The following is a 288,358-nucleotide window of genomic DNA, read 5'->3' on the forward strand; positions in this document are numbered from 1 at the left end:
ATTTGCTAATTTTGTTTATTTTATGGTTAATATTTTTCTAGAGATGTGAATGTCACTGTGGCTGCTGTTTTCTCTGCATTTAAGGAAGATTGTTGTCTGTCATTTTCAAATACTCTTCCACATTTCATCCTCGATTTACTTCTGTCAACATTTTTTTTAACATTTCTGCTACTGTGCCAGTACAAATTTGTAAATTGATAAAGGTTAATCTCCAATGTTCACATCATCTTGAGAAAAAAATCACTTTCATGAAAAGAAAATATTTACTTCCAACTAAAGAAAAAATAACTTCTATGAAAGGTTCTGTGTATATTGCCAGCAGGGTGCTGATATGCAGCAATGTGTTCAGAGCATGGGGAATTATTTGGAGACAAAGGGCCTGATTCAGAGCCGTTCGCTATTTGTGGTCGTTCGTTTAAAAACAAGGGGTGGCTATTCAAATGATCCGTACGCACATTGCAGTCTGTTCACACCTCTAAGTCTGAACGAGCGAGCAAAACATACGCTCGTTTATTTGTTATAAACGCCCCCTGGCCGCTCGCACCATACGTCATGTCCGCTATTTATTAGATTAATCGAGTACATCGACCAGCGTATGAACTGCTCGCTATTCTTGTGGTTGGTGTTTGCTACCACAAATTTGCGAGCAGTTCTGGCTATAAAATAACCCAGTGACGTGGTCAATGACGCTGCTGTTTTAAATATACACACCCATAAAACGCCCGTTTTGACCTTTAAGCACGCCTGCGTTCGGATCTCCACTCCCCATTTTCAAGCTCCTTCCCGTTACCACCCACATACGCCTCATTCTGTCACTCAAAATAGCAGGCCCTCGCTATATTGCGTACCAACGATTTTCGGCCGCACTGACTGGTTCGCGCATGCGTACTAAAAACCGTACGCATGCGCAGATGTGCAAACATCGCTCGGAACGAGCGTACTGCCACTAACGAGCGGCTCTGAATGAGGGCCAAAGACATTTTACACCTTTTTTAAATAAACATCAAATATAGATCAACAGATATACTTATACAATATGTTTATTATACAATATTTCAGTAAAATAATCTCCAGTACATGGATAAAAAGTTCTTAGAGAAGCACATAACACATCAATTTATCAATTCCACTTTAAGGATTTCATTTTGAGTATCTGGGCCTGATTCTGGTAGACGCGCACAAAACAGCGCCAGCTGGTAGTCCTCTGTCTATGACTTAGGGCCTGATTCAGCAAGGAATGCAAAGGAGACAGCGCACGCAATCGTTCAATTAATTCGCACTGCGCATGCGTATGCATCGCACTGCGCTTGCGCGAACTAGCCAGTGCGATCGGGTTATGGGACGCAGTGTGCACGCAGACCCTTCCGATATTGATTGACAGGAAGTGCCGTTGTGGGTGGTCAGGCGAACGCAGGCATTATAACGCTGTTATAGGGGCGTGGATAATTAAGCAGTGCGGTGGCATACGCAGCCATACCATAAGCTGTACACAGGAAGTGGCCAAATTCCAGTGGCAGGTGAGGTCAACCACTATTGTGCGTATGAGTCCGATGGTTCTCTATGTTACCGATGTTTACGCTATCTTGCGTACTGATCAGGCTGTGAGTAATGGGAGATGGACGGCTTAATATGGGGCTGGGCGTTTGCATCTTGTGTTGCGGTCTCCCTGCGTATGCATTGATTAGCATATACTCGCAGGGGACGGATGCGTGCGTCTGCTAGCGTGTGTTCCTTGCTGAATCAGGTCCTTAATGCAAATGTCGCTACAAACTCCTTCCCTTATGCATACCTCCCAACATTTTAGGATTGTTAGGAGGCACAGTCACTAAAAATGGGGGTTTGGCCTATCCGTAAGGGTGTGCCGCGCTCGCAAGCCATGCCCCCTGTTTTCATCATGCTGGGGGCTTGCCCATCGCTCCGGGAGCTGCTGGACAGGCCCCCAGCCTCTTCAAGAGCCGGTACTGTGTATATGGATGACGCGCGCAGGTGCGTGTCATCCATTCACCACTGCATGGGTAAGCAGTAGTAGTAGGGGAAGGTACCACGGACCAGTGGGTGAGATGGAGCAGAGGAGAGGCAGAAGTTGCACATACCAGGAGGAGAGGCAGAACAATGCGTAGTCCAGGGGCAGATCTAGACTTTTTTTTTTAAGGGGGGGGGTGTGGGGGTCAGTTTAAGAATTAATCCAGCAGTCACCCATTTTCAGTCCCAGCTCAGCTTAAAAAATTTAATCTCCAACCCGCTGAGAAGCAAGCCACTGCATCGTAATATAGCCCAGAGAGAGAGAGTGACTACTATGTAGTAGGATGACATCATACAAAGAGGATACAGGCACAGAGACCACTCCCCTCTTGTAATGAGATAACTGAGTAGAGCCCTGGACAGCCCCGGGTGCCAGCACACTACCTGCCGCATGCCAGCAGTTCGCAAACTCGAATCAACCCATCATCGTCTAAACTCGGAAGTACTTTTCATGAAAAAGATGCAGTTTACAAATTTACTAAGATTCGAGATTTCAATATCGGGTGAGATTAGAGCAAACTCGCCGAGAAATTGAAGTTTCAAACACTCCTGAGCTGCGAGTTTGCCAGAAACAGACACAGATCATTGTGATTTGTGTATGTTACTGTATGTGTACTTAATTTTTTTTTTAAATTACGTAGGGTCCCTCCTCGCAACGCCCCCCCCCTCCCCAAAAGCCATAACCAACCCCGGACTTATCAGTCGGTATTGGTTCTAAACATTACGGGGAACAAAATGAGTAGGGTTCCATCATAATTTAGGAACCAGCACCAGCTGCAGGGCCAGTCCTGGTTTTAAATATAGGGGGAATAAATTGCGTAAGAGTCCCCCTATATTTAAAACAAGCACTAGACCCAAAACGGCCGGGCTGTAATGCCACAGCCCAGAGACCCTATTACCGGGGCTCCGTGGCCAAAGCATTATCAGCCCAAGCTGGTTAGGCCAAGCCTGGGATCTCAGGGGAAGTGGGGACCCCCCCAAGAACGGGCCCCCCTCCCCCGAAACCCCAGGCTTGATTTGAAGCCTGGAGCTCTTCCTCGCACCCCTGGAGTGTTAGGTACGGGGGTAATAAAGTGTAAAATCAATAAAACTATTGTATTTTACAGTGGAACTACAGGTGCCAGCATGCCTGCCCTTTGGTGCTTGTGGAACTACAAGTGCCAGCAGGCGGCCAGCACCTGTACCCCCACTGTAAAATAAATAGTTAAATAAAGACAAAACACAGACAGCGTGCCTAGTAAAACTTTATTTCATACACCTACCCATTCACACATATTTACCTGCTTCCAGATGTGTCTGTCCCCTTCTCTAGTAGAATCCGTGTACCTGGCCCTGCAAAAAAGAATTTATTTTCACCTACATCCTGGCGCTGCTCTCCGTAGCATCCAGGGTCTTTGTAAAACAAATAAATTAGTTACCCGAACCAGACCGAACAGATGTAAGTGTATGCTGTTACATATAATTACACGTTGCGAAATGACAGCTGACCGAAGTCAGCTGTAATTTCTCATGGAGCGCGAGACAATCAGCGGCCACTTAACATGTAAAGCGGCCGCTCATTGGCTACTCCCACATGGGTCCAGCCAATGAGCAGCCGCTACATGTAAAGCGGCCGCTGATTGGCTCGAATGCAATAGCAATTATGCACGCAGTTTAACTGTGATAGTATGCTAATTCATTGCAATTGCTATGCCATCGCAGCACAACATAAGGATGCCAACTTTGGTATTTATAGACTCACTTAATGGCTACTAGTGAAGTCACACTCTAAATACTAATATTCAGGTATTTGTACCATTAAACACTAAGGGATCTATGTACTATTAATCACAAAACTAATGTGATTTTTATGTATGTATATCGCAGGGGATATTTTCATTCTTAATGAAAATATCCCTGCTATGTACAAAGAAGAACTCGCAGGGACAAAGGTTGCAGTAACTGCTGTCCCTGTGAGTTACAGTATATGCCCGGCAAATTGTAGAAGTCTTTTGCTGCATTCACACAGGACGATTTTGCTGAACGATATGAACGATAACGATATAGTTGAACAATATATCGTTCATATCATTCTTTTTTAGGCAGTGAACGAATGACCAACGACCAACGATGCGCATTACCGCATGGACGATATAGATATCTTTCATCGTCCATGCATGCAGGCCAACTTGGACGATATCGTCAATTTTCCCTGTTCAGAGATGTGGCAGGATGACTCACTGACAGATATCTTTGAAAGATCTTTGAACGATATCTATGAACGATATCTTTGAACGATATCTTTCAAGTTGTTGGTGGTACAGATCGTTCCGTGTGTATGCACCTTTTCACAGAAATACTTCTTCGGGAGAAGCTGACACTGGGCAAGCACACAGTTAGGTCTAGATATTTAAAAAATACGACAAATTTAATTTATTGATGGGGCAGTTTATTTGAAAGGGCCAGATTAACAATGAGGCGGATGGGACTACAGCTCTAGACTTCCACATAATAATAGGCCCATCATTATGGCAGTGTGATTTTGACTAGTTGCCGAGCTGGCCATAAATCATAACTATTCAAATTTTATTTCTATTTTCTTCACAAAATGATTCCAGTTTTTTGTTACACATTGGGGCTGATGATCACATGGCACTGGCCACACCCACACCGCACTAGTAATTGCTTCTCCGCTTCTTACAATAAGCCCTCGATTATTTTCAGTCCCAGGCCCATGTGGCCTTTGATCCCGCCCTGATTTGGGATTAAAAATGTAACGTTATTGCTGTTTACTAAATGTGAATGCTATTCAATGTCAAGACTTGTTGCAAGCAGGGATTGATTTTTTTTTACCCAGAGTTCAACAATCCAGACAAGAAACAGCGGGTAGTGAAATCTGTAGGAGAGAGGGACAATCTGCTAATTTCCTTGATTCTGGTGGGCAGTCATAATTTTGGGTGATTACCCTGCTCAGTCAGGACTTTATCCCCACTGCAAGGACAACTGGAAGGTATATCCCACTTTACGCTGCTCTTCTTGTGAATGGTAAACTGCTGGCACCTAACAGTCGTGCACACAGTATTGTTCATGTATTTCTACTATTCACAATGGTTAAAATTATATCCATGCCCCTTGCACTGTACCAGAAGGAAAGCAGAATAACTCAGGTTAGGTGACTGTGGCATTTTCTCTTCTTGATTCCTCGAACCCCCTCAATCTTTTCGCAACAAGGCAATCAGTGGGCCCCTACCATCGCATTCCCCCTGTGGGCCATTCATGCCCCAGTCCGACACTGTGGCTACATGTAAATGAATTAGCTGCAGAATTAAGGAAACAGGAAGAGCAGTGTTATTCAAGAACTGGGCATTAGGGAAGAGCTGCCAGGAAGTGAACAAACAATGAAGGAGGAGGAGCAGAAGTCAGGGGGCACAGCATGGGTAGAGGAAGAATTGCATCCATAGGAAACAGTGGCTGCAGTTGCTGCATGCAACTAAAATTGTGTTCTGAATGGTGGTACTCCCACTGCCTTTATTCTTTCAAGGCGGAACATTTCCTTCGGTATATTAAGTCATTACTAACTTTGAGTAGATTTTGGATCCCTCCCATCCAGTGCCCCCCATCAAGGCAGTGCATGAATCATGAGCTCCACCAGCTCTGCCCAAGCTATGGTCCTGGGTAGAATCTAATCCTATGGACACACTGCCATTTGACATACAAAGTGCTCTCTTCTGGTAAGTGTATAATCATGGGCAGATCTGTTGGCTGGTATATAATCATATTGGCACTCTGGTGGCTGGTATTGAAATGTATCGGCACCAGAGCCTAATCAATATCACATGGGGCCATAAACAAGATACTGGATAAGGCCATCTTCTCCCGCTCCTTTTGTAAACAAACAAAAAAACACATAAAGAGGAGAGTGTTTCAGTCCTCTCAGTGCCCACTGGGCTCCAGGCCTGAGTGCAGATTACCTAATGGATCATCAGGGTATGATATGCCATCTTCTGATTGGCTTACAGTTATTAGTATTTATTAGTGTATCGATGTTAGGTCATATTCATAATACTATGAGTATATCTGCAAATTAGTATATAGGGCCTGACTCAGAGATGGACGTAATGCTGGTGTTTACCCTGTTGAGTGATTATCAGTGGTCTGCACATGCATCTGAGTCGCATTCATTACTGATGTCACTCACAGTGAGGATTTATTCTCAAATTGATTGACGGCCAGGGACTGTTTGTGGGCAGCAATGGGGAGGCAGTGACTCAGAATCATGCCTACTCTCCCAGGAGTGTCGGGAGCCCCCCGCACCCCAGGAAGCGTATCCGCATCTCTTGTATCCCACCCACTCCCAAGTGAAGTGGGCAGGATAGGGAGATAAGTGCAATCACGGCATAATTGTTGCGAATCACGGCTCCGTATGGAGGGGGCGGGGTTAAATGGCACAACCGCATCATTTAGTCCCACACCTTCCTCATACACCCGTGGTTAGCGGCAGTTTGCCGTGCCGGGGGTAGGGCCTAATGACGTAGGAATCCTGCCCCGCCCCCAAAGTGGCATCCTGTGGCTGCTCTCTGGGCATCTCCCGGGGAGTAGATACTAAAAGTAGGTAAGTATGCTCAAAATAATTTTCGGGGCATGTCTCTGTCTGCAGCTGTGATCCCATACATCTCTAAATCAGGCTCATAATCATAAATTCCCTCATGATTATTCTGCTGAGTAGTATATTATTATATGGGCACCTCAGTTGGCAAGTACATAATCATATGGACCCATTTGACTGGTATAATATGGGTACTGTACCTTTATTAATTTTCATGTGGATACATTTGACCTGTAAATAATAATATGGGGGGATCGTAAATGTGACTCTCCCCTATATTTATTTTTTGTTATTGAAAGGGTTAAAGAATAATAAGGATATACTTTTGGCAGTTATATAATCATTGTGAGCCCCAATGACTGATACAATAAAGCGCATCTGTGCAAGATATTGAGAGATGTGAATAAATAAAAATATGCAATGAGTATATGTAAAATGAAACCAGTTTATAGCTCCTTTGATTAAGTTAAAAAGTCCTATTTTCAACTATAGTAGGATATCTCAACAGTTATGAGATATTCGGAAGCATTTATTTAACCGTAAGGATTTCCCTATGTTGCTTCTTCAAAGCTCCTTGCTGTAGCCTGCATGGCTTACCAGACTTGGGGCTTGATTCAGCATGGATCGCTATTGCGATCGCAGCTCCGTCATAGCACGGAGGTCTGCTGTGAAAATATGCTAATGAACGCAATTGCAAAGCCATCTCACAGCCAGCATAGAGACGCCCACTACTGCTATCTCACATCCGTAATACCTTGCAGTCCTGCATATACATCGGGAACATCGAGTAACATCGGCCCCTCACGCACAATTGCAGCAGGTCTGACCTGTCGCAGAAACTGCAAGTCTTGTTGAACGCAGGGAATACTCAAGCTGCGTATGTCGTTTCAGTGGCTACTTTATGCACGCCCCCAAGAAACGGCATTCAAATGTACAGACACACCTGCGTTTCTCCGACCACTACCCTGTCACCACCCCCAAATGCTCACAGCCTGTCACTCTCTGAGATGGCTTTCATTCTGCTTGAGTGATCGCAAAGCTGACTCATGCATGCACACAAGGCTGCATACATATGCACAGTACGCACCATCGACTGATCTGCGTAAAATGGGCCTGATTCAGACCCGGACGCTAAACTGCGATCGCTCGCTATGGGTGATTGTCGCCTGTCTGCGCATGCTTATGCATTGCGGTGCGCGTGCGCGAACCAGTCACTGCAATCGGGAATCGTGCGCTCGTAGCACAAGGACTGAGCGCTACCTTGAGTGACAGATAGTGCCATTTGTGGGTGGTAACAGGGGAAGGTGCTTGTGAACGGGGGAGTAGTGGTGCGAACGCAAGCGTGTCTGGGCGTCTAAACGGCGGTTTATGGGTGTGCATATTTAGCAAAGATGCGTCATTGCACACGTCACTTGGTTGTATTTCAACGTGCAGTGATCGCAATGCTTGCGGCGGGGTAGGGGCTACCTCAAGCGCTGCGTTCAGCTCCGATGGCTCTCGATGTTACCGATTCATCATACACTTTTTGGAGATGACGTGTGTTAAGAAAGGAAAGTGGGCATCTTTATTCACCTGGTTTCGCTCACTGCAGTCGCTCTCTAAGACATAGAGGGCATCCTTACGCCACACAGTGTGATTTCAGAGTTTGCATACCCGGCCCCTATAGGCAGCACGCCTTAGCGTCCGGGTCTTAATCAGGCCCACTGTTGCAATAGCGATCCATGCTGAATCAGGCCCTTAATTTCAACCTTGTCCCACTGACTTGTGCTTATAGCAGGTTGGTAAGGTTGCAGCTTGTCTATGGACTGGCATATAATTATATAGCCATATATTACTGGCATATAATCATGTGAGTATTACTGCATGGTATACACCCATCAGCCATAAAATCAACTGCCTAATATTGTGTTGTTTCCCCTTGGTCTACCAAAACAGCCATGACCCATCGACGCATGGTCTCCACAAGACTTCTGAATGTATCCTGGGGTATCTGACACCAAGATGTTAGCAGATCCTTTAACTCCTGTAAATTGCTAGATGGGGCTAGGACTTGATCTGGGGAATTTGGAGGCTAAGGCCCTCATTCAGAGCCGTACGCTCTGAGCAGAGCGCACGCTCTGAATGAGGGCCGGGCTCCATTTTCATGGAGCGTCCTCCTGGACGCTCGTATAGCTGTGGGTCACCACCCACAGGCTATACGAGCGTGCATTTTGATGGCCGCGATGGTCGTGACCATCGCGACCATCGAAATTGCGAGCCGGAGCCTGCGGTTGAGGTTTTCAACCGCAAGCTCCGGAGTGATTTTGGCTCTAACAGAGCCAAAATCACTCCCACTGACATCACTAGTGATGTCAGTGGGCCGGCTTCTGATGGGAGGCGTTCCCGTGGGAACGCCCCCGTCAGGGAGGCACGCCCCCGGCACGCCCACCAAAGGGGGCGTGCTGTCAATCAACATTGACAGCACGCCCCCTTTGATCGGACACAACGAGCGAAGGACTTTCCTTCGCTCGTCGCGTCTGGCGCATGCGCACGACGGAGCTCCCTCCGTCGTGCGCATGCTCAGTGCCTAACATCGACCCACTTGCGAGCGGACAGCCGCTCGCGAGTGGGTCTGAATCAGGCCCTAAGTCAACACCTTGGGCTCTTTGTCACATTCCTTGAATTATTCATGAACAAGTTTTTCAGCTTGGCAGGGTGCATTATCTTATATTCCCTGAGGCCACTGTCTTCACGGAAAACCATAGCAATGAAGGGAGGTTTGCAACAATGTTTAGGTAGGTAGTATATGTTAAAGTAACATTTACATATATGCCGGGACCCAGGGTTTCCAAGTAGAACATTGCCCAGAGCATCACACTGCCTCTGCTGTCTTGCCTTCTTCCCATAGTGAATTCTGGTGCCGTCTTTTGGCTAGGTAAATAATGCACACACCCCCAGCCGTTCCCATGAAGTAGAAGAAAACAAGATTTATCAGACTAGGCCACCTTCTTCAACTGCTACATGGTCTAGTTCTGATGCTTGCATGCCCATTGTATATACTTTCGGTGGTGGACAAGGATCAGCATGAGCACTCTGACTATCATAGCCAGCCTTAACTTATTCAGCCTTCTCTTGGCCAAGTAAATGATGCACACACACACCCATCTATCGACATGATGTAAAAGAAAACATGATTCATCAGACTAGGCCACCTTCTTCTATTTCTCCATGGTCACGTTCTGACACTCAAATGCCCATTGTAGGCGCTTTTGATGCTGAACAGGTGTTGGCATCTGACTATCATAGTCAGCATGAACTTGTTCAGTAATTTGTGCTACAGTAGCTCTTCTGAGGGATTGAACCAGACAGACTAGCCTTTGCTCACCACGCACATAAATGAGCCTAGGACGTCCATGACCTGTCACCCCAGTTTACTGGTTGTCCTTCCTTGGACTTATCTCTGCATACTGGGAACACCACACAAGACTTGCCATTTTGGAGATGCTCTTACCCAGTCATCTAGCCATCACAATGGCCCTTGTGAAAGCTTAGATCCTTACGCTTGCCCATTTTTCCTGCTTCCAACACATAAACTTCAAGAACTGACTGTTCACTTGTGGCCTAATATATCCCAACCCTTGACATGTGCAACTAGATAATCAATGTTATTCACTTCACCTGTCAGTGGTTTTAATTAGAGATGAGTGGTTCAGTGTATTCAGAAATCTGAATACACCCGAACTTGAGGTTTACGAGTAGTACCCAGGCCTGACTCAGTTCTTCCTGCTAAGTTCTGTTCTCAAAACGTAAATTTTCCCAGAAATGTCATCTCACATTTTATGAATTGCATATGAGTCCCTCCCTCGTGATCCATCTTTGTCACTAAGTACTGTATGTTTGTCGGACACTAGCTAGCAACTGCAGTCTGCAAAACAGGCTACTGTCACTGTATGTTTATTTGTCAGACACTAGGAGCACCTTCAACCCAGTGCAAACAGACTATTATATATAGAGTGTATGAGGGCAGTGATGAAAAAAAAATGTTGTGATGTGTTTGAGTGAGCTGCTCCCCAAAGAAGACATCTTGCTTTTCCTGTTTTAGAAAAAAATTAAGTCTTTTATAATACAATTTAAATCATATTTCAAGGGCCGATTGTTGGTTTTTCGAGAGGCAGCATATATTACTGTACTTACTGGGTATGGAGTCCCCGTGAGCTGCACCCCAAAATAATAAATGTTGAAAAAAATTCTCAAGGTTCTTCAATTTAGATATTAAAAGGGAAGATTGCATTTTTGAAAGGCAACATGTATTACTGTACTTATGGGGTGTTGCGGCACCATCAGCTGCACCTCAAAATAGAGGTGGAATTTTTTTTTCTGCTTTAAAAATAAATCTCAAGTCTTTTATAATTCAATTTAGATATTAAAAGGGAATACTATGGGCATGATTCAGAGATGACGCGAATGCCAATATTCAGGGAGAATGAGCTAATGCACATGCACGAACTGCAAACATGCAGAGATTGTTTTGCAATTACATTCATATAGAGGAGCAAGTCGCAAAGTGAGTGACGAAGAACGCAGGTATGTCTGACCCTTTAAATGCCATTACATGGGCGTGCATCAATTAGTCGTTGCGATCTCCTCTGCACGTCAGGAGAGAGGCAGGGTTTGTGGCTGGTCAGACTTGCCGCATATGCAGCAATGCTGCCCGATGTCCATCAATAGTACCATTAGTTATGCTGTTGCACTTCATCGTACAGATGTGAGAAGGCAGCAGTCGGCATCCCTATGCTCGGCTGTGCTCTGAAAGGCATTAACATTTTAGCAACTGTGATCTGTGAGAGAATGCAGTTGCGAATGCATTACCATCCATCTCTGAATCAGGTCCTATGTGTTTTGAGAGGCATCATATATTACTGTACTTATTGGGTGTTGCAGCCCTGTCAGCTGCACCCCAAAATAATAAAAGTTGAAAAAATAAATGTTTTTCTTGGTTTAAAAAAAATCTCAAGTCTTTTATTAAACTGCATGATAAAGGTAACAGTCCATCATTACCTTATTTCATTGTACGTTCACTGTGTGGTGGCAGTTACAAGTTCAAGTGTAGTCGCTTTACTCCTGTCTTGGTGTATATCAATCATGAATGAGTCTATAGAAGAACAGGAGCAACCCAGTACTAATGCTGGCAGTTATAGTACTTCTTTAATATTTACTTTTAAAGAAGGTCAAAGGGTAAGAAAGTATAAGAAAGAGCACTCCAAATCTAAACTACAAAGAAGAAAGTTACTGCTGAAAAATGTAAAATTGCCATCCTGTCATACACCATATCCAGTGGCATGGAAAAGCTCAGATCATGGCTTTACTTTGTGAGTGGCGGTCCTGCTACTGTTCTTCATGTACTAGAATGCCTATTGGAAAAGCTGGGGCCAAACACAGGCAATCTCACATGCACCACCCTCTCACTCTGACTCTAGATGACTAACTCTAAAACAGGCAAATCAGTGCACAAAGACTGGAAAACAAATGATGTGTTTACAAACTTCACAGATTCCTGAGGAAAGTCTAAGGGTGTACATGAGTGCTATGTGTGTGTCAGACTTTTCTAAATCTGACACTAATCCTAGAGAATCCTCCTTCCACCATTTCTGAACCCCCTGAAAATGTGATAATGAGTAGTAGTAAAAATAATGATGGTGATGGTTTAGACATAGAAATTGAGGATACTACTTTGGAAGTACAACAGGATGAATGGGATAATTGTGTACCTGACACTAATAAGGATAATGATGATGAATATGTTGGACAAGAACAAATTGATATAACTCAGGTGGATGATGTTGTTCGTGGCGAAGTCAGCCACCAGTGGCAACACTTCATATAAGTGATAAGAAGTGCATTGTTATGCCTGGGCAAAAGACCAAAATAAACACTTAATTCTTGTAGAAACATTTTACCTAAATCCTGCCAACATTTGTCAATACATCTGTACCATGTCTAGCATTTGTAGTGCCAAAGTAAGTAGAGGTAGGAACGCTAATCATCTAGAAATCTCCATGTTATATAATTTGCAGCAAGTTTATTCAAGTATTTTATCAAAATCTGTAAACTTATATCTTATAACAGCATCAGCTACCAGTAGCATGGATATATACCAGCACATGCAATTTCCACTGCCAATGCCTTTATCATCAACCTCTTCATTAGCGGCATGTAGTCCTGCATCCATTTGGCAAAGGCAAACTGATTCCCCTCTCCCTGATTCCCAAGAAGAAGCTTTGCTTGCTAGTGCTGCAGCTGCTGGGGATGAATATCAAAACGAACTACATATTCCATGAGGAATACCTTTGCTGCCAATTACAGAGTCTGTAACAGTGGATTCCAGTGGGGATGAGCTAATATTGTGTTTTGTTATTAACAAAAGAGGTGAGGGTGATGTTGAGGATAATGACATCATGAAATTTGAGGATGATTAACACTGTTAACTTTAAGCCCATTGGTAGCTTGATTTAACCAAACCACCAAAATGTTTTCTTTTGTGGGGGCCCAAACAAACCAAGCACTTAAGCCACAAAAGTGGCAGTTCCTGTCACTGAAGTGCTAGGTTTGTTAAACTGTGCATATCCTTTTTAATATACACCACTTTTCATTATGGGCTTTTCTACCTTGCTGTATTAGTGTAATACTACTAGCCTGTTACTCCATTTCCATTAACCTATACTGGCCTCTGGCCTGTGATTTGCTGTTTGGAGTAAGTTTGATGGTGATCTAATCTTCTATTAGACATTTCTCCGGCATCAATCACCTAAGGCCTATTATTTGCTGTTTCGGGAGTGTGTTGGTAATATATTATATTTTTCCTACTAGATTTTTACTTTTAGTCTATTAGTTCTTGATTATTGAAAACATTCAATAGGGTCGTATAGTTTATTAAAATGCCATCATGTCTGCCACTTCAGTGCCACTATGTTTCATAGATGTGCTAAATTCTTCAAAACTGCTGTGTGTTTGTGTTGCTGCTCTGTGGCTTAGTTTAGTCAGCCAGCCGCTGCAGCCTTTGTCCAATATTTGTGAAAACAATATTATGAAGTAGTCAAAATTGACTGAAAATGAATATTGATGTTAATAATACTGTTAGAACAAAAACAGGTCCAAATTTCATGATTTTAGCTGTGTTTTTTTTTTTTAAATTAAAACTCCTGGGGGGAAACCAAAACATGAGGTCTGTGATCATTTAGAACCAAAACATGAGGTCTGTGCACATTTCTAGCTTTAATGTGATGGTTGTATACTCATGTGAGCATCCGAAGACCTGTTCTATAATTACAAGGGAATCCCTAGTGTATATTATGTGTATCAGATGAAGCTCTTAGAAACTGGGAAGAACTGTTGTTGTATTAAGGGAGTGGCTTCCCACTGGAAGCACTCTCTGCTATTTGGTCTGGACTTGCAGTCCCAGGGGGAAATAAACACCTTTCACTGGCACGGTCCGGCATGTGATTAGTAGAAAGGGCTAACAATGGGAAGCCACTGCTAGACCATCCATTCCTCACATCTGGTGGTGGATTTTACTGGGGGTGTCCAGCCATGGAGTCCCTAGGTAAGATCCGCCACTGGTAAACAGGAAAAAATAGCATTTACAGGCATATATATGTTCAGTCTGGCACATCTAACGATGCATCCAGCTCTACACCACCAGTATGTGCACCAATTTACCTTAGAAGCAACAACTGTATATACTAACACAACACAATAGCACAGAAATACTGTAGAGATATGCCTTGACAGTGCTAGCAGCAAATGTAGGTGTAATACTCTATTTGTACACAATATCATAATGAAACAAAGTGTGAGAATATTGTCATGACAGTGGTATTAATGATTGTGAAAGATGCATTAAGATAGATTATATAATTGAATACAAATAAATACTGTATATAACAAAAATACAAATGTATTTATTAAAATTAAATATAAACATCTGTAACTTATTTAGAGAAACCAATGGGACTTCTTTCTATTTCTAATAGAAGGCTGTGACATCATCTATATATATATATATATATATACACACATACATACACACACACACACACATACAGTCAGGTGCATAAATATTGGGACATTGACAGAATTTTCATATTTTGCCATCTATTCACCACCACAATGGCTTTGAAATGAAACAAACAAGATGTGCTTTAACTGCAGACTTTCAGATTTAATTTCAGGGTAATTACATCCAAATCATGTGAACGGTGTAGGAATTACAACGGTTTCTATATGTGCCTCCCACTTTTTAAGGGGCCAAAAGTAATGGGACAAACTAAACAATCCTAAATCTAACTTTCACTTTTTAATACTTTGTTGCAAATCCTTTGTAGGCAATTACAGCCTGAAGTCTGGAACGCATAGACATCACCAGACGCTGGGTTTCATCCCTGGTGATGCTCTGCCAGGCCTCTACTGCAAATATCTTCAGTTCCTGCTTGTTCTTGGGGCATTTTCCCTTCCCTTGACTTGGCCATTGCATAACATTCCACTTTTTAGCCTTAAAAAACTCTTTGGTTGCTTTTGCAGTATGCTTCGGGTCATTTTCCATCTGCACTGTGAAGCACCGTCCAATGAGTTCTGAAGCATTTGACTGAATATGAACATATAATATTGCCTGAAACACTTCAGAATTAATTCTGCTGCTTTTGTCAGCAGTCACATCATCAATAAATACAAGGGAACCAGTTCCATTGGCAGCCATACATGCCCACGCCATGACACTACCTTCACTGATGAGGTGCTATGTTTTGGATCATGAGCGGTTCCTTTCCCTTTCCATACTCTTCTCTTCCCATCACTCTGGTACAAGTTGATCTTTGTCTCATCTGTCCATAGGATGTTGTTCCAGAACTGTAATGGCTTTTTTAGATGTTGTTTGGCAAACTCTAATCTGGTCTTCCTGTTTTTGTGGCTCACCAATGGTTTACATCTTGTGGTGAACCCTCTATATTCACTCTTGTGAAGTCTTCTCTTGATTGTTGACTTTGACACATATACACCTACCTCCTGGAGAGTGTTCTTGATTTGGCCAACTGTTGTGAAGGGGTTTTTTTTCACCAGGGATTCTAATTCTTCTGTCATCCACCACAGTTGTTTTCCGAGGTCTTCCGGGTCTTTTCGTGTTGCTGAGCTCTCCGGTGTGTTCTTTCTTTTTAAGAATGTTCCAAACAGTTGATTTGACCACACCTAATGTTTTTGCTATCTCTCTGATGGGTTTGTTTTGATTTTTCAGCCTAATGATGGCTTGCTTCACTGATAGTGACAGCTCTTTGGAGCACATATTGGAAGCAACTGATTCCAAATGCAAATGTTAATTGATAATGAAATAATGATGGAATAGCCCACACCTGTCCATGAAATAGCTTTTGAGTTGATAGTCCCATTACTTTTGGCCCCTTAAAAAATGGGAGGCACATATAGAACCTGTTGTAATTCCTACACCGTTCACCTGATTTGGATGTAATTACCCTCAAATTAAATCTGAAAGTCTGCAGTTAAAGCAAATCTTGTTTGTTTCATTTCAAAGCCATTGTAGTGGTGAATAGAGGCCAAAATATGAAAATTCTGTCAATGTCCCAATATTTATGCACCTGACTGTATATACATACATATACTGTAATATATATATATATATATATATATATATATATGTATATATATATGTAAAAGAAAAAGTTTGTTTGTTTGTTGGAAAATATCCTCCACAGCTCTCAAGGTAAAGCTGCCATATCTTACATAGTTATTTAGCAGTGATATGCGGTGAGGTCAATGGCTGTGGAGGCACACATGGAGATAGGTCTGAGTGCTGGGAGCCTGTCTTACCCCCTACTCACTGTAACTCTCCCCTCACTACACTAAGCTTCAGTGTCCATTGAATCTCCGACCTGCATCACTGTGTGTCTTCTCGCTTCTGACTGAGCTCCGATCTCTAAACACAGCAGGGCATTTCCTGGTCACATGACACATTCAAGTTGTCCATCAGTGCTCAAGGCATGCCCCCTATACTCAATGGCATGCCTCTATTAGCTCTCTTTCTGTGCAGCTTACTGCCCGTGGTGTGACCTCACCCCCAGATCTGCAAGCAGTGTCTGACTATATAGGAGCAAGCTGAGCTGTTGCTGCCTCATCTCTCGTCTCCCTGCAGTCCCAGGGAGCTCCACAAAGCTGGGGAGTGTTAACTATAAAAACGATTACAATAAACATAGAAAATGTTTATAAGTATAAATATAAAGTAAATATCTTCTTTGTATTATTCTAATCAGTTTTATATCAAATCTCTGGAGTATGAAAGGGGAGGCTCTACCTCCCAAACTTACCCTGACTGCATGTAACTTTTATTTAGTATCAAAAAGTAAGCTATTAGAACACATTGGAGCTCATTCAGACCCGCTCGTAAGATGCGATCACTCGCAAAAAGGGGCTGGATATTTAAATTAAGCGCTCGCACTGCGTCGCATAAGGATGCCCACTATGTTTTAGCGAGCTACTGCAAAGTGCGCTCGCAATAGTCTGAAGACGCCCCCTTGCCACTCGCAACACACGTCATTTCCGGGAAATGTAGGATTAATCGGGACCATCGTGAGCCATCGGAGCTGCTCGCAGCCCTTGGGGTTGCCTTTCCCCGCCGCAAGCACTGCGATCAGTGCGGGCTGAAATACATGCATGTGACGTGTACAATGACACTACTTTGCTAATTATGCACGCCCTTTAAACGGCGTTTTGGCGGCCTGACACGCCTGCGTTCGCACATCCACACCCCCGTTCCCCTGTTACCACCCACAAATGGCACCATCTGTCACTCAAAGCAGCGACCTGATAGTGGCTTATGAGCAACCAAAATCAGATTGCAACAAATGGCTTGCGCACGCGCACTGCGAATTATATGCATGCGCAGATGGGCAAAAATCACTCAAAGTGAGCGAGCGCAACTTAGCGAGCAGGTCTGAATCAGGTCCATAGTGATAACATGACAGTGTGACACAGCGACAAATCTTACATATAAAAGTAATTGGTCTGTTTGTTTGTCAGACATCGATTGGGATGAAATCAATGCAAGGTGGTCCAGATGGATCTTGGCCAGGTTTTAGGGGGGCCTAGAGTTCCGGCCGGACCTACCGTTGGTCTACGCTGGGCAGAACTTTGACCAGGGAAGCTTGTTTTGAGTCTTCCACTAGATGGATTTGGACAAAAACTTCACAGAGTGGAAACATTGGATCCCAGAAGACATAATGGGGGTTGAGGTCCCGGTTTGATTTAGATTTATCTTCTGTTCATTCACTTTGCATTTTGTTGATAAAAATAAACTATTAACACTCCTATTTTGAAAGCATTCTTACTTTGCAGCATTTCTTCCACACCTACCTAAAACTTTTGCACAGTACTGTATATAACACAATTTTGACAGAGGAGATGGGTCACCTAAGTTCTGGGTCCAATAACAGCTGCACCCCCTGCACATATGGTATTTATGCCCTTGTATATGTCCAACTCTGCATGAAACTTTTCTCTCACTGCACTCATCTGCAAGGCAGCAAATAATACATCATTTAAAATGTTTATTTGTAGGCTAATTCTACAAAAACCCGTTACATTTATATATGGAAGGAATTAGGTAAAACAAGTTACATTAGAAAAACTTATGAACATTCACCCCACCAAGGGCAGGTCTGTCAATTATAGTAATATTCTGAAGCACGGGCTATTCCTTCTTAAACATGTACTATTAAGAATGATAGTGGGAATGTTGAATCTCCCTCCAGTTTGGTGGGGGGGGGGGTGGACTTTTGCAAATAGGCTATTCCTCATGAGCTGCAGAGAGGATCCCCTGCTTAGAACTGTCACCCACCCTGGTGTGTTATACAAAATCACAAGCCCCATAACAAACCTTCGGAAGAAGAGGGGAAGGGGATACAGATAATCTACTCAGTGTACATGCATGGCCCCCAAGCATGCAAACATTGTGGGCCTCCAAATGTGGATCACCCCACGTTATCCTCCAACTACCTTCGGGCTTGTGCTGTTCTGTCTGTAATAACTCTATTGGACCTGCCTCAGGAATAAAGGTAAGCAAGATTTTCTGGTTTAACCTTTCATTACTTAATTTCAAACAGAAGTACATTATTACTTTAGATGTACTGCAAACAGAAAGAACGTGTACTCTATAAGAAGGACATAAAATATTGCATTTCTCAGCAGTTTGACTTGAAACTGTTTAAGAATGATATGTGTAATAAATAACAATCCGTTCAAGCATTTTTCATTTGGAGATAATACATTTCTGATATGAAAATGGTGGGAGCAAAATGGATTATAGACAGAAATTTTAAATTAGTAAAATAAACTGGTCCATTGGACTTCAATATATCAGAGCCTTTTCTGTGTTTCTTTAATATTATTTTAATCTCCGAATATGACATTATTATGAGATTAAAATAAAAAATAACACAGAAAAGGCTCTGAAATATTCATATATGGACCAGTTTATTTTAATGATTTAAATTGTCATTTCTGTATATTATCCATTTTGCTCTCAACATTTTAATTTCAGAGATGTAATATCTCCAATTGAATTAGACTTATGATAATTTAAAATGGCAACCACATTGTAAAATTGGTGCGGTTAATACAATATATAGTTATGTAAGTTTTCATAAACTTGCAAAGGTTGCCTTTAATGTTCAAATAGACAATGCTTGATTACTTGTGTGTCTGCTTATTTTTAAATTTGACACATAACTACTTTCATGTGAAAGATAAATAGACATGTCAAAATAATAAAATGGATAATGATTTATGATTGAATAATGAATGAGCCATGAGTTTGCTATATATCCGAAAGGGCTGAGAGACAAAACCATGAGGATTTTATTGCCAAACACAAGGAGGAAAGAAAAATTGAAAGTAGAGATGTGTGGGTCCGGTTTCAGAGAACTGACAGCAACTGAATTTAGGTTCTACATTCGGAATCACTTTGGGGTACCAAGTAGAACAGAGTCCCGCTTCTGATTTCTCATTGGTTCGGAACTCGGATTTATAAACCAAACTCGGGTTTGCTAACAGGTCAAAATTACATTATTTTAGCTGTTTTTATATATATATATATATATATATATATATATATATATATTTTTTTTTTTTAAATCCAAATGGCAAAACACGAAGATTAATCCATATCCAAAACCAAAACTTGGGGATCAGTGCACATCTCTAATTGAAAGATATATTTCATATAGTTTTCCCTTACTCGATTCAAAATACCAATCATATTTACCACTCCATTATCTAGAATCAAAACAGTTAATAGTCCCTTAAAATGGAAGATCACCTTCAGAAATTTCTGTTTTTGGATTTGTTTATTTTAGACCACAAATATGCTGTATATACCATTGTATATGAAACACAGTGGACTTTAAAGTGCTTACTTTGTCCTTATTTTGCTATTCTACAAATTAGATATGCAAATTTTGTTGTATTGAAGGACAACAAAAGTAAACAAATCTGCCTGGAGTATTGAAATGATTCAGTACTTTGCCCCAATTCAAAAATTCGGTTACATACATCTAAGAAATATATCCCATAAAATACACTTAAAAAAATGTAATTCATGCTCTCATTATTTTGCACTTCGACTATTGCAATTTTCCACTTACTGATCTTCCCGTACACAGACTTTCATCTGTACAATCTATTTTGAATGCAGCGCTAGACTGATTTTCCTTGCAAAACATTTTCTACTGTAGCTCTTCTTTGTCACTGCCTACAATAGTAGTATTTTACTGAATCCAATATAAAATGTTTCTGCTTACATATAAGTGTCAGGATGCGGCCTCCGCGCTGGCGCCCTTGGGCTTAGGTGTTCAGTCGCTAGGAGTGGAGATGAGTGATGTCTGAGTATTCTCCCCAGGGTCTGCTAGGGCTTCCGTGCGTGCATTCTGGTTTCCGTGGTGTCGGGCATGGGCGCAGCCATGTTGATCCATATCACCTGACTAGTCTCTCCTAATGGTAGTCCTGTGGTCACTTAGCTGAACCTCTGATCCAATGGACAGCTACCCAGGGGTATTTAAGTCTGACTTCAGGAACAGGAAACTGCTGTTCTACTTCATTGTTCCTGTGATTATTATGCTCTCTGGTGTTTTCCATGAAGCATCTACAGTGTTTTGTTGCAGCCCTCACGCTAACCACCAGTGTTACTTAAATTAGCTTCCATGCTAATTACCTGCATGTTACTTCAGCTCTCACAGAACTGCAGTGTTTCTTGTAAATCCTTGTGTTCCTGTGGTGTCAGATTTTGTGGTAATTGCTACTTAGCTTTCAGCTGGACCTCTAGCTATTCCAGTACATTCCCCTGTGTTCATGTATTCGTTTCCACTCCTGTGTTCAAGTATTCATTTCAACTCCTATGTTCAAGTATTCATCTCAACTCCTGTGTCCAAGTATTAATTTCAACTCCTGTGTTCAAGTATTCATTTCTACTCCTGTATTCAAGTATTCATTTCTACTCCTGTATTCAAATATTCATTTCTACTCCTGTATTCAAATATTCATCTCAACTCCTGTATTCAAGTATTCTATCAACTCCTGTGCTCAAGTATTCTATCAACTCCTGTGCTCAAGTGTTCATTTCAACTGCTGTGCTCAGGTGTTCATTTCAACTGCTGTGTTCAGGTGTTCATTTCAACTGCTGTGTTCAGGTGTTCATTTCAACTGCTGTGTTCAGGTGTTCATTTCAACTCCTGTGTTCAGGTGTTCATTTCAACTCCTGTGTTCAAGTATTCATCTCTACTCCTGTATTCAAATATTCATTTCTACTCCTGTATTCAAATATTCATCTCAACTCCTGTGTTCAAGTATTCATTTCAACTGCTGTGTTCAGGTGTTCATTTCAACTCCTGTGTTCAGGTGTTCATTTCAACTCCTGTGTTCAGGTGTTCATTTCAACTCCTGTGTTCAAGTATTCACTTAATTTCCTGTGTTCAAGTATTCACTTAATTTCCTGTGTTCAAGTATTCACTTCATCTCCTGTGTTCAAGTAATCATTTCATCTCTTGTGTTTACGTATTCATGCTAATATAGTTCCAGTCTTCCTGCCACTCCCAGGTACCTGTCCAGAGGGCCACGACCTGCTCACTTGGTGCAGCGAAGCCCATATCCCAACTGGGGGGGGTCACTGGGGAAGACCACCAAGTGAGTTAGACTCCGCGCCTCTGGCCAGGTCTAGCCAAACCTGGGTTTGGTGGCAATAGGGAGACCTAGCTGTCTCTTACCTGCTTGTCCCCTAGCCACCCTACCCACTGGCTTTTCCCATACGGTTCGTGACAATAAGGCTATCAGCAAAATGACACCAATACACATCTCTTCAATTATTTCAAAATATTACCCAACTAAACACATCCACTATGCACAAGATTTCTGCCTCTCATCCCTGCTCATTTCCTGACCCCATTTGAGATTATAGGGCTTTTTTTTTTACCCACTCTGTTTAATGCCCTCCCATGAACAGCATTATCACCAACCAAAAAGAAAACATGGACCCGGTACAACCCTCTCCAGCTGAGGTACTGGCCAGTCTGATCCAAACATTAAGTGAAATTGTTCAGGGTCTGTCTCAAAGAATTTCAGTACAAGAGAACCAGAGAGTTCAGTATAATACTTTTGGAAAAGAGCCTCAATTGAATCTTCCAGATAGATTTTCTAGAGATAGGAAACTATTGATTTCATAGAAAGTTTCCTTTTGTTTACGACCAATATCCTCAAGATCTGAATCCCATCAAGTGGAATTACTCGTATTATGTCACTTCTTAAAGGGGACCCGCAAATCTGGGCATTTATTTAACCTTCTTGACATTCAGCATTGACTTCTGTGGACAATTTATTTTCTGCCTTGGGGCCTCTGTATAATAACCCAGATAGGATTGCGGTAGCCATGTCTGAGATCCGCACTCTGTGCCAGGATCACCGTGCTGTGGGATAATATTGTACAGAGTTTAGGTAATGGTCAGCAGACTGTTCCTGGATCCAGCATTAAAAAGTCAGTTCCATTGGGGACTCTCAGAACGTATCAAGGACTCTCATTCATTACCCAGTCCCTGAGATGTTGGATTCTCTTATGTTACTTAATATCAAGATTGATAGATGCTTAAGAGAAAGCAGCACTGAAAAGAACTGTTCTGCTGGGCCTCTTATGCTGATCATTCCACATTCACTTCTAGTCAAGAAGAGCCTATGCAGATTGGAAATCTTAAATTAATTCAGGATGAGAGGATTAGGAGATGGACTCTAGAACTATGTTATTGCTGTGGAGTCCAGGGACAACCTTTCAGTAAATGTCCAAAGAAGTCAGAAAACTAGAAAGGTTACACTGTGTTGGGGAGTGCATCCTGGACGTTCATGCTAGAGATTCTTTAAACTCCCTTCAATTGAACATAATACTTTATGTTTCTGAAAGTACTAATATAAGCTATTGTTGATAGGGAATTCATACGATTGACTGGCAATTGAAACACCGACAGTCAGAAGACAGACAGCTGCATCCACATTTTCAGGATCCCGACAAGAGGCCGGTAAGTAGTTTAACCTTCCCCCCTCGCCCTAACCCTTCCCCGGTGTTGCATAACCCTAACCTTCCCCCGGTAGTGCCTAACCCTAACCTCCCCCCACTGGTACCTGAACCTAACCCCCCCTTCCCGCACCCTAAACCTAACCCTCCCCGGGTGGTGCCTAACCCTAATGTCCACCCCAGTGGTGCCTAACCCTTCTCCCTGCAGCCTAACCCTAACCCTTCCTGGTTGGTGCCTAACCCTAAACCACTGCGGGAGGTTCCTAAACCTAATACCCCCATCCCTGGCCTAATCCTAACTCTAACCTGCATAATTACCATTGGGATGCCGACGTTGGTATCTTGATCTCTTCGGGATGGCAGCATCGGCATTCTGACGGGCGTTGGGATTCTGGCTTGGTATATTGTCCGGCATCCCATCCACCAGCATCTTAATGACATCCCGTTGATAGTGGTGCTGCTGGAAACTTAATTGATGAAGAAACAGTAAAGAATCTTGGATTATCCTCATCAAGTTTGGAGACATCTTTAGTTGTCACAGGTCTAGATTACCATCCTCTCTTAGGTGACCCCAACCTCCCATGAACTGACTCCATTAAGATGGCGGCTGGATGTACGCATGAACAATGGATATTGTTTCTGATAATTCAGTTTCCTTTGCAGCCTATAATTCTGGGGTATCCATGGCTCTTGTCTCATAATCTTGTAATTGACTGGGAGAGAAGACAAATTGATAGGGTGAAGGAGGCTCAGAAAATTGTCTTTTAAGCTTCATCAGACTCACTGCCACAGAACTTAGATGCTTTGTGACTTAATTTCTGATTTTGGGGGCATCTTTGATAAAAAAAAAAAACAGCAGATACACTACCGCTACATCATCCTTATAATTTTGGCATTTAACTAGAGCCCAGAAACTGGTTAACCGAAGGACAATTGTTTAACCCCAGTGCCCCAGAGAGGAAATCAGTTGAAGATTATATTGCAGAAAATCTTGAGAAAGGATTTATTAGGACATCAAAGTCCCATTTAGGGGCAGCCCTATTCTATGTATCTAAGAAGGATGAAGGCCTGAGGCATTGCATAGATTACTATGGACTCAATAATATCACAGTTAAAAACTGATATCCTTTACTTGTGATTTAAAAATTATGTGATCAACTCAAGGGAGCAACTGTATTCACAAAGATTGACCTAAGAGGTGCTTCAACTTTGCATTAAAGACTGGAATGAATAGAAAACTCCTTACATGATGCATACCAGTCATTATGAATACCTCATCATACCCTTTGGGTTAAGCAATGCATTCGCGGTTTTCCAAGATCTAATCAACAACATTCTTTTTAAGACTTCTTAGGAAAATTTGCGATAGTTTACTTAGATGACATCTTGATTTATTCCATGTCTAAGGAGGAACATCAACTCCAAGTAAGACAAGTGTTGCAGAAGCTCTGAGAAAGACAGGTATATGTATATGCCAAATTTGAAAAAAAATATGAGTCCCATGTCACTTCCTTGGGGTATATTATTTCCTCACAAGGATTCACCATGGATACAACTAAAGCACAAGCAATTAATGCCTGGGTCAAGCCTACTAATACCCCTTTTCCACCTAAATTCCGGGTCTGACCTAGAGTTAGAACAAAGTTCCTATCCGGATCAGACCCAGAATTTTGCCGGCGCCGACTCAGGATATTCCCGAGTCAGCGCCGCTCACACCGCAGTCGGGTCTGCATAGACCCGGCTTTTGTGGCGTGAAAGTGGTCGCTTGGAGATTACGTCAGACTTCATCTCCAAGCGCCACTGAAGCCGGACCAATCGGCTGGCTAGCAGCGCACTCCAGGTCATCGTGACCCGGAGTGCGCTGTTCTCACAGCAGAGTTTCACGGGCTATGCCCGTGTTAAACCCTGCTAGTTACCTGGGTTGGATTGCCGGGTCACTTATTCAAGTAAAAGTACAGTCAGTTACATGCTATTGATCCAGACACAATTCGGCGCAAAGGAATTATACAGACCCAAGTACAGTATACATACGCAGCGCTTCCGGACCAGATGATAGGCATCTGCAAGAAACCCCTTCATCATTCAGCATTGAGCACGAAGACTAAAAACCCAGCATTGGAACACATATTTATACCCCCCCGGAATAGACAGGACAATAGAGAAGTTTGTTGCTTATGCCATTGGTTCCCAAGGGGGAAGCATCTGTTACAGAGCGTTTAACAGGCTGTTTCAAATAGACTCAACCCAGCCTCTAACAACTGGGGGTCTCTGCCCTCCCGCCCCATGCAACATCCTAACAGTTGTTCATATAATATACATTTTGTTGCTTGAAGTCTCTGCAGTCCATAAGTTGAGAATGCAAGATGCGATCTCCACACCGATAACACCGGAATTCTGTTGAAAGAGTACGCATCAGTACAAAACCAAACACGGCTTACTTAGCATGTATAAAGCCTTAGTTACCAAATAATCTTCATTTCACAGCATTTATACTAACTGAGCAAACTTAAATCTTATACTTTAAAGCTTATTAAACCTTGTATGTGGATATGTAATGTGTGAGTATGCGGGGTTTGAAATTTTGAAATAAGGACGCTAGTTAACTTGGGGCAGATGCGTGCGCATGAAGCGTTTTCATACAAAGTCTTATGCATTCGCTAATATGCGACTAGTTAACAGCGCAATTGTGCGTATTAATGTGTGTATGAGAAATGGTGAAAGATGCAATCGCATGGTGCTAATAGTAATATCGCCACATGTACTAAAGGGTAAGTTTATCTAAAATGGCGCTTAGGCAGCCATTCGCGAAATGGCGTCTTGCGATCTCATTTCCAAAATGGCGTCTTGCGGCCAGTCACAAGATGGCGTCGCTGCGATTCAATTTTAAACTGATCTTGTCTCAGCCAATTATCCATCTTCGACACCGCTAACTCTGCACTGACGGGGCTTACCTCAGTCAGCGCGAGCAGCACGGTGGCTGGACATAGACGCATGCGAATCACCGAACCTAAGGGGAAAAAGCAACAGGCAGCTGACGTGGGAGAGTGATATCCGGCACAATACTGTTAATTTTAAAATGAACCTCTATATACCCCTGCCTGTACCTTCTAAAATCCTTCCTATATACCTCTAAGGATGACGCTAATTTGCGTACGCAGTCATACAATAAATAGAGACTCCAGACTCAGAACATGTGGTTCCGAAGCACAAAGTATTATTCAAGTAAAAGTACAGTCAGTTACACGCTATGATCTGTGTATAATAAGCGCAAATAAATACAATGAGAGAGACAGAGAGACACAGAGAGAGAGAGAGAGACAAAGAGAGAGAGAGACACACACTTTAGGCGCAAAAGGAAATTATACAGACCCCAAGTACAGTATACATACGCTGCGCCTCCGGGCCTGGAGATAGACATCAGTAAGAGACCTTCAGTTCATACAGCATTCAGCATGGACTAAAAAAACCAGTATCCGGGCACACATATTTATCCCCCTCAGACTAAAACAGGACAATGGGGAAGTTTCTTGCTGATGTCATTGGTTCCCAGAGGAGAAGCATATGTTACAGCACATTTAACAGGCTGGTTCAAAAAGACTCTCCCTGCCTCTAACAGCGGGGGAATCTTTCTAGTAACGCCTCCTGTACATTCCAACAGTTAAACATTTTGTTGCTTGTAGGTTCTGCGATCCATAACTTGAGTTTGCATGATGCGATCTCTCCACCGATAATACCGGAATGCTGTAAAAAGTGTACGCATCAGAACAAGACCAAACACAACTTGCTTATCATGTATAATACCTTAGTTATCAAAAACCTTTATTTCTCAGCATTTAAACTAAAATAACCAACTTAAATCATACATTTTGATGCTTATGGAACCTTATGTGTGAATATGAAATGTGTGAGTATTCGGGGTTTGATATAAAGACATATTTAATGTGTGTATGAAGATGAGTGCATTTGTCTCTAACTTTTTAGCATGCTGGGCCAGATAGTTCTACATGTCCTGTCAACAAGCCCTCCCACCTTTCCTGTGTACAAAGGAAAGATACCTCTGTCGGTCTCTTGTGTGAAAATACAAAATATCCCAACTACAAGAGACAGACCCAAGGTGTCACTCCAGCCCCCGAAATCATGTCATTGCAGGAAGCCTGCTTATTTATTCTAGCCAGACCACCCGTTGTGGGCGAACACTATGCAGGAAGCTTATCTACACAAGCCAGTTGTCATCTGGCCACTTGCTTAATACAATACTGTAAAGCCATTTCTGGAATATATCCCTTATAATACGTAAAGTAATGAAATAGGCTTTTAGTGAATCGCCGAAACCTATGATAATGGTCACAGATGCATTCGCATGATGCTAATGGTATTATCGCCACATGTACTAAAATGTGAGTTTATCTAAAATGGCTCTTAGGCGGCCATTTTGCAAAATGGCATCTTGCGGCCAGTCGCAAGATGGTGTCGCTGCGATTCAATTTTAAACTGATCTTGTCTCAGCCAATAATCCAGCTTCGACAATACTCATATGCAGGCAGGTCCCTGTACAGGTAGAAGCATTATACTTTTCTCTTTTCAAGGTGGCGACCTGACTGATCTGGGTGAATTTGATCCCTGCAATGCCGATGGCATCAGGGACCATCTAACTCCCATATATAAGATCCTTAACAACCCACCACTATACTTTATTTTCTATAGACACCAGCCCCCCAATCTCATCACTTGTCCAATACTAGGCTGTCACAAGCCACCGCGTTGCGAACGCTGGGTGAGGTGAATGCCAGGCGATCTTTCGCTGAACTCCTCCTACCAACTATCTGTCTTCCCTGGTCTGATTGGATTGGCTCCTGTGGATATTTCTTTCTTGTGCGAAGGCTGCTCAGATGTGATAGCGTTTTCATGTGTTTCCGGTGCTGCTGGTTAGTCTCCTGTTCAGTCGAGTATCCAGTTCTCCTGCCTGTTCTGTATAGTCCTCTACCGTTTGTGTCATCTAGGCAGCACGGTTCGCATTCCAGAGTCCTGCCGTTTGTGTCATCTAGGCGGCACGGTCCGCATTCCAGAGTCCTGCCGTTTGTGTCATCTAGGCGGCACGGGCCGAATTCCAGAGTCCTGCCGTTTGTGTCATCTAGGCGGCATGATCCGCATTCCAGAGTCCTGCCGTTTGTGTCATCTAGGCGGCACAGGCCGCATTCCAGTCTACACATTTCAGTGTCCTGCCATTTGTGTCATCTAAGTGGCACGGGCCACACTCCAGCGTCTCCAGTCTACGTAGTCAGTGTCCTTCCACTTGTGTCATCTAGGTGGCAGAGGCCGCTATCCGTATACTGCCGCTTGTGTCAACCCGGCGGCACAAGTGGCACATCAGTGTCTTCTGTGCACTATCCAGTGTACTGCTGCTTGTGGCCCCAGTATCATCTTGCCAAGTGTCACCAACCCTCAAGGCTGCTATACGGCCCAAAGCCCGCATCTTGCTACACATCATCAGCCCTCAAGGCTGCTACAAGGCCCAAAGGCCGCATCTTGCTACACATCATCAGCCCTCAAGGCTGCTACATGGCCTAAAGGCCGCATCTTGCTACATGGCCCATAGGCCGCATCTAGCTACACATCATCAGCCCTCAAGTCTGCTACATGGCCCAAAGGCCGCATCTTGCTACACGGCCCAAAGGCAGCATCTTGTACACATCACCAGCCCTCAAGGCTGCTACACGGCCCAAAGGCCACACCTTACAGAAGATCACCAGCCCCCCAGGCTGTTAAACGGCTGCATCTTGCCAAGTGTAACCAGCCCCCAAAGCTGTTGCTGGACTCTGCTCTTGGCGATACCCCTCTATCCTTAACAGAGGCATTGTGTACAACAAGTGAAAGCAGTGTGTCTTACTTTCACTTATTCTAATGCAATACTATTTTTGATTTTTTTTTACCTGCCTCTTGAAATGATAAGTAAACTTTTTCCTCACATCAGCAGATAAGGACGTAAACCCATGTCTTTAAAATAATCATTATTAGGATTGATATGTCTATGCGGACTTTCCTGATTAATGTACAGCTTGAGAATATTATTTTAAATCAGCTATTATAAAAGTGATTGTGTGACAATAATCAGTCAATCTGACAAATGCTTGAAATATTATAGGGGAGCGGATTTGAAGGGACTTGTACAATACTATTAAATAGACAATTTAGTCTTATGATTTAAACCTATCACCATTACCCATTTGCAACTAATCAGGGTGCACACAATTATAATTGATGCCCTTTTTTCCCTTGCTGCTAGAACAGGGGCATGTGCAATAGAAATATTTGAATTGAACTTTTTTGCAAATTATATACCATTGTGTTGCTGCCTTGAATGGATTTGTGCAATATCATTTATGCCTTTCAAACATTCTTACATTTTTGTCTTTATATGTCAACTTTGTGCTGCTTGAAAGTAATTTGTGCAATATTATTATATAGACAATTAGTCTTATGATCAAGCCTATCATGACTACCCAGTGGCGTAACTAGGGGGGGGGTAAAGTGGGGCGTGTGCCCAGGGCAACGTGGCAATCCCTGCAGGGGGGGGTACCGCTGGCCAGGGCATGGCTAAACTGCTACGGGAGGTGGAGGGATTTAATGGCTAGGCTCCCACGGGGAAGGGGGTTGGGGTGTTAATTTTTCATGTGTGGTGCTGCTGGTTGCATTTGTGTGAAATAAGTGTGTGTGTCTGTATAGGCTTTCAGTGTGTGTGTATATGTGTCAGTGTGTGTGTATATGTGTCAGTGTGTGTCTATATGTGTCAGTGTGTGTGTATATGTCAGTGTGTGTATCTGTGTCAGTGTGTGTGTATCTGTGTCAGAGTGTGTCTGTGTGTATTGTGAGACAATGCGGGGGGGGAGATGATGGTATGACTGAAAGACGACGCAAGGGGGACCTGATCACGACTGAAATACAACACAGGGGGGAGGTGACGGTGTGCTGAGAGACGACGCAGGAGGAGGTGATGGTGTGCTGAGAGTTGACGCAGGAGGGAGGTGGTGTGCTGAGGGACAACGCAGGGGGGAGTTGATCACGTGACAGAGACGACGCAGGGGGGAGGTGATGTTGTGCTGAGAGACAAGGTGGGGGTAGTTGATTGTGTGTTGAGAGATGACGTAGGGGGGTAGGTGATGGTGCGCTGGGAGTTGACACAGGGGGAGGTGATGTTGTGCTGAGAGACGGCATGGGGGGGAGGCGATGGTGTGGCTAAGAGACGACGCAGGAAGGGAGATGATGGTGTGGCTAAGAGACAACACAAGGGGGAGAGGTGATGGTGTGGCTGAGAGATGACACAGGGGGAGAGATGATGGTGTGGCTGAGAGACGACACAGAGGTGGAGGTGATGGTGTGGCTGAGAGTTGACGCAGGGGGGGCAGTGATGGTGTGGCTAAGAGACGACGCAGGGGGAGGCGATGGTGTGGCTAAGAGATGACGCAGGGAGGGAGATGATGGTGTGGCTATGAGACAATGCTGTGAGATGATGGTGTGGCTGAGAGACGCAGGGGGAAGGAAGTTACACAGGGGGAGTGAGTCTGGTTGAACTGCTATCGTATGATGATGACCTTGTTAATATTCCTACACAAACAGGCATCTTCCGGACGATGTGACCTACATGAATATTGATTACCGACTGAAGACGCCGTCGTCCCAGGGAGGATGTATTTCTTCAGAAGTTCCACATTGTGAGAAACCACCGTATAGGTAAGGTGCATATGAAATAGAAAAGAATGTTACCAGACTGACAAGAAATTGGTGGCGTGTCATGTTGGCCAGCCCATTTTAGTAGCCACACCCCTTTCGTTGTTTGACCATGCCCATTTTGCTGCGCACCGAAGGCACGCAACATGTATTTTCCTGTGTGTGTGTGTGTGTGGGGGGGGGGGGGGTGGGGGGGTGGCACCAATCTTAAATTTGCCCTGGGCTCCAAAGACCCTAGTTATGCCACTGATTGCAGTTTACACTCTCTCCTAATGGACAGAGGTAATTCTGTGCCTGATTCAGATCCGGTCGCAAGCGCTGAGCGCTCGCAACCGGGTCGATGGTGGTCCAGAGCGCAATCCGCCGCTCCGGGTCTCGCTCCAAAGGGGGCTTGCGGTCAATGTTGAGTGACAGCACGCCCCTTTTGGTGGGCGGGTTGGGGGTGGCTGCCCAGACGGAGGAGTTCCCACGGGAATGCCTACCGTTTGGGGGCAGCCCCACTGACATCACTAGTGATGTCAGTGGGAGAGCTTTCGGTTCTGTTTGAGCCGAAAGCTCTCTGGGGCTTGCGGCCACGAGACACTACCACAAGGGTCTTGCTGCAAGCCTTATGGTCGCGATGGTCTTGACCATCGCGAACATCATCCTGGCCGCTCGCATTAGCTGTGGGTGGCAACCCACAGCAATGCGAGCGGCCAGGAGGCTGTTCCATAAAAAAAAAAAAAAAAGATGCCCTGATTCAGAACGAGCGCTCGGCTCTCAATCAGGGCCTCTCCTTGCGACTATCATTGCTTGTAACAGATCAGATTTGTAGTGAAAATGGTCCACAATTTATGTCTGCTGAATTCCAGAGACTCTTGAAAGGAAATGGAACTTTAGCTTCTCACCATCCAGCCACCAATACCCTGGTCATAAGAGCTATCAAAAGCATGAGCAAAGAACTGGTGCTGCTTTAGCACAAGATTGTCAACTTTCTATTTATCTACCATAACATGGTACACTCCACTTTTGGGCAATCACCTGCCATGTTATTTTTACTGAGGAACGTGAGGCCTTAGTGGGACATGGGACCTCATTCAGAGTCTCTCGCAAGATGCGATCGCTCGCTTGCAAAAAGGGTCCGGGTATGCAAAGGGGCCGGGTATGCTCTTTGTGCTGTAAGGATGCCCTCTATGCCTTAGTAAGTGACCGCAGTTAGCGTACGCTGGTCTATAGAACCTCCCACCTGTCACTCGCAGCACACGTCATCTCTGGGAAGTGTTTGATTAATCGTGGACATCGAGGGCCATCAGTGCCGCTCGCAGTGCTTGGGGTTGAAATAACCTACCCCAAGCACTGCGAGCAGTTCAGGCTAAAAAACAACCGTCACGTGTGCAATGACGCTACTTTGCTAATTATGCACACCCATTAAACGCCGTTCTGACGATCAGACACACCTGTGTTCGCACAACCACTCCCCCGTTCACAAGCACATTCCCCTGTTACCACCCACAAACGGCGCAATCTGTCACTCAAAGTAGCGACCTGTCTGTGTACTATGAGCGCTCGATTGTACATCACAGATGCTGGTTTGCACTGCGACGTAGACGCATGCACAGATGGGCGAAAATCGCTCCTAGCGAGCGATCGCACCTTAGCGAGAGACTCTGAATGAGGTCCCTAGTGTCTCCCAGAGTGGGCTGCCAGAATGTTGGTAAGTATGTTTCTACCACCGCTTTATATATCCCAAGGAAGTGCATGTTGAAACCTCCTACGGTTCTGTAGTATAGCATCAGCAAAACTTAACTGGGAATACTGCTTTAAAGCAGACATTATGGATGCAGTAAATTGATTGATCACCACATGCCAATTATAAAGGGAGGGCAATATATGTCAGGGAGTGGCCAGAGGCAGACATTCTCATTAGTATGCAAGATGAAATGACTGCATACGACAAGGCAATCACAACTATACTCCTATGCAAGGATCACACTACACAGCCTTTGCTCTATCAAAGTTTGCAGTATTTAAATATAATTTCCAGGACAGTCTGTATGTGCAGCTAGGACATTATGTGTTGTGCCTTTTAGATGGACCCTTCATTTTCATGAAATAGACAGCGATTTAGGCCAATATTGGGCATTAAGATATAGCTAGGCCATGTACTACAGAGTTAAATAATATGCATGAATTAATTGGTTTGAAATATGCCCCCCATGCTCTCTATGGCTTCCCTGCATCTGGCTGCCATGTTATGGTGGCAGGGCCGTAGCTAGGGTGGTGCGGTCGGTGTCACCGCACAGAGCGCAACAGCGCTGACGACAGGAACGCCGGTCCCCAACACCTCATTCATTATATCTGCAGACTGCGGGCCCCCGGGCGGGCTCTGCTGCGCAGTTGCTGAACATTCTCCAGGAGTTAGGTGTATATGTGTCAAAGTTAACAATCAAGAGAAGACTTCACAAAAGTGAATATAGAGGGTTCACCACAAGATGTAAACCATCAGGACGACCAGATTAGAGTTTGCCAAACAACATCTAAAAAAGCCATTACAGTTCTTGAACAACATCCTATGGACAGATGAGACAAAGATCAACTTGTACCACAGTTATGGGAAGAGAAGAGTATGGAGAAGGAAAGGAACTGCTCATGATCCAAAACATACCACCTCATCAGTGAAGCATGGTGGTGGTAGTGTCATGGTGTGGGCATGTATGGCTGCCAATGGAACTGGTTCCCTTGTATGTATTGATGATGTGACCACTGACAAAAGCAGCAGAATGAATTCTGAAGTGTTTCGGGCAATATTATATGCTCATATTCAGTCAAATGCTTCAGAACTCATTGGACAGCGCTTCACAGTGCAGATGGACAATGACCCGAAGCATACTGCAAAAGCAACCAAAGAGTTTTTTAAGGCTAAAAAGTGGAATGTTATGCAATGGCCAAGTCAATCCCCTGACCTGAATCCGATTGAGCATGCATTTCACTTGATGAAGACAAAACTGAAGGGAAAATGCCCCAAGAACAAGCAGGAACTGAAGACATTTGCAGTAGAGGCCTGGCAGAGCATCACCAGGAATGAAACCCAGCGTCTGGTGATGTCTATGCGCTCCAGACTTCAGGCTGTAATTGCGGCTGCAAAGGATTTGCAACAAAGTATTAAAAAAGTGAAAGTTAGATTTAGGATTGTTTAGTTTGTCCCATTACTTTTGGCCCCTTAAAAAGTGGGAGGCACATATAGAAACCGTTGTAATTCTTACACCGTTCACCTGATTTGGATGTAATTACCCTCAAATTAAATCTGAAAGTCTGCAGTTAAAGCACATCTTGTTTGTTTAATTTCAAAGCCATTGCGGTGGTGAATAGAGGCCAAAATTTGAAAATTCTGTCAATGTCCCAATATTTATGCACCTGACTGTATGTGTATGTAAGCAGCAATGGATAGCACTCCAGGGACTTCATGAAAAATGACAACAGCACAAAGGCTAGATGATGCCAATGTTTCAGATGTTTACTACATCTTTTTTCAAGGATACATAAGACATAAACAAAGCTTACCTATATACACGATACCATCACCCTCGTGTTGCACGGCGTCTGGCACCCGACTTCCGGCCGCTGGCGTCATGACGTCATCCGCAAGCCGGGCAGGCGGGGGTCAGGCAGTCATCCTGGAGACACATATATCCAACACAGCATTGCCTAATATAAGCCTGCCGTGTGTCATTTATACAACATAAATGAACAAGTGAAATCTGTTAGTGAACACAGGGTTGCCCAAATGGAAAAACAAACACGAAATTTGCATAGATAAATAGAATCCACAGATCATAAAATACATGAATAATCGAGTTGTGCAGTGCCACTTATAACCAATAAGACAATTAGGCAAATCTGCATTCTAAATAGCACCTATCTTGTCTAAGCACTCCAAAAAAACATTTTTTAAACTTTGCATCAAAAAAGATATAAAAATAAACGTCCCTCCTAATATTACCAAAAGGGAACGAGGGAAGTTTTTATTATTATTTCATAGAAAGGGCATATTACTGATGGTCTCATTTAAACCGTTGGGTGTCAGTGTATTTCATTTAAAAATCCACCGGGCTTCCAATCTCAAGAGTAAATTGCCACAATCTCCTCCTATTAATAGGGGAGGGATATGATATTGCCAGGGAATGTTTCGCCTCCAGAAAATGTCTGGCAATAGGCTGGTCAATCCCCCTGTATTGTAAGGCCAAGTGTATAGTGGATCTATTTTGTGCGGCTCTCTCTTTAAAAGTACAAATGGTCTTGCCCACATATGCAAGACCCTCTGCGTCACTAGAGAGGAGGCATGGGTAACCTAGTGATCTCCAGGTGCCCGGGATCTAAAGGTCCCAACATGCTTTTAACTACTTAACTGATGTGGTTGCATGGGATGCGAACGCAGCCAACTGTGACCACACCACACCTCTGTGTTTTTGAAGAGAAAATCCATTCTACACGTGTGCAGAATGGAGTTTCTCTGACTCCCCGGACTCTCCTGCAGATCCGGCAATTGCTGACCGGTTTTGCCAGAAAAAAACATCAGTTAAGTGTGTAACACCCCTTTATCTGGGTCTCCTCGGTAATGGGCTGTATTTAAAGGTATTCTCTTTGCAATACTTCACACCATGTGGTTCTCTTAATTTCAGTGCTTTCACCTGAATCTTCACATGAAGTACTCATGAAGTACTCTTCTGGGGAGTGTTCAGGGTCAGGAACACTCCCCAGAGATTCGGGGAATCACCTGCCCAACACGTACTTAGGCCACTCTGTGTCTCAGAGCTTCCATCTGGACTCAGAGGCAAATCTTCTCTTCTCTGAATGTCAGGAGACAAGCTCCACACACTTTCTTCAGCAGGACTTAACTCTTGGGTAGCTCCACCCCCTCACTCGACTTCAGAGGCAACACTATGTTCCAACGTCGACTTCCCCCATCAGAAATGACAGCAGGGATCAGTACTCTCTCTAACCTGGCATAGCTCTCTTAACAGTACACCTTGCCTGTCCAGGACCCTTGGCCTCTGCATCCCTGTCCGATCTGCAATTATCTTAGCAAACTCCTCATCTGTAACTTCAAACAGCTCGCCACTTAACAAAAAGCAGCATTCTGGATCTTTGGATAGTTGTTCACACCAACCATATACCTCTTCTGACATTAATCTTGCCATGCTGCCCACCTGGTAGCAAATTCTGAGATTGTTGCACGAATCTCAGCAGTGCCTCCACTTTAACACCCCTTTACCTGGGTCTCCTAGGTAATGGACTGTATTTAAAGATATTCTCCTTGCAATACTCCACACCATGCGGTTCTCTTAATTTCAGTGCCTCCACCCGAATCTTCACACAAAGTGCTCTTGGGAGTGTTCAGGGTCAGGAACACTAGGGGTAGATTTGTGGAACCCCTTGCCCAACACGTACTTAGGCCACAAACACCACAGGAGTGTATCACACAGATATGTTGCAAAAGCCAACCTGGCACATTTATTAATGAGTTTGCGGTTGCTATTGCTTTTTGTGTTTTTATATCAAAAGTATTTGTAAGATAAACAAATATAAACATACAAAACAGGCATATAAAGATAAATTGTATAGTCAGTTGTGTAACTAAACATCTAAAGGGCATATAAGGCATTAATCAGAACAAACATAACACATTGTCTTTTCTGTCTTTTGGTTTTAGAACCTTCCTTCCGAATACAAATAATACACACAGGACTATGCAATCACTTTCTGGGTAATAGTTACATCAAAAGCAGCATCACAAAGGAATATCACACATACCACACTCAACATTAGACCCCACTATCTATAGTGCACTGATGAGTTGGAGCTCATTATCTTCTGCATGCTGTTACTTGGAGAAAGCTGTACTTTAATAAGGATTTCCATTTGAATGTCAAACACTGGTAAATCATGAACAAATAACTTTATCAAAGGCCTTATAATTCCACAAACTGGTGAAGTCACACCTTTCTAGTTAGCTAATGATTATGGGCCTGATTCAGCAAGGAATGCACGGATGTAGACGCACGCACCCATCCGCTGCGTGAATATGCTAATCAATGAATATGCTCGGAGACCACAGCACAAGATGCAGATGCCCAGTCCCATACTATGCCGCCCATCTCCCTTTACTCACAGCCTGATCAGTACACAAGATAGCGTTAACATCGAGAACCATCAGTCCCATTAGCATAATAGTGGTTGACCTGACCTGCCGCAGGAATTTGGCAGCTTCCTGCGTACAGCTCACGGTATGGCTGCGTAAGCCGCCGCACTGCCTTATGTATGCCCCTATAACAGCGTTGTGTTGCCTGCGTTCGCCTGACCACCCCCCGTCACCACCCACAAACGGCACTACCTGTCAATCAATATTGGCGGGGTCTGCGTACACACTGCGTGTAGTCTGCGTACCCTAAGCCAATCGCACTGGCCAGTTTGCGCAGAAGCAGTGCGATTTATCCACATGCGCAGTGCAAAAACATCAGCCGAGTGCGTGTGTTCTCTCCTGTGCGTTCCTCGCTGAATCAGACCCTATGTCTTTAGTGCTAAACACATGCACAAAACACAATCTTTCTTCAGGGCTAGTCCCCCAACTTTCCCTAGTCTTGGCTCTACCAGCTATCTCAGTCTGGGATGTAGTCAGGAAGCCGACAGTCTAAATAACAACAGCCGGCTTCCCGACTGTCTAATCCCGGCAAGGTGCTAATGACAGGCGTCGAAATCCCGACGCCTGTCATTAGACCTACACCGGGATCGTGACGCCTGGCATACCGAACGAAGGTAAGCCGGGCGCGGACAGCCGCGTGGGGGAGGGTTAGGTTTTAGGGCTCTCAGGGGGACTTAGGGTTAGGCTGTCCCCGGGAGGTTAGGGTTAGGCACCCCCCCCCCGGGAAACTTAGGGTTAGGCACTTAGAGGGGGCTTAGGTTTAGGCAGAGAAAAAGATATACTGCGCTCAGCTAGCATATATTAATATCGTGCGGTGTCTATGAACCAAGTATGGAGTTAATCTTATGTTTAGCACGGATGATATGATAAGACAATATGTAACAAATTCTTAATAGACAATGTAGATATTATGAAATAAAAATTGGCATTGTAGTGCTTCTATTGACAATAATTAATTAACTCAGAGATACTAATTAGTTTCTTTTTTTACATATGATGGATTTAATTTCATTGTCTAAATTGTGTCCTCGGGGGGCAAATGTCTTAAGTTCATATATCCATTCAAGTTCTCTGGTGTTCATCTTATGCTCGAAATCCCCACCTCTCCAATTGTGTGTCAATTTTAGTAATTTTGGATCACTGTCGTGATGGATTAAGAAGTGGTTTGACAGGTTGTGCTCTTCCAATCCTCTTTTTATGTTCCTAATATGTTCACTAATACGGGTTTTTAAAGGTCTTATGGTCCTGCCTATGTACTGTTTATTACAGCTACATTCTAGCATGTAAATGACCCCTTTTGTGTTGCATTTTATCGTGCTCTTAATCGGGTATTCCTTTCCTGTCGTGCTAGATGTAAATGTCGAACCTAGGCAATTGCCGCAGTGGAAAAAGCCTTTGTTGTTGGAATTATCTAAAGTGGTTTGTTTAAGTTGTTTGGGTGGGATATGGTTATGTATCTTTTTTCTTAGATCTGGTGCTTTATTATACCCCAGTGCACTCTATCACTCATAGTAATATCACCCCTGGCTTGATATTCACTATCCATTTACTCTATCTTGACATACATATATCCTATGGTCTTTTGAATAGTTAATTTTGATTTCATTCCTAACTGATCTGGTAGGATATTGTTTGTTTGTGTGCATGTGCAGGTTTTCCACTCTATATGGTTTAACCACTTTGAGAATAAATCAATTTTTATTTCATAATATCTACATTGTCTATTAAGAATTTGTTACATATTGTCTTATCATATCATCCGTGCTAAACATAAGATTAACTCCATACTTGGTTCACAGACACCGCACGATATTAATATATGCTAGCTGAGCGCAGTATATCTTTTTCCCGGTCAATACTTAAGGATCTAGTCAGATATCCTATACAGCAGCTCGCTTGCATCCTATGCCCTCTAGAAATCTTGGTGCGCTAGTATCCATTTGTTTTCTTCATACGGCTTAGGTTTAGGCACTTAGAGGGGAGGTTAAGGTTAGGCACGGTTAAGGGAGGGTTAGGGGGGAAAATAGGGTTAGTTATACTTACCTTATTAGCGATCGGGATCTTCACCTCTGCCGGGCTTCTGCTGCCGGCGGTAATACATACTACACCCCTCAGTCTTTATCAGGAAATATAACACTGTAAATAGTTACCACACAGGGTTATTTATCTCACATGTCTCCACAGTGTGTCTCTCTCTGCAAACTCCCCTCAGTGGATCCAAAGTGGAGTCTTGAAATGCTTTATCCGCTTTAGGCTCCCTGGTCCATCATACTGGTTTGGGTTTCTCCACTTCAGCTGGGCTCTGTGCACAGATGCTGTGATTCACTTTACTGTCCCCTCCAGTCATTGCAGCTGCTTCCTCTCCTCTGGACAAAAGCATTCCATTTCCCTCTTCCTCCACTCCACGCCCAGTCTACCCCGCCCCTGACAGCCTCTGCGTGTCTCACTGAGCACTGTCTTACACCTAGGCAGTCTGGGTGATTTAGTTTTTGCATAGTTTCACTGTGTTCCTTTTTACATGTGCTGCCTGTTACTGGCGCCAGCGCTACAAGTGGTTTAGAAGAAATATGTAAGAACTTCAGTTTGAAGCACACTTTATTTTCAGCAGAGCCAAAATTATTTATAAATGTTTGTGAATATCCACTCTACTGTCAATTTTATTAAAGGCGTTATACCTCAACTAAGCCATTAGCACTTTTTAGCACTATAACTGACAATCGTTTATAACTAATTATTTATGCTTTAATAATTAACATTGTTAAAAGTAATATGTACATTTTAAACCATACTGTATATAGAGAGTAAAGCAGGCTTGCCGACTTTCGGCACAGCTGGAGGGCGTGGCAAAGTTTTTAGGGCAGGCCGGGGGCGTGACCTCGAATCGCATCATCGCAGCCCCGCCCCTGGCAACATAATGCCTGTAATTTCAGCATTGTGTTGCCGGGGGTGGCTGGTCACAATGACGCGATTTAGTGCAAATCGCAGCATCAGCCACTCCTGCTGCAGGTAAATATTTTTTCTAATACATCCGGTGGGCAGGAGGGGGCTTTAATAACGGGACATGTGCCTACTTTTCCGGGTTGTCGGGAGCGGCACCCGATTTTCAGGAGGCTCCCGACCAAACCGGGAAAGTAGGCATGTATAGAGTAAAGGCATGTATCAAAGAACAGCGATGGGTTCATTTAGTGGACTGTGGGCCTGATTCAGAGATGGATATAATGGCGATTTTTACGCTGATCAAGTGATTGTTTGCCATTGCGAATGTGTATAAGTTGCACTGCGCACGCTTATGCTGGGCATACACTATACAATTATCTGTCAGATATCTGTACAATCTGGCTGGTTGGAATGAAAACCTGGTAATGTTTGGGAGCAAATGACAATCGATCATATGGTTTTAAACACTGGAAAACGGACAAAAAACAATTGTTCAAATTGGTTACATTTGTGTGTTTTAACCAATTTGTCTGAACGACCATTTTTATCTGTTTTCCAGTGTTTGTGAGCAAATGGTCGATTGTCATTTGCTCCCATACATTACCAGGTTTTCATTCCAACAAGCCAGATTGGACAGATATCTGACAGAAAATTGTATAGTGGATGCCCAGCATTAGCGATTGGTTTGCTATAACGCATGTTGTTGATGTGCGTCAATGTTACTGATATTTAGTCTGGTTCGCGACATCAGACGCAAATGAGAAGGCAGCAGTGGGCATCCCTATGCCCACCGCATGTGAAATCACAGCTGCGATCGCATTATCGTCCATCTCTAAATCAGACCCTGTATTTTACCAGCTTCATTTTCTTATTCAAAAGATGTCTATTTACAAAAACTTGCTGCAATTAACTATTTTCCATCTGCTGGGTATAGTATATTACTTTATTATTCTTTTAACTACTTGTCTTTTACAAAGTAGAAGTTTGGTGGTTTTGCATTTATGGTATGATTGATGACCTCATCATTTTGTCTATGCTTCAATATTAAATTGTGATAGAGGAAGTCATGTGTAACCTAATGATCTTCAGATGCTGGGACCACCACAGCAGCAGGGGATGCTGCCTGACCCTGTGCTGCGAAGACCATCCAGGACATCATCTTTGTCTTCCTCACCTGGCCGCTGTCAGCTCTTTCTTGGCCGGCCCTGCCCTCATCTCGCAATGAGAGATACTCCGCGAGGCGCACTGCTTGCTATGACAGGAACCGGGGGGCTGCCTGTCATGCAAGTTCGTCACTACTGGGGGTGGGGACACTCCAATGCGCCCGTGCATGTCTCTGGTATATCCGTCAGTCTTCTGTAACATCCCACACCAGCAAATAGCACGGAGCTTGCTGCTACATGTTGGGTTTTTTTATGTAAAAAGAAATAATGCATCCGGGCAACAGGCGGCCCCACAGGTCGTTGGTCCACCGGGAATCTTCCCACAGAATCCTGTGGTTACTCCGCACCTGGGCACATGTCATAGAGTGTATTCTTTTCCTTTGGAAAGAACCACTCAACTTCAAGTATTCTAGCTACAACTTATCTGTCACCACACCTTTATATTTGTCATCACATCTGCAGGCCCCTGCCAATTCAGTCTATCCATTATACTGGTCCCAGCCCGGTTCCCAAGTTGTGCATAGGCAGTCCCAGCCAACCATTATTCCTGTCCTAGTCCAGATACTACTACTGGTTCAGCCTACATTCTCCATTCTGGTCCTACTCTGTTCCAAGTCAGTCATTTACCTTGGTCTTCTACTCCTGTCCTGACGCAGCCCCAGTCCTGTGCCCATGACAAATTCAAAAATCTGACATAGTGAAGCTGTATGTGAGTAAAGAGGTACAGGATAAACAGTTCCATCAGGTCTATCGGTGACCCACATAAGATTTTGCTGTTGGAGAAGTTGTCCTAGTCCATGATTTCAGAGCAGGAAAATGGAAAGCAGGCACGGTGTTCTCCAAAACTAGACCATCAGGTCACTGAGGCCAGTGGTTTTATTGAAACCAACATAATCCCTAACCTTCCTACCAGGAAAGACATTATCTTATGCTTTAAATAAACCTCCTAAGCTAAACCCAGATATTCTGAGTTAGGCTTTACCTGCAACAGTTCTGGATGTAGAAACAGAAGTAAAAATTGCAATCGAGGTTCGATGTCCTGATTCTCTACCAGAGGCTTGGGGCTTTCTGCAACGTTGTACAGACAGTATAGAAGGCTCCCATATAGAAGGCTCCCAAAAACTGAACTTGTAATTATAGTTAGCATTGATGTTTTCTAATTTTGTTATGCTGAGCAGTGGCAACGCAGGATTTTGAAAGGGGGCTTTCCAAATCCTTGGTTACCAAACCAATGAAAAAACATCTAGCCACAAATAAATATATAAATACATTATATATATATATTTATGCAGTGCCTCCAGTAGTGCCCCTTATGCAGTGCCCCATATACAGTGCCCCCTATGTAGTTCCCCCAGTAATGGCCCCCCTATACAGTGCCCCTTATACAATGCCCTCAGTAGTGCCCCTTATACAGTACCCCCAGTAGTGGTCCCCTATGCAGTGCCCCCAGTAGTGCCAGTGCCCCCAGTAGTGTCCCTGATGCAGTGCCCCCAGTAGTGCCCCATACACAATGCCCCCAGTAGCGGTCCCCCTATGTAGTGCCCCCACTATGCAGTACCCCTTATACAGTGCCCCCAGTAGTAGTCCCCCTTATGCAGTGCCTCTTACATATATATAGGACAAAGACTAAAAAATAACACCTGAATCCCCGCACCTGCCGCTGTCCTTCCTCCCGGCCCGCTCTGCACTATGGGAGAGACGTCATGACGTCTCTCCTATCACCCACTGCGGTAGCCTGATGGTGGAGCTTATGAGTGAGCTCCAGCCCAGCTCCGGCAGTGGACGCAGCAGTCAATGAGAGTTTGTACGAGTGTACTATCCGTCGCCGACGGCTGTGTTCTTGTTACTGTGTAGTGTGGTCCTCACTATACTTACTGAATGGTGGACCGGGGGAGGGGGGGGGGATTCTGGGTACTCAGAACCCCCCCCGCATGCGCATATGCTGAGCTCTTATCTGTGATGAGAGAAGTGTTGTTTTAATAGCACTATTTGTGTTAGACTGTCTGGCAGAAGTATATGTGGAACTTGTTACCTGTTATTTTCTGGCCCTTGTGTATCTGTTCAGTGGGCTTGATTCAGAGATGGACGCAATGCCAATGTTTATGCAAGTGAGTGAATATTGGTAATCTGCACATGCGTCTGAGTTGCACTGCATATGCATCAAGTTTCATTATCGATGTCGCTCGCAGTGAGGATTTATATGTAAAGTGATTGACATGCAGTGACCGTTTGTGGGCAGTGGTGACTCAAATGCAGGCGTGTGACTGCGATGTCTGCCTGTGACTGAGATCCCGCACTCCCATCTCAGTTCCTGCGGTCATTCTGCACGAACGCAGGGGTACTCAGAAGGCAGATTATTGACTGATCAGCCTCCGACTGCGACATTTGCATATATTTACACAGCGGAATTACAACTGCGATGCCAGAAGCGTCCATCTCTGAATCAGGCCCAGTGTTTGCTCTAATCTGTGTATAGTGTTATATATACAAACAGATGTAATAAGGACCCACTTACAACATGTATCAACAAAATAATTTATCATGACAGGACAGCAACATGAAGCAAAGTGGATTGCCAAAGTATCAGCCACAATACCTTTTAAATTAACATTATAAAATAATAATTTTTCTTTACCTAAATTGCTTATGCTCCAGTCTGTAGTAGATACATGTTTTATTCCGTCTGCATACAATGTGTAATCTCACCTCAAATTTATGAATGTATGTGTTTTAGGTTAATTCTACATGCGATATTCTATTGTAGGGAATAAAGGGTTAAGTGCTCTGTGATACTTTGACAGAACACAAGAGTGACCAGGATGAAGTGAGATCACAATTCACTTTCATTACAGATTTGTCCACATGTGCCTATCCTTAAATCACAACAAATTGTCCCATTTAACGTGCCACGGATTTTGTGATTTAGCCGCTAATCTAGCCAATCCTAAGTATCTAGTACACTATGGGCCTGATTCTGAGTCGTACACTATGTCAATATCGGATGTTATTGTGTCATTTTTTGTTAACTGTGTATACATTTAATTTGCACTGCACATGCATCCCGAGTGTGTTCGGGAGTCATAGTAATTTCAGACTCCTGCATGGAGAAGCACATTGAAAATGTATTGGGCATTCCGGGGCAGTGACAGGGGGGGGGGGGGGGGGGACTGATCAGATGCATGTAGATGGTCCATCATGTGGGCATGTTTTTGGAGTGTTGTGGGTGTGTCACTGAAGTTTTTGTGTACAAAGATGCTTAATTGCTCATGCAGGAGGCCACCGGCCATAGGAAAGTCTGAATGTGCCATAGGTCTGGTGCAAGTTTTGATGGTGCATCTAAAGATGCTCCAAGTGGTATGCTGAAAGTGGGCAACTCAGTCCTTGCACATTTGGAATCATGGGAAGGGCTTCGTAGCAGCATTCTCATAAAGTTACAGAGTTGTGACTGACAAAAGACAAAGACGTGGCCCTATAAGCAAACTAAGACGTAAAATTGTGGAATGAGTAGCACAATAGAGGAATAAGCACTAATAGGAGTGGCCTGCGCCATGCTTTGGTATTCTTAGTCTGCAATTTAATACCAATTATTTTCCTACAAAAATACTAATCCTAAGTACCTAGGGGGTCATTCAGACCCGCTCGTGAGCGTCAGGACGCTCACAAGTGGGTCGATGTTCCCCACTGCGCATGCGCACGACGGAGGGAGCTCCGTCGTGCGCATGCGCGAGACCCGGGGAGCGACGGGCTTTCCATCGCTCCGGGTCTGGCACCAAAGGGGGCATGCTGTCGATGTTGATTGACAGCACGCCCCCTTTGGTGGACGTGCCTGCCAGACGGAGGCGTTTCCATGGGAACGCCTACCGTCTGAAGCCGGCCCCACTGACATCACTAGTGATGTCAGTGGGAGTGATTTTGGCTCTGATAGAGCCAAAATCACTCCAGGGTTTGTGGCAGGGAGACCCTACCGCAGGGTCTCCGTCGCAAGTCCGATGGTCGCGATGGTCAAGACCATTGCGACCATCTTTTTGGCCGCTCGCATATGCTGTGGGTGGTCACCCACAGCTATACGAGCGGCCAGGAGGCCGCTCCATTTTCATGGAGGAGGGCCCTGATTCAGAGCGAGCGCTCTGGTCAGAGCGTTCAGCTCTGAATCAGGCCCCTAGTACACTATAAGCAAAGTAAGATGCAAAATTGAGGAAATAGTTCACACCACTGGAATTGCACCGGGGTTTTGCACGATAAACTGCAAAAAGAATAGGTGTATGAGGACAAATATGTAGATGTTGGTGAAATATATAGTACATTATCAGCACCTGAGCCAGTGGGCAAAAACAGTAAATCAAACATATTGAAAGAGAGGGTTTCCAATCAGAGGTGACTCATGCATTCATTGAGTATGTAACATCCCAGCATGATCACAACTTTGAAACAGGATTACGTGATTGGCACAAGTTTTAGTGATGAAAACTGCTCAGCTTACTAATATTTCACAAGCAACATTGTTTAAGATTACCTCAGCATGAAACTCCATGGGAAAAACACTATTACAAATGGCTACTCTAGGAATAAGTACACACTCTAGGAATGTGAAATCTGTACATGCATTCAAAGTGCAAGGTAAAACAGGGTAAACAACTGCAGATCTATTGACTGCAGGCCTGCCACCTTCTGTTTTTGTGTGGTCATGAAATTCTTTAAGGTAAAAATGTATGTCTGACTGTGCTGCCTTAGTTTTTCTTCAAAGAACAAACTTTGTTGCCTTTCTCATAAAAGGGATCCCCCCCTTTTTGTGAAATTGGTAAATGCAAATGAGAGGTGCCAAGTCTGTGTTAACAAATATATGGTTTCTAACACAATGTTTATTCATATATATATACTGAGAGATACAAATAATCAATTAGAAAGAATTATTAAAAATATAATTATATATACTAATGTATATGGTTGAGACAATATATAAAGAACGAGCGAATGTACTTTAATACCTTCATAGTCAAATTGTGAAAATCTGAATAAAAACAGTCTTGGGATAGTATATATATCTAAAAACAGTTCTATCTATTAGAATGAACGAAAGATATTGATAAAAAAGACCATATATCCTATTCAATGCGGCTGTTCTGGAGGATCTGAAATAAATCCTTTTAAAACATGTATTTATGTCATGCATGCCTTCCCTCCCAGTTTTCGCAGGAGGCTCACGATTTTTCGGAGCAACTCCCCGCACCCCCGGAAGAGTAGGCATTTCTCCCGCATTCTGCCCACTTCCTACTGAAGTGGGCAGAATGGGGAGAACTTCCGCGATGATCGCGGTCCCCGTGTAGGTGGAGGGGCTTAATGACGCAATTCTACATGAATTGCGTAATTTAGCCCTGACCCTTATGCAAATTTACACCATCACAGCAATTTGTCATGAAGGGGCGGGGCTTAATGACGCAAGATGTCAGGCCCCGCCCCCGTTGTGACGCAGTCTTTCTCCTCCCCGGGTTCTCCCAGCAAGGAGATAAAACATGTAGGCAAATATGATTTATGTCTATATATATATATATATATATATATATATATAAAAATTAGAAAAAAGTGGGGTGCACTCACCAGTCTTCTGAATAAAAATCCTTTATTAAATTATGGCATAGCAGGTTTCACATCAAATCGACGTTTCTGTCCCAAGTTTGGACCTTTGTCAAGAAACTTGGGACCGAAACGTCGATTTGATGTGAAACCTGCTATGCCATAATTTAATAAAGGATTTTTATTCAGAAGACTGGTGAGTGCACCCTATTTTTAAATTTTTTTTGTCTTTTATGGGTGTTTTTGTGACTCCCTTTTGGGTAAGCTACCCCAGCAAAATGTCTGTGAAGACATGAGTGTGGACCTATACACACACATACACTATTTAAAAATGCAGCTGTTCCTGGGGATCTAATATACATTATTTTAAAACATATATTTTGTGTCCAATTGTAATCACTTTAATTTCACAAGTTTTGTGAGGAAGCTGGGATTTGCATATCATGTTACATATTCACCACTGTAATGGATTGAAGTAGATACAAGGGGAACGAATGCCGAAGGAGAAAGTTACAAATTAAAGTGATTACAAATTAAAGTGATTACAAGTGGACACAAAATATATATGTCAGGGCTGATTCCCAACCTCACTCCCCACCAACACCACCTCCTGCACCACAATTTGTAGCCCATAGCATGTGCCCCTGCCAGTTGCAAAATAAAAATAGGTCATAATGACAAAAAATATTACCTAGCCTCATCAAGCCAGCAGCCTAGCAGGGCTCTCATGCAGGGGAGTCTGCCATGCCGCCGCCATGCCTCACACACTTAGTGGAAAGTCCACCACTGCCAATCAGGGCTCAATACTAGTGGCGTAACCAAGGTATTTGGAGCCAAGGGAGAGATGAAAAACGGAGCCCCAAGTATATGCACACACCGAATGTGCACACAAGGGGCGTGTCCACTGAAAAATGGGGGCGTGTAAACATGACACACCACCGTTTCTCGACACTCTGGGAACATTCCTTTCCATTCCATATGCACCTTAATGCTCCCAGTAGTTGCGCCCCTTATATAGTGCCCCCAGTAATGCCCCTTATACAATGCCCCTAATAGTGCCCATTATATTGTGCCCACAGTAGTGCCCCAAGTAGTGGCACTTATACAATGCCCCTTATACAGTGCCCCCAGTAGTGCCCCTTATGCAGTGCCTCAGGAGTGCCTTTTATACAGTGCCCCTTATACAGTTTCCATTATGCAGTGCCCCCAGTAATGCCCCTTATACAGTGCCCCCAGAAGTCCCCCTTAGACAGTGCCCCTAGAAGGGCCTTTTATGCAGTACCCCCAGTAGTGGCCATTATATTGTGCCCACAGTAGTGCCCCAAGTAGTGGCACTTATACAATGCCCCTTATACAGTGCCCCCAGGAGTGCCTTTTATACAGTGCCCCTTATACAGTTTCCCTTATGCAGTGCCCCCAGTAATGCCCCTTATACAGTGCCCCCAGAAGTCCCCCTTAGACAGTGCCCCCAGAAGGGCCTTTTATGCTGTACCCCCAGTAGTGCCCATTATATTGTGCCCACAGTAGTGCCCCAAGTAGTGGCACTTATACAATGCCCCTTATACAGTGCCCCTTATGCAGTGCCTCAGGAGTGCCTTTTATACAGTGCCCCTTATACAGTTTCCCTTATGCAGTGCCCCCAGTAATGCCCCTTATACAGTGCCCCCAGAAGTCCCCCTTAGACAGTGCCCCCAGAAGGGCCTTTTATGCAGTACCCCCAGTAGTGCCACTTATACAGTGCTCCCAGTAGTGCCCCTTACATATATAACACACAGACATACAAAACACAATACTTACCCGAATCCTCACTCCTGCATCTGCCGTCATCGCTACCACTGCTCAGCGCTATGGGAGAGACGTCATGACGTCTCTTTTCCTCTTTTACTGAAAAGATTGATTAAACAATCGAAAGCATATAGGTTTTGATGTTTTTACTCTGCTCAATCAACTTTTTGAGCTATTTCTGTTTATATATCAATGTATTGTTTGTAATCTAGAATTATATAAGATATTACAAGCATATATATCAAATACTGATTATGTTCACAGCGTATGGTAACAGCATAATCATTCCTGTTTTATAGAGATTATCAGTCATTCACATGCCCCATAAGCTCTGCTAATGCTAACCATATGAATAGGTCCCAGTTTGTAATAGAAATGAGCAGTTTGGTTTTCTTGGAAACCAAACACACCCCAACTTTGGGGATCTGACTGCTTCCAAGTCCTGGCTCGAGTCTTCCCATCAAGTTCGGATACCAAACCAAGACAAAACATCATATCTGGCATGTTTTGAATTGCATATAAAGTCCCTCCCATGTGACCAGGCACCATTTCACACAGGAAAGTGGAGGGAGAGGGAGTGGGACTGTGGCATATTTACCTACTTTTCCTTTCTCTCCTCTGAGATGTCACTGACTGGGTGTGGGGTAGGACCCAGCACTATGAGTCATTAGGCCCCTCCCCCTCATATGGAATGCCGCAATTCACAGGTCGATAATGATTTGCATCAAAACACATTATGTTGGCCCCGCACCCTCCCCATTTACCCAGGGGCGGGATCTAGACTGTTGTATTAGGCGGGCGAGTTAATGATTAATTCCGCCCCCCCTCGCAGCAACCCCCCTACGACCCCCCCTCGCGATAACCCCCCCTCCCGCGCCTCCCCCCTCGCGGCACCCCCTCCCCCCTTTATTTTCACTTACTTCCGCTGCTCCGGTGATGTTCTCCCTCCGGGCTTCGGTCAGCTGCTCTCCCATCTTGACCTGGTGAGCTGTTTAATGCAGCAGCTGATCAGGGTCACAGTGCAGGAGCCGGGAGACCAGCTGACTGGAGGGAGGACATCACCGGAGCCCGATCTTCAGTGCCTGGAGGCTGGACAGAGGTAAGTTGTTGTTTTTTTTGTTTTTTTTAGCAGTGATCAGCGTGTGGGTCTGTTTAGACCACACAGCTGATCACAGGGTGTGAGGAGCCGGCTGTGATCTCTTCCTCCCTGGCTCTCGGGTGACAGCGGAGCTCCGATCACAGCACAGCACAGCCTTTATCATCTCTCTCCTCTGCATGATGCAGAGAAGAGAGAGATGATAAAGGTCGGACAAACTGTGCTAGGGGGGGCGATCGCTCCAATCGCCCCCCCTGGATCCGCCACTGCATTTACCTGCAATTTGCAGCATTATCCTCCCACAAATTTGGGTGTTTCCCTCAAGTTCCAGGAGAGTAGGCAAGTATGGACTGTGGACTGGTGCACGGTGCTGAAAAAAAACACCATTAGCACACCATCAGCTGCCATCAGGACTAAGAGGACTAGGTAGGAGTGCAAATAGTTTTTTGTTTTTTTCGATATTACATTATTAGTGCTTTTTCGTCACAGAATATATACAACAAAACATACAATAAATAAAATAAACAATAAAATAATATAAACAACAGGAAAGAGGAAGCAAAAGAAACAGCCCTAGGGCCAGGGTACATCAAATCATAGAGACAAAATTATCAGTAAAGTACTGTAAACATGCAGTATAGTAACTATAGATAAACAATTTATTTTAAAACTAACGCAGGAAGGATATCTGCCTGCTTGCTGTGCAGTATTTACTAATTCTTTTATTATATGTTAAGATTAGTGCTAGGATAAGTGTCCCAAAGCCTCACAGCACTATGTAACATGTACCCACATTGGTAAAGTTTATAATGGTGTTTATTGGAAGGAACCAATGGAACCAATGTATGTTTTTTTTGTTTTTGTTTTTATAGAATTTAAACTGGTATATGTACCATGCACCTTCACACTGGGCTCTTGTGGTTTTGCCTTGTGATAATGGGAGGTATTGGAGTCTCTGTGATTCCCGAGGAAGAGGAACCAATGATCAGAGTTGGGTCTGAGTGTGAGTGTCACTCTTTTCATTTATCTCAACAATAATTGAAATGTCTTCCATTTTATTGTCTATCTTTCCACTCTTATTGATTTCTGCACTATGGGCCTGATTCGTCATGCATTGCTATTGCGATTGCAGTTGCTATTACGCACGGAGGTCTGCTGCAAAAATATGCTAATGAATGCAATTGGAAAGCCATTGCAGAGGCCAGCAGAGAGATGCCCACTACCGCTATCTCACATCTGTAATACCTTGCAGTCCTGCAAATACATCTGTAACATCGAGTAACTTTGGCTCCTCATGCAGAATTACAGCAGGTCTAACCTGCCGCAGAAACTGCAAGTCTTGTTGAACGCAGTGAGTACTCAAGCTGCATATGCCATCTCAGTGGCTAATTTATGCACGTCCAGGAAACGGCGTTCAAACGGACAGGCACACCTGCGTTTCTCTGACCACTCCCCCGTCACCACCCCTAAATGCTCACAGCCTTTCACTCACTCTGCGATGGCTTTCATTATGCTTTAGTGATCGCAAAGCAATCGCAATGCTAACTCACGCACGCGCTGTATACGCATGCACAGTATGCACCATCGACCGATCTGCGTACGCTATTACAATAGCCATCCATGCTGAATCAGGCCCAATGGCTGTTGTCTTATTTCTGTTTCTATTGTTTTATTTCTACTGTTTTTTCCTACCTCTCTCTTACTCTACTTGTTTTTCTCAGATCTCCATACATATCCTGTATTCATAGGAAATGGTCCGAGCCGAATTCCTGATAAAGAAAGAGACCATCTAAACATCCAAACGACTCTGAAGGTGAACAGGACGTTGTACATTGGGGACAGGTGAGACAGTGACATAGTAGCGTTTTTGTTGCTTTAATAACTTTCATGATTCATTCCTTTATTATTTTTCTTTATAGCAATCCCCTCATTAATTTCTGTCATTCTAATTATACATTTAATTAAGCAATATTAGTGCTGTTTGATTTATTGGTGATAGCAGTAATATTAAGGCAGGGCCATGTCAATACAATTGTCTCTACTTGCAGGGATGCGCTCTATCAAATTCTGCTGGACTCAAACAATTTAGAGTTGAAATACCAAAAGGTGAGTAGAGAATACAAACCAAAATGCATGGTTTGTAACAGTGGTTATCAACCTGGGGTATAAGTGAAAATATTTCTTTATTGGTGTGGTGAAGAGTTGGGACATCCAGGTTATAATTAGACACATAGGGACAGCAGTGTCCTAGGGATCTCTACTCCCATGCATCACAGCAGGACCCTAATAACAGGCAGGAAAATACACTGACATGATCATTGGTGGGTCCTGCATGCAGGAGGTTGGGTAGAAGATCACCTGCCAGGGGAGCGGGTCATAGGGGGAGCACAATCCTGGCTATAGGTAAGACTACAACAATCTTCCTGGCCTGAGAATCAATGGGACTCCTCTCAGAGGTGTCAGCATGACTGGCCAGCCGTGTCCCTTCCAGTATTATAAATGAAGCAGGTGATGTTCCCATCTTTTGGCCCACCTCCTTCACCAGACTGCGTGGCGATAAGTTAGGAATGGAGTTACTGCAGGATTTACAGAAGCTGAATCAGCAAATTAGTAAAAAAATAATCTGGGGAGAGCAGTGCAGCATAGTGTGTTATAATGTGAATTGGGGGAATACACAGTTTTACATATAATGTAAATTGGGGCATGCACAGTGTGGCATATAATGTGAATTGGGGCATACACAATGTGGCATATAATGTAATTTGGGGTATGCACAGTGGCATATAATGTAAATTGGCAACATGCACAGTGTGGAATATAATGTGAATTGTGGCATGCGCAGTGTGGCATATAATGTGAATTGGCAGCATGCACAGTGTGGCATATAGGGAGTGATGTATCAAACCTTAGAGAGAGATAAAGTGGAGAGAGATGAAGTACCAATCATTCTAACCATCATTTTTCAAACACAGCCTGGCATTTAGAAGCTCAAATAAGATTTAATTATGTAGGACATGTTTTTGGGATGCTCTATAGATGGAAAATGAGTTTTCCAACTTGCAGATGGGAGATACAATGTTTTATGAATATGGATTTGGAGGACATAATCAGAGACTCTCTCTCAATTAAAGCCAAATAGCGCCCTGTGCTGGCCGCTCCCTTTGCGCTGACATCATGATGTCGGGTGCATGAAGCCATTATGTCACGTGGAGGGGTGGGCTGGTAGCACCAGTTAGTGCGGCACTGATTGAAGCGTCCTGAGGACGCTCCAATCAGCGGCACAGACTACAGGGTGCCTGCTAAGAACGTCTAAAGGCTTTGCAGGCTTTGATCCTGGCTGCAGGGTGTCGGTCCAGGCACCCTACTAGTCAGAAGCAAGTACTGTGTGCAGCGGCACTGGGCGCACATCCCTAGTTACGGCCCTGCATGTGACTATATCATTACCCTATAATAATGCATGTTAATATATTTTACCAGGTTCTAGTTGGTTCAGAATAATAAATTCTGCCTAGTGTAACCTATTTAGTTCCCCCAAGATGGCTATTTCGTCTTGTACTTTCATGGGTAGGAAGTAATACTTGTACTTTTTGATACAAAATGGCTGCATCATCCCTGTATTATGGGCCTGATTAATCACGGATCGCAACTGCAACAGCGTACGCAGATCGGCCGATGGTGCGTACTGTGCATGCACCACAGTGCGTGAGTTAGCATTGCGATCGCACTGCAATCACCTATGCAGATACAAAGCCATCGCAGACCGAGGGACGGGACAGCGTTTGGGGGTGGTGACGGGGGAGTGGTTTGAGAAACGCAGGGGTGCCTTATCTGTTTGAACGCCGTTGCATTGGTTGTGCATAAATTAGCCACTGCGATGACATACGCAGCTTGTGTACTCACAGCGTGTGACGAGGTTATCAATTATAAAGTCAGAGTTGTTGTAATTGTGCATGAGGGACAGATGTAACTCGATGTTCCCGATACGCAGGGCTGCATGGTATTACAGATGTGAGATAGCGGTAGTGGGTGTCTCTATGCTGGCTGTGCAACAGCTTTGCGATTGCATTAATTAGCATATTTTCGCAGCAGATCTGTGTGCGTAACCGCAGCCGCGATTGCAATGGCGTTCCGTGATGACTCAGGCCCTATGTTCAGTGTTTTCGGTAAAGCGCCTTGAGTCTTTCTGGAGAAAAGACTCCTCCTCCTTTTGTGTAATCTATATTCTTTAAAACAAAAGAAATAGCTACATTTTATGAAATAGGCCTCAAAAATGTACGATATTTTTACATTTAAGTAAGTAAAAAACATTTTTTTTAATTCATTAAAATATTTGAAAAATATATATGATTAGGGGTGGTTCATACCACCCTGTGTCTGCAGGCCCCCATTGTAAAATGACCTCTCACCCCTATTGGCAATGGACCCCCCAGTGATAATTGCTCTCCATTAGCATTACTTCCCCTTCCCCCTAGTGGCAGTAGATTCCCATTTGTGTAACCTCTACCCCCAGTATAATAAATGCCCATTTTTGCACAAACACTCCACCCCTCCTTCCTAAGTGATAGGTGTCATTTTTTAACCATTTTAAAATTCATTGATTCCCTATGACCCTATATCATGTAATGTGTTTAGGATTGACTCACTAGTGTTAAATTCAACCTGATCCTGGCTATGGCTTAATAATTCTTTAGTAGTGTCCCACCAGAGGCTGCAGACCTATTGTAGTAGAAGTAGCTTAGTGAATGTGATCCTATCACAACCAATGGAATTGGCAATCAAACGTTGACAGCCACAACAGTTGGAACAATTAAAGCTTGCTTGAGAATTGGATCAAGAACAAAAGTCACAGAAATCCAGAAAATATTTTGTGTACCAGAGATGGGAACAATCTTATTGTCATCAGTGTCCTAGATAAGAGCGGCCACAGAGTTCAATTGCAAAGGAATATGTATTGTGAGAAACACAATGGCGTCACATGGGGGGTGCGGACCGCACACGTGTGTCAATCACCGAGGGATGACACCAAAGTGCTGGCTCCTTCTCAGTGACAGGAGTCGGGTGCTGCACTGTAGCATTACGTGCAGCACTCAGCTCCTGACATAGTGAGGGAACCGGCACTGCAAAACAGACTGGTCCCTGGGGACAGTCCGCATCTCCGTCACCCCCAGAGTGACAAAAAAGGGGGCTTGGGCTGCGAGGCCACGCCCCACCCCAAAGCCACACCCCTTTTGCTGGCACACGCACTACAAGCCCGCCCGCCTCTACCTGCATCAGGTGTCAGAACAGGTAGGGAAGCCACTGGAGAAACAGAAGTGGGACAATTATTGCTACAGGCATAAGATGCCAACAATTGTCCTTGATACACAGTACTACTACGAAGTTAAGAGACAGCTTAAGCGTTTAACCATTTAATTACATGTCAACAGCTTATTGTGTATGGGAGACATAGTGGGAGAGGGACGTCTCCCCTTTTGCTCCAGAGACATGCGACCTTTCACCAGCATTGACCACTGTTCCAGCACCTACACAGCTAACACATGCCTGAGATATCTTCCAACTGACCACCACGATCAGGACATTTGGTAGAAAGTGTCTCCAATCTTTTCTTGCAGCTTTTGCTTTACCTGTGAGCGTCTTAAGCTCAGTCGCTGCTTGGCTGGACCCTATTAGCACTTTACATCAACAAATAAGGCCAATGTTCCTAGCACTATATAAACTAGCTGTTTGGAATTTCAGATTTTGTATGTGCCAACTGTGGCACGGCATGGCAAAAAATCCAGGAATACAGGCACAAAACTTAGATTAGAGTATACCAGTTAATAGAGTAAAGTGCACAAGCTGGGTCTTTACCAGTGAATTTGTCTGTGAATGGTGAGAACAAGCCAATGCCAAAGCCGGTATTTCAGTCTGAGAACAGAGAGAGCAAGCAGGAGTCAAAGCAAGTATATCAGTCCGAGAATAGTGAGAACAAGCCAGTGTCAAAGCCACTATATTAGTATGAGAATTGTGAGAACAAACTGAAGTCAGATCCGATGTTCACAGTAGCACAAAATGCATACGTGCGAGCTGAGCCAAACACACAACATCCAGGAAGGAAGAGCAAAGCTATCAATGGCACACAAATAAAGATTTTGAGGGCTAGATAAAGGACCAATTGTCAGGATGCGGCATGGGATCGGCCTTTACTCACTGCTGTACTGTTGTCTCTAGGCTCTGAGGTGTGCAGACGCCAGTTGTAGTGGTGGGTTAGGGCTGAGGATTCTCCCCGGGGTCCGCTCGGACTTCCATGCGTGCGTCCTGACTCCTGTGTTAGCAGGCATGGGCGTATCCATGTTGGTTCATCTCACCTGGTCAGTCTCCTCCAATGGCAGCTCAGCAGTCTCCCAGCTGATCTCATGATCCAATGACCAGCTGCCTAGGGGTATTTAGGTCCGATTCCTGCAACAGGAAGTTGCTGATCAACATCGCTATATGACTGCACATAGTCATTCTTGGTGACAGCTGTGCTATGTTCCAGAGGCCGTATTGCTTCCCTCAGTGTTCCTGGCTTCCTGTGGGTCTCCAATCGCACCTCGGTGTATTTGGTCCTGTATTCATTACAAGTTCTTGGCTACCTGTGTGTCTTCAATCGCACCTCTTTGTATTCAGTCCCCGAGTTCAGAACAAGTTCTTCCTGTGTGTCTTAAGTTGTCCCATTGTGTATCCTTTCAAGTCCTCTGCCGGTGCATCCGGAGTCGCACCTTTGTGTACAAAATACACATCATCATGTACAAAGTACACACCACTGTGTACACTTTCAAAGTCATCTGCCGGTGCATCCGGAGTCTCACCTTTGTGTACAACATACACATCTTCGAGTACTATTCCAAGGTCATCTTCTGGTGCGTCCGGAGTTGCACCTTTGTTTACAAAATATACACCATTGTGTACAAAGTCTGCACCGTTGTGAGCAACTTCGTATCAACTACCGATGCATCTGGAATTACATATAGCGTACAAAATACACACTGCGGTGTACTTCATCTCCGAGCTTCTGTACAAGTTCAGTCCACACCTCCAGTGCGTCCCAAGTAGCGTCCTTGTGTACCTTTTCCTTGTGCTTCAGCACAAGTTCTGTTTATACCTCCAGTGCGCCCCAAGTGGCATCTTCGTGTAGTTGTTCCTGTGTCTCAATATAACTTCATTTCTGCACCTCCAGTACATCCCCAGAGCATCTTAGCGTATTCTGTCCCTGTGTCTCAGTACAAACCATTCCTCTGTGCTAATTCTAGTGTTCCCGGTGTTAGACGTCTCCTATATACTATCTTCTGCCACTCCCAGGTACCTGTCCAGAGGGCCCTGACCTGCTCACTTTTTGCGGAGAAAACCAAATCCCAATTGGAAGGGTCACTGGAAAAAAAAACAAGTGAGTTAGACTCCGTGCCTCGGGGCAGGTCTAGCCAAATCTGGGTTTGGCCGCAACTAGGGGACTTAGTCTGTCATCTCCGTCATTTCCATACAATCATCCTAAACCCCCCGGTTCTTAACCTCATCAGAGGTAGTCCTAGTGCCCGGACGTGACACCAATGTTCAACGTCTGTAACCCCTGAACAGGTAATCATGTGATTAGGGAACTACTACTTAAAACAACAACCATATGTGAGTAGCCAGGTTCTCTCCAGTTGCTTGTAACACCCATGACATCATGGGGGGCACCGGCCCACTGGAAAAACTCCTAATTAGGCCTATGGCCAATCCGCAACCTGTTTCAAACACCATGTTTATATTTAGTACTTTAAATTAGACCTGTAATGTCAGTTTATACTTTTCTTAGCTGCTGTAGGGAGATTTCTGCCCAGTTCTTCAAGAAGGAAAACCCTTCTTTCTTACACCATCTCTTTGCCTACAAAACTGTACACTTCCTTATTTGTCAGTTCAGTCTTCATTATTACCAATATTTTCCAAAACTGTTGGATCCCGTCTGTCCCTTCTAAAATTTTCACTATGGCACAGAAATGACAATCTGTTTGGAAGCCATGGTCCTGAGACAGATTGCACTATCTGGAGTCCCCTAATGGAATCGGTATGCAATACTGGCAGTCGGGATCCAGGCGGTCAGAATCCAAACGCCTGGATCCCGACAGGGTTAACATACTGACACGTGGTGGTCGGTATGCTAACCCTACCCCTCTTCCTACCCTAACCCTCCACCCCTAGTGCCTAAACCTAACTTCCCCCTCCCCGCACCCTAAACCTAACACTCCCCCATTAGTGCCTAACGTCCCTCCCTGGTACCTGAACCTATCCTCCCCCCCTAGTGCCTAAACCTAACCTTCCCCTCCCCCTAAACCTAATCCTTTCCCTAGTGCCTAAACCTAACCGTAACCCTCCCCCCAACCCCGTTACTTACCTTCAGCATCCCAACAGTCGGGATGCCAGCAACGGGATTCTGACCGGCGTCAGTAATGTAGGCGTCGGCATCCAGACTGCCTGGATGCCAAACACATACCTTCCATAACACCAGAAAATATCTGGACTTAATTGGATTTACCATTAAATCTATACCACAGCAGAAATTCTTACCCCAGCAATCAACACAATTAGACATATATGTAAACAATTCAAAAGCTTTTTTCACTTTACTGCTCCAAAGTATTTTATAAATAATTGAATCGAACGTTACTTCTACAAAAGCTGTTTAAGGTACATATCTATTTAATTGTATGGAGAAAGTTGCTTTATAAACATCACATCAATGTCCAAGTTCTTGCAGCTTCAGTGCTCAACTCTTTCAGTTGTATAAAGTTCTCAGTTTTTCTCCAAAAAATCTGCCCAGTTTATCCCTGAAAATGCATAAGTTAATCATGAGAGTCCAAGCACATCAAGATGGTCTTTATTACTTGTGTCACTTTGTATATGTGTCACTATTGTATGTTTAAAGGCTTTTATGACATTGGCATTTTCTGCCTAGAAATGTGCTTGTCCACAAAAGAGCAACCAGAAGTTACGTAATTTATAGGTAAAAGGACAGCTCCTCCCATCTGCCAGTGCAACAGCTGCCATTTTTCCATGGAAACTCACATACTGTGGTGCATAATTAGGAACGCCAATGGAACCGCAAATGACAGAGGATTTTGACTGTGCCTCATATTAATCATACCATCCCAACATCAGTTGTAAGATAGTGGGGCTGGCGGAAACACTGTCAGACATTGAGGTGCATATTGTGATTTCGGCATCTAAAGGGCACATCAGCAGCTGAAATTCATCGCCAACTTGTCAAGGTGTACGGTGATTACGTCATGTCACGGAAACAGGTTTGGGTTTGATGCACTCCCTTTTATAAGAACAGAACAGGCGTTCAAGATGAGCAACATCCAATCCACCACAGATTAGAATTTGTGCCACATCGGAGGTCTGATTTGCTAGGACAGATACATTAGAGCAAGTGATATTGCTGATGAACTGAACATCTCAGTGGGTACTGTGCACAACATCGTTCATGAGCAACTGGGGTACAGGAAAAAATGCTCACGCTGGGTACCGAAGCAACTCACAGAAATTTGCAAAACCAATAGGATGGCATTGTCTCTTATACACTTTAAGCTGTACCATGGAGAAGGGAGTGCACTTCCTGCAGTGTATTGCTACAGGTGATGAAATGTGGGTGCATCATGTGACACCGGAGACGAAGCTAGCATCCATGACATGAAAACACGTATGGTCCTCACCTTCAAAGGGATGCAAAACGACTCCATCAGCAAAGAAGGTCATGGCGACCGTGTTTTGGGACCACAAGTCCTGGCTTTAGGTGCATGACACTGATTTCTTCGATGCCAGGATTGGTGTACCATTGTAACAAATGCTTAGACAAGTATGGGGATTATGTGGAAAAATAAATTGTACCTAGGCCATACTATTGATTATACGTATATGTACGAATTTGAACAAATTTGCGCAATGGGAGGTCTTATTACCTCATTTATTGAACCACCCTCATATTATGGAATACAGGGCCTGATTCAGACCCGCTCGCGAGTGCTTAGCTCTCGCAAGCAGGTCGATGGCTGTGGCGTGTGCACTAAGCGTGTGCGAGCCCCGGAGCGAGCGAGAAATCACTCGCTCCGGTGCTCACATCCTAAAGGGGGCGGCTGTCGATGTTGATCGACAGCTCGCCCTGTTTGGTAGGGGCGGGTGGGGGTGGCTGGCCAAACTGAGGCGTTCCCGAAGGAACGCCTGCCGTTTGGGGGCGGCCCTACTGACATCACGAGTCTATAAGAGCCGGAAGCTCACTGGGGCTTGCAGCAGACGAGACCCTACCACAAGGGTCTCATCGCAAGCCCGATGGTCGCGACCAACGCGACCATCACCTGGCCACTCGCAAAAGCTGTGGGTGGTCACCCACAGCTTAGCGAGTGGCCAGGAGGCCAGCTCTGAATCATTGCCTTGGTTTCTACCTATTAGAGCTTAGAGACGAGTCTACATAAGATACACTAAAGTGTGCACTGTCCCAGCATAATTTGATTCTCTTGTCCAAAAATGCAAACCTTCAATCCTATCCTCGGTACTGGGGGTCTGTATTGTATACTTGTCTGTTAAATGTGGCACCATTTATAATGAGTGAATAGAGTCTTTGCAGGGCCGGCTCCAGTAGGAGTCGCGTCCTGTGCCGAACAAGATGGAGGCGACCACGACTGGAAAGGGGATGTGGCCTAATTAACATAGACCTCACCCCCTAAATGACGTTATTTGGGGGCGTGCCTGAAAAGTAGGACTGTACAGCTGAAATCGGGATGGTTGGGTGGGGTGCGCCCTCTATGGGGTGGCACCTTTGTTTGACCGCACTGATCGAACATGCCTCGAGCCGGCCCTGAGTCTTTGCATGTGCCACATGTCCTAGCTCTATAGTGCCACTATTGTTGGGGTGGCTACAATTTCCCTACTCCTTGGAAGAATCCAACTGTCAGTAGACTCCTGTGGGTTGATGTATCAAGCAAAGAAAAGAGTGGAGAAGTGGACCAGTAGAGAAGTTGCCCAGAGCAACCAATCAGCTTCAAGGTAGCATTTGTCAAGTACATTCTATAAAATGATAGCCAGAAGCTGGCTGGTTGCTATAATCAAATTATCCACTGGTCCACTTCTCCTATGTTTTCACTGTTTGATACAGCAACTGTTGCCTCTACTAGTAGTGAGGGTTGTAGATGGCATGGACAAATCAATGCTATTGACAAACAAATCAATGGTAATGCTGCCAAATATCTCCTATAGGTGTGCACCACCGATTTGATGATCTGAGCTGCAATATGAGATTGTTCTAGTTTGTACCATGCGCAACAGCACAGTGAGATAGGACTAATCCAGGCAGGTTGTGGTCCATTGCAATTTTCTGCTATCCTTTAAGGCCCCATGATATGAAGTATCAGAAAGCATCTGTGGCCTCAATTTTATCTCATGTCCTGCTGCAAGTGTTCCCTGGCTGCTGTTGCAGAAATGCAGCTAATGCAACAACTCATACATAGTATTTGTTAGGGGTGAACATTTATATTTGCTTCTCCACAAAGGAACATTCTCAAGTCCCAGGATTTCAAAGTGCCATTGACCCATCCCATTCTCTACACTCAATGCTGCTCCACTCAATACATAGGAAATACTGGTAGATTACACAGTCCAGAACGAGAATTATTAACTGGACTGGTTCCCATACCTTCTGCCAATCATTATTTTATCAAATGCATGGCTGACTATGTATTGTGATGTGTGTGATGCATATTAGCATATGCCTACAAGTTGGTAGGTGCATAGTGGATGTGAACAATGAGGTTAGTCCACACGTTGATTCCAAACCAGAGTAGGTTTTGATTCCGATAATAGGATACAGGTGATAGAAGATAAACAGCAGTCATTACGATCAGGGGCGCCGAGAGGGGGGCGGAGCGGGTACTAATTACGCGGGCTCGGGCTTGCTGGAGGGTCCCGGCGGGGGCACACACGCTGCTGTGTGCTGGGCTGCACTGGGAGACTGCTGTGGCTGCTGCTTAGCAACTGCGAGCAGTCTCCTATGCCTGTGGGGGGAGCGATCACACTGATCATGCCCCCACTGGCTATGCGCCGGGCTGAGGGGCTCACAGCAACACCCTCCCCGGCGCGCAGCGCCGCTACAAAAAATTATTTTTTCTCCTACCCTTTACCCGGGCCCGGCTATCGGCGCGCTTGATTACGATAAGGTACTACAGGTTGAGTCTCCCATATCCAAATATTCCGAAATACGGAATATTCCGAAATAAGGAATATTTTTAGCATAACTGAGATAGTGAAACCTTTGCTTTTTGATGGTCCAATGTACACAAACTTTGTTTAAGGCACAAAATTATTAAAACTATTGTATAAAATTACCTTCAGGCTGTGTGTATAAAGGTGTATATGAAACATAATTGCATTTCATATATGTACACAAACTTTGTTTGAGCCACAAAATTATTGAAAATATTGTAGAAAATTATCTGCAGGCTGTGTGTATAAGGTGTATATGAATCATAAATGCATTCTGTGATTAGATTTGGGGCCCATTCCCAAGAAATGTAATTATTTTATGTAGACATTCCAAAATACGGAATATTTCCGATATCCAAAATACCACTGATCCCAAGCATTATGGATTTGGGAGACTCAACCTGTAATCACTCTTGGGCTGTACAGCACTGCGAGGCTCCAGTGCACACAATGACAGGCTTTGGCACATGCAGAACCTTCTGTAGAGCCAAGAAAACAAATCTTGCACCTGCAGTCTGATTGGGTTGATCTTTAAGTCTGGTGACTCAGATATGTGAGGAGTCATGCACTATAGATAAATGATATTATTGTGTCTGATGAGTCATACACAGACATGTGATGTTATTGAGTCAGATGAGTCATATACAGTCAAGAGATTTGTAGTGTTTAACAATTTAACTACATTTCAACACCCCCCCTCGCTTAGAGATGTTTCTTGTTACGAGTTCTAAATGTCTCACACTTTCTCAAAACTTGCTATAATAAAAGCATCAAGCAATAATAATAAACCTAATTAATTATCACATTTCAGTCCAAATTTTTCACAAAATGCAGTCAGTGCTTGTGATGTATGTCCTTTAGGTAATAGATCGGCAGTATTTTGCTCTCTCATAATTTAGATCACAATTACTTGTCCAACTTATCGCTGCACCTGTGAATTCAACTAGTTAGCCAATATGTTGTCTTCATCTGCATCATAGAATATTTAAAGTTTTAGGGATCTATTTACTAAGCCGTGGATGGAGAGAAGGTGAATGGAGATAAAGTACCAGCCAATCAGCTCCTGTCATTTTTGTGACATGGCAGTTAGGAGCTGATTGGCTGGTACTTTATCTCCGTACACTTTATCTCTATCCAAGGCTTATTAAATAGACCCCTCTGTGTTTGAAAACATAAGTTTTAATGGGCTAGTACCCTTTAGGTATCTCAAGATTCTCATACCTGCTAACCAATGCTGTTTCCAGGATTCAGTGAAATCCCGCTAATGCGACTCACTGCATGTGTAATGTCCAGACGACCTCCAACACTTGCATACATCATACTCCCAATTGCTCTCTGGTATGGGATAGCTCTCATCTCCTCTATTTCAGATTCTGAAGTTGATGACATGCTTCTAGTTAGATTTGTACCTTGACTGGAGTATACACTGGATTTGCATCTGACATACCATATTTCATTAGGACAGTTTCAATATAGTTTTGCTGATTTATACTGATAGTTCCAGCTTTTAGATTTTGCTAAATCCTTAAACCAAGCAGGTGATTTGCAGGACCTAGGCTTTTCAATTTAAAATTTTCTCCTATAAGTCTCTGTACATTTTAAATGTGACTTTCTTGACCAGCTAGTAGCAAATCATCCACGTGCACAACAATAAGCTTTCTTTCTGGAAACAATGGGGTCTATTTACTAAACAGTGTTAGGAGACAGAGTTAAAAGTGATAAGAAAGTGATAAGGTGCCAGCCAATCAGCTCCCAACTGTCATCTCACAGGCTGTGTTTGAAAACTGACAGTTGGGAGCTGAGTGGCTGCCACCTTATCACTTTCTTATCACTTTTCCCTCTGTCTCCTAACACTGCTCTGGTGGCTTCATAATGATGTATTCAGCTAGTTCACCAGTAAGAATCAAAATCTAGATGGTATAATAGCAACTTGCGACCTGTTTCCAACTTATCCCAGGTTTGGGTTGAGATCTCTTTCTCTCCTGAGATGAAGTCTGGAATTATATAGTTTTCCTGAGACAGACCTCTTGTCCATCTCAATTATTATGATCTCAAATATTGTAGCTTTATTTAAAGTTTTTTTTTTGACCCGGGACCATCATCTATTAACGTTGTCAGGACTGTGGAACTGATTCAGCATGGATCTCAATTGCAACCGTGTACGCAGATTGGCCAATGGTGCGTACTGCGTATGCACCACAGTGCGCGTACACAGCTACAGCATTGAGATCGTGATCATGCACACACATAGAAAGCAATCGCAGAGTGAGTGACGGGATGTCAGCGTTTGGGGGTTGTGATGGGGGAGTGGTCAGAGAAACACAGGCATGCCTGTCCGTTTGAACATCGTTTCCAGGGCGTGCATAAATTAGCCACTGCGACGGCATACGCAGCTTGAGTATTCCCTGCGCGCAACGAGACTTGCAATTTCTGAGACAGGTCAGAGATGCTGTAATTCTGCATGAGGAGACGATGTTACTCGAAGTTACCAATGTATATGCAGGACTGCAAGGTATTACAGATGTGAGAAAGCAGTAGTGGGCATCTCTATGCTGGCTGAGCAGTTGCAATCATTAACATATTTTCGCAGCAGAACTGCGTGCGATTACGCAGCCGCGATCGCAATAGTGATCCGTGCTGAATCCGTATTTCATCTAAGATCTTGTGAATTGCCAATACCATCAGGGTGAGATCGAATTTGCTTTGGTTGACATCTATTTTTATGATTGTTTCTGCTGGAACTCTTGATACACTGTGTAAAGTCTTCAATCCGTGCTGTAGGGTAACATTGGCCACTATGGGTCTGATTCAGATATGTACGCTAATGCCACCGCTGCTGTGAATATGTACGTAGCGTCTGTGCGAAAATATGCAAATGTCGTAGCCGGCGAGATTTGTATTGGGTTACCCATCGGTGGTTTCACAAATCCAGGCAACTGCGTATAAAGGCACAGCATCGGTAGCAGATCAGTCAATTATCAGTGACCACTAGAACTGAGATACTGGTGCCATGTATAACTGCGTACGGGATAGCAATCTCAGTCTGCAACATGCTCCCAAAATGGTCGCAACACATCCGGGTTTTCGTCACCACTCCTCTGGTACCTTCCCCAAATGCTCCCTGTGTATAGTGTAAACAAAAGTGTAAAAAGCAGGGGAAAAAAAATGGTGTTTGGTTCCCCCCCAAAAGCATAACCAGCCTCAGGCTCTGTGAGCCAGTCCTGGTTTAAAAAAATACTGGGGACAAAATGTGTCTCTAGTATTTCATTAACCAGCACTGGGCTCTGAGAGCCGATCCTGGTTTCAAAAATATGGTGAAAAATGGCATGGGGTTCCCCGTATTTTTAAAGCCACCACCAGGCTCCACTACCCGGAGTGTAAATCCACAGTCAGGGGACCCTTTCGCTGGGTCCCCTGGCCAAAGCATTAAAACCCCTAACTAGTCAGCCCAGACCAGGGATCCCAGGGGGGTAGCCCAGGCCAGGACCTCTTCCCTGTACCCCTGGCCGGTGGGTGCAGGGGTAATAGTCATAATAATAAATGTGTAATTGTTTTTTACAGTGGGAATACAGGTCCCAGCATGCCTGTACTTTGGCACTTGTAGAAATACAAGTGCCAGCAGGCGGCCGGCACTGTGTGTTGGCCAATGAGCGGCCTGGCTGTTGATTAACAGCCAGGCCACTCACAGCCAATCAGCGGTCATTTACTTTAGTAGCGGCATTTGATTGGCGGTCGGCCTGGCAAGTGCAGGAAACCTTTTAGGTTTTATCACTTGCCGGGGAACTAGGCTGGGTTTGCCTTTAAAATGATTGCCACCTTAAAAATACTGGAGTACTCTTAGGAGTTCGCAGCAGCTCGCAACCTATTACATAAGCCCCATGCTGTCTACACTCATGGTCACTTTAGACTATTTTGGTTTAGACACAGATACCATAATTACCTTACACAAATATTGTATCAATTAGCTATATGTCTACCCCAGCTCTAATTAGCATGTTGCCTAACTACAAAACTTGATGTGATCCTTATAAAGGCACCCAAAATGTCATGGTGATTTCTAGGGTCACCAATCTTTATAAACTTTTGTCTTTCAGTGTTCCTCTCTGCCTATCCTTATTCAGTAGTAATACATCATTTGTTTTACTTTTCTTTTTTCCCACAGAAATTTATCTGGAAATCAAACCATCAGGATATAAATGTGTGTCAAATGAAAGGAAAACAGGAGGTAGGAAGGCTACAGAAACTAGCATCTGCATCTGTGGTGTCTCTTCACACCCCAACTATGCTATGTATTCATGAACTGCAAACCTCTTACACTTTACTATGTTATATGATATTCTGTATACAGTGGCAATCACGTTTACCCTTTTGGTATTGCTTAGCTACCAGGTCATAGCTACACCCACGAGATGGAATATGAGGAACAGTTTGTAATTAATAAGTATGGAAATTAGAATAATAAAGAGACTCAACTGTCCTTCACTGAAAAAATCAGAAACAATATTGGAAATCAGGGTTTTGTTTGCTGAACAGGGATGAAACTACAAAAAATAAGAGCACACCCAAGATATTTCCTCAGATCTATTGCCTTTCCACAGGATATAATATAACAATTTGATTCTATGGGGGCAGCAGTACAACACATTTTAAATCTATTATTAAGGCTATTGATGAGACATAAAAAAAATAGTTAAAAATAAGTATACACTATTAACATGGATTTTTAAACTGGTACAACAAGAACAAGTATTAGCACAAATCTAAAACTACCAACTGTGCAGATATATTTATCTTCCTGTATATATACAGTATATTATTTTCTACTTCAGGGTCCATAGGGTATCCACAGGATACCTTGGGGTATAGGTGTGACGTCAGTCGCAGGGCACCAAAGAGTTAAGCTTTCAGCCTCCCAGGATGCACTAGGTCCCCCTCCTATACCCCGCCCCCGGGCCAAGGCACCTCAGTTTAGTTTGGTGCCCGGCCGGAGTCGGGTGCACCTGTTGGAGTGGGGGCTAGAAGAGCCCCTGAAGCTTATTCTTCATGCAGCTGTGGCTGCACATCTGGATGAACAGCATGGACAGTCAGTCCTGACGTCCATGCTGTCTTCCCTACACCCCGCCGGTACCAGAACGCCGGTACTGATCCGGGGATGCTGGTGGGCGTCTGGGGTCACAGCTAGCGGTGACCCCAGATGCTCCGGACCATGGCCGGATTCAAGGGGGACAGAGGTAAGCAGCGGGGTCCCGCGGTGGGTCCCCGCTGATCACATGGTCCTAAGTCCCCAGGCAGGGGGCTCCCTGGGGACTGGCTGCAGCGTGGAGCCAGGCGACCAACCTGCGCTTCCACTACCCCCTGGGACAGCGGACCGCAGCAGAGCGGTAGCGCTGCGGCGTCCCAGGGGTTAAATGCATGCCAGGGGAGCGCGCCTTCCCTGTCTCACAGCCGGCGCCTCCCCCGCTGCACACAGCCCTCTCTGCATGCTGCCGACTGGTCCTGTGGCAGCGCTCCTCCCCCAGGCCAGCCTCCTCTCTGCTCCTCGGCGGCCATCTTCTCCAGAACGCATGGTGAACGCTGCTGGAAGCGCTGGACGGAAGCATCGTGGTCTGGGTCCCCCCGCATACCTCTCCTCCGCTGTGGTCAGGTCTGTGTATGCAGCGCTGTGTCCTACCAGGCCCTGTGTCTGTGTAGTTGAGTGATCAGCGCTGTTAGTGCAGGAATTGTTATTTTTCTGCATTGTATGTGACTGTGCTAGCGCTGCTGCCTGTAATCTTTTCTTCTCTAAACTGTCAGCTTTATTACTGTCCCTGTTCTTTCTGCTAAAGCCCTTGCGGTGCGGTGCTGCAGGGTGGTCTCTCGCCTATTTAATACTTAATTGGTGAGAGAGGTCACATACGTGGTGCCATCATGTCTGAAAGTGATTTTCCCCTCCGGCTACAGTGTACCACGTGCAAAGTACCGTTAGCGGAGGGGGAGGGTAGCGCGGAGGGCCTTTGCCGGCAGTGTTTGTCCATGGCGCGGCCTATTACGGTTACAGCACCGGTACAGGAGCCGCCCTGGGCTTGTTTCGCTCAGGCGTTAACAGCTTTAGTGGGCCAGTTAGCTCCGCAGCCCGCGTTTACTCCGATGGGTTTGTCCCAGCAGTCTGTGGTGTCGTCACCCATGCAGGGGTTCCCACGACAATTGGTGGTACCCCACAGTCTCCCTATTTCCCCGCTCCCGGGTTCTCAGGAGCCAGCGTGGGTTAACTCCCTGACAAGTTCTGTACAGCACTTGTCGGATGTGTTGCAAGGGGAGTCTGTGATGCGGTCTCATAAAAGGCCGGTGGCGTCTCTGTCCGCTCCTTATGAGGATGACGAAGGGACGTCTGATGATGGGGAGATTCTAGATCCTTACGATCAGGAACCTCTCCATACTAAGGACGCTGATGCTAAGTCCAAAGTATATATTCCTGGACTTATTCGGGCGGTCCGCACAGCCTTGGTGATTGAGGACGAAGTTCCCCCAGCGGCTAAATCTAAGTATGCCTTTTTCAAAGATGTGAAGGGCGATGCCACAGTCTTTCCTCTTTCGGGTCAGTTGGTGGACCATTTAGAGGAGGCGTGGAAACAACCTGGCAAAAGATACCAGCCGCAGAGACGCCTGGCGGTGGCTTATCCGTTCGCGGATAATTATTTTGCTAAGTGGGAATCCCCTCCACAGGTGGATTCTCACGTGACCCGTCTTGTCCGTAGTGCCACATTGCCGATGCCATCCATGTCCTCCCTTAAGGATGCTACGGACCGCAAGGTAGAAATCTGCCTGAAGTCCGCTTATTCCCTTGCAGGGGGGGCAGCACGGCCGGCTATGGCCATTTGCTGGGTTGCCAGAGCGATGGAGCGCTGGGCGGATTCATTAGAGGCTTCTTTTGAATCCGACTGTCCGGCCGATCAGGCGGAGTTGATTGGCAATCTCCGTGATTCGGCCACCTACATCAACGAGGCGGCTCTAGACATTAGTACTCTGGTGTCTAGAATTTCTTCAGCAGCGGTAGCTGCTCGTCGCACCTTGTGGCTGCGATCCTGGAAGGCGGACGCAGATTCCAAGAAAGGTCTGGAAGCGTTGCCGTTTACCGGAGAAGTTCTCTTCGGTCCGGATCTGGATAAGATTGTGGCCACGCTGGCGGCAGCCAAATCTGCCTGTCTCCCGTCGGCCGCTGCTCCTTCTGGTTCGGGACCATCGTCCTTTCGGTCATCTAGGGCCCAGGGCAGGCCCAAACCACAGTCGTTTCCTCGACAGGCTGGCCCTAAGAAATCGGTCAAGCCCCGGAAGCAGGCATGGAGTACCAGACGTCCGGCCCCCAAGCCAGATGACAAGCCTGCGGCCTGACGGTCCGGGCCTCCCTTTGGGGGATCCCAGGGTGGGAGGCCGCCTGCTACAGTTCGCCCAGTGTTGGTCGACCACTACGACAGACACTTGGGTTCTGGAGGTGGTTTCCCACGGATACGCCCTCTCCTTCCGGCACAGACCCCCGGCTCGCTTCTTCACCACGGGTCTCCCATCAGACCGGAACAAGGCTACGGAGCTGCGGAAGGTATTGCACACTATGCTCCAGGCTGGAGTTATAGTGGCGGTTCCATTCTCCCAGAGGGGCCAGGGTTTCTATTCAAATCTATTTTTGGTACAGAAACCCAATGGGTCATATCGTCCGATACTCAACCTCAAAGCACTCAACAAGTCTTTGCGGGTCCCGAAGTTTCGGATGGAGACCCTACGGTCCATCATTCTGGCGCTGGAACCTGGGGACTACTTGGTGTCATTGGACATACAGGACGCTTACCTGCATGTCCCTATTCTTTGGCGCCATCAACAGTTCCTCAGGTTTGCAATCAGCAGCGACCACTTCCAGTTTCGGGCGTTACCTTTTGGCCTGGCAACAGCACCACGTGTTTTCACCAAGGTGATGGCGGTCATGGCGGCTTCTCTGCGGCTGCAGGGAGTCCGCATGTTGCCGTATTTGGACGACCTGTTATTGGTGGCAGGATCTCCAGAGCTCCTGTTACGCCACTTGGACCTGACCATTGCACTGCTGCAACGGCACGGCTGGCTAATCAACTGGCAGAAGTCCACTCTAATCCCGTCTCGGAGGATTCTGCATCTTGGAGCCTTATTGGACTCGGGACAGCAAAGGATCTTCGTGACGGAGGACAAGATCTCTGCTTTACAGTCAAGGGTGCGCAGTTGTCTGCACAGCCGCCGGGTGTCCTTACACTCGGCGATGAGGTTACTGGGCTCCATGGTGTCGGTGTTCGACATGGTGGAATACGCCCAGTTTCACTCCAGACCTCTGCAGCACCTGATCCTGTCCAAGTGGAACGGGCTGACTCAGTCTCTGAAGTCCCAGACGATTGTGCTCACCCAGGAGGTTCGCCTGTCCCTTACGTGGTGGTTACAGACGACCCACCTCAACAAGGGACGTCCGTTCTGGGTTCCAAATTGGGTCCTGTTGACAACGGACGCCAGTCTTCGGGGCTGGGGAGCAGTTTCAGGTCCACACTTGTTCCAGGGCAGGTGGACGCCGACAGAAGCGGAGCTTCCAATAAATATCTTGGAACTCCGTGCGGTCTTCAATGCTCTCCAGCAGGCACAGCGGTTTCTCCAGGGTCGCCCGGTGCAGGTCCAGTCGGACAACGCTACCACCGTGGCCTACATAAACAGGCAAGGAGGAACTCGCAGTCGGGCGGCTCTCGTAGAGGTCTCTCGGATCCTGGTTTGGGCGGAGCGCAATCTTCCGGCCATATCAGCGGTCTTCATCCCGGGAGTGCTCAATTGGGAGGCGGACTTTCTAAGTCGCCAGGACGTTCATCCGGGGGAATGGTCCCTGCACCCGGACGTTTTTCAACTACTGGTGGACAGGTGGGGTCTTCCAGAAATCGACCTCATGGCGTCCCGGCACAACAACAAGTTGCCGGTGTACGGGTCTCGCACAAGAGACAAAGGGGCGTCTCTGGTGGATGCTCTGTCCGTCCGGTGGACGTTCCGGTTCGCATACCTGTTCCCTCCGGTCTCCCTTCTTCCACGGGTAATCCGGAAATTCAAACAGGAAGGAGGGACGCTCCTGTTGATAGCTCCCGCGTGGCCCAGACGGCACTGGTTCTCAGACCTTCAGGGTCTGTCCGTGGACATTCCTCTGCGGTTGCCGCTACGACCGGACCTTCTGTCTCAGGGTCCTTGCCTTCACCCGGACCTGACTCGGCTGTCTTTGACGGCGTGGCTGTTGAGACGGCCATGCTGAGGTCCCGGGGGTTTTCCAGCTCTGTGGTGCGTACCATGTTACGAGCTCGGAAACCGTCTTCCGCGAGGATATACCATCGCGTGTGGCATACGTTCTTCCAGTGGTGTCGACCGAGAGGTTATGCACCGCGGGAGTTTCGTCTGTCTCGGATTCTCGCCTTCCTGCAAGCGGGACTAGATCATGGGCTTCGCCTTGCTTCTTTGAAGGTACAGGTTTCGGCCCTATCTGTCTGGTTTCACCGTAGGATTGCTACAATCCCGGATGTGCGCACCTTTATGCAGGGTGTTCTCCGCATTCAGCCGCCCTTTGTTCCACCTGTGGCGCCTTGGGATTTGGCTGTGGTCCTGAGGGCTCTCCAAGGACCGCCGTTTGAACCACTGGGCTCAGTGGATCTTAAATGGCTAACAGCTAAGACTGTTTTCCTTCTGGCCATTGCTTCGGCCAGACGTGTTTCTGAGTTAGGGGCTCTTTCTTGTAGACCCCCTTTCTTGGTTTTTTATGGGAACAGGGCAGTGCTCCGCACTCGGCCCGAGTTTCTTCCCAAAGTTATTTCCCAGTTTCATATTAACGAGGAAATAGTTGTTCCGGCCTTTAACTCACCGGGTCTTTCCGTGGGTGAGGCCTCATTGGATGTTGTGCGGGCCTTAAGGACTTATGTTGACCGCACTTCTTCGTTTAGGAAGTCGGACGCTTTGTTTGTCCTCTTTGGCTTCCGTAAAAAGGGTTGGCCTGCTTCAAAGCAAACTTTGGCAGCCTGGATCCGTATGGCTATTTCTGAAGCTTATCTTCATGAAGGCCTACCGGTCCCTCCTTCTCTGAAGGCTCATTCCACTAGGTCTGTGGGTCCTTCGTGGGCAGCTCGACGTGGTGCCTCGGCAGTTCAGATCTGCAAGGCTGCTACGTGGTCTTCTGTCCATACCTTCGTGAGGTATTACAGGTTTGACACCTTCGCCTCTCAGGATGCTTCCTTCGGGCGGCGGATTCTCCTTTCTGCACAGGAGCGTCCCCACCCTTAAAGGATACTGCTTTGGGACATCCCCAAGGTATCCTGTGGATACCCTATGGACCCTGAAGTAGAAAATATGAGATATGGTAAGAACTTACCCTTGTTATCTCTATTTCTACGAAGTCCATAGGGTTCCACAGGACTCCCGCCCTGTCGCACCTGTGCTGCAGATGGGCTTTGCTCTGGTCACCGGTTTTCCGTCTCCCTCTGGTGAGAATGTGATTCTTGTATGTGTCCAGATCTTTGTTCTCTCTCTTCCTTCTCCTCCTCCGGCCTATGGCTTGGTAACTAACTGAGGTGCCTTGGCCCGGGGGCGGGGTATAGGAGGGGGACCTAGTGCATCCTGGGAGGCTGAAAGCTTAACTCTTTGGTGCCCTGCGACTGACGTCACACCTATACCCCAAGGTATCCTGTGGAACCCTATGGACTTCGTAGAAATAGAGATAACAAGGGTAAGTTCTTACCATATCTCATATTATTTTCTTCAATTATTGTCACTGCATGCAGTCTATGTAAAAAGCCTTGAAGAGAGATAAAGTGGATGGAGATAAAGAACCAAGCAATCAGCTCCTGTCATTTTTCAAACACAGCCAGTTAAGAGCTGATTGGTAGATACTTTATCTCAATCCACTTTATCTCTCTCCAAGGCTTAGTACATAGACCCCTTGGAGTATTGGAGAAGGAATTACATTATTTCAAAGCTGCTGCAGAATATGAAGTTTCTGGCCAACCAACAGAATTTGAGAATGGTACGTCTGCTTCTGAAATCATATACATAGATGCCTTAGTACTTTACTCCTCACAAAGGGATATGACTCCCTGCCTTAAATACAGTATCAATATGTGTGTATATTGTGGCAGTATCACCAGAGGTGGCACCGGTGAGCAGCAGATTCTGTTGTGGGGCAGGGGAGATCCGCCCACACAGACTAGAAAGGCATTGTGGGAAGATGCCTAATGCCTGCCGAGTGAACTCAGGGCCTGATTCAGAGCTGAACGCTCTGACCAGAGCGCTCGCTCTGAATCAGGGCCCTCCTACCTGTTTTAGGAGCGTCCTCATGGACGCTCGCATAGCTGTGGGTTACCACCCACAGCTTATGCGAGCGTCCATGATGATGGTCGCGATGGTCAAGACCATCGCGACCATCGGGCTTGCGATGAGACCCTGTGGTAAGGTCTCGCTGCCGCAAGCCCTGGAGCGATTTTGGCTCTATCAGAGCGAAAATCACTCCCACTGACATCACTAGTGATGTCAGTGGGGCCGGCTTCAGACGGTAGGCGTTCCCACGGGAATCAACATCGACAGCACGCCCCCTTTGGTGCGAGACCCGGAGCGATGGAGAGCCCGTCGCTCGCTGGATCTCGCGCATGCGCACGATGGAGCTCCCTCCGTCGTGCGCATGCGCAGTGGGGGAACATCGACCCGCTTGCGAGCGTACTGCTGCTCAAGAGCGGGTCTGAATGACCCCCTCAGTCCAGGGAGGACTGAGGCAGACCAGTCAGACAGAGCTCACTGTGCTAGCAAGCCAGTGAGGGTCAAGAGGCCTGAGCCTAGACCTGTGAGATACAGGTAAGGCTATCCAACTCTGGGACTGAGCTATGGTACCTGCAAGGAAGCAGGCCAGACTGTGAGAGGCAGCAGCCAACAAGCTAAGGAAACTATACCAGGCCAGGAGGCCAGTGTCTAGTCCTGCTTGTGGCATGATGGACCACCAATCTCAGAGACTGTGAGAGACTTTCATGCAGAGTAGCTGCTTCTGTAGAGAGGGTTCAAGAAGTGAGCTAGTGCCATAAACAAGGCTAGTTTTTTTTTATTAATTCCTGATTTCACATGCTGGAAGTAAAGCACCACTTATGTTCATTTAACTGGAATGCTACGTGTGGACTCTAATTCTGTACCTACTCACTGCACCACTGACCCCAGTCTACCGAGCTAATTAACCCCAAGTATCACTATATATTAGGGGTGAGCGGGTTCGGATTTCTGAAATCCGAACCCCCCCCGAGCCGAGCCCGATCCGAGTCAGGCTCGACTTTTCCCGCCTGACTCGGATCTGAAATCGAGGCAAAACGTCATCATCCTGCCTTCCGGGTCTCGCGGGTTTTGGATTCTATATAAGGTACCCGCGTCGGCCCAATTTTCTCACTCGGCTGTGGGCAGTGAAGAGGGAGGGTGGGAGTTAGGGCTGGCTGGGCTGTGTAGTGTAGTGCTGTGCTGCTGTTGTCCATAGGGGCTGTGTCCACTCCTCCAAAGTCCATAGGGGCTGGTTGTGTTGTGCTGTGCTGCTATTGTCCATAGGGACTGTGTCCACGCCTCCAAAGTCCATAGGGGCTGGCTGGACTGTGTTGTGCAGTCAGTTGTCCATAGGGGCTGTGTCCACTCCAAAGTCCTGTGCAGTGTCCCAGTCCTAAAGGGGTGCTGTAGTGTTGTCCAGGGGGTGCTCTGTCCATCAGGGATGCTCCCCCCAAGTGCAAAAAAAAATAATATTTTTTCTATGTTTGTGAATTGTGTGCGCAGTAGCCGCATGTGCATCAACAAAGTAGTGCCAAGCGTGCGCCTGTGTCCCATAAGTAAAGGGCCGGCTGGCTTGTCCGTTAAAGGGTGCTGTAACCCCCAAAGTGCACTCCAAAAAAAATTAAAAAATAAATATTTTTGTGTTTGTGAATTGTGTGCGCAGTAGCCGCACGTGCATCAACAAAGTAGCGTCAAGCGTGCGCCTGTGTCCCATAAGTAAAGGGCCGGCTGGCTTGTCCGTTAAAGGGTGCTGTAACCCCCAAAGTGCACTCCAAAAAGAATAAAAAAATAAATATTTTTGTGTTTGTGAATTGTGTGCGCAGTAGTCGCACGTGCATCAACAAAGTAGCATCAAGCGTGCGCCTGTGTCATAAGTAAAGGGCCAGCTGGCTTGACCGTTAAAGGGTGCTGTAACCCCCAAAGTGCACTCCAAATCAAATTATTTTGATATATATAAAAATATTTTCTGTGTTTGTGAATTGTGTGCACTGTGGCTGCACGTGCATCAACAAAGAAGCAGCGCCAAGTGTGCACCTGTGTCCCATAAGTAAAGGGCCGGCTGGCTCATTTCTTAAAGGGTGGTATAACCCACAAAGTGCACTAGTCTCCAACAAAAATAAAAAATTATTTTCTGTGTTTGTGTGCGCCTTAGCCGCACGTATATATCAATATAACATAAATGGAGGACCAAACTTTCTCCGATAAAAATAAAATAGGGAAAGATCAAGAACCACTTCCTCCTAGTGCTGTTGCTGCTGCTGGGAGTTGTTCATCATCCCAGAGAGGAAGTAGGAACACCACTACTTTTACTAAACAATTGACCCTCCAACAGTCCCTAGCGATGAGGATGAAGTACGACAGCAGTCATCCTGAAGCAAAACGTATAACTGAGGCCTTGACTGCTATGTTGGTGTTAGACGTGCGTCCGGTATCCGCCATTAGTGCAGTGGGATTTAGACAATTGATGGAGGTAGTGTGTCCCCGGTTCCAAATCCCATCTAGATTCCACTTCACTAGGCAGGCGATACCGAGACTGTACAGAAACGTCAGAAAAAGTGTCCTGAAAAATGCGGTTGTACCCAATGTCCACTTAACCACGGACATGTGGACAAGTGGAACAGGGCAGACTAAGGACTATATGACTGTGTCAGCCCACCGGGTAAATGTATCACCTTACGCAGCAACAACAGCAGCGTCACCAGTAGCAGCATCTCAGAAACGCCAGCTCGTTCCAAGGCAGGCTACGCTGTATATACAAGAAAAAATGCTGGAGCCGCACTGAAAAAAATCCTACAAAATTTGTTAGTTTAATATCTCTTAGGTATACCTAGAATAGACTTATGGATACCACTCTGGTGTGTATTAATATTACTAATATGGATCATAAGACCACAGTCTAGACCTATTACTAGGAAAGTCTATGGTGCTCCCCAGAGTCAATGTAAACGTATAAATCAGAGAAGAAAGAGAAAAAGGACTCTTGGTGGGGGCACACTATAGGTATAGAGATTAGTCGTTAAAATTTAACTTTTATTAAATGCAATAGTAAAAATTAGAGCAACTAACAAGTACAAAGACATACAATACACATATACATCAATCAAATGGAGAAACACTCTCCACTGTGGATAGTGAATATAAAACTAGGTAAGATGGTGATAAAATAATATAGATACAAAATGCGCCTTAAGCCACAATTAAGGATACTATACTAATTAACTCCTAGATGTATGTAAATAAATAAATCAAAGGAGATATATACCTCCACTGATGATTATGAAAAGCCAGGCAATTAAATACTGAGATGGTATGAGTAAATGTCTATGCCTATGCTCACAAACTCCTTCAGACGGGAATTGATTAATGAAATCTACGTTCCCACAGAATAATATTATAAATGTACAATGACAGACAAGGAAACATACAATACATATATAAGTAAATCCAAGGAGATCTACCTCCACTGTGGATATATAAGAAAGCCAGGCGAGATAGTCTGAATAATTAATCGTTATGCTTATAGCCACAATATGATGATAAATATCAAGGATAAATACACAGTTTTAGGGCATGTCACAGAAGGGCAATCACTATTGATGCTAATATTACTCTCCTAATGGGATAATTCCTTGATATACATAGGAGATGATTATTCACAAAATGATAAGCCTGCATGTACTAAGAAATGATTTAGACAAATTGTTATTAAATAAGTATTCCTCCAGTGAGATGATTAAATAAAGTTCAATACATGTCACATGTTTGTTTAATCTCACACTTAACAGTTACATACATACAGCACTGAAAAAAGTCAGGATAAACCTCATTGATAAATATGAGTGTGATACTATTCACAAGTTGTAAATATACCCTGAAGGTATATGGGCATATGAACCACTAGTTCCTCTAAAAGGATGAGCTCTAAATGCTGTGAAATAGAAAGTCATATGAGGGTATAAAGGTAATCCAGCAAGTGTCTGTGGAATGAATCAGTAAGCTGTCAGGTTAGGTGGCCGTCTGCCCTGATGCGCTAGGCAGTGCAGGGGGTATGCGCCACTTACCTGATCAGCGTGTAGTCCTGATTAGTAGTCAGTGGTGCAGGGAATACTGCTGGTACATGCCGCTATGTGTGGCTGGAGACCCGGAGTCACGTGTGCGCATCACGTGACCCGGAAATGTCAGTCTGACGCACGTTTCGCCGCTGGTAGGCTTGCTCACAGTTCCAACCCTGTATCCATTGACTGTGGGTCAGTCCTCTTAAACTCATTAGTAGCCAATCACAGCATCTCTTTGAATGAATGCTAAACACTGTGGCCTATCAACATCGAGAATCCTTCTATTCATTACATTGGATCAATCTATGATGGACATACATATTGTCCAATCAGAGAGCTAGAAAATTGGCAAGATGTATTACATGATAGACATCTGTATTAGCCAATAAAAAAGGCTAAAAAACGGCAATAAGCAGTAACCGATTAATCCTAGTAATAGTTTCATAACATGGATTATCAAAAAGGATAATGATTGATACCACTATAGAAGCAAATCTGGCATTCATGTGATATATGCAAAAAATAAAATAATGAAACAGATGAATGCAAATAGCCCATAGTTCATCCATATCAAAGATCCCTCTGTCAATTTTATTGGGATAGTCTACAATGGACATCCATGAAAACCAATAAGAGGGCTGGGAAATCGGCCAGGTATATTATATAATAAAAACCTGCATTAGCCAATAAGAAAAGTTAATAACGGGCAATATGTAGCAACCGACTATCCACAATTATTAACAGTTTCATGGCATAAGCCATTACAAAGGATTATAACCAGTACCACTGGGAGGGCAAATTCAGCATTAATACATCTATAGCATATAATATTGCATATGTCAGCTGGATTAAGGTGGAAGAGGGAGGAAGAGAAAAAAGAAGAGAAAAAGGGGGAGGGAGAAGAGAGCCATAGTCTTACATGGTTATTACCTTAATTAAATGAACAAAAATTGTTTATTGCCTTATATAATTTATTGACATATGAACATACTTATTAGCAGCCACACGATATATGCAAAAAAAAATGTTAAAAAAATATATTTGTGTGCATTTGGCAATACAAAGGTGAAAAAAAGTTTTTCTTATATAATCATTGCCATATGTAGTATCTTGGAGTACCGCAAAAAATTACTATTTACAAAATACAAGAAATACACATGGTTATTTAATATCTGTTCAAGGTCCTCAAGGGTGGTTGTGAAATACCACACGGTTACAATTAAACTGAATGGAAAGGATAAGAAAGAATAGTCCACTCCCTAATTAGTGTGCTGTGTGAGCAGCTACTGCATGTCTTCATACCTCAGCAGAGAAAGACATGTGAGCGTACCCACAAAGCACCAAGGGATAGGAATAAGTAAGTAAGGCATCTGCTGTCACATTGTATCAGCTGAAAAATGCCTGATAATAACCATTGCAGGCATCTTTCCTAAAAATCTATGATGAGAGTGCCCTTAAAATTGGACAAGAATACAGTGTGAGAATGAGAAAAGATTAAAAATTAAGTCAACATATGATTCAGGAAATCATGCTTCGAGTAATCATATACCAATGGAATTGATGATTAATGGGCAACGAGAGACCTGTATGTTGACAGAAGAAGAGTAGAGGATGCTGCAAACATATTTGCCATGTTGAACGCTCCACTTTGTTACCAATAGGCATTGCAAAGTGAAAAGATGCAGTTCGAAAACATAAGTCACTGATGCTACAGATCCGAAAACGGACAGTAAATAGAAGATACACTACTCTTAATCAGTGATAATATCCTAGACAGAATATTGTATTGAGAACACATCATGTAAAGAAAGTATATGTATCTGTGATGGGGAATAAATAGATACAGTTGGTTATAGTGTGTATAGAAATACACAGTTATATTGGAAAAAAACCCATAGTATCCACACAATATCCACATACACCTATGATTAAAGATGATGAATAGTGTGATAATGTGATAATATGAGAAAGAATTATTGATATAAGAAACAATGTGAAAGTAATTAATGATATGTAGTGTTAAGGTGATGGTACAATATAGAATAGTAATGTGACAAATTGAAAAAAATAGAAAAAGATATATAATGAAGTGTAGTATTGTGGTAAGTGCAGTAACAATGGATATATATGAATATATCTATTGTGCAATTATTAGCATACATTAGTATAAGATGAGGAAATTGATGAATGTGCTAAGCATGGGGTGATGCAAAATATAAATAGTATAGTGCAAGTGTCAAAAAAATAAACATTAACTGAAAATTATATGTGAAAAAACAAGAGCTTAATAATGACGAAAACAAATAGGGATAAAAAATGCTAGTTTGTTATGAATAGAAAGCATTGAACATAATATATACAAGAGGGTATCTTCAAGTTGGTAAAAAAGCAACAAAATTAATGTATTCATTCATGCCTGTAGGAGCAACTGCCCCTAACCTAAAGGTCCACTCACTCTCCTTCCTCAATAGGGCATTGGTGATATCTCCACCACGTATGCCCAACTTCACTTTCTCTAGTCCACATACTCTAAGATCTTTATAAGACTTTTGGTGATGATAAAAGAAGTGTCGAGCCACGGTAGTTAGTTTTTTTATTTTCTGTAGATCTGTTGCTGCATTGCGTATTGTACCAATATGTTCAAGTACGCGTTGTTTTAATGATCTGGTAGTCATTCCTACGTACCTTTTATTACAGGTACACATTATACAATAGATGAGTCCCTCAGTCCTACAGTTAAAGTAGTCCTTGATTTTAATATCAATGTCAAATCTATCCTTGATCGTATTGATGTCTGAGATATGATTGCAAATCTTGCATGTCCCGCATGGAAAAGTGCCTGATGTAGTGGATTTTTTCGGAGTTGACTTCAAGTAGTGACTATGCACTAATTGATCCTTGAGGTTTTTTGATCTTCTCCAACCCATATTCACTCGTTTTTCCAATACTGATGCTAAATGATTGTCTGCTAGTAAGATTGGCCAGTGTTTCTGAATGGCTCCTTGCAATTCCTTCCATTCTCTACAGAAGTTGGCAATGAATCTAATTTTGCCATTCTTATCTTTTTTCTCTTTATTACAAAAAATCAAATCATTCCTGTTGGTATATGACATTCCTCTCTGGGCTTTCATGATAGCAGTGTTACTATAGCCCCTTTCATGAAGTCTCAATGCAAGATCTTTACTTTGTTGTTTGAAGTGGGCATCATCTGAGCAATTCCTGCGTAACCGCAAGAATTCACCCTTTGGTATATTGTCCACTGTTGGAGGAAAATGGGAGCTCGTTTGGTGGAGTAGGCTGTTTGTAGCAGTAATTTTCCTGTATAGGTCTGTGGCGATCATACCGTCATTGTTGACATATATCATAAGGTCAAGGAATGGTATTTTCTGTTGGCTGATTTCATGTGTAAGGACAATGTTGAAATCATTATTGTTCAAGGTTGAAATGAACAATAATAGTAATTGAACATCTCCTTCCCAAATCAACAGTATGTCATCTATGTATCTTATCCATGTAATAATGTGTGATGAAAAATCATCATTATCCTCATGGAAGACACATTCCTTCTCCCACCAGCCTAGAAAGATGATTGCATAGGTGGGGGCACATGCTGCCCCCATTGCAGTTCCTCTAGTCTGCAGGTACAGTTTGTCATTGAAAGTAAAGAGATTATGATATAATACGAATTTTAATAGTTTCAAAAGGAAACCATGAAAGTCTGCCAAACCCTCCATTGACATAAAATAATGTACCGCCTTAATTCCTATATCATGGGATATGCTCGTATATAGAGCTTCAACATCTAATGTGACAAGATACTGGTCTTTCTCTAATTTGATGTCATTAAGTTTGCGTAGTACATCAGTAGTGTCCTGGACATAAGAGGGCAGACTTGTTACATGATGTCGTAGATGTATATCCAAAAAGGTACTAGTCCTCTCTGTTAAGCTTCCTTTTCCAGATACTATCGGTCTCCCTGGTGGAGTGTTAGTATTCTTGTGTACCTTTGGCAACATGTAATATGTTGGAATCTTAGGATGTTTTATTTGTAAGTAGGCATGTTCTTGTACAGATATTACTTGATCTCTAAGTGCTTGATCAATGATATTATGATATAGGGTTTTATAATCCTCAATAGGATTGAAGATCATTTTTTGATAGCAATCTGACGATTCAAGTTGTCTGTTTGCCTCGATAATGTACATCTCTCTAGGCCAAATTACTACATTTCCTCCCTTATCAGAGGGTTTTATGAGAATATCATCCCACTCGCCAATTTCTTTTAATGCCTTTCTCTCCAAATTACTCATATTTGAAGGATATTTATGTCTCAATTTGGTTTTTAAATAAATATCATCAAATTCCTTAGAGACCATTTTTGTAAAGATCTTGACTTCAGGGCATAGGTTATCCTGTGGAAAAAATATAGATTTTTTCTTAACGAGTGGTCTGTGGGTAGGATCCCACACATTCTGTCCAAAGCTCCCTGATTCCTCTGCAAGATCATGTAATGCCATTAGAGCCTCAATTTCCATTCCAGTTAATGTGGAAGGGTCATTCACCTCGTGAGCCTCAGATCTAGGTATAATTCTATCCTGAGAGGATAGTGGTGTCGTATCCATCTCTACTGATTCTTTTTTCTCAGCAAACATTTTACTCAGTAACAATTTCCTGCAAAAAAGCCGAAGATCTTTTTCCCAGTTAAAACAATGGAAATTCTGGGTGAGAGAAAAGGACAGGCCTTTGCTTAGTACTGAATGTTGTGCAGAGGTAAGAGTATGTGTAGACAGATTAATAATTTTAAATTGTGAATTAGAGGTAGAGATCGCTGATGTATGAGAGAGTGATTCCTGATTTAATAGCCCCGTGTTTTTCTTGTGAAATACCTCGGGGGTGATGGAGATTCCCACTGATGTCGATCCCTTCCGCTTCTTGTGGCTCCTCCTTGTCTTCCTCTGGGTTGTCGTTGTCTGCCCTTTGCTCCACGAGGGTCCCCTAAAAAATGAGGAATGATATTGGTGATAGAGCCTCCTCTACGATTGGATGAGTGAGAACTGAAATCAGGATGTTCAGGATTATCCTCCGTTCCAGAAGATTCAGCCTCTGATGATGTGTATGATCCTGGATTGATTGGCGATTCTCTCCTGAGGTGGATTTTACTCCACTTAAAAACTTTTCCGGTTGAAAAGTCCCTTTTATCCCTTGCAAATTTATTTTTCCTACGATCAATTACAGTTTGTTCATATGTTGTTAAATACTGTTTGGTTTTCTCAAAAGTATGTTGGAAGTGAGTATCATTTTCCCATTGCTCTAAATTTTTGCCGAGCTGCTCAATCTCCTTTTCACATTCCTCCAACACTAAATGATTATGTTTGACCAAAATCTGCATTAGATCCTGGGAGCATTTATGCAGACGTGATTCCCACTCTTTCTTGAGGTTCTCACTTGATAATTGGAAAGCCGGAAAAACTTTAGGTCTTAATCCTCTCGGACAAATTTTATGTTTAAGATAATTGTCAAGTGTTGTGAGGTCCCAAGAGACCCTTACTTGTTTTTGAAGTGCGTATTTCAACTGTAAATAGTCTTCTTCCCAATTTTTATGGGGTTCTGTATGTCCAACGTCACTAGGAAAGATCTCTTCTAAATTTTCATTGTTTTTACGTCTAGCTGATAGTTCTTTAAGTAGATTAAAGCTCATGTTCTTACTAATAGGTCCAATTATGTAGAAAAAAGAAAGTTGCTCTTGTTACAAATAAAATAGCAGAATTTTATCGTGCTAAGGTCTCCAGGAATGACTGAATAGAGTCAGTCTCAATAAATACATACAAGAAAAAATGCTGGAGCCGCACTGAAAAAAATCCTACAAAATTTGTTAGTTTAATATCACCGGTTTCAGTAAGAGGCACACCGCCGACAACCTCTTAGAGAAACTGAGGGAAATCATCGCCCAGTGGCTTACCCCACTTAGACTCTCCTGGGGATTTGTGATATCTGACAACGCCACCAATATTGTGCGGGCATTACATCTGGGCAAATTCCAGCACGTCCCATGTTTTGCTCACACAATAAACTTGGTGGTGCAGAATTTTCTGAAAAGCGACAGGGGTGTGCAGGAGACACTATGGGTGGCCCGAAATATTTCTGCCCACTTTTGCCATTCAGCGACTGCGTGCTCCTGTGCATAAGTAAAGGGCTGGCTGGCTTGTCCATTAAAGGGTGCTGTAACCCCCAAAGTGCACTCCAAACAAAATAAAAAATTCTTCTTTTTTTTCTGTCTTTGTGAAATGTGTGGGCTGTAGCCACACCTGCACCCTCAAAGCAGCAGCGACAAGCGTGCGTCTGTCTGTTAAAGGATTACATCGGTGACAACATCCAAGTAGGCATGTCAGACAGTCCGTACCTGTACTGGCAGGAAAAAGAGGCAATTTGGAGGCCCTGTACAAACTGGCTCTATTTTACCTGAGTTGCCCCCCCTCCAGCGTGTACTCCAAAAGAGTGTTTAGAGCAGCCGGGAACCTTGTCAGCGAAAGGCGTAGGAGGTTGCTTCCACAAAATGTGGAGAAGATGATGTTCATAAAAATGAATTATCAACTCTTCCGGGGAGACCAGCCTCCAGAACGTACAGATGGACCTGTGGTGGTGGATTCCAGCGGGGACGAATTAATATTCTGTGAGGATGAGGATGTACACAACACTGAAGAGGGTGAGGAATCGGTGAATGAGGAGGATGACGACATCTTGCCACCGTAGAGCTAGTTTGTGCAGGGACAGATTTGCCAGCTTGTTTTGTGGGCGCCCAAACGATCCAATCATTTCAGCCACAGTCGTGTGGCAGACCCTGGTGCTGAAATGATTGGTTTGTACAACATAAGGGTGGGTGGGCCCAAGGACAATTCCATCTTGCACCTCTTTTTTTTCTTTGCATTATGTACTTTTTGCGGCCTAGTTTTACAAACTGCCATCCTGTCTGCCACTGCAGTGTCACTCCTAGATGGGCCACGTGTTTGTGCCGCCCACTCGTGTCGCTTAGCATAGTAATCCATCTACCTCGGTGCAACCTTTTGGACATAAAAACACTATTGTGAGGTGTTCAGAATAGACTGGAAATGAGTGGAAATTAAGGTTTTTGAGGTTAATAAGAGAATAGGAGCAGAAAAATCAACACATTCTGTGATTTTAGTTGATTTTAAATAAAAAATACAGATCCAAAACCCAAAACACAGAAGAGTGGTTTTGGCAAAACCAATCCAGATCCAAAACACGAAGAAAGATCCAGATCCAAAACACAAAATACGAAAAGTGGCCAGTGCACACCCCTAATATATATTGTGATAGGATCACTGGTAAAGTGGTCTGTGGTGGGTACATTTGTCCCAGATTCCTGTCTTATGTGTTTTAAATCCCCAGGAGAAAGTCTGCAGTGTAGCAGGCTTGAGTCTCGGCTTTTTGAAAAGCCGGTTTGGGACCTGGGGGTTGTGGGTGAGAGGAGAGGGAGGGCTCCACCCACGGCCACTCCAGGTTTTGGTTCTCGCAGCCTGGTAACAGGCTTGTTAGGGTTCCCACCTGAGAGTGGCCAATATAAGCCTTGTGTGTTTAGGGCTGAGTGTCTCACCTGGGAGAGCAGGCAGGGAGTTTGCTCAGAGACACTTGAAAACCTAGAGAGAGAGAGAGAGAGAGAGAGAGAGAGAGAGCGCGATCATGCTACATATTTATACTGTATTGTATTGTGCTAGACTAAGACTAGGCGGCGATAGTGAGCAACTGATTTAGTGTGAGGTTGGAGGGATCTGTCCTCACAAGTTGAAAAGGCTATGGGGGGATTCAATTAGCCGCCGTACTTTACCGCCGGCTAATTAATCCCCTGGGGCTAATTCACTTAGCCCTGAAGATGGCATTTTTATCGGGGGCGTGACCTAATCGCAAGAGGCATGGACACACCCCTTCAGAAAAAAGTATTATTAGCGCGTGAGGGTTGAGGGGGGGGGGCGCGATCAGGGTGATCGCTCCCTCACACCACCCATTGAAAAGAGACTGCTACGCGACAGCAGTCTCCCTGGTCCCACTGCAGCCCAGCACATGGCAGCTTGTGCTGGGCTGCTGACAGGAAAGGAGGGTGGCGGGAAGTGCACAGGGTGCGGGGTGGAGGGAAGAGGGGTGCAGTGGCATCGGACCTGGCCCCTCCAACAAGCTCAGACCCGGGTAAGCCCCCCTGTTGGCACCCCTGTTATTGGGCATTTCTTTTCAGGGGCTCAGCAGGCTCTGAAAAAAACATGCCCAATAACTGTTTTCGAGCAGGAGCCAGCGTTAACACATAGGATCTGTGATATGTGTATTTGCCTGAATACAGATATTTCTCGGGAGAATAAAAGGGATCTAATTCAATTGCCAGAAGGAAATTCAAGAGTTAAAATCCTGCTTTATTCGCCTGAAAAAAATAAAATATTGGGTTTAACTGAATTCCCCCCTTTATCTGAAATATGTTAGAATGGAGAAAATTGTTGCGAAAGTTGAAAGCTTTGTTACACAACTGCTGGACGATTCCCATAAACATATGAATTTCATGAGGTCAGGAAAAAAAGAAGAGACACAGGAATTTGGAGGATGAGACCACCAGATGACAGAAGAGTCTGGATGATGTTCTTGAATTTGGTGGATGGTCCTGATGAGAAAAGTGAAAATGCCTCATCCAAGTTGCTCACCCCCGGGGTTGTGAGCTGGGGAGGGGGATATGTGGTAGAATGAAGCTAGGTGGCAATAGTGTGCCACTGATTCTCTGTGGGGTTGGAGGGATCTGCCCACACAAGTTGAAAAAGGGGCTGTGCCCATACCTTAGGTCTGCCAGAGGATACAGCCCAGGTGGGGTAGTGGCAGTCAAGCAGGCCGGTGGGCCCAGAAGCCAAGCAGTAAAGCAGGCCAATGGCCCTGGAGGCCAAGCAAGCCCTGCTAGAAGCAGACAGGACTGAGAATTTATGTTACGTGCAGTTGTGGCAACCATGCCAGGCCCAGAGAGAGGTTTTGCCCTGCATGGGGCTAGGTTGTTCTTTATTATGTGTTTGCTGCACGACTGACCACCGTACTGTGCTAAAATACCCAGGAACGTAACTATATACACATATATATTGTGGCGTCACTGAGCTAGGTGATACTCAGTGCGGCAAGTAAAACCCCTGCATACATCAAAGGCATTCATGTCTGAAAAGGGGGTGTGGTCTCACTAGTAATGGCCATGACCTCATGGCACACCCCCGGTTTCATCACTCTGGGTGTGTACCCAGCACTCCCAGAGATACTGGGCTGCCCCCAGAGACTCTCCCCACACTGCCACTCCTATTCAGTGATCAGGAGCCGGCCTTGAACACTGATGTGACAGTGCAGTGCCCGACTCCCGATCACTGAGGAGGATCTATCATTTTGGTGTCACTCATTTGGAGTGTGACACCCAGTGCAGTTTGCAGCCCCTGCATCCTCATAGTGATGCCACTGTGTGTGTATGTATATATATATATATATATATATATATATATATATACATACATACACACACATACACACATTGTGACAGGAATGTATACTTCATATATTGAATCAGCATAAAAAAATAAAACATTTATTTCATTATTTATTTAAGCAATTAAGCCATTCGACAGTATAAAAATTTAAGTAGGAAAATGTCATCTGTTGACTAAAACATCTAGAATTTACTGCGACTGGAGGAAGAATGTTTTCAAAACTAACATTACTGTGAGCGTAATTGGACTGTGGGATTTACTGTCAAGGGAATTAGTAATAGCAGAACCACTAAATGGATTTAAAATGGGTTAGGATGCAGTTGTATCAATAGTCATAATATCAGCGGTAAAATAACAGGGCCACTGTATTGGAACTGATGCATGCTTTATTTGTGCAGAAGTGAATCCTGGCAGACTGTTTGTAGCATTAATCTCTTGCTGATAACAATTTATAACAAATGTTTCCATCTTGCAAGTGACTTAAATATTTAAAATCATTAGGGCATTACAATTTTTCGGCTATCATCAATCATTTATCCATTGTAGAATGGTTTTACAATTTTCTTTGAATCAATGCATCTAGCATTTAAAAAAAAAAGTTGAACCTGAGGCATACTTACCTACTTTTGAAAAATACTTTCAGAGAGATTGTGCAAGTAGCTTCTAGGTACTTTGAGAAAGGGAGTGTGCTTTGATCCACCAAAAGGGCATGTCTTGCTCCACCTATGGGTGTATTTTTTGCTACTCAGGGTTTGTCCAGCACCACCAGGGAAAACCTATAGCAGGGGGTTCCCAACCACAGTCCTCAAGGCACACTAACAGTCCTGGTTTTGAGGATAGGATAGGATACTTGAGCACAGGTGTCTTAATTAGTACCTCAGTTATTTTGATTTAGCCATCTGTGCTGAAGCATGGATATCACTAAAACCTGGACTGTTGGTGTGCCTTGAGGTCCGAGGTTAGGAAACACTGACCTATAGCAATGGTCTCAATATGCTGCCTGAGGAGGTTTGTGTATGGGTGGCATGCCGCTAGAGACTGTATAGCATTTTTACTTACTGTAAAAGTTATTGCAATGCCAGTACTAAACAATCACCGTAGCAGCAGATAAATTACTGGTGCACTGCTTAATAGATAACAAGGTCTACCATGCAGAAGCATGGGTGACCAGTCGTTTGGTATAATGGGTGAATATATAAGAGGAAACAAAAAAAGCCCTGTAGCAGCGACAATGATTGTGTTGTGTTGATTATCAAAAATATATCTATAAAACTGAAGCAAATAAATTTTGGACTTCTAATAATTACTAAAATATAAAAACATATTAAAACAGTTTAACCAAGAACTGCTAGTCTTTCTGCAAAGCTCCTTATAGCTTTGATCTTCTTGAACTACAAATGATTTTTGCATATTCCCTTAATGAAAATCTCTGAGTTGGTCAGTATGACTAAACTACAAACGTGAACGCGCATGAACGATAATCGTTCATCGTTTTAACTTAGAAAGTGAACGATTTTTTCAACGATTGAACGATAAAGTTAACGATAATCAAGTAACAATAGACAAGTAACATGGATTCCTCTGTTGTGAGTGAAGACCCAGTCAATGCTACAATCAAAGAAGTAGTGGAGGTACAGACTGGTAATACACAGCCTTTGGAGTACACCTAGGAATTGAGGGTCTCATTCAGAACCGCTCGCGAGCGCAGTACGCTCGCAAGCGGATCGATGTTACCCAAATGCGCATGCGCACGACGGAGGCGCCTCCGTCGTGCGCATGCGCGAGACCTGGCGAGCGACAGGGAAGCCGTCGCTCGGGGTCTCGCACCAAAGTGGGTGTGCTGTCGATGGTGAGTGACAGCACGCCCCCTTTAGTGCGCGTGCCGGGGGCGTGGCTGCCAAGACGGAGGCGTTCCCATGGGAACGCCTACCGTCTGGGTCCGGCCCCACTGACATCACTAGTGATGTCAGTGGGAGTGTTTTTGGCTCTGATAGAGCCAAAAGCACTCCGGGCTTGCGGAAGACGAGACCCTACCGCAAAGGTCTCGTCGCAAGCCCGATGGTCGTGATGGTCTTGACCATCGCGACCATCTTTTTGGCTGCTCGCATAAGCTGTGGGTGGTCACCCACAGCTATGCGAGCGGCCAGGAGGCCGCACCATTTTCAGCTAGGCCGGCCCTGATTCAGAGCGAGCGCTCTGGCCAGAGCGTCCGGCTCTGAATCAGGCCCTGAGTTCTAACAGTAAATTGAAATTAAACTGAATCTGTGGCAGAGTGCAGATAGTGTGCAAGAGGGAGGAGGCCCCAAGCATATACTGTAGCTTACACCACTGCTATGTTTATTTGCAATATGTTCATGTGTTCTTTTCAATTATATTGAAAATATCCCCGTTATGTAGCAGCAAATGAAAAAGCTCTCACAAAACAGTGTAGCAAACATGACCACATCAGGAATTAAAATGGTGTGGGCCCTATGTAGTGGCCATACTACGGGTTATGTAACATGGTGTTAGGTAACTCTGCCTAATCTAACTCCATTTCCCCATCATCCTCACGGCTACCACTCGAAATTGCACACAGATGATGAATGAAGAGCCATACTAATGCTGGCCATACACTAGCGTGATCACGTGCCGATTGCACGATTTTAGATGCCTCTTAAGATGCATTGTGTGCAAATCGTGCAGTATTTAGGTACGAATACCTTCCGATGCGCGCTCCCGCCGCTCTTATATTGTATCATATGATTATAGGTGCAGCCCATATTATCCGTCGTAATCGTAAGCAGATTGTGCCGTGTATTTGCGCATTCGATGCATCGTGAGTCCGACAGTTCGAGGTGCGTCATTTGAGTGACATTTTCCTGTAAACGCCCAAGCTCCATTTTACAGCGGCATCGTGACCGGAGAGGAGCAGCAAACACAGCATAGCGATTCTGGGCCAATTGTACCGCATTTTGGTATGTATATTTGCTGCCCACCAATGCCCACTGGCCACCAATGTTTGGCCAGCAATGCCCACTGGCCACCAATGTTTTTTAAATGCATAGTGGTTTTTTTGAAGCCCTGCAGACACTGATCACCAATGTTTGCACAAACACACTGTCCTCCATAGTTTGACCAGCAATGCCAACTGCCCACCAATGTTTGGCCAGCAATGCCCACTGGCCACCAATGTTTTTCTCTATGCATAGAGTGTCCCCAAGGAATATGTGCTGTGTGCAAATATTCAGTTGTGCAAATGTGGTAGTTTATGGATTTGATTTTTAGGGCTCTATTTACTACAATCCGCATTTGTAATGCAGATTGTAGTGTGATATTATCGACTGAATTCGCATTGCAAATTCAGCCAATATCACAGGGATTTACTACAAATCCCTTGCAGGGACAGAGCTTGCGATAAAGCTCTGTCCCTGCGAATCCCCTCCGCACACTAGTCACGGTATTTTCGCAAAAAATACCATGACAAAGTGTCAGCGCATGCGCCGACCGGCCGCTGCTGCTACCCCCCCACGGTGCTAAGCCCCGCCCCATTGTTAAGCCCCGCCCCCGCGATCGTGGACCCCCCGCGACCCCCCCTCCCTTACTATTAATGATCCTTACCTGCATGACCACCCCCCCCCCCTCCCTTACTATTAATGACACTTACCTGCATGATCCGGGCCTCCGGTGATGTCTTCCATTCCTCCGGTCAGCTGATATCCCATACTGCACTGGGACCCGATCACCTGATGACCGGGCCGCAGTGCCCCTTGGGAGATCAGCTGACCGGAGGGAGAACATTACCGGAGCCCCGACCACTGGTCCCTGGAGTCAGGTATTGAATTTTTTTTTTTTTAGTTTTTTTTTTTAGCAGAGATCAGCTTGCGGTCTTGAGATCAGCTTGCTGAACACTGGGACCAGCTCCGGCCTCTTTACTGCCTTTTAGAGCAGAGTAGGAGTCCGGTAACCGCGGGAGACCCTGGATAACGCCACCTCCAGGTGGCGTTATTATCACAGGGCTTTTCCCGATATTTTTTTACAATATATTTTTAGTAACTTTGATCAAATCACATTTCCCATTACAATTATGGGAAATGCGATCTGCTTACTAAAAAAAAGCGATACTTAGGGGTTGGAGTAGAATTTTACGAATTCTACTCCAATTGCCCTGTAATAACTATAGGTGATACTAAAATAATGTAAAAAGAGTGTGAAAACACCCTTTTTCACTTTATTTTAGTAAAAATAATGTTAATAGAGCCTTTAAAGTGATACCTTTCTTTTGCAAATATGGTATTTTTTTTACTGCTTTTGACCCCCCACTGTTTATGTGCTATGTGCAAATATGGTTGTTTACCTGTAATGCCCACCAATGTATATGGGAAGTAGCAGATCTGTTGTAATGTGTTTTTTAAGCCTGATGCTGTGCAAATTTGATTTACCACCCAGTGTACCCCAAAATAATGTTGTAATTGTGTACTATATGCCATTAAGCTATTAAGTATGGATTTCATTCACACAACAGTCTTTTATATAAAATATTTTATAGTATAATGTTTTTTAATTAAATAAAGAAGAGGCCATTGTGTCAATTACATTTTTTTCCCCCACTCCTATACATAGCCTATTATATGCATCTAAAATAAGTGATACGTGTGTAACCATCTCAGCTTTATTAACAAGTGAACATTTGAACAAAAAGTGAACAAGAGTCCAGTAAAGGCCCCTGTTATTTGGGGGCCACAATTATGAAGTTCAACAGCCAGGGGCATACAGAGCCACGTGGGGCCCCGGTAAAGAGGGGGCGTGGCCTAATTTCAGAAGGCATGGCCACGCCCCCTTGAAAAAAAATAGTGTTTTGCTGTGAGCCCCTCAGCCCGGCGCAAAGCCAGTGGGGGGTGCGATCAGTGTGATCGCTCCCCTCTTCAGGCATAGGAGATTGCTGTGGCTGCTACTTAGCAGCCGCAAGCAATCTCCCGCTGCAGCCCAGCACACGCTGGGCTGCTGCAGAGGGAGGGAGGGAGGGAGGAAGTGAGGGGGGGCGGCACCCTCTGGAAGCCCGGGCCCGGGTAAACTGTACCCGCTCCACCCCCCTCTCGGCGTCCCTGTCAACAGCCTCCCCCACTGTTGGGGGTGGCCAGAATAAGTCCATTATATTAAAATGTCCATATTTGTGTCTTTATTTATAGAAATGTCTCTGGATCGTGAGCCGGAATTTATTACTGGCTTCGTGGAGCTATACAGGCACCATGAATGCCTGTGGCGCACAAAGTCCAAACTGTACAGTAACGAGCAGAAACATAATCAGGCGTATGTGGTGCTGGCTGACTACAGCAAACCATACCACGATGCTGCGTCCATAGATTGGGTTCACAGTAAGAGACAAAATCTTCGGACTGCCGTTATCAAGGAATATAAAAAGGTGAAAAATTCCAAGCAATCGGGAGCCAGGGCCGACACATCTATAAAAGCAGGCTGTGGTATTATGACCAGCTCAAGTTCTTGGTGCAGCAGGATCCTGCCCGTCCATCTGTGCAGGTTATGGCAGAGACAGAGGAGTGCAGAGAGGAGAAAGAGGATGTGGGTGAATCTGCAGAGGTAGGTATCTTGGGTAAGTAGAGACCCACCAATCTCAAATGTCAGCAATTACAAATACTGAGTCCCCACCACTTTTTCAAATATACTCCTCCTACCATGGCACCGCACCGTCCCCATTAAAGTAGGCTATATATTCCTCTATGACCTTTTTGGCCAGGGCATTCCCGGTTTCCATCACTGGTGGTACAGCCACTGAGGGAACTGAGCAACCTCTTCCAGATCGTCTAGGTCTTCCACTGCAGCTGTGCCCAATATACTTTGCTGTGTGGCTTTCTTGCCCAGAAAGTTATGCAGAACACAGCAAGCGGTGACCACCCAGTCAATCTTCTCCACCTTTAAGTTAATTGGGGTATGGAAAATCCTGAATCGGTTGCTCAAGATCCCAAAGGCATTCTCTACAATACGCCTTGCCCGAGATAGCTGGTAATTGAAGACCCGCTTTTCATGATTGAGTGCCGTCTGTGGGAATGGCTTCATGACATTCTCATGAAGGGCGAAAGCCTCATCAGTTATACATACAAAGTTCAAGACATGTTTCATTGCTTCTCTGGACAGCAAATTGCAGGGTCTTCGTGGTGAGCCAATCTTAGAATGCCGTGTTCTTAAAGGAGCCACCGTTGGAAGCATGGCCATTCTTCCCCACATCTACAAACAGGAACTCGTAGTTACCGTTCACCACCGCCATCAGAACAACGTTGAAGTACCCCTTGTAGTTATAGTAGTATGACCCGCTGTTGGCAGGTGGGGTAATCCGAGTATGCTTGCCGTTGATAGCTCCCCCGCAGTTAGGGAACTGCCAACGGCTCTCAAATTCATGCCCATTGCCTATCCACTCTTCCGTGCTTGTAGGGAACTGTAAGAGAATAGAAAAAATAATTATTATATGTAATTGATTTTTTTTTCTCCATTAACAGACTCCTGACATCCCCAGCACCCCGGACCTTTTTGCCAGCAGAGATGAAACAACTGTGGCGACTCCAACACCCCCCCCATATCCAAAAGTAGCGCAGGAAAACAAAGCATACACAGGAGGAGGACCCACTACTAAGACAGGCCAGAGAAGCCCTATTAAAACCACCCGATGAATTCAACCACTTTGCTGCCTATGTGAGCGCAGCTCTGAGAGCAATGGTCTCAGAGCAAAGGAGGAGCGTACCGTAGCCAGGTACCTCAGTGTAGCCACGAGCCTCTCCTCGGCCGTGATGGCCATCCGAAACTTGGTATCCTGCTTCTGGATATAGGGGGTCCCCAGACACAGCAATTCCTGGAATGTGTCATCCATCCGCAGGAAGTTGCGGTAGTCGTCCGAATTGTTCTCCCTCATATTCATCAGCAGGGGCATGTAGGATCGACTCTCCCTCTCCAGCAGCCAATCCTTGGTCCACCAGGACCTCATCCTATGCTGGGCCCTCTCCCTCTCCTCATTCAGCTTGACCACAGCATAGGACCGCAGAGCTCTATAAGACAGGGATCCATCACCACAAAAAGCAAGATAGAGCACAGGAAATAGAATAGGATAAAGCACTTTGTAAAGCCAGGCAATACAAAGCAATGCACAGTAGCTAGCAATGTGGAGCATTCAGCAGGGTAAAAACCAAGCCTCACTAGTCACAGAGCAAACAGAAGTGCGTAGAACTAAAATGCCTGCCGTTTTTATACCCCCCCCAGTGAAGCCCAGCCCTCTATTTAAATTAAGGCCAAATCTATAAGATGATCGCATGTTTTTAGCGAGTCACACGATAGATTGTATCACGACCCGTCGTATAGGGGTGAATGATCGTACGTGAGATCGTAAGTACATCATGTGTCAAAAAAGCACCAAATCCAGGACTGCCAGGGAGCTGCCGAGAAGTTCAAGGGAAATCGTACGCTGAATCACATCTTATGCTTTTCGTTCTAGTATATGGCCAGCATAAGGGGTATATTTACTAAAGGTCAATTATAATTCAAAATCAATCAACATCGATGTTGTGTTTCTGGGGCTATATCACACCTTTACTAACAGACAACTTTTGATTTGGTATTTTAAGTATTATTAAATGTATGATGTAGCCCCAGAAAAAACAAGCTTGATTAAAATCAACCTTTAGTAAATATACCCATAAGTGTTTGCTGTAGGTTGCTGGTCCTAATGTGTTTTTAATTTTATTTCTAGTTCAGAAAAAAGGCCACAAAGATGGAAAAAGCAACCTAAGCTATGACCACCATATTACTACTAGCAGCAGAGGGAGATGGATACATCTGTGCAGGCACAAGAAGATACCTGTCTGCAGTGCTTCTTCGATAATGAAAGGGAGCTACAGAACTTATTACTGACCCAACTGATGAGTATGCATGAGCGCAACTATCTGAAGGGTAAATCGTGACAGTCACATGGCTTTCCTTAACGTCTGGTTTCTAGAGTGCAAGGCCACTCACACCATCCACACTACCCACACGTTACCCTAATTAAGAGGGACAAATTATTTTGACCCCATAGTTAGCACTCTCCAGAATACTGAGTTCATGGTGTACAGGCAGCTGCAGTAAACCAGTTTCACCAATTTTGTGCCTTTCTTTCACCCATTCAGGCATGTTTTTTAATTTAAAAAAAGTTTTGGCTGTTGGCATAGGCATGTTTCTTGTTATTTAAAAAAATTGGATTTTTTTTACACATCTGCTCTCCTTGCTTACCTTGACAGTAGGCAGTTTGGCATATTTATTTATAAGTTATTTTGTGTAAAGTATTTTATATGTACATATTTTATGGCTGTAAAAGTATTATTTATGTTAAATACAATGACAAAGGCAATTTGTAAACTAAAAACTTTATTTTTTAATTAAAATTAAATGTATAGGTAGCCAATAATGTTTACTTCTTTATTTAAATATGAACGTAAAAAAAATGTTTGATAGCACTTTTGCCTTGCAAATAAAAAAACATTTTTGCAATGCATCCTTTGTGGCCTCAACTTACTTATTCTAGGCTACACAGTTGTAACTCTTTGGCCATGTTTAAAGCAATGCAGTGAGCTGTCACCACCCACTTTTTATGATATCATTTTTGTGAGCCTGAAAATCGTCCATTTATAATGACATACTGTATTGCAGGGAAGACACAGGTTCAGAATAACCAAGATCCAAGGTGCAGTGTAAAAGGGGTATGAAGAGCTGTAACATTGGTTGAAACTGTGGACCTGATTCAGACTAGAGATGTGCACTGACCTCCGTGTTTTGGTTTTGGATCTGGATCTCCCCTGGTTTTGGATCTGATTCTGGTTTTGGATTTTTCTCCTTGGTGTGTTTTTTGTTTTGGTTTTGGAGCTGTATTTTTTCCAAAAAATTATATAAACAGCTAAAACCACATAATTTGTGCCTATTTTTGTTTCTATAGTATTATTAACCTTAATAACAATTATTTTCAGTCATTTCCATGCATTTGTGACCACCTCACAGCTCACAATATTGATTTCACTATTATTCACTAATATAGGCCAAAGGCTGCAGCGAGCTGGCTGGCTAAAGTAAGCGACAGAGCAGCGGCACAAACGCATGTTTAAAAAAATATAGAACATCTATTAAACATTGCCACACAGCAGTGGCAGAGAAGATGGCAGTTTAATAAACTATAATAATGTCAGTCAGGAACGCCCCAAATTGTGCAAAAGTAAAGAAAAGAGATGCAAGATAGAATTGTCCCTCCCACCCACTCTTATGTGGGATATTAAAAAGGACATGCACAGTTTAACAAACCAAGCACTTTAGTCACTAGAACTGACACTTTCGTGGCTGAACTCCTTGGTTTTTTTGGGCCCCCACAAAACATTTTTTGGAAGGACTATCTTCAATTATTAAGGAGGTTGATGATGATGATGATGTCGGTGGTGGAGATTGCATGTGCTTGTCCAACACTGCTGGTAGCTGATACTGGACTGCTTGTTATTAATTTACACATTATTATAATTTTGTTAAACAAATTGCATGAACTCGCCGCAAATGACGTAACAGGGAGGAGGTGCCTAGATGGTTAATGTCCCTTCCTCTGCTAACTTTGACTTTACAAATGAAACAGATGCCTTCTCAACTGCTGTCAGAATTTAAATTAAAATAATTCCACACCCAAGACGTGGTTTTCCTGGCTTTCTTTTTATCATGAGCAACAACTGCTGCCACAGGTGGCTGATTTAAACATACATCCTCATCATCAACATCCCTCTAGGATACAAATTTCCCCATCATCCTACTTTTGCACTTCCTTCACACTATCATCCTCATTTTCTATTATTTCACCATCTAATACTAGTACAGCCATCATGGCATCAGTGATCCGCTCTGAAACTGGGTGACAGCTGTTATACATACTTCCTCTGTCAAAGGACTGTTTAATAGTCAATTGTTTTTTTTAACTTACTACTAGTAGTAGACTTCTTGGTCCCTTTCTGGGATGAAGATCCACCCCCAGCAGCAGCAACAGACGTAGCACTCAAGGATCCTTCTGAGGAATCACGGATAGGAGAGGAGTCTGTCATGCTTTTGAAATTGGATGCACAACCACTTCCGATCACAATTGAGGATGTTGGTGATGATGCAGGTGTTGGTGGTGGAGATTGCAGGCGCTTGGATCCAGATAGAAGGGAGCAGCTAAGTGACACTGGACTGATTGTTAGATTTTTTGTCCCCAAAGTTTCTGAATTTGAAATACCCTTTTCAATTGATAAATGCACTGCAAGTGATGTAACAGGGAGGCGGTTCCTAGAATGTTACGGTCCTTACCTCTACTCACTGTTACTTGGCAATGGTTACAAATGGCTTTGAAAAGGTTGTCCGGATTTGTGGATTTTTTGGTCCTTTGCCCAGGCATGGCAACAATGGGATTTTTCCCACCATGGGCAACAACTGTTGCCTGATTTACAATGTTTACACAAACATCCTCGCCATCAACATCCTCATCATCACCAACATCCTCATCATCCTTGTTGTTATTTCCAACTAGATAAATATCCTCCTGGTGCAGTTCCACAGAATCATCCTAGATTTCTACGTCAGAAGGCACACAAATGGTGGAAGGAGGATCCTCTTCAAGTACAGTATTACTAGAAAGGTCAGGCTCACACATGGCAACAGCGGACACACTCTCCTCGGGGATTTGTGATTTTTCAGAGCACACAATTGGTTCCGGTGTCTTACTCGTCTTAACAATTTTTGTTTTTTTTTGTACCTCTCCTACAAGCAGAGGGGCTTAAATCATCACTAGAACAACCAGTCATAAATAATAAAGGCCAAGGCTTTACCCTTTCCTTGCCACTTCGTGTAGTGAATGGCATATTGCCAATTTTTTGATTCTCTAAAGCTGACTTAGCTTTAAATTTTTTTTTGCTTTAACAGGGTAAAAGTTGATTTTTTTAGCCTGACTATTTGGCCTGACTTACGCCCTGGTATATCGGCCTTCATAGATGAAGTTGACGGCCTTGCATCATCATCATGACTGCTGCCGGCAGCTACAAGACTGGTATGTGGATCCTGCTCTCCGGTCATGTGACTGTCCTCCATACTCACTGCACACATAACCGCACACAAAAAAAATAGTTGTTTTTATTTTTTGGGCAGCAGCCCTTGACAGACAGCAAAACAGCACCCCTGCACACCTACGCCGATGACTGGTGTGATTAACACGCACACAGAAAAAAAAAATATATCTATTTTTTTCACACTGGGGGTGGGTGAAGACTCAGAGCACCCCCTGGACAACACAGCACTACAGCCAGCCAGCCCCTATGGACAGGACAACAGCCAGCCCCTATATGGAGAACAGTAGCCAGCCCCTATATGGACAACAGTAGCCAGCCCCTATATGGACAACAGTAGCCAGCCCCTATATGGACAACAGTAGCCAGCCAGCCCTTATGGTCAGCAACAGCTCCCAGCTCCCTCCCTCTGCATGCTCCACAGCCAGAATGAAAAATGGCGGCAATTGCGGGACCTTTTATAGAATCCAAAACCCGCGAGAATCCGACAGCGGGATGATGACGTTTTGCCTCGTTTTCAGATCTGAGCCAGGCGGGAAAACCCGAGCCGGCTCGGATCTGACTCGGATCACCGATGTTCGGGCAGGTTCGGAACTCTGAGATGTGAATCCACTCATCTCTACTTCAGACCCACACGCTAGGATGCATTCGCACGTAGCCGGACGATTTGTGCAATCTGCGCATGCGTATACGACGCAGTGGGCGTGCACGAACCAGTCACTGCGATCGCGAAGTGATCACCCTTTGTACATAGATGCCTCGGTAGAATGAGTGACAGGACGAGCCGTTGGTGGGTGGTGACGGGATGGTCGATGGAAACGTGGGTGTGGTGGTGCGAACGCAGGCATGTCTGTGTGTCTGAATGCCATTTCAGGGGCATACATAATTAAGATACAAGGTCAGCATACACGTTACATGGCTAAATTACACACAGCAGCACTCGTAGTACTTGCGGTAGGGTATGGTCAGCCACAAGTGCTGCGTATGGGTCCGATGTTACTTAATGTTACCGATTGTTTCATACACTTCCTGGAGATGACGTGTTACTAAGTGGGCGTCTTGTGACAGACTGGTGGGCGCCTAAATACATACTGCAATCGCACGCAAAGACATAGTGGGAATGCTAATGTCTTGCTATAGATCGTGGGATTTGCATACTTTGGCTGCGTGCGAACTGAATCGGGCCCTGTGTTCAATGTCCCGGGTCAGACCCAGGATTTTGGTGTGAAAGGGGTATAAAAGATGCTTTTGATCCACTGCAAATATATCCCTCACACAAGCGATTTCTGAGATTATTTATGCAATGGACTGTCATGGTGTTTGGCCTAGCTCCTTACACTTTTACCAGAATGATGAAAGCTGAGTAGTCCCACATTATTGTTATAGAAACATAGAATTTGACATCAGATAAGATCCACGGCCCATCTAGTCTGCCCTTTTTTACCTTCTGGTAACCTTAACCCTATGTGATCCTCAGTTCTTTGTAAGGATATTCTTATGCCTATCCCAAGAAAAATAACCTGATTAATTTACCAGGGTGATTTAATAATCATAAACATACAGATTTCCTAATTTAGGAGACAGAATTTTGCACCAAGATTTTAGGTTTCACTATAAATGTAATTTAATAAACTTATGATACTTCATAGACAGGTCATGCATATGTTGCATCATCGAATTTGACATGATCAAAGATTGTGTGCAGTACTGTCTGGCGTCATATATACTGTAAAAATAACAGCTCACAATGGGCAACACATGTCACATCCCCCCATTACAATATGAAAACCACTTTGGCCAGCTAAGGTTAATACAACTAGAGGCAGGATTCTATCAACAATGACTAATGCGGGAATGAACACTTCATAGGCCACAAAGGCAGACACTACACTAGATTTTTGCAAATTTACTAAAAAAACAACAACTAAGAAATCACATGTACATAAGTATTCACAGCCTTTGCTCAATACTTGTTTATGCACCTTTGGCAGCAATTTACAGCCTCAAGTCTTTTTGAATATGATGCCACAAGCTTGGCACACCTGTCTTTGGGCAGTTTCACCCATTCCTCTTTGCAGCACCTGTCAAGCTTCATCAGGTTGGATGAAAAGAGTCTGTACACAGCCATTTTCACATCTCTCCAGAGATGTTCAATCGGATTCAAGTCTGTGCTCTGGCTGGGCCGCCCAGGACTTTCACAGAGTTGTCCTGAAGCCACTCCTTTGATATCTTGGCTCTGTGCTTAGGGTCGTTGTTCTGCTGAAAGATGAACCGTCGCCCCAGTCTGAGGTCAAGAGTGCTCTGGAGCAGGTTTTCAACCTGGATGTCTCTGTACATTGCTGCATTCATCTTTCCCTCTATCCTGACTAGTCTCCCAGTTCCTGCCGCTGAAAACATCCCCACAGCATGACGCTGCCACCACCATGCCTGGTTTCCTCCAAACATAACGCCTGGCATTCATGCCAAAGAGTTCAACCTTTGTCTCATCAAACCAGAGAATTTTGTTTCTCATGGTCCCAGAGTCCTTCAGGTGCATTTTGACAAACTCCAGACGGGCTGCCATGTGCTTTTTACTAAGGAGTGGCTTCCGTCTGGCCACTCTACCATACAGGCCTGAATGATGGATTGCTGCAGAGATGGTTGTCCTACTGGAAGATACTCCTCTCTCCACAGAGGAATGCTGTAGCTCTGACATAGTGACCATCGGGTTCTTGGTTCCCTACCTGACTATGCCCTTCTCCCCCGATCGCTCAGTTTAGATGGTCGGCCAACTCTAGGAAGAGTCTTGGTGGTTCCGAACCTCTTCCATTTACAGATGATGGAGGCCATTGTGCTCATTGGGACCTTCAAAGAGGCAGATACTTTTCTGTACCCTTCCCCAGATTCGTGCCTCGAGATAATCCTATCTTGGAGATCTACAGACAATTCCTTGGACTTCATGCTTGGTTTGTGCTCTGCCATACACTGTCAAGTGTGGGACCTTATATAGACAGGTGTATGCCTTTCAAAATCATGTCCAATCAACTGAATTTACCACAGGGGGACTCCAATTAAACTGTAGGAACATCTCAAGGATGATCAGTGGAAACAGGATGCACCTGAGCTCAATTTTGAGCTTCATAGCAAAGGCTGTGAATTCTTATGTACATGTGATTTCTTAATTTATTTATTTTTTTTTATTAAATTTGCAAAAATCTCAAAAAAACTTTTTACACGCTGTCATTATGGGGTATTGTGTGTAGAATTTTGAGAACAAAAATGAATTTATTCCATTTTGGAATAAGGCGGTAACATAACAAAATGTGGAAAAAGTGAAGCGCTGTGAATACTTTCCGGATGCACTGTATGTAGCAGATGATGCAGAATTGCATTGGCAAAGACGCAGGAGTGCAACTTGTGCCGCTGGGATGGCACAAGTGACTGATGATGCTGGGGTGCGACTTGTGTCGCCGAGATGACACAAGCGGCGGTGTAGTTGGTAATATATACTGGAGATGCTGGGAAACGACCTGTGCCGCCAAGATGACACAAGCGAGAGATAACGCTGCAGTGCGACTTGTGCCGCTGAGATGACACAAGCGGCAGGACGCTAGAGTGTGACTTGTGCCGCCAGGATGACACAAGCGGCAGGAGACACTAGGCACAGACCAGTACCGCTGAGTTGACACTAGCGGCAGGGATACTGGAGACAGGCAGGCTGAGGTTCAGGACACTCGACCAACACGATACAAACACCAGAACCAGAAACACATGGAACGCTATCACCAGCATTCGAGCAACGCATCAGCACCAATCACATTCCAGCAGGGATGATGTTCCGCCTAAAGGGAAGACTTCATGAGCTGACAGCGTGGCGTCTCTGTTTCCCGGCAACTGGCCTGAGAGAACCACCTTCCAACAGGACACTGCTGCATGACACCAACGTAGCATCCAGGCAGCTTTACACTTTCTTCTGCCAGCAGCCCCACCACCTCCTATGATGTCACATGTTCACGGGTGAGGCTTGCACAGAGTGCAGGTGAGCCCTATTCCGGTGCTTCCTCAAGTTCACACCAGGATCCTGAAGTTTTACACTATGCAGTTACCATTTATTAAATTGGTAGCTTTTAAGCCGTTAATTTCTGCTGAGTTTTTATTCTTTAATTTGTATTTGGGGTTTTTGGCTAAACCAAAAAAACATTGCCTCTTTAAAGTTTGAGAATGAGATAATTATATCATTGGCAAGCTTCTCAGAAATCTGAAGTGACCAGTCACAATCACCTTAGATGCTCAAGTTGGATCACATGGGGTCTGGACAAAATTTGTACAATTGTGTACTATTAAACTGGCAATACACCAGACCAACTTTCCTCCAACCACCCAACTAGTTGGCTGGTTGGAATGAAAATCCGGTAATGCATGGGAGCAAATGACAATAAGCCATTTGCTCCCAAACACCGGAAAATGGACGAAAGCTGTTGTTCAGACAAGTCTGAACGACCTTTTTCGTGTTTTCTGGTGCATGCACTATTTGAATGGTTGGAGGAAACTTGGTCAGGTGTATGGCCATCTTATGAAGCTTGCATTCCAATTGTTACTTCAACAAATGAGGTTTGCAGATCATAAATTCCTGCAAATTGCTTGATTAATTTGTGTCAGTTTCAAGCACAATATAAACCATAGGTTATCAATGCCTTTAATTCAAACCTTTAAACTGCCCTTCCAGTTATTTTTCAAATAAATAATGAATTTTATATGATACAAATAACTCAGCGCAGTTGTAGTCCCCAATATTTCAATGCCAGAATTGAACAAATTATGTTATTATGAATTTATTAAATATATTAGTTAACTAATACCCCTTTTACACCGGAGCTAAAACCCGGGTTATTGCAGGGTTAACTCGGGCAGCTCCCTGGTGTAAAAGGGGAGAGGGTTGGATCGCCAGGTCGAGTGACCCGGCAATCCAACCCAGGTAAACAGCAGGGTTTAACACGGGCATAGCACTCCGGGTCACGATGACCAGGAGTGCGCTGCAAGCCGGCCGATTGGTCCGGCTTCAGTGGCGCTTGGAGATGACGTCATCTCCAAGCGACCACTTACACGCCGGAAAAGCCGGGTCTATGCAGACCCGACTCCGGTGTGAGCGGCGCCGACTCAGGAATATCCCGAGTCGCGCCGGCAAAATTCCGGGTCTGATCCGGATAGGAACCCTGTTCCAACTCCAGGTCAGAACCGGAATTTTGGTGGCAAAGGGGTATCGGAATCATAGTTATCTAGTGATCCAGATGTACAGTATTTATTTAATTCATGCTCAATATAACCCAACACTGTTATATAAAATCAATGTGTTTAATTTATGAAATATAATGAGTGATGAATTAAACATTAGAATTGCACTGTATAAATCAAATAAATGGGCAAGTGGATGAAATACATATAAAAGAAGTAGTACAATTTAATTTATGTAACACTAATCCCTGGATAATTGCTCAAATAAAATGCAGCTGTAAAAGCAGTCATCAGAGGAAATTATTTAATGTAATCCAATAATTGTATAATTAGTGTTCTACAAAGACAGTTTTAAAATGATGGGGTATATAAATCATTGTTAGCGTCACAATTGGGATGTCTGGTGTCATAGCATAAAAAAGTTTTAGCAATTGATCCTATTTTACAACTGGGCTATAATTAAATTTCCAAAGTTTGACTGATTAAATGATTATTAATGACACAGTCTCCCTGCTTGTCTCACAGCACAAAGTATTTCAGTTACAAATATAGAGCCGTATTCAATTTGAGCGGACCCGCAATACTTTTCCGCCTCCTGGACTTTTCGCCTACTTCGCCTGTTTTGCAGGCGGAAAAGTATCGCGCACATATTCAATTTGAAAGTACACGAAAACGGGACCCGGCAAAGCTTAAACAAGCGGAAAGTCATGACAGATTTGGGGAAATCAGCCTGACACCCCCCAACAGATGCTCTGATATGGGGGTTAGCTATGGTTACCCCTGATTTGGCTTGCAGAAGGTATTTGGTGTTTTTAAACGGGCTCAATAGCTGCTAAATAGCATTTTTGTATAAGTGGTGAAGAATAGTATTCAGGGGTTTCTTTTGCAGAAAATAATTTATCCCATCATATTTGGGGTACTTGAAAATGGGGGCCAGCATATTTTAAAGTTGCTAAAGTTAAGTTTAAAAAAATCGTGAAAAATCCACCTGCTGCAATCACCTGCAATGAAAAAAGCACCTGGGCCATACTTGAGGACCCCCCTTGAGTCTAGTTCGCTAGTTTTTAACTTTGTTCCCCAACATTTTTTTTTTTTACCCCCAAATTGAAAGTGATTTTTTGGGGTGTTCTTAAGTTATTTTTTTTTTGTGACGCAGTTTACCTTTGGGGGACTGTCTTTAGGCTGCATGGGGTTTCCCGCAATGTTGCACCCCAAAACCCCAATTCTGCACTTTTTTCCGCCTGCCTTTCATAGGCGAAACTTTTCCGCCTATTACATTGCATTGACTTTCTGCCAAGGCGGAAAGTCTTTTGAATTGAATACGGTGATACTTTTCCGCTTGGCGAAATGACGTCATCAGCGAAACTTTTTCGCAGATTCCGGCTTTTTGCTCCAAATTGAATACGGGCCTATGACTGGTAACTAGCAAAATGTTAATCAATTTATGCTAATATTTTTAAGAAACATTTCAACCATTATGCGCAACATGCAGTAATGATCACATTAAAATATGATCATTAACGGACATCATCTTGGGCATCTTCCACTGGTATGCATACTCTCCTTCCTGCCGGGACAACTCTGCAATACCCAGCTGTCCTGTCCATACCTTCACTTCCGGGTTTATGACCTGGGTGAAGTAATGCTCATGCGCAGCCATCAAGCTACGTATGCGCTAGTGGCCACTATAGGGAATGGATCCTTTGTATCCCACTCTGGGCCACTTTGTGAAAAGAGGCCCATAGGCTTCTATAGGCAATGCCATCTGTAGTTTTCGTTGCTTATTGGGTACAAGTAAGTTTCCAGAGCTTGGTGCATACTGTCACATTACAGCCCCATAGCATTCTATGCAGTGCCAGCAGGCCACAGCGAATATCTCTGATAATTGCTGCGGAACACTTTTATGCATTTTGAGAAGAAACACATTTGCACATTTTTCAGGATAGTGCATCCTACCCTGTGTGTATTGTTTACTTTCTAGGATTTTGACTATATCTATCTATCTATCTATCTATCTATCTATCTATCTATCTATCTATCTATGTGCTGTTGCAAATCTGCACACTCATACATATGTCAAAATCATCGGGTGCTGGATCCAATGTATTAAATAAATCCAAGGTCAAAAAAAGACAATCCGCACACCTTTTTAAATGCCAAAAACATTGGCCCTCATTCAGAGCCGTACGCTCTGAGCAGAGCGCACGCTCTGCATGAGGGCTGGGCTCCATTTTCATGGAGCGTCCTCCTGGACGCTCGTATAGCTGTGGGTCACCACCCACAGGCTATACGAGCGTGCATTTTGATGGCCGCGATGGTCGTGACCATCGCGACCATCGAAATTGCGAGCCGGAGCCTGCGGTTGAGGTTTTCAACCGCAAGCTCCGGAGTGATTTTGGCTCTATCAGAGCCAAAATCACTCCCACTGACATCACTAGTGATGTCAGTGGGCCGGCTTCTGACGGGAGGCGTTCCCGTGGGAACGCCCCCGTCAGGGAGGCACGCCCCCGGCACGCCCACCAAAGGGGGCGTGCTGTCAATCAACATTGACAGCACGCCCCCTTTGATCGGACACAACGAGCGAAGGAAAGTCCTTCGCTCGTCGTGTCTGGCGCATGCGCACGACGGAGCTCCCTCCGTCGTGCGCATGCTCAGTGCAGACCATCGACCCACTTGCGAGCGGACAGCCGCTCGCGAGTGGGTCTGAATCAGGCCCATTGTTCATATTTAATCCAAGATACAAGCGGCCAACAGATCACATCTAGTAAAGTGCCATAGTGCAAAAAGTGCAATACAAAGACGAGACAGAGTACTTATCAGGTCACATGAGAGGATCTGTGGCAGAGGACCGGCAGCAATACGCCCGACAGCCGTTTCGGTGCTTACAAGCACCTTCTTCCAAGGGCAGCGCAATGAATCTGAATCCAGACAGGACTCAAATACCTGTTCGGTCACCTGTCACCACTCCTACAATCACTGTGAGCCAATACCCGCTCTGCACTCACCTGCAAACCAAAGTACAGCATCATCACCCCAACCATCGGCAGCTGCTCCGGCTCACCACTAAGTGAAACCGGAATCGGCATCAGCGGTCCTGTCACGTGTGCGTCTCACACAGACCACGTGTGCGGTCCACGTAGGGAACATCCTCCCGCAGCGAAGCGCACACCCGTCCCCAACGAGTTCCATACCTAAAACTTCAATGCATAAATCAATAACAATTAAATAACACTGCAGAACCTAACTAAATAATCATTGATAAAGGAGACCGATGCTGTAGCCCCATAAAATCCAAGTGCCGGGAACCGGTGTTGGGGAAGATATGCCAGGAGCCACCCATGTTTTGCTACAGACGTAGTAGCAATTTAAAGGACATTGTAACTTTTTCTGACGTGGGTATGAAAGGTCAAACGAACTGGCTATCTTTAAAAAATGGTGTTTTCCGATGCTCTGGCTGCATTAATTGCAGATACAGTATTTGATAACTGGTGAGCATTTTGTGGATCCAAGGACCAGGAGGTCGTATAAAATTAAACATTGTTTAACCTGTGAGAGCAAATGGTGGTGTACATGATTAAGTGCCCATGTAATCGGATACATCGGTAAAACTATCCGCATGCTAAAGGAATGAATGGCACTCCATCGTTCCTCGATAAAGAAAGCGTTTTTAAAAATTGATGGCAATACCCCACCTGTGGCAAAACATTTCGTTGAAATGGGACATAGGGCCTGATTCAGAGCCGGACGCTCTGACCAGAGCGCTCGCTCTGAATCAGGGATCTCCTACCTAATATTGGAGCGGCCTCCTGGCCGCTCGCATAGCTGTGGGTGACCACCCACAGCTTATGCGAACGGCCAAAAAGATGGTCGCGATGGTCAAGACCATCGCGACCATCGGGCTTGCGACGAGACCATTGTGGTAGGGTCTCGTCTGCCACAAGCCCGGAGTGCTTTTGGCTCTATCAGAGCCAAAAACACTCCCACTGACATCACTAGTGATGTCAGTGGGGCCGGACACAGACGGTAGGCGTTCCCATGGGAACGCCTCCGTCTGGGCAGCCACGCCCCCCGCACGCCCACCAAAGGGGGCGTGCTGTCACTCACCATCGACAGCACGCCCCCTTTGGTGCGAGACTCCGAGCGACGGCTTCCCCGTCGCTCGCCGGGTCTCGCGCATGCGCACGACAGAGCAGCGTCCGTCGTGCGCATGCAGATTTGGGTAACATCGACCCGCTTGCGAGCGTACAGCGCTCGCGAGCGGGTCTGAATGAGACCCATAATCCTCTTGATTTTAAAGTCATGCACATTGATTACATTCCACCTTTTAAACGAGGAGGTGATCGCAATAAGACCCTTTTGCAACGTGAAAGTAGATGGATCTATGATCTTCAGTCTGTTTCCCCCATTGGTTTAAATGAGGCATTAAGTTTGATATGTTTTCTCTAACCAATCGATTTCTGTAATGAATTGATATAATCTGAGTTGATGCATCAACTATGTATATATTAGAGGATCTTTGTTTGTTTGTCTGTTCACTTTTTTACATCTATTGTGTTCCCCGGCACTTGGATTTTATGGGGCTACAGCATCGGTCTCCTTTATCAATGATTATTTAGTTAGGTTCTGCAGTGTTATTTAATTGTTATTGATTTATGCATTACAGTTTTAGGTGTGGAATGCATTGGGGACGGGTGTGCACTTCGCTGCGGGAGGATGTTCCCTACGTGGAGCGCACACGTGGTCTGTGTGAGACGCACACGTGACAGGACCGCGGATGCCGCTTCCGGTTTCACTTAGTGGTGTATTGCTGCCGGTCCTCTGCCACAGATCCTCTCATGTGACCTGATAAGTACTCTGTCTCTTCTTTGTATTGCACTTTTTGCACTATGGCACTTTACTAGATGTGATCTGTTGGCCGCTTGTATCTTGGATTAAATATGAACTATTTTTTTGGCATTTAAAAAGCTGTGCGGATTGAATTTTTTTGATCTTGGATTTATCTATCTATCTATATCATTGTGTAGTGCAGAGGTTCCCAAACGTGGTCCTCAAGACACTCCAACAGTTCAGGTTTTAGAGATATCCATGGCTGAGCACAGGTGACTTAATTAGTATCTCAGTCAATTTGATTTAACCACCTGTGCTCAACCATGGATATCTCTAAAACCTGAACTGTTGAGGTGCCTTGAGGACCGAGTTTGGGAACCTCTGGTGTAGTGTTGTTAGAATTGGAAGAGGCAAGTAAAAATCTTTCCCTTTTTCAATCGATTGCAGAACTGCCACAACTGCACGATTGCTGCAATCAATTGCTGATGTATGGGGGCCAATTATTTCCTCAGGACCCCACACAGTTCAGTTTTTGCAGGTCACCCAGCAGGTGCACAGGTGTATTCATTACTCACTGACACATTTTAAAATTATGTGAGGAGACCTGCAAAACATGCACTGTTTGGGGTCCTGAGGACCGAGTTTGAGAACCTGTGCTCTAGATTACTATTGCACAAAACCATACTTACTAACTCTCCCTGAAATAGTAGCAATCTCCCTGACTCCCTGAAGAGTCTAGCAAACTCCCTGATTGCACCTTACCCCCAATATGTAGCTGTTACATTTTTGTTTAAAAACAAGAAATCAGCTATATAAACATTGAAATGGTATAATCAGTGCCATTTTCCCTGTATTGGTTATGAGGCACAATGGCCTGATTCAGAGTAGGACGCAATGGCGTACGTACGCAGATCGACCATTTGTTTGCCATCGTGCATGCATATAAGCCACACTGTGCAACCTCAGCGATCACATTGCGATTATGGACGCACAGAAGAATTCATCGTCAGCATTTGGGGGGGTAACAGGGTGGTGGTCAGAAAAACGCAGGCTTGTCTGATAGATTAAACACAGTTACTGTTGCCCGGCACGGTGAAACAACATCGGCGGCATTTCAAACATGGGCACCATGGACGTGCCAACTACAGCTCGCAGAACGGCAGCCAATCAGGAGCGGCTGCTACTGATTGGCTGCCGTTTTGCAAGCTGTGATTGGCTCCTGGCTGGCACAATGTTTGAAATGCCGGCGGCGCTGTTTCACCATACAGCCAGTTCCTTTTTCACTAACAGGCACCCTGCCCCATGTAATTCTAGAATATATATACATAAAATGCTAAAACTGGGACCACCCATTACCACTGACCTCTAGTTTTGTCTATGTTACGGAGGTAAGCGACGTCGCACGCAGATGAGAAGGCAGCAGTGGGCATCCCTGTGCTCGGATGATCTTTGCAACCAAATTGCAGCTGCTATCACATTACTGCCCATCTCTGAATCAGGCTCACTATGGCTTCATGCATTTTCGTATAAGGTTTCAATTGGCCACTTATGTGAAACCCCTTGTAAAACATAATACACAAGCAAGCCCTGAAAAGTATCAGTGTATTTTTCACCAACAAGTAAATCTTACTAAAGGTGCATACAAACACAACGATATTTGTAACGATTATCGATAACGATATCGTTTATCGTTCAAAAAATCATTCACTTTCTGAGTTAAAACGATGAACGATTATCGTTCATGCGCGTTCACGTTTGTAGTTCAGTCAGACTGACCAACTCAACGATTTTCATTAAGGGAATATGCAAAAATCTTTGTAGGTCAAATAAATCATTCATTACATTTAGTAAATGAACAATTTTAGTAAACGATTGTCGTTCATTTTTCCCTTGAAAAAATGAACGAAAATAGTTTACTAAAATCGTTCATTTACTAAATCGTTGTGTGTGTATGCACCTTAACTGATGTGGGGCTCATTTACATTTGGATGTAAGTCAGTTTTATGGCATGCCTCTCAGGTGTAGCAGTCCACTTTACCGCCGAGCTCATAGGTGTTGCTTTCGCAATCTCCCTGTAATGCTTTTTTAAAAGTAGGCAAGTATGCACAAAACACTAGAGGAAAGACCATCTCATTTTTTATGGCCAGTGGAGAGCAAAACAGATACAGGGAGATCAATGACTACTACAGTGTTTGCTTCCCAGCATCCTGGGTCCCCCTGTATCTATCGCCACTGTAATGGCATTTAACATTCACTGGAATAAACTTACTATTAAGCACTTTTTAAAGCTGCTGCTTCTTCTGCAGTGTCTGTCACTGGATTTAAAGGTTCAAGTATTAAATACAAACAACACCTGGTTTTATATTTAATACTATTGCCCATTCAGAGGTGTCTTAAGATTGGAGGGGGCCCGTGTGCATTCCCTGTCCGGAGGCCTTCTCCTCTCACCCCAGCGACCGGCTCCGTCACCGCAGCAGTAAACTCTGGGCACTAGAGTGTGCCCAGAGTCGATTGCGCATGCGCAGGTCACCGGGAAAATGGCGCGGCCGTCATTTTTGCTGCAAAAATGGCCACGCGGTCATTTTCGGCATTTTGTCCAGCTCTACAGCAGGACGTGGGACTTTGGATGGGTAAGTATTAAAACATATTGGTGCAGGGTGTGCGATGTGGACCCCCCCCCCCAGACCCAGGGGCCCCAGTGCACCCTGCACCCAGTATGAATACGCCCCTGTTCCCATTAAAATACAGCGGACAAAACAGACAAAGACCCGGTGGATTTGAAAAGCGTGCTTAATACATTTCTCCCCCTAACCCTCCCTTGTAGCCTAACCCTCCCCAACCCGCACCCTAAACCTAACCTCCCCATTAGTGCCTAAACTAAAGTCTCCCCCCCTTTGTGCCTGACCCTAACCCTCCCCCCTAGGGGTGCCTAACACTTCCCCCTCAAAACCTAATGCTAGCCCCGCTATGCTACCTAAACCTAACACACACACACTCGCGGCTAACACTAAGGGCGCCCCAGATTACCTTTATTCTGGCTGTAGTCCTCCTGGATTCCAGCATTGGGATTAAGATAGGCATCGGTATTTTGTCGCCTATCCTAAATCCCTTGTCAGGCTTCCAGCGTCGGGATTGAGACCGGCAGCATTGCGACCGCTGGTCTCATAACTACTGTACATCTCCTTTAATTCTTACAATCTGCAGCCATTTTGTTTTTCTCTTGCATCACTTTCTCTGCATTTTATCTCATTGATTTTAACTGCCATTTTGTTTCTATACATTTAATTCCCTTTTGCTTCCACTACTTATTGTCATTTAATTTCTATTATTGCTTTTGCAGTACTGTGATTTTCTGTATTGCTTTGTACTGCCTAGAGATTTGCAGGTTCGGTTTCCTGGAAACCAAACACACCCTAACGTAGGGGTTCCCAGTGATTTCAATACCCGGGTCAGGTCTTCCGGCCAAGTTCGGATCCCAAAATGAGGCAAAATGTCATCTTCCTGGCATTGGATCTTGGGTGTTTTGAATTAAAGTCCCTCCCTCATGATCGGTCACCTTGTCACACAGGAGAGCGGAGGGAGAGGGTATGGGACTGTAGACTGGAGCACTATGAGGCAATCCCACTATGTTAAAGAAAAAAAACACTTTAGCAAGAAATCAGGGCACCATTAGGGTGCCACTAGCAGTAGGAGGAGTTATGTTTAGGAGTTTAATACAGGTAGATCTGGAGACAGAAGTAAAGCTGTGTACACACTGATAGATATATTACCCACTTGTTTGAACGGGCGATATATCTATAGTGCATCACCGGGTGTGTACAGCAGATATGTCTGTGAACTAAGTTGTTCACAGACCTATCTGATCTGCTGTGCAGCACAGCAGATGGCCGACATATCTGAAAGATATATCTCCCAACTGCTGGTGTGTACGGGCGACCTGTGATCGCTCGTACAAATGCTGCGGCACCCGGTGGTGATTGAGAGCTCAACTGAGCGGGCGATTTAAATGTTCATTCATTTGAGCTGTTAAGCCCGGCACATTGGGCGGACAAATTGGTAAGTGTGTATATTCTTACCAATCTTCAGGACCTAGTGTGTACCCAGCTGAAATGTAACTGCAGACATCATTGTCACTTATCAGTGTATGTGTGTTTGTCACACACACTCTGAAGTGCAAACAAACAGGCTAACTACATTCTGTGTTGCTGTTGATTGTTGTTTGTTTATTAAAGTCAATCTGCACCTTTTCTTTTATGCAGTATACTTATTGTTTATCTGTCCAAAAAATACTCTACTGTCTCTGAGGCTGCTGCACACCCAGAATATCTCTTTGTTTTGAGGGTTTTTTCCCAGTTATAGATAAAAAAACAAATTGAAAAAAACTAAACAAAACCTTTTTCCCCAAAAAATCAGTCTTTTATCGTGTATTTAAAGAAGTGCGTGTTCAGTTCATACGAGTAACACAGCATATATTACTGTTCTGTGTACGGTGGTGCAAACAGTTGCCAGTGTTTTTTTGTGTGTAAATAACAATGCCATTAGTGCAAACAAATTTGCATAGTGTGTTATTCTTCCAGTGTAAGTGATGGTGTGTGGTGATGTCCCACCCTTAATCTGCACCCCAAAACAACTATCACAAAGACCTGTTCGTCCAAGTGCATGCAAACAATTGCCAGTGTTTTTTCTCTGTTCTAAAAAAATGTGCATAGTGTGTGTTATCCTTCCAGTATAAGCAATGGCATGTGAACCCCAGAACAACTCTCAAGTGTATATTTAATTAATTTCTTGAATGGTGTCCGAAATAAAATCAATCATAGAAGAACAGGAGCAGAAACCCAGTACTAGTGCTTCGGCTGCTGCAATTCATAATAGTACTTTAACATCTACTAAAGGTGTTGAAAGGGAAAGAAGGTTTAAGAAGAGGCACCTGAAATCTAAACAATATTTCACAATGTTAAGGATAAAAAAAACAACACCTCTAACACTAATGGGAACTATTACTGCTAAACAAAGGTACATTTTTTGCAAGTGTTGGTTATGCTACTGCTGTTTCATGCACTAGATGTCTATTGCAAAAGCCAGGGCCAAACACAGTCAGGCTGTAACCTGTAACCTCACATGCAACACCTTATCGCTCTGAGTTTAGAGCTCTCACCTTTAAAACATGCAAATCAGTGCACAAACTGTGTGTTCACAAATCCCTAAGGAGAGTCTAAGGTATCCATGACTGCTATGTGTGAGTCTAACATTGTTAACATAGAGAAGCCTCCCACCACCATTTCTGCACCCTCTGCAAATGTGAGGATGAGTAGCAGTAAAAATAAAGATGGTGACAAAGAAATTGAGGATGCTACTATGGAAGTGCAACAGGATGAGGGGGATATTTGTATATCCCACGCTACTAAGGATGTTGATGATGAATGTGCTGGACAAGAAGATGATAAAATTCAGGAGGATGTTGTTTGTGTCAAAGTAAGTCAGCCACCAGTGGCAGCAGTTGTTGCCCATGGTAAGAATAAGGCCATTGTCATGCCTGACAAGAAGACCAAAAAAGCAACCTCTTTTGTGTGGAATTATTTTTGCCCAAATCCTTACAGCAATTGTCAAGCCATCTGTACCGTTTTTTAAGCCAAAGTAAGTATAGGTAGGGTCGTTAACCATCTAGGAACGTCCTCCCTGTTATATCATTTGCAGTGAGTTCATGCAAATTATTTGGGAAAATATCAAAAATCCTGACAAAAAATAATAACAAAGCAGTCCAGCAGCATGGATAGATCCCAGCACATGGAATCCCCACCGCCAACATCTTCATCTTCAATCTCCTCATTAATTATTGGAGATAGTTCTTCTGCATCCAATTTGCGAAGGCTAACTGACGCCTCCACTATCCAGGATTCCCCTGAAGAATCCTCTTCACTAGGGCTGCTGCTGGGGGTGAATCTTCATCACAGAAAGGGACCAAGAAGACTAGTAGTTTCAAACAGTTGACTGTGAGACAATCCTTTGCAGTAGGAAGCATGTATTAAAGCTGCCATCCAGTTGCACAGTGGATCACTAAAGCCATGATATATTTGTTACCATTAGATCTGCGTACAATATCTGCCATCAATGCATCTGGTTTTAGACAGTTAGTTGAGGTCATGTGTCCCCACTACCAAATTCCATTTCATTTCCATTTTACAAGAACACCAATTCCTTGCCTGTATTTGGATGTTTAAAAACATGTATTCTTGGCCAAGAAAATGCCATTGTACTGAGTATCCACTTAACTGCAGATGTGTGGACAAAGTTACTGGTCAAACCAAAGACCACATGACTGTCACAGCCCACTGGGTGGGTGTATTGCCTTCAGCAGCAGCATCTAGCGCCAGCTCATTTACAGACAGGCTAATTTCTGTATCACCTGCTTTACTAAGAGGCACACTGTCTAATACCAATTAGGTTGGTATTTTCATAACCGGCTGTCAGATAAGCTTGATTATTGTACCTTTACTTTATCAACTATAGGATATGAATTGATGGAGGTAATAGACTTTACCTACAATGCATTTACTAATATTTATATTATACCCTCTAACTTCAGTTTATTTATTTAGGACATATTAAGTACCATAACACAAAATCTGATTTGATTCATGAGCCAATATTGTGTGTTCTCCATATGTTTGTGAAGTTAATGAATGTTAGTGGCTCATACCTATATAGACATTTTGTAACGTAGGTAGGTGGTGGTTGTCTATATCTCTGTTGGTCAGTGACCAATTAATTTTGCTAACCAGGGATAGATCTAAGAGATTTTGTTTTCATTGTACTTTACTGGAATGTTCTTTACTAGGGCATTGTATACGATCTTCTGGTTTGCAAGGCTTATTTCTCTGTTTTTCTTTTCTTTATAGTTAAAACTGCTTCTTTGTTCATATAATCGTTAATCAATCGATCAAATGAATCAGTGTCATGCTTTACCTGGCTTCCACACTACATGTTGGTGAGGCCCATGTCTTTGTTTTTCTTTTCTTTATAGTTATAACGCTTCTCTGATAGTATAATCAATCAATACTTTACTTGACTTCCACTACATCAATAGTATAAAATACTCTACCTCCATTTCCTAGATCGGGCCTCTGATCTAGTTCTTGAAAACATTCTATAGCATTGTATAGTTTTTTTTTTATTAAACTGCCATCCTGTCTGCCACTGCAGTGCCACTATGTTTCCTGGATGTGATATATTCTTTTAAACTGCCAAATGTTTGTGCCAGTGCTCTGTCACTTAGTTTAGTTTATCAGCTCACTTCAGCCTTTGACCAATATTGGTGAAAATAATATTGTGAGTTGTGAAATGTTTAAATTTGACTGGAAATGACTGGAATTTAATATTGTTAATATTGTAGGAACAAAAATAGGCCCAAATTACATGATGTAAGCTATTTTTATCCATTTAAGAAAAAAAAAACCAGATCCAAAACACTTGAGGGTGGTTTTGCAAAACCATAACCAAAACCAAAATATTATGATGAATTAGAGCCAAAACAGGGGGTCTGTGCACATCTCTACTGCCTTTATTGTATTTTTTATCTACTGCTTTCTATACTGGTACATTTTAGGGATACTCAACTCTGACCTTAAAAGTGCAGAAATAGCCGTTTTCATTAACAGAATTAATTAATAAATAGGTCCCCATTTCTGTTAACTGTTTCCGATTGTCACGGCCAGGGTATTTCAGCATGGCGCTAGGCGGGTGTTACCTGTGAGGTCGTTGTGGCGCGGGCTGTCTGGTGGCAGAGCTGGTGTCTGGCGGGGTGCTTTGGCTGCGCACGTTGTTGTGCAGGCCTGTTGTCACTCTGCGCTGGTAAGGCCTGGCGGCGTCTCCGTTCCGTTTGGCAATGGCGCCGCCATCTTGCCTTCTGGCCATGTGATGCGGCTGGCCAATCCTGGTGAGTCACATGTTCCCTCCGGCCAGTAACAGCACAGCATGGGGTATTTAGGAAGGGTCAGTGCCTTCCTTCTTTGCCAGTGCAACGTGTATCTCAGCCTAGCTGAGAGGGTTCTCTGTGCTTAGCCTGTTCCTGTGAATTCGCTGTCTGCCAGTCTGCCTGTCAGCTCCTAGCTCCCGCTGGACTACCCCGCTTCCTCCATCACCCTTGCCCATACCTGAGTGCCTGAGCCTGCTGACATCCTGCTCATTTGCCTTAGTTCACTACCTGCATACCTGGCTTATTATTTCCTGCATCACTACCTGCATACCTGCTTGATTATTTTCAGTCTCACTACCTGCACACCTGGACAGCTCTAATTGTTTCTACTTGGACATTAACCCATTACTCCCACCACAGAACTCTTGTGCACATTTATATATTCCTGGACTTTTATTTACTGCCATATTTTATGTCTACTCAAGCACTTATTAAAAATCCTAGTTTTATTTTCAAATACTCTTCTGTGATCACTTCTGCTACCACCCCGGGTCCACAAACAACCCAGAACATAACAGTTTGCACTGGCCACATGGAGCCGGCCACGGATCAGGAGTCAGGAGTGGATTTGTTCCGATGCATTTCTGGTCGTTTAGAAAATCTGGAAAACATGCAGCATCAGATGGCTCAATTTTTGCAAGAGATGTCTAAGCAACAGGATAGTTTACAAACTTCCTTTTCTACCCCAGGAGTACCAGCAACCACATCTGCATCAGCGTCTGGGAATACAGGAGGCAGATCATCTCCCCGCTTATATCTTCCTTTACCAAGTAAATTTGACGGCAACCCTAAACTCTGCCGAGGATTCCTAAATCAGTGTGACATACATTTTACCCTGCAGCCTGACAACTTTCTAACTGCAAGAACTAAAGTGGCTTATATAGTCTCTCTGTTATCCGGCCAGGCCTTGGAATGGGCTTCACCACTCTGGGAGCGCTCAGATCCGCTGCTGGATAATTACACAGGCTTTGTGTCATCCTTCAGGAGGATTTTCGATGAACCTGGGCCTACTGTACCAGCATCATCAAACATTATGACACTGAGACAAGGGGTCCGTCCTGTCAGTCAATATGCCGTGCAATTTAAAATTTTAGCATCAGAGCTCAAATGGAATGAGGAAGCCCTCACCTCGGCCTTCTGGCATGGGTTGTCAGACCGACTAAAGGATGATCTAGTCACTTGAGAGCTTCCTACTAATCTGAACGACATGATCTCGTTGTGTATCAAAGTTGACCTACGCTTCAGGGAACGTCAGGCTGAAAAACACAGAACTGATCGGCAAAGGTCAATTGCCCCCTCCATTTCTACCCATCCCATTCCTTCTCCTACTGAAGAGGAGCCTATGCAGGTGAATCATACACACCTCTCCAAAGAAGAACGTCAGAGAAGAATGCAAAAGGACCTCTGTCTGTGCTGCAGAGAGTCAAAGCAATAGCCCTGTCTTGGAATCAAGAGTTTTCGCCGCATTACAAGTTCAGCCTCCTACAGGGAAATCGTTTGTGGCCCCGGAAATAAGGAAGCGACTTCTCACTTGGGCACATTCCTCTCGCTTCGCAGGGCACTCAGGCACTCGGAAGACTTTGGAGTTCCTGAAAAGACACTATTGGTGGCCTTCTATGAAGGCAGATAAAATGGATTTTATCTCTTCCTACTCCTCCTGTGCCCAGCATAAATCATCACGACAAGCTCCAGCTGGGGAATTGCTTCCGTTACCCACTCCATCACGTCCATGGATGCATCTCTCCATGGATTTCGTCACAGACCTGCCAGTCTCTCAAGGCTTCAATACTATCTGTGACTGATTAGACTGATTGTAATAGACTGATTCTCTAAGATGGTCCACTATATACCTTTGAAGAAGTTACCTTCTGCTCCTGACCTGGCACAGTTTTTCGTCCAACACGTATTTCGTCTTCATGGCCTTCCTTCTGAAATTGTCTCTGACCGTGGTGTGCAGTTTACTGCAAAATTCTGGAGGGCTTTGTGTTCTGTTCTTCAAGTGAAGTTAAACTTTTCCACTGCCTACCATCCGCAAAGCAACGGCTCCACCGAGGGAGTTAATCAAGATCTAGAGACTTTCTTAAGAATTTTTATGACTTCTTCCCAGGACAATTGGGCTGCCTTGGTGCCGTGGGCCGCGTTTGCACATGCTTCCTACCACTCGTCAAGTAACCAAACGCCATTTCAGGTTGTATATGGCCTTCATCCTCGTGTTCCCAAATTCCGAAGCCTGCCTGTTTTTGATGTTCCGGCCATGGAGGACACGGTGCGGAATTTTGCTGCCATCTGGACTCAAGTACGGTCTGATTTGCTGAAGGCATCCTCTCGCTATAAGACCCAGGCCGAAAGGGAGCGTAGAATAGTTCCACGCATGCAAGTTGGAAGCCAGGTCTGGTTGTCCACCCGGAATCTTCGTCTGAGAGTTCCTTCAATGAAATTTGCACCACACTTCATTGGTCCCTTCACCATAAAGGAAGTCATTAATCCAGTGGCCTATCGTCTACAGTTACCCCCCCATATCTAAAAATCCCTAATTCCTTCCAGGTTTCCTTATTAAAGCCCCTAATTCTGAATAGGTTCCACAGTGCTCTACCTGCTTCTCCTTGAGTCCAGACGGAGAGAGGAGTTGAGTTTGAGGTCGCCCAGGTCTTGGACTCTCGTCTATGCAGAGGTCATCTACAGTATTTGCTGGACTGGAAAGGTTACGGTCCAGAGAAACGTTGCTGGACTGATGCTAGTGATGTCCACGCTCCCACGCTCATCAGGAGATTCCATTATGCCCATCCGGAGAAGCCTGGTGAGTGTCCGGAGGCCACCCCAAAAACGGGGGGTTACTGTCATGACCAGGGTATTTCAGCATGGCGCTAGGCGGGTGTTACCTGTGAGGTCGTTGTGGCGCGGGCTGTCTGGTGGCGGAGCTGGTGTCTGGCGGGGTGCTTTGGCTGCGCGCGTTGTTGTGCGGGCCAGTTGTCACTCTGCACTGGTAAGGCCTGGTGGCGTCTCCGTTCCATTTGGCATGGGCGCCGCCATCTTGCCTTCTGGCCATGTGATGAGGCTGGACAATCCTGGTGAGTCACATGTTCCCTCCGGCCAGTAACAGCACGGCATGGGGTATTTAGGAAAGGTCAGTGCCTTCCTTCTTTGCCAGTGCAATGTGTATCTCAGCCTAGCTGAGAGGGTTCTCTGTGCTTAGCCTGTTCCTGTGAATTCGCTGTCTGCCAGTCTGCCTGTCAGCTCCTAGCTCCTGCTGGACTACCCCGCTTCCTCCATCACCCTTGCCCATACCTGAGTGCCTGAGCCTGCTGACATCCTGCTCATTTGCCTTAGCTCACTACCTGCATACTTGGCTTATTATTTCCTGCATCACTACCTGCATACCTGCTTGATTATTTTCAGTCTCACTACCTGCACACCTGGACAGCTCTAATTGTTTCTACTTGGACATTAACCCATTACTCCCACCACAGAACTCTTTTATATATTCCTGGACTTTTATTTACTGCCATATTTTATGTCTACTCAAGCACTTATTAAAAATCTTAGTTTTATTTTCAAATCCCCTTCTGTGATCGCTCCTGCTACCACCCCGGGTCCACAAACAACCCAGAACACCGATCTTCCGACCCATGCAACCTCAGTCATTTTCAACTTCCTCTTCTGCCCTCCCCGCTCCCCCCCCTTCTTTCTTCCCTCTCTGCTTTCAACTTTGCCTTAAACTTCACTACCAAACTCGAAGCTACCTGTAATGTCTTCTCCTCCCCAACCTCCTCCTTTCGCACCATTTTGCCCTCCAATATGTCCTGACCACCTTTTCTGCCTTCATCCCCAGCACTTGGGATGAAGCCTGAATCCTCTTATCTTCATCTGCTCTCCCCTCTCATGCTATTTGCTCCCATTTCACTCATTTCTTTAACTTTTCCTCCCTTTTGGCTCAGCCCCCTTGTTTTCCAGATATACTCTTGCCTCACCCATCCTGAAGAAACCATCTCTCTATCCTGAATATCTCAAACTGCTGACCTATTTCTCTTCTCCCTCATGTCTCCAAGCTCTTTGAGAGGATTGTCTACCTGTGCCTTATCCATCCATTTTCTTCTTAAACCTTTTCAATCTGATTCCCCCTTCCAATGAAACTGCTTCACCATGATCACCAATGACCTTCTTACCACCAAATCTAAGGGTCTCTATGCTCTACTAATTCTCCTTGATCTGTCTGTTACATTTGATACTGTTGATCCCTCTTCTTTCCTTCATAATCTCCATTCTTTTGGCCTACATGACACTGCTCTCTCCTCTCCTCCTACCTTACCAATCGATCCATCTTAACATCTACCTCTAATTCCACCTTCTCCTTCTTCCCTCTACTTGTTGGTATCCCCCAAGGGTCCATCCTTGGCCTCTTGTTTTTTTTCTATCTTCCCTCTTTCGAAATTTTAATCAGATTCTTTTAGCCTCCAGTGCCATCTACCTCTCTTCTCCTGATATTTCTACCTCTGTATCTTGCATCTCTAACTGCCTCTCCTCCATCTCATCCACTTTTGAGCACTTTCTGAAACTTAACATACAGTACTGTAGCTAAGACAGAACTCATTGTATTTCTAGCTTCTAGAATCCCTCCGCCTCAGCTCTCTCTTTTCCTTGATAACATCAGCCTCTCTTCTGTCTTCCATGTCTGCTGTCTTGGTGTCATCCTTGATTTCTCTCTATTTCTCATCACATTTAGGTCATATCTCAGTCCTGCCATTTCCACCTCTGTAGCATCACTAAGACTGGGCCTTTTCTCACTCCAGATGTCATTAAAACCCTTTTTAATGCACTCATCATCTCCTGCTTTGACTAATGTAGCTTTCTCCTTTCTGGTCTGTCACTATGCCACTTCTTCCCATTACAATTTATCGTTAACACTGCCTGTCTCATTTTTCACTCTCACCATATAGCATCTGCACACACCCCTTCCCCCTCTCAGCAACCTCCTTCACTGACTACCTGTTCCCTAAAGAATACAGTTTCAATTCCTCACCCTTCCATCTATAACTTAATCTATGTCTACACTCCTTCCTATCCTCGTCACTTCTCTGACTGTTACCTATACCTCTACTCACATCTTATCACTTCCTCTTATGTCCACCTCCAAGATTTCTCTCATTGGGTTTCTCCTCCGGAATGCACTCCCTTGCCAAGTCTAACTTTTTTCCAGTCTCCCCAATTTTTTTAACCCCTCACTAAGACCCCTCCTCTTAACTCCTCTCTCACTCTTTAACCTACCCATCTAGTCTCCTTCCTGGTTCACCTTACAACTATTTACCCAATCCTTGTAGCATGTAGGGATGTGCTCTGACCCCCGTGTTTTGGTTTTAGTTTTGGATTTGTATTTCCTTCAAGGCTTTGGATCTGGATTTGGTTTAACAAAACCACCCTTGCGTGTTTTGGTTTTGGATCTGTATTTTTTTATTTTATTTTTTTTAAATTATATATACAGCTAAAACCACATAATTTCAGCCTGTTTTGTTCCTACAGTAATATTAACCTTTTCAGGCATTTCCAGGCATTTTTAACCACCTCACAGCTCACAATATTGATTTCACTATTTTTCACCAATATAGGCCAAAGGTTGCAGCGAGCTGGCTGGCTAAAGTAAGCAACAGAGCAGCGGCACAAATTCACAGCAGTTTAAAAAAAATATAGGACATCTATGAAACATTGCCACACAGCAGTGGCAGACAGGATTGCAGTTTAATAAACTATAATTTTGTCAGTCGGCAATGGCCCAAATTGTGCAAAATGTAAAGAAAAAAGGTGCAAGATGGAATTGTCCTTGGGCCCTCCCACACACTCTTATGTGGGATATTAAAAAGGACATGCACGGTTTAACAAACCAAGCACTTTAGTGACCAGCACTGACACTTTCGTGGCTGAAGTCCATTTTTTGGAAGGCCTACCTTCAATTATTAAGGAGGAGGTTGATGATGAGGGTGTTGGTGGTGGAGATTTCATGTGCTGGTCCAAACAGCTGTTATACTTGCTTCCTCTAGCTAAGGATTGTTTAAAACCCTTATATATTTTTGAACGTTTCTATCATGTCCACCCTTTCCCTTCTCTGCTCCAAACTATACATATTAAGATCTTTTAGTTTTTCTAGGTACGTTTTGTGGTGTAGACCTTGCACCATTTTAGTTGCCCTTCTTTGTACAGTCTCTAATGTATTATCCTTCTGGAGATATGGCCTCCAGAACTGAACACAGTATTTGAGATGAGGACATACCACTGACCTATACAGTGCTATTATCACTTCTTTCTTTCTGCTACTGATTCCTCTCCCTATGCAACCAAGCATCTGACTTGCCTTCCTTATTGCTTTGTTACAATGTTTGCTGGCCTTTAAGTCACCTAAAATAGTGACTCCTAGCTCGCTTTCCTCTAAAATAGTGACTCCTAGATCCCTTTCCTCTTCAGTACTTTCCAGTATAGTGCCATTAATACTATATTTAGCCTTTGGATTTTTGAGACCCAAGTGCATGACCTTGCATTTTTTGGCATTAAACTGTAGTTGCCCCGTTCTTGACCATTCCTCTAGTCTACCTACATCATCAATCATATGTTTTACCCCTCCTGGTGTGTCTACCCTGTTGCATACCTTCTGCAAAAAGGCATAGTTTCCCTTCAATACCATTTGCACATAAAGATATTGAAAAGCACTGGTCCAAGTACAGATCCCTGAGGTACTCCACTGGTAACATATCCCTCTTGAGACTGCACTCCGTTTACTACATCTCTCTGTTTCCTATCCTGCAGCCATGATATTATCCATTCAACTATCTTTGTATCCAATCCCATGCTTTCCAGTTTATTTAACAGTCTGCGATGTGGAACAGTGTCAAAAGCCTTACTAAAGTTTAGATAAGCTATATCTATTGCCCCCATTTATCTATTTCCTTAGTCACCCAGTCAAAAAAGTCAATAAGATTTGTTTGACATGATCTCCCCCCAGTAAATCCATGCTGTTTGGGATCCTGAAAATTGTTGGATTTGAGATAATCTACGTCTATTTCTTTTAAGAGCATTTTCATCAAATTTCTTACTACTGATGTAAGGCTCACTGGTCGGTAGTTGCTTGCCTCTTCCTTGCTTCCACTTTTGTGCAGTGGCACAACATTTTCTCTTTTCCAGTACTCTGGAATTACTCCAGTAGCTAGTGACTGGTTGAATAATTCTGTTAATGGTGTTACCAGCACCCCTTCAAGCTCTTTTAGTAGGTGGGGTTGGGATGTGATGGGAGGTGTTTTATGGGTAAGGAGATATAAGTTTGTTATAAGCTCGATAAGAGGGAAAATGTGTTACTTCAAAGGTGAGAGGGAAAGAAGTGTTGCAACTGAAATGAGGGGTGCCCAATTAGTGAGGGAGAGGCAGAGTTATCAGACTCCTTGAGAATTTAACCCATACACCACATGTGGCAAATCTCCACCCTAGTACAGATCCACAAGTCACTTGCCCTATGATCACCACAAATACAAATCCTGCCATGTTGATGTGAGATTCTTCGATTTACAGCCTTCTTTAAAAGCTCATTGTCTAAACAAATATTTGTTCTCCAAATATATAAAATAGCAATATGCAGTGATCACTTTATTAACTATCAATCCCTTATTCACACCTTGAATAACTTGTAGCAGAGTTCCTCAAACCCCGCAATTACAGTCCAGATTTTAAGGATATCTATGCTTAAGCACAAGTGACTTCATTTGTACCTCAGTCAATTTGATTTAACCATTTGAACTCATGGATACCCTTAAAACCTGGACTGTAATGGCAGAGTTTGGGAAACTCTGACTTAAAGAATTAAATGTATTCTGTCTAAAAACATAAACAATAAAACATAAGCGACTGCCTGCCCTGTTTGCTGGTAACGTGAGGTTTTACCCTGCCTTGTCCACCTCATATTCAGTAATTTTATACTTGATAACTGCTAGTACTGTATTAATATGAATCATACGAGTCATGTTTGCTATTATTATTTGGTGTTATTTTGGTGTCTAGTGCATGGAATCGGGGGAGTAGCGAGGGTGGTTCCAGTGGAGCATGGGCTCCGGGTGCCAAAATGGACAGTGGGCTCCATCCAGAGTTCCGGAATTCATGGGGCGCTACATAGTATGACAGCCGCCTGTTAGTTTTATCTCGGTTAGTTTGCTCTATATCCTAAATCAGTTACAGATTTTAAAAAATATTATTAGGAGACCTGGAATAATAATAATGGTGGTAGACAGAACATGACATGGTTAGTAGCACACACATTAATATAGGTGCAATGTATATTTGCGAAATAGGAGCATAGCTGAGAAGGGAGCTTCCCATAGGTGTTCACACTCCAGTGAAAGCTGCTTGTGGCAGTAATTGCAGTAATAAGCTGTGCACCCTGTGGAATTTCACTGTAGAACATGTATTCTGTAAATTTAAGTTAAATGATCAGAATATATAATACAATTTCCTCTATTGACTGATAACAATGATTCAAAGGAGATAAAAGTTAGATCCTATGTGCTATACATAAATATAGCAGTGTCAAAGCAGCTACTCCTTAATGTCAGATCACCGAAGCATTCTATTCCCCCAATGGGACCTCAATGCCCAGTGTGATACTGCCACTGTTTGCTGTTTTTCTCTTCACTTCAGTATTCCCCTACAGGCTGGCCATATCCCACTGGCACAGTTCAGTACAGGGAGGGGGGGGCGCTATGACATGCACTTTCTCCGGGCACCATGGTTCCACGCTACTCCTCTGCATGGAATACCCTAAAGCCTTGTGGTAAGCATGTGACCTAAAATCTTGTGACTAATCTACAATAGGATTTACAGTACAGTGTGGGGGCTTGTGCATGGCATGACCTCCAGATTGGTGGCAAGTCTATAGCAAGACCTCAACGGTAGTCATTGTAATGTAGGACCTACATTCTATGGGTTAGGCCCACCAGGCAGCTTGCTGATTTGTTGACAGTGTTTCTGCTGTGTTCCACATGAATGCTGAATTATTTTTTTAATCTATTCAGATCAATTTTTGAGTTTGTATTTGTTGTCTATGCACAACTTGTGCATTGGTACCCTGAGTAAGGTTTCTCCATCTGTTTTGGCTTTCTTCTGATTTTCAGGTATGCAACACAGTTAAATGAAGACTGTATCAGAATAATTGCACACTTTCACTTGGGATCCCAGCTGAATAATGTTGAGTACAATTGGTTTTAATGTCCTACTCCACAGGTTCTCAAACTTGGTCCTCAGGACCCCATACAGTGCATGTTTTTCAGGTCTCCTCACAGAATCTCAAGTGAAATAATTAGCTCCAGCTGTGGATCTTATACTATGTGTCAGTGAGTAATGAATACACCTGTGCACCTGCTAGGTGACCTGGAAAATGTGACCTTTGTGGGGTCTCGAGGACTGAATCTGAGAACCACTGTTCTGCTCAAATTGTGCTCTTCAGGTTTCTTTGGTAAAAGTTGTATCAAAGCTGTGAGACTAAATGTGTCAACTTTCTCTGGATGGTATGCATGTCATGTTTAGTCTGGGCAGAAATGTGAAAAAAAAAAAATAATTATGGATGCCTGTCATTTTACCTACGCCGGGAGCCCGACACCCGGCATAACGAACAAAGGAAGGCCGAGCGCCGGCCGCGGACAGCTGCAGGTGGGGGAGGGCTAGGTTAGGGGCTCCCGGGGGGGACTTAGGGTTAGGCACCCCCCCCCCCCCGAAAGGGTTAGGTTTAGGCTAGGGGAAGGGGGGCAGGGGTGTATCTATAATGGGTGTATGGTGCACACCGGCCCCCGGGTCTAGAAGGGCCCCGCACCGCACACCCTGCATATTATCTATAACTCACCTGTCCGTGGTCCCGCGTCGGTTGTCAGCGCTGCATAGATCACCGGAAAATGGCCTCTGTGGCCATTTTTCCAGCATTCTGCGCATTCTGGTGCCCAGAAATTACTGACACTTTGGTGGCCGGCTAGCCTCGTCAGTCGGCTGCCGGCTTCCGGGAAGAGAGGAGGGGGCCTGGCACGCGGAATGCACACAAGCCCCCTCCTCTCTTAAGATGCCTCTGAAAGGGGGGTTACGGTTAGGCACCCCCGGGGGGAGGTTAGGGTTAGGCACCCCTAAGGGAGACTTAGGTTTAGGCTGCAGGGAAGGGAGGGTCAGGTTTAGGCACATGCAGGGGGGGGGTTAGGGTTAGGCACCCCTAATGGAGGGTTAGGGAGGAGTTAGGTTAGTTAATAGTAAATATTATTTACCTGTCGGGATCATCACTGCCGGTCTTCCGCCGTCGGGATTAGAACCGCCGGACATGCGATTCCCCTTGAAGATGGACTTGAGCTCCCTGAGCACATACTTATATTTTATGTGTTAAATGTTCTTCCAAGCTTTTACAATAAAGTGTACAATTAACACTGTTGGTATTTATACATACAGTCTTCTAATACCATGTTTTATATTGCATGTAAAGCATATACAGTAACAGCTTATATAGTAATCAAGACCAATCCTACTTCTACCTATATTTGGATGGGAAGTATGCTTGTTTAAATTTTTAGTATGCTTTGTGTGTTTTCTATTGGAAAATAAAATATTTTATATGTAGTCATTTAAGTTTGTTGTACAAAAGCTATCACTCTTTTATTTGATTTTGCACATTATTTCCTGGTAGCCATCTGAATAATACTCTCTCTTTGACCAATAGGATGAATGCAGAAATTTTGTGAAAGTTCTCCTTTTGCATGACAACACTGTATTTGCTTGTGGAACCAATGCATTCAACCCAGTGTGTGCAGACTACAGTGTACGTAAGAACTCTTTTTTTCAATGCCAAAAATGTCTTCTACAACTACTAATTGTTAATGGCTTCTTATGTACTGTTCTACTACAGTCTCTCTGAGTCAAAAACATATATACAGTTTTATGCTTATTTAAACCGTGAAAGGATTGGAACAATATACTTTGAAATCAGAAATAAATACACACAGTCTATTTTTCTTGAATGTATTTGTCTTGAAGTAGAATTTGCTAAAAAATAATTGATTACACATATTTCACGTAAAAGGTTTGATGTACTAAAACAGTGGCCAAAACCGTGGCCAAAAGTTTTGAAAATGACACAAGTATTGGTTTTCACAAAGTCTGCTGCTTCATTTTTTATGATGGCAATTTGCATATACTCCAGAATGTCATGAAGAGTGATCAGATGAATTGCAATTAATTGCAAAGTCCCTCTGTGCCATGACAATGAACTTAGGCCCTGATTCAGACCCACTCGCTGGTGTGAAGGGCGGGTTTTTTTTGTGACCGGCCTCCTGGCCGATCGCTAAGCTGTGGTTGACCACCCACAGCTTTAGTGAGCGGCCAGGTGATGGTCACGATGGTCGGACCATCGGGGCTTGCGACGAGACCCTTGTGGTAGGGTCTCGTCTGCCGCAAGCCCCAGTGAGCTTCCCTCTCTACCTAGCGTAACCACCCATTGGTTCTCTCCACTTCTTCATTTCTCAACTACATAGTCTGTTTTATAAAATTATTTTAAATATGGCGACTGCGTTTATATTTCTTAAAAGAGAAAACCTTTTTTTGACTTTATTATACGATACTGCCATTCTGTTTTTCACATATCTCCAAACACATCGAGAACACTATCAAATACATTCATAGGATAGATCATAGAAAGCGCTGGAACCATCCTGCACTTCCATAACTGTCTTTCGAGGGGTATTGTTGAAAGGCTCCTGGCGATCCATGCTGCACGTCTGGATCAGTCTCACGCATCCCTATTCTTGAAAAAGAAGCGTCAACACTGCAAATATTGACTCTTTGCATAATTGTCAATAAAAACCTTTGACACTTATGAAATGCTTGTAATTTTACTTCAGTATACCATAGTAACACCTGACAAATAGGTCTTAAAACACTGAAGCAGCAAACTTTGTGAAAACCAATACTTCTGTCATTCTCAAAACTTTTGGCCATGGCTGTATACCATATTTTGCATATTCTGTGCCTTTCTTAGATTGATTTGTTGGAACAAGTTGGGGAAACACTTGGTGGGATGGCTCGGTGTCCATATGATCCCAAACATGGAAATGTGGCTCTATTTGCAGGTAAAGTAATGACAGAATCATATATCCACAGATATTGCATATTGTTCTGCTTTCTGTGAATTTTCATATTAAAATGCTTATTTTCCAAATGTCCAGATTCCTGGTAGTTAAGAATTTTTATTTACTACTTTTTGCAAGCTTCTCAATTGGTGTTTATTTTATTTAAATATGAGTTCCTACATTGCATTGGAAACCCAAATTATTGGCAATATAAACTGGTGTACTGAATCTCATTCCAATCAATGTCCACAGTTTTAAACCGTATAGGGATAGAATAGCCTGTGACTAGTCAGATCCTCAAAATGTTTTCTGCATCTCAGAGTACACTGTAGTTCACAAGAGATGTGATCTTGTCAGAAGCACAAATGTGTCATCACTAAGCTATCCTCAAATCTTGCCAAATAGCCCTATTTTTATCGTAAAAAATACAACCAAGCTACGCCAAGCGCCTCATCATTTAGTATTTTTCTCTGTGTTTGTGCATTACATTGGCAGTGCAAAACAGACACAAAGTATGTGTACCCTGTACACCAATAGGGGATTTGTGTGCAATAGCAGTGCAAGAAGGATTCTAATCTTAGAAAAAAGGCATGAGGCTGGTGACGATGTGACTGAGCTGTGCCATGTGTTCTGTCACGAATTATTGTTCAAAATGACACTACCACAATTGCAAGAAAAGTACAAATTATCTAAACCTTTAGTACACTACAATCTTGTTTGTGTGTGGCTGCGATGCAAACTCGATGCTATGCTGTGCAAAACAGAGGCTAAATTCCCAATGTCTGAGACTTGATATCCATGCATCTCGTGCCATATAGCGAAAAAATGCTAGATGAATAAAGACACATCTGTAGTAGCTTGTTCAGTCATGTGATTATTTAAGTGAGGGCTAGGCTGAATGGGGTCAGTGTCATTATATAAAAGAGGGAGTGGAGGCATGTAGCAAGTACTGAGAGATAGTCAAAGAAGCATGCACTTCCAACAGCACTGATTAATGATCCGAAACGGGATACAGTCAAAATGCCGACGGCCTGGCAGCCGTCTGACTGAAACCTGGCGTTTAAATACCGGCCTGGTACTAAAGACAGGTTTCTAAATCCCGACGCCAGATCTAGACAGATGGCTTCCCGAACAAAGGTAAGCCGGGCAGTGTTAGCGCTTAAACGCGGGGGGAGGGTTAGGTTTAGAGACCCCCCGGGGGACTTAGGGTTAGGCACCACCCCGGGATGGTTAGATTTAGGGTGCGAGGAGGGGGGGTTAGGTTTAGGCACCCCTGGAGGGGGGAGGGGTTAGGTTTAGGTACCACTAAGGGAGGGTTAGGGGGGAGAGGGGAGGGTTAGGGTACTTACCAGCCCCAGTTGGGATCGTCAGCGTTCGGACTTGTGGCGTCAGGATTTAGTCAGACGGTTTCCCAGCTGTCGGCATTTCATACCCAAGCCCCTGAGACACCTGTCTAACTGCTTTGTGTAGGATACAGAGCTTGTACATCCAACTTATCAAACATTGAGAAACTGACAAGAATAGAGTGTAACAATGTACAGTTTAAAGATATACAGTATCCCAATGTTCAGCTTAATTTCTCTGTTTTCTTAGATGGGATGCTCTTCACCGCTACAGTAACAGATTTCCTTGCAATTGATGCTGTTCTTTATCGTAGCCTTGGCAGACGTCCAGCTCTACGAAGTGTCAAGCATGACTCCAAATGGTTCAAAGGTAAGAGGTATCTACTCCAAAATGATACTGCTTAGAGGGAAAGTGATCTCTAGGGCAGGCAAGTGAGGGGACTGTGGCCCTGATTCAGAGCCGGACGCTCTGAGAGAGTGCTCGCTCTGAATCAGGGCCGTCCTTCCTAATTTTAGAGCGGCCTCCTGGCTGCTCGTACAGCTGTGGGTGACCACCCATGGCTATAGCGAGCGGCCAGGAAGATGGTTGCGATGGTCAAGACCATCGCGACAATCGGGCTTGTGATGAGACCCTTGTGGTAGGGTCTCGTTGCTGCAAGCCCTGGAGTGCTTTTGGCTCTATCAGAGTCGAAAGCACTCCCACTGACATCACTTGTGATGTCAGTGGGCCCGTCCCCAGATGGTAGGCGTTCCCAAGCCACGCCCCCAGCACGCCCACCAAAGGGGGCGTGCTGTCACTCACCATCGACAGCGCGCCACCTTTGTAGCGAGACCCATAGCGACGGAGCCGGGTCCGTCATGCGCATGCACACTGGGCCAACATCGACCCGCTTGCGAGCGGGTCTGAATCAGGCCCTGTATCTCTAGCAGGGCCGGTTCTAGACCAAGTGGAGCTCAGGGCGCGAATTTCCCATTGGTGCCCCACCACCTGCCCCGCTGCCCCCCTCACTGTCCTCATAGCCTCAACCACACTCACATTGTTCCTATAGCCTCACATACACTCACTGTGGCCCCAAAGCCTTACACACAGATTTCCCCAAAGCCTCACATCCTCACACTGCCCCCACAGCCTCACACACACACACACACACATGCTGCACCCATAGCCTCAGACACACACACACACATACACGCTGCACCCATAGCCTCACACACGCTGCACCCATAGCCTCACACACAAACTGCACCCATAGCCTCACACACACACACGCTGCACCCATAGCCTCACACACACACTGCACCCATAGCCTCACACACACACACACTGCGCCATAGCCTCACACACACACTGCCCTTATAGCCTCACACACACACACTGCCCTCATAGCCTCACACACACACTGCAACCTTAGCCTCACACACACACACACGCTGCCCTCATAGCCTCACACACACACACACGCTGCACCCATAGCCTCACACACACACACACACTGCCCCCATAGCCTCACACACACACGCTGCACCCATAGCCTCACACACACACACACTGCACCAATAGCCTCACACACACACTGCCCTCATAGCCTCACACACAAACTGCCCTCATAGCCTCACACACACACTGCCCTCATAGCCACACACACACACACACGCTGCACCCATAGCCTCACACACACACACACTGCCCTCATAGCCTCACACACACACTGCCCTCATAGCCTCACACACACACACACACTCTGCACCCATAGCCTCACACACACACACCGCCCTCATAGCCTCACACACACACTGCCCTCATAGCCTCACACACACACACTGCCCTCATAGCCTCACACACACACGCTGCACCCATAGCCTCACACACACACACACACACTGCCCCCATAGCCTCAAACGCACACGCTGCCCCCATAGGCTCACACACGCGCTGCCCCCATAGGCTCACACACACATGCTGCCAGCATAGGCTCACATACTCACTGCCCCCATAGCCACACACATATACTACCCCCAAGGGCGACACACACTCACTCACTATCCCTCCCCCCCGTTGCATGTATCTGGCCACCAAAAGGACAAGATTCATAGGAACTGGCTTTAAAGTGGACCAAGGAAAAAAACTGTCACAATAAGACCCCTTCACTTAATGGACTCTGACATCATAATTTACTATCCACCCTACTCAGTTTTTGTTCAGTCACCATTACTCCTGCTGTCCTCCACTGCTTGTGGGTCACCCCCAATTCCACGCAGAGCCCGGCATCAAGAATGTCCTTCTGGGCGGCGAAGGAGATCATTCCGAATTTCTAGCGATAGCTGTTCATCTGGCGGCGCATACCTGCGCCCTTCAGCCTATGGCGCTCTGGGCAACAGTCCTGTCAGCCCGTGCCATCAGCCGCCATTGATCTCTAGAATACTTGTGAACCACCTGCTTTGGGAAGTTTCTAGGTGCACTCCTGGTTCAAACGTATCTGTTCTCATGCTTTAAGCTGTATAAGTATAACATAGGGGATGTTTGTTGTGTCTAATTATTCTCTTTATATGCTTAGATCCATATTTTGTCAATGCTGTGGAATGGAAAGATCATGTGTATTTCTTCTTCAGGGAGACTGCAGTGGAGTTTAACTACCTTGAGAAGGTATGCAAAAGTTTCTGTCTTCTGTCAAGCAAGTGTTATCTCCACTTTTGGTTTAGAGAGAGACACAGTCAGCCAGAGAGCTGGTCATTCATTTCTTTATTGTGATCAGTGGATTATGTGATATGTTAATTGAAGGTTCACTATACTCTAAAATTGAGAGAGGATCCTGTGTTAACGCTGTATAAGGATATTCTACCAATTTAAGATATACCCCTGAGGAAGTCTAGTGTGAGACGAAACGCGTAGGGTTGCTTTTAGCCACCTATGTGTAAGGTGTGAGAATTGTTTTTATATATTTGGGTCTGCATGAACCTTTAAAAATAATAATAATAAAAAAGTTTAAATTTTACAATTATTGTGAACTTTAATTTTACAAATATTGAGAACTGATGTTTCAGAGCGTGGGCGCCTCCATGGTATTGGGTATGTATATATATATATATATATATATATATATCGGTGCTCGGAGTCCCAATGACAGCATCCCCACAGGTTTTGGATACAGTCACTTGTTGGTAGATATCCTACCCCTAACCCTCCCTCCTGGCACCCTAAACCTAGCCCTCCACCCCTAGTGCTTAAACCTAACATCCCCCCTGCAGCCTAAACCTAACCCTCCCCCTAGTGCCTAACCCTAATCCCTAACCCTAACACTTCCCCTAACCCTATTATATACCGCCAGGTCGGATTCAGTTGGGTTTTGGTATTCCAGCGCTGGCATTCTAAGCACCTACATCCCATATATGACTACATCCTAATAGATATATATATATCTAGGAATGGGGTATGGAAAGAACATGCGCCTAATAGTGTAGTAGTTCAAAAAATATATATTAGCACGTGCTCAAATATAAATGTACGTACCAGAAAATAAATCTTTATAGCTTATCTGTGGTTGTTTTACTGGAACCTCATATGGTGAAGTAGTTTCACAACTTCATGGTAACCAGGAACCTTAAATAGAATTAGCTCATGTCGAGCCAAAATATGCATATATGGTGTAGTAATTTTGTGTCTCAAACAAATAATATAGTGAAGTAGTTTATAAATGCGTACCAGAATGTTACTTGGATTAATGCATCAAGTACTAAGTCACCTCTTCAGACTCGTATGCTGGCCCCAGTATTGGCAAGTGCAGAAGGAGTAGGTCCACTTAAATCAAACAGAAAGTGACTCTTACTCAGGGGGGCTTACATCAACAAGTGGTTTAATAATACTTAGTACATGGGGAATACACGGTACAGACAGGGTTAAAAAACATAGAAATAATATAAAAGGATGCTTATTGTGGACGAAACGCGTTGGGCCCCCTGTTGCAGCTCCTCTCCACAATATTGATTATGCAGATAAGCATCCTTTTATCTTATTTCTATGTTTTTTAACCCTGTCTGTACCGTGTATTCCCCATGTACTAAGTATTATTAAACCACTTGTTGATGTAAGCCCCCCTGAGTAAGAGTCACTTTCTGTTTGATTTAAGTGGACCTACTCCTTCTGCACTTGCCAATACTGGGGCCAGCATACGAGTCTGAAGAGGTGACTTAGTACTTGATGCATTAATCCAAGTAACATTCTGGTACGCATTTATAAACTACTTCACTATATTATTTGTTTGAGACACAAAATTACTACACCATATATGTGTATTTTGGATCAAAATTAGCTAATTCTATTTAAGGTTCCTGGTTACCCTGAAGTTGTGAAACTACTTCACCATATGAGGTTCCAGTAAAACAACCACAGATAAGCTATAAAGATTTATTTTCTGGTACGCACATTTATATTTGAGCACGTGCGAATATATATTTTTTGAACTACTACACTATTAGGCGCATGTTCTTTCCATACCCCATTCCTAGATCACATTCACCCTGACTGCCATTCAGGATTACGGGAAGACTGCTGCCACCTTCACCAAAAGGGATCTAAGTGTCACACCTGTTAGCACTAATTGAACTCCATCACTTTTTGGACTACGGTGTAATACAATTTGGAAGTTGAACCAGAGCACCGTTCTATACATCCTATACAAGTACATATATACATATATATATATATATATATATATATATATATATATATATATACACACACACACACACACACACACTTACTTCATGGTTTTATAAATTATAAGTAAAGTGATTTTGTTGATAAAACTTTATATCCATCATTATTGACACCTCAAATGATTCACATAACTGTAGTTTAGCACAAGTCTCCCTCCTTGTTGTCAATATATACACACATACATATACACACACACACACACATATATATATATATGAGTTAAGATATAGTAAGTCTGATTTAGACACAGGCCTCCATCTGAGACATTGCTCAAAGAAGATTACATTGTACTGCGTTTGAGTAAACACCAGTCACTATGCAACAATGAAACATGCTTCACTGAACAACATCTCCCACACAGGTAACACGTACGTTTAAATACACAGAGGAGTTTGTATGAGGGCGAAAGGCAGATTGGAATTGCTAGTAGTTTCATAGTTGTAGTGATTTTTAGATTGAGTTTTTCTCCCTCTGTTTTCCTCCTGTTTAAGTTCTGTGTAAGTCTGCAATTCTCTTTAATATTAAAAACCCTTAAAAAAACAAAAAAAAAAACACTTCTAATAAAAAATCTCTACACAGCCAAATGATGTCTATACACAGCCTAGGTTCAAGTATGAAGGAAGCGCTTACCTAAATTGCGAAATGAAACATATGTATTAGTGACCGATATATTGGACACAATTAGCATCAAATACACAAAACATGCGTCAAAACAAATATCTAGATGACCACCAAATATATAAGTGTAAATAAATGAAATAAAATAAATTAATTAAATAAATGAAATAAAATGAAAAGAATAAAAAATGATGAAGGGAAGATGTTTAAAATTACTATTAGACACAGGCTGTGCTAGTAGTGATGTATATACTCTTTAACGGATAGATTTAGGTGCCCGCTGCTGTGGTGCAATGCAGCGGGTGCTGTCCCTATCTTACCCGAAGACTTGGCCAGACATGGAGTCTCTGATCCTCTCCCCGGCGTTGCTGATGCTTTTGCTGGCGCTCAGTAAGGATTTCAGATAAACACTCTATCCAGTCTTCTTATGCGGCGTGGTCGTCCGACTCTAGTTTTTGCGCGGCCGGCGTCCTTCCCGGCTTGTGGCTCTAAACGAAGGGAGCCGTCGGCAGTGGTGTATAAAAAGGCTCCAACACGTTTCATCCGTTACCGCTTCCTTGACAAAGTCCGGTAACGGATGAAACGCATTGGAGCCTTTTTATACACCACTGCCGACGGCTCCCTTCGTTTAGAGCCACAAGCCGGGAAGGACGCCGGCCGTGCAAAAACTAGAGTCGGACGACCACGCCACATAAGAAGACGGGATAGAGTGTTTACCTGAAATCCTTACTGAGCGCCGGCAAAAGCATCAGCGACGCCGGGGAGAGGATCAGAGACTCCACGTCTGGCCAAGTCTTAGGGTAAGATAGGGACAGCACCCGCTGCATTGCACCACAGCAGCGGGCACCTAAATCTATCCGTTAAAGAGTATATACATCACTACTAGCACAGCCTGTGTCTAATAGTAATTTTAAACATCTTCCCTTCATCATTTTTTATTCTTTTCATTTTATTTCATTTATTTAATTAATTTATTTTATTTACACTTATATATTTGGTGGTCATCTAGATATCCTTTGTTTTGACGCATATTCATTCCTTTATTTGATGCTAATTGTGTCCAATAAATCGGTCACAAATACATATGTTTCATTTCGTAATTTAGGTAAGCGCTTCCTTCATACTTGATACTATTATCTTTCTGTTTGTTAAATAGTCAGCACGGAAGCAGCTAAATCATTTCCAGGTGCGCTACTGTTATTTTTTAAGAACACAGCCTAGGATGTTCTCCTTGAGAAGATTACTGTGCATGTGTGTTCAATGAATTCCAATTAAAGGCACAAAGGGTGGGATGTACTAAGGGGAAAAATGTGGTAAAACCGCATTCCCCATATGTACAATGCACCGGAATGCGATGCATTCTGGTGCTTCGTCCCAATGAATAACTCCATCTTAAGGTGGCGTTACCCAATAGAAGCCTATGGGCTTCTTTGCGGGAAGCCTTCCCTATAATTGGATCCCTCTTAGGGAAGGCTTCCCGAAAAGAAGCCCATAGGCTTCGGTTGGGTAACACCACCTTAAGATGGGGTTAACCATCAATTCCCCCCCCCCCCCTCCACTGCCAGAAGGACCTCAGGGGACTTCTGGGTGTTAAACCCGGAAGCCTCTCTAGCCAAGGGCATCGCAAAGGACAGCTCTTATAGGGAGAGTTTTCCTTTACGATAATCTAGGTACATAACCGCGGTAATCAACCGCGGTATGTACCCGAAGAGAGGCGGGATGGACCACATCGCAGATGCAATGCTTAGTACATTCAGTCCAAAGACCCTCCCCCAACTTCAAAGACTGCAATAAAACTCCACACAGAACTAACATTGAGATAGCAGATCACCAACACTTTAAGATTTAAAATAAAGCCCCATTTTAGTACAGACTAATAACTGCTGATATAAATGTTCATAAATAATCCATATTCAGAAGTGCAAGAATGCAATGTAAATTACCCAAATATTATTATTTCTGTATGCAGAAATGAATATTCAATATTCAGCAATGCAATGTTCAATGTAATTACCTGCAAATGAAAGGAGAAATCAATGTCCCATCACAGTATTTCAATACCTGGCATAGAATATAGCTATTATGTAAGTCCTGTGTAAGTCAGCAATTCTCTTTAAGGGCGGGATGCATCAAATGGAGAAATGCGGTCAAACCCCGAAAATGCGTGTTTGACCGCATTTCTCATATGCACCAAGCCCCGGAATGCAAAGCACTCCAGGGCTTGGTTGTGGTGGATAAGGCCATCTTCCTGATGGCTTTACCCTATAGAAGCTTATGGGCTTTCTATCAGGAGTGTGCTGAGAGTGGGATCGAATTGGATCACTCTCGGCACCCCCCGCGGCGCCTGTGTCTTTTAGCGCATGCACAGTAAGACGCCAGAGGGTCTTCTTGTTCATTGACCCGGAAGTCCTTCCATCGCAAAGGACCACTCTTACCGAGAGAGAGTGGTCCTTTGTGGTGTTCATCATGCATACCGGCGTTGCTAACAAAGGGTGGCAGGATGCATCGCATCCCGCCCTAAATGTAAGAACACTTTAAAAAAAAAAAAAACACTTCTAATAAAAAAAAACTCTACACAGCCAAATGGCTATACACAGCTTAAGATGTTCTCCTTAAGAATATTTACTATGCATGTTTGTGCATTACTTCGATTTTTGTTTTGTTTTTTTTAACCATGTGTGTATGTCTCTACTTTCTCCAACTTCTCTATATTGTTATCTCTGTGTACCACAGGTGATTGTGTCTCGTGTTGCACGTGTATGTAAGAATGACATGGGGGGATCTCAGAGAGTTCTGGAGAAGCAGTTCACATCCTTCCTTAAAACGCGCCTCAACTGCTCTGTTCCTGGAGATTCTCACTTTTATTTCAATGTTATCCAGTCATCAAGTGAAATTCTAACCTTGGGCGGAAGACATGTTGTTCTTGCTCTCTTCTCTACTCCAACTAACAGGTACAGTTAACAAAGGGAAGGATGACATCAATAGAAAGGTCACAGGGATATAGAGAAAAGAAATAGAATTAAACTTATGTTGAGTGTCCAGGAACACAAAATGGAAAACAAGTGCACACACATATACAAAAGAGGCATGGAGACACACAATTGTATATTATGGGGCTAATTCTGAGTTGGGAACAAAGCAAAAAAGCAAGTAAATTGGTACCTGGACAACACATGCTGCAATGCCAGGGGTGCGTAAACATTTACCTTTTTTGCATGCAAGGTAAATACAGGCTGCTGTTACATGTAGCCCACTGATGGTGGACAGCATTATTTTTACACTGCAATTTAGATTTGAGTTTGGATACAGTCAGGCTTGGACTGGGCTACCGGGAATTCAGTGAAATATCCGGTGGGCCCCACTGATTTGTAGCCACGCCTCCTGTCATGGGAGGGTGTGGCCTACGGCGCCGTTGTAAATGTATGGCAGACTGCCGTGCAGCTGCTTGCCGGGCACTCATCAAGGCTGTGACTGACCCGGCCAGCAGCTAACGCAGGGGACGGAAGCACAGCGCAAGTAACTCAGACTCAGCACTGCAGTGCACTACAGTGCAAATCCCAGTAGTCTCCACAGTAGGGTTAGAGGAGCATGTACTGAGCTCTGATTGGAGGAGCCCATCACATGCTCCTCTGACCTGGAATTTAGCAACAGCACAGCCTCATGGGTGTGACTCATTGTGAGGCTGTGACTGCTGCTCTGCCGGCTGCCATAGGATGCTGTTGGTGAGTACACTGTGTGGGTTCTACAGGTGGCATAATATGTGGGGACTACAGGGAGCATAATGTGTGGGCACTACAGGTGGCATAATGTGTGGGAACTACAGGTGGTATAATGTGTGGGGACTAGAGGTGGCATAATGTGTGGGGACTACAGTGTAGTATAATGTGTGGGCAAAACAGGTAGCATAATGTGTGGGCACTACAGGTGGCATAATGTGTGGGCACTAGAGGTGGCATAATGTGTGGGGACTACAGTGTAGTATAATGTGTGGGCAAAACAGGTAGCATAATGTGTGGGCACTACAGGTGGCATAATGTGTGGGCACTAGAGGTGGCATAATGTGTGGGACTACAATGTAGCATAATGTGTGGGCACTAGAGGTGGCATTAGGTGTGGGGACTACAGTGGCGTAATGTGTGGTTACTCGAGTTGGCATATTTTGTGGGCACTACAGGAGGCATAATATGTCGGGACTACAGATGGCATAATGTGTGGGGAGTAGAGGAGGCATAATGTCCAGGCTCTACAGGTGGAATAAAGTGTGGGGACTACAGATGGCATAATGTGTGGGCACCACAGGTGGCATAATGTGTGGGAACTACAGGTGGCATAATATGCGGGGACTACGGGTGGCATAATCTGTGGGGACTACAGTGTAGCATAATGTGTGGGCACTAGAGGTGGCATAATGTGTGGGGACTACAGGTGGCATAATGTGTGGGGACTACAGTGTAGCATAATGTGTGGGCACTAGAGGTGGCATAATGTGTGGGCACTACAGATGGCATGTGTGGGGACTACGGTTGGCATAATGTGTGGGCACTACAGGTGGCATAATGTGTGGGGACTACAGTGCAGCATAATGTGTGGGCAGTGGAGGTGGCAAATGTGTGGGCTCTTCAGGTGGCATAATGCGTGGGGACTACAGGTGGCTATATGTGTGGGCACTAGAGGTGGCATAATGTGTGGGCACTACAGTTGGCATAATGTGTGGGCACTAGGGGTGGCATAATGTGCGGGGCACTACAGGTGGCATAATGTGTGGGGGGCTACAGTGTAGCATAATGTGTGGGCACTAGAGGTGGCATAATGTGTGGGCACTACAGATGGCATGTGTGGTGACTACAGTTGGCATAATGTGTGGGCACTACAGGTGGCATAATGTGTGGGGACTACAGTGTAGCATAATGTGTGGGCACTAGAGGTGGCATAATGTGTGGGCACTACAGATGGCATGTGTGGGGACTACGGTTGGCATAATGTGTGGGCACTACAGGTGGCATAATGTGTGGGGACTACAGTGCAGCATAATGTGTGGGCAGTGGAGGTGGCAAATGTGTGGGCTCTTCAGGTGGCATAATGCGTGGGGACTACAGGTGGCTATATGTGTGGGCACTAGAGGTGGCATAATGTGTGGGCACTACAGTTGGCATAATGTGTGGGCACTAGGGGTGGCATAATGTGCGGGGCACTACAGTGTGACAATGTGGGGGCACTACAGTGTGGTGTAATGTGTGGGCATTATAGATGGTATAATGTAGATGCACTACACTGAGGCATAATACGGGGGGCACTACAGTGTGGCATAATATTAGTACATGTATAGTGGTCTAATTTACTCACAACTGACCAGCATTTCAAAGGTTAGTGGGTGGGTCACCACTACATCTGACTCCTTTGTGCTTACCACTACCTCCCTGACTCCTCCATACTCACTACTACCTATCTTCACTAGCCTGTCTCTGAGTTTTCATTCTAAAACGCCATGAGTGCCGCACCTTTGCCCTGTACATTCATTTTGTGAGGGCACCGCAGCAGTTAAACAATTGTTATTGGGAGTTCCAGACCATGGATGGATTTATATCTATAGACAAATACACCACCTCCAGTGACTGGCCACACCCCTTTGTGGGCCTCTATTATTGCTTTCCCCTGTGGGCCCTTCATGCTCCAGTCCACCAGATACAGCCTTCTCAAATATAAAGGGCACCATACATCAGCTGGCTGTTTCGCCAATTTCCTGATCGGACCGAAAGCACTGATCTGCCGGTCAGAAATGCCGATCGGCAACCACTATTGATTGCCATTTCATTAGGGAATTGGTGAAATTATTAATGTTAAATATCCCTGATTTGCTGCTCACGATCATATTTTGATCATTATTGGCAAATCGGTGAAATCCAACATGTTGGATTTGACCGATGCCCCGACCCCCGCTTCTGGTAATCTTGCAGCACATTTTACATCTAACCAACCTGCAGTGCAATATGATTTTACTAAGGTTCAAAGTTACTTGCTCTTTTTGGCTTTGCTCCCAAATCACGCAAAATTATTGACTTGGTTGACTGGATCTTTTATTACTTTGATACTATAAAGTATAATCCCAAAATCCAGCCTATTAGTTAATATCCATGAGTTTGTTATTACTTAGGGCAGGATCCAATTAGCCCTGAAATTTTGGGGGGTGAAAAACAGGGAGTTTTTGCCGATAATCCCCATTTTTCGCAGATTTTTTTTCACCCTATCCTATTTTTTTGGACGAACAAATAGGCTAATTCACCCAAAACACATAGGATCCGTGATAAGTTCATGGACCTATGTGTTTTCGCCATTTGCGCTGGCAAAAGACGCCACTTCTCAGAAATAATTTTTGCAGGACACAATGGGTCCCAAATTTTTTTTTTGATAAGTGCCGTCGTGGGGCCGGACTTGGGGGCTAATTGGATAGCCCAGGGGGATGTATTAGCGGCCTAACAATGTTCGGGGCAAATTGGATACCGCCCTTAGTTGGATAGGCTGCTACCTACTGGATCTTTTGAAGTTAAACTAAATTGAAAAAAACAAAAAAGAAAAGTATATACAGTAAGGCGGCACACACTGGGATTTGTATTTTGATACATTTTAAAATATGGCTTTTATTCAGTTCATTAAAATCAGGTGGATAATCCAGTAAATTTACATTCTTGCTATATGCAAAATGCAAAAGTTAAGTAAAAATGTGTTTATAAAAAAAGGCTATGTGGTTCCCTATGGACTCCATGTAGAGATGTGCCCTCTGTTTTGATTTTGTGCAAACCACCCAAAAGTGTTTTGGCTCTGCATTTCTTTACAAAATGAAAAACAGCTAAAATCATGTAATTAGGGCCTGTGTTTGTTGCTACAGTATTATTAATCTCAATAACATTAATTTCCAGACATTTTCAGCCAATTTTGATCATCTCACAACTCACAATATTGTTTTCAGTTTTCATCCATATTGACTAAAGGCTGCAGCGAGTGGACTGGCTAAACTAATCGACAGAGCAGCAGCACAAACACATGGCAGTTTAAAAAAGCATATAGCAAATCTAGGAAACATAGTGGCACTGCAGTGGCAGACAGGATGCCAGCTTAATATAAACTATACAATGCTATAGGATGTTTTCATTAATCAAGAACTAGATCATAGGCCCGAGGCCAGCACAGGTAAATCGAGGAGGAGTACTATTTAGTAGAAACCAGTCTATTTCTCAGATAAAGAATTATCTGCTTAAATCTTACCACCAATGAAATATGATTGATATCCTGCCTTATCACAGGTGTGACAAGTTGTCTAAAGAAATATAAGAAGATCTTATATGTCTCATGAGTGTCCAAATTCAACATACCAATACCAGACTTGCTGTCTATTTGACAGACACACCCAGCACAATGGCTGAGGAGTTTGCATCCACCTTCTGAATTCCATTTTGTTCACAGTTCCAAGCTTCATGTTGGTCATATTTTTGTAAATAATTATAGAAGTAAAACAAATGGAAATACAGCTCCAGTTTGTAATCGCACAAGGCAATAATGTTTAACTGGTGTATTTCAATTTAAAATCTGTACCTGAACAGCCACACGTCTGCTCTTATTTCTGTATGCATGTCTGTACTGTATGTATGTGTTTATTTACTTTTGCACCTTCTAACTATATTTGCTGGGGATTTTTTGCATATGGCTTCCTGACTGCTGGTCCGCTTTAAGATTGGTTCTTGTGTGTACAGTCACATACTATTTTGCTTATTGCATCTGATATTTTGAGATAATTCATAAGTCTCACTAAACATTACAAATTATAGGAAAAAAGCTAACCACATTACCGTAAGTGGTTTTTGTTTTAAACATTAATACTAATTTTAAATTATCTAAAAATTGTTTGCTTTCATAAGCCGGACATAGGCTGCTAGATAAAATGTCTGTCAGACCAACAGACATTTTATCTAGCAGCCTGACACCCTGCAGATACACTGTGAAACGTCAGTGTATTTGCCCCCGATATCTGTGCTCCGCCCCTGGGGAGGAGACATTTCCCTGATCCTTGCCTGGGAAGGAACAGGGGAAATGTATGTCTGTCGGCCGTGTCTGGGCAACCGCAGCTGGCCGGCCCGATGCAGCCTACATTTACTCATCCATCATGCCCGTCCGATGCGATATTCTGTAAGTAGTTAGGAATTATAATATAAAAAATATTTGGTTTTACAGAATGTTATATATAAGTAGTTAAAATAATACTTAATGTAAATCACAATTTAAATATTATATTTGTTTGTCTTCTGGTATGCTTTGTAAATTAATATATGCACAATATTGAACTATTACAAATAGCTTAAAAAACTAGCTAGTAATGTACTGTATGTTACAAATCAACACTTATACAAGTAGGGATACGTTTAAGATGCCGGCGGTCGCAATCCCGACCGCCGGCATGTAGAATCCTTAATCCCGGCTAGGGTTAAATGACAGGCGTCTATAATCCAGATGCCTGTCATTTTCCAGACGCCGGCACACCGGCGCCCGGCATCCCGATCGAAGGGATGCCGGGCGCCGCAAGCGGACAGCCGCGAGGGGGGAGGGTTAGGTTTAGGTCACCCGGGGGGGACTTACAGTTAGGCACCCCCCGAGAGGGTTAGGGTTAGGCTAGGGGGAGGGAGGGTTAGGGTTAGGCACCCCCCTGGGTCTTAGGGTTAGGCACCCCCCCTGGGATTTAGGTTTAGGCAGCGGGGAAGGGGAGGTTAGGGTTAGGCACTTGGGGGGGGGGGGTTAGGGTTAGCCACCCCTAAGGATTGTTAGGGGGTTAGAATAGAATAGTTTATACTTATCTTTAGACGATCGGGATTTCCAGCGCTGTCGGTCTTCCGCTGCTGGGCTCTGCTGTTTTGTCGGGCTGCCGCAGCCGGGATTCTGACTGCCGGTCATGAGGCAGCCGGCATTCCATACCGAATGCATACAAGTTATATGTTTTAATATTTTTAGTTTTTCCTTTTTGACTTCCTGTCATGTCAGCTTCAAAGTGTGTGTAGTAGATTTTGTAAATAGAAAGGATAATGATTTTGTATGGAAAATGTCCTGTGAACGTAATAGAGTTACTATATTGACCTGTTAGAAAGACTCTTTCAAACTATTATATAAATTAAGTGTACAGAAAAGAATTGTGACATTGAAAGCATTTGCAATAATATAATTTGTATCTAAAATGTTTTTGCCTATTTCATGTCACTCATTTTATTTACTTTTCATATATCTATAGATGAATGGACATGAATAATGCATGATTAGTCAAACTCCATTTTTATTCATACTGTTTATATATACTTGAGAATAGTTTTGGGTGCAGACTAAGGGTGGAACACCACCGCACACAACGTCCCTTACACTGGGAGGATAACGCACTATGCAATTTTTTTTTGCATTAATGGCTTTGTTTTTTTTTTTTTTTTTAAAAAAGACAAAACACTGGCCATTGTTTGAACGCACTTGGAGGAATAGGTCTTTGTGAGAATTGTTTTAGGTGCATATTAAGAGTGAGACACCACCGTACACACAGTCACTTACACTGGAAGGATAACACACTTTGCAAATGTTTTGGCCCCCTAAGGCCCAATTATATGTCTCAAAGCCCCCTCATGCATCAGATACTCTGTATTACTTCACTGACTCTCTATACCCTGCACTACCTACTTGTACGACTTCACTAACTTTTGCACACACAATTACCAACCTTAGAATACTAGATTACTTCCCTGATTTTACATGAACTAAGTCCCTATTGTACATTCCTGCACTACCACATTAACGCCTCTATACCTAGCACTACATTGTTGACACCACTATATACTGCCCTACATTACTGACCCCTCAATGCCATACACTATACTGTACTACAAAACTACACTACCTCTCTATAGTGGCCTGAATCGGAGTTGGACACTTCTGATCCCGCTTTTCCCTATTGTACTTGCTAATTCAACAATCTGCCAGAGTAAGTATGAAAGTACAAGTCTAGCCCGCTCACTATTCTAGCATCCGCAGACGCAACCCTCATCATTAGTATTGGCACGCCCATCAGAAACAGCCTCTCTGTGGGTCTTTATACTCACCACCCAGATGCTCCGTAGAAACCCCTACGCCTACTTTACATTACTTTCCTTTCACACAAGATACGACACGCACCTACTTACAGCATGTTTTGCAACTGAGACTCATGTGCAGTTGGTTAAAAATCAGGAGATCTGTCTGTTTTCACAGATGCATTCAACCTCCTCACAATATCTCGATGCACTAATACACCAACTCCCCACACTACATCACTACACTACCTCCCCACACTACATCTCTGTACTACCTCCCCACACTACATCACTGCACTACCTCCCACATATATCACTGCACTGCCTCCTCACACTACATCTATGTACTACTTCCCCACACTACATCACTGCACTACCTCCCACATATATCATTGCACTACCTCCCCACACTACATCTCTGTACTACCTCCCCACTCTACATCACTACACTACCTCCTCACACTACAACACTACCTCCCCACACTACATCACTACACTAGCTCCCTCCCTCTACCAATAACATTAGAACATCCCCTCCAAAGGCACTTAGCTTTAAGGAGGGTCTCTCAGTCTCTCTGCTTTGGTCTCTGTGTGCAGAGCAGCTCCATAGGAGTAGAAAAGAGGGAGGCAGTCTCAGGCAGGGTAGAGAGAAAGGAAGTGGTGGGTCTGGTCCTAGGGATTGAGAAGTACAAAATAGAGGTCCTGGGATGTCTGACCCATCACTACAGTGCATTATCACTACAGAAAAAATTATATAAATCCGCACTGGTACTACTTCCCTTACAAATCAGATATACAGTATGTATATCCAAAAACCCTTTATATCCTATACCTTAATTATTAATTTAGAGACAGGGGGTGCTATCATAAAACAATAGATTATGTAATCAAATTAAGGAGAAGAGAGATGTCGTTGGGTGATGCACTAAAATTAAAACATAACCTTTATTGTATACATGTAAAATACATCAATATTAAATGTTGAGACAGTGAATATAAAAGGTAGAGTAGTGTTAATAAGAAAGAAAATAATGTGAATTAAAAAATCTGACTGCTTTAAGCTTCCTGATGACCTAATTAGTTGTATTATTAATATAGACCCATATTGTAACTAGGAACAAAAGCAAACCCACAAATCCTTATATCACATACGTATGTGTCTATTTCCAAAAAATCCTAGTTGTTACTGTGTATACTATTTGATATGTTTAAAGGATGAATATTGTCAGGGAATAAATATTCCTCTCTCCATAATAATCACATGTATCCTAAAACAAAGTATCCAAAGTAGAGACAGATTCTACTTTGTGTCTGTTATTAGAAAGGTCAGAAGGATTAATGTCTGACCTAGTCTTGTCTAAATGAACCCAATGCATGTTTCTCTTGTGTCAAACACACTAATGGGTTTATGTAGGTAATTGCTATGCTCCTTTTCTTATTGCTGTGGTCCTATAAATACAGCAATATACTTATGGTTTAATTAAATCCATCTTAACTGCATTGAATAGCTTTTTCAAGGCAACCCGAGTGCTTAGCATGTACCGGCTTTTAGCCTAGGTAATTTCAAAGTGTCCAATGCTCGAATACCACGTGCATGAACCATTATATTAGTTAAAAAACCTTATAAAAAGAAGAGGGGAGGGAAAAAGATTCTTATCACCACCACCCATATATCAAGAATTAATTAATTAAAACAAAATATCAATTCAATAAATATCTGAGTATAAATACAATAGGATAAAAGTATATATGTAATTATCAATAGGAGAACATAATATTGCACAATTATTGTGTGATAACGTATGTATAATCTAATGAGAAATTAAGTAGAATTTTGTGTAAATATAATAATTATTTAATGTGAGACCATAATAATGCAATGTGAATAATTATTCCATATAGTAAATAAAAACCAATCTCTATCGATAGCATGTTAAAATGAAATATCTTATAAATGAATAGTGAAAAAAACAAGCACACTGTGGTATTAAATTGAAAAAAATAAATGAAAGTTTAAAAAATTAAATAAAAATATTGCAGTGATTCATAAAATAGTGTATATATGTATGTGAAAGTGATTATTCTCAAAGTGAAGTAAAATTGGTGAGAACAATATTATGTAAATTATAATAATTAATGCATGTGACTGCTATGAGATATAGAAATGTAAGTATATGTATATATACATACAAAAATGTATGTGTACATTACATAAAGTGATAATGTGAAGCAACAAAATAGTGATATTTAAAAAAAAAAATTCTAACAAAGTATGTGTATGTTCATAATATCATCAAAATATAATTTTATTGTATATAATGTTTAATATCTAAAATTGAAGAAAAAATAAATAATGATTGGTGTCCATATTTCATTAGACAGATAGTCACATTATTCACAATAGTATCTACTTGAAGTATATTAAAATCTCTCACATAAATTAGTAAAAATTATATATCTCTATATGGATGAAGAGTTGCCAAATGGTAGTAAGGTCTGTCAGTTCCCAAAGAGATTCTAATTCCATAAACATGGAAAATGTAAACCCAGTTCTCTCACACTGGGTTTCAATAAGATAGTGTATAACCCAATATCAATAAGAATATACATTACATTATATCACTACTATCATATATTCAGAGTCTCATCTTATTACTCAGCACCTTGGTATTGTCAGAACCCGAACTGTATCCCTGTTTAAAGATAAACTACACTTGCCAAGGTTCCGTATCGCATGGAGTATACAGAGAGTTAAAGTGAACCTCTATTCCTTGGGTGTCATCTGCTTGCTGGGATCTGTGATTTCTTGGATTTCTAAACCTGGTTCTGTCTGAGTCACATGCTTTAACACTTCCAATGGATTTCATGCATCTGGTATAAAAGTCTGTTACTTACTGAGCATTGTTGTCTGTGCAACGTTACCTTCAGGTTCTTCCTTGGACTCCTGCCAGATCCTCACTGTACTTGATATATGCTGTGGACTCTCTTTGCCTGGTTCTGCTACAGATGCTTGACGGCACTACAGATCCCAGCGCTGCTACTGAACTCTGCTGCAATACTAAACCTAACTCTGCAGGTAGTCTCCGCTGTACTACTAGCCTAGCTTTGCTGCCATTTCATGGTCTCTTCATGTTTACCTTCAACTAACAGTTAACTGCATCATAAAAGTTTCTTCACTCCGGACCTCTGCCTCATCTCAGGGCTCAACCCTGCACCTCTTCACACTGGACATCCGTAATGTCTTGGGGCTCAACCCCATACTGGATCTTCACTGCACTTCATGGCTCAACCCTGAACCTTTCCACACCGGACCTCCATCACGTTTTGGGGCTCAACCCCAGCACCTCCTCATACCGGATCTCCTTTGCGCCTTGGGGCTTAATTCCATACTGAATTTCAGTCACGTCCCGGGGCTCAACCCCACACCACTTCAAGCCGGTTCTTTGTCACGTCTTGGGGCTCAGCCCCATACCGGATCTTCGTCACCTCACGGAGTTCAACTCCGCACCTGTTAGTTGGTATGATATGAACTTTGTGCTATATGAACTTTAGTTCTTGCGTGGCTATCCTGACACCCGCTTGTTGTGATAATCTGAACTTTGCTTTATGGAGACTTTATACTTAAGTATCTAGAACTTTTCAGCACAGTCTTGTCTTTGAATAAATCTTGTATACTTTTAACATTGTGTGCCGGTGCTATTTCATGAGAAGGTCATTCCTTAAACCCCCTCAGTTTGTACCACGTGTTAAGCATGTTTCTCCTCAGGAGTCTCAAGAGTCTTTAGCCGTGACAGGTATAACCTGGTATGATATAGTCCCATGTATCTATGGAGTGGAAGGTAAATTAAACATGTGTGCATGCATCGAGAGCACATATACAGTACATATACATAGGTACACATACATTAAACAAAATAATTTTTATATCTAAGACAGGAAAAGAGAGGAATTTATTAACATCAGATAGACTAATGAGTATTAAATATTAAAGGAAGACTGAAAAGCTGTTCTCTTCATTTATTCCAGAGGGAGACATAGTATTCATAAGAAAAATCATTCTTATATCTCTCTGTAATAGCAGTGTATTCCAATCTCCCCCTCTGATATTCATGGTCACTTTTCCCATTCCAAAGACTTTGACATCTTTTGGATCACCATGATGGTGTCTTAAAAAGTGATTTGCCACTGTGTTAATGATTTAATTCTCTGTTGATCTTGTGCTGAGTTTCGGATGCTGTTTACATGTTCCAATACTCTCCTTTTGAATAGTCTTTTGGTTTTACCAATATAGTGTTTTCCACAGGGACACTCTAGATGGTATATAACACCAGCTGTATTGCAGTTGATATAATCTCTGATATTCCAGATTTTTCTTTATCTATCTTGATATGTTTTAGTAGTGACATACATTTGCAGGCTTTACATGTTCTGCATTGTAGTGATCCCTGGGTCTCATATAGTGGTTTTCTTACAGTTTCCAAGTGGCTTTCACATTTTTGGATCTATGCCAACTAATTGATGGTTTGTGATCTAAGATTTTGGATAGATCATTATCTGTTTGTAAAGCTCCCCAATGTTTGTTGAGGATATCACAGATATGACGCCATTGTTTACAAAAAGTCCCCACAAATCTGACAGGTTCTTCTTTATTTTCCTTCCTCTTGGGGATTAATATATTCTCTCTCTCATATTTCTGTGTTTCTATGTAAGCGTTTTTAATCATCCGTTTACAGTAAACTCTGTTAATGAATCGCTTACTCAAATCATCTGCTCTTTTTTGGAAAACTGCAGATTCAGAGCAATTACATTTTGTTTGCAGAAATTCACCTTTTGGGACTCCTTTAATTGTGAAAGGGAGGTGTGCACTGTCATGATGGAGAATACTGTTAGTAGCCATTGGTTTACGATATAGATCCATTGATATGTGTCCATCATCCTCCTTTTTGATGGTTAAGTTAAAAAATTAATATTTTTATGCTACTTTCGGAGTTGAGTTTCAGATTCAAGTTATTCGTGTTAAGGATCTCCAAAAACTCGTTAAATATGGTAATGTCTCCATTCCACAATATCAACACATCATCTATAAATCGCAGCCACATAATTATGTGCTGCATATATAAGTCATGGGTTTCAATGAAAACTTCCTCCCTCTCCCACCAACCTAAATATAGGTTGGCGTAAGTAGGAGCACATGTAGTCCCCATTGCCGTTCCGCGAGTCTGCAAATAAAAGTTCTCGTTACACACAAAATAATTTTTGGTTAAGACAAATCTGAATAAGGTAAGTAAAAAATCATTGAAGTCACTCACAGGCTTCATGTTAAGAAAGTATCGTACCGGTAAGTGCCGTTCTGTGATTTTGTTAAGCCACGATCTCTGCTTACAAGATCCGGCTGCTGAATCTTTACCACATCTCCGGACTGGTCCTCCCTCCACACATCCTCATAGTGAACAGCTACATATAACGGCAGACTACTTTGATGAGCTGGACAACCTAGGGGGAAAAAAATAAATAAAAACATCAAGCCTGTTAAGCAGGATTAGCCCTCCATAATACTAATATTACAATTCAATTTATTATATTACCATCTACAAAAGTGTTTAAAAGTATTAGAAGTTGCCTATTGCTGAAACCTATTACTGAAATCAATTCTTTACATTACTGCATATTTGGCTTTGAGCCCCCTCCTGTGGTCAATTTCAATACTGCAAAAGATACATAAATGAGACTGAGATGATGCTGAATGCTTGGTAAATAACAAGTTATAACTACTTCCAGCGAGCGGACCTCAGTAAAGGCCGCTTTTAATTGAGCTCCTTCATAAACAGGAGATTGCTGCGGAACCATTCACCCGTAGACATATACCGCTGGAATATAGAAAATCGCTGCTTATCCTCGATCAAGTAAACAACAAACCACAATAATACAGGTGTATATAACAGCATACACTGCATCCTTCAACGTGTTTATTTGCATGGAAAAATACATGGCTAAACAACAGCGCAGCCCTAAAGGGGGCGCTATTCCCAAAACCAAAGAGAAAAATATTACTGCTGAACCCCCTCGGCTGTCCGGATCCCCGGAAATGGTAAATACACCCGACATGTCTGAAGAAAACTCTCAATATAGTGCGCAATCTCTTCAAAAGGCTCAGGAAATATCAGAAATCATATCTCCTTTGCTAGATCAAAAGCTGGCCGTAATCTCCGAGCTAAAACAATCTGTAGAATCAGCACTAGGCCAGTTACTACAACATTCACAATGTTTAGATGAAGCGGAGCAAAGAATCTCAACTTTGGAAGACGAGCTCACAGAGTCAAAGGCCTTAATTCAAAAACAAGAGTCGACCATGGCTGCATTTCAAGACAAATTGGAAGACCTGGAGAATAGAAACAGGTGCAATAGTCTTCGCATAATTGGCTTGCCTGAGTCTGTGAAACCAAGAGAACTGATGGATTTGGTGTCGCAATGGCTTCCTACAATGCTGGGCATTGACACTAAGTCCCATCCTATTCTTATTGAACGAGTGCATAGAGTGGGCCCAGAGAACCGCTCTGATCAATGTAGACCAAGACCGGTCATACTAAGGGTTCTAAACTATGCTGGAAAGGTTCATCTCTTAGAAGCCTACCGAAAACACATCGACCTGACATACCAAGGTGCTAAATTGCTAATTTTCCATGACTTTTCCTACAGTGTTGCTATGCGCAGGGGTGAGTTCTCCCCTATTTGCAAAGAACTGTTTGAAAACGGCTTCAAATTCGCATTATTATATCCGGCTAAATTATGCATTCTACACAATGGCAAGACTCTCTTTTTCGATTCTCCAAAGCCTGCATCTAACTTCCTTAGCTCAGCTAAGTCGGTGTCTTCTCCTGTAGCTGCGAGTGGTGACAGATCGACCCGAAACAACCACTGAGCAACTATTGTGATGCAAATATCCTTTATTACAGTCTAAATGCTTAACGTTACAATGCACTTAAGTTTCAAATTGATAGTATACTGCTTATATACACTTTTTTCTTTCTCCAGTTGCCTATCTATGTTTTATAGAGATTGGAATCTATGGAAATGGGTACATGTTCCATGTACATTCTTCTTAGCAATTTTGTTCTACTTGTTTATAGTGGGACCATACTGGTTCCTAATTTGGGTTCTTAAAATGACATATATTGTCATAAATAGATGTAGTAAATACTTGTTAAACTTAGATATATGTTTATTCAGAGGAAACTGAGTTGTTCACTGTCACATTTTTGGCCACGGTGCGAGAGCTGGGACATACCGTGGCTAAACAAAACACTTAGCTCCATACGGTTTTGGGTCAAAACAGGGATTGGCTAGATGTCACAACCAATAGACACAACTCTAGACTCAATAAGGATAAAACATTCAGTTAAATTTGTGTCTTGGAATGTGGAGGGCCTAAACACCCTAATAAAAAGAAAAAAAATAATACAACAACTGAAAAGGTTTAGACCGGATGTGGCTCTACTTCAAGAGTCACATTGGAAAAATACAGACAATAATGTAATACAAGCCAATTGGATTAAGAATTTCACTGCGGCCTCATATTCTACGAAATCTAGAGGTGTCATTATTCTATTTAGTAAATCAATACAGCATGAAATTATTGACACTCTCATAGACACACAAGGGCGCTATATCTTTATTAAACTGCACATAGACGGAGAAAAAATGACAATTGCTAATATTTATGGTCCAAACAATTTACGAACTCTCTTCTTTTCAGAAGTATTTACCAATTTACAAGGATGGAGGGTAGGTCCCTTGATCCTGGGAGGTGATTTCAATACGGTGCTCTCCAGATCCCTAGACAGATCAGGAAATTTGGGTAGACCAGAGGGAAGAATACCCTCTTCTTTGTTATATATGAAGGAATCAATGCAGTTAACGGATCCTTGGCGACACCAACACCCAGATGATAGAGAATGGGAAGCAATCGGGAAGCCGACTGCCTAAATACCGGCAGCCGGCTTCCCGACTGTCATATCCCGGCAAGGGTGAAATGCCGGGCGTCTAGATGTAGACGCCCGCATTTCCCCGACGCCGGGAGACCGCGGCTGCCGATGCCGGGCGCCGCGAGCGGACAGCCGCGGGGGGGGGGGGTGGGGGAGGATTAGGTTTAGGGCTCCCAGGGGGGGACTTAGGGTTAGGCACCCCCTCGGGAGGGTTAGGGTTAGGCTAGGTGGAGGGAGGGTTAGGGTTAGGCACCCCCAGTGGGGACTTGGGGTTAGGCACCCCCCCGGGGGACTTAGGTTTAGGCAGCGGGGAAGGGGGTGGTTAGAGTTAGGCACTTAGAGGGGGAATTAGGGTTAGGTACTTGGGGGGGAAGTTAGGGTTAGGCACCCCTAAGGAGGGTTAGGGGGGTTAGGTTAGTAGATACTCACTTATCCACGATCGGGATTTCCAGCGCTGTCAGGCTTCTGCTGCTTCGAACTCTGCTCATGTCGGGCTGCCGCTGACAGGAATCGAACCGGCGGTATTTCATACCCATTCCTAGAGAATACACCTTCTACTCACATCCCCATGACACATTCTCCAGAATAGATTTTTGGCTGCTATCCCCTTGTTTACTCCATAGAGTGATAGATTCTGGCATCTACGATATCATGATTTCAGATCATGCCCCCATTGGGTTTGTTCTTAAACTAAACACACCAATCTCTAGTTCACATAATTGGAGATTTCCTGCTTATCTTACTGATTCCGAAGATTTAAAAAAACTGCTAGAACATAATTTTGTAACTTATGCCACGGACAATTCACATCATATTCCTGACAATCTATTCTGGAATGCCTCGAAACCTATGATGAGAGGCCATATCATTGTCACTCACCATCGCAGGAAATTACTTAGTATCTGACTATGTTCTTTTAATTTATTATCAGGAACATATTCCTGTTTTATACAACACCCCACAGAAGACAACAAAAATAAATACAAAGAAGCCAAATTACTTTATGATAATATCTGTACAGAGCAAGCCTTAATGGATGTCACATTTCAAAAACAAAGATATTTCAAATAGGGAAATAGATCTGGCAAACTATTAGCTTCTATGCTTAAACAACACACGACCCCCAAATATATCACGAAAATACTCTGCAATACCTCAGAGCTGCTTACAAACCCCAACAAGGTAGCGGAAGAGTTCCTCCGATATTACCAACAACTCTATGAACTCCCAAATACAGATCAGACCTTAGGGATCGAATTTCTGCGTCAAGCAGGACTACCTATACTCAATGAGGAAGAGCGTTCTGGTTTAGAGGCCCCAATAACTGAGGAAGAAATTAAATGTATTATTAATTCCTTACCAGGGGGAAAATACCCGGGCCCCGATGGGCTAAGCGCAGAATATTATAAAATGCTACTACCACACATCACCCCACATCTTAAAGATTTGTTTAACTCCATACTGAATGGTAATATGGCCCCACCACAATTTAATGAGACTTGTATTATAATTCTCTCTAAGCCCAACAGCGGCCCTACTTTAACTTCATCCTATCGTCCCATCTCCTTGTTAAATCAAGATTTAAAAATATTCTCCAAATTAATAGCACAAAGATTACAACCCATTCTCTCTAGAATTATACACCCATCGCAAACGGGCTTTATAAAGGGGAGACATTCCGTACACAACATAAGAGCCCTTATAGCGGCAATGACACACACCCATCCGGCCAAAGAATTATCTAATATTATTGTCAGTCGCGATGCCGATAAGGCATTTGACAAGGTTTACTGGTCTCGTAAGTGAAAAATTCTTAACAAATAACACTTTGGCCCAAATTTTATTCATGTTTTTAAGGCACTATATAATTCCCCATCTGCATTCTTGACAATAAATGATCTGAATACCAAACATTTCACCTTATACAGAGGAACACGTCAAGATTGCCCGCTATCGCCCCTGCTAGTTGACTTAGCAATTGACCCACTAATTAGAAATGTTGTACAGCAGAAAGGATGGAAGGGTATAACAATAGCTAATCATGAACTTAAAGCCTTCGCTGACGACTTATTATTATATTTTCAGAACCCCTTACTACAAAATGCACTTAATATATTTGAGTCCATAGCAGGATTTCAAGTTAATACTACCAAAACGGAGGCTTTAGCCTTTCACCTGCAGGCACGTGATGATTGGGGGAACGCTTTTCCTTTTAAATGGGCTTCATCACAGATAAGCTACTTGGGCATCAATATACCTGCACACCCCTCCCAGCTATATGCTGCTAACCATGGAAGAATTCTAGATGGAATGGTGAAAGATTTTAAGACGTGGTTTGACTTACCATTGTCTTATATTGGACGCTGCCATGTTGTGAAAATGGTGAGTTTTCCTTGCATCCTATATATAATTCAGATGTTACCCTTATTATTTTAAAAAAAAGATCTTAGTCTCTTAAATAAGGCAATGCGGAGATTTATTTGGGCAGGAAAGAGACCCAGAAATTCTCTTTTTAAACTTCAACAAACTACTGATTTAGGAGGGGTAAATTTACCATGTATTAAAACTTATTCCTTGGCGGCTAATTACCGGTTCGCTATGGACTGGATTGGTGGCGATAGTAATTTCAACAATTATGGAATTGAACAGGCGTTTAGCCCTGGAACACATCTGGCAGCTCTATTACATATGCATCCATCTAATATCCCGGCAGACATAAAAGAAAACATACTTTTATCCACCAAGTGTGCAGCCTGGAGACAAACCCGTTCAATATTAAAACTATCATGGTCCCATACTCTTTTTCTCCCATTGTCAGATAACCCCCTTTTTCCTGGCGGTTGGACATCCCCTTACACAAAGACCTGGTCCCTTCATGGTTTGATGTACTTATATCAGATGATAGATATTAACACTCAGCAACCGTATTCACATAGGCAGCTACAGCAACAATTTCCTAATCTACTTATTCCTATTTTTACAAGCATCTAGTTACTTACAAAGAACAATGAGGATATTTACAGAGGCAGACAAACAATTTAGTTTGGATCAAATGCTACGTCTTCGTCTAGGTGATCCCTTCTCCTAATGTCTGAACTGTCCAAGGGATGAGTGGCAATTTACAGCAACTTAGATCCTTTAGCTCTGTGTATGTTGAATTGTTCTTAACGGAGAAGTAGGTGTACTTAAAAAGTATTTCTAATTGCAGATTATGCAAAAATCACTCATAGTAAGTACAATGATCAATCTCCAGTTTTGTGTGCACTGTATACTATATTATAATTGTATGCAGTTATTATCTGGAAAGTAAACTATCTGATGAATCATTTCCTACCTGATCACTAATCACTGATAAGCTGATCGTCACTTTTCTCATCTTCCAGTATACAAGGTTCCGCTGTTTGTGTATTTGACATGGAACAGATAGCCTTGATATTCTCTAGTCGGTTTAAAGAGCAGCGCACTCCAGATTCTGTATGGACACCAGTTCCAGAGGAGCTTGTACCACATCCACGGTCAGTATTGTATCAAAAGCATGTGTAGAGCACAAGTGGGTAATTGTGATATAGGGGCATATTCAATTAGCTGCGGGACTTACCACGCACTGCCCACAGTAAGTCCTGAGGGTTCAATTAATGCAGATTTCTGCTTGCACATCAGCAGGGTGTAAAAAGAAATCCACATTGAGGGCACCATTTGGGCTTACATGGGCTCACAGTGCGCTGTTTCAGGCGCTTAACCTGGAATCTATGTTTTACCATGCATTAACCATGGGGTACACAGTATATAGGGCTTACTAAGGGATATAATTGAATAGGTCCAGGTTTTAGCAGCTGCTAAACGCCCACGCAAAATACTGCGGTTTATAGAATATGCTTCATAATGAGGACATCTTGGTATTCACCATAGAACTTTATAGGGATGTTTAGACTTCATGAGGACATGTTACTGCCCCTAAACTAGCTTCATAAGGTAGCAGCCAAATAGTGTGTTGAAACAAAAATAAGATCAAGGACAGGTGAAAGGTTTGAATAGATATACCAGCTACTTAACCAATAAACAAGGTTAGGGAAGCTGAGGCAATGACAAATAAACAAAATAGTGAAAATAATCTGAAACGTAGTCACAGCATACTGTCACTGGTATGTCAGCGTTTGTGTCAACAGAATGAATCCAGGCAGGTACATTTTTGAGAAGGTACAAAGAAGACACTCAATAATTATTAAATAATCAAATGGGAGTTCTGTGAGCCCAGAGGGTATATTTATCAAAGTTCGATTTTGCTCACCTGAAATCGTATCACATTGAATGTAAAAATCCCTGTCAAAATCCCACATTTACTAAAATTTGATTTTGGAAGCATTTTCTAAATCAAATTCGATTTGATTAGATTTTGATTAGCGATTTCTTGTTCGATTTTGCATGCACATATCCAAATCAAACACAAAATAGAACTTCAAATTCCCAAAATAATAGATCTGCTTCATGCTGGAATTTTTAGCATGAGCAGGTGTGAAATACACAGATGCATGCACAGATCAGTGAGGTCTGTGCATGCTTCTGTGTGTAAAAAGTTTGTAAAGTATTCAAATTAAAAATAAAATGAAGTGGGGTCCCCCCCTAAAAGCACAACCAGCACCAGAATTTTCTGAGCCGGTCCTGGTTGTGAAAATATGCACAAAACCAGCACAACCAGCACTGGGCCGGTCCAGATTTTGGAAACACGTAGGTGTCCCCCATATTTTCCAACACGAGCACCGGACTCTTTCTAGCGGGGGTATGATGCCACAGCAGGGGTACCCTTTCACCGGGTCTCCCGGCCAAAGCATTATACCTGACCGCTAGTCAGATCAGGCCAGGGATCCCTGGGGAGGTGAGGATCCCCCCAATAAAAGGGTTCTTTCTCTCCAGGGCAAACAAGGCCTAGGCTGATAGCTCAGGGCTATCCCCAGCACACCTGGCCAGTGGGTGCCAGGTTGATTGTGTATAAAAATAGATTAAATAACATTGTCTTTTACATGAGAAAGCCTCCCCTGCATGCTGGTACCTCTAGTTCACCTGCAAAAGAAATATTAAAATAAACACAAGATGCACACACCGTGAAAGTAGAACTTTATTACACTCCCACTCACACATACTCATCTACAATACCTGTTCAAGTCCACTTCTCCATGTAGGCATCCACGTCCTCATAAAATAAAAAAACGTGAAGTCCCGATCCACGGACATAAGTACCATCCTCTAAGGATGGTACTTCCCGAATGTCAGCTCACTGAGCTCAGCCACAGCATTTCATTTAGAAATGCATGGGCTGAGCTTTAATTAGCTGAAAGAGGTGAGCCTCCGCCTCTCTCAGCCAATGGACGGTTCTCACCATTGACTTCAACGGTGAAAACCACTGGGCTACTAAAGATTACCTAGTGGTTCTCACTATTGAAGTCAATTGAAGGGGCTGATACCAAATTATGGGAGGCCCTGGGGAAGAAACTTATTGATACTGGTTCAGACTTAGGTTGTGCACACAAAAAAATAATGCAGATACTGTAGCTGTACAGGTGAAGGTGAATACAATCCAGCATCTGGATTGATGTCTGAACAGACAGCAATTAGGAATGGTGAGAGTCCAGGCAAATATACATGCAGGTGGCAATCATTAGAATTCAATCCAATATCCAGGCAAGAATCAAAACACAGGAATCTGAGTGCCACTGCATGCTGACAACTAGATATGAATTAAACCTGAAAGACAAATTAATGCAGTATCCCAGTGCCACTTATATACATCCTTGTGCCTCTCTCTGCTTATTGGTAGCCATTTAAGTTGATGAATTCTGGTAACACAGAAGATTAAATGGCTCCAGGACATCAACCTTATTCCCAAATTTCACCAAATGAGTTGACTTTTTCAATGGGAGGTGTTGACAGTTTCCTACCTGTCAGATGCAGGACGGAGGCAGCACAGGAGGGCACTCATTCCAACACATGTGATGTAATAATAAAATAATAATATTATAATAAATAATAATAAAATAAATAAGTTAACCTTACAACCGGGCTGGCTGTTACTAGGACCTGATAGAGGTCTAACGCGCATGCGCGGAAACCCTGCAGGTTTTATTCTCTAGCATTCTGCATGATGGTCAGATCCAGGGGACTCACCATTTGGAGAGTAGCAGTGCTGCTGTATTACCCGCAAGTACTCTATAGCACCAAAGTTGTACACTAAACCACCAGTGCTACTATCTACTGGTGCCAGTACCATGATCACGTCCAGCACACTATCTTGAGCTCCAGACTGCCACTATTCATATGTTACACCTGTGATATTCCCTGTATCAATGCTGTTGTTCTACCTGTTGTTATAATAAATCTAAGAACTGGTGAAGCATACAATGTGTGGACTAACCTCCACCAGCACCAACTTCTGCATTATATACCTATTCAATACCACTCAGATTCTCGCCAGATATATAATGTACCCCAGTGTGCCAACTTGTCTGGAAAGCTACTGCACCCAGCACAATCCGCTTTGCACTTCATATTAACATCACCACACAGGTACTATAATTGAATACTCCGCTCTGCTAATGGATTTAGGCTTGGTTTTGGTGTAATAAAAAATGATAGAAATTAAGTTATTCTGAAAGTATATTTTATAGTAGAATTGACACAATTTAATAACACAATAATTTAGATACTTTCAGTATATAAAATCGAAAATGTGGTATATTAATGAATGTTGCTAATAAATGTTGTTTACTAGACATTTAGCACATGCAAATAAAATATATATACCAGACAGCTGTCTAAAAAAAATGAGAAAAATAAAAATTTAACAGTTAAGGTTGAAAAAAGTTATTCTGTTGCAGCCCATAGTATTGTGGTAAATAAAAAAATTATTTGTGTATCTGTGCTGGCGCCCCAGCACAGATATCAAATAGGATAAGTTTGTATTAAAATTGCCAATAATGGCTTTCACTCTGGGTGTTTCTGTAAAAAAAAATGGACTCACAGTTAGTGGAATAGATGACCTGCGGCTCACGAAACCCGGCAAGTTGCTGCACAGACTGTGGACGAGTGGCAGACCGATCACGGTGAATGCAACTTGTGATCAGCGGCAAACTCCTCTTGTTTCCCTCAAGAGAGCTGTCGGGTCCCAGCTGTATTCACCCCGCGCCCGTCTCGTGGAGACTTCCAGGGGTCTTTGGAGGACATGGGGGTGCAGCTATGGGAATGAGCGGAAGCACGCTCTGTAATGTACTCACCTCCCTGTAGTAAGTCCAGAGCTCCGGGCTACACCATATGTATGGGTGGTGGCTGGTGCTCCGGAAAGCCACGGTTTAGCACAGAAGATAAAGGAGTATTTTGATTCTATTATAGGTAACAGTTTGTACCATTACGGATCAAGTGTTAGTACAATACTGTAACATTGGCCAAAAACTCATTAATCGCTCTATAAATGGGTTATATATCATGATATACAGTCTCAAAGAGGGCATAACTTTAAAACTATGGGTGATAGAAAGACTCTAATACCATTTTTTTAAATCAGTGTAGAAAATACATATATAATGATAACACCTGAAGTGCTCTGTGACAAAATCTTTGTTTACCAGTGCTATCACCCATTGGTTTAAAGTCCAGTGGCGTAACTAGGGCAGGGCGAGCAGGGTGCGTGCCCTGGGCGCCGTGGGACCGGTGGTGCGGGAGGGCGCCGCCGGCCACGGTCCTGCCCACCCTAGTTAGCCACCAGTGTAGCGCCAACCGCAGTGAGTGCGGTCAGCGCTACACATTTACACAGGACTGGCGCTAGGCTTCCAGCGCCGGTCCTGTGCTGCACACCTGAGCCCGTTCCCTCCCCCTGAGCGCTTGCCCAATAGCACCAGGAGGCGGGCTCAGGCTGTGCATAACACACGAATGGCCGCCAGCGCTGGCGGCGATGCGTGTGTTAAACAGCAGCCAGTGAGAGTCAGATAGACTCTCATTGACTGCTGCTGCACCCACTGCAAGAGCCGGACTTCCGTCCGGCTCCTGCAGTGGGTAATGGGACAGACATCATGACGTCTCTCCCATTATGCTGAGCACGCCAGCCCGGGAGGACTGGCGGGCGGCGGGAGCGGTGCCGCGGTCTGGAGCAGCAGCGTGGATTCAGGTAAGTATTTTTTTTTATATTTTAAAAAAAAAACCTGTCAGCACTACTGGGGGCACAACTGGGGAGGGGGGTGGCTACTACTGGGGGGACCTCTACTGGGGTGGGGGCACAACGGGGGGGGTGGCTACTACTGGGGGCACCATTATTGGGAGGACCTCTACTGGGGAGGGCTATTACTGGGACCACCATTATTGGGAGGACCTCTACTGCAGGGCTATTACAGGGGGCACTTAATCGGGAGGGGGAACCTCAACTGGGGACCACTACTTGGGGGGGGGGACTACTACTGGGGGCATTATAAAAGGGGCCTACTATTATGGGCACTGCACTGGGGGGACCACAACTGGGGGCAATAACAGGAAGGACCACTACAGGGACTACTGGATAGGGGGGGTCACTACTGGGGGCCTGCATTAGGGGGACCACTACTGGGAAAACTGCATGGGGGGGACTGCTGCTGGGGGCACTATATAAGGGGCTTACTGCTAGGGACACTGCGGGGACCACTACAGGGGGCACTAGATAGGGGGGGATCACTACTGGGTACCTGCATAAGGGGGACCACTACTGGGAAAACTGCATGGGGGGGACTGCTGCTGGGGGCACTATATAAAGGGCACTGCATAGGGGGGGGACTACTACTGGGGGCACTATATAAAGGGCACTGCATAAGGGGATACCACTACTGGGTGCACTGCATTGTGGGGACTGCTACTGGGGGCACTGCATAAGGGGGAACACTATATAGGGCACTGCATTTGGGGGAACCACTACTGGGGGCACTGAGTAAGGGGAACTAAATGGGGGCTGTATAAGGGGGACCACTACTGGGGATACTGTATAAGGGGCACTACTATGGGCCTGCATAAGAGGGACCGCAACTGCATACTGGGGATACTGTATAAGGGGCACTACTATGGGCCTGCATAAGAGGAACCACAACTGCATACTGGGGGTACTGTATAAGGGGTACTACTGGGGTTACGGTGCATATGGATAGGAATGTTCAGCGTGAAAATAAAGGGGTGTGTCATGTTGACACGCCCCATTTTTAAGTGACCACGCCCATTTTTTTTTTCACGGCACGCGCATATATCGGGTTGTTGGGGTTGGGTGGGGGCTCCCTTTTCAAATTTGCCTGGGCTCCAAATACCCTAGTTACGCCACTGTTAAAGTGTACTCCACTAAAACATACATCACTGATTGGCACTAAGCAACAGGATTATTAGTTTATTAACTGTCAGAAAACAGAATATTAGGTAACACAGGTTTAATGCAGGTATGCAGGCAAACAACACAGTTATGTAACAGATGCCCAGATGTAGCCATGAACATATGCGATTAATGGGCTGTGTGCACAGTATCTTACCACACACTTATATATAATGTATCCTGTGGCGGCAGTGGTACTAATGTATAATGCCAGTGGTGGTGGTATAATGGTTCTGGCAGAGTCTTTTACTGTAATATACTGTTTCTGTACAAGAAGACGCTCAGTGGCTCATCCTGCTTTAATGGAGGAGAGAAGACGCACAGGAAAATACACATGCACAGTACCACATTCTGTCAGAGTTAGAGGTCTCGCTGAAGTCAGCGTACCTCCATATCTAGGGAATGGAGTTCTGGACCCAGCAGTTTACAGATGAGGGAGAGCAGTGCCCACTCCCCTCTCAACAAATTCAACCACATTATAGAAATCAACAATAACCCTCACATGACAGCAATTCTCCCACATGACAATACCCCAACCCCTTCGCATTACCAAAATCAGTAACCATGCCCCCATATAGCAAGACCTCCATTGGTGTGTGCAGCACATTTCATTAGGGTGTGCCCTCAGAGGGACATTTTTATAGCACTGCCTATGGGGTTGTTTAGCACCAGCAAGGGGTCATGTTGAGCACTATTTTAATTCTGCTACATAGTGCTCCCATTTATCAGACAAACTGCCACATAGTGCCTCCATTTTTCACAGATTAATGCCTCATAGTGCCCCATATATCTCAGATTAATGCCACCTCGCAGAATAATGTCATATAGTGCCCCTATTTATCACATTGCCCCTATTTATTACAGAATTATGTCACATCCTGAAAAATGCCACATAGTGCACCCATATATTATAGTGCCTCAATTTAGTGCACAGAATGTGTTTGGCAGCCCTGAGTAATTCTTATGGCCCTGACTGGTTGCTGACTCCTCTCTGCATTCCCTCCCTATCTGTGTGGTGGCATACTGGGAGCAATGGAAGGTTTGCAAACTTATTTTCACTATACAAGTGTAATCAAACACGATTGACTACACTTGTATTGTAGCAAGTAGATTGTAGACCACCGCTTTGTGTTGTGACTACACAAAGGGACAGTCTACAAACTACTTGCTACTATGTAAGTGTATTCAACAGTGTTTGAATGCACTTGTATAGTGGCAAGTAGTTAGCAGACTGTCCCTTGCTCCCATCGTGCCACCTCGCAGACCGGGAGAGAAATTAGGGTTGGCCATCAATGGGGCAACCATCCATGGTTACCATTGATGTTACCCTTGGTGGTTTACATTGATGGTGTGGAACCATCAATGGTTTCGCCCACCGATTGCCATCCCTGCTCTGATACTCACTGGGCAGCTGGCCAATCAGAGGTATGGGATGGGCTTTGCAGGTCTCTTCATACAGGGGGCAGAGTTTGGTCCTGGCACTATGGGGAAAGGAAAAAACATTGCAGAGCTCTGTGCCATCGACGCCAGAGAAATATTGGATCTCCAACATCAATAGCAAAACCGTAAACCATCAATGGTTGTTATCCATTGATGGTCAATTACCATCCCTAGATAGAATGCAGAGAGGTGCCGAACTGTAAATATGAGTTGGAATACTAATTAACAGAATATGCTGGCGATATATAAAATATAAAAAATCCACAGTATCTCTCCCAATCTCTATTAACTTTCCAAAAATAACTTCCACCACTTAAGAAGTGTTTAAGAGCAACTTAGAGGGACATCATGCACATGTTATTTTTTATTTTTATCAACTATGTATATATTTATAAATATATTGGTATTGCTCTTTCCTTATACTGGTAGTGAATTATAATGCTGCATAATGGGCCTGATTCAGAGATGTATACTATTCCGTATCTACGCAGTTGAGAGATTATCGGTCAACTGTGCATGTGTCATGGTCGCACTGTGCACGCGTCAAGGTTCCTTTGCGATGCCGCTTTTCTTTGCAAAGTGATTGACAGTCAGGGCACATTTAGGGCTGGTAATGAGGAGTGGTGGTAAAGAACACATGTGTGCCCAAGCCGCTTTCAGTGTGTGTTGTGAGCTGTGTCTGTGATCCTGTACTCAGATTTAGTGGTTCCTACATCTCAGTGCAGGCGGCCCTTCTGCATGACCATAGAGTTACTCAGATGGAGGATTATCAAATGGTCTGCAACAACGGCTGCGTATTTGGATCTGCGAAGCCGCTGGTGGGCGTCTCAATACATTTGCAGCCGGCTACAGCAGTAACATATTTTCGCACAGTAGCTGCGTGCAGGATTGCAGCTGCAAATGCATTAGTGTACATCTGTGAATCAGGCACTATGACAACATTTATTTGCGTTTTAAGCAGGCTGTTTAATTATATTTATCTTGATACCAGGTTTATGTTTTTAACATTTTCATTGCAATGTTTTATCTGCAGCCCAGGTTGCTGTGTTGGTTCTTCCATGCCTTATAATTCCTCTCGTAGTCTCCCTGATGAGGTCCTGAGTTTTGTAAAGTTGCATCCCTTGGTGGAGGATTCTGTTCCCTCTCTTGGAGGTTCTCCTTGGATTACAAGGACCTTGAAACGGTAGGAAACAAATCCGAATTTTGTGTTAAAAATGTCACAGTAATTTTAGTTCCCGCAGATCTTCATAATCAGCTAAATGTTTTGAGTTTTTTTGTTTTTTTTCTATTATGCATAAATGTTTTGCAATTCTTTTTTTCACTGGTGAATGATGTTCCGGTTGTGTGCAGCTCGTTAGCTACATGCACAGATGTGTGATTCGTGATGTGTATACAGTATGTCATTTGTCAGCAATGTCCTGGCTTAGCATCTGCTTTGGAGTACATGTTCAACATCTGCTGGCAATCAAATACCAGTAACTGTAGCTGGCTTATAGGAAAAGGAGGTTTCTATAGGTGAGGACTACTGTATATTGGCAAGGTATCATGTGTTATGCGACCCCTTAAATTACAACTATATTAACACATTTTTGCTAAAATAGTATAAAATATAGTTGTATGTACTGTGCTACCAGCTGTAACATGCAGACAGAGGCTGGCTGGCAACTTTCAGCCTGGGGGGCAACACAAGCAAGGGGCCCCTGCTTTCTCCCCCCCAAAAAATCAATCTGTGAATATATATGCAGGGACCGGCACTCCACCAACACATGTGTAAAGAAAGTTCTCGGTGAGATGGGGGCAGTGGGCTGGTTGGGAAGGGGGAAACACTGGGCTGGTTAAGTGGGTTACACTGGCATTTTGGGGGATCAGTTATAGATGGTAAAGGACACTGGGCTGGACAAGGGGAAGACACTGAGTGGGGGTCAGCACTGGGTGGGGGTCAGTGAGATGGACGCAGCACTGGGCTAGGGGCAGTGGCGGGCTGGGCCGGGGGGCAGGGTGCCATGTGCCCCCCGGGCCGCAGCGTCATGCGGGCCGCGGGCAGTCTGTGTCACTGTGACACAGATTGCACCGCGTGTGTAGCGCTGACCGGACAGAGTTCGGTCAGCGCTACACAGCACAAACACACGGCAGCTGTGTGTTTGCTGTAATCAGCAGCCGCTGAGAGTCTGTCAGACTCTCATCGGCTGCTGCTGCTCCCACTGCGGGAGCCATTTTCCGGCTCCCGCAGTGGGTAATGGGAGAGACGTCGTCATAATGCAAAGCGGCCGAAGGAGCCGGTAGAAGCGTCGGGACCAGGAGCGGGAGTTTCAGGTAAGTGTTTTTTTTTTTTTTTTAATTAAGTCTCTCTCTACTGGGGGGAACTACTGGGGGCACTACCAGGGGGGGGATTACTATGGGGGCACTACCAGGGGGGGATTACTATGGGGGCACTACCAGGGGGGGATTACTACTGGGGGCACTACCAGGGGGGTGGATTACTACTGGGGGCACTACAAGGGGGGGGACTACTACTACTGGGAGCACTACAAGGGGAGGACTACTACTACTGGGGGAACTACAAGGGGGGACTACTACTACTGGGGGCACTACAAGGGGGGCTACTACTGGGGGCACTACAAAGGGGGGGACTACTACTACTGAGGGCACTACAAAGGGGGTGACTACTACTACTGGGGGCACTACAAAGGGGAGGACTACTACTACTGGGGGCACTACAAGGTGGGGACTACTACTACTGGGGGCACTACAAGGGGAGGACTACTATTACTGGGGGCACTACTACTACTGGGGGCTCTACAAGTGGGGGACTACTACTACTGGGGGCACTGCAAGGGGGGGCTACTACTGGGGGCACTACAAGGGGGTACTACTACTACTGGGGGCACTACAATGGGGGGACTACTAGGGGCACTACAAGGGGAGGGAACTACTACTAGGGGCACTGCATAGGGGGGAGGGGACTACTACTAGGGGCCCTACATAGGGGGAGGGGACTACCACTGGGGGCACTGCATCGAGGGACCACTGCTGGGGGCTCTATATAAAGGGCAATACTGGGGGTACTGGATAGGGGGGAGACTACAACTGGGGCCGCTATTTAAGGGGCATTGCATAAGGGTTACCACTATTGGGGGCACTGCATGGGGGGGACTATATAAGGGGCACTGCATAGGGGGTACCACTATTGGGGGCACTATATAAGGGGCTTACTACTGGGGGCACAAGGGGCACTGCACAGGGGGGACCACTACTGGGGGCACTATATAAGGGGCTTACTACTGGGGGCACAAGGGGCACTGCATAGGGGGGGATCACTACTGGGGGCACTACTGGACGCCTGCATAAGGGTGTTCTCTCCTGTGGCACATGGGGACACTGCATATGGGCACTACGACAGGGGGCTGCCCCTAATCTTTATTTTTACCTTACATTAATCCCATATGGACCCGCCTCCTCCCTGAAACACTTGAGGGGGGGCGGCGCCGTAGCACGCACGTTCTTCGGGCACCCTGGCTACACGCTACTCCTCTGCCAGGGCCGCCTGCATGCATTTGCCCCACAGGCTAAAAGTTGCCAGCCAGCCCCTGGCTGGGGGGATGGGAGCACTGACCTGGGCTTGCCGCTATCCAGTAGACGGCATGCCTGGTCCCGCACATGCTCTCCAGCACTGCACACGCAGACAGTTGCCTCCTGAGCAGCCCCTGCTTAGTCTCCATCTCCCTGCTGCGGCTACTGCTCCGATCAGGAAGAGGAAGCTGCCTCACTTTATGTCCAGTGTCTGTGGAGACTTTTCCATAGGAGCAGGGGAGGGGGGTTTGCGGCCACGCGCGTGCGGGGGTTGGGGTGTCGGCTGCGGGGATGGAGTGTCAGGCCGGCTTGGTTGCAAGAGGAGACACTCTATGCCCAGCCTGCACAGGCGTGCAGCTAGCCACCGTCAGAGACAGAGCTGAAACTGGAGGCGGGCCTCCCTCCAGCTCTCTCTCTCTAGTTGTCATCACTGAGGGCCGGCTCCCAATCAGCGCTGGCCAGGGTACATGTTTAAGAAAAATGAAATAAAACAACAAGCCCAAACTCCCGCTGAGGTCTACAGGCAATCTGGGAAATATGCAGAGAATGCTCCCCAGCTGTTTAGTTTGTTAAAATGGCTTCAAGGACTGCCGCATTGATGTTACACAAACTGAGTGGCCGGGGAGCATCCTCTGCATGTTTCCCGGGCGCCAGACGTGTATGGAGCATAAGGCAACTGGCGGTCCCATAACACTGAAATCATACCGGCCCGGAGGGCAGATGGCACCCTGCTCCCCAGCCCAGCCCGCTCCTGCATGCAGATAAAAGCATACTATTGACTAAACTAGCTGCCTAGATATTTTTATTTTGGGAGTGAAACCTAATCTCTTTCAGCTCTAAGGTTAGTTTTACAGCCCAGTTTAGATGTAAAAATATGACTTGAGTTGGGGACAGTTGGAGCAGGATGCGGGTAATATCCCGGCAAAGGGGATGCCCGCCCTTAGAATACCGGCGCCGGAATCTAGAAAATACCGGCACTGGAATCCCGAAACCTGTCAGAATCCCGGTGCCGGCATCCCGAAAGTAGCAGGGTTAGGGGGAGGGTTAGGGTTAGGCCCTTGGGGAGAGGGTTAGGTTTAGGGTCGGAGAGGGGGAGGTTGTTTAAGCACTGAGGGGAGGTTAGGTTTAGGCACTGAGGAAAGGGGGTTAAAGTTGGGGTAGGGGTAGGAGAAGGGTTAGGATACCTACCGACAGGTGATGGTATCCTAACCCTGTCGGGGTGCCGGCTTCGGGATTTTGACCGCCGGCATCCCGCACCCATCCAGCTGGAGCTTAGGTAAGACAGAACAGTAAGTTCTGTTATGGCTATGCTTATGATTATTACAGTGAAATATAGCCCCCGACTCTGAGTCAGACTCATCTGCGACTGTTTTATCGTTCAGTCACGGCAGCCTGCTTGCTATCTTTTGCTAATAGAGGGGTATTTTTTTGCTCAGAGCAAAAAAAGAACAAATAATCTCTTTTTGCTTTGAGCAAAAAAAATACCCCTCTATGTGTACAGCACAAATCCTATGGGTGCACCACCAACCAAGAGTTATCCAGGATTTTCCCATTTTTATTTCCTTACTTGATTCACGACTAGTGCGGACTCACTCTCCTTACCTTATCTTTTGCTAATGCTAGTATATGCCAGTCTATGTTGATTATCTGTCCGTCTTAATGAGGATGGAAGGCCGATTAACAGATAGTAATAGCAGAGTGTACTGTCACAACTATGCCCAGCGGATTGTTTTTGGTGCAGTAGTGCTCCAGATATGGGACGGAATGTACTAAATAGAAAATGCAGTAAAAACCCTGTTTCGGGGTTTTACTGCATTTTCCATATGTATCAAAGGCTGGCCGCCGTGGCTCCTTTTGCTGCCATTACCCTGTAGAAGCCTAAGGGCTTTCACCGCATTGCGCTGGTATGAGGGATCTAATCTGATCCCTCCCAGCATGCTCCGCAGCCGCTGTGTGTCTCTGCACATGCGCAGATTGACTCCCGGTTCATAAACCCGGAAGTCCACGGCGCAGAGTTGATCGCATAGGACAGCTCTGATCAGAAGAGCTGTCCTTTGTGCTACTGATCGCATATGTTAGTGCATAATATGCGATCAGTAGGGATGCAAAGCATGACGGGATGTACTCCGCAAGGTTAGTACATCCCACCCATGGAGTTAAACACAGATACACTTCTATTGGCCAATATGCTTATAGTATAGTTTGTGTAACACAGGTGCATGGGCGCCGAGAGGGGAGGGGGGCGGGTACAGTTTACCCGGGCCCGGGCTTGCTAGAGGGGCTCGCCGGGGTCCGGCGTCGCCCCCGCTCTCCCTCACATGAGCTCAGCACACAGCTTGTGCTGGGCTGCTGTGTGAGACTTCTCACGGCTGCTGCCTCCCGCGATTAGGCCACGCCCCCTCCACTACCCGGGCCCAGCCAGGCTTTCAACGGTCCTGCACAGGTGTTGCTGCTGGTGATGGTTAGTCCACACGTGGTAAGTTTAACCAGTTCTTAGATTTATTGTAATCTGGCAGAAGATCAAGTAAAATATGACACAGGGATATCAGGTGTTACAGTGGTAGGCAATCTGTGTGGAATATAGCAGCCTGGATTTTATGGTATGTCCGGTCATTGTAGTGTGCCTGGCAGGAGTTGGGCGAATGCACCTGCAGATGATAGCCCCAAAGTTCCTCTGTGTAACGGTGGTGGTATAGGATACTTGCGGTTATTGTGACTGGCATGTATTCTGGGGGGAGCCTCTGGAGTCCATCATGTCCTTTTGGACGCTAGGGAGTAAAGATACACGGAAATGCTACACATGGCAGCAGCGCATGCCAGAGGTCAGTCTCCTCCTGACTGAGCTGTACCAGGTCCTGTGACCGCTGGCTCAGTTCCACGAACTGGATGCTGGAGGCAGACAGCGCAGGAGTACACTTCTTCCAACACGACCCTTGCTCTCTCTCTATGCAGAATGAGGAACAAATTAAAAAGAAAGGAATTAACACCCTGGCAAACCATGTTCACTACAGATGTGGCAGAATGTAAATGTGCAATTAGACTTACATTTTGGGAAGTGGTGTGTCCTATTTTTACTTTAAAGGTATCAGATGAAAGATCGACAATGAATAGGTCGACAGTCAATAGGTCGACAACAGATGGTCGACATGCAATAAGTCGGCAGGGACAGTGTAAAAGGTTGACAGGTTTATAAGGTCGACAGGTTCAAATGGTCAACACACAAATGTTTTTTAAGGTTAGGGGTTAGAGTTAAGCTGTGTACACATCAGACGATGTGTACCCAGCCCAACATCGCGAGCTGGGTACACACACTTGCCAATGCCTGGTCCGACAGGGGGAGGGACGCACCATGCTGCATTCTGCAGCATGACATTGTTAGCGACATCCTCTGTCAGCCCTGCAGTAGGCCCTGTTGCTAACGACCCGTGGGAGCGTGCATATCATGGTACACTAGCAATGTACCCGATATGTCACTCCGATCCGCAGGATCGTACGACGTATCGTCTAGTCACAGTGTGTACCCAGCCTTAGGCACTTGGGGGAAGGTTCGGGTTAGGTTGCTGGAGGGGGTAGTTATGGATAGGCACTAGGGGGAGGGTCAGGGTCAGATTTGGACACCAGTGGGTTAGGGTTAAACAGTAGGGGGAGGATTAGGGTTAAAGTACAAAAAAAAACAACAACATGCGTCGACCACTTTTCATGTCGACTATTTTAATCTGTTGACCTTTTAACCATGTCGACCTTCTGTCAGTCAAGCTTTCTATTGTCTATCTTTTTTACCACACCCATTTTAAACTAGATGTCCTCGACACTGTCTGTTTTTTTTTTATTCTCCTTTTCATCCTCCTGCTGGCTACTCCCCCACCTATACTCTATCTCTCTCTTCTCCTTCAACTTTCTATTTCTCTTTCTGTCCCATTTTTAGCTTTCTCTATTCGGCCTTTTTTTTCTACCGCTACCCTATCTTGCTCTTGCTTTCTCTTTACCTCTCCTCATTCTTGCCTACTTTTGAAAAAGCATTTCAAGGAGATTGTGAAAGCAACATCAATGAGTGCGGCGGTAAAGTGAGTGTGTACTGCTACATCTGAGAGGCATGACATAATACTGACTTACATCCAAATGTAAACAATCTCCAAAGCAGTTAGTAAGATTTACTTGTTGATAAAAACACACTGATACTTTTCAGGGCTTGCTCATGCATTGTATTTTACAAGGGGTTCCATATAAGTGGCCACTAGAAACCTTATATGAAAATGCATGTAGCCATAGGGAACATTGTGCCTTATAACCAGTGCACGGAAATTTCACTGATGATCCCATATGAATGCATTTAACTCTGATTTATTTTGTTTCCATGTATATAACAGCTACATAATGGGGGTAAGGTGCAATCAAGGAGATTGCTAGGGGTGAATTTACTAACAACCGAGTCTGATCAAGCTTTTTTATTTTTTTTCAACTTGATTTGCATCACCGAAACTCGGGTGATTTGATGCTTCTGAAACTCACAAATTTACTAAGAAGTGAGTTTAGCTGTGACCGAGTTGGCCGCTGGTGAAGCAGATCGAGATATCTCCCCCCGAGTAGCAAGTTTAGATAGAGATTATTCATCCGAAATTGCAGGGTCTTCTCTCTGCTAAACTCCCCCGAACAAGCAGCCTGCACATATCAGTGAGATATGTGAAGGCTCCTTGTGTGTTGTACCTGTAAAAAAAAGGTTAGTACAGTGATTCCCAACCTCGGTCCTCAAGGCACACTAACAGTCCTGGTTTTAGTGATATACAGTACATGCTTAAGCACAGATGGTTAAATCAAAATAACTAATGTACTAATTAAGTCACCTGTGCTCAACTATGGCTAGCCTTAAAACCTGGACTGTTAGTGTGCCTTGAGGACCGTGGTTGGGAACTGGCTCAGCCAGTCCTGGTTCCTAAAAATATGCTGGTTTTAAAGATAGGGGGACCCCCTACTCAATTCCCCCCCCCCCCCCCCCCCCCAATTTTTAAACCCAGGATAGGCTCAGCAGCCCAGTGCTGGTTCTTAAAATACGGGGTAACCCTACTTGTTTTTTATCATTTATTTTTAGGAACCAGGACTGGCTGAGCAGCACGGGGCTGGTTATGCTTTTTGGAGGGGACCCTACGTAATTTTTTGTTTTTACACTTCACTCTTTATTGACAATTTACAGCTGGAAACATACATGGATCACACTGATCTGTGTATGTTTCTGCTGAACTCGCAGCTCACAGGCAGGTGAATTGATTTCACAAATTTGGACACGAGTTTTGTCCGTTCTCATGAGAGTTGGTAAATTCCCGATTCCTATCTTCACTAGTGAAAAGTTACTCGAGATTGGCCGATGGTGAATTGAAGAGAGTTTGCAAACTCTCCAGACTTTTCCTGTAGCAAAGGAGATTTCCCGAGTTTAACATTAGTATATTTGCAAGTGGAAAAAATGGCCAAACTCTCCAGTAATTGCTGGAACTTGACCAAACTCGAATCTTAGTAAATTTACCCCCGAGACTCTTTAGGGAGTCAGGGAGATTGCTACTATTTCAGGGAGTCTTGACAAGCATGCCTCTCCTCTGTCTTGCTCTTTGCTCTCTCTCTCTGTCTGTATCTCTTTATCTATCCAGCAGGGCCGAAACTAGACAGCAAGACAGCAATTTGGCGCCCTCCCACGCCCATCATAAGATGGTCTTTTCTGACATAAATTTAATATCTGTCCCTTAAAAATATTAGTTAAGGTTTCTTAAAAAATAGCATCAAATGTCCAAATAATTGTATTAAATTTACAAATATCGGCAATAACAAACATGTTACACATAATGCCACATATTGTAATGCCTTTTACACATAATGCTACATATTGTTAATGCCCTTTACACATAATGCCACATATTATAATGCCCTTTACACATAATGCCACATATTGTAATGCCCTTTACACATAATGCCCCCCTGCAGCAGTGCCACTATAGTAATGCCCCCTGTAGTAGTGCCCCTAGAGTAATGCCCCCTGCAGCAGTGCCCCTAGGGTAATGCCCCCTGTTTTAGTGCCCCTATAGTATGCCCCCTGCAGCAGTACCCCTGTAGTAATGCCCCCTGAGGTAATGCCCCCATAGTAATGCTGCAGCAGTGCCCCTGAGGTAATGCACCCACAGTAGTAGTGCCCCTATAGTAATGCCCCCTGCAGCAGTGTTCCAATAGTAATGCCCCCTGTAGAAGTGCCCCTATAGCAGAGGTTCCCAACCGTGGTCCTCAAGGCACACTAACAGTCCTGGTTTTAGGGATAGCCATACTTGAGCACAAGTGACTCCATTAGTACTTTAGTTATTTTGATTTAACCATCTGTGCACAATCATGGATATCACTAAAACCAGGACCGTTATAGTACCTTGAGGACCGAGGTTGGAAATCACTGCCCTATAGTAATGCCCCCTGCAGCAGCACCCATATAGTAATGCCCCCTGAGGTAATGAGCCCATAGTAATGCACCCTGTAGTGCTGCTTACACAGGAAAAAACCAAACAAACAATACTTACCTTAAACCCCACTCCTGCGTCCGCCACCGTCCGGTCCATCTGGCTGCTCCTCCTGTAGTTCAGGTGAGAACTCTAGCCTCCGGCTACCGCTGCGCTGCAGGGAAGGAGTCGGGTGACCATCCGGCAAATGGAGCCTCCCTGCGGCGCCAGGTGCAGCGGCGCTGTCGGATGCAGGGGCTATGGGCCCCTAGTCCTGCACCCGGTGGATGCATACCTCCAGCCCCCCCTAGTTGCACCCCCCTTCAGCAGTGCCCCTATAGTAATGCCCCCTGAGGTAATGCCCCCTGCAGCAGTGCCCCTATAGTAATGCCCCTGGAAGCTCCAGCTGCTTTCTCTATTTTTATTATGACTTAAGTACCTCCTCCTCCAAGGGCCTGTGTTCAGTTCTTCCAGTTGTTGTCACACCAATCAGCCTCTGTCTGCAGTGTGCACTGTGCACATCGCTTCATTGGTTCATGCGAGTGTGCATGACAGACTTAAAGCGCATGCATGATTGGGTTATGTGATTTTAAACTTTACAGAGGGCTAATGCATTTATATTGTATTTGTTTGTAGGGGAAGGGCGGTGGCAGCGTGTGTAGAAGTTATTTTTTGTAATCTGATTACTCAGTAGATGCATTGCTGTGCACGTTAGGTCTGATGTTCATACTTATGATGACATAATTTTTATAACTGTTATTATATAGATTAGAATTACTTTTTTTCTTTTCATCTTTACTTTTTGCACATTCACGTTTTCTCTTCTTTGTATGTAGTCTATGTGTCTCTGTAGCCTTTTTCCTTGGTTGTGGACAATTAAATATTGTTGTTGGGTGATTTACAGGAGTGTCTATTTTCTTATTATGATGTAGGGAGTGATGAGTAGATATGGGAAATAAACAATTAAAACATTCTTCTTTAGTACCTTATGAAAATAGAAATCTTTAGTGAGACTAAATTCTCTTTAATGCATATCCAATAAAAAAAAAAAACATAACAGGTTAGTGGTAAGTGGATGTTCACTTAATTTTTATTTCATTTCCGTTCTAATGAAATACGTATATATATATATATATATATAACAAAATCGCCAGCACTCCACAATGTTAGGATACTTGCCTGGGTGCCATCCAATGGTTAAAAAATAGCCAAGAAATATGTAAAAGAAACAGCGGCACTCACAGGACTATAGTAAGGAAGACTCACGACTCAAATAGGTCAATGTTCAACGTTTCAGTCTGACGACTTTTATCAATAACAAATCATGTCTCACCACCCTAGTTACGGCCCTGCAAGAGTGACTTGGTACCACACAATACAGAACATATAGTTGACATTGTTTCGCTATGTTATAAAACTACCAATTCAGTAAAAGTTTCATAAAACATTTAAACAAATTCCAAAAATTTTCCTAGACAAAAGATAAACTCTCCAAAGACTGCAACTATGTAGATTTAAGTTTGCTTTGTGTCACTATTCCATAGTGCTTCAGAACATGTTATGGTGCATACACACGTTCAGATGTGTCAGATGAACGATTGGACAAATTTTATATCGATTTGAACGATTTTACAAGCAGATTGAACTATTTTTGACTGCATTAAAATGACTAAAATCTACCAAAACTGACTGCAAACACGTCAGATATCGTTATCTGACAATCGGGAACTCGCATGGTTCATCGTTGAAGCCTCACATGTCAGATTTTCCTTCAAATATGAACGATTGAACGATTTTTTCAATCGTTATCGTTTAGATATGAAGAAAAATCTGACTGTGTGTATGCACCATTAGTGTTTTAGGTATACTGTAAATACTAATATTAATATTTAACATATATGTAGTTCTTGAGATGAGAATTCTGTATTGTGTAACTCCACAGGGATCAGATGACACACCTTGCAGTGGATACATCTTGTGGCATTTTTGGGAATGAAACAGTTCTTTTCCTTGGCTCAAATTCTGGAATTGTCCTAAAGTATCTTCTGAATCCCAAAGTGTATACATCTGAAATAGACAACTCTAAACACAGCATCTTGCTTGAGGAGCTCCAGACCTACCCTGCAGATAGGTACGTTAGTGCTTTGGATATTCTGTTTAAGACAATCTGATTGCTAGTATTCCAGATATTGCTGTTATAAATTGTTATATATTGCATATGATGTTCCCGATTTGCAGATGTGGTGAGAAAGAAGAACAGAGAATTATCGGTTTAGAAGTGGACAAGGGATCAGGGTCTCTGTTAGTGGTGTACGCCAGATGTGTGGTAAAGGTGCCCCTTGCACGCTGCCAGAGACACGATGGCTGCATAAAGTGAGTGTTCCTTATGAAAATAATTATTGTCATATACAATTCAATACTGTATATATGTACAAATATTTAATGTTTGTTGTAGCATAGATGAGGCTAAGCCTTGTATTTTCCAATCTGAGCATATAGTTTTATATGAGGGCTGATTGAAAAGACTGCCTCTGTTTTTCCGTCCCATAGGTAAACGTGACAACGCTATGCTGGTTATTGTGAAGCTCATACATCCATGTGTCTGAACTTGCGGTTGGACTGCCGTAGTTTTGTTTGTTTGGTCACAGTGAGTGGAAGATCTTTCGTTTCGTCATGGTGGATGAGGAAGACGTGTCTGTGAGATTACGTCTGAGATGTGTGATTGAATTTTGTGTTAAACTTGGAAAAAGCAGAAATGAGATTCATGAAATGTTACGGCAACCATACGAGGGAGAAACAATTAGCCACGCTGAAGTATTTTGGTGGTTGAAGCAATTCAAAGAGGGTAATAAGTGAGCGACTAATGAAGTACATTCTGGGAGACCATTCACTGCGGTTACAGAAGTTAACATTGCCAAAGCTGCGGAGATGTTGCAAAATGACAGAAGGTTACAGCATATTGTGACAAAGGAACTGAAAATGCATCGTGTGTGTGACACCCAGAAGTCTCACAGAAGAGCAGATGTGACGACGAGTTGAATCTTGTAAAAACACATTCAAATGTCGGAGGAGATACCCGCAATTTCCTGACATCGATTGTGACGTGTGGATCCGGTATGCAAACAACAGTACAGTGTATGGAAACACGCAAATTCGCCTCTGCCCAAAAACTTCTGTGTGATTCCTTGGGTGTGTAAAGTCATGCTTCTGCTGTTCTTTGATGCACATGGTATGATCTTACAGCACTGGGTTCCCCGTGGACAGACAATTAATGGTGACTACTATGCAAATGTCCTGAAAACCCATTTGCGTGGAGCCATGAGGAAGAAAAGACCACATTTGCTGAAGAAATAGTGGTTTTTGCTCCCTGACATTTCCCGACCACATGTTGCTGCTGTTGCATTGGCAGCACTGACTGACATTAATGGGACAGCACTGGAAGACCCTCCATATAGCCCGGACTTAGCGCCCTGTGATTTCTGGGCATTCCCAACCCTGAAATAACAACAGTTCTCAATAGATGATGAAGTGATAAATACCAGCTGCAACACTAAAAGTGATGTCACAAAACAGTCTCCTGCACGTCTTTGAATCGTTGGTGAATGCTGCAATAATGTATTGAATGTGAAGGATGCTACTTTGGAAAAGAAAAATGTTCAGATCCTGTGGATATATAATACTGGCTGCTCTCGCACAGGGCCACCATCAGAATTTGTACGGCCCAGTCAAAAGAAACACGTAGAGCCAGGGGAGCCGAGAGGGGAGGGAAATTGAGTACTAATTACCTAGGCTTGTTGGATGGGCCTAGGTCCAGCGCCGCCCCCTTCCTCTTACCTGTCTGCAGTCCAGCACACACTGCGGGTATGCTGAGCTGCAGTGAGAGACCAGGGAGACTGCTGACGCTGCGGAGACTGCTGACGCTGGGCAGCGGCAGCAGCAGTCTCCTCTCCTCTGCCTGTGGGGGCGAGGGGCGATCACATTTATTGTACCTCCCCTGGATTTGCGCTGGGCTGAGGGGCTCATAGTGCCCCCCTCCCCAGCGCCGAAATAGGGATTTTTATTTTTCTAAGGGGGTGCGGCCATGCCTCCAGCGATGAGGGTAATAGTAATGGGGTCCGAGCCAGCTCTCTATGGCCTCCTGGAGAAGGGTGGCAGAGGCACACCTGGAGAGGGCGAGGGCGGGCAGAGGAACACCTGGAGAGGGCAGGCAGAGGCACACAGGGTGAGGAAAACAGTGGCACACATGGGGCAGCCAAAAAAGGCATACATTGGTGCGGGGGCAAACAGGAACATATATGGGGTTAGAGAAAGCGTAAACATATGGAAAACTGTAGCCAAAGACAAACACCTGATGGAGGGGAGGGGAAGGGAGAGTCAAAAAGCTACATACTGTACACAGTGCTTATGAAAACAGACAGTGAAGGGGAAGGGGGATTCATGGGGCAGCTGTCCATACTTACTAGGGCCCAACCTTCAGAAGTGACTTTATGCATGACAGGAATCCTAGCAGTGAATCTGGACCTTGATTTTCTAGGGAAGGGGGTTGCAAATTTTGGGCACAGTTGTGTTTTAGAAGGTTTTTTTTTCTGGAGGGTGTGTCAAAACAGAACTAACATTAATAGTTACTATTCACATTCATACATATCTATTTGTGTGTGTGTTTGTAATATATATATATATAATGCCACCATATCCAAGCATTAAATGTGTACAATTTAAGGAGGCAGATATATCACGAATTAAGCAACATTGAATGAGGCTTGATAGTAGGAGCCAGAGAGATGGGTCACTCCATCTCCGAAAACAACACAAAATTTAGATTTTCACTTGCAACAATTTCAAGGTTGTACCACGACTACACAATGTCATGAAAGATATCCAACAAGTGGCACTGCTGTTGCAAAAGTAAAACAGTGGCTGATCGTGGACAGCTTCATCTGGCATCATTGAAACATCCGACCAGCCTACGGCATTGCTGCAGATGACAGAGCAATATAATGCTGTGGCAACAAGTAACATCAGTTTTCAAACAGTGCAACATTCCCTTTTTTCTATGGGGTACAGGAGCTGATGGCGAAACTCAGGTCCCAGTGCTGACCCCCAGCCCAAGGCCTGCGCTTGTGAACACCACCACTGGAAGAAAGATAACTTAAAACATTTTGCCTGGTCTCACTGGTCAAGTTTCCAACTGTTTTGGGCAGATGGATGATTACACTTGTGGAGAGAACCCCATGAAACAGTGGGCTCCACACTTCACCAAGGGACAGTCCAAAGTGGCGGCAGCTATGTAATTTTCATTTTTTTTTAACTGGCATGCATTAGGACTCCTGATACATCTGCTGACATCACTGAACAGCAGACGCTACTTAACTATCCTTGTGGATCATTCATGTCAGGCATTCGCCCACTCAGTCAGGAGGGGGCTCTTTCAGCATGACAATGCACCACCGCACAGGTCAGTAGCCACCAGATTATGGCTGGAGGAACATTCTTCTGAGTTTGGCATCTTGAGTTGGCCCCCTCATTCATGAATATGAACCCAATAGGACAAGGTTTAACATGCCATCAATGGCAGGGTTTCACTGCCAGCAAATATTAGGGAATTGTGGACCATTATTCAGGAGGCATGGTGTACAGTACACTATCTACACAGTACTTCAAAGAGTTTGTGAAGCTTATACTTTGTTTTGTTGCTGCTATAATCCATTTGAAAGGAGAACCTATGTGTTATTACGCAGATGTCATTTGTACTTTGTTATTCCTGATGACGGTTTTGTAATAAAGCCGAAACATTGGGGTCTGTTACCGGTTTGTACCGGTGCCACCGATTTTGGATTGATCAAGTAACTATTTAAGGCAGTTTGTTGTAGTGCATATTAAGAGTTCCAGTTCCTATGTAATATCCGTTGCAGTTCTTTGTCTTTATTTTTTTTTATTTTAGTAGAGAACCTGGGGCCACTTGCTTGTGTTTGCCCCCCAGTCTCAATGCTGCCAACCAGTCCGTGGCCATAGCACTAGTAGAATCATAGTATATGCTACTGATATTGTGGTCATTATTTGTGCAGTCGTTTCACAGTCTGTGCTGTGCCTATACTGAACATTCAGTCGTTCAGTGCAGGCACATCAATCATCCCCTACCACACCATGCTCAACCGGACGTTATCGTCAGGTTGTTCAGCATGTTTGGGCGATGATTGATTTCAGACACGACCAGCGGGAGGGCGCAGTGCTGGTTGTTTCGAACATTAATGTGCCCGATTCATGCATGATTCATGTGTGATTGAACGATAACGATATCGTTCAATCGCACATAGAAATCAGCAAGTGGATGTGCGCCCTTAGGGTCGAGGAGAAGAGAGTCCAGTCATAACAGCTACTTCATGTATTCAAAATTCCGAAGGAGCAGGGGGTGACTGTAAGGAAGGGGGTACACAAAATTGCCATAGGGTACAAAGTTGAATATTAATGGATGATGCATTGATTGCTCCCCTAGCTTTTATCCAAAGGAGGTCATAGGCTTAATTGTATGTAGGTGTGATGGTAGTGGTGGTGATACAGTTTATCATTAAAGTAGTACAGTATGTAATCTTTTCCATGCACGCAACATTCCAGACGCCTTTTTGACCACTAAGATTGGGGAGGATTCTTGTTAGTATCATGAATATTTGTTAGTAGTTATTGTTAGGCTGTAGTTTTTATCTGGTTCATTTCTTTCAGTTTCAAGTAACAAGATTTTTCTTTTCGCAGACATTGTCTGGGCACTCGTGACCCCTACTGTGCATGGGATCCAGTGAAAAGTCTCTGCGTCTTTACTCCTTTTAGAACCTGGTAGGATATATTAACAATACTGTAATGTATGCACTAAAGGTACGCATTTACATAGAACACTTTAGGATGTACTACAGTAAGAGAAGGCATGTTGAAAATAGATATTGCTCGCGTGACTGTACTATATACAACAAAAAGATAAGAAGTCTGTGCTAAATTTGCAACATGTCTATGGGAAAGACCGTAAAGCAGCTGTTCAGTGCAGGAGAGGGCAGAAAATGCCTGAATGTCTAAATCACAAACTAAGGACAAATGTAGGCTCTGTGCAGGGGCAGAACTATGGGAGACAATGGAGGCGTCTGCCGCCGGGCTCCAGTTCTGAGGGGGCACCTCCTCCACTGTCCACAACATATTCATCCCACTTAGGGCTGTAACTATGTACACTGAGTGTACTGTCACGGCCGCCTAATACATGGAACCCCTTCACGGCACCTGAGAAGCCACCATAAACTAGTGGAGAGCTCCATGTCAGACCATCAGCTGCTGCCTTCTTCTATCTATCCTATTCTATCTAGCCTGTCTGCATGCAAATTGTTACATTACAAATTATAACTTGCCTCCAGGCGTCTGGGATGAATTTACGCCACTGGCTCTGATGAATGTGCAATATATGTAGTTAGATTAACCATAACAATATTAATGAATAGAAAATACTGTATATTTAACACAAAATATGAAAACATACACAATGATAAAAGATGATCTGAATTACCATGAGTATAAAGGGGTCAATCCAATTAGGTGCAAAAGGTGCGACGTTTAAACGCCGGCAACGCATCCCGCACCCTTCGCTAGTTGACCCGGGCCTGGATTCGCATAATTTTGCTTGGAGCCCTATGGGGCTGCGAGCAATATTAGGCGAAACCGGGCTGCCGTAAAGTGCGGCCACTGCCGGGATGTCATCACACCTAATAGGACTGAACCCATAGTATCTGCTAAAATTATATACGTAGAAGGAGAAATAAAGTCATAAAATACTGTGACATATATACTTAAGAGGTGTCCTCATTAGGTATTGATAGGTATATGCCGATTATAGTCGTGAACAAGGTATGCTCTTTACTGTTAGTAAAATATGCAAAGATCAGCCATTTAACACCCTTTAAGAGCCCCAAATACTTTGCTTACGACATTTTATACAGTTATCCAATGTAGTTTACACTTTTTGGGGGGGTACAGGGTAATTTCCCCACTTTTCCCCACACTTAACGCGCCTATTACAAGGCAGAATTTACCACATGGCCCCTGAGCATTTTAGAAATGAATAGTGCGACAAGAGTTCCGCACATATGCATGGTAAGCACGTTAAGTTAAGCTGTAAGCGTATTAACTGTATCCTGAATAATTATTGCGGATACTCCCCTTACTATGAAGGATAGTTTCTCCACAAACATCTTGCTCCATCTCCCATCAGTAAGAGACCAGAGGGGGCAGTTAGTAACAAGGTGTCAGTACTGTAGGTTTTGTCTTATGAAGTCTTACAGTGATATAATAGCAGCCCTATGCTTTTGGTAACTGTGCAAACACTACTAAGGGGCACATTTACTAAAGTGAGAGTTTTTAGAGATGGAGATGTTGCAAATAGCAACCAATCAGAATCTATTTAACATTTAAATAGCACCTTCTAGAAGATAATAGCTAGAATCTGATTGGTTGCTATGAGCAAAATCTCCACTTCTACAAACTCTCACTTTAGTAAATTTACCCCTAAGTATCTCTACTTGAAGCACTATGGAATGAGTTCTATGAAGAATTTGAAGAACTGGTACTTCAGTCTCTTAAATAACATTACAATTGTTCAATGTGTCCTTCATAGTAGTCAACAACAATTTCCATTCAAAGTACAGCATTCTCTATAGCATGATGTACCATGTCAGGTGGAATAGCCAGCATATGGTTATAATTGCTATTTTTCAGATCTGACACCTGGTTATTCAAAAAAAGAAGAAAAAAAAAACAGCAAGTTACATGGGGTAAGGTCTGGCGTTTGGGGTGGCCACGATGTCTGAAAGTGGGTCAGCAACCGCTACCTTTAGCATCTTGGCCACCTGAGCACCAGACAACATCCCATGTGACTATTGGTGTGGCCATATGTGTAGAGAGGGGTATTCCAGATGTTCAGATATACCATACCTCCCAACATGGCCCTCTTGAGGAGGGACACAATGCTCTGGTCCTGGACTTCCCTAGTAAGAGGTGGGGCTGCAGCACAGTTCAAAATTCAAATAGGGGAGCCACACCAACTGTCATTTGAAACGCTGCCAAATATCACTGGTTGGGACTCGCTGGCAGTTGGTGTGACTCCCCTATTTGAATTTTGGACTGTGCTGCAGCCCCACTTCTGGAGCCGCCACCAATCAGAAATTATCAGGGAAGTCCAGGACCAGAGCAATGTGTCCCTCCTGGAGAGGGTCATGCTGGGAGGTATGGATAAACAGATGTGTCCACATACATCCATCCTCCGTGCGCTGCAAGTCGCATTACACATAACTCATGATAGCCGTGTGTCACGGTAGTGCCAGGCATCTTTTCATGCGGCTTTTTACCTTCAAATTCAAATAGGACGCACAAGCAGCTTCTGCTGAATAAAATGATATGCGGCATGGCAATATTCTGTGTGCGAGTGCATCTGCATGCAAAATGCTACGTTACAGTGTCAGCATGCCGCATATCATTTAAATCAGCAGAAGTTGCTTGTTCATTCTACTCGCATCGCTGTGCAAATAAGATGCATTTGTGCATTTGAAGGGAAAATGTTGCAGGAAAAACGCTCAGCGCTACCGTGGCATGGCACGTCAAGAAGGGCTGTTTAATGTGCAAGTAGGCTAGATGTATGAGGACACATCTGTAGTTCAGGTGCTATAACAAACAGGATAAATGTGTGAAATGGAACGGCACTCTGTAAACAGTGTGAACGCATAAACTACTTCAGTTTATTTGGTGCTAGGAACAGCAACGTTACGTGTCTGCTCAGGACCATTAATAAGCTATATATACTGTAGTTCACTTTAGGAATATAAACATTGGATATCTCACAATGTATAGGGTAAAATGCTCTCATCTTTTACTGTCTAGATGACCAGTCTTGTGTACATTCTATTGTATACACTCTTAGAGATTTCTCTGCAAACGCTCCTACTGTACTGTAGGTATGGTATGCAGTCATTATGCCGACATTTAGAATGTCAGCATGGTCCGAATGTCGACAAAATGTCGAGAGTCAACATGCCGACATTCTCATAATTTCAACATTGTGAAATTTTACTGTTAGAGTTAGGTTGTTAGAGTTAGGGTTACAGTAGAATTAAGATTAGGGCTACAATCAGCTGAAAACGCTATGGTGACATGCCAACAGTACAATGTCAACATTTTGTACCACACCTTTAGGTATACGCAAAGGCAGAACAATGACTATGTGACACAGGCTCACCTCGCACTTTAGAACAACCCTTTTTATTAAATTAAACATTTAAATATTTTGGATAAAATACTGTTTGATTTTTCCTCATTTATGGTTTTATTTAATTATAAGAATGTCTGAACAGCAGGATTGTCTTTATTGCATGTAATACTGTACTCTTATATGTAAAGCTCTACAGAGTGATTCTAGAAAATCCTTTCCTATGGTGTGCAACTGAAAATAGGGCAGGATCCAATGGTCACCAGATCAGGGCTGTTGCAAAAATCAAACGAGTTTGTATAATGGAAATTGTCATTTTCTCCAAGACCCTTAAAAGCACCCTCACCATGCTTTTATGTCACTTAAATTTTGTGCTGAAAATTACATTTTGTTTCTGTGCTGCTTTACAAAACCGTGTGCAAGGGTGCAATTATTCTCACTACTTTGCTGGGAACAGCATTACTCACATAGCTTTTATCAGAGCTGTAACAGGGCACAATTGCACCCTGTGCCGGCCCTGTGTCATTACGTTGCGCAGAAAGAGCGTGACTGGCAGCTCCGTAAGTGCACCTCTCTTAGGACACCCTATTGGTTGCATATAGCAGGGTGCCCGTCTAGAGTGTCCACAGAATGCTCCGCGGGTGCTGCAGCAGCAATCCTAGCTGCAGGGTGCCATTCTAGGCACCCTGCTAGCTAGGAGAAAGGTCCGTGGGGTGGAAACGGTGCCGCCCACAGAGCACTGCACTCTGTGCGGCGGCACTGGTCACCCATAGATAGTTACAGCCCTGGCTTTTACCAATGCTAGGTGCAAACTTCTGCTCCTCTGCTGTTTATATTGATGTACTTTAGTGGAAATCTAGGTGCACTTGTTCAAATTAAGCACACAAAATATCCAAACAGGGGCGTAGCAAAATTTCCACAGGGCCCCCATATGCCCCCCTGCACAACTCACCTCCTGAGCCCGACGCTCTGTATCTCCTCTGATGCTGGGAGAAGACGAGGCCCTGGTCCTGAGATGTTCTAGCAGGCTCAGACAAGCAACGCCTCCTCCCAGCTTCAGTGAGGAGAGATGTATCAGAGGAGCGATGGTGGACAGGGGAGTTCCAGAGTTGCTGCTGGTAAGTCTGACAGGGGTCCCACAGCGCTGATGAACCCTACAGCAAACTGCTTCCTAGTCACAGGCTGAAGTGAGGAGGAAGGAGGGATCAGCGGCCATTTCTCTTCTCTCGCAATACTGTGTGCATGCAGGGCAGTTTCTAGACGATATGGCTCCCAGTCAGGACAGTCAAAGTAAATCCCCTCCACATTATTTGCCCCAGCCCCCCACCGAAGACTTAACTGACCCATTGGTAACATTGCAGAGGAGAAGAGCTCAGTCCCTCCCTCGTCCTCAGCCGTGGGCTACACCGACACTAGGAGGCAGAGCTGTGCACTGCAAAGGCTTCTGCTGACTGCCTGGCTGCAGATATTTGGAAAGAAAAAAGATGGTGCACTGGTCGCCTGGCTGCAGACTAGTGGAGCCAGAGGAGATGGTCTGCTGCCCGCGGAACCATGGCCAGCATCTTGTCTATTCTTCAGTTGCCAGTGTCTCAGTTTCCCCACTCTCCTCCAAAGATGTCGGCCGCTCCTCATCGGTGTCCTAGCGGGCCTTTTATACAGTATGCTTCTGCACGACTGCATAACATGATGTCACGACGCAGCCGTATCATACTGTATAACGCCGTCCACTGAGCAGAGCACCAGATGGCAGATCTGCTTGGCTGGGGCAGTCCAGACTGCCTGTATAGTGAAAAAGGCAAGCAGGGGTTGGAGGACCCCATGTGATTGCATGGCTCACCCACCCTTAGAAACGGCCCTGGGTGCAGAGGGAGATGGGCCCCGTAGGTGCTGCGGGCCCCATAGCAACTGCTTCCATGATAGCTACGCCCCTCTCTCTGAAGAGCAGTGTGAACTGCACTTAATCTTTATTTGTACATAATTAATGAGGCTCATTATATTTGATAGAAATGTATTTACCAATTTGCAATAATATGTTCCAGGGTTCGTTATGAGCAGGACCTTGGCGGAGGACAAATATCTCAACTTGGAGATTGTGAAGGTTAGTGTTTATTTCTTTGAAATACAGTATGTTATAAAGCTTTCTTTATTGCTGTTCTGACCTTGTTAACTTTACCTTTAATTTAAAATGTCCTCTCCTTAAGGTTTGGTTACGCAGAGCTTCATGGAGCACGAAGGTGTTGAAGTGTCTGTCAACATGCTGGTGGTTTCAACTGTGGCAGCCTTTGTTGTGGGTGCAGTATTGTCCGGGCTAGGTGTATGCTTGTTGAGCTCTCAGCAAAGAAGAAAGACACAGTGTAGACACAAAGAGAAGGACAATGGCCTCATTCCAGAGGATTCGGTTACCAGTGTGAGCAGAAGTAGAGAGTTAGACCATCCAGATAATAATACTATCCTCACATCTTTAAAACAACATGGATGGAGCCCTGGACACAGTAAAGAGCACACTGGTATTCCACCGACCCCAGAACAGACTCCTCAACAGCACAAGAGGATGGTTCATTCCCAAGACTACATCAATCACTCATTGCGAGATTCATCCACCAGTTTATTGCACACAGAAAACCATCATCTAGCAGCTTCCAGTTTACCCACAGATGGACGATATGACTCACAAGAGTCACACTGCTTCTACCCCCATGGAGAGGATTCCCACTATACACCACTGCATAGGGAAGATTCCCACTACTTACCTCTAAAAGAAAATGAGTCTCGATATTTAGCCCAGCATGCGGAAAAATTACGTTATTTACATCCTCATGGTAAAGACTCTTGCTACGTTCCACATCATGGGAAGGAATCTTGTTTTTTGCCCATACATGTGGATGAGAATCAATATTTACCTCAGCATAGAAGCAATCCCAACTTTCTGTCCAAACAAATACAAGAGTATTTAACCCAATATGCAGATAAAATGCATCATCATCCTTCACATGGACGTAACCCACATTATTTACCTTACAATTGGTCTTCTAGAGAGCATAGACGTGTGGTGTCTTCTCCCACATGTGAAAGTTTTTTTCAACAACCTTCCCATGGCACTCAACCACAGCTATCCCATCTGAAGAGAAATCTGACTTTTAACAGTGGGGAGAACTGGCTGAGGCCATCTGATACAATGTACATGCATCCAGCAAACCCTGAGAGCTTGCCTCCAGGATCAGACTTCAAGTTAATGTTGCAGTTTGGCATGCCGCATACATCCAATACCCCATAATATGTACAAAAATACCAGGGCAGGCATTGTGCAGTATTACAAAATTGGGTTGACACTGCACAAAGAGCCATGACAACTTTTACCTTTTTATCAATACAAGTAAAATGTGTGGCCACACTCCAAAGATAGACAGTCTTTATTAGCACTGGCCTTACAAACAAAGTAAAAACAGTATTACACAATTTGACTGATTTTTTACTAGTAATGTTGCAAAACGGTTGCTGAACCTGAGCCAAGTGTCTGATCAGTACACAGTGCTGTCTCCAATACCTATTCTTTAAAAACTCAGAAATAGAGGATCAGTTTGCTGGACAATATATTAAGCCTGGGTCTTATATAAAATTTTTAAGTACATTCCAGCATTTACTTTTCTCTGTAGGAGCTCTGAATAGATTTAGAGCTTTTCCCTAATGAATGGGAAATATCTGTTCCCTTATCGGCCAAGCACAGTATGTACAGATCAATCTTTTATTAATATCTGTTTTTTTTGTAAGAACTATATGGAAGAGTAAACAATTATGCATGAATGTGCGTGAACTAGGAATGAGGGCAGAGTGTGTTTGTAGGTAAAGAGAGCTTAATTAATGGGCAATCGGTTAAATACCTATTTTACTGTTCATTACCTGTTCTATAAGTGAACATACAGCTTAATCACAGACTAGATGGGCTGTTTAGAAAAAAAAGTAGGAAGGAATTTTTTTATGCAGCAACAATGTATTTACTAGCTCGCTCAATAATATTAAAAAGATTTTTTATTTAACATCATTCGATTATATATGCTGTACTGATTCAAACACCAATTCAGAGTAAACTGACTGCATAATCAAAACCATCAAATCCATGCCCTCATCGAAGCAACATTAGTTGCTATTAATAAGATATCCATATACCATTTGTAGCAAGATTAGGATAAGGGTGGTGTCTCCTGGGGTAAACAGTTGCACTTGTCATGCAGCAGTCAAGTATTACTACACCAGTCCAGGGCCTTGGTACAAGTATCCGCAGCAGGGCCAGATTAACAATGGGGCAGATGGAGTTACAGCACCAGGCCTCCACACAAAAATAGGCCCATCATCAGCTGATCAGTCAGCCATAAATCAAAAGTATTAAAAGTGTATTTTTACTTTTCTCATAAAAATATGCAATTTTTCTATTTTTATGTATTTAGGGAGACACCTGGGCTAATAGGGTAGGGGGTGTACACACCCTGGCCACACCCATACAGCACTGGTCACAGCTCCTCCTCTTCTCAATGTAGGCCCTTGAACATTTTTTCAGCTTCAGGCCCATGTGGCCTTTAATCCGGCCCTTATCCATAGCTAGTTTAATTAGCAGCACAAAAATAAACAAAACATTAAAGTAAATCCTGGCCTTACTGACTCTAACTGCAGTAAATAAAATTAATCCCTCTCTCAGAGTGGAGGAAACTAATGTACCTCTCACAAAACAGAAGTCTTTAGCACAGCAGTTACATTCATTATTTACAGTGTCACTCAACAGGACTCTGACCTATTCCCTAGGCAACGAGAAACCGATTACAGAGACTGACACAACCTTTATAAGCCATGTGGCCTGGAAATCAAGGGGCATATATATCTTCCCAGGGGCACCTGTATACAGTATATATCTCCCCTTGACAAGCTTTCGAGTTTTTTTGTCACATATACCGCCTCCTGTTTGAACCTGTGGAGTGGAACACCTGTACCCCCTAAGCAGCAAACGCGGGACAATGCATTTGTGTTGGTCATTTGGCTTCCCGGCCGATACACTACTGAAAACTTAACATTTTTAAATACCAATAACCATCTAGTTATTCTCCAATTGGTCTCTGTTCTCAGTCATCCATTTTAATGGAGCATTATTCGTAATTAATCTAAACTTTCGCCCCAAAAGAAACACCTTAGTGTTTCTAATGCCTACTTCATTGCCAATGCTTTTTTTTCCCAACACCGACATCATTTCTATCATGTATATTCAATGTCCTACTTACATAAAGATGCTCTTCACCATCTTTGCTCTGAGACAAAACAACACCTATCACTACATCTCAGTGGCGTAAGTTCATCCCAGACGCCTGGATGCAAGTTATAATTTGTTGCCACCCCAGCCACCCTTCACAGCCGCTGACACTGTAATGTAGCAATTCGCATGCAGACAGACTATAGATCGACAAAAGGCAGCAGCTGATGGTCTGACATGGAGCTCTTCACTATGTGTATGGTGGCTTCTCAGGTGCCGGGAAGGGGTGCCATGTATTGGGTGGCCGTGACAGTATACTCCGGGTACATAGTTACAACCCTAGGTGGGGTGAATATGCTGTGGACAATGAAGGAGGTGCCCCTTCAGAGCTGGAGCCCAGCAGCAGGCGCCTCCATTGTCTCCCATAGTTCTGCCCCTGCTACATCTGATGCATCTGTCTGCACAATAAATAATTTTTTTTGCCAAGTGTGTCATCAAAACTGGTTGGGTGCACAATGCTACCTTCAACATCTGAAAAACCTTTACTGCCTCAGAATTCCACTTAACCACAATCGACTGTTTACCCTTGGTAAGGTCAGTCAAAGGGACAGCAGTGGTGGCAAAATTGGGTCTAACATTTCTATAATACCCTGTGATTCCTAAGAAAGCTGCTTCTTATTTATGGGTTGTGGTCAATTTTGTATTTCCACAGTTTTATTAAGTTGGGATTTATCAAAGTTTTGCCTATGGTGTATCCAAGAGGATGTAGTCAGGGTATCGGCGGCCGTTATCCTGGCCACTGAAATCCCTCCACTAGAACCCCAACATGGGACTAAATATAAGCGTTGAAATCCAGAAGCCTATCATTAGCCCCACAACGAAATCCCAACAGCCGGCATACCGAATAGTCTCTTACTCAATTTCAATTCCAAAGGACAAAACATTCCTTTCAAACTCCAAAGGATTTTTTTTTTCAGATTTTTTGATGCAACAAAAACTTTAGGGATCAGCTATGTTCAGGGTACCAGAAAACTTTAGATGGAAATTGCAAAGAGTAGAAGGTCCCGGACAACTCTCTCTTCAGTCAGTCCTCCATTCCCAAATTCACAACGTCCCACAAGGCATCAAGTCTCACCCGAATGCTATATGCCTATGTTTTTTTAAGGAATGTGAGTGCATTATATAAATTAATCAGTGTATTCCTTTTACAAACATCATTGCACTATGTCCAGTGGCAAATGCAGGATTTCTAGAGGGGGGTTTCCAAATGCTTGATTTTAGAGCGAGTTTGGCCAGTCCATGAAGAGGGCAGAATTAGTATTTATACAGATTTAATATGCGTCAAACAATGTGTATTGTGTGTCATAATTCCAGCATATACAGGATCACAGTAGGGTCATTTGATGCGGTAGTAAGCCATCCTGCCTGACCTGAATGTTTTTATTTTAGATGTGAGCACCATTCCAGAGCATTGGGGCAAGTCTGGGAGCCTGGAGGAGCAGCAGAAGAAAAAGGAGTCCCTTTCTGAAAAAAATCCTTTAGGAGTTTGAAAGGAATATTTTGTCCATTGGAATTGAAATAGAGTAAGAGACTATTGCATATATGCAATAATATTATTTTATTTATTGAACATCGACAGCTCCTAAGTGGAACTATATATCTATTGTTCTACTATTTGCCTTAGGAAATATCAATTGCTCCACAATAGCTTCTCCTTTTTTGTACATTTGATACAACAAATATTAATGTACCTCTATGTGAGGGTATGACAACTTACTATCAGGCTCTACTGATACCACTTTTACATTCTCTCTAGCCTTTATCAGAGTAGGGTCTTTTAACTGTTCTGAGGAAAAAAAATATATTTTCTCACTTCTAGATTTGGCATACAGTCAACTGGTTCAACAACATTTTCTACTTCAGTAAGGGGTACATCATTCTGCGCTCCCCTGCTGCTCTCGTCTTTTCTGACTCCCCAATCATGCTTGGAAAAGAGAACACTTCAGACATGGGTAACATTCCTACTGCCACTGTATCAGTAACATTATCAAAGTTATATACTTCTGTAATAAATTGGGTTTCCCACAGCTTCCAGAAGTGGGATCAATATCTCCCTAATAAAGCATCATGCATCAAATAAGGAGCTAGTCCCACAAGGTCTACAGTGGGTCCACACTGTGGGGTCATTCAGACCCACTCGCGAGCGTCCGTACGCTTGCAAGTGGGTCGATGTTCCCCACTGCGCATGACGGAGGGAGCTCCGTCGTGCGCATGCGCGAGACCCGCGGAGCGACGGGGAATCCGTTGCTCGGGGTCTCGCACCAAAGGGGGCGTGCTGTCGATGTTGATTGACAGCACGCCCCCTTTGGTGGGCGTGCCGGGGGCGTGCCTGCCAGTTGGAGGCGTTCCCATGGGAACACCTACCGTCTGAAGCCGGCCCCACTGACATCACTAGTGATGTCAGTGGGAGTGATTTTGGCTCTGATAGAGCCAAAATCACTCCAGGGCTTGTGGCAGGGAGACCCTACCGCAGGGTCTCCGTTGCAAGTCCGATGGTCGCGATGGTCAAGACCATCGCGACCATCTTTTTGGCCGCTCGCATATGCTGTGGGTGGTCATCCACAGCTATGCGAGCAGCCAGGAAGCCGCTCCATTTTCATGGAGGAGGGCCCTGATTCAGAGTGAGCGCTCTGGTCAGAGCGTCCGGCTCTGAATCAGGCCCGGTGTTTCTATGTTCAGTAATATAATGCTGAGTATCCCCATGTATACAGGTTACACAAACAGTTTTTCCCTGACGTTTTGAGGGTTCACCGTCAGCTTTTACAAGAGTAACCGGCTACCAAAATCTAACAGGGCCTCTATCCATTTGTCTGCTACAGTTTATTTTAGGAGATGGGAATCTTCCTGTCACAACTGGACAATCTCCAGGTTCCACGCCTACAGTCACTGGATGTTTAAGTTTATTTCACTGCCCAGCACCCTTTTCCCCTGGAACAGTCTTACCAGAATTCACTGGAGATCACCATTCCTGGATTAGGGGCCTTTGGGGTATACTCAACAGTTCCTGGGCTGTCTCATACCTCTCCACTATTTTCAAAAGCTGGTGTACTGTTTTAGGGTCCCCCTGGCTCACCTACTTGTGCAGAGCTGCAGGCAGTGACCGTAGGCATCAGTCTATAAGAACCCTTTCCACGATCTGCAGCCCTGTTAAAGTCTAGAATTAAAAATAAAAGTAACTGCGCTTAACCTAAAACAGAATAGAATACTATACAAGTTGGCGCTGAACAAGATAGATAGATATATATCTATCTATCTATCTATGTGAAGCCCCATCTGGCTTCTCTATATTGGAAAATGGATAGAGAAAATATATATGAGTTCAGCGCATACCTTGTATCTATGTATTTTAATAATAATGAACTAATCAAATTGTATATATGTCAATTTATTCACAATATAAATAATTGCGATCTATAAAAACAACTTTGTAGAAATTAAGACCCTGTGCAACCTAATACCGGTATACATAACAATATAACACAAACATAAATAAGTGAATTTTATTTCAGTCCAAATCTCAATTCAAATGCAAGGTATGCGCTGAACTCATATTTTCTCTTTCCATTATCCTGTTAAAGTCTAGTTGGTGAGATGGATGAGACAATGCATTTGAGAGCAGAGAGGCTTATTCACTTGGTATCCCCAGCGATGAACTCATTGTGGTGGAACAGGCATTGTGATACCCAAACTGGTCAAAGTCTCTTTTAGTTTATCATAGTCCTTGGCATCAGCAAGGCTTATGCCTTTTGTGTTCCATGCCTACAGTCTCTGGATGTTCATGACAGGAAGGGTGCCAAAAGTCCTGCCCACTGATTTTTAGGCCAACTTTCTGTCTCTGCTGATCTTTTGAAAGTTGTTGAGCTTTAACATCATCTCTATGTAATCTTTTGCAAAAAATGACTAGCTCATATGGAGCTGGAGCTAGTTTTGACATCCGTGGTAGCATTTCCAGACAGTGTTGCAAAGTGTTGCACCACCTCTTTCAAGGCTTTGTGAATTTGGCGCTGCTACCTCCAGGTTTCCTCAGCACCCATTTGTTGTTGTTGCCTCCGGAATTCATAGATATCCAATTGTTGTTGCATCCAGGCCTCCTCAATGTCTAATTGCTACACCCTGGTAGCTTTCTGCTGAGTCGCTGTAGTCTGTAGAAGCAGCTTGACTATGTCTTACATGGTATCTCGTAGTGTAGGTGGGAAGCAGGGTCTGGCTTCCTAAGTATCTGACAATGTCACCACAGGAAATTTCACAACATAAGTCTTTTCCAACAGCAAAAAATTGGGTGTCTGTCAGTTTAAAATTTTTTCTCATTCGTTTTTTTTGGCTGTAATTTAGGTGCAATGCTTACATTTTCCACCATGTGATGCAAGATCAGGGTAAGGGTGCCATATCCTGGGGTAAACTGTTTCACTTGTCATGCTGCAGTCAAGTAGAAGGGCCTTGATACAAGTATCCGAAGCTAGTTTTATTACCTGCACAAAAATGAACAAAACATAAAAGCAAATCTGGCCAGCTCTAACTGAACAAAATGATTGCCTCTCTCAGGGTGGAGGGATCTAATGTCTCTCACAAAACAGAAGTCTTTAGCATAGCACTTACACTCAGTAATCACAGTATAACTCTCCAAACCTCTCATCCACTCCCCAGGCAGTAATACAGTGACTACAAAGACTGACACACCCTTTATCAGCCTCTCACAGTAAGCCTGGCAATCAAGGCTGCTGATCAGCTTCTGTCTCCCAGACAGAAGCTAAAAATCTGGGGCATATATATCTCCCCTTGACAACCTTTTCAGTATTTTTGTCACACTTTATTGTATTATCAGTAGTTTATAGAAAGGATCAATTTGTAAACATACTGTATCTCTTTTGCTTATGCTGATTTCCTTACTTAAGTCAGCTTTGTAAGATGCTTCATTAGACCGTAAACAGTTGTTTTTTTTATTCAATTTGTAATCATTTTAATATTTTGGCGCAATAGCACTATTTCAAATACATAAAGTATAATTACAGAAATTTTTTTTTTTTCCAGAGAAGATACAATAACATATAAGATATGAGAAGTAAAAGGAAACATAAAACTTACAATTACATTGTGGAATTGCCAATGAAGCCTGAGTGATGTAACCATAGCTGGTAACTTCCTAAACAAAGTTACTCTGACTTGATCAGTATTAACACATTGATCACAAGAGTAACAGCAATAATCTATTGAATCACTGGTATTGACATTTAAATTCATAGTATGCTTGAATTAAACATATAGAAACTGTCACACACATGACCCAAAAGGAACATATATTTTGATTTATACTTCTATCACCTGTCAGTAACTGTAAAACATATTGTAAATGCTGCAAATAGTCAGTGATACAACATGACACAAGGAACTGTTGACTGAATAGCTTCAGATTTTGGGGTCTGTTTTAAACACACCACATAGCAATAAGACACAATTTACCAGAGTAAGTTATCAAAAAACTCATTCCTGGACAGTGGCTCTGATACAAGTTTGTCCCCGCGAATAACCTTCGCTATCACTTTACTTCCAGATTCTGACCCTACATAGTTACTGCGCATGAGCAGCATAAAATTAGTTACAGGAGGGAGAGGGATGAGAAGGTAACTCTGGAGCAATGTGCTCACCATAGCCAAGCAAAGACCATGAAGCTTTTTGATGCTTGGTTAATTCATGCAGACCACAGTCCCCATTGAGAATGAGGACTGCAGTATTCTGTATTAGTTAATTTAGCGCAGGAACCTCTTTTATGTCTCCTGTGCTAGACTTTTGCTAAACAGCCCAGATAATAAAATATATGTGTAATGCATGCAGAAACAGCCATTGATGCATTGTTTCAGGCATTATAGACTCCCCTATCTGTAAACCCCATCATGACCCCTTCACAATAGTCTTTAAAGTTAACCGGGTAGACCATACTTACCAACTCTCCCGATTGTCATGGAGACTCCCTGAAATAGCAGCAATCTCCCGGAATCCCTGAAGTGTCTAGCAATCTCCCTGATTTTCCATTATGTAGCTGTTATACACGAGGGAAAAAAATAAATCAGATATATATACATTCAAATGGTATAATCAGTGCCATTTCCCTGTATTGGTTATAAGGCACAATGATCCTTATGGCTACATGCATTTTCATATAAGGTTCCTCTTGGCCACTTATATGGAACCCCTTCTAAAACACAATACAGGCAGCACAGACGGTGTAATGGTTAGCATTACTGCCTCACAGCACTGAGGTCATGGGTTTGATTCCCACCACGGCCCTACCTGTGCGGAGTTTGTATATTCTCCCTGTGCTTGCGTGGGTTTCCTTCCACACTCCAAAAATATACAGGTAGGTTAACTGGCTCCCAGTACAAATTAACCCTAGTGTATGTGAGCATGTGATAGGGATCATAGAGTGTAAGCTCCACTGGGGCAGGGACTGATGTGAATGGTAAGATATTCTCTGTAAAGCGCTGCGGAATATGTGTGCGCTATATAAATAACTGGTAATAAATAAAAATAAACAACAATACATGAGCAAGCCCTGAAAAGTATCAGTGTGTTTTTTGGGGCTCGTTTACATTTGGATGTAACTCAATTTTATGACAGATTTATCAGTACACGCCCACTTTAACGCCACGCTCACAGGTGCTGCTTTCACAATCTTCCTGAAATGCTTTTTCAAAAGTAGGCAAGTACGGGATACACATCATTTTCCCCCAGGTGACTTGTACAAAATTATTATACATTTATATTCCATTTTTGAATTACCCCCTTGCCGTATATAGTGCCACTGATATAATTTAGTCATCAGGTTGGGCACCCTGCTCTGAGATATCAATCTGTACCTTTAATGACATAAATATATGTTAGTATTATTAGCATACTGTATAGGTGTCACTGTCAGGGAATCAAGAAGCAATGCATTTCTTATCAGTGAGCTTAAGATACAGTCGTACAGTTGCTATCAACATATTACTTCCTCCACAAATAATACTTTCACTCTTTTAAAGCTCTCCTAGAGATTTCCATGAAACAGGATAGCTAAAGAGGGACACAGGCATTATTTGGGCAGGGAGTTGTCCAAAAGGTGGCTGATAACCATATAACCTCTGGTATAAAAGATGGGACCCTCAACTCAATCCACAATTACTGAAATGTGCAATCTTATTCTGCTGTTTGTGTTTTTCAATAAACATTATTTCTGCCCAGGAAATGCTTCAACTTCATATATGAAATTCTTACATAAAAGTATTTGTGTGTATTTACTGTATGTGTTTATGTTGTCTTAGGGTGGATATTTTGTAATCATTACAATAGAGGCTTACTAAAGCCGTTAACACCAGAACACACATATGATGGTGACTATATTTGCCAAGACCTGCTCATTAGGTGGAATCACTTCCAGCATGATTAGTGTCTGTCTTTGCGGTATGCATTCGAGAAACCAGCTGCCTTAATACCAACAGCCGGCTTCCCGGCTGCTTCATCCCGGCATGGGATAAATGACCGGCGTCTATATCTAGACGCCTGTCATTTACCCGACGCCGGGAGACCGGCGCCCGGCATCCCGTTCGAAGTGATGCAGGGCGCCGTGAGCGGACGGCCCAAGGGGTGGAGGCTTAGGTTTAGGGCACCCGGGGGGGACTTAGGGTTAGGCACCCCCCTGGGAGGGTTAGGGTTAGGCTAGGGGAAGGGGGGGTTAGGGTTAGACACCCCCCCAGGGGACTTAGGTTTAGGGGAAGGGGGGGTTAGGGTTAGGCACTTGGGGGGAGGTTAGAGTTAGGCAGCCCTAAGGAGGGTTAGGGGGTTAGGTTAGTTTATACTTACCTTAGGGACGATCAGGATTTCCAGTGCTGTCGGGCTTCCGCTGCCGGGCTCTGCTGATCTGTCGGCTGCCGCTGCCGGGAATCGAACTGCCGGCCATGCGGCAGCCGGGATTCCATACCGATTCCGTCTTTGCTGTCATGTTCTAACTGGATCTGCAAACATATCGGATAACAACCCTGTCGATTATTGAGGCATCTGGACTTTGGTCATACTCACTGGGCCATATTTAATTTGAGGCGAAAAGTCCATTGCCGGACTTTTCGCCGTCATCTGAGCTTTTCTGGCCAAAAAAGTATCGGGTGCGTGCCTGCGTATCCCCGTACTCAATTTCAAATAGGCGAAAACAGGACTCGGCAAAAAGGTAATTAGCAAAAAGTCCTGTCATTATTGGGGAAATCAGCCTGTCACTCCTCAAAAGATGCACTGACATGGGGGATCGCTATGAGTACTCCCGAATAGCCCTGCTAAAGGTATTTGGGGTCTTTAAACGGTCTTTTATGCATCTTTAACAAAGTGGTGAAGAATAGCATTTAGCTAAATTTTTTGGGAAAAATAACTAGTCTTGGGGTACATGAACATGGGTGCAAGCATATTTTTAAGCCCTGAACTTTTAAAAATCCACCTGCCGCAACCAACCGCAATCAAAACACCTCCTGGGACATACTTGAGGACCCCCCCCACAGTCTATTTCGCTAGTTTAAAAGTTTGCCCCCCAGCTTTTTTTTTTTGCCCCGAAAATGAAAGTAGATTTTTTGTGGTGTCCTGTGGAACTTACATTTTTTTTTTACACAGAATACCTTTAGGGGACAGTCCAAGGGGTGCAGGGTAATTTTTTTAGTTTGAACACCAAAACCCCAAATCTGCACTTTTTTCCGCCACCTATTCTATAGTGAAAACTGCGAAAAGTCTTTGAAATTGAATACAGGGAAAAGTGAAAACAGTGATAATGACGTCATCTGCAAAAAATATTCACCGATAACGGCTTTTCGCTCCAAATGTAATATGGCCAACTGTGTGATACATATTGGGACAATTACCTGACAGAATCTGCAACATTACAGTGTGTTTGTGCAGCATTAGGAACCTTGGGGTATATTTCCTAAGTGTTGGTTTTGGGTTTTCTGGCGGGTTTGCAAACTGTGGATTCAGGGGCGTAGCTAGAACTTTGTGGCCCCCATAGCAAACTTTTGACAAGGCCCTCAATGCCTTGAAATGCAGCTTTCCGCAATGCTTTTTTTTTTTACTGACTACTGGATACAATTTTGACTTCTATGTAAATAACTCCCTGTACTTTCAGTCTCCCTGCTTATTGTGTCTCGCGAGATATCAGCTGGCACAAGCAGCCACACTGCCTTCCCTCCTTATATGCCATCAGACTTCTCTACCTGCCCCATATACTGTATGCCATGTATTCAAAGAATTAGAGAATGTGATTGGCTATGCAGTTTCAAATATATAGCTTAAAAGTGCTTTTTTCTCTTTTAGCAAAAACCTGTATGCATAGGTGCACAGCGTGGAGCCCTGGCATCCAGAGACCAGTGCCCTGGCGCCACATCCACTCCACAGTACTGACATACACTTTGTGCCCATATTACACACATATATATATATATATATATATATAACACATACATATATACACACACACTAGCTGGAGTACCCGGCGTTGCCCGGGATTTTAAGAATGTTTGTTTACACTACATCCTCCAACGAACCTCTCCTTAGGCAGGCCTCACGAAAAGTGTGACAAACTTCCCCATCAACAGTCCTAAGGTCTTTGAAGGAAGTAGGACTTGTAACGGTGTAAAGCAATCTTCGGCGATAGAAGCATTTAAAATTTGTCGGATGTACAGTGTAAACACGGCCAAGAGCTTCTGTTGCTCTGATACCAGGAGGACCATCTACAGCGACTCCCTGTTTTCTGCACAGACAATCTTTGGGAGAAGCATTCCATGTGTAATATTTTGTCAGCTCACAGTACAGCAGGGTCCTTGCAAAGTCATCATTTTGACACAGTTCGAAGAAAGAAGTCAATGTTGTTGTGTAATTTGGTATAGTCAGAGAGCTGAGAATGCTGGCAAAGCCTGCTAAAGCTGTCTTCGATAATAAAAATTAAGAACATGACAAAACATGACAACACAAATTGCTTGCTCCGAGGCCCTACCCATATGCCGTGAGGCCCCACAATGAGCGTACAGCAAAAATTGTGGTTTTTAATCAATTAAAAATTAACAGTAATTAATTTCAATTTAAAAAATTTTTAGTTGCCTTGGCCATGTTTTAATAGGCTCGCATGTAAAATTTCACGATCTTGGCTTGTAAACTGTGGATTTGTATAGAAAGACAGAAGGACAAATTTTCGCTTTTATACAGTAGAAAAAAATAAATAAATAAAAAAAAATATATATGGAAATTAGAAGGCTAATGTAGCAAAATAGATGAAAAATATTTCAATAAGATAAAACATTTTTAGATCTTTAATGATTACACAAATATGGTTCATTCCATGGGTAAATATTTTATTTTCAGGTATTGATTCTTGCGAGGCTTCCTCATACAAAGGCATTCACTGGTTATTGCTGCCGATAGCACTGTTATCGTTGCCAGTAAGCCTTTGAAGTGAGAAAAATAATAAGTGGTCTATTTAGTAAAACCTACACCTCGGCATACATAAAAATCTTCTCACAAATATGATTTATCCATGCTTATATGAAATTAGCTGCCGGGGCAGCAGATGTGGAAAAGCACCAGCGAGCACTTACTACTAGATATGATAGACAAACTTCTCTGGCCTATTTCACACTTTTCACCAGGTGACAAAAAGCCGCCCGTTTTTTTGCCTTTTGTGAAAAATAGTGGTGGCTGAAAGCAGGTGTCTTCTTTCACACGGCACGGGCATGGCGCGGTTGCCATGTTAGAGCCTGGAATATCCATTGTGCAGGACGGCTGCTGTGTTATGTCCGTCCCGTCCCTGCACGCCAGTGGTGTAAAGGAAACAATGTTTCCTTTCACACACACTGGCTTGTGCCGGCTGGGCATGTGCAGCAGCTGCTGCTGCACACGCCCAATAAATAGTAAAAAAAAAAAAACACACACACATTAAAAGCGTCTCAAAGCCGCTGCTTGTGAAAGGCACTGAGTGCCTGAAAAAACCCAGCTGACTACCGCAGGTTCTTCCCCGGCCGTCCAAAAACGGCAAGTGTGTAACTGGTCTTTGAGTACGCATGCACCAGTTCTTTGTCAGAGGAGCCTCTGTTAGGGTGATGAGGCTTCCTACCCCTGGATCACGGTATGCAAAACACTGCTCCTGTTCTTAATTTTCCTTCCAGCCGGCTGGGGAGATGATGAAAACTCAACACACACTGTGATGAATCCACTCAGCTCACAGAGGCTTTGAGCTGTCTTTTATAAGTTCAGAAAACTGCTGTCTCAAACATTTGGCAAAAATGGTTTGACAGTAAAGAATACATATGATTGATTTCACAAGTACATAGGACGTATCAATGCATCTTCAGTATGTCTTTTTTTTCACAGTGTCCAGACTTGGTATCCTATTCTGGGATCCTTCAGGTGCTGCTGTCTTATAACATGCTCGTTCAGTATAATGCTGGCTTGATCTCATGATATTTGTGTAAAGGAAAATGGCTTTTTCTGATAAATCATACAGTATGTTTTAAATAAACACTATAAATTATTATAGAGACTCACAATCCCCTCTTTTTATTAAAACATACTATCTTTCCCTTACTGGAGTCATGGCTTTCATAGTAACTATATTACTTCCATAGGCACCGTATGCAAGTAGATGCAAGCATCATTCATCACTAGAATACCAAGAATCCCAGCGCATCTTTCCCTAGAAAGAGGGGTTTCTTCCAACATCAGTACTACAGAAAACACATTTCTTCTCAGGTGTGATCAATGTAATTCACACGCTGAACACTTTTCCCACTCGGAGGCACTTTTCTTATGTGTGACAAAGAGAGTCCCTACCAGTGCAGATGCTTTTTTTACCATTTTCCTAAAATTATAAGATAGATAGCAATTCCACAAAATTAGCAAAATTAATACAATGATTATAACGATTACTGGATGAATGAGACCACTAAACATCCTTTTGACTGAAGGTGAGTTACCTGTGAACACATCCCACCAATGGTGCTGTAAATTATCTTTTAATTGTGTGGCTACTTCCACCAATTTCTCTGCTTCTACAATTGTCTGCATTTGTGCATGATGGGCAGAATAGTTTACTTTCTGTAAGTGGTGAGCAAGTTTTTCTGTATTATTAATGGCATTAATAATACTTTGGAGATTAACTGTAAGGTTATGGGAAGGTATCTCAGTCACCTGAAATTCAAACTGTACATCTTCTTGTCTCTTCGCATAGAACACATAAGTAGTGTTCTTCCACCTGAGGTGTGTAACGTTAAATAAGCATCCAGAAAAAGGATTTGGTAAATTATAGAGGGAAGTTGTATTCATATCATATGTGACTAGGCAAAAAACCTAAGGCTCTACCTCTATAAACATATCCACCTCTTTATCATGCAATTCCCAGTTGCATACACTGGTTGGGTGTTCTAACTTACAAGGCTCATATAGCTGTGTTTGCTGAGGACATACTAATCCATCATCAGTATCAGTACATAGGGATAAGTCATGTGTCCTATTACTGGTGTCTATGTGTGTACCTCTCATCTGGGGAGTCCACAACTGAGTCCCTCCAGTAGTTGTCCATAAGGGGACTGGTAAGATGAAGTACTTACATATAACCTGTTTCTGTGTGACATTATACACATGAACTTCACCCGTGCAAAAGTTGTCAGTACACAACATCTTCTTTCCTTGAACTTGTATCCATAACAAAGAAGATATATTAAACATCCTTCTGTATACTTGTTCGTTACCTGTCATTAACTGTGTTTGTGCTTTACCCTTTTGCATATTTTGATGCATGGTTCTGAGGGAACATTCAGTCCAATGAAACAGTTCAGAAACATTTGTTGACAGGTAAAGAGTGTTAAACAATGTGCTATTGAACACCTGTAAATATTCATTATGCCAAGATATACTGGCCTGTAATGGGGTAAATACTGTAGGCATCCATGTAGCTTGCATTGTAACTAATCTTCTCATATCTTCTCCTGCATTATTCATTTTGCTGGCTAAAGTTTCTATATCTATACTATTAAGTAACCCTATACCTGTACCTGATGCTCCTAGCAATGTATCATACCATTCTCTCTTTTGTATGCTATAGCATTTTGGATCTGGGGGAAAGAGATATTAAATCTTAATATAGTGGTTTGTCTTTGGGTACCCACATTTACACAAGTGGAGGGAACTTTAACTAGTGAGTCATTCCTTATAGTGGGCTTGCTATTTAGGACATACATCCTTGTCATTATTACTGAATTATTTGGTAATTGCGTGGTATTAGTGCAAACTAGCACTACACCTCTTTCTATAGTTGTTGGGCTTCCTATGGGTATACCAGGGTCCGTACTATTGACACATTGAATACCCTGTGCCCACGTTTTCTTAAATCCTTTATAGCCCATAAACTTATCAGTACAACACTTAATTTTTATTCCACTTATGATAGTAATATTATCATGCTCCCTTGGTGCCCAATAGAGATGCCTTATATTATATTGTCCCAAACTTTTTACATATATCGAACCTCCTGACGAGGTTACATTAAATCTGTGTAACTGGTAAGTTTGGTTACCATAGACTACCCTAGAGTACTCTATTTGTCCTCCTGTTGTCCCCTGGTGTGTGTGCAATACCCTTAGACTAAGTATAGCCAACATTATCACACAAAAAGGATTCATGATGGTGGTTCAATCTTGACCGTCATCTTCTTGCAATGTGAGGCGTGTATCCACGTGCTCTTTCCTCCAATTTTCACAGAACTTGGTGTAGTCAACTGGACCTGATATGGACCATCAAATCTTGGCTCCAGAGACTTTCTGACGTGTCTCTTAGTGTATACCCAAGCGCCCGGTTCCAATTAATGTACACCAGGTACTGCTTCTGGGTCTGGAAGGGAGGAGAAATCTAAAGAATGGATGTTATTCACTTGACTACAAAGAGTAGCTACATAGTCTGTTAAATCTGCATGATTGTGCTGCAACTGTTGGGGGAAATAACACCCTGTCTTAGGAGGTCCTAAGAATAATATCTCATAAGGTGACAACTTATGTTTCTTACTGGTGGTGGTTCTTACTGAATATAAAGCTATGGGCAGACAGTCCACCCATGTCTTGCCTGTCTGTGCCATCATCTTTTGTATGTTTAGTTTGAGGGTACCATTTAGTCTCTCTACATGCCCACTGGCCTGAGGCCTATAAGGGGTGTGAAAGGCTTGTTCAATGCCCATATCCTTCATGATATGCTGCATAATTTCTCCTGTAAAGTGTGACCCTCTATCAGACTCTAATAAGTGAAGTAATTTGCAGATATGGTATACCAGAAACTATAATTTCTTAGCTGTTGTTTTTGCAGTGGCTTTAGCAACTGGCCAGGCCTCTGGCCAATTAGAGAAGAGGTCTGTACAAACGAGGGCCTACTCATATGTCCCCTCCCTAGGCAACTGAATATAGTCTATCTGCAGTCTCTGATACGGGTATAATGGCTTTGGTGTATGTTTCTGTGGTACTTTTACTGTCTGTCCTGGATTGTGTTTCCCACACACCTGACATGATGCTACGTACGCTGTAGCTGCTGCATTAAAGCCTGGTGCTATCCAGTGCTGGAGGACCGTGTTTACCATGGCCTCCTTTGAATTATGCACTAGACTGTGGGCCAGCTGGGTCATCAGGGGATATAAAGCCCTGGGGAAGCACCACCTGGTGGCTTTAGCCCAATGCATATTAACACAGGTGGCTCCCTCTTTTACCCAGCCTCTCTTTTCGCCTTCTGTGGCTTGTTCTTGAAACTGGTGTAAAGCCTGTATGTCCAAAGGGTCTTTCTTTGTGTCTGTTTCTATACCATAGAGGGCTGGGATAGGTTACAGGGCAGCTTGCTTAGCCGCAGCATCTGATTTAGCATTCCCCTTGGCCTCAGCTGTTTTCTCCTTGGTGTGTGCTTGCACTTTTAAAATGGCTACTCGATCTAACAATGATCTAATGAGCTCAGCATGCTTAATGGTTTTACCAGCCGAGCCCATAAAATCCCTACTCTTCCAAATAGGTCCAAAATCATGGGCCACACCCCAGGCATACCTGGAGTCAGTGTAAATGTTTGCTGTCTGATTTTCAGCCATTATACATGCCTCAGTGAGTGCCCTCAACTCTGTTTCCTGTGCTGAGCAGGAAGGTGGAAGTGGTTGCTGAATCAATACCTCATCTAAGGTGGTGACTGCATACCCTGTTCTTGGGGACCCTTCATGATAATATCTAAAGCCATCTACAAACAATTCCCAGTCTGGATTAGATAAGGGAACATCTGTTACATTCTCTAGTTCCTTCATTTCCATTTTCATAAGTTCAAGACAATCATGGTCAGAAAAATTTTGATTTATATTTTTATGTGACTGTATTTGCAGTACATTATCCCCCTCATCATCCTCACTGTTGTGTTCCTTATTGCCATTACCTGATATGTTATCAACAGGTGTATGTATGCCTCCCTAACTATTCCCCTCTTTTGAATCCTGTGTTGGAAGCAATGTAGCAGGATTCAACACTGTGCACCTCTTAATTGTCACATTGGTAGGGCTTAGTAGGGCTACCTCATACTTGGTTAACCTGGCTGCAGAAAGATGCTTAGTTCTGTCCTGGTTAAGTATTTCTGTTACTGAGTGGGGAGCCTTGTCTTTAAGCATAGCTGCAGCTGCTACTGCCTTTATACAAGAGGGTGCTCCTTTGATTACACTATCAAGCTGCAATGAATAATATGCCAGGGGCCTTTGTTTACCACCATGTTCCTGCACTAATACCCCTTGAGCATGTCCTTGTGTTTCATGACAGAATAACATAAAAGGCCTGTCATATCTTGGTAATCCTAGTGCTGGTGCTTGGGTAACTGCAGTTTTTATCTACATAAAAGCTTTCTTCTGTTCTGATGTTAACATTTCTGTTTTGTCTTTTGTATCTGTCAACGCATCATAGAGGGGCTGCATTATGAGGGATGCGTTGGCAATCCATTCCCTGCAATACCCTGTTAGTCCTAGAAATGCTCTGAGTTGCCTGGTGGTAGTGGGCTCTGGCACTTTCTGTATAGCTGATATCCTATCTTGTGTCAAATGTCTTGTACCTTGAGAAATACAATGTCCTAAAAAGGTAACCTGTGTTTGAGCCGTTTGCAATTTTTCTTTTGACACTCTGCAATTTTGTTCACACAGAAAAATAAGTAATGATTTGGTTTCACTTTGACACTGTCCCTCTGTATCTGCACATAGGAGCAAAACATCCACGTACTGCAACAACTGGGTGGTCTCAAACTGTGGTCTCCACCCTTGCAGTATGATGGACATAGCCTCTGTAAATGCAGATGGAGAGGTTGCCCCTTCTTGGGGTAATCTTGTCCAGCAATACTGTTTACCCATACTTGTAAAAGTAGAGCTGACACTCTGATGTAAGAGGTACAGAAAAAAATGCATTAGCTAAGTCTATTACTGTGAAATGAGTTGCTGTTGCTGGTATTTGGTTTAGCAAGGTGTGTGGGTTAGGCACTATAGGTACGTCCACCACCAACCGTTTATTTACCTCTCTTAGATCATGCACCATCCGGTATTCCTGTTTACCATCTACCCCCACCTTCTTTTTCACTGGAAATAAAGGGATGCTCCATGGGGACCTGCATTCTCTTATAACCCCTGTTTTCTGATATGCAGCAATCTGCTGCTGTATGGCCTTTTCCTGATCTCTGGTCAGTGGGTATTGTTTAATCTTTACTGGCACTACACATGGTTTTAAGGTTAGTGTAACCGGTTGTACATCCAGTAATCCCACATCTGTTTTACCCTTAGACCATAATTTTTCAGGAACTCCTGAAAGCCAGTCAGGGATCATTACTTCTATCTGTGTCTGGTGTTGCAGCAAATATATTGCTGCTGCTAGCTGACATTGAAGATCCTGCCCTGTGCTTCCTTTCAGTATTACATTACCATCCCTGTACTCAATGGTAGCTTGTAATTCATTAAGGATATCTGCTCCTAACAATTTAACTGGACAGGATGTGGAGGTCAGGAATTCTACAGGGACTTTAATTTCTGCTGACCCCACTGCAACTTTTATGGGCTTACTAACATGTAAGGATACAGTATGTCCTGTTAGTCCTGTTCCAGGAATTGTCTGATTTGTTACATATTTCTTAGGAACATCTTCTGCCCTTAAAACGGTACGGCTTGCGCCAGTGTCTATTATACAGTCAATTGTTCCCCCCCAGGTAGTGTCAATTGTATTATTCCCTTGGGACCTGAGGTATTAATAATGGATTGTGGGGGACCTGACACTGGACAGCCTATTTCCTATGGGCTGTGCACTGTTTGAACCCTTACTCCAAATTGCTCCCCTTTCTCTGCCCATTCCTTATATTTCTGACAATCCCTTTTCATGTGACCTGCTTTATGACAGAAGAAACATAACCCTCTCCTTTTTGCTTCTTCAGGTGATACTTTCCTATTATCTCTGGTCTGTCTAGGCTTTGGTTCATTATAGGGACCATCCTGCATCAAATGAACTGTCACTCTTGGAATCTGACCTCTCTCTCTTACTTTTTTTCTTCCTGATCTTCTATAGCTCTTAATACATCCAGTACAGCTGGAAGTGTCATAGTACCTGCTTCTGGTCTCTTTTGGTATAGTTCAACCCTCAAATTTTCAAGTAAGCCTCCCAAAAAAGCAGTTCTAAGCAACCACTCATGGGTAGGATTATTATCTTGGAATCCCTTATCTAAGTGTGACTGGTGTGTTTGATCATAATAATCTTTTACTGACTGTCCCATTCTCTGCCTGCCTTCAGGCACAGCAGGCATACGCTTCTGTTGCTGCTCACACCACCTCCTTAACCTAGTAACAAAGTGTCCCTGACTCGAGTTTTTCTGCACCTGGGACTCCCACTACTCCTGCTTCACCTATTGGCAGAGCTAGTATTTCTGTCAGGCTGCCTGCTCCCACTGTCATCCTACATATTTCCTCCAAATCTGCCCAAGTAGCTACTAATCTCTCCACATATCTGTGGCGGGCCATTGGATTCTTTCTGGTGTCTGGGGCTTTATTTACAATATCATTCATCTCTGCTGCTGTCCAGGGTCTATACTGATTTTGGGTTCTCACTCTTATCATAACTGCTGCATTCTGGGGATTTGGTTCAAACACCTCATTTGTAGTTACAGAATAAGCCTCTACAGATGTGTTTTGGTATGGGGATGGACCTGTCCCTTTCTGAAAATACATCTGTTCACCCCCACAGTGTTCACAGCCGCAAGGTTCATCATTATTGCCTGTGGCTTGCTTCTTGCACACCCATGTCCTGTGTCTGTTTTTATTAAACATCCAAGGCATTAAGGTACCTGCCCACCCTTGTATGGGAATGGGGCTGAAATTTCCTCCTGCATAAGGCAGTGGAGGAGCTGTTGGTGTAACTGCTAAGTGTGGAGGTGATGGATAATGAGGTGATCTGGTTAAGCCTTGTTGATCACAGGGTTCCCCTGGCCAGGGCACTTGATCCCCACAAAATGGACAATTAGTGTTAGCATTAGGTACACATTTACCACATCCTGGGCATTTCCTGCCATCCCTTACTGGTGTGGTAAATGGAGCCAAACTTGGGTACTTTGGGCTTAAATCAGGGGCTGTTGGTGATGCCTGTTGATTTACAAAAGGGATCACTGGGACAGGCCTCACAATATTTGGACCACAATCTTCCATAAACTCAGTGTCTTGTGTTACCTCCTGTTCTTTATGTATTTCTTTGGCTACCTTTAACCAAGCCTGTACTTGCTTGCCTACTTTCTTACACTCTATCCAAGCCTTGTTTTCTTTTGCAAAGGTTTCCCATCTTACAGGAACCAGGGAACCCACACTGGGCATCCCTGCTTTCTGTAGTATCTTTTGAATATCTTTAAGTGCACTTTTCCCCTCCCTGGATTCGACTAGATCCACAGGAGCACATGGTAATTCTTTTACCATGCCTTTACTGCCCTGAGCCCCCATTGTGGGTTTATTAAGCTCCTAGTCTTTCCTGAATCCCCTGAAGAATCTTTATTTTATTCAAAAGAACAGTCGCTACTTATTCTGCGTTCCTACTGGGTAACCATACAACAATACCTGTCTTATCAGCTTCAAATACCTATCAGCTGGCAACCCCCTAATAATTAGACAGGCTACTACTGAACTATCCATGCACAAATTACTGGGTAGCTAATTTATTAGTCCAGCCCAGTCCTTATCTATCCTGGTAGCCAAATATGTTAACACCCAATGAGACAAATATATACCACAGGGATCTTCTGATTTATTACAGCTATTAGATCAGGACTTATAAATGATCTGGTTTTCTGTAATACCACTACACAAGTACACCCCTCAAACTTTAGTGATATGTGGTTCATATATCAGACTCTGGAGACCTGTTATCCCTGTACTTAAAAAGACAATACATTATTCCCAATGTCACTACAACACTCCCTCAGATTATGACCCACTGTTCTAATCCTTCTGGCATGCTACACAGATGAATAACATGTACATCCCTTCAGCCCCAGGCGCCCCTAGGGGTACCAATGAGGAAACGTGAAGGACCCTATCCCGAATCAATGGGCAGCTTTCTCTGCACTCCTAAACACTTTTACCATGTTTAGGCACTAGGTGTCACTTATTACAGCTACTATGAGAGCAAGGAGATCAGTGAATGTCTCAACCCAGGGATCACACGTCTCAAACGACAGGACAAGCCTCTAATAGCAGGTGAGAGGTGCAGTCTTTGGTTGATTATTTAAAGATCTGGTTCCTTTATATACATCTCACAGTTAGCACACATACAATCATACTCCTTTCACTCACTTCAAGACAACTTATACTTTAAAAGAGCAGGCTTGGCATACAATATATTCATAGATCCCCGATTAGCCCATCCATACTGAACCCCACAATACTAATTAGGAAGCGCAGAAGAGAGCATTGAAAAGCGCAAATGTGCATTTGTTTTTCAATACTCACCCGGGGTTTGCTTCTGCAGTTCCAAATTTTCAAGTGGACATCTGTCAGTATAGACAGGCAGTTGGGGATCCCGGATGTTTGCCCCCACAAAATGTTAGGGTGATGAGGCTTCCTACCCCTGGATCACGGTACGCAAAACACTACTCCTGTTCTTAATTTTCCTTCCATCCAGCTGGGGAGATGATGAAAACTCCACACACACTGTGATGAATCCACTCAGCTCTCAGAGGCACATCCCCTTTGAGCTGTCTTTTATAAGTTCAGAAAACTGCTGTCTCAAACATTTGCCAAAAATGGTTTGACAGTAAAGAATACATATGATTGATTTCACAAGTACATAGGACGTATCAATGCATCTTCAGTATGTCTTTTTTTTCACAGTGTCCAGACTTGGTATCCTATTCTGGCATCCTTCAGCTGCTGCTGTCTTGTAACATGCTCGTTCAGTATAATGCTGGCTTGATCTCATGATATTTGTGTAAAGGAAAATGGCTTTTTCTGATAAATCATACAGTATGTTTTAAATAAACACTATAAATTATTATAGACTCTCACACCTCTGAAGCAAGGGGAAAGTATGCATTTAGCCATCAAGAGGAATATCACCAGGTGGCAGCCCACATTGCACCCTATGGTGCTGTAATAGTTACAGTGACAACTGAAAAGTCAGAGAAATCAGTGATTTCTCTGGACTTTTCACTGCACTTAAATATTGCTTTATCCAGGTAATATGCTGGAGGCAGGGGCGTATTTATAATGGGTGCAGGGTGTGCGGCCCACTTACTTACCTCTCAGATGTCCCATGGAGTAGCGCTACAGAAAACGCTACGGCCATTTTCCCGGCGTTTTGTGCATATGCAGTAGGAAATCACAGGTGAATTGGCTGCCGCACCATTTACCCGGTGATCTGCGCATGCGCAGTGGACTCTGGGAACACTGTAGTGCCCGGAGTTTACCGCTGCTGTCAGTTCGCTAACGACAGCCGGGGAGAGAGGAGTGGGCCCCGAATGGGGAGAGAACACGGGCCCCCTCCTCTCTTAATAAGCCCCTGGCTGAAGAAATGCGATTACGTTTACTAAATAGACCCTTAAGTAAGAAAAAGTGATTCAAAGAATATTGTACTTACCTGTGATCTCTATGTTCAGTTATGCAGTCTTGTCTCCGTTCGGCCATGCTAGTTCCGATCGGAACCACCAACCTTGTGCAGGGGGCAAAGGCAGAGTTGGGGTTGGTGGCATAAGAAGAGATGAGGAAGGGACCAGCAGGATACATGGACAGGAATGCTCAAGGGCACAAATGGGGAGGGGGATCATAGGTACACATGAGGAGGGGAGTCAGAGGAACACTTGGGGAAGGGGTCATAAGAACACATGGGGAAGGGGGTCAGCAGGGGTGCCGAGAGGAGAGCTGGTACTATTTACCCGGGCATGTTGGAGGGGCCTGGCAAGGGCCCCTGTCCTGCAGCCCAAACCCCCACTGCCGGTACTTTACTTCGGGCAGGGAGAGAGGGGACTGACACGTTGCTGTCACGCTGTGTGCTGGACTAGAGAGAGAGGCTGCTGCAGCAGCAGTCAGCCCTCTCTCTCCCTGAGTTATGTACGGTGGATGAGTGCTTGCACCCCCATCCCAGGACACCGGCACCACCCTGTGTGTTTATTTTTTATGATATGATATAATATTACCAGACAATGGGCCTGATTCAGAGATGTACTCTAATCACACAGCCGCTGCACCTTTGTACACAGCGGCCATGTGATAATATGCTAATGTTGCAGCAGGCATAGTGTGTAAATAAGAGCCGGATTAGTACGGGGAGATAGCCTCCGATTGCTTCAGAGGCCAGCAATCCAAGTGATGCAGTGCACGGGTGATGTCATGACATCACCTGCGACCTGAGGAGCCTGCTTGGCAGCGCCAGCTGGATCAAGTTAGATTCAGTCAGCAAGGCAGTGGGAGCAACAGCCCGGACGATGACCACGTGGAGTCAGGTAATTACTGGGATCAGGTAAGTACTGGGGGGAGCACTACTTTAAGGGGCACAACTACAGGGGGCACGGCACATGGGCACAACTACGGGGCACAGCATATGGGCAAAACTACAGGGAGCACTGCATAATGGGCACTACTACAGGGGGCACTGCATGAGGGGCACTACTACAGGGGGCACTGCATGAGGGGCACTGCTACAGGGGGTATTGCATGAGGGGCACTGCTACAGGGGGTATTGCATGAGGGGCACTGCTACAGGGGGTATTGCATGAGGGGCACTGCTACAGGGGGTATTGCATGAGGGGCACTGCTACAGGGGGCATTGCATAAGGGGCACTACAACAGGGGGCATTGCATAAGGGGCACTACAACAGGGGCATTGCAAAAGCGCCACTGCTACAGGGGGCATTGGATAAGGGACACTGCTACAGGGGGGCCTGCATAAGGGGCACTGCTACAGGGGGGCCTGCATAAGGGGCACTGCTACAGGGGGGCCTGCATAAGGGGCACTGCTACAGGGGGGCCTGCATAAGGGGCACTGCTACAGGGGGGCCTGCATAAGGGGCACTGCTACAGGGGGGGCCCTGCATAAGGGGCACTGCTACAGGGGGGGCCCTGCATAAGGGGCACTGCTACAGGGGGGGCCCTGCATAAGGGGCACTGCTACAGGGGGGGCCCTGCATAAGGGGCACTGCTACAGGGGGGGCCCTGCATAAGGGGCACTGCTACAGGGGGGCCTGCATAAGGGGCACTGCTACAGGGGGGCCTGCATAAGGGGCACTGCTACAGGGGGGCCTGCATAAGGGGCACTGCTACAGGGGGCCCTGCATAAGGGGCACTGCTACAGGGGGCCCTGCATAAGGGGCACTGCTACAGGGGGCCTTGTATGTAATATATACACATGTCCTGTCATCCACACCTCCTAATATATCCAATACAGTTCAGTATCCAACGCAGCTTCTTCCAAATAAGAGGCCACTTCCAAATATGGGAGATGTAGGCCAGTTGCTCCCTGGTAGCATCTGATGACATGCTGTCTTCCAGTGCATTCATCCATCCTTCAATAGCCTTAGCTATCCAGGCTGTGGCTATAGCCGTCCTAGTAATAGTGCCAGGGAACAAGTAAACAGACTTAAGACAAGTCTCTAGTTTTCTATCTGTAGCATCCTTAAGGGAGGATGCGGATGGTACAGGCAACGTAGAGCTCTTAACTAAACATGCCACATGAGAATCCACCATAGGAGGGACTTTCCATTTAGTACACTCACTAGGTGGGCGAGGGTAACAAGACACCAGTCTTCCTGGAATCTGGAACCGTTTGTTAGGAATATTCCATGCTTCCCCCATAAGCTGAGCGAGCTTTCTGATTGAGGGAATTCAGGGCCTGATTCAGAGCCGGACGCTATTTGCGCTCGCTCATCCAGAAAAAGGGGCTGGCTATTTAAATTAACCGTTCGCTCTTTGCGGTCTGTTCACGCCTCTATGTCTGAACGAGCGAACAAAACATGCGAACGTAATTTTGAAAAAAACGCCCCCCTGGCCGCTCGCATCATACGTCATGTCTGCTATATATTAGATTAATCGAGTACATCGGACGGCGTATGAACTGCTCACTATGCTTGTGGTTGGTTTTTCCTACCACAATCATGCGAGCAGTTCTAAGTATAAAACAACCAAGTGACGTGGTCGATGACGCTGCTTTAGTAATTACCCTTAAAACGCCCGTTTTGACCTTTAGGCACGCCTGCGTTCTGATCTCCACTCCCCGTTTTCAAGCACCTTCCCCTGTTACCACCCACATACGCCTCATTCTGTCACTCAAAATAGCAGGCATTCGCTATTTAGCGAGCACACGATTTTCGGGCGCACTGACTGGTTCGCGCATGCGTATTAAAATCCGTACGCATGCGCAGTTGTGCGAACATCAGTCGGAACGAACGAGCGGCCGCTTACGAGCAGCTCTGAATCAGGCCCTCAGCCTTAACCACCTTTTGTCATTTAAACACTGGGGCTTTAGGCTTAGGAGTGGGTTCCTCATCCTCTATATTCAAGATTGATTTAATCGCATGATAAATCTGATATTACGCTATCCACATAAGACTCCATTTTGTAACAAGATGGATGATCTGTGCCTGAAAGTTATTCATAAGCTTTGAATTGCAGAATATTATAGAGAATGATTTTTGCTAGTCTTTGTGTTTCAGAAGACCTTGAATTCAGCAAATGTGGTCTAACTAAGATAGCTTATGAATAGAATATGTATTCTAAACTTTTATGCATGCCTGTCTCCCATGACTCCCTTCCTAAGACTCCCAATAATAACCTTGGAGAATAATAAATGTTTGTACTTACTGATACTATGCATGTTACATTTTGGAGAACTAATGGTCTGTCTGCCTGTAACATATCTTGCTGAAAGGCAGTAGACATATGTGCCATATCCTTGTCACGTTTAGCATCCTGAAGTCCCCTACAGAGGGGCTGGAAATTGTGGTCCCGGGTCAATGAAGGAGTCAGGAGCAAGAGGTCTGGATGTCCAGTCTCCTCGTCCACAAGCATCGGATGTTGGCAAGACCTGACCTAGGTACAGAGTCTAACCTGCTGGGAGGTGTTCACCAGTGACCCCTCCAAGCGGGTTATGGGTTTCAGCTGCACCCAGCAAGCAGGTCGTGGTCCCCAGGTCAGGGATCAGATGCGAGTGGGAATAGAGAAAGACACACCGCTTTGGCCAACTGAAAATATAATCTCTGTACCGCTAGTACAGAGAAGCACAATAGAGATGTTTCCTGAAGAGGTGCTGTGGCAGACCAGAGGGCGAGAATCCACTGAGGAGTAGGTTGTGCAGCTAGCAGTGGAGGGAAGTGGGGATATGCTGCAGTCACTGAAGGAGAGTGGTGATTGCACCAGTTTGGATGACGTGAGGTCTGAACACTGATGCACAAAGATATAACTCATACAGGCAAAGGCATATGAATTAGCACACACAGGCAAGGTGTACTGCAGCACTGCTGTACAAGGCTCTTATAGATAGCAAACAGGAGAAAGGTGTTCAGTCACACTGCTACACAAGGATATAGCACCTTGTAGATAATACACTGGCAGAGGCACTTGAATCAGCACACACATGCAAGATGTTCTGCCACACTGCTGCACAAGGATATGGCACTTTGTAAATAATATACTGGCAAAGGCACTTTGTAAATAATACACAGGACTCAGTACAAAGCAGATGCACAGAGCATATACTGGAAATACCACTGTGAAGAATCTCTGGAAGATTGCATGTGAAGCCTGGAACAAAGCAAACAGCAACCATCTGGGAATAACGAAGTTGATCAGCCAATTACCTGTTTACCTGGAGTCCTGTTTATACACCCAGGTAGCTGTCCATTGGTTGAGCAAGTCAGCTGAAAACTGACACAGCTACCACTGGATAAGGGTCTATCAGGTAATTCAGCCCAGAATCCTGATAATCCTGAACTGGGTGGGCATAAGTATCCATCCAGGAAGGATGCATAGGGGTACGAACCTAGCAGGCTGTAACTGCTGTGGGTACCTCACAGTGGGAGGAAGCATGGGAGCTGATAAGTGATCCACTAACCTCGTCATAATCTGTGCAAAGGACACCCAAGGTGGCTCCTGCACCAGTACTGGTAAATTTGGAGAGGAGACACATGACAATTAGCACACTAACCATCCTGCACAATATCCAGAGAGGACATGGCTGCTGAACAGGTTATGCATGGAACCAGCACAGGGACCACAGCCTCCTGTATACCCTTGCCTTTGGAAGACATAGTAATACCAGTAAGCAGCACACAATACAGTGCATAGCTAACAATTCAATGTGACATCCTTCACAAATACAAGTAAATGTGAAGTACAAATGAACCCCTACACACCTGGTAGTGATGGGTTAAGAAAGAGCAGCAGGGATAGATATAACTGAGAGAAAATTAAAGGCAGTATATCACCACAGCAGGGCTAGCACTAGTCACATACAATGCATATAAATACAAATATACTGTACATATACTTTCAATGGGCACTGAATCAACTACTCAAGCAACATTAGGCTGGTACTATTTGAGTGCTGTATAACCTGGCTCCAGGGAGAGGTATACAGGGAGACAGGACCCGATCTCCTGAGACCTACAGCTTCAGAAAAGCCCTTATTAAAGGCACCTGAGCATCTCATTAGGGAGGAGGGTCTACTGCAGTGTTGGCTAACCTTGACACTCCAGCTGTTGTGGAACTATATATCCCAGCATGCCCTAATAGCAAAACTGTAGCAGTGCATGCTGGGTTATGTAGTTCCATAACAGCTGAAGTGTCAAGGTTAGCCAACACTGGTCTACTGGCTTAACAAAGATTTTACTGCCCTGGTGTTGTAGTGGGGGAGCAGACGCACCAGTCGCCCCCACAACATTGGCCTCCAGCTGGTCTCCACAGCTGGAGGTAAAGACTGCATAATAACGCGATTCCCCACAAGCGGGGAATCACCTTACCTGACATCCCCGTTATCCGGCTGCAGTCCAGGGTCTCCCAGGGAAGCGCTAGCCAAGCTCCGCTGGTGCCCACCGTAATCACTGGACCAATCACCAGCGGGGGTAGTAGGAGCAGTCACGCAGGTGCCCATTAGGATGCTCAGCACAACTTGCTCAGAAACAAAGTAAAAACTTTAAAACATAAAATAAAAGCTTGGGGCTGTCTAACACAGCTCCACTGTTCTCAAAGGAGCTACTGCTTCTGCCAGCACCAAACGAAAAAACTGTCTGCCTGTGGATGGGGCCGGGGTATATATGGAGGAGGGCCGGTGCATCCTGGGAGCTAAAGCTTTAACTGTTTGGTGCACGGCTCACTCCAACCAACTACACCCCATGGTAATCCCTGTGGACCCCTTATGTAGCATGAATAAGAAATATACACTGTACACTAATACAAATGGGATGCGGGCTAAAAGGCAGCCCTGTTCAACCAAGTGAAGCCACTGTACACCCCTTGCAGGTGGCCATCTACTGAGCACGCGCAGCAAGTTGAACTTCATTATCTTTAAAAAGGGGCATATATAGGCCAGTTGTTAAAAAACTGTAACTTTCTCAATTACCTGAACCACAAAAGACCCCACCCTGGAACAATAGATACCTAACAAAACAAACCTCAGATATACCCATCCATGCCAAATTTCATCTCAGTACGTCCAATAGCTTTTGAGATATAGCCCCTCAAACACCATGCCCCATCTCAAGAATTCCCTATGAGAGAATTCCATTTATTTGATTCAGCCTTAATATAAGGGCATGACCATGCCCTTATAATAAAGCATTTTTGAATTTTCTGCTGACTTACTTTCCTACTCTGAATAAATTAGTGACATCATGATCACATGCTATATCAGACTCCTCTGGCACCGCTCGAACCAGAGGATTAAACTCATTAATGTCAGCGGTGCCAGGGTTTATTACTGTGATAATGTGCCCACACCAACACAAAAACACCCCCCTGCCCCACTGTATCACAAAAATGTATGTAATTCCCCTCCAGTTCACCTAATAAAAACGGTATGCGGGCTAAAAGGCAGCCATGTTTATGCACCCAAGTGAAGTCACTGTACACCCTCTGCAGGAGGCCACCAACTGACATTTCTCAGCAAGTTAACATTTCCTATCTCTATAATGGGATATTTGTGGGCTAATAGTTTAAAAAATGTAACTTTCTCAATTACTTGGACCCCAAAAGCACCTACACTGGAACAAACCCCAAGTCTAAATTCGCCCTGTACCCTGACTTATACCTTCCCAAAAATTCCCCATAGACTACAGCAGAAAAGTGGTCCTAACTAAGAGTGTCAGAAAAAACTGACAGTTGGAACTTTAGATTACTCCGAAATCCTCATGTTTTACTTTTTGGCCCTGAAATTTGGCATGCAGCACCATGCGAGAGTTTTACCCGCCCATGCCAAATTTCAGCTTGGTAACTCCAATAGCTCTTGAGGTGTAGCTCCTTAAACACCACGCCCCCCTCCCCCCCTCCTCAGGAATTCTTTATGGGAGAATTCTGGGTTTTTTTTCAATTCGTCCTCAATATAAGGGCACGACCTTGCCCTTATAATATATATATATATATATATATATATATATATATATATATATATTAGAACCCCCCAGAAAATCTTATGTTTGACCCTGCCCTTGTTCGATAAAATATTTTTTTTCTTCCTTTGGAGTCGGCGCACGTGATTTCAGAACATGCCACTGGAAGGAAGAGGTCAGAGGAGCCGCAGCACGTGAGGAGCAGTGCCAGCCAGATCGGGGAGGAGACGAAGCCATAAGGAAGGAGCATTCTTCAAGGCGATAAGGTAAGTCATGACTCACAAGATGTAGTGGGGGAAAGGAGAGGGGGAGCCCAGGGGCCCTGTCTATTTCGTCAGTTCCGGGCCCCGCAATTTTTGATGGCAGCCCTGCCTGTAGACAGGATCCTCAGGGTAGCAATCAACCTCTCAGCAGAAATGGCCCTCCGCAACTTGGTATTTTGCCACTGGATGTATGGAGTCACCAGACGCAGCAACTCCTGGAAGGTGGTGTCATCCATGCACAGGAAGTTGCAGTAGTCATCCGGATTGTTCTCCCAAATCTCCATAAGCAGTGGCATGTGAGAGAGAGACTCCCTCTGCAGCAGTCACTCCTTTGTCCAGCATGATCTCCTCCTTGTCAGCTACCACCACAGCCACAGCACATGCTACCATAACTCTACAGCGAAAAGGATCCATCACAGAAAAAATGCAGAATAGACACTCTTTTAAGCCATGCAAAGCAGAGCAGTAAAGCAATGTACAGCATTCAGCAGGTATGCACCAAGCCTCACTAGTCACAGAGCAGAGCTGCACAGAGCTAAAATGGTGCCTGCTTTATATACCCTCTATAGTACAGCCCACTATTTAAATTTTGCAGGAATCTTTAAGATGGTCACCAGGTGTTTTGGTAAGCAAACGATATATCATTAACGATCTAACGATTTTATCATTGGTAAGATTACATAGTTTGTCTGGGAGTTCCAGGGAGTTCTAATGTAATCAATGGTGAAGCCACATTATATCTGTTGACCAATGGCAAATTTTACCTAGGGGCTGCAGCCCCACACCAAGTAAAATCCGCTATATCAGTGAGTCACTTACAGTACATGACTGCACTTGCCTCACTGAGACTGAAGCTGGCTTCCATTTGGAAGTGCCACCTGCCAGTCACACAAAGGACAGATAGCCCCAGGTGGTGGCGTCTCCTCCCCTGGCACTGCCAGTCCAGGCTGTGATTAGCAGAGAGTGGCTTCCAGTGAATGCCACTGCTCTGCCTTTCGGGCAGCCCTACAGGGCTTCACGGGGCTGCAACCAATGCAGTCCCCAGAAGCTGGTGTTATGTGTATGCACGCCACCACCGCTCATGCATTGGTCCTGGTGCCTGCCAGATTCATTGCGCAGGCTCCGGGACTCGGCCGGCCACGGCCAGACTAGCAGCAGCGGCAGTCCCCTTCAGGTAAGAGGGCTGGAGCAGTGATCTGCTAATTGGACTGCCATCCCAAAGGATTTCCATCTGGTAACTATCCGCTGTACCTGAACCTATACTTAATTCTCATATTGACATTCCACCTGGACATTATCATTTTTCCTTAAGGATCTCCATAGAGTTGAACAGTGTATGTGACTCACCTTTCATGCTCCTAATAGAGGTTTTATCATTAAATTTTTTTCATATGTATTAATTGTTTACAATAAATGTGTATATTGTCTTTTTAGACATCCACTTCTCATCCATTCATTTTCATTTTTATTATTACATCCTTAATGTATTATTAGCTAAAGTGCCAATCTCTTTATTTTTAACCCACCATTTTGATCTGACTGCAGTGTGGAGAGAGTGTGCAGCCCCCAGATCTATTTGGCTTTTCCTACTGGCAAAGGCACCTTCTGATGAACAAGTTCAGCAAAGAGAGGGAGCGAGAGAGCAGCATTCCAGGATCCAGGAGAGAGAAGAAAGCATCTAGGAGCAGAGGAGACAGCCCGTGGAGGAAGTTTTCTGGACCTATTTCTTTGTTTTATAGGTAAGTACAAACTGTCCCTCTCCATCTTAGCCACCCCACCCTGACCCATGCACTCACTTAGGCAGTGCTGTACCCATAATGCACCCCTATAGGACCCTCTACCCCATATGCCCATGCACACTAACTGCACCCTCACCCTGACCCATGCACTCACTTAGGCAGTGCTATACCACACTGCACCCCTATAGGACCCTCCACCCCATATGCCCTTGCACACTACCTGCACCCTCATCCTGAGCCATGCACTCACTTAGGCAGTGCTATACCCACACTGCACCCCTATAGGACCCTCTACCCCATATGCCCTTGCACACTACCTGCACCCTCACCCTGACGCATGCACTCCAATAGGCAGCACTGCACCCCTATAGGACCCTATCCCCCTATACACATGCACAGTATCTGCACCTCCATAAATTCCCCTCCCCCACTCTCACAACTTGTATAGTAATCCATGCACCCAAATAGCCCACCTTCCTACTCACAAGCAGTTATCTTGGCCAAATTGCATGCAAATATTTCAGTTAAACAAGCATGCAACTAGTAACTTTTCCCTACCCCCCCCCCTTTCTTGTATAAGTCCTGTACCCCTATAGGTAATAAGGCCTCCATCAAACTAATGCACCATATACTGCAACCCCTAATCTAATCTCTTTTCACATGCCTGATATTAAAATTGCATAACATGTACCCCTAAATCCATCCATATATATTGTGTAATTAAAAATGTATTATTTTATTTATTTATTTTTAAACCATGCATATATTTTTTATATTATAATTTTTTTTTTAACATCCACAATTGTCTTTAAAAATTAAAAAATTAAATATTTAAAAAAAATAATTATTTATTTTCAGTTTTAATTGAAGAAATGCCCAGGGAAAAGAGACCCCGTTCACCCCGCTCTTCTAAAGGGTCTCCCGACATCAGTGATGAGTGGCAGACGTCACAGGAAGAGAAGTCACGACAGAGGGAGAGGAGTACGGTGGGGACATTACAAAGACAGGACTGGGGAGATCGACCCACACAGGTAAAGTACAACACAATCACACACACACACACACACACACACACACACACACACACACACACACACACACACACACACACACACACACACACACACACACACACACACACACACACACACACACACACACACACACACACACACACACACACACACACACACACACACTAACATTGACACTTATACTGTCACTAACACCAAAATAGGGAACCACACCTACACTGCATACACATGTAGTAAAATAGGGACTACAGTACCACTAACAGCATACCTCCCAACTGTCCCCATTTTTCTGGGACTGTCCCGCTGTCCCACCCACGGGCCGCAGTGGAAGCATACACCACTGCTCTGTAAGCAGAAGGAGAATAGATGCTGTGCACATGTGCACAGCATCTGTTCTCTAGTTTAAGGAGAGATTGGGGGCTGCCCAGCATCTTGGAGAGTGCTTGGCACGCCCCCACAATGATGTAAACAGGGGTGTCGTGAGGCTCCACCCCTTGTGTGATAAGCCCCACCCCCTTTCAGTTGCGTGCACCTAGGGCTCGTGACCTGTCCCTCCTTACAAAGCTAAAATGTTGGGAAGAATGCTAACTGTAACACCGAATTTATGCAGTGGGACTCACTCAAATAAGGATTACAATTGTGCTGCATGAAATCAGTGTATGCAAGAGCAGCTGTAGTCCTTGTATTGTCCCAATGTGTCTGCAGCGTAGCTGCTTTCCCCTTGTATGTTAGTGTCAGGCTGTATTTTGCGTCAATGTAGTCCCTATTTTTATTTTCAAAGCTGAACATAGTGCAACTGCTGATCCCTATTTTACCAGCAGTGATTTTGTTGCAGCATTACATGCAGTGCCACACTATACTCTGTATATACCAGGCGTACCCGTTTGTATATAATTTAATGTCTGAGTATAGGGTGGCACTGCTTGTAACGTTGTTACAAACTGACTGCTGGTTAACCAGGAATAACCAGTTGCACTACATTCAACTATGGAGACAAATATAGTGACTTATTTGCGCTACATACAACATAACACTAATAAAATAGGAACTGCAGCAGGATCTTATACACTGAAATAGGGATCCACACCTACACTGTATACACATGTATTTAAATAGGGACTACAGTAGCACCAGTGATCGCAAATACGCGCTATAGCGCATATTATACCTGATCTAGAAGATTGGGGACTCAGGCTATAAGGGATTGGCCGCAGCACATCGCTTCCCCAGGGACCCTACTCAGCCGCCCTGCAGAGAGAGACCACGCTCCTGTCATTCAAAAAGGCGCCATTCGTGAGCCATTCACATTTTGCAGACCGGCTGCCAATCAGCAGTGGCTGCTGGTCTGTGAGCTCTGATTGTACTCGCGAGCGATGCCATACTTGAATGACACTAGCACTAGCCACTGTACGGAGTGCCAGACCGTTGCGCCAGCCTGCCATGGGGGTTCCAGCCAGCTGATGTAGGTGAGGCCTGCTAGAGGTACACAACTAGGTAAAAGGCTGCTGGGGTAAACGGGAGGGAGGAGGCGATGCATTATTGTGTGGCATAATGTGTAAAGGATGGGCATTGCTGTGTGGCATAATGTGTAAAGGCTAGGAATTGCTGCATGGCATAATGTGTAAAGCCTGGGCATTACTGTTTGGCATAAATGTGTAAAGGCCGGGCATTACTGTGTGGCATAAAAGGGTAAAGGACATTTCTGTGTGACATAAATGCGTAAAGACCATTACTGCATGGCATAAATGTGTAAAGGGCATTACTGCGTGGCATAATGTGTTATAAGGGTCACTACTGTGGTGTCACGTGAATAAAAGGCACTACGTTATAACGAAACATGAATAAGGGATACTATTGAGTGAAAAGCTAAAACAGTAATCCCCACCCATGGGCCGCAGTGACCAGCATGGAATGGCATCTATTCACTCTGCAGGGAGAGTTTGGGGGCAGTCCAGCATCTCCATGAGTGATGGGCACGCCCCAAAAAGGATACGCATCTAAAGAACACGCCCCCTCTTCTAAATGCTCACACCCCTTTTCGGGTGTGCCTTTGGCGCGTGGTGAAACGTCACTTTATGTAAAGTGCCCTATCCTAACGTCAAGACTAGGGGATTGCAACAGATATCTGGAGTATTAGCTGTGGTCCCCTGTACATACATCCTGTCAGTTCTTATATTTACATACCACCTCCAATAACGGTTGTTATCTTGGATATACCACACAATTTCTTGGATAAATATGCCTTTTATTTACCAATGTCTTATTCACTAGGGGGTTTTGAGTACAGACAAGTCAGAGCACCTGTAGGATCATGGAGTCATTAAACATGCATTTAAGGGGCATTTGGGGAGATCTGATGCTGTTGGGGTATCAAATGGGAATTCTAAAAAGAAATGCTCAGATAGGACCCTATTTTTTTAATGTTGAGGGTCCCTAGGACGCACATATTTTGTCACTCAGCGCGATCACTGAGCTCTAATAGTACACAATTTATGCAGCATAAGAGTAAATCCTATTTGAGTCGGAAACACTCAAACAGGGATTATAAAGGGTAAATTTACTAAAGTGAGAGTTTTTAGAAGTGAGTTTTAGAAGAGATGTTGCCCATAGCAACTAGGGATGTGCGCCGGACCATTTTTGCCGGATTTGGATTTGGTTCTAATTCGTCGTCCGTCTTTGGATTTGGAATTGGATTTGCCAAACTGCGGTGACTGGCTTTGGATTTGGATTTGGATTTTTTTTAAAAAATTGACAAAAAAAGCTAAAATCACATAAATTGGTCTTTTTTTTCTTCCTAGAGTATTATTAACCTCAATAACATTAATTTCCAGTCAATTTAGACCACCTCACAGCTTATAATATTGTTTTCAACATTATTGGCCAAAGGTTGCAGTGAGCTGACTGGTTACTAAGCGACAAAGCAGCGGCACACCGACACAGACACCACAGTATAAAGCACATCTATGACACATTGCCACACAGCAGTGGCAGAAATGAAAAGTAGTGCACCCACCCAGTGGGGTACGGCCAGCAGAGTCACAGTACTTGTTTACATAGTGGACTACGGCCCAAGGAGTCACAGTGCACAATCTTATTCACATTACACCGCACATAGGGCCTGATTCACATTACACCATAGAGTAGTGTCTCTTATTTATGTTACGACACACAGTAGTGCCCTTTTTACACAATGCCCACAGTAGTGACCCTTTTACACAATGCCCACAGTAGTGCCCCTTTTACACAATGCCCACAGTAGTGGTGTCCCTTAAACAATGCCCCCAGCAGTGGTGTCCCTTACACAATGCCCCCAGCAGTGGTGCCCCCTATGCAGTCCTCTTAGTAGTAGGGTCCCCTATGCAGTGCCCCCAGTAGTAGTATGCCCCCCAGTAGAATGCCCCCCAGTAGTATGCCCCCCATTAGGAGGACCACCCAGTAGTATGCCACCCATTAGCAGGCCCCCAGTAGTTTGCCCCACCAGTAGTATGCCCCCATAAGCAGGCCCCCAGTAGTATGCCCCCCATTAGTAGGCCCCCCATTAGTAGGCCCCCCATTAGTAGGCCCCCCCAGTAGTATGGCCCCCAGTAGCAGGCCCCCCCAGTAGTAGGCTGCCCCAGTAGTAGGCCCCCCCGGTAGTAGGCTGCCCCAGTAGCAGGCTGCCCCAGGAGTAGGCCCCCCCAGTAGCAGGCCCCCCCAGTAGTATGGCCCTCCCAGTAGTAGGCTGCCCCAGTAGCAGGCCCCCCCAGTAGTATGGCCCCCCAGTAGTATGGCCCCCCAGTAGTATGGCCCCCAGTAGTAGGCTGCCCCAGTAGCAGGCCCCCCCAGTAGTAGGCTGCACCAGTAGCAGACCCCCCCGCACCACCAGTAGCAGACCCCCCCCAGTAGCAGACCCCCCCCAGTAGCACCCGTGGCCCTTACACATGTAAAAAAAAAAAAACTTACCTGAATTCCCGCTCCCGCGCCGTCCGCTCTGCTGCCACGCGCTGAGGAGGGAGCTGGAAGACGGAGCTCATGTGTGAGCTCCAGCCGGCTCCCTCCGTGCAGCAGCCAATGAGAGTCTGTGTGACTCTCATTGGCTGCTGTAACAAACACACAGCTGCTGCTGGCGGCTGTGTGTTTGTATCTGTGTAGGGCAGACCGCTATCACAGCGGTCTGCCCTACACTCGAGGAGCCCTGATGTTGGATTCTCTAGTGAGAATCCGACATCAGGCGGCCGCCGTTCCGAGTCAGGCGGTGAACCAGGGTTCGGGTGCACTCGGATCCCCTATGTTCGGAGCGGTTCGGATTCCACAGAATCCGAACCGCTCATCTCTAATAGCAACCAATCAGATTCTACTTAACACTTAACTAGCACCTTCGAGAAGATAATAGCTAGAATCTGATTGGTTGCTATGGGCAACATCTTTTCTAAAACTCACTTCTACAAACTCTCACTTTAGTAAATTTACCCCTAATTGTTAATTGTGTAGGAAGGGTTGGATATCGCTGGATGGGTGGAGGGTCTGCCCCCTGTCCCTACGGCTGCCGCTGCATGTGTACGGGCGGTCTGCAGACATATCTGTGCATTGGCTGTGCAGCACAGCCAATGCGATATGTCTGTGAACGACATAGTTCACAGGCATATGGCGGGTAAATAATGGTCGAAAGGCAGCAGATATATTGACCGATCAATTGATCGGCCAATATATGTCAGTGTGTACCCAGCATTAGTCTCCAGGTTTGACTGTAGTGCAACTGTTTGTCCCTTTTTTACTAGCAGGGATTGTGTTACGTTTTACATTAAAACTGACTTTTATTTATCAAATGAATAGAATATATTAAAGACATTGGCAAGGTTAAAAATAATGATTTTTATTTGAAATAATAATTTTGTCCTTCAAACTTTGCTTTCGTCAAACAATGCTCCTTTTGCACCAATTACAGCATTGCAGACCTTTGGCATTCTAGCTGTTAATTTGTTGAGGTAATCTGAAGAAATTTCACCCCACACTTCCTGAAGCACCTCCCACAAGTTGGATTGGCTTGATGGGCACTTCTTGCGTACCATACGGTCAAGCTGCTCCCACAACAGCTCAATGGGGTTGAGATCTGGTGACTGCACTGGCCACTCCATTACAGACAGAATACCAGCTGCCTGCTTCTTCCCTAAATAGTTCTTGCATAATTTGGAGGTGTGCTTTGGGTCATTGTCCTGATGGAGGAGTGATAGCCTTCCTTATTCAAAATCCCTTTTACCTTGTACAAATCTCCCACTTTACCAGCACCATATATATATATTTTCCACATTATTTTTCAGTATCATTCTTTTTACACCAATCTACATCAGCACAATGAAGAAAACGAACAGGAACTGAACCTCCAACAGAAGATAGAAGATCAACATCAGAAAGACAGGAGAAACATCTCACGATCCAGATTCTCTGCAAGCGGTAAGCAAATCACAATAATTTTAGATCATTTTATATAGCTCATTTTATATATATTTTAAAGGTTTTTGGGGGGTTTTTTTAAACACTTTTCATTCTGTGTATTTTAATTTGAAATTTAATTTTTTTTACAAAAGACTCTATGGCAGCAAGAAGAAAACAAAGGACAAGGAGCCCTGACAAAGAAAAGAGAAAACCGCCTGGATCCAGCCAACTGTCAGGCATGAAGAGGAGCCTGGACAGCAACTTCACCCGCAATTACCAAGCATCATTTTGGAGTCTCCTGGACAAACACAGGAAAATGTTCCAGGATCTAAAGGTAATATATAAGTAAGCGTATTAAACCAGCAACACATGGTACAATGTACGATTCGACACCCGACATATTGGGCGATCCCCACCCACGGAGCGATCCGTTGCCCATCCGCCCCATATATACCGGCACCCATCACCCCCCTGCCAATCCCCTCCCCATCATAGTGATTGTTCATCGCTTCACCAGATCTCTTCTGCAGAAGAAGAGACCTGGAGGAGCGATAGGCTACCTAAAGGAAGAGCGCAGTGAGCGTTAATAATATGCCCACACATTGTGCAATATAGCTGTGATATTGCTCTAAGCCAGTGGTGTCAAACTCGGGTCCTCCTGCTGCTGTGGGACTACATATCCCAGCATGCCTTGCCACAGTTTTAGCTTACCCTAATAGCAAAACTCTGGCAGTGCATGCTGGGATGTGTAGTTCCACTGCAGCTGAAGAGCCCGAGTTTGACATCACTGCTCTAATCTTGGATTGGCCGCTATTTTGCTTCGTGTGTGGGCCCCTTTGTAGGTATTTTGTTTTACAAGTTGTGTATTTAAATAACTCTTTTTAAAATTTAATTAAAAAAACAGCATGAGCCTGGAAACAGTTGAACCAAGACAAGCATCGGTGGAAGATTCGGGAAGACAACATTCAGAGGAAGATTTGGGCATAGGGGTGCCTGGACAAACAGAACAGAGAGGTATTTTTTTTTTTTAAATAATCTTTTTGATTTTCAAATATAAATATTTCCACATGAAAAACCTTGCATGTTAAATCATTTTTTAAAAATAAATATTTTTGGCAAACAACGTTTTTTTTTTTATTGTGGTAATATTTAAAAATATTAACTTATCATGATGCTTAGCAAGATGAAGAGTAAATAATATAAAATACAAATGTCTCATTTTAATTGGTGCAAGGTGTTCGGATCACATGGGTCCCATAGTTATTAAAAGTTTGCTTTCCCCAAGTTCATTTGTGCAGCTCCCCATTGCCAGACCGGCTCAGTAGTGAATTAAAAAGTAAATAGAAAAATTGCTGTGGTGATTTCCTCTGATCTGCGCATGCGCATAAAATATGTCTCCAGGAATATGTAGCCCGCACATACGCAGTATATTTTGACATGAAGCCATAATTTACTGCACTTAGTACGCTTACAAAAAGAAGGGGGCCAAAACGGAGGCCGCACACAAGCCCCCTACTTTCTAAAAATGCACCTGCTCGAATATATATATATATATATATATATATATATATTCCATTACTATTGAAATTGTGTACTTATTGGCAGATATTATGACCAATCAATTGATTGGCTAATATATCCGGTGCCTGTTGGCCTCACTGTACCAGCGATATGTATGAGAATGATTTTGAAATCAGACATATCGCGTTGGCTCTGTCTATAAGGCAATGGTGGATATATTTGCAGATATATCTGTCCAGCAGGCATTGCATACGGGCGGTCAGCTGATCACCCATACACATGCATTAGAGGCCGCGGGAAGGGGGGCATGATACATAACCATGGATGTGTAACCCACAATCAAATGCAGGTTTTATTATATTATACAATATTTAGATTTTTCTAACTAAATAGACATTGAAGGTGGACCATCTACAAGTGCTGAAGGAGCATCGGGAATTGGACCATTCTTTAGACCCGATCTTCTGGAACCAGATGAAGAGGATAATGTGGACATGGCAGAAGAGCCTAGGAGAACAACTACATCTGTTGCTTAGTGATATTTAACTTTTTTTTGGGGGGGGGAATTTTATAATTTATTTATTTATTTATTGGATATTAACAAGGGGTTAAAATGGGCTAGACCGTGCAGAACTTCGTACCGTAACTTCAGTTTTGAGACGGAACCAGCTCCACCCCATTTAATCCAACTTTAGCCCAGCACTGCAGGGAGTGTCCATTTTCCAGGTGATCGATAATATTTTAAAATCAATAGGTGACCACCTTCCTCCTCACAGCACCAGCGGCATTAATTTTACCACAGGTTGCACTACCACTGGGGTCACTACTTTAGGAAGCATTACCAGTGTGTCCTCTACTACAGGGGGCATTACTAATGGAGGCATTTCATAGGGGGCACAGTATAAACGGCACAATTACTGTAGGCTCTGCTTAAGGTGCTCCACTACTGTATACGGGCCACTACTACTATTGCCATTGTATAAGGGCCCCTAATAATATGAGCATTGTGTGTAATAAGGGCACTACTACTGTGGGCATTGTGTATAAGGGCCTTAAATGTGGGCATTGTGTCAAATGGGTACAGCTGTGTGTCATACATGATTAAGGGACACTACTATGAGGTGTAATGTGAATCATGAATGATTCAAGATTGTGTAAATATGTGAGGTTTTTTTTAGTATTATTTTTAGTGACCATGAATTTTTCTTATTAGAAAACACCCTTTTTTCTTGCGTGCAGCTACTGCTGCTGTTCTTTCATTGTAAAAACTAGAAAACTCCAAGGGGGGTAGGAGAGGGAAGGGGGAAATCCTCGCACTTCTCTAAGACGACTTTAAACAATGGATATTACTAAAATAGATAATATCCACCTGCTAGGAAAAATTGTATTTTAAATTATTGTTTTTTTAAATACACACTTCAAATATTTTGCACATTAAACATTGGGAATATGTTAAACAATGTTAATGCTATACTGTATAATATTTTGTCTGTTGGGTATTTGTGTTAAAAGTACTCATTATTTTTGTTCAAATTATGTTTAGTATTTAAATCTGATTATGTAAGTCTATAAATCTGTATTGAAATACCAAACACTAATTGTATTTAACTTATGTGTTTGGTAACATGGTAATTTTTTTATTTTTATTTACATAATAGAAGAATTTTGAGTTGTTGGAGATGTTCAACGAGGACTGCCTGAATCACAAGTCCAGAGGATTCAAGAAATTGAATCGGAGATGGAAGATCGCCAGAACATCTTCAGGGATGTCGTTGACCGAAGACTTGAACAGATGGACAAGACAATAAGAAGAGTACTGGATATCATTCATGAAGAACAGGGCCGGCAACAGAAAATTTGGGGCCCTGTACACTAATATCTCTGGGGTCCCCCCCACACTTGGGAATCTGGCGGTCAGAATCCTTACACCGCCACCCTGACAGGGTTAGGATACCGTCGGTCGGTATCATAACCCTCCCCCTTCTCCCTACCTCTAACCCTCCCTCCCCGATGCCTAAACCCAACCTCCCTCATTAGTGTCTAAACCTAACCCTCCCCTGGCTAGTGCCAAACCCTAACCCTCCACTTAACCTCATTACTTACCTTTGAAATCCCAGCTGCCATGTTGCAGGCACCAGTATTCTGACAAGTGTTGACATTCCGGAGTCGGCATTCTGAATGCCGGAATCCCCGCGGTCGGGATTATGACTGCTTCCCTCCTATTCACACACACGCATATATATATATTATATATATATATACATACACATATATATACATACATATACAGTATATACACATATATATATATATATACACATAATTTACATTGTTATATTATGAAAAAAAATATTAAAAAATAAATAAATAAAAAATAAGAAGCAACAATAAGTAGTTTTTTACCTGGCCTGAGAGACCCTTTCTACACGCCTTTATCAGCTGGACCACCTAAAAAGGAAGACTTGAAGGGCCAAATGTAATAGGTAGTCTGTTTTAGTAACAGTACAAACTCGCAGTTTCTCGCACTTTTAAAAAGTGCGAGTTTGTACTAAAACTCGCAAATTCAATAGCCTGCAAACTTTTCAGCTCGAGGCTACTGCATTTGCGAGTTTAGGCGCAACATTGTATCATTGATGTGACCACAAGAGTAACCTCAATTAATCTTGCGGCTACGATGTAGTGGTTCCCACCATAGACTTCTATGGGGATTTCTCACCATAGAAGTCTATGGGACACACAGGCTGGCCGCATTCAGCTAATCAGGGAGCTGCTCCAACGGAGATGCTCCCTGATTGGCTGGCGGCCCCTTCACTGATGGGGCACACGTGTGCCCCTGTCATTTACGCGGAGCAAAGGTATGTGTACACACATACCTTTGCTCAGTCCGTATGGTTCGTTTTTTTGCGGTTTTTTTAATTTTAACCCCTGGATTGCCAGTGGATGTGATCTACGCATAGGAGAGGTGAGTATGGATTTTTTTTTCAGGTACACCCCTATGGATTACTCGGATACTAGGTGAGTATGTGTGAGTGTGAGTGTGCATGTATGTTTTATTAAAATTTTACTTTCACGTATGTTTGTTTATTTACGTATTTCTTTAGTTGTGGAACTACAAGTGCCAGCGGGCCCGTAATGCCCCGCATGCTGGTATTTGTGGTTCTCCAAATACCAGTATGCAGGGGAGGCTTGCTGGTACTTGTGGTTCTACAACTAAAGACAATATGGAAACTTTATTTTTACACTTTACACTAACACTATCAACCCGGCACCCACGGGCATAGGGTGCCGGGGATAGCCCCGGGCTATCAGTCTAGGCCTGGGGTGCCCTGGAGAGGGGTACCCCTTTATTGGGGGTGTACCCAACTCCCCAGGGATCCCTGGCCTGGACTGACTAGCGGTCAGGGATAATGCTTTGGCCGGGGAAACCGGTGAAAGGTTTTCCCTGGCTGTGGCATTATCCCCCCGCTAGAAAGAGTTCGGTGCTGGTTCTGGAATTTTCAGGGGACCCCTACTCGTTTTGTCCCCTGATTTTACAGAACCAGGACCAGCTCAACAAAGCCCTGTGCTGGTTCTTAATATACAGGGGCCCCCTACGCATTTTGGCCCCTGTATTTTTAGACCATCAGTCTTTGTGGCCTTCCCTTTATCCTCCAGGTATACAGTAGGTAGGTAGGTAGCTTCCTCAGCCTGCAGCCCAGCTGCTTCAATGTCACACAGTCTGAGAAGTTTATGGCCCCCCCTTGCCTCCTGCAAGGTCCAGACACAGGCCTCCTGGCCCCCAATGGCTCGCTTAGCTTCACTGGGCTCTCTGACTGCCACAGTCCCACATAGACTGTTTCCAACAGCAGCCTGACTGGTCTGCCTCCTCATCAGCCCACACCTGAGCTCTCTCCACAAGGCACACACAGGTGTATCACAACTCAGTATTAATACCCTGTGTGGGAGGATCTCTCCAACCCCACAAAGAATCTGCTGCTCACCAACGCCATCTCTGGTGACACTGCCACAATATATATACATACATATATTATACACACATGTCCAGTTTATATGTGCACACTAGTTATGACAATTATTAATATTTTTTTTGTGCTGATAAGTTTGGTCCTCTATATATGGAGCCTTCTATTTTTTTTTATTTATTATTGTTTTACATATATGTCTAGTACTTACGGGTATGTTGTTTGGCCCTTTACCATATATGTGGCCATATATCTCAATATTCATTTTAAATTTTTACATTTTATCCTTTAGTTTTGATAATTTTTGCATATGTGTGTCATTTACATGCCTAAACCGTGCCTTCGCCCCAGTGCCTAAACCTAACCCTCCTTCCCTGCTGCCTAAACCTAACCCTCCCCCCTAGTGCCTAACCCTACCCCTAAGCCCAGTACTTGCCTTCGGAATCCTGCGGTCGTGATGCTGACGCCGGTATTTTGATAAGTGTCGGGATTCCCGCATTGGCATTCTAAACGCCGGTATCCCAGCGGTTGGGATTATGACTGCATCCCAATTTTAGAAGGCCTAGTAGTGTACAGTTGTGTAGAGTTTATATGTGTAATTCAAATCGGTCTCTCTCTGCTCTATATTGGGTTGTATACTGTTGATGATATACTCTTATGAGTATGCTGACTGTTGGCTTCTGCAAGATACGTGTATTACTGTCATTACATATGTATTTGTAATGTAAAGTCGTGCCTTACTGTTTATTATTATGTGTCTTGCAATACTGGTTGTCATACCAGCCTCATATAAATTTATCATACAATGAGAGGATGGGAGCATTTGTATATATTTGTGGGTATTTTGTATATGTATTGTATATATTGTATATTGTGCTGTACACTGTTTCCATGCTGACCCTGTTACTACCGTTAATGATGCACTTACGATTTTACCGGACGTAGACACCACGACCAGGTGCAGTCCGTCGGGTACACGCTGGGTTTCCCAATAGTGTATATAAGATGAGTTAGTTTATAGGACCTGATTCAGTGAATTAGGGAAACCTGATCTTTGCACAGATCTCTGATGTTTAATGAACTACGCATGCAGATCTTGTCCTGCCACGCCTACCTCAAAAGCATGAGCATTGACACACTGCTGGCATTTGGTGGTGGCAACGGGGAGCAATCCAGAAAATGGGGGCATGCTGATGCCAGTGACTGCGTCACACAGTTGATTCGATGCTGCATGTTAGGATGCAGCCATTGGATCACAGAAGCCGGCAGTCAGCATCTTTTTACTTGAGGCCTCCTGCGGCTTTTGCATATTTTAGCACAGCCACTGCGCACAAAGGCTGCACCACTAACATAAATCTATGGATCAGGCCCATAGTATACTGTTCCTTGATGAATAATTAAAGATATATATATATATATGACAGATTAGTATTGTGAACCCCTCATTTACCAAGTCACTGGCTATTGTAGCTGGAGTTACAGATATTTATTTTTCCTCTACCTTCCACCACATTTTTATATTTCTTCCTTCTCCGTGCCCCTTTCTGTTTCTCCCCCTAAACCTGTCTCTCTGCCCCACTATTATTAGGCTAAAAGGGGCACAGATTATTGTTATTAGGCTAAAAGCATGCAGATTATATTTATTATACTTAAGGTTCTTCTACTACAGCGGCCACAGATTAAATTTAGTTTACTAAATTGGACACATTGCTGTGTCTGGGAATCTGGGGCTGTATAATATGCCTTGTCCTTTGTGGGATGGTCGTGCCCCTATAGTTGATAACTACTCCTAACTAATGACTGGTCACACCACTTCAGTGGGCCTCTGCCATTGCACTTCCCTGGTGGGCCCTTAATGCCCCAGTCCGACACTGCTCATCACCACGTCTCTACAGCAAATAACCACCAATATGATGCACTTCCTAGGACCAAAGAGGACATCATAATTTCAACCAACTCATGGACCCTATGCCCATGCAACACCGCATCCGTGGTAAGGCCTGGAGGCCCACCATTTTCAACAATACCCGGAGGCTACATCTACCAACCAGTAGCACCACCACCAACTCCAACGCCATATCCACCTAGACCAAATGTAAGAAGAGAGGAAGATACAGAGGAACATCCACCCTGAGGAAACATTGTTGGACCAAATGTTACGGTGATATTGCTTTTTGATTTTATTGTGTAATAAATTGTTTAATCTAATATGCATATTTCCTTTCAAATAAGCAGGTAAATTCAAGGGAGTTTGTATGTATTAAAGTGGGTAGATGATGAAAGCTCCCAATTTTTGGTTACTTACCACCATGGGGTTTAAAATATATTTCTGTACCCACTTTTTTTTTCTTCCTTATAATGTATCAATGATTTTTAGTATTACTACAATGTTTTTTCTTTTAAACTTCACCCAGTTTTTTTTTAAATGACCCTTTATATGGCGTTAAAGCATAAAAATCTATTTGGAGCAGTATGAAGATGAGAAGAATGCAATTCCATTCTATCATGTACCAGGCTTACAATGGTGAGTATTTGTGCCCAATAACTCATGTTTATAAATTGTATATGCAAATGCTCCCCAAACAAATATTCTATGGAATCTAAATATTGGTAGAAACAAATTATAATACTTGATGTATTCTATTTTATCTGTATGTTTATTTATTCCGGAGAGTTAATGTTTGGGTATCACATGACTTGGGTTTCTCGGCATGGTGGTCAGCGGGTGTTACCTGTGCGGATGCTATGGCGGGGGGCATCTGGTGGTGGTACTGGTGCCTGGCGGGGAGCATTGGCTGTGCGCGGTCCTGTATGGGCATATTGTCACTCTGCTGGTTAGGCCTGGCGGTGCTTCCGTTCCGCTCCGGCATGGGCGCCGCCATCTTGCTTTTGGTCATGTGACCTAGTTCCCCAATCCTGGCGTGTCACATGCTCACTCTCTGACCACTCACGGCTGGGCGCTGGGTATAAAAGGGAGTTCAGAGCTCCCTTGCATTGCCAGTGCAACGTGTTTCTCAGCGCAAGCTGAGAGAGAGTTCCTGAGCTTGTCCACCTGCCTGTTGGATCTCTGCCTAAGCCTGCTTCAACCCTGCTGGACTTCCACTGCCTTCTCCCACTGCCTCCTCCTATTGCCTCTCCCATTGTCTGAGTACCTGTGTCAGCTGTTACCCTGCACCTTGTCTCCACTCGCACTTTCCTCTGGACATTATTTCTTCAGCCACAATTCATTTCAGCCTCACAAGACCTGGAATACTGGACTACCTTCTGTTACCACTACCTGGACTTTTTCCCATTGCCTCACTACAGTTCCCAAGTGCACTTTAGTACTATACCTGGACTTTTTGTTTTACCACATTCATGTCTGTTAAGCCACTCATTAAAAACTCCATGTGTATTTTTAGATCTGCTTCAGTGCCTGCTCCTATTACCACCCCGGGTCCACAACAAAACCAGAACCTCACAGTTTGCACTGGCCCAATGGACTCGGCCACTGGACAGGAGTCTGGAGCGGATTTATTCCAGAGCATTGCAGGCTGTTTGGAAAACCTGGAAGCTATGCAGCATCAAATGGCCCAGTTCCTGCAACAAATGGCTAAACGACAGGATAACATGCAAACCTCTCTGTCCTCCCCTAATGTAACAGTAGTTACACCCGCTTCTGTGTCTGAAAATACAGGGTACGGAACATCCCCTCGGTTACATCTTCCTATGCCAAGTAAATTTGATAGCAACCCCAAGCTTTGTCGGGGGTTCCTGAATCAGTGTGATATAAATTTCACCTTACAGCCCAGGGGCGGATTGGGCCGCTGGGACACCAGGCCGTTTCCCGCTGGGCCGGCCACATTGTTCCCTTTAGGGGCTGCCACCCTTCATTCATCCCTAGGCCATTACAACTGGCCGGGCTGCCGCGATCGGAGCTGTGTGCTCCGATCGGACAGCGCACTAATGTAAACAAATAAAATGGCTGACGGGGGAGCTGCTGCGCATGCTCAGCAGCAGCTCCTCCCATAAGCCTTGCGGAGCCTGTCAGTTACTACAGACGGCTCCGCCTACCGCTCGTCAGTGGCCCGCCCCCTCTCCGGCTCCTTCCCTGGCCTGCAGTGCACGCACAGGACCCGGATCGACCTGCTGCTGTCCTGCCAGTCTGCGAAAACCAACTTGTGTAAGTTAGTCTGGCTCTTCATACGTAGTATGGGCCAGTCCCTATAGTGGTCTGTGGACGCCCAGCCAGCCGTTCAGTGACTCACCCTCCCCCGGGCCTCCACTCCCTGTCCAGCTGTGTGTGAATATACAGTCAGTGTGTATATATATATATATATATATATATATCACACAAATGTATTATATATATATGATACATATGTGATATATATATATATATATATATATATATATATATATAGTGATTCTGATGGACCGGCACTCTGCTATACTAGCAACAGTATGCCCCAGTGCCTTCCGTGAGTAATTAAATTAGCAAGAAAAATCGGCGGCACTTGGAGACTGTAGAAAAATATTTAATGTGTACCCAACACACCAACGTTTCAGGGCCACACGCCCCTTTGTCACCTGCTACTTACCTTGACAAAGGGGCGTGTGGCCCCGAAACATTGGTGTGTTGGGAACACATTAAATATTTTTCTACAGCCGATTTTTCTTGCTCATTATATATATATATATATATATATATATATATATTGCTTTTCATATATACATATAATGTATATGGTAATTATGTATATATTTACTTTATATGCACAAATTTACTTTATATAATATTAATATATACAGTCCAGTATTGCAGTGTCATATAATGTTCAAGGTCCGGCACTCCAAATCTCAATGGAGCCTTGGCCGGTGTAAGGTCCGGCACTCCAAATCTCAATGTAGCCTTGGCCGGTGTAAGGTGCGGCACTCCAAATCTCAATGGAGCCTTGGCCGGTGTAAGGTCCGGCACTCCAAATCTCAATGTAGCCTTGGCCGGTGTAAGGTGCGGCACTCGGCGCAATTACAGAAATAGACAAACATTTAAGTGTTAGTAACACTATTGTCAGCATTCTGACGATAGTGTTACTAACACTGAAACGTTGATCATAGCCGTTTGTCTATACCTGTAATTGCACACCAAGTGCCACACCTTACTACTGCTTATATATACACAAACAGTATATAACAATGGCAGTTACTTTTCTGGCAAAGCTCTTGATTCTGAGAGGACAGCATCCTGCCCCATCGCCAGGCTCATCCCCTTGACAGACCCCACCCCTCAATAGACTCCACCCCCATTAGGGCTGCTTACAGAAATTTCCCGGGCTGGTTTTTTGACCCAATCCGCCCCTGTTACAGCCTGATAATTTTCCTACTGCAAGAACTACATCATGTCACTGTTGTCTGGCTCAGCCTTGGATTGGGCTTCCCCACTCTGGGAGCATTCAGATTCTTTGCTGGACAACTATACCAACTTTGTGTCATCATACAGGAGGATATTCGATGAGCCTGGGCGTACCGTATCGGCCTCATTCAGTATCATGACACTGAAACAAGGAACCCGTCCTGTCAGCCAGTATGCCGTACAGTTTCAGATTTTAGCATCAGAGCTCAAGTGGAATGCGGAAGCCCTCACCTCAGCTTTTTGGTACGGGCTTTCTGATCGACTGAAAGATGATCTAGTCACCCGTGAGCTACCCACTAATCTGGATGACATGATTTCTCTTTGTAACAAGATCGATCTACGCTTTAGAGAACGTCAAATTGAAAAGCATAGAACTAATCTGCAAAGGTCATTTACTCTTCCCTCTACTACCCATCCATTCCCTCCTTCTACAGATGAAGAGCCTATGCAGGTGAATCATACCCATCTCTCCAAAGAGGAACGCCAGAGAAGAATATTAAAAAATTCTGCCAATACTGTGGAGACGCGGGTCACCTGGTGGCCTCCTGTTCCCGTAAATCGTGAAATGCCCATTCCTAACTGACCCTGGGGACATCAAGTGAGTCCGTCCCCAACCTGTAAAGATTTCATATTAAACCTAGCCATAGATTTCAAGTTGAAACCTGTCTTTGTTGCTGCATTATTAGATTCTGGAGCAGCCAGAAATTTCTTGACTTCCAGTTTAGTTGACAAACTACAGATTCCTTGTACTCTCCTCGACCGCTCAATTTTCTTGACCTCTGTAGATGGACGGCCTCTGACTAATGGAATTGTCACCAAGGAAACTCAGCCAGTATTTGTCCGCATTGGGGCACTGCATTCTGAGTCTCTGAGATTCCTAGTGATTCCTGAAGCCTCCCAAGATATCATTTTAGGGCTACCCTGGTTATGCCAGCACAATCCCAGGATAGATTGGTGCTCAATGCAAGTCCTTTCATGGGGAGATGACTGTCAGAAATCCTGTCTTCCTAAGATATGACCTGTAAGGAAAACAGTTTCATTAAAACCATCAGCAATTCCCAAAGAGTATCAAATGTTTACCAATGTGTTTTCTACACAACAGGCAAATATCTTACCTCCTCACAGAGAATGGGATTGCCCAATCGATTTATTGCCGGACAAGATGCCTCCTTGTGGTCACACCTATCCTCTTTCCTTGCCAGAGACCCCAGCTATGTCTGAATACATCCAGGAGAATTTGGATTAGGGGTTAATCCGTCCTTCCACCTCTCCTGCCGGAGCAGGGTTCTTTTTTGTTGTTAAGAAGGATGGTGGCCTAAGACCATGTATCGGGGTCTTAATGATATAACGGTCAAGAATCGGGATCCACTCCCTTTAATCACAGAGTTGTTCGACAGAGTCAAAGGATCTGTTATATTCTCAAAATTAGATTTGCGAGGGGCCCTGCATGCAAGTTGGAGATCAGGTGTGGTTGTCTACCTGGAACCTACGGCTCAGAGTACCCTTTATGAAATTTGCTGCACGTTTCATCGGACCTTTCTCTATTATTGAAATAATCAATTCTGTGGCGTATCACCTTCAGCTGCCTTCATATTTGAAAGTCCCAAATTCTTTCCATATTTCCCTACTCAAGCTTCTGATCCTGAACAAGTTCCGTAAGATTCTCCGTTCCTCCCCGTGTCCAGACCAAAAGAGGCATGGAATTTGAGGTCTCCTAGGTCCTTGATTCCCGTATCCGTAGGGGTCGTTTACAATACCTCCTGGATTGGAGGGGTTACGGCCTGGAAGAATGCTGCTGGACCGATGCCCGGGACATCCATGCTCCTGCACTCATCAGGAAGTTCCATATTGCTCATCCTGAGAAACCTGGTGAGTGTTCTGAGGCTACCCATAAAGGGGGGTACCGTCACGACCAGAGTTTCTCGGCATGGTGGTCGGCGGGTGTTACCTGTGCAGATGTTAATGGCGGGGGGCATCTGGTGGTGGTACTGGTGCCTGGCGGGGAGCATTGGCTGTGCGCGGTTCTGTGTGGGCATATTGTTACTCTGTGCTGGTTAGGCCTGGCGGTGCTTCCGTTCCACTCCGGCATGGGCACCGCCATCTTGCTTTCAGCCATGTGACCTATTTCCCCAATCCTGGCGTGTCACATGCTCACTCTCTGACCACTCATGGCTGGGCACTGGGTATAAAAGGGAGTTCAGAGCTCCCTTGCATTGCCAGTGCAATGTGTTTCTCAGCGCAAGCTGAGAGAGGATTCCTGAGCTTGTCCACCTGCCTGTTGGATCTCTGCCTAAGCCTGCTTTACCTAACCTGCTCCTTACCCTGCTGGACTTCCACTTCCTTCTCCTATTGCCTCTCCCATTGTCTGAGTACCTGTGTCAGCTGTTACCCTGCACCTTGTCTCCACTCGCACTTTCCTCTGGACATTATTTCTTCAGCCACAATTCATTTCAGCCTCACAAGACCTGGAATACTGAACTACCTTCTGTTACCACTACCTGGACTTTTTCCCATTGCCTCACTACAGTTCCCAAGTGCACTTTAGTGCTATACCTGGACTTTTTGTTTTACCACATTCATGTCTGTTAAGCCACTCATTAAAAACTCCATGTGTATTTTTAGATCTGCTTCAGTGTCTGCTCCTATTACCACCCCGGGTCCACAACAAAACCAGAACCTCACAGTCTATTCACTCATTTTCCATTTGATTTAAACCAGAACCTCACAGTCTATTCACTCATTTTCCATTTGATTTTTTCAGAAGAGGTAAGTTTCCACTTCCAAACCTGTAATACAACACATTTTTACTATCTAATCCAATGATCCCCAAATGTAATGCTATTATTGAAGTCCCTATCAATATTATTTATAATTAATTTAGATATTCAAATCATATTTAAATTTGGCTATGAGCCCATTAGCTAGAGTTTCTGTTTGGGTATCATTGGCTTTGATATCTGTTAGCACAAACACTATTATCATATACCTCTTTTCCACTAGTTCACCAGGTCACAACCAGGATGATGTTCAAGCGCCCATCCTGTGTGCGACCCTTGTGAGATCCCTGTCAGACAGGCGGCTAGTCCAGGCATTAATGCCGGGTTGAGGTCTCCATTGGCGTCTCATGATGAGTCGGCGTTTGGAGATGATGGCATCTACAAATGCTGGCTCTTCCTATGCAGAGAACGAGACCTGGTTTGCATTGACCCATGTTATCTGTTCACACTGCTTCATGAGCTGGGTTTAAATTGTGTTAAACCATGCTTATGGCCAGAGTTAAAATGCTGGGCAACTAAAACTGGATTATTTTATCCCTGCCCTTTTACATATATAAATAAGCTGGGTTGCTGTGCATTCGCGTACAAAAAACCTGGGATCCTGTTGGCAGTACTAAAGGGGTATAATTGAGCTGCTGAACTATAAAGCAACCATTTACAATATACCCCACTTATGTTTAACACTCATTAACTTTAATATAATGTTTTTAAAACTAGAAACCACAATTAGCAACAAACATATTATCATAACTTATTAATATATTTGCTGGAAATAATTTTAAATAGAATGTCCATAATTTTTATCATTTATGGTTCATAGTTTAGGTAATACAGAATGGGTCCTGCTCAATCGCACGCAACCCTTGGAAAGCAATGCCTGATTTATCACCTTCAACTGCCTTCATATTTGAAAGTCCCAAATTCTTTCCATATTTCCCTACTCAAGCTTCTGATCCTGAACAAGTTCCGTAAGATTCTCCCTGTTCCTCCCCGTGTCCAGACCAAAAGAGGCATGGAATTTGAGGTCTCCCAGGTCCTGGATTCCCGTGTCCGTAGGGGTCGTTTACAATGCCTCCTGGATTGGAGGGGTTACGGCCCGGAAGAATGCTGCTGGACCAATGCCCGGGACATCCATGCTCCCGCACTCGTCAGGAAGTTCCATATTGCTCATCCTGAGAAACCTGGTGAGTGTCCTGAAGCCACCCATAAAGGGGGGTACCATCACGACCAGGGTTTCTCGGCATGGTGGTCGGCAGGTGTTACCTGTGCAGATGTTATTGCGGGGGGCATCTGGTGGTGGTACTGGTGCCTGGCGGGGAGCATTGGCTGTGCGCGGTTCTGTGTGGGCATATTGTCACTCTGTGCTGGTTAGGCCTGGCGGTGCTTCCGTTCCACTCCGGCATGGGCGCCGCCATCTTGCTTTCAGCCATGTGACCTATTTCCCCAATCCTGGCGTGTCACATGCTCACTCTCTGACCACTCACGGCTGGGCACTGGGTATAAAAGGCTTGCATTGCCAGTGCAACGTGTTTCTCAGCGCAAGCTGAGAGAGAGTTCCTGAGCTTGTCCACCTGCCTGTTGGATCTCTGCCTAAGCCTGCTTCACCTAACCTGCTCCTTACCCTGCTGGACTTCCACTGCCTTCTCCCACTGCCTCCTCCTATTGCCTCTCCCATTGTCTGAGTACCTGTGTCAGCTGCTACCCTGCACCTTGTCTCCACTCGCACTTTCCTCTGGACATTATTTCTTCAGCCACAATTCATTTCAGCCTCACAAGACCTGGAATACTGGACTACCTTCTGTTACCACTACCTGGACTTTTTCCCATTGCCTCACTACAGTTCCCAAGTGCACTTTAGTGCTATACCTGGACTTTTTGTTTTACCACATTCATGTCTGTTAAGCCACTCATTAAAAACTCCATGTGTATTTTTAGATCTGCTTCAGTGTCTGCTCCTATTACCACCTCGGGTCCACAACAAAACCAGAACCTCACAGTCTATTAACTCATTTTCCATTTGATTTAAACCAGAACCTCACAGTCTATTCACTAATTTTCCATTTGATTTAAACCAGAACCTCACAGTCTATTCACTCATTTTCCATTTGATTTTTTCAGAAGAGGTAAGTTTCCACTTCCAAACCTGTAATACAACACATTTTTACTATCTAATCCAATGATCTCCAAATGTAACGCTATTATTAAAGTCCCTATCAATATTATTTATAATTAATTTAGATATTCAAATCATATTTAAATTTGGCTATGAGCCCATTAGCTAGAGTTTCTGTTTGGGTATCATTGGCTTTGATATCTGTTAGCACAAACACTATTATCATATACCTCTTTTCCACTAGTTCACCAGGTCACAACCAGGATGATGTTCAAGCGCCCATCCTGTGTGCGACCCTTGTGAGATCCCTGTCAGACAGGTGGCTAATCCAGGCATTAATGCCGGGTTGAGGTCTCCATTGGCGTCTCATGATGAGTCGGCGTTTGGAGATGGCATCTACAAATGCTGGCCCTTCCTATGCAGAGAACGAGACCTGGTTTGCATTGACCCGTGTTATCTGTTCACACTGCTTCATGAGCTGGGTTTAAATTGTGTTAAACCATGCTTATGGCCAGAGTTAAAATGCTGGGCAACTAAAACTGGATTATTTTATCCCTGCCCTTTTACATATATAAATAAGCTGGGTTGCTGTGCATTCGCGTACAAAAAACCTGGGATCCTGTTGGCAGTACTAAAGGGGTATAATTGAGCTGCTGAACTGTAAAGCAACCATTTACAATACACCCCACTTATGTTTAACACTCATTAACTTTAATATAATGTTTTTAAAACTAGAAACCACAATTAGCAACAAACATATTATCATAACTTATTAATATATTTGCTGGAAATAATTTTAAATAGAATGTCCATAATGTATATCATTTATGGTTCATAGTTTAGGTAATACAGAATGGGTCCTGCTCAATCGCACGCAAACCCTTGGAAAGCAATGCCTGATTTACAGGCAGAGGCACTTACGGGGCTGGGTTTGGCCAGTGTACCCGGGAACGTGGTGTGTCCGCCCCTGTCCCTGGAGAGAGTAGCCTTAGGACTGCGTGGAATCCGCTGGACTCGTAAGCCAGCCAACCAGCATGAGTAAGCTGAGGCTTACTGAGCTGACCGGCCGGCCGGGCCTTCCACCATTGCAACCATCGACCACCGATGATTGCGATGATCCTGATGTTGTTCCCAGCCTGCAACCTCCGTTGCAGTGTTGGGATTCTACATGCTCCTGGGGTTGTCATGCACCTCCTGCTGTATTTACATTCTCGCAAAGATCAAAATTGCAAAGCATCCTGAGTGCAGCTTTGCAATTGCCATCTTTGCTGAATCAGGCCCTCTAACACAAACCTATTTATCAAATGCAAATTAAGGGTCTGATTCAGAGCCGTTCGTTAACAGCAGTACGCTCGTTGCGTTCCGATGTTGAGAAAGCGCGCTTGCGTCGGTGTAACACTGCGCATGTGCGTACGGCAGATTGCGAGCTTTTTTTGTCTCGTTCGTCAAATAGCGTACAGGAAGTGACATGTCAAATGTGATTGACAGAACAGGGCGTTTTTGGGCGTTGACGGGGGTGGAGATGGAAAAACGCAGGCGTGGCGAGGCGTTTTTGGGGCGTACATACATTATCAGATGCGAACGTCAAATGTGTTCGGACCAACTCATACGTCACTGGATGATCCTCTTTCCGTTCAAAATGCTCGCACAGCTTAGGGTCTGGATTACTCAACCACATTGGCGATGGCCTTCTCCTCCGTCCCGGCACTCCACGATGTTGCATCGATTAATCACGGCTTGTCAGAAAATCAATTAGTGTTGTATTGAAAACCGGCTTGGAATGTGTTTTCAAATCAGTTTTTTGGGTTAGCACAAACCGTACGCAGGTGGAAATCATAGCTGCTAATGTCAGGATTACACAATCAATTAGCGTACATTTGTGGGGGGGGTTTTTGGGTTGATATTTGGTTTTTGGCCTATTGAAACAATAATGTCATCATGTTTGGGTGTTTCTGGCCATTTTGCTTTTGGCTGGTGAATTTGCATCCTTATGTAAATTTAAAAACGTTCCTTAAAGAGCCCTTTTTTTTTCTCAGGTAAAATGTTGGTGGTGCACGTTTTTGCCTTGTGGGCCAGGATTAAATGTAAACCATTTCTACAATAATGTCAGAATACAATGTCGTACATTTTTTTCACATTTATTGGGAAATAAAAACTATTTCATGCACATTTTTTCCCCAAACTTTTTTTGCAGTGTTCATTCCAACAAATTTAATAATTGTGCAAACATAAAAGTTATGGAAACGTAAAGCTAAAAATTAAAAACAATTCACAAGAAAGGAGAGGGAAGTTTTGTCCAGAAAGGAATATGGGGCAAGCACAGAAGGAGTGTGGGAAAAGTAGCCAGTGCTGTCAATGTTTTTTCCCCCGTTTGGCAGGGGGAGGGAGGGAGGGCGCCAGACCGGGTCCGGGATGTCATCGGGCTGGCCTGTCCAGAGGCAGATGTTGTGGCCTCTGGACTAGGCACAGGGCTAGGCACATTTTGGGGATTGGCTGATGTTGTGCCAGAGGTGGAGCATCCTGATGTTCCGGCAGGAAGGGAGGTCGGCTCCACCATGTGCTGGCGAACGAGCTGCTCCAGGGCATTGGCGATGCGGATGTTGGCCCTGGTATTTTCTGCCAGGGCCTGACCAATGGTCACGTTGGCCGCAGCATTTTGCTCCAGGGCCTCAGCCACCCGTACCAGACTGGCGTCCATCCTCTGCAGAATCTCCGTATGGAAATCCGATTTAAAATTGAGTTCTGTGAGGAGGGACACTGCCTGCGAGGGGGATTGCCCTGGACTGGCTTCTGCAGGGTCCTCAGCCGGATGTACTGGTTCCTCCCCTGCAGAAATTCTGCGGCCAAGGCTCCCCTCTGGAGCAGACTCATCCGCCTGTGTCTCTGTTGGAAAAATTAGAAAAGAGTCACATTAGAATCTACATATTGGCACAATAACATTTCAGAGTTGGTGACATCACAATATTTACCTTGGACAACATGAGGAGCCGCAAAGTCTGGCATGTCCGTATCCATGTTGGACACGCCAAACACCTCCACAGCCTGCACACACCCCTGTGCCAGCTCTTCTAAATCATTCAACTCCAATGACACAGGGGTGGGACCCCCACCTGTCCCCCTTGCATGCCTAGCCCTGTCAGCCATTTTTTGTTTCAGGCAATATTTGAAGTCTTGCCATCTGTGGGTGAAAAAGTAGCCATTATTCCTGCATTATTTCACCCTGTTTTTTTGGGTGGTCAAGTTTTAACTTACCGCCGTTTGACATCCCGGGCTAGACGGACAAAATCACCCAACCTATTGACAGCAACGGCTACCTCCTCCCACATTCTCCACTTCTGGCTTGCACTCATATTCCTGTCTGCCTGTGGCAGGATGTCCACACACTTCTGAACCAAAACCTCCATCTCCTTTCTTGTGAATTGTGGCTGCCTTTTCTTTTTGCCAGCTTTGGCCGGAATACTGGGCCCAGCAGCCTCTTCCATGTCATCCTCCTCACCTATTTGTTTAAATGTTGAGAATTGTAAGCTTCACAACTTGCACTATATTATGTTTCAAATTAATCATTGTTTACAAATGCCTGAAATACTTACCGCCAGACTGTTGCCCATTGTTTCCCTGGTCTGTAGCCAAGTCTTAGCTCCAAACAAGAAATACACCAGAACTTTTTTGTGGGCTCGTGACGTATTTATACATGCGTCCTTATTTTTCGGCCGCATCATTGATTGTGCGTTCCTATGATCCCTCCTTAATTTGTGCGGGAAACTAAACACTATTTATGGCTTGAGTCGAGGTGGCGTTTGTTGATTGTTGGAGGTTACGTTGGTCGGAGTTAATTGTTGGCTGGTTTTGGATTTGGCGTTGGTGGGAGTTGTTTTTGTTTGGTATTTTTCTTTATTTTTTTTCCGTTCGCTTTTTTTCTGGTGGTTTTTTTTTGGCGTTTATTTATTTGGTAAGTTTTTGGCCGTCTAACTTTTGATCAATTTGTGTCTCCTTCTTTTCCTGAATTTTAGCTCGTTAATTTTTCCAAATTTCCCCTTTGTTAGGTTTTTTTTGGCTCTGCCCCAACGACCTTTTGATCTGGAGACTTATATATTATCTATTGGTAAGTTTATTTTTTCACTTGGTTATTAAATGTTCATGTTTGTATTTACGCAACTTTGTTTGACCTTACACTTGTAACCTTTGTTTTTATTAGTCAGAAATGTTTAAAATAATTAATGTTTTTCTATCTGCGTATTTTTGTACTTGTATTTGCGAACTAATTAGCGCATTTTTAACTGTTTCTATTGTGACTGGTATTTGCGAACTAATTAGCGCATTTTTAACTGTTTCTATTGTGACTGGTATTTGCGAACTAATTAGTGCATTTTTAACTGTTTCTATTGTGACTGGTATTTGCGAACGAATTAGCGCATTTTTAACTGTTTCTATTGTGACTGGTATTTGCGAACTAATTAGCGCATTTTTAAATGCTTATTTAGACCCGTTAAATTGGTTGTGTTTTCCCTTTAGCATTTGTTGATTACATTTGGGCCCAATTTGAGGTAGTCTGCGCACTGTCGTTTTGCTATTTGGCCAAATGTGTGTTTCTCCCCTTTTATGTTTTGTCTTGCACCCAATTTAGATTCCTAAATGCCCACCCTAAATTGTTGAATTTTTATATTGTGATTATTTAGAGTTTGGCCCAATCATGACAATACCCCGGCATGTAAGCATCAATGGATTGTATCATCAAGCTAAGTAAAAATCTATTTTTTTGCGGGGGAAAAAAGCCTTACATTCAAATCTTGCCATTTCAGGTTGATCTTGGTCGGATTGTTCTGACCATGCTCCAGGAAGCCGACCAACCTCAATCTCGTCCCAGGCGTAGGCATCGTAGGCGTGCAAGGCCCCAGATATATCGAACACGTGTCACCCTTTTTGGAATGCCCGATGATGAGGTGTTAAGACGCTACCGTCTTCCTCCCAAAATCATCATAGACACTCTCTCATTAATAGAGAGTGATCTTGAGCGGCAAATTGACAGTCCTACAGCAATACCACCACTTACGCAATTTATGGCGGTGTTACATTTCTGTGCCTCAGGATCGTTTCAAACAACGGTGGGAATAGTGGCGGGCATCTCCCAATCCTCCTTTTCCTGGATCCTGAGGGCAGTGATGGAGGCACTTTTCAAGCACCTCCATCATTTTATTAAAATGCCTTTGGATATGGGTGCCCTTAGTGTGGCCAAGGCCAATTTTTACCAAATAGCTGGCTTCCCACACATCATAGGGGTTGTGGATGGTACTCACATACCACTTCAGCCTCCAGCATGGCTGGAGGCCATATTTCGCAACCGTAAACACTATCACTCCCTGAATTTTAATGGTGGTATGTGATGCCTCCCTCCAGATCCTGTCCCTGAATGCAAAATTACCAGGAAGTGCACATGACTCATTCGTCATCCGGCAATCAGGGATATGGCACAAATTAAACAACCTACAAGCTGGTGATGCGTGGCTTCTGGGTAAGTGGAGACCTTTAGTACATAACAATGTTAAGCTTGATACACAGTGATCCTGATGTTGTCACTTCTTTTTCACAGGAGACAGTGGCTACCCTTGCACGCCCTGGCTGCTCACTCCTTATTTGGCTCCCACACCAGGGCCACAAAGTAATTTTAATGCCGCACTTACAGCCACCAGGCAAGTGGTGGAGCGCTGTATCGGCCTTTTAAAAGGCCGATTCAGATGCCTCCACCGCTCTGGTGGCGAGCTTATGTATTTGCCGGATATGGTTTCGAAAATTGTGGTCCTGTGTGGGATATTTCACAACATCGCCATAAGGAGTGGTGTCCCAATGCAGCCAGAGGATGCCTTACCTGAGGATGGCCCCCCCGAGGTTGGTCAGAGGTCAGTATGTGGGGGGGCCATACGCGATGATGTGGTGGCCAGATATTTTAGGTAATTATTGGCAACACAACAGTGTTTAGACACAATGTGGTAAGGATTGTTTGAGAACATCTAATTTTTTTGTATTTTTTTCTCCATCTTCTGTTTGTTTTCATAATCTTTGGGACTCCAACGATGACTACTTCCTGCTACCCTAAAAAAACCTTCATGGGGACACTTTGGAAATATATTATGGAACCCATATTGCAACGCCACATTTGTGGAATCATGTTGGCATGGTCCTTCGTCAACCAGTTCTTGAATTTTTTTTATTATTTTAAAAATTTGTTGTATGGGTTGTATTTATGATTATCACTGTGTGTATTGTTTGTGAGTGAACACTTTGTTATTTTAGTTATGTTGTGAATAAATGTTTTTAGAGTGTAATTTTGTACGTTTTTTTGCCCATTACAAGCAAGTGTAACCAGGTTCACCCACGTTAAATTTGCCTAAGGGGTAATCCTGTAATGACGCAAGTTGAGCTAAAATGTAAGATGTTTTCTGGGTCCAAACCAACACCCAAAGGAATCCTGTACAATCAGTTGGCTTCGTAATATCGGCCTAAGCAGGTTGCCCCCCAAATAGGAACCTGTAAAATGTAGTAATATATAATTTATACAACACCAAAAAAGGCCAATCAGATTGTTACTGTTAGGTGTTTCTTGTGCCTGTTTTCCTAAAAAATACAACACACAATCTTAGTGACAATAATTGCAAATCCTTGCTGGAAGAGTCTACTTATGTCAGTGTAAACAATCTCTGATTTGGAAACAAGGAATGAGACAGAACGTTAAGTTAAAATTTTTAATGTATAAAACTTTTGTACAAAAAAAACCAATAACTAGTTCCGAAGGAGGACCGACATATGGTCAAGGACCACCAGCAGCCCGATGACGTGGGCACGCATCCGTCCCACACATCCGGATAATTCCACCAGACGCCTCTGTTCCTCTGTGGGTTAGAAAAGTGTGGGGATTAATACATCAATAATGAAACCACATTAAAAAACAAGCCAAACCAAGCTAACCAAAAATGTCAATATTGTGACCCAAAGCAGAATTACACCGAAAATACCAAGCACTCAAAAATGGTCCCCCCAAAAATTAAAAGTCAAAAAATCAGATTCAGACAGGTGTGATATGTGTATGGTGACATCAGCAGTAACAGGTAAAGACAAACCGAAAACTCCAACAAATTCTCCGAAACAACACAAAAAAAGGCACAGACACAGGATTACATACAAAGTTTTTTAAAAAAACTAAACTTAAAAAAAACCATACCGTTCAAACTAACGGCAGCTCCAGAAGCCACTCCCTCGTCCTCCTCGGAGGTGCCTCCATTCCCCAACGAGGTTGGCGAGGTGATTTGGGATTCAGGGGAGGGGGTCGTTACAAGAGGGGTGGTTGGAGGAGAGGGGGAATTGGGATGGAGGGGAAGGAGCCCCGAAACATCCTCCACAGGGTCTGTGCAGGCTGGGGAGGAGGGGGAAATACGGGAACTTGGGGGTGTGGAGGTTTGGCTTGGGGTTGGGGAGAGTGGGTGAGAGCGCCGTCTTTGACGCCGATGACGCCGTAGTCTTCGCTGTGCCCCTAAAAGATGTGAAACAAATTGTGGTTAGTTTCAATCAAAACCTAGTTAAACACTAATTTATGACAACACAAATATGTAAACATGGCCATGCAGATATGAGTACAATGACTAAATAGGACATACATGAAAACATGGCCATGCAGATATGAGTACAATGAATAAATAGGACATACATGAAAACATGGCCATGCAGATATGAGTACAATGAATAAATAGGACATACATGAAAACATGGTCATGCAGATATGAGTACAATGAATAAATAGGACATACATGAAAACATGGCCATGCAGATATGAGTACAATGAATAAATAGGCCATACATGAAAACATGGCCATGCAGATATGAGTACAATGAATAAATAGGACATACATGAAAACATGGCCATGCAGATATGAGTACAATGAATAAATAGGACATGAATGAAAACATGCACACGCAGTTAGGGACACAAAGATAAACATGAAAACCACAGTCCCAAAAACTTACTTTCCGCGATCTGCATGCGAAAGCATGCCAGCAAACGGGACGTCCGCTGTTGCAGGTCGGACCACCTGCGCTCCAGCTGGCCGATCTGGCGGCGTGAGCCGAAGGAACGCAGGTGGCCACGTACCTCCGCATTTGCGGAACGCTTCTCTCTATTTGTGATGGGTGGAGGCTGGCTGGTGATCCGCCTATCCATCACCTCGGTTAACACCAGCAGCTCGCGCCTGGTGAATGCCGAGGCTCTCATGATGGCAATGGTGTATTTGTTAAAAATAATTGGGTAATTAACAGGACCAATTCTATTGGTTAGTGTATGAGTCATGTGTTCGACAGGGCCAGAAATCTCTTGAGAGTTATGATAGGCTTGATGCAGTGACATGCGTAAGCAAATTTAAATAAAGAAATGAACCCAGGAAAATATGCGTGGTTAAAAACAAATAAAACAAATGTTTAATTGGCTCTAACATGTATTTTGACAAAGAAAAGCAAATGTTTAAGCCGTACGTATTCTGCAGGTAAACACAAACACGGACAAGATTAAAGTTTATTGCATTGTCCAAAAAAAAAAACCAATTAAGCTAATTAATATATTGATTGGCATGATACGATTGAGGGAGGTAGGCAGAATAAAGGAGCAGGTAATCGGAATCTGACAGTCCCACTTCCGGTTTGTACTTGTGCGTGCGTTCCCTTCAAGCCACTTTGGGGATGTACGCTCGCTATTTGGCACGCTCGTTAGTTAGAGGAGGGGTCGGTAGAGTTTGGGGAGGATGTTTAGCTGCGTTCGAAAATACGAGCGAGTGCTTGAATTTACATATGTTTGTACGTAAGCCGAGCGTACGAACGCCCACTTGCGTCCGGGTCTGAATGAGGGCCTAACTGTTTATTATTTGTAGATAGTTGTTTAACACATAACAATTTTGAATCTCTAACATAAAACCGTATAGGATCAATTATAAATCAATTTGTAGAAAGATAATAAAAAAAATGTATTCACATTTTTTAACATATTTAACAAAATTAATAATAACATCAAAGTTGTAAATTGGAGAATCATTAGCCCCTACATACTCTAATATCCTTGTAATCCTCTAATTTGTGCAGGCGAACTATTAATATGCTAACAACAGACCATAGACCATATTATGGGATTAATTTACTAAAGTAGGAGTTTTTAGAAGTGGAGGGGTTGTCCATAGCAACAAATCATATACTACCTATTATCTTCTAACAGGTGTTAGTTAAATGTTAAGTACAATCTGACTGGTTGATATGGACAACATCTTTACTTTTAAAAACTCCCAATTTAATAAATATACCCCTATAAGTGATTTGTAAATGAATAATTATAAAACAGTTTTTTTAATGACTATTATATTTTCAGGTATTTCCAAAATGCTAAGAAAAAAACATAAAAAATACGAATAACTTGAACTTTAATAACGTAATAAAATTGAATGCAATAAAAATGTATATACTTTATATCTTCTTTTATAGTTTTATTCAAATGAGTCTTCAAATTATAATAAAATATTTTGAACAATAAAATCTTTTACTTTTTCATCAACTACTTTTCAAGTTGTCCAATTAATTTTCCTTTGTATAAAGTTGATTTTTCAGTCATTATTTGAAGATGATCTGTAATAAAAAAAAAAACATAATAAAAAAATAATCAAGAGCCTGCAGAAGAGGTTTAGGGGGTTACATAGTTTAAAAAATAAACAAACTATTACATTAGCAGTATTTAAATCACAAATGACTAGAGATAATATGACTATTACACTTACCTCTTTGAAAATTCTTGTCATGGTGAGCTTTGAGGAACATAGCTGCAGGGACCTCACTGGTACCACGCTGATCTTATGGTCGGCAAACAGGAATCCGGCATTTTCAGGGTCCAAGTCCTTAAGGTATGTATAATATAATTTTTTTAAGGATAGATAGCTTGCTGGCCTATTTTCCACAATCAGATACTTTCTTTCATAAAGGTCCTCTGTACATCCATCAATAGGAACTTGCAAAATAGGTTGGGTGGTGACATAGGTGGTCATGAAAAAAAAGTAGAAAAACAATTAGTTTAGCATTATTAGAAACACAAATGACTAATGTGGTCTAATGACTGTTACACTCACCAATTAGAAATCCTTCTGCATGGGGACACGTAGAGGATCAACTCTTTCAGGAACTTCAAAGGTAACACACTTTTCATAGGTTGGCAAATCCATGTTGTTACAGGTCAATAAGGTATTTGGAAGATATTCTGGGAGTATAGAATGTTTACAGACCACATTTTGCATTCAACGGTTACATCCTTTCAAAAGGTCATCTGTATGTCCATCAATGGGAGCCTGCAGAATCGGTTTGGGGGTGAGATAGGAGGAAAAGTTAATAAAAAGTTGAAAAAATAAATAGATTAGTCAGTTGTGTTTCAAAAAAATGCTAATGTGGTAAAATTATTATTTCACTCACTCATTGGGAAACCTGCAGCATTGGGACACATAGAGGGTCATCACATAAGGGGCTTATGGTGACAGACTGAATATAGGTTGGCAAACAGGATGTTGGTATTTCTCCAGAACTCCAGTCCCAAAAGGATGAAAGGTTGTTTTTCCTATAATGGTTGTGTCTTTTCATCCTTCAAAGCCAGAACACGGCTACATAAAAGCAAAGTGGTCCTCTCTATGTCCATCTATGTGTCAGGATTCAGTCTGGGATTGGCTGTTACTTACCGCTGTGCCAGCTTCCCATCACTAGCGAGCGTGATGAGACGTCAGGTGCGGCTGTGGGTGACACGCTGAGTATTCTCCCCGGAGCCCAGGTGACTTCCATGCAATCCTCCTAATCAGAGTTCCTGTGGCTGCGGTCATGGGCGCAGCCATGTCGTTTGAATCACATGAGAGCCTCTCATCCAACGGTAGCCTTGTCAGTTGACTTCCTCCTCCAATGGACAGCTACCTGGGGGCATAAAGCAGGACAACAGGTAACAGGAAGTTGCCTGATCAACTTCATTATTTCCTTGATGGTTGCTGTTGCATCATTCTAGGCTCCACATGCAATCTTCCAGTGATTATTCCCAGCGTAATTCTCCAGTGTGTACTCAGTACAAGGGCCGGCTCTTGGGGTGTTCAACCAGTGCGGTTGAACAGGGGCGCCACCCTATAGAGAGGGTGCACCCCTCCCAACATCCCGATTTCAGCACTGTCCCGCTGTTCCACCCATGGGCCGAAGTGTCCTGCAGGTGGTCTGGTTGGGAGGTTGGGCACCCCCACCACCGCGGCGGTGCCAAACCCTGGAGTAGCTGAATGGATGCTGTGCACATGTGCGCGGCATCCATTCAGCGCCGGGAGAGGGCTGGGGGAAGCCCAGCTAGTGACGGAGTGCTGGGCTCGTCCTCAGCCTGACATTACACAGGAGGCGTGCCACGCAGGCACACCCCATAATAACAACACTTAGGGGCATGGCCTATGGTAATTAGGTCACACCTCCATTTTAAGTCGCATGCGGCTTAGCTGCGCACAACTACAGGGCAATTTATACTAATCCGGCACAGGGCGCGGCTACCCCTGGAGCTGGCCCTGGTTAGTACCCAACCTGAGTACTGAATCCTAGTTTCTCTTTCCAGTGCTCGTCCTGCACAGTCTGTCCTCAGAACATCATCCATTACAGATTTTCAGGGCATTACTCCGGTGCTCGCCCTGCGTCAGGATCACCAGTGTGTATTCAGTACATCATCTGAGTACTGAATCCTAGTGTCTCATTCCAGTGTTCATCCTGCATTTGGATCTCCAGTCTGTTCTCAGAACATCATCCAGTACAGATTTCTGGAGCACTACTCCAGTGCTCGTCCTGTGTTTGGACCATCATAAGTGTACTCAGTACAACAACCGAGTACTAAATCCTAGTGACCTATTCCAGCATTAAGACTATAGCTTGTACTCAGTATGTTATCCTGTACTGTTTTCCAGTGCACTACTCCAGAGCTTATCCTACATCTGCATCACCATGGAGTACTCAGAACATCATCCTGCATCTAGATCTCCATTGTACACTCAGTACATCTTCCTGCATCTAGGATCACCACTGTGTACTTAGTTCATCATCCTGCATTTGGATCTCTATTGTGTACTTAGTACATCACCCAATTACTGGTTTCTAGTGAACTACTCCAAAGCTGGTCCACCATTGTGTATTCAGTACATCATTCTAGTACTGATTCCTAGTAAATTCCTCCAGTGTTTTTCCTCTGTCGGGATCTCCCAGCTAGATCCAGGGCTTCTCTGCATCCAGATTTCCAGGGTATTATCAGAGCCTCATAGTACACCAACCCTCAGTGATATTCTAAATTATCACTCCTGTGTTTTCCTTCCCTATTGTTCTTTTGTCTTCTGCTAGTAACGGATACCTGACCAAAGGGCATCGACCTGCTTGCTGGGTACAGCTGAAGCCCACATCCCAATTGGAGGGGTCACTGGCGAAGACCTCCCAGTAGGTTAGACTCTGCGCCTTTGGTCAGGTCTTGTTAACATCCAGTACTAGCTGTTTTAGAAGACTTATTACCAGTCTTCTCGGTGGTCATGTCTATGTCCATCAATGGGAGCCTGCAGATTAGGTTTCTGTGATCAGCTGTGATGACGGCATATGAAGGGTCTCCAAGCCAAAATATAAACTGAACTAAAATATAAATAAAATAGAATACATTGATTGCTTTCACTCTAACAAAACAAACAAAATAACAAAAATTTGCAACTACAGACCTTATACAACAACTGATTGAACAAGGCTGAATGTGGAAACCAACAAATAACAATTTAAAACTGAAAAAAATATAAAATAAAAATTGTTTAGAAATAAACCTGTGTGTTTAAAATACAAAATGTTTCAAATACAATAAAAAATATATTTACCTTCAAGAGAAATAATCCAGAATAAATTCTCTCCTTGTCATTTCTTCCTTCATCCTAGCCCTCTGGTGGTGCTGAGGAAAGGTCAGCATCCTTGCAAACTACAGGATCAATATTCACTGGTAAATGGCTTGCAACACAGATATTGTGAACTATGCAACCAGGGGCTGGCTGGCAACTTTCAGCCTCGGGGGCAGACACAAGCAAGTGGCCCAGTTTTTCTACTACCGAATGCAATGTAAAAATGGGCGTGACAACAATGCTGGTGGCATGGTTTCCGCAATGTAGGGAACACTAATATGTACATACATACAGACACATTAAGTCCACACACATGCAGGGGAATTCAGGGCTTGATTCAGACCCGCTCGCTAGATGTGTTCGCACGTAGCCAGCGTATGCAAATCCTGCGATCCCACGGCAAGGCATTAGTACCCCCACTATGTCAACCATTGGTAACATCGAGTACAATCGGATGCATACGCAGCGCTTGTGGTTGACCATATCCTACCGCAAGCACTTCAGTATAACATTCAGCCAAGCTACATGTACTATGACACTGCACTTAATTATGCATACCCCTGAAATGGCGTTAAGACGCTCAGACATGCCTGCGTTCGCACTTCCGCTCCCGTTTCCAGTGACCAGCCCCTGTCACCACCCACAAACGGCTTCTCCTGTTACTCATTCTAGTGAGGTGGATATGCTCAGCGAGTGAGCGCTTCGCATTCGCATGGACTGGTTCACGCACTGCACTGCGTACGCATGCACAGAATGTAGTGTTCACTCTAGCTCCGGTGGCAGGCAGGGCACCAGAGCCAGAGAGGACACCTTTGTTCACGTGCCTGAGGCGCGCGCGCCAGAAAAGGGCATGTGGCCATTGAAAAGGGGGCGTGTCTATAAGATGCGTCCCATTTTCGTCACTCTTGGGGGCATGCCCGGCACTTAGGGACACGTCGGGCAGCCCCCAAGTGCTGCAGACAGGGAGGGTCACCGCACATTTCTCCACGGCACCCGCAGGCTGTGAGGGTAGGGCGCTTTTTGCCCTCCAGAAGGAGGGCAGAGCGCTGCACCCCACTAAAACAGCCTAGCGGGATCTAGAATGCAAACATCGGCAATCTGCATCTGAATGCATCCTAGTAAGTGGGTCTGAATCTGGCCCTCAATTCAAAGCGATGTTGAATAGCCCCGGGAGGAAGCTCCCAGTTATTCAATTCAACGCAATGTTTGGTCAGGCTAAAGGATTTCTTCTCGCACCGCCCTGGGGATGCAAGGAGAAATCCGACAAAAGTGCCAGACGCACGGCTGTTTGCCAGCTTATCATGGAGCTAACAGCCACATGGCTGGTACTTTAGTCAGAGAATGACGGTTCTTGCGACTAAACACCCAAGTTAAGTTGCGAGAACCGACATTCTCCAACTTAACAGCGCGCTGAATTGAATTCCGACAATGAATATTATAAGAACAAAACAACACCCCTCTTGCAAAGTTTATGCCACACTGACACATATAACTTGTATACAAGATATAATAGATAGATAGATAGATAGATAGATAGATAGATATGAGATAGATAGATATGAGATAGATAGAGATAGATATGAGATAGATAGAGATAGATATGAGATAGATATAGATATAAGAGAGATAGATATGAGATAGATATGAGATAGATAGATAATATAGATATGAGATAGATAGATATATAGATAATATAGATATGAGATAGATAGAAAAGAGAAAGATTGAGAGAGAGACACACACACTGTATATAAACTCCATCCTCCACTTACCTGGTTTCTGAAAGGAGTGCTCCTACAGTCTGGAGCACTCCTCACCTCTGCCCTCACTGTCTCTCTCCTCCCTGGGTGCCATTAAACTTCTTTTTCAGCTCCTCTTCCCTGTCAGACTCCCCGATAAGCCCCGCCCCCTTTTTCCACTTTCCAGCCTCTAGGGTTCCTGGGAAAGGAAACCTGGCTCCCCATTGGTAGACAGTGGGCATTTTTTTGTAGCTTACTATGGGGGCAGCCATTTTTTATTAGCCTCTGCAACAAGTCTTAGATCTCTCTAGCAGCGTAGCTGGGCAGCTGTCCGTCGGAGCAGAAGAATCATCTGTGACTGCCTGACAGTACTCCCACAGCCAGGCGGCCATGGAATACTAACATTGTCATGGCCCGAGGGGCAGATGGAACCCTGCGCCCCGGCCCAGTCCGCCACTGTATGCAACAAGTATTTATGATGTTGCAAACGTTTTCCGGAGAATATAACAGTACACCGCTGGAATGATCTAGGCATCGAAACCGACTCTTAAGGGCACCGAAGATCTTTTCAATTACTCCCCGCAATTACTATGTGTGCTGCCTGATACCTCTTTTCTGCACCACTTTCGGGATTGGGCAATGGGGTCAAAAGCCAGGTCTTATTTGGATAACCCGCATCACCTAGGAAAACAAAAATTTGTTTAAAAAAAAAAATGTACATTATCATACTCTTAGGTTACAGTTTAAAATATATAATTATTATATAAATTAAAACCACATATTTACATACTAAAGAGACAATTGAAAGCATATGGGCACCCATTAATTACTGATCTTATTTGATAAACTATAAGGACTTGTATAAAATGTTACCATCTTAATGAGATAGCCTCTCCCCATGTAGGATAAACAAAGTTGTTACCAGACCTCCAGTTCCCTAGTTATTTGTACAGTTGCCTTTGAGAAATTGATCTTATATAATTCAGCTGGATGTTTGGGAAGCTGAAATCCAAGATAGTCAATACTAGTCTTGGCCCATTTCAACTGTAAATACAAACCCCAACTTGTATGTTTGGATGGAGATAGAGACCCACAGATTTGGATAAATTCACCATATATCCTGAAATTTTTCCAAAGTCTGAAAATTGAGACAAAATTTTCCCTAAAGAAAACTCCGGATTGTTAATATAAAGTAGCAGATCGTCCACAAAAGCAGATAGTTTAATCTCTGCTGTCCCCACCTGTATCCCTCGGAACTCTGACCAAGTCTGGAGAAAGGATCAAAGGATCAATACATAAATTAAACAGCAACGGAGAGAGGGGGCATCCCTGATGTGTCCCTCTATGCATAGAGATCAGATCTCCACGAACCCCGTTAACTAATAAAGTTGTAGTGGGGTGAGAATAAAAATTCTGTATCAATTCAATGAATAAAGAGTGAAAACCTCTTCTTTCCAGAATAGTAAATAGATGCAGCCAGGCAAATGAGTCAAACGCTTTGTGTGTGTCCAGACTAAGTAGCATGCCCCACGGCCTCTCTTGACCTGTACCTACCAGAACAGCTGCCAGGGCCAGACGTATAACCCTAACAGAATGCCTGCCTCAGACGAATCCTGTTTCTTGTGGGGTTAACAAATCGGGCATTACAGTCTGCAATCTATTTGCCATTATTTTTGCAAGTAATTTAAAGTGTCAAAGCTGGATAATTGGCTGAGACAAGATCGGTTTAAAATTGGATCGCAGCGACTCCATCTTCCGACTGGCCGCAAGACGCCATCTTGGAAATGAGATCGCAAAACGCCATTTTGCGAATGGCCGCCTAAGCGCCATTTTAGATAAACTCACACTTTAGTACATGTGGCGATATTACTATTAGCAACATGCGATTGCATCTGTGACCATCGCCATAAGTTACGGTGATTCATCAAAAGCCCATTTCATGACTTTACGTAGTTTGGGTGCTCTGGATAAAGTGTGTATATTATTATAATTCCCCATAAGAATATATTTCAGAAATGGCTGTACAGTATGTCAAAATTGGATTGCATTAGCTAAACAGAGCAAATGGCCACGTGACAACTAGCCTGTGAAGACAAGCTTCATGGACATAACGTCTGCTCTCACTCCAGGTGGCCCTGCTCGAATACAGCAAGAGGGTCGTTTGTAGCACCTTACATTAGCAGACTTCCTACAATAAAATACCTTCAAAGCCAAGAGTGTTATCTGAGGTTTGGGTCTTGTAGCTGTGCTAATTTGCATCTACACAGGCCCTGGGAGAACAAAGACAGTATTTTGGAGCCTGAAAAGGGTGGGGGCTGCTGGGGCAAGAGCAAGTCATGGAACTATAATGGTCAGCATTCCACACTGCTAGGTGTTCACTTCTAGGGATAGCTGAGAGCGAAGAAGTGCTCCCCATGTCGGTCTATGGTGGTCTCCCTCCACACAGAGGGCTTCATTCAGAGGCGGCCGTACGGTCTACGACCGCATGGCCACCTCGATGTTTGTTCAGTGCGCATGCGCACGAGGGAGCTGGCTCCTTCGTGCGCATGCGTGAGACCCGCTACAACCGACAGCGCCAGTCGTAGCGGGTCTCTTTCCAAAGGGGGCGAGCTGTCGATGTTGATTGACAGCTCGCCCCATTTGGAAGGTGGGCCAGGGGGGTGGCAGCCCAAACAGAGGCATTCCCATGGGAATGCCTACCGTTTGGGGGAGGCCCCACTGACATCACTAGTGATGTCAGTGGAGAGCTTCCTGCTCTGACAGAGCCAGAAGCTATCCGGGGCTTACGACAAGTGAGACCCTACCCTAGGGTCTTGTCGTAAGCCCCGATGGTCGCGATGGTCTATGACCATCGCGACCATCACCCTAGCGGTCATTAGAGCTGTGGGTGTAAACCCACAGCCTAACGACCAAAACAGAGGCGGCCGGTCAGGATGCAAGCGGCCGCCCAGTTTCTGAGCGACCGCTTGCATCCTCCGACCGCCTCTGAATGAGGGCCAGATTCTCTAAGACTTCAGATCAGCGTTATCTCTGTGCTCTAATGAATTCACGTGCCTGTAGAGGCTCATGCTATAATTGCTTAATCACTGTGAGTTTAAGTGAGATTTAAGTGCACCATTTCTCATACACACATTAATACGCACAATTGCGCTGTTAACTAGTCGCATATTAGCGAATGCATAAGACCCTGTATGAAAACGCTGAATATTAGCTCCATGCACACGCATCTGCCCCAAGTTAACTAGCATCTTTACATCAAACCCCACATACTCACACTTTACATATTCACATACAAGGTTCCATAAGCTATAAGGTATAATATTCGAGTATGCACATTTATTATCATTGCTAGGAAATAAAGATTATTTCATAACTAAGGTTTTATACGTGATAAGTAAACCATGTTTGGTATTGTACTGATGCGTACTCTCTCAACAGTATTCCGGTAATATCGATGGAGAGATCGCAACATGCATTCACAACTTATGGACAGCAGAGACTTCAAGCAACAAAATGTACATTATATGAACAACTGTTAGGATTTGCATGAGGCGGGAAACCAGAGACCTCCAGTTGTTAGAGGCTGGACTGTGTCTATTTGAACGAACCTGTTAAATTCCTTGTAACATATGCCCTCTCCTTTAGGACCAATGGTATTAGCAACAAACTTCTCTATTGTGTTGTTTATTCCTGGGGGGTATAAATATGTGTGCTCTGACCCTGGGTTCCTAGTCTTCGTGCTGAATGCTGATTGATGAGGGGTTTCTTGCTGATGCCTAACATCTGGACCAGAGAGCGCTGCGTATGTATAATTGTACTTGGGTCTGTATAATCTCTTTGCGCTAAGATTATATGAGGATCATAGCGTGTAACTGCTGTACTTTTACTTGAATAATACTTTGTGCTTTGGAACCACGGTTTCTAGGTCTAGAGTCTTTATTTACTGTATGACTGCGTACGCAAATTAGCGTCATCCTTAGAGGTTTATAGGCAGGATATTAGAAGGTATAGGCAGGGGTATATAGAGGTTCAAAGGCAGTATCGTTAGTTGGGGGCTTGTAGTGAAGTCACTTACCCGCTCACACGGCACTTACGGTTATCGATTTCTCACCAAAGGGTGGAGTGGCCACATGCAGGGTTTACCTGCCATCACTCGGTGCTGAGAGATCGCTACCCATTTTCGTGTGAGCCAGGGACGCTGACAAGAATCCAGGGACAAGAGAGGAAAAAGTTTGTATTCCTTTGTTGATAGAACCTAACATTTCAAGGGGTGCCGCAGTATTGAACACAAGGCTGAGTCGCAGTTTTGCGCACAGTAAAGACGCACTTTTGTGTACGCAGCTGAAGGTTGTCATACGGTTGTGTGGTAGTCGCATTATTGTGTATGCGACTGGTCGCACAATAGCGTATACGAACTTCCGGTTGTGCTGCCACGTGTTTAAACAAAGCCGTTGAGGTTTACATTCTTTTCAATTGTTGTCAATATCTGTGTTAACGTGTATTTTTCTGTGCAGGAAAAAAGTGTGTAACAGTGAGTATTTGTTGGTAGGGGTAACTTGTTCCCTAAAGTTAGAGGTACCGTATGACCTTTAAGGGCTAAGAGCTAGCCGCTCGGTAAGCAGCTTACCGTTCTATACACAGTAGCAGGTGTACATGTTGTCTTTGTTGTAGAGAGGTGCGTGGAAGTAGCCGACTTAAACTTCCACAGGTGTGGAAGTTGCCTTCTTAAATCTTATCCGGGTGTATGGAGTAGCCTTCTTCAAATCTTCACAGGTGTGTGGGCGCTGCCGTTTAAATCATCCACAGGTAAGTGAAAGTATCTTGACTGTCTTTCACCAGTTTAAATCTTTATTGAAAAACATAGGAGTTGTCTCAGAATGGGGGCCATGCAAACAATAGAGATATAAGACAATGATGTGCTGCTAATGGAAGCGCCGTTTGGATCGGCCCGTCGTATTATGCATACTAAGTACGGTACTTATGCAATAAGGTATTGTGATGTATGGTTTAAAATGACGATGAAGAGTGTTAGGCCGTTTCCCAGAATTGGTAGTTTTGATACAGATGTATTAGATAATGTCCAGGATCACATCAGTCTGATGCGCTCCCGAGAGAAAAAGGTCAAATATTATGAATGTTTAAAGTTGTGGCAGCATGAAGGGGATGCGTGGCTTAAAAATGCGCAAGCGATGCAAACTAGTGCTGCGAGTGCATTGCCAGAGAATACATCCGCAACGCTGAATTGCAATGCGGGCAAGCCTGCAAAATGGCGTGCACATGCAGCAAGGTAGTGTTGTGGAAGGTATTGCCAGCAGTTCATGCGCACCACCCCACCTTATGTGGATGGAGGTGCAAGTACAGTTATCAAAAATACCCATAAAAATGTAACAAGCAATTTGTACCCTCTCTTAAGCAACTATAAAGAAAATGTTCATGATGTGGATGATGAGCCTATTGTAATGTCTGCCATTTCCCATGCTGTACAAATGATAGATGCTACGCCACGACAATCACGAGTGGTGCCACCATCTCCATCGGTAACAGCAAGGGAAGTGCTAACACCCTCTGCACCCGTAGAGGAAGTTAATACCATACGTAGCAGCAACAGATTAAACCCCCAGCCAAGTAACAAGGTCAAAGGTAGCAGTGCTACCGGTCTGCATCCCATTCGGACAATAACTGTTCCGAATGGGAATGCAGATGCGAACGGTGTAGTGCCCAAGAGGGAAGTGGTAATGCATTGTCCTTGGACAAGAGCAGTACTAAATTCCATCATAAATTATTTCCCCGATCCCAAAAAAGAACTAGCCAAATGTCAGAGATTTTTGAGGAATTTGGGTAGTTCTCATGAGCCAACTAATAAAGATTGGCGTGTGGTGTTAAGGGCCTGTCTACCACGCAATACCGATGTGACAAAATTTGTCACGGATTGTGTATTGGATGGTGATGTTCCCTTAACAGACCAAGTAAACCAAGATAATATTACCCGGGTTCAGACCTCACAGCCTGGCTGGAGGGGAGTCACAATAGATACCCTCATAGAATCTGCCATAGAACATGATAAAAACATCTCAAAGAAGAGAGAGACCCAGAGCGAAAAACTAATTGCTGTCAGTATCCAAGCTCTGGAAGGAATGACTGTAACATCACAGCCAGTAGACACACCTGCACTATACACACACTTGCACCTGAACAGTTACACGCCCTTACCAATCCCACACCACAGCAAACACATCCTTACCCCACATATCATACACAACCACAGGTCCCATGCTACCCACAAACTTCATACCTCTCACCATACCCTTATCCTCCATATTCCTACCCATACCCACCATCTTTCCCTCTTGCTCAACTCCCACAACAATTCTTTCATCCACCCCATTCAAAAAAGATGTTTTAGCTGTCACCAAGTTGGACACATAAGTAAGTACTGCAAAGTGAAGAACACCACACATGAACACGGGTTTCCCATGGGTTGATAGGCAACCCCACTATCTTCTCCCAGGCCTTATATGACTGTTTACGACCTTTTCAACCTGCCAATGGATCTGTTCTAATGTAAAATGTGGACGATTTATTGTTGTATTTAGGTCATGTTTAAAAGATATTTAACTGTTGTGCTTTATCTCTCACACACAGGACACAAGGTTGCTAAGGATAAACGACAGCCATGCCAGGCTAAGGTCAAATACTCGGAATACTATCCAACCCAGGGGCCCAGGCATTATTTAGAGCAGTAGCCATTAATAACAAGATTTAATTGCAGGAACCTGTATGCAGATACTATGGACCTCATTCAGAGTCGGTCGAAGCGGCCACACGGTCGTACGCCACCGATGTTCGCTATACTGCGCATGCGTAAAGTTTGCAATGCGCGTGCACAAATTAGCCGCTGCGATCAGAAATTTCTCTCTCCTTGAGCACAGCCAGGTCGGTAGTTTGAGTGACAGATTGAGAGGAAGGAGCTTGAAAACGGGGGAATGGAGATCGGTACACAGGTGTGCCTAATTATGCGAACGGCGTTTTATGGGAGTGCATACGGTTTATGGGAGTGCATAATTAACAAAGTAGCGTCATGGCACATGTGACATGGGAGGTTTTTACACTGATATGATCGTAGAGCTTAAGCGAGTGTATGGTCAACCTTAAGCTCTACGACCAGTTCCGATGGTTCTCGATGGTCTCGATTAATCCTTATATGGCCGGAGATGACGTGTAATGCATACGAGAAGGGGGCGTATTTTTTTGTATTCCGCCCGCTTCCTCCCCTTGGTCGGCCAACTACCGATCCGAACTTAGGGACGCAACTTGCGAAGGAATCATTTACATATCCAGCACCTTTTCCCGTACGACCGTGCGGCCACTTCGACCAACTCTGAATGAGGTCCTATATCCCTAGAATTATTCAAAGTGATAGGGGGACTCATTTTACAGGTGACGTTTCCCATAACATGTGTAAGGTGATGGGTAATAAAACCAAGATCGTTCCAGACTGTCATTTCTTTTATCTGTCCCCCCTTTGAGATACGAAGATGAATAAGAATAACAGAAATTGAAAGTGTTATTAACTAACATGTGTAATGCAAACTGTCATGATGTCAAACCTGGGGAATTTGTTATGATCCAAATTTTTTTAGCTCAGGTCGTTTGACTGATTGGTGGAAAGGTCCATATCTGACAATTGTTGACAAAGTACCACATCCTCAAAGGGTGGCCGGGGAAGATACGTGGGTCCATTCCACTCACTATAGGGAGGTTAACCAACCGGTGGAGATACAAGGCGGAGATGAGGCCGATAACGTGGACCTGTCAATTGCGAGCTTGTGCCGGAAGGATTAAAAAGGTGACGGTGAGATACCTGAGCTAAAGAAATGTGTAGATCAGTGCTTCCAGCAATGGAGTGGTCTGATGTGGTCATCCTAGTTCTTTCTTCGAGAGTTTTTGTCGTGATGATCTGTTTGGGGATACCCAGTTTCTGTGATGGAGGACCGATAGAGGAGATGGGAGCTGATGACAGCACTGATGGAGTGGAGTCAGAAGGAGTGCAATGCCAATCAGGGGAGTGTATGACCAGTCTTAGTACTGTTATTGTTAAGAGAGCTGTTATTCCGGATACTCGGGGATGGTGTGGAGGTTTATCATCTGAATATTCCTGTATGTGTGAGCTTTGTGGGTCCCTAGTTGATGAGAATTGTATCCAGCGGTGTCAGCCTAAATATAACCCGTACTGGGGTGGGTATCCTTTAGAGGATTATCATAGCATGGTAGGCAAAGTGTTAAATCAAACTGATTGCTGGGTGTGTTCACATGTGCCACCGGGACAGCATAATGTAGGGTTGGTGCCATTTCCGCTGAATATCACGGAAATTTTAGAATTACAGAAAGGGAAAACATTGGATGGAAAATTCCTCTCATCCAAACCACCTCATTTCAAACTCTATCAATTCCAAGTAGATGGATCACTTTTGTGTTTAAACATAACCCAACCCCAATAAACCCAGGAGTTGGGAAGTGACAGGGAATAATCAGACGTTGACCTTCTCATAAAGAGCTGATAATGAGTCTATAAACCATGATCTGTTACGCTCAATTAAATCTAGTGGGAGACATTTTAGGTACCGGTATGCATTGAGTTCCGCCAAAGAAATTATTGGTAAGGTGCCAGATGGTTATTGTGCTAAAATAATACAGCCAGAAACTTGCATGTACCAGATGGAAGACCCAGAAATAGGATTGTTTGCAAAGGAAATGTGCTTAATGATAATGATGCATACCATTCCTTAAGTTCTCCCTGATAATGTATATTTTATATGTGGAAGAAAAGCGTATAAGTGGCTCTCCCCGAGTTCCGAAGGTTTGTGTTACCTGGGAAGAGTAGTCCCAGAAGTTATGACCCTCACACATGTTGAAATGCTTGGTATACATAAAAACACACCGTCACCATATCTTCACACACAATATGAACACAGAGGCAAATGAAATATGATACCTGGTGACGTGCACAAAGCCACTCAGTTAATTAGTGAGACAACTGGCTTTCAAGTTCTAATCGCATTGGATCCCACCAGGATCGCTCGCTACATTAAACTTTAGATATATTCAGGAACTTGCTAAATTGATAGATAATATCACCGAGATGTATGATGACACATTCAGGTATACAGGGAGAGAATTGCAAGCGTACAAGAAAGAACTGGTGCAACACAGGCTAGTGTTAAATTATTTAACTGCTGTTACTGGAGGGTACTGCGTAACGTTGGCCACCCAATTTGGAGTAAAATGTTGCACCTATGTCACCAATGATACCAGCGACCCTAAGGAAGTGATAGACCGGAAGATGGATGAAATTCTGCAGCTAAAATGGGAATTTCGTAAGAACCATAATGCTTCAGTGGCTGAAGTAGGGGAGAAGATAGAAGGATGGGTTTAATGGCTGAACCCAGTGAAATGATTCTCAGGTCTAGAGGAATAGGTCCAGGAAGTGATCGCCAGCATCGGCAAATTCTTAATCCTTATACTGATTGTCATCTTAATAATTGGCATATGTGTCCGGTGTGTTCCTATTGTGTTGAAGTGTGGAAAATGTAAAAATAGAGTAAAATGAAAGAACGAAATTATGATGGTGGTCAGTATGAATATCGAGATAAATACAGAACTGCATTACAACCCTGAACTAGGAAATACCATCATTTAATGTATTATATTTAGACATGCATAGAATGTATTATTGAAATGTTTTTTTAAAACACCTCAGATAATGTAAAGTCTCAAATTTTCCCTTCAAGACTGCCTTTATAGGACTGGTGTATCCCCACACCTTTCACATGATCTTCCAAGATCCGCGGTGTGCGTATAATAGTAGTTTTATGTCCCCACTCAGAGACACATTATTGATGGATTAAGAACCACCTTGTGCCATCCCATAATAACACTAAATAGTATATAAATGTAAGCCTAAATTATATTTTAAAATCAGATTGTGATAGCATGTTGTTCGCTATCAAAGGGTGGACTGTCGAAGCTGGATAATTGGCTGAGACAAGATCAGTTTAAAATTGGATCGCAGCGACGCCATCTTGCGACTGGCCGCAAGACACCATCTTGGAAATGAGATCGCAAGACGCCATTTTAGATAAACTCACACTTTAGTACATGTGGCGATATTACTATTAGCATCATGCGATTGCATCTGTGACCATCGCCATAAGTCACGGCGATTCATCAAAAGCCCATTTCATAACTTTACATAGTTTGGGTGCTCTGGATAAAATGTGTATATTATTATAATTCCCCTAAAGGATATATTTCAGAAATGGCTGTACAGTATGTAAAAATTGGATTGCATTAGCGAAACAGAGCAAATGGCCACGTGACAACTAGCCTGTGAAGACAAGCTTCATGGACATAACATCTGCTCTCACTCCAGGTGGCCCTGCTCGAATACAGCAAGAGGGTCATTTGTAGCACCTTACATTAGCAGGCTTCCTACAATAAAATACCTTCAAAGCCAAGAGTGTTATCTGAGGTTTGGGTCTTGTAGCTGTGCTAATTTGCATCTACACAGGCCCTGGGAGAACAAAGGCCAGTATTTTGGAGCCTGAAAAGGGTGGGGGCTGCTGGGGCATGAACAAGTCATGGAACTATAATGGTCAGCATTCCACACTGCTAGGTGTTCACTTTTAGGGATAGCTGAGAGCGAAGAAGTGCTCCCCATGTCGGTCTATGGTGGTCTCCCTCCACACAGATTCTCTAAGACTTCAGAGCAGCGTTATCTCTGTGCTCTAATGAATTCACGTGCCTGTAGAGGCTCATGCTATAATTGCGTAATCACTGTGAGTTTAAGTGAGATTTAAGTGCACCATTTCTCATACACACATTAATACGCACAATTGCGCTGTTAACTAGTCGCATATTAGCAAATTCATAAGACCCTGTATGAAAACGCTGAATATTAGCTCCATGCACACGCATCTGCCCCAAGTTAACTAGCGTCTTTACATCAAACCCCACATACTCACACTTTACATATTCACATACAAGGTTCCATAAGCTATAAGGTATAAGATACGAGTATGCACATTTATTATCATTGCTAGGAAATAAAGGTTATTTCGTAACTAAGATTTTATACGTGATAAGTAAACCATGTTTGGTATTGTACTGATGTGTACTCTCTCAACAGTATTCCGGTAATATCGATGGAGAGATCGCAACATGCATTCTCAACTTATGGACAGCAGAGACTTCAAGCAACAAAATGTACATTATATGAACAACTGTTAGGATTTGCATGAGGCGGGAAACCAGAGACCTCCAGTTGTCAGAGGCTGGACTGTGTCTATTTGAACCAACCTGTTAAATTCCTTGTAACATATGCCCTCTCCTTTAGGACCAATGGTATTAGCAACAAACTTCTCTATTGTGTTGTTTATTCCTGGGGGGGGTATAAATATGTGTGCTCTGACCCTGGGTTCCTAATCTTCATGCTGAATACTGATTGACGAGGGGTTTCTTGCTGATGCTTAACATCTGGACCAGGGAGCGCTGCGTATGTATAATTGTACTTGGGTCTGTATAATCTCTTTGCGCTAAGATTATATGAGGATCATAGCATGTAACTGCTGTACTTTTACTTGAATAATACTTTGTGCTTTGGAACCACAGGTTCTAGGTCTGGAGTCTTTATTTACTGTATGACTGCGTACGCAAATTAGCGTCATCCTTAGAGGTTTATAGGCAGGATATTAGAAGGTATAGGCAGGGGTATATAGAGGTTCAAAGGCAGTATCGTTAAAAGTCAGAATACAAAAGCGAGATGGGACGGTAGGATTCCGCTAACAATGGGTCTTTTCTTGGTTTTGGAAGGAGTGTCGTGTAAGCATCTGTAAATGAAGGGAAAACCGGCGTGTCATGCAATACTCTATTAAATAATTCTACCAAAGTGGGTATTAAACTATCTTTTAAGAGTTTATAATAAGAACCTAAAAACCCATCAGGCTCAGGAGACTTGTGTGGGAGCAAACTGGCTATCACACTACGTAATTCTTCCTCTGATATATCCTTTGATAACAGTTCTCGTTCTTGAGTTAAAACAGGTAATTGGGCTGCTGATAAAAGTTGTTCCTGTAAATAAATCCCTTTTCACTGAAATTGGTTGATAAAGATTTGAATAATAGGAATAAAAATAAGACAAAATCTCCTTGGTAGTAAAATGCGTTCTATTGGAGATAGGATCCTTTATAGGGAATCGGTATGAAATACCGCCGGCTGCACGGCCGGCGTTCGATTCCCGGCAGCGCCTTTCCGACAAAAGCAGAGTTCCCGGCAGTGGAAGACCGACAGCGCTGGAATTCCCGATCGTCGCTAAGGTAAGTATAAACTAACCTAACCCCCTAACCCTCCTTAGGGGTGCCTAACCGTAACCCTCCCTCCCCCTAGCCTAACCCTAACTCTCCCGGCTGGTGCCTAACCCTAAGTCCCCCCCAGGTGCCCTAAACCTAAACCTCCCCCCCCCCCCCCCCGCGGCCGTCCGCTCGCGGCGCCCAGGATCCCTTCGATTGGAATGCCAGGCGTTTCACCCTCGCCGGGATATGACAGTCGGGAAGCCGGCTGTCGATATTAAGGCAGCCGGTTTCCCGATTGTATAAGCTTTATAGCTGTGATAAAAGACCTTTTTGCCCAGGGTTTGGAAATAAGTGCAAGGAGTTTGCCAGATTTATTACCCCATTTATAGTACATTTGCTTACAATAATCTAGACGATTTCTAGCTTGTGCTGACAGAAAAGACTCCAAAAGTTTTTTATTTTTGAGATATTCTTCAAGAGTGTTCTCAGATTGGTTAGATTGATATTGTAGGAATGCCATTGCCACTGCAGCATGCAATTCGTGGTATTGTTTCTTTGATTCTCTTTTTAGTCTGGATACATACTGCAAAACATGACTACGCATAACAGCCTTAGAAGCACTCCAAAACAGAACAATGACCTGCCAGTGTTCCACGTTATCATCCAAATAATTGGACCAAGACATTGTTAGGAATTGCTTAAATTCTTCTGATTTAGCTAAATAATCCGGAAAGTGCCATAGACGATCCATAGAAGCGTGCCATAAGTCCAGAGACACTGGGGCATGATCCGAAATTAATATCTCATGAATCTTTGATGCACATACCTGTGATATTAAGGAACTTGAAATAAGGAAAAAGTCAATCCTAGATAGTGATTGATGAGCATGGGAAAGGTGAGTATATGTATGTTCTGAGCCATGTAAGTCTCCATGGATCAGAAAGCTGATGCAACATTTTGAGGGACTATATATAAAACCAGGAAGATATAATTGGTCTATTTACTAAAGGAGATCTGTCTATATTGGGATCGTCAATGGAATTAAAATCACCCACTAAGATTAGCTCATGCATCGTCCTGTTTACCAGAACCTAGGACATCTTGGCCATAAATTGGTTTGCAGAGATATATTTGGAGCGTAGAGGTTAACTATTGTGTAATTGCATTCTTCAATGGACAAATCCACTAACAAATAGCGACCCACTGGGTCAATTAGTTTATCCAAGATGGTATATCTCAGATTTCTGTGAAATAGTTTTGCCACCCCTCTAGATTTAGATCTGTAAGATGCTGCAATGCATTTGCCAATCAATGTGGCCCGGAGTGTGCATTCATCTCCCTGTACCCAATGCGTTTCCTGTAATAGTACAATATCGGTGTAATCGGTGCAGGTGGGTTACAACTTTTTACGTTTTATTGAGACCATCCACATTCCATGAAACTAAATTAATATGCAGAGGAATAGTAGGTGTATCTCCCTGCTTTAGCTGATCAGACATGGATCGACAGGAAAAAGAAAAATAATACCCCTGAAAGTCAGGGAATTCAGAAAACAAATGTATCCAAATTGTGACATGCATGTGAACAATACAGAGTACAATCAGAGCTATAAACAGGATCATCAAGTTGACAAACAGACAAAGAACATGGTGTTTAATTTTTTTTTGTTACAATACAAATTGGTGGGCAAATACCACCAGCTTCCACTGAGGAGCCCATCCCAAAGCAGGAGGGATGCTTCGTACAAACATAAAGCATAATGGAAAATAGAAAGAGGGCCACGAGCCTTAACAATCAAAATGCACGAAAAGAAAATTAGATAACAAAACACAGGTCTATATACTTACAGGGTGCAGATGAAGATATATTGTCACCATATGTGCGTTTTTTTTGTTTGTTATGTTTTCCCCTCCCCCTTGCAAGAGCAGATCTTATATCCAATTACACATTCTATTAAAAATAATAAAATGACATAAAAGAAACAATCAAGTGCCACGGGGTCGTCAAAAAACTAGCAAGGACCCAACAAATACTAAGTTGTACCGACAAATTCAAAAGGCTTTGTAAACACTCCACAAAGATTAAAATATAAAGCCTAGCAAGTGAGTAGACAATTTAGTCATCTGGATGCAGAGGGGAACCAGAAGGATCCCTAGTGAGATGGTTTTTGGCCAACTTAGGATCCATTAAGAACAGGGGACGTCTATTCTCAATGATCCTCAACTTAGCTGGGTACATCAATACAAACCGTTTATGTTGCTCCACCAACATTTTACATACATCAGAAGTTTCTGGGACACCATCACAGAAAAATCTTGAAAAAGCAGAATTTCTACATTATCAACCATGAGGGATTGAATGGCAGATAAGCCATGAGAATTTTTTCCTTCACCCAGAAATCTAAAAATTTAGCAATTACAGACCGGGGTCTGGAATCGCGTCCCGAGTGTTCCGGACCCAATCTATGTGCTCTCTCAATTTGTGGGATGTCTACCCCATCAGAAATCCCCAAAGCCTGAGGGATACGAATGGTAAGAAAATCCATAAACTGAGGGCCTCCCACAGCTTCTGGGATCACTATAAATCTCAAATTACTTCTTCTATCCCTTTTCTCCAAATCATCTAGCTTAGTAGATAGGGATTGAATAGTTTGTGTTTGACGTTCTATAGTTGCTTGTAAAGCATGAACCGTATCCTCACAATCACTTGTACGTTGTTCTACTGTCACAATCCTAGCAGTGTTAGCATCTATCTTGTTAGGGGATGCTTCCAATGGAGTATGGAGATCTTCAAATCTTTTATCTAACAAAGGCATTTTAATTGTAACCTTAGCATTGTCCTCTGATGAGGGAATTGTAGTGGTTTGCAAAGTACCCATCGCTTGACTTCCTGAAGGACCATCTGCAGAAATTAATGGGGGTGAGGGGGGAAACTCGGTTACATTTGACTTCTGACGAGTCCTACCCATGGTAGTCACCGATGAAGAATTATGTGATGATGGAAACTTCTCTATGCACCTGTCCATGCCCTAAAATGGGCCAGCTAAGAGAGATGTTTAACCGTTTTGTCTACAGTACACTCTAGGCTAATTGTAAATATATCTGATAATAGTCTGTTCGCCTAAATTGGCTCTACGACCCCTTAGAGGTTCATAGATTACATTTTTAAGACCTGTGCAACAATGCAATTACGTACCGTATGTCTAGATACTATATGCCCAGATTCCAAGTGAAGCGAATCCAGTCCTAATATTGGGGAGGTGATATTACTCAATTCTATAACAACACTGTACAACAAATTAATACTTTTAATTTGTTTCCTTTCTAAAAATAGTCATACATTACTAATTTGAGGTCAAGAAAAACTAAAATGATTTCAGAATGTTTTTACTAGCTCTATTTTTTGAGCTACACTACTTTCACTGTACTGTATGTACATTAGTAATATAGTTATAGTGAAAAGCTATTTTAAAATAATCTGATATTTTTTGATAGAAAATAAATAACAGTTGTTTTAATTCAATCAATCACAAATAAGAACACAAAACGAAACAAACACACAGCATACGAAACAAACATACAGCATACGAAACAAACATACAGCATACGAAACAAACATACAGCATACGAAAGTAATAACTAATATAGTGGCCTATTCATGGGGGTGCTTGTCGCTTGTACGCCTCTTCTGGGGCATCTCTTGTCACTGTCCAACAGTAGTGATTCACCTACCCTGATATCTTTGTTCCATTGCTGAAATGTCTTGGTGGAATCGGTCACTATGCTTGTCACTCAGTGCACCACAGTTATCATGTGTGGGTAATCACATGAATCGCATATATTTGAATAGGGGAGGGGGCAAATAACTCATTTAATTGGGTCATTAGGCCCCGTCCCCTCTGTGCGGAAGATTGCTGGTAAGATTCTCTCCATTCTGCCCACTTCACTAGGAATACCCCTACATTGTCTTTAATGGGCTATATCTTGGAACTCAGAGCTAACTGAGAGTTTTAAATGTCATATTCATTCTTTGCATGCTGAAATCAATTAGAAGTAACTGTTTTCACATAGGAAACATTTTCATTGTTGTGCAGTGTAATACCGTTGTAAATTGAAATGCAGAATACACAGAAATTGTAAAACACATGCTGTTATTACAGAGGAGATGTTGTTAGAACAAGCCCCACTAGATGGAGACAGAACATAAAATATAAATCCAGCAAGCGGTTTTAAAGATGAGCTCTAAACATCGTATGTAATCTATATTGGAGAAAAAGTCAGAGTGAAATCAGAAATACCACTTTCCCTCTGTTGAAGAGATTTAAAAGTAGTATTTTTTTGTGTTGAGAATTCTCAGCAGTCCTGGTATATCTGTGGCCAGAAGGGCTTGACATGTAGCTTAATAAGCCCCCAAAGTAACTCCAGGCATAGACGCAATTAAGAAAGGAGAAATAAGGTTTGAAGCAAGGGGAAAATTGAAATCGGTATGGGTAAAAAAGGTGAGGTTAAAGGGAAGGAGGGAGCACACACAAGGGGGGAATAGGGACCAACTGTAGGGTACATAGAAAGGGAATCAAAAAGATGTTAGTTTAAAGTAGGGGTGTGCACCGGCCACTTTCGTGTTTTGTGTTTTGGATCTGGATCTCTTTTCATGTTTTGGATCTGGATTATTTTTGCCAAAACCACCCTTCCGTGTTTTGGGTTCTGGGTTTTGTGTTTTGGAACTGTAATTTTTTATATTTTTGTTCCTACGCTATTACTAACCTCATTAACATTAATTTCCACTTACTTCCACTCTATTCTGAACACCTCACAATATTGTTTTTAGGCCAAAAGGTTGCACCGAGGTAGCTGGATGACTATGCTAAGCGACACAAGTGGGCGGCACAAACACGTGGCCCATCTAGGAGTGACACTGCAGTGGAAGACAGGATGGCAGTTTGAAAAACTAGGCCCCAAAGAGTACATAATGCAAAGAACAAAAAAAGGTGCAAGATGGAATTGTCCCTGGGCCCACCCACCCTTATGTTGTATAAACAGGACATGCACACTTTAACAAACCAATAGTTTCAGCGCCAGGGTCTGAAATGATTGGTTCGTTTGGGCCCCCACAAAACAAGCTGGCAATTAATCTGTCCCTGTACAAACTGGCTCTACAGAGGCAAGGTGTCATCCTCATCCTTTGTTGATGCACGTGTGGATAAGGCGCACACAAACACAGAAAAAAAAAAAAAATTAAATGTTTTCATTTTTGGGGGCACTTTGGGGGTTACACCATTCTTCAACAGACCAGCTGGCCCTTGACTTATGACACAGGCGCACGCTTGGCGCTGCTACTTTGTTTTTGCACTTGGGGGGAGCACCCCTTATGGACAGAGCACCCCCCTGGGCAACACTACAGCACCCCTTTAGGGCTACAGTGACACAGGAGCCAATTAAGCCCCCCCTCTTCTGTCTGCACACAGCTCCTATGGACAACACAGCCTTTATGGGACAACAGCACTGTACAACACAGCCCAGCCAGCCCCTATGGACTTTGGACACAGCCCCAATGAACAACAGCAGCATCAGCACAGCAACCCCCAACCACCCTCTTCACTGTCCACAGCCGGAGTGAAAAATGGCGCCGACGCGGGGACCTTTTATAGAATCCAAAACCCGCAAGAATCTGACAGTGGGATGATTACGTTTTGCCTCGATTTCAGTACCGAGCCATGCGGGATATCCCGAGCCTGATTTCTAAATCCTAGATTAAAGTGGACAAAACAGCCACTTCAGAGGGATATCCCCGGGGGTAGAATGCAGGTAGGCAGTACCAGCAGAGCAGGTTCCTCCTCCACACCACCGATTATATCCCTGCTCGTCAGCAGCTACAACAGGGACCACGCTTCCAGGGTGTAGATTAAAGATCAGCACCCGGCGGACAGCAGGTTTGTGGTGAAGACCAGGGGGACCCGGTAACAGGCACACTCCCGACAGGCAGGTAAGACTCCAGCCCTTTTAGCACCAACAGCGCGATGCTTTCTCCCCGCGCTTCAATGGGGATCACACCTCCAGGGTGCAGAGCGAAGATCAATGCCCGGCAGACAGCACGCTTGTAGTGAAGACCCGAGGGACCCGATAGCAGGCACACTCCCGACAGGCAGGTAAGACTCCAGCACTCTTAGCGCCGACAGCGTGGTTTTTCTCACTGTGTTCCAAAGGCGCTGGTATGTATCCTGTCAGCGCGCAGCTGAAGGCAAAATATCCGGGGTCTCGTGGTCAGAAAAATACTCTGTGGGGTGATTATTAAGAATACCCTCCATAGCCAAGGAAAAGGAACTCAGTGTTGAGGCATAGGGAGAGCCACTCAGCAGTGAGGAAAGCCCCAAGAGTCACTCCAAGCCCTCAACACAAATTTGCGCCTTTGGATCAGGCGGTCACTCAGTCATTAAAACTCTTGGCCAGACTTCGGGGTTAAAGGACCCACAGAGAAAATGGAGGTATCAGTCGACTTCTCTCTGCCAGGGCAAAGTAATGAGTTAAATGATAGTGCTCTAAATGCCCCAAATGTGGAGGATTAAACAGGATCTCCAATGCTGGATGCCCCGCCCACCGGAAGTGCTCTATAAAATGTCTTTTAAAAACAATAGTGTAACACACCTATGCTGTAAAAAATTGTTTTTCTACATCATATTAAAATTGACATTACATTTCTTTCTAAAAATAAAAAGCAGAAGCCATGACTCATCACAGGCTGATTGTGATGTATTCCATAGATTCATTTTACTAGCAACGCTAGTAATAACTATATATGTGCCTAATATCATACAATACTACTATCATGTTTATAGCTATACATTAACACATGCAACTAACCGTTTACTCACATCCGTAATACTTATGCATAACAGCAAAAAAATCGGAATCTTCGAGAACCATCTGACCCTTAAGATCCATTTAAGGTTATTCTAACCTCATTCAAAATCTGTTAAAATTTCTGCCCACAAAGAGAGCACAAGCTACATATTAACACAATTAGCGACTATTACAGTCGCTAATTTGTGCACTCATTTGCAACGGCATCCCAACACACTAGCACACCTGTGTTCGCCCGACCACCCCTACCTTCATGACCCTCAAACGGTACTTCCATGTCAATCATTGTGCAATGGGCCAGTATCATAATTGCCAACTCTCCCTGATTGTCGGGGAGACTCCCTGAAATAGTAGCAATCTCCCTGCCTTCCTGAAGAGTCCAGCAATCTCCCTGATTTTCCCTACCCACATTATGAAGCTGTTACTGTATACTGTAAACAGATATATACATTCCAGTGGGATCATCAGTTTCATTTTCATCCATTGGTTATAAGGCACAATGATCCCTATGGCTACATGCATTTTCTGAAAAGTATAAGTGTGTTTTTCATCAACAAGTAGATCTTACTAACTGCTTTGGGGTTCATTTACATTTGGATGTAAGTCAATTTTATGACACACCTCTCAGATGTAGCAATACACATTCACTTTACTGCAGCGCTCATAGGTGTTGCTTCACAATCTCCCTGAAATGCTTTTTCAAAAGTAGGTAAGTATGGTCAATATACTACCTGTGATCGCTTTACCCATCGCAGTTATCCAGGTTGTGCATGCATACTACCATGCATACGCATGCACAGAACACAACAATAGGCCGATTGCATGCAAATTATCATCTGCATTCTTTGCTGCATCAGGCCCTATGACCAAATAGCCCCTCTGTAGTCCTTCTGCACATGCAGAGAAAATACTATCTTGCCTTTGTGGTTGCAGTTAAGGCAGATAATTTTAGTCCATTGGTTAAAGTCAACAACTTATTTTTATATAAAAACACAGCCGAAAAAAAGTTCACATCAAAATTAAATACATTAATATCTACATTAAAGGGGCTTGGCAATATTTTAAATTTTACTGCATCTTGGCCAGTATAAAATGCATTTCTATAATTATTTTATAATAATTTAAATATATTTAATACAAAATATTTTAAATTACTTTTATTTTTATAAAAAACTATTTAGTACTCACCCAATAGCCAGCCGTTCGGGAACTTGCAACTTTCAAAATCTCGTGCCAAGGACGACTGGCTGAGGATGAAGGAGTTGTGGGCCAACCCATGATAACCCACTAGGAGATCCGCTATCTTTTGCTGGGCATTACACACCATTTGCACATTCAAGGAATGAAAATGTTTTCGATTCCGAAAACATTCTTCCGAATGCCTTGGTGGTGGGACTGCCACATGTGTACAGTCTATCGCGCCCAGAATGTTGGGAAACCGTAAATATTTAAAAAAGCCAAATTTTGTCTCCCTTCATTCGCTGTCATTGTCTGGAAATGTAATAAACTGAGTCGTCAATTTACGGAATGCCATTAGGACCTGGTTTACAATATGTGAACAAGTTGGATGCGAAAAACCGATGACTTGGGACAGAGCTGGCTGAAATGTGACAGACGCGAAAAAAAGCAAAGCAGTCAGCAGCTTTGACATGCCACTAACTGCCTTGTTTGTACGCACCCATGGTTCCAGGTCCGGCTCTAGCAGATCATACATCGAATAGATTGCCCCCGTAGATAAGCGATACAATTTGATCACCTCCACTTTGGGGAGACCATCCAGGACCCATCTAGTGCGATACTGCCGCGTTTGAGGAATGGAAACTCGCACTAACTCACCATTTGAGGCATTTTCCTGTGCATCACCCTCATCCATGACCACCTGTGCCTCCACTGATGCTTGTATCATGAACATCCATGTGGTGTCAGTATGGTGCTACTACTGTAGTTAGTGAAAAAAAATAAATAAAATGTTGCTGAAAACTCGCAATGTAATAACAGCAGGCTGTACAATTGCTGTTCTCCGTTGAATGTCCCACCTCAGGAGTGACAGAGTTCCTGTCAGAAACAGGATATGCTTCTGAGGTAAAACCAGGAAGTGAATCTGAGGTAATACAATTTCTTGTATTTAAAGTAATAAAAATTAAAGTTTTGTAAACATTTTTCACCTAAACCTTAATTATTATCAATAAACAATAGATTACCACCTAATTAAAAGAATATAATAATTTTATTTTGCTTTTCTCCACCCTCCAGGTCCCCATATTAAACTGGCGAAAAATGCGTTTGAAATTGGCAAAAAGTTTTCACCAAAATGTAATTGAATACCAACCTGGCAATATTGCATTCATTTGCTATGGAGAACGCAAAGCCGGCAAAAAGTACGGTAGGCGAAAAGTTTTTGCCTGTTTTTTTTTGTGAAAACTTGTTTTATAAGCAAAGTTCTCGCCAAAAAAAAACATCGAAAAGGCTTTTCGCATGTAAATGAATACAGGCAAAAGCATTAAAGTCCAACATTAGCATGACAATAAGGATTAGCATTATGTCATCTGCAAGATTAGTATTAAACAGACTTTAGTCCCCGATGGATCTAATGAAGCTCTGGAATTTATTGAATGATACTGTAACTGGGAGAGGACCTCACCTCTCCATATATACTGACCAGTCAATGGAGTGGACAGTACCTTTCCCAGTCACCTCTTTACACTCTGTGAGATATATGGTTTTTTACTATTTGTTTTATTACTTGTAGTATTAATGCCAGCCCTTTAATGCCAATTATTTGATATGTAGGAATTTAGGGCCTGATTCAGACCCACTCGCAAGCGGCTGTCCGCTCGCAAGTGGGTCAATGTTGTGCACTGCGCATGCGCACGACGGCGGGAGCTCCGTCGTGCGCATGCGCCAGACGCGACGAGCAAAGGACTTTCCTTCGCTCGTTGTGTCTGATCAAAGGGGGCGTGCTGTCGATGTTGATTGATTGATTCCCAAGGGAACGCCTACCGTCAGAAGCCGGCCCACTGACATCACTAGTGATGTCAGCGGGAGTGATTTTGGCTCTGATAGAGCCAAAATCACTCCGGGCCTTGCGGTTGAAAAACTCAACCGCAGGCTCCGGCTCGCAGTGGCGATGGTCGCGATGGTCAAGACCATCTCGGCCCTCAAACTGCACGCTCGTATAGGCTGTGGGTGGTGACCCACAGCTATACGAGCGTCCAGGAGGACGCTCCATAATTATGGAGGACGGCCCTCATTCAGAGCGTGCGCTCTGCTCAGAGCGTACGGCTCTGAATGAGGGCCTTAGTTATGGAGAATAGGGTTTTGTTATAAGTATAATTTAGATTTGGTTATAGGGACCTGCACCTCTTATAACTATTTAATAAAATAATAAAATATATATATTTTTTTGCTTAGATATTTTTTAGTGATGGTGAGAGGAATATTCAATCCCTTATCGCTCAAGGTTTGTTTGAGTAATAATATAATTAGATTCCAGTAATTTGTTCCTTCAAATCGTGTGCTATATGTTTGATACTCTATAAACCTGTCTAAAATGGTTTTTAATCTCAATGACCCATATATGTTAGAATAAGATCTGTATGAATGCAGTTTTTTGCCTGGATATGGGAAAAAAAGAGTGAGAGTATTTCTCCTTTGGGGCTATCTACAGCTATAGAGTTATATATATTTCCTATATATAAAATAAAATAAAAATGTATTTTTCTTTTTTTCCCTCTTTTTTATTATTTATTATTATTTTTTATATACTGTTTATATATAATTGGTATTATAATGGCACAATTGGATTATTATACATTTTATGTACCATTCCAATACCGATACTTTGAATGAACCTCATTCTGTCTATTTTAGTCCTGCGTCATATTTTTTGTCAAAACTTCATCTAAATGAATAAATATATACGCATTTTAAATGTTTTTTAATGTAACTATGTGAATATAATGTACTGATATAGATTATTATTTGAATATATTAGTTTTACTATAGATGCAGATGGATTTAATTTTTTATGGGATATATTACAATTTAAATACTGTGAATTAGTTAATTTCAATCAACCAATGAAAGAAGGGATCTTCCTATTTAAACCTGATCCAGGACACCAGTAGTTATCCAGCTTGATAAAAGCCACTGCCGAAACGCGTTGCTGTTACTCCTATCTGCTACCTTTATTTACTAACCAGCACTTTAATTTTTACAAAGACATAAATACTTCTTCTGATTCCAGCCTGATCCTCCTACCTATGGAAATTGGAGGTTGCTCCCCTAGCCTGGATGCTGACCATTACTTCAGCTACATTATGCTCATTAACAGAGGCACCCAGCTGATAAACTCTGCGGGGAAATAAAGCTAGCTTTCCCCATTTGGTTAAATTAGCCTTTGACTGTCTATAACCGGACCTATATATTTTTTACTAAAATCACAGCTGAGGGGGTGTGGCTTGGCAGCCATCAAGACCGGACACGTTTTTCTGCGGCTCCTGCCGGGCGCCAGATTAAGTAACCCCCAGAGCAATTATAGTTACAGTATTGGGTCACAGTCCGCATCTGCCGACCTCTACTACCCCAGTCTGGTCAGTGGCCGAGTTCCCGAAGCCAGAGAGCGCTTAATTGTCCTCTCGCGGGTTGTGGCCTAGCCGGGGCCTCAATTTCCAGGACTACCATCTGACAGAGCTTGGCCCGAGCCGCGTGTATGGCACCCACCCTCCTTCCTATCCGATTACACTCACTTTGCAGGCTATCTCTAAGACACCTTCAGAGAGGGGAGACGTGACCAGCGGCCACCCCATCATCATCGCCGCGGTCACCGCCGGGTGTTGCCGCTGCCGCCGCCGTCGGGCACTGCCAAATGATTCGGCTAACCCTCTTTAATAGAGACCCTCTGACCAGGTGGACTTACCTGCTGCCTCCTGTACACCACTGATGACGGGGGCTAGGACACCCGCGGAAGGCCACCATTTTGGCTTTTGCTGGGCCTGCTGATCTCCTGTGTGCACGTTTGCCTCCATAATACAGGAGATCCTCCTTGATTGAGACTGTGGATCCTGTGGCTGGTGCCTGGAAAAACTGCTCTGAGTGATGTGATGTGGTGAGTAGAGATCCTGCCCTTGCCTTTGCTTGTCAATGTGGTCTGAGAAACAGGATGTGGTAGATCCTTGACCTCATTACTATTTAACCTTCCTGGTGTCTGGGGAATAGAGATTTCTGCTGGAGGCTACTATTTGCCGATCCTGGTGACCACGGGCCGTGTTCTCAGGGACCCCATTCCCTTACTACTGCTGCCTTCTCCATGTCTGTGTGTGCTGGAATATGAGACCTGTTGGCTGGCATGGGGTTTCTATTTCCTCACTGGCCTACCTGATACAGCAGAGAAGAGCTTTGGAGCAAACTGAGGCCCTGATTCAGAGCCGGACGCTCTGACAGAGCGCTTGCTCTGAATCAGGGCCGTCCTTCTTGATTTTTAGAGCGGCCTCCTGGCCGCTTGTATAGCTGTGGGTGACCACCCACAGCTATAGCGAGCGGCCAGGAAGATGGTTGCGATGGTCAAGACCATCACGACCATCGGGCTTGCGATGAGACCCTTGTGGTAGGCTCTCGTTGCCGCAAGCCCTAGAGTGCTTTCGGCTCAAACAGAGCCGAAAGCACTCCCACTGACATCACTTGTGATGTCAGTGGGGCCGGCCCCAGATGGTAGGCGTTCTCATGGGAACGCCTCTGTCTGGGCAGCCACGCCCCCGACACGCCCACTCAACATCGACAGCACGCCCCCTTTGGTACGAGACCCGGAGCGACGGTTTGCCCGTCGCTATCTGGGTCTCGCCCATGCGCACGACGGAGCCGGTTCCGTCATGCGCATGCGCACTGGGGCACTGGGCCACCATCAACCCGCTTGCAAGCGCGCAGTGCTCGCGAGCGGGTCTGAATCAGGCCCTGAGTCCCTATTACCTCTCCTTTAACACTGTATACAAAGTTATTTATCATATACTCTTTTCTGGCTTATCTGGATATGTGATAAAAAGCTCTTAATATCTGAACAGGCTGACGCAAAACTCAACGCTGTTCTTGCCCAGAATTCACAGATACCTGAGTATTGATATATTTGAGCCCATATTTCACAATTACAAGCCTACTCCAATATCTCTGTATTGTTATCTTTATTCCTGAAGCAGCACTGACCCCAGTGGTCATTTGGTTCTACTCTATTGAATATGTGAGCTGATGTGCGTCATGTCCATTTGTTACAGCTGAACGTGGTAACCCCACTACCTCTCTCCATAATGATATTATAGCTGAATGATTCCTTAAATTTCAATATAATTATTATCAGAATCTCGTTTGCCTACGCAACTGTGAATCCTTGATATAAGTGCCGTCCCCCTGACTGAGTTAATTTCCCCATGGCTCCGAAAAGAATTATAGCTGCCAAATCAGCTCCACCTGTCCATTTCTTTGGGTCTTCCACCAATCCTACTAAAAGTCGCCCTCAACAAACATCACCTGGGACAGCTTCTGCTTCTCAGAACTTAACTAAACGAGTGAGTAGTCCTGCACTGCCTCCTCAAGAGGACATGGATATCCTAGACGGCCCTGTAACTCTAAGATCAACCCATACTATGCTAAACTCATTTAAGACAGAAATAACCTCAGAATTAAAATCGAATATTCAAGCACTACGGGCTGATATATGTGAGGTTGGAGATCGAACTGACCATCTGGAAACCAAAATGGAAGAACTTGTCGCTTCGCATAATGATCTGCTATCAGCCCATGATTTACTTCAAGAGGACCTGAATGCTATGTGTGATAAGGTGACTGATTTAGAAGACCGCTCAAGTTGCAATAATTTAAAAATAAGAGGTATTCCAGACTCTGTTACGAATGCTGAACTTTATGATTATGCAACAGACCTCTTTCAGAAACTGCTTCCTACTGCCTCTTCCTCAGACCTCCTTATTGACCGGATTCACAGACTGCCTAAATTAAAACAAGCTCTGGCCCATTCTCCCAAAGATACCCTTCTCAGGATACATTTCTTCCATATTAAGGAACGTATTATTAGAGCTGCTCTACCTTCCTCATCCACGGCAGAATGTTTGGATAATCTCCAGTTGTTTCCCGACATCTCTCCAGCAACCCTTGCCAAATGACGCCTTTTCAATCCAATAACAGTGGCTTTATGCAAAGGAAATGTGCAATATAGATGGGGATTCCCTACTAAACTGATCGTGAACAGAAATGGTAAATATACCGTCATACATTCCCCAGATGACGGTCTTGCTGTTATCCAGGAATGGGGCATTACTATTGATAGTTCCTCTAATCTGCCTACTAAGTCTATTCCTCAAGAGTGATCTTCCGTGCAGAAGTGATGTGTTCATGCAAAGTTTTATTCGATATACCTGATTTTTAATTGCATCTGACAACAGTAAATTCACATTCAATTTTGTTATGTTTTCTCTTCAAAATAACTATTTTTGTTCTTAGTTTTTATGATCAATGTAATGTTGATATTGAATTCTACTGATATGCAATTGAAGACAGTTTTATAGATGTAATAGCAATAGAATATGTTGTAAATTAAGCTCTGTTTGGTTTTATATACGGGATTCTTTCAGGTAATTTGTGTTCGATTCATATATTGAAGGAATTGTTCTACATATTGTTCTAACTATTGGGGTAGTTTGCGGGTTTTTTCAGCTGGGCCTGCTCTTCAATACCTCTAACTTTTCTGTCATGGTAATTTAGTGACAGAAACTTTAGCTCCTCTATGGACGCTATTTCTGTTTATATCTTTTCTTTTTTTTTTCTTTATGGGTATTTGATTTTTTTTTATTTACTCGGTTTTATTTTATTTTCTATTTTATCTTTTTGTTTCTATTTTCATTTTACTGATATATTTATATATATTTTCTGTTGCACATGCTATTGTACAAGAAAGATACTAGTCGCCTCATACCACACTTGTAAGTCTTTTCCTCATGGTTAAGTTTCTAAGTATTAATGCGAACGGTCTTAATTCTCCTCATAAGAGACGCCTCGCTCTAAAATATTTTGCAGATCAGAAAGCTGATGTAGTGGCAATCCAGGAATCTCATTTCCCATTACATTCTCCCCCGCAGTATACTAATAATGCCAACCCACTCTGCTATACGTCTTGTGGCCGTTTAAAAGGAATGGGGTAGCTATACTATTGAGCTAATTTAAATTGGAACACAAATGGGCAGACTGTAACGGTAGATATCTAATTTTAGTTGGGAAGATTGGACCTAAATATGTAACACTCATGTCTGTATATGCTCCTAATACCAGACAAACAAAGAAGGAAATATGCAAACAAAAAGTATGGTGGTCGCTCACATCAACTTAATGACATTGCACAGGTGCTTGTAAAGGGTGGGGTTTACACTGAGCTACAGAAAAAAAGAGATTTTCCCTCCAGCACACTGCAGCAAAATCAACAAAAATACTTGAATCCTACATAATAATAGAAATTCAGAGGTATTGGTTTACATACATTTGCAAATATATGAATAAGCGCTGGGCCAACGTCAAGGCTACTCTATACCAGCGTCCGAGACGCACGGAACCCCAAAAGAATCCAGCCAAGGACTATCCCCAGGGCATCACACGAAAAATGGAAAAAAGGTGAAAGTGAAGTGTAAAGTATAGTTGTGTAAAGATAAATCAATAAGTGTTAATGGTAAGGGGTTAAAATTACATAAATAATAGACAAACAAATAGAAAGGTGATAAAAAAATATCTATGTGAATTAAGTGGTGATGCCCTGAAAAAAGGCCCAGCCAGAGCAACTTCGGGGGCCCCACGCCCAAACGCTCACCCCAAAATAATTGTTGCTACCTAATAGTAGCACCCACTCTGGGTCATATAATTACAAATTAATGTACTGCATAATAACAGTACATGTATAAGCTGAGAGCAGACTCACCTAGAAGGTACCCCAGAAACCTCCTAATGGCACTATTCAGACCAACACATCCTCCCAATGCTGGCTCCTTTCATGCCTCACAAAACTGCAAACAAAAAGTATGGTGGTTGCTCACATCAACTTAATGACATTGCACAGGTGCTTGTAAAGGGTGGGGTTTACACTGAGCTACAGAAAAAAAAGGGATTTTCCCTCCAGCACACTGCAGCAAAATCAACAAAAATACTTGAATCCTACATGATAATAGAAATTCAGAGGTATTGGTTTAGATACATTTGCAAATATATGAATAAGCGCTGGGCCAACGTCAAGGCTCCGCTATACCAGCATCCCTAACATTATGGGGTTCATGTCCAAGACGCAGGGAACCCCAAAAGAATCCAGCCAAGGACTATCCCCAGGGCATCACACGAAAAATGGAAAAAAGGTGAAAGTGAAGTGTAAAGTATAGTTGTGTAAAGATAAATCAATAAGTGGTAAGGGGTTAAAATTACATAAATAATAGACAAACAAATAGAAAGGTGATAAAAAAAAGAAGGAAATATACCCAAGCGCTTAAAAAACACAGTTAATGATGTATATGCAGCGGTAAATGAAAAAAGGGGAAAAATTGCAACCCCACAAAAAACCACAGATAAAGACAAAAACCGCGCTAATATACAATTGTACCATATATTTAATAAAAGAATATTGTATAAAATATGCACATGTATAACATAAAACACATAAATCACAACATGATAAGCAGATAGAAAATATAAATATTAGACAAGAGGGACACCACGTGGTTAGTAGGTCCCAATTTGGTAGTCTTCACTGACATTAATATAACAAGTAAATGTCCCAAATCTTGGATCTAAGGGCCTGATTCAGAGCCGGATGCTCTGAAAGAGCGCCCGCTCTGAATCAAGGCATTTTTTTTTTTTTTGTGCGTCCTCCTGGACGCTCACATAGCTGTGGGTTACCACCCACAGCTTATGCGAGCATCCATGATGTTGGTCACGATGGTCAAGACCATCGCGACCATCGGGCTTGCGATGAGACCCTTGCGGTAGGGTCTCGTTGCCGCAAGCCCTGGAGTGATTTCTATCAGAGCCAAAATCACTCCCACTGACATCACTAGTGATGTCAGTGGGGCCGGACCCAGACGGTAGGCGTTCCCATGGGAACGCCTCCGTCTGGGCAGCCATGCCCCTGGCACGCCCACCAAAGGGGGCGTGCTGTCACTCACCATCGACAGCACACCCCCTTTGGTGCGAGACCTGGAGCGACGGCTTCCCCGTCGCTCGCCGGGTCTCGCGTATGTGCACGACGGAGCTCCCTCCGTCATGCGCATGCGCACTTGGGCACCATCGACCCGCTTGCGAGCGTGGATGGAATGCCTGAGATTACGCTGGAGGTGAAGGTCCACGGTATGGAAGGTGCGGCCGCATCTTACAGATACTTCACCACACACACGTGGATGGGAGCAGCAGGTGCACAGTGATACGGACATATGGATATAAATTACCAATACAGGTATCATTATAGCCAATGGATACAATTTTGCTATTTTTTCTACATCAAACTTAGGCCCTCATTCAGAGCCGGACGCTCTGAGCAGAGCGCACGCTCTGAATGAGGGTCGTCCTCCATAATTATGGAGCGTCCTCCTGGACGCTCGTATAGCTGTGGGTCACCACCCACAGCCTATACGAGCGTGCAGGTTCGATGCGGAATTTGAGCTATATGATGTATGGCGGATTAAAACCCAGGAATGCACGATTACACTTTTTATTCTGCAGTACATAAATCATACTCTAGGATAGATTTGTTGTTAACTGACAAATGGTCTCTTCAGTTTATACCTCAGATCAACATTTTGCCAATTACTTGGTCTGATCATGCCCCTTTACTTCGGTCCTGGTCCCCTTTTTTTAAATCTCATTGCTTTAGACCCTGGGGTCTACAAGAATATATTCTACTAGATAATGAAGGCTCACCCATTCTGCAAGAAACGCTGACTTCTTATATCAAAATAAATTTACCTAATGATACAACTGTAACAAACAGTGGTGTGCCCTTAAAGCCGTTATGAGAGGTGCTGCTATACAAGCTGCTGGCAAGATTCGGAAACCTAATCAAGAGGCTTACCTTGCGTACCAATCTCATCTTTTAAAATTTGAAAAGCAGCATAAACAACAGCCATAGTACTCTTTAGTCCTTGCTGCTTTAATTGAGGATAGGAAGAAACTTAATAATTTACATCTTTCTCAGGTAATAGAGCTAATAGTCTCCTCGCGCGTAAACTTAGAGGGAAAAATTTTATCAATAGGATCAAATCTATTGGACTATAATGAACTTACATCTAGTAATCCTAAAGATATCGCTCAACATTTTGCTTCTTATTATGAAAAACTTTATAACCTCACCCAAGACTCTTCTATTCATCAACCTTCTTAAGCCTCAATCAATTTCTTCCTAGATTCTGTTAATGTACCGCATCTCTCCTCTTTGGATGCTGAAGCCTTATGCTCTCCTTGGAGTGAAATTGAAGTAGAAAGCGCCATTAAATCCCTTAAAAAAGATAAAGCCCCAGGCCCAGATGGGTTTATCAATAGCTTCTATATACATTTTAAAACAATATTAACCCCTATTTTAGCTACCCTTTAGAATGATGTTTCACATAATACATTCCCTAAGGAAATGCTAGAGGCCCAAATCCTTACTATACCAAAGCCTGGAAAGGACCTGACACTTTGTCAAAACTATAGGCCAATAGCTCTATTAAATTCTGATGCTAAAATATATGCAAAATTAATTGCTAACAGATTAAATCCTATCCTCCCTGACTTGATATCCTATGATCAAGTGGGCTTCACCATGGGGAGACAGGCCCCTGATAACACCAGAAGAGTTTTCTCTCTTCTGGATGCTCATGCTGGCTGCTCTGTGCCTATGGTTTTGCTTTCTCTGGACGCAGAGAAAGCTTTTGACCGGCTACATTGGCTCTTTATGTCTCGGGTCCTCACTAGGTTTGGTTTTCTGGGTTGTTTTTGAAAGCTATTCTGACTCTATATACTGTCCCCTCAGCCCGCGTTTATAGAAACGGCTTTCTCTCTAATAGCTTTAATATTACTAATGGCACTAGACAGGGATGTCCCCTTTCGCATCTCATATTCGCTCTAGCCATGGAACCACTCGCTGAAAAAATTAGATCTTCCCCCTCTTTTACAGGTTTTTCTGTTGGTACCACTCAACATAAGATACGTCTTTTCAGTGACGACATCCTTTTACTTGTTACAAATCCAGACACTTCTTTACCAGTCCTTCATGGTGTTATTCAAGAATATTCTGCGGCCTCATATTACAAATTAAATAGCACTAAAACAGAAGGATTAACTTACAATGTTGACCAGTCTGCTTAATGTTCACTTCAAAATAGATATCCTATGCTTGGCAGTCCTCAAGTCTTACATATTTGGGCATCAAAATACCTCTAAAATTACAAGATGTTATAATTTATAATTATCACCCTCTTTTAGAACAATTCTCAGCGCTTACTAAACTGTGGGTAAACTATGAAATCTCCTGGAAGGGACGTCGCTCCACTGTAAAAATGTTGCTATTGCCTAAAATCCTCTATTTATTTAGAGCTATTCCATTTTTAGTCCCAATAAGCCTTTTGAATTAATTTTACTCAGTACTCTCCTTGTTTGTTTGGAAGGGCAAATGCCCTCGTATGGCAAGAACACGATTATGTAGATCCAGGGCCAAAGGTGCTTTGGCGGCTCCCAATCTCGAATTTTATCAGTATGCCTGTCTCCTAGATTAGATGAAAGACTGGTTGTCCATTTCGCCATCTAAACCGTGGGTAGACATTAAAGCTTCTATTTGTAACAATTTTCCCCTGCAAAATGCTGTTTGGATTAAATCAGCTGATAAACCTTCCCAGTTTCTTGTTTCCAGAAGTGTTTCCGATACCCTTAAAGTTTGGGACAAATTGATTGGTGAGCAGGGTGAATTTTCTCTCCCATCTTCTAGTATCTCCATAATGGCACTCTCAAAATTAATCCCTGACCTCTCTTTAACTAATTGGCATGAATATGGTATTCTAACAGTTAAACATCTATATACAGACCAACAGCTCAGATCATTTCAACAACTACAA

The 288,358-nt window shown here is 43.9% G+C and overlaps 1 protein-coding gene and 2 long non-coding RNA genes across 4 annotated transcripts; 1 reads left to right on the plus strand and 2 right to left on the minus strand.

The window, feature by feature from the left end:
- The first annotated feature begins 50,541 nt into the window (after nt 1–50,541).
- SEMA6B (semaphorin 6B) lies at nt 50,542–187,752 on the plus strand. Its single transcript, XM_088444070.1, has 16 exons — nt 50,542–50,650; nt 51,369–51,489; nt 51,696–51,753; nt 66,059–66,121; nt 126,561–126,659; nt 127,875–127,965; nt 129,559–129,678; nt 131,864–131,952; nt 137,374–137,591; nt 156,094–156,225; nt 164,548–164,697; nt 175,491–175,679; nt 175,787–175,921; nt 180,296–180,376; nt 185,816–185,874; nt 185,978–187,752. The coding sequence occupies exons 1-16, from the start codon at nt 50,542–50,544 to the stop codon at nt 187,048–187,050; spliced, it is 2,787 nt and encodes a 928-aa protein (XP_088300196.1). The 3' UTR covers nt 187,051–187,752.
- LOC148508743 (uncharacterized) lies at nt 148,739–159,988 on the minus strand. 2 transcript variants are annotated; one of them, XR_015869548.1, is made up of 3 exons: nt 159,723–159,988; nt 150,065–150,221; nt 148,739–149,947 (listed from the first exon to the last, which is right to left on the minus strand). It is a non-coding gene; the product is annotated as an uncharacterized LOC148508743 (long non-coding RNA). The 2 variants fall into 2 exon arrangements; XR_015869549.1 differs by having other exon boundaries at nt 150,038–150,221.
- Nucleotides 187,753–193,518: 5,766 nt separating the features above from the next.
- Nucleotides 193,519–215,640, minus strand: LOC148508744 (uncharacterized). Its single transcript, XR_015869550.1, has 3 exons — nt 215,572–215,640; nt 195,008–195,103; nt 193,519–193,538 (listed from the first exon to the last, which is right to left on the minus strand). It is a non-coding gene; the product is annotated as an uncharacterized LOC148508744 (long non-coding RNA).
- Between the last annotated feature and the right edge of the window lie 72,718 nt (nt 215,641–288,358).

Source organism: Taudactylus pleione, unplaced genomic scaffold (assembly GCF_031769625.1).
Source record: "Taudactylus pleione unplaced genomic scaffold, aTauple2 ptg000347l, whole genome shotgun sequence".
Classification (NCBI taxonomy): Eukaryota; Metazoa; Chordata; class Amphibia; order Anura; family Myobatrachidae; genus Taudactylus; species Taudactylus pleione.

What these genes read in the sequence shown, in the direction of transcription:
- SEMA6B (XM_088444070.1), top strand. Translation starts at nt 50,542, where the DNA reads ATGCACCTTCACACTGGGCTCTTGTGGTTTTGCCTTGTGATAATGGGA. An exon ending in ACGTTGTACATTGGGGACAG is followed by an intron (nt 51,490 to 51,695) that starts GTGAGACAGTGA and finishes CTCTACTTGCAG; the next exon opens with GGATGCGCTCTATCAAATTC. An exon ending in TGACTCCAAATGGTTCAAAG is followed by an intron (nt 129,679 to 131,863) that starts GTAAGAGGTATC and finishes TTATATGCTTAG; the next exon opens with ATCCATATTTTGTCAATGCT.